Source organism: Chanos chanos, chromosome 14 (genome assembly GCF_902362185.1).
Source record: "Chanos chanos chromosome 14, fChaCha1.1, whole genome shotgun sequence".
Classification (NCBI taxonomy): domain Eukaryota; kingdom Metazoa; phylum Chordata; class Actinopteri; order Gonorynchiformes; family Chanidae; genus Chanos; species Chanos chanos.
Window position 1 is genome coordinate 8,315,070 of NC_044508.1, and position 256,728 is coordinate 8,571,797.

Here is a 256,728-nt window from a genome sequence, read left to right on the forward strand (position 1 = left end):
CATTCACAACAAAACCATGGTTCATTGCACATCTCTTACACTCTGCTAGCCTCATAAATTGGTTGTTTAAATTGTGTCTTTGTTTGGGCTTGCCAAGACCGAGTAAAGGAGTGTCAGCACTGGGGGGGGGGGGGGGCGGGGGGTGTTACTCAGGGAATCTTTTTATTTCTTTGCAAAACTTTGTCTTTAATTACAGAAAAATATCAGCTGATCCCACCACTTTGATTAATGCATCATAGCAACTGATCTGTATGTAAATAAACAGCTCTGGTAATTAGCGAACAGTATTGCTAAACAAAGAAACATGCCAGGCAACCATAGCTGATCCACGACCATAAAAAAAAAGACTACGCCACGAAAATCTCTCGTAATACACGACAAGCCAAATACTTTCTGTTCCCTTGTGGAAAGGTTCAGCATTTCACAAATCAACTTGGCATCGTGTATGTTGAACCGATGTAGTGTGGAGAGGGTGGAATGGGCCGATGTTTTATTTAAGCATTTTAATCAGGCACATGCAACTTTTTGTGTGACAAACTTTAAACCTTGGGACATTTCTTATAGCTCGACACTTCTAGTGGTTAACTGAAAGTACGTCAAGTCCCACATGTGAATGGCAGACTCATGCAATGGCTCAGGTAAAGTTCTGAAGGCCCCTTAAGCTACATCCCCACCACACACACACACACACACACACACGTGTCTGTGAGGGAAAGTATAACGAGACGAATAAAAAAAAAACCAGGAAAATAACCAAGCTGTTGCTTTTCTTTCTCAAATCCAAGCCAAGGGAAGCAAAGAAAATTCTCTGGGTGTCTCACTGAGGAGATTCATCTGCACACTCAAAAGGCCTCCCCTGTCAATATTACACACATTACAATTATTATTATTATTATTATTGTTGTTGTTGGTGGTGGTGGTGGTGTTGTTGTTGTTGTCTTTGTCTTTGTTGTTGTCATCATCATTGTTGTTGTGACATACACAGCAGTGACAACAATAATAACAGCTATTCATTTTACAGAAAGCACTTACTAGAAAGATAAATTTGTAATGGTTGTCTCTTGGCAAATTAAGTATTGCTTTACTCTCCTGGTTCTCCAGTTTACAATAATTTAACTGTAAAAACAACCTGATCTCGGTCTAAATCTGGTATCATAGTGATCTATCTGAGTCCAAACTAGAAATTCATCTGCTATTTGCTGTGCGATATTATGGCAATCCCAATCACTCATTCCGTCTTCTTTCTCTTTCCCGTTTTTAAAAAAGACGCCTTGGCATACCACACTATTTCAACAACCTACTCTTCCATTTAACCTCCAGAGCTCACATCTTAGTAAACTTTTCCCAGACTGCACTTTCCTCTTTGACTCACCATCCTCTTAATAAACATGAGACATGCTGCAGCTACCCATTAATTCACTGTTTACATTGCATATTTATTTTCCATGTAGAGAACCGCAGACACACTCTAACCTGCTCTACATGAGCAAGACTTAATATTTGTTTGGAGTTTCTGTTGCTGACTGGTGGACTGGAATCAGAATAGTTTTGACAGCCATCTGTAAACACTTACACTAATTTTATATCACCACAGAAACACACTTTTCCTCAGTCATATTTTGCTGTTGAAACAGGTCTTAAAACATAAATCATATTCTACTGGTTTATTGTTTTGTCCTTTTCCTCCGTAGATTATACAAGCAGTTGCATTCCTTCTTTTAAAGCCTAATTTTTTTTCAGAGAAAACAGTTTTGTAAGATATTCTTTTTAAATATCCATTGTTCAGTCCTGTTTGGAACATTTCATTGATCCTGCAATGAATCAGTGATACATATTTGCTTGTTTTCTATCCAGCTATGCTATTGCAATCTTAACTATATCCATTCATGATCTTATACTGGGGAAGTTAAGACTTTTTCTTAAAGAGTTTCTTAAATGAATGATTATTATAAAAGGTAGGAATGAAGACAACTCAAACATGATATTTCACAGACTCTAGGATAAGAGTTTTGTGTCTTTTTGGCCCCATGCCTCAGTAAAGTCATTAACCCAGAATTTCTGGGTCCTCGAGGTTCTCCACTTGAACATACATGGTGTTGAGTTTGATGTTAAGCAGAACCCCTTGGACGCGCTGTTTAACATTAAAACGCATAAACATTCACATCAACCCAATTTCATGACAGCAACTGGTTAAACAGAGTTCTGTCCACAGACAAATGGACTGTGGACTTGATTATATCTTCTTCTTCACTTGTTAGGGTTAAGTCCATCAAAGCAATATAGAGTACACACAAACCTACCGTGGAATTGTCCAGTTATACACAAAGACTGCACGGTACATCCTTGTACCAGGAATGTAATAATTAAAAGAGACGAAATTGAAAGATTCTTCAGGAGGTGATTGTTCAGCTGGGAACCAAAGCGTCCATTGATTTCACATTATCATTCTCCCTCATCACTGATACCACTGAACTGATGTATCTGTTAAGTGAACACGGTCAGTATAGTACAGTAGGAAACAGGGAAAGGAAGTGACCTCACCTGCGGCAGCCCTTGATTTCCATCATGGTATTTTATTTTATTATGCCAATGAAGCCAGTTGAATCACAATGAGCAGTCATCTGACAGACCATCCTTCTCATCTCTGGTCTGTCATTTAATGCTTTTAAATATTAGCTTTCAGTGCATGGTAAATGATAACTCAGCAATACAGATATGATTTCCATTATGAGCTATCAGTTTTTTTTAATTGACTCACTATGTAACTAAAACGTTTTGTGAGGCAAAGATAGACGCATAGATGTAGATGCACACGCACAGACGCACGGACACACAGACACAGATACACACACAGACACACACACACAGAGAAAGAGATTTAAGTTTCCTCATATGCCTAAAACCCTGACAGAGAAACCAGAGAGAGTGCCAGAAAAAGAGAATAAGCAAAACATCTCCAACTCTTCATTTTTTTAATTCATGAAAAACAGCCTCAGTTTATTCTCATCAGGAACCCATTGCAGTTAATGAGGAAAGCATGGAGTGCTGCATTTAGTCATCTCAACCACTGAATGTTTTCACCACAACCACCTTCCACATTTTTACCCTGTCCAACACACACACATACACACACACACACACACACGCACACACGAACACACAGGCACACACACAAACACAGACAAACACAGACACAAACACGCACACAAACTCTTTTCCACGCGTATTCTCTGATGGTTGTAATAATGCAAACATATCAAACAACATATTACTGATGGTTTATTTTGATTGTTCATTAACAGTTTGTTTCTCTCTAGCCAAATATATTTTTTTACTTCCCAGTGGTGTTTAAGCAATTTAGAGAAAGTAAATAACCAACTTTTCCAAAAGAAAGAATGTCAGGATTCATCAAGCAGATAATGTTTTTAGATAATCATAAAGCCAGCAGACTAAAAAGTCAAACACAGGACAAATGAACTCATTGGGAACTAACAGAATTAAAAAAAAAAAAAAAAAAAAAAAGACCTCACAAGAACCAAGTGTTTTTTACTCAACGCTTTGAGCCATAAGGCTGAAATGAGGCGACGACAGGGAACGGACTGGCACTGTCCGCTCTCCGTGTGCCATAGGTGCACCCGCCATTATCGGACCCCCCCCCCCCCCCCCCCGACCCCCCCATTCTCCCTCTTTAACTGAGTGTCAGTGCCTGAGGCTTGTGAGGGTGCCACTCTAACCCCTACTGCCGCTGTACACCACAGTCGACACCACTGACTGGAAAAGAAATTAAGTCAAACATGCTCAAGTGGCTCGCCAGACAAAGCGCAGAGTCAGCACTTGTCTGAGCGGGCAAGGAGCAGTCCAGGAGTTTCCTGCACGAAAGGGGAAAGCTGTCATATGAAAAAATGAATGCGAGGGGAAAAAAAAGAAAAGAAAAAAGAAAAGGTGTTTTGTGTCTCTGGGCAAGCCCTAAGAGACACAGACGAGAAGCCCTCACCCCCCCCCCCCCCCCCCCCCCCCCCCTCGCATCCTCCCCATCTCTTTCTCCTCTAACCCCAACAACTTCAAATTTTGGGGTCAGACACACAACCTGACCTCTGAACCTTGAGTTCACGTCTCCACACGATGACCTCTCTCTATTGACCCCCTCTGGCCATCCCCCCCCCCCCTCCCCCCACCCAAGTCAAAGACAATGCAACAATTTGTCTTTTTTTCAATTGTCTGTCACTCAGTCTCTCCTGTGGCTTTTCAGTGGACCTACGTGGTTCGGTTTTTGTTTATTTATCTTGCTCAGAGAAAGTGGGGGGTCGTCTGGAAAGCAGACAAATGGGGTCTTTGTGTGAGCTGGTTTCAGCAGTCACCCCTCACCCATGTCCTACCACTAGAGCTGCCCTCATCTCAGTTCCTCATTCAGACTCACTCTCTCTTAGCCTGGGTCTGTGTAGGGAGGTCCTACCTCCTGGCCTGGACTTTTCACAACACACAAATTATGAAGTCTCATATTCTGAGTTTCTGTCACAAATTTAAAATAATAATAGTGATAATAAGAACAACAACAACAACAACAACAATAATAATAATAATAATAATAATAATAATAAGAGTTGGGGTGATGTCCATTATCAAGTCAACTGAGGAGAATTCAAAAGTGTACCAGATCTTCTTTTTAGAGACACATTAGAGACAAATCTCTTTTTCTTTTATTTTGATAAATCTGTGCTTTATTCTACCTGTTGTCTATTAAAGGAGAATGTGTTGGTTTCTTGTTCTAATCCACATCCAGTTGTTTCTGAGGACTGAAAGCTAAAGATCTAATTGGGGAAGAACATTGTCTTAATATGAATCAGCACCATATGTTACCTCTCTTTTTTCCTCCATTTGCTCAATGGACCCGAGTGTGAAATGATTCCAAAAATAACTTTTTCAAATCAGTAATTTTACAATGTGCTGTTAATTACCGTGGAGCTGACAAATAACTTAAAATCACCTGTTATAAGTTATGGAAACTAATATGCTACGGTAAAACAGCGGTTAACTATGCAGAAGTTATTCTGCCCAGTGTGTGGCTGTTAGAGAAACGCTTATGCATTACTGACACCTACAAAAAAAAAAGTTTAAAAATTCAGTGCTGCTGCACAAATCTTTGAAGCTCAGAAAAGTGCACATTGTTGAATCAGACATATTGCATAAGAGAATTACATGGAAATTTTTGCTGTGGTCAGTCTTTCCTGATAAAGGGATATTCTTCACTGGGGAATTGAAACCTCACTGAGTGAAAGATTTTCCCGATTGTTGGAGGTTCGGGTGATCAATGGCTTGATAGTTTCCTCTCCATGTTTGGAGAGAGGTAAGAAGATTGTGGCATCCAAACTCATTCTGGGCAAGATTGCACACAGTTACTGATGAAATCCTAGAATAACAGAGCGAAAGAGTCATGATTTCATTGAAGAAATAAAGGAAACTTACGTGGGAGGTGAAAGAATGCAGTTTCACTCAAATCAGCTGTGGTTTGCTGTGCTCCCAATGCTCAATGTCAAAGAGAGCCTGGAAATAATGTTTATTTTAACTCCAGAGCCATACAAATCTGAATGGGAAAAAACCCCCGCAATAAACAGAGCGGTTCCACTACAAATGGAATATGTTCCTCCACGAGGGTGTACTTACGTTGTATAAGATAAAGAGGTGATTTATTATTTCATGAAATAAAAGTCTTTAGCTTATTTAAGATCATTCAACCTGCGGCTGCTATCATTTTTTAACTGGAGCATTCTAATCATGGCACAGGGTAAATACCTTACTGGGTAAATACCTTCCTGAGAACTGGATTTTTACCATAATTGCAAACCCACTCAGTGCTTGAAACACAGCATAATTAGGATTGTTAACAATCCAGCAAAAAAAATCAACAGGTGCTCAACACTTGTTGAAACTTAGAGAACACCAACCGTACCTAATGCAATGCAGATGAGACAGCTAAAGCTGGGATTGTTTGGTAGTTTCTAGAAGTCACTTGTAATTAGCTACATGTTTAAGCTGACATTGAAGAATATGGCTAAAGTTAAGTTTGTAATTGTCAACAAGCACCAAAATAATGACTTTTTTTTGGTCATTTTAGCCTCAAAAACATCCCTCTTTTGTGCAGTTGTTTGTGCGTTTGGCAGCTGGCGGGTTTAAAGTGACCTCACTGAGAATTATTAAGTGTTCCCTTTGGAATGACTTTGCTCCTGTCAAAGCCAATGTCAGGAGACTGACATATATTCCGTTGGATTTAACAACTGGATTTCATCCTGGAATTGAACATTGATTTTAACTTTACCGTTATAGAGAGTTTGACCAAAGCGAGCCAAGATGCTATTTCTCTTTTTTTTCTTTCTTTCTTTCTTTCTTTCTTTCTTTTTTTTCAATAAATCCAGAGGAGAGAAAGAGCAAAGATGTTTTGAATCTGGTCTGTTGAATCTTAAGGGGTTTTGGAGGGATAAATGTTCTTTTTATTCTGCTCCATTGGGTTTGGGCAGGCTATTTATTTTCATCACCCTCACTCATATTTCCTGTGAACCACAAAATTATGATGTTCTGAGTTGAAAAGAAACAGTGATGATAGCGGTTGGTTTCGATCAGACTAATTTGAGCTGCTCTGAGCTGTTTTTCTAACCATATATGTGGGGTAAAAAATGTTAGTCAGGAATGCAGCCCTTAAAACAAATCAAACTTCAACAAATCAAACCTTGTTATTTCACACCTAGTACAAACTGGCTGGCATTCAGAATTTGGCTGCAAGGTACTTACATTCTTTTTACATTAATTCATGCAATCTAGAATGAGGATATTTACCTTTTAATAAGGAGAAAAGCCAGAAGTAATTTTGAATTGTATAAACTTTCTCATGCAAATTTAATTAAGATCACTGTTACAACCTTGCTGCCCGATTTGCTACTGCGGAAAGTCACAAAGATAGCTAGTTTTATTCTGACAATCCCAAATATGGGTTAAACCATGGGCCATAAGCTATAAGTGGTTTTGGTTCAGCACTGTGGCGATCAGTAGCAGATGCTAACAAAACAGAACTGAAAAGCTAGCATTAGCATTAACATTAGCAGCAGTTGAGAGCCAAAAGAAAAAGAAATTGGAATCGGTCAGGAGAGAAAGAATGGAGGAATGATACTTCAAAAGAACTTAAAACACAACAAACTGATGAAGACAGTCTAAACAGGATATTAAACAGCTAATAAAACATTCTGAGGCATGTGCCTTTTAATACTTACCAGGCTCCTCAAGAAGGTGATGTTATGTAGTTGGGTTTTAAATGAAAAAAAAAACCAAAAAAAATGCAAGCCACATTTGTCATGGGTAATGCGGATGTAATGACAATTAGTGTGATTTGAGGTTAGCTTAGGTTACATGTTTTATGTTGGCTTATTATACCCTTTAACACATGAAGCCGGTGCAGAGGACAGTTTTTATAGAGCCAGTATAGTAAGTGCTGACCAGCTTCTTTTCTGGATCCCTATTTGATGACATACAGTTAGGGTTGCCTGGAGAGATATAAAATATCTATCTGTGTGCCAGAAGATGTTTTGCATGGACAAATCAAGTCACAATACAAAGCTCAGAGCTTTAATGTGCTATGAAACATTCATAATGTATGAAATCTTTCTTGAAGGGTTTTTATCAGACCCAAAATATGAGTTAATTATGAATTATTCCTTATGAGGCTATAATAAAAGAGTCATACCCACCTTATAAGAGGTTTTATGGGGGGTATCACAGGTTTAAACAGGTTTTATGGTGGTTTCACAATACAGTACATATGACTTATAGCTTTAAAATGAAGTTTTGGCAGGTTAGTCTTCAACAGCACTGTTCTAAACCTGGCAAATTGATGCGTTACTGACACCTCAAGCTCCTGCTTTGCCTTTTTTTTCTCTTTCTTTTTTTCCCGTAAACACAACCATACCTATGTGATCTTTCCAGAGGCAGGTGTTAGATTTGCCTCTCTGTTTGACTGCTCCTTCATGACATCGTTTCAAAAGCACGCTGGTACTTTTTGAGGCATGGGCCGCCCTTGTGCTGGCCCTTTACTGAAGAAACAACTGAAGCTAGCTCTTTTTAAACTGGGGTTTTCAACTGTGAGGCTAAAACATATGGATACTTGGGAACATGTCCATTACCCCACTAAGCAGAGAATGAAACTTGGAACATCTGATGTTATACTCTATCTGAAGTCTGTTCCTGATTCATCGGTCATTTCAATGTGAATTTATTCATAATTATTCATCAGTTAGAGTACATGAGAATTTGCAAGTAGGCTATGCACTACTAATGCCACATGATCATTGCACTGTGGAATACTGATTATGATTCACTAGCTAGCGAGCTCGCCAAGCACCTTTTCCACCTTCTGGTTCTCATGTTTCTTTGTAAGAGTTTATGTGTCTAAAATGGGGATTTCTTTCCTTTCTGTTTTGTATGTGCCGCAGCTCTGGATATACCTAAGCTCAAAAACAGCACTATGTTGTTGGAGAGGTGCCAAATACTGTTACATTCTGTGCTTTCCCATTGCTTCACAGACCTCACATCTGGTCTCCATTGTAGCTTCAAGTGTGCCCAAAGGCAACGCTACTGTTCAAATGAGCTCATATACAGTAAAGCCATGCTCATCACAAATATAATAACTACCCAGCTAAAAGATTGATGCTGCAAAATTTTATTGTTGCCTGGATGCATAAACATCTATGTCGAAAATTACCATATCCTTGCACTCAAAGCGTTCATTCTTCTCAAGAAATGTGAACATACACCAATGAAATTACAGCAATTTCCCCTCTGCAAATGGTAGTTTGATGAAAGTATGTTACTGTCACAGGTTACTGCTAAATTTGATTCATTAAGGGGAATGGTCTTGGAAATGATGTTCACAAGCATCAGCATGGGCAAGAATCAACAGACACCATTCTGATTAAGATTCCGTTAAAAAACCAGACATGTATTTTCAAAACCAAAGTATCTCTCAGACTCAACAAAAAGTGCTCACACATGACGTTAACTACTGCCTTAACCACTGTAATGCGCTAATGGCTCATTAGTACATTACAAAGCATCACACATGCAGTCATATTACCAGACATCAGAACGCTTTATGAGGGAAGAGTCACAGCGCAATACACAACAAGCTTATCTGTAAAATTTAGTTGCAGTTTCCTCAGAAGCATTTCTACACTTTGTTTTAGAGGACCATACCACATTATGCAACATGCATGTAGCTAGGATTGTTTATGGGCTGTTATTACTGCTTATGCCATTTTAACATTATGTTTCATGTAAAATAATGTATTGTAGGTGTGCTTTTGACATTTACAGTATTTTCCGGCAATATTTCCGTTTTTTTTTTTATTCCGTTATTTTAATGGATAGAATTTGAGCATAAGAATTTGTGACCAGCGTTTTTGCAGCTTATGCCACATTTTAAAATCTACCGTGTACAGCCTGTAAAGTGTTATAATTTAGATTAGAAAGTGTTATGAACGTGTCTCATAAAAAAAGGCTTACTGCGGGTTATCTGAAAGCGCACCGCACTTAGTAAGTGCATGAAGCCCTCTCCTGTTTGGATGGCCAGAATCTGAGGTCTCTTTAATGAGGAACTTTTTAGGCCGGTTCTTCAGATCTCACGTTGGTTAATGGTCGGCTTGTAGGGTTTTATTGCAGCTCTGCCACTTCGCAACGCAGCAAGAGGCTCCTAATGGAAACCGTCCACATCCTCAGCGGCTTAACCTGTCTGATTTACACCCGCCAACTGCAGCCGGACGGGCGCTGTAAAACTCTCTCTTCTAACCTGGGGTCGTGTAGGATCAGCCCCTGGTGTTTCTTTGATAGATAAGAAGTGAGTTGGAGTGAGAAATACAGGTTTTGAATGAGGAAAGCGGGGCTTAGGATGGTCTTTAATGGCTTATACCCTTGTTTCACAGTTGCTGATGCATCTCTCTCTGTGTGTGTGTGTGTGTGTGTGTGTGTGTGTGTTTGTATCTTTGGATAAGATAAGTATTGTTGTTTTCATCCACCAATTTGTCTTCTGTGCTGTATTATATAAAGACGTGTTGCACATTTTTTGCCAGGGTGATTGTAATGGTCGGTTAAGTATGTTTTAAACTGACTGATTTCTGTATTAATTTGTCTCCAACAATTACACAGACAGTTTGTCTCATTACAATGCCAAATGGGTTTAAAGCAATTATTTTGTGATAATAAATCTTGAAACTGTTTGAAATGTTAAGTCATTATTAACATGCAAGAATGAAGCTGGCTGCTGTCATAATGTCCATATTTGCATAATGCATGTTTACACCAGCGTGTGCCCAATGACTGATGATGCTGAAGGATTAGCATCAAGTGTAGCCAGTATCATGTTATGCAACGCTAAACCACCAACAGTTTCTCTGTCTATGGAGGTACTGATATTTGTTCACAAACTACTGCCTCATTAAACATACATTGCTTTGAGCATGCTGAAATCTCCTTTCTCCTCATTTAAATCCTTCAGGTGTCAAGAGCAGACATTCAGAGTGTCTTGTTTGAGGTTGTATGTACCTCACGGGATTTTTTATTTATTTTTTTTAGGTTTTTATTGGCTAATGCTCTTGTTTCACTGTGACTGACACTTGCGTGTGTGTTTGTGTGTTTGTGATGTTTCAATAAGACGAGTTTTCTCATAAGTTGAGATGGGGTTGTTTTTGTCCACCGGTTTGTCTGCCATGCTTTATTACATAAAGGCATTGAATTGAGACATGTTGTATTTTTTTTTTTTTTTTTTTTTTTTACTGGGATGGTCGTAATGGTTGGTTAAGTTTGGATTGCACTATTGAGAGATGTCAGTATTGCATGCTGAAATTGCCTTTTTTCTCTTTTAAAGCTTTCCAATGTCAAAAATCTAACTCTTGTGTCTCTTGATTACGGCTGTGTGTACCTTGGGTGTCATCTACACTGACAGGTGCAAAGATAATGTGTGATCAAACAACCTGAATCAAATTGTCCGTAACAGATGGAAAGCGAAGCAAGCAAAAGCACCCTCTTGTTTAAAATTGCAGCAACAGGTTCGGCCAGAATATCGGGAGAACTCTGGCCTGCGCAACCAACAACGTTAACAATAAATTATAACATTTTACAGACGAAAATTCTGGGAACAAACGGCAGTTCCAGCGTCCTTGGGATTGTTAAGGAAGATTGCGAGGATGAGACTGTGCCGTCACGTAGCCGTCGGAAAGTTCTGGGAATGTTTTAAAAAAAAAAACGTCCTCACAAACAGTGGCAGATGAAAAACAGTCAAATCTCTTGCTAACCCTTTGTGTAAGGATTTCCAATCCAGATTCTGGACCATGCACTGCACAGGGACATTTTTTTTTTGGTCAAGGTTAAAAAAAAATGCACGGCTGCTGGCGCAGAGGCTTCTGCTATCTTCATCCTGTTGGACCTTAATATTTCCTTTGGCATGTTGTTACACCATACCAAAATCCTCTTGTTTTTGTGAACACACTGTCGACCTTTCAACTGCCTCAAATTGCTTGTTTCTTTTGTCTCCTCAACTGAGAACGTGGCATGATACTTGGTGAACATCTGCTTATCAGACAGCTCTGTGAAATGTGGTGCCTAAACAGCGTGGAGGACACAGTTTTTAAAATTTCCAATGCTATTCTGATGATATTCAGGATGCACGTCAAAACCAAACCGGACACATCCATTTCGCGATCCACTATGGGGACATTTGTGGAGAAAGTCAAATCATGGATGAGAGACAGCTTGGAAATTAGAAGTAGCACAAAAAAAAGGCAATGCTAATGAATTACCCGATGTTGAGCCTATATTTATCATGTCTCACATATCTCTAAACTGGCTACTGCAAGTTCTCCCAATGTATGACTGCATCACAGATCATACAGTTATATGGTTTATCCCTGTTTGGCTACTAGTGTAACTTTCCTTTAAGGATGTTGCATGGCAGACTTAAGAGAGTCTTGCATTTTTATTGAGCTTTCATGAAGAAGACTCAAAGTTTGTTCTAAGCAGACTTTGGAAAGAATCCAAGCTTTGAACTGCAGTTCACTGAAGGTCTGTGTTCTTTTGAACAACAAAAGGGAATGAATGATTGCGTGGATGAATGAATGCTAGACTTATGCCATATTAACAGACCAGCTTACCAAGCAGATAGAGTCACGGTCGGAGACTTCTTCCACTCAAGTGGGTGGTCTTTTTTCATGGTTGCATTAGAGTGTAGGACCTGTTATTTCGACTGTATCATGTTTAGAAAAGACTACACGGACAAGACAGAAATATATTCAGTTATTTGATCTCCAAATCTAATTCCTGATTGATTTTCATCAGTCCTTAATGTACCTCCGTATTCTTGGCACATTAAATCCATGTTACTGGAATTGCAAATTCGGAGAAAAACAAAGGAAAAAAAAAAATCTGCCATCTCAGATTCAGGAATAATCAACTGCAGCATCCAAAGTAATGGAAAGATGGCAAGATAAAGAGGTGAGATTTGAATCCAGTCATTCTGATTCCAGAACTTTAAGGAGAATAACAAAGAAGAGAACGCCGAGGACGTCAGATCTAAGATCTTGTTGTGAAATTCCTAAGGCACTGAGAACCGTAACTTGGATCTCGTTCAGAAGTCAAAGAAGAGATCTGGCTGCTTTACAGTTTACAGATCCCCAGTACTCACTCTCTCTGTCTCTCTCTCTCACTCTTACTCTCTCTCTCTCTTTCTCTCTCTTGGTCTCTCTCTCTCTTTCTGTCTCTCTCTCACTCTTACTCTCTCTCTATCTCCCTCTCTCTCTGTCTGTCTACCTCTTTCATTCTTTGTTTATCAGTATTCTTCTCTAACTTAGAAAAATTCAATCCACTCATGTTTACTGAAATTAAATAACTGTTTGATTTTCAATTTTAATATTTCACATTCAAACAAATTTTGCTCTCTCTCTCTCTCTCTCACCAGAGACTTCAGTGTGTGACGCCATCCAGACACACTCTCCCTTCTAACTCTTAAGGCCCTTCACACAGTTTTGGCCTGCAGGGACTGATGACTGGTTCTAATTTACCCTGGCTCTTTGATTTTCTGTGTAAGCAGGAGAAAAAGGCCACTTCAACTTTGTCAGAACAGCAGCATTCTTCAAACTCTAACAACCTACTTAACCAAAACCATTAATAAATAACTTTGTTTGTCCTATTTTATTTACTTTGAATTTAGTCTACCGGCACCTCCATCCAATCTGAGGCTAAGTTTGAAAGAAAAGTAATGATCACACTACACAAGCATTTAAATTACTTACAGGATCTCTTTCCCTGCTTTTTGAGACTTTACAGTTCTGGGAATAGATTTAGACATTTTGTTCATGAACACAGGCTGTAAAATTAGGTGGTGAGTTCTCCCTCTCCGAATTATATTCTGTAATTTGGCTGAGCAGAAATGACAAAAATTTTGCAAAATATTCAGCTTGTGACGGTTCACAGACACGCTTCTCCGTGCCATATCAAAGAAATAAATAAATAAATAAATAAATCAGAGTTAACAAGCATGTTGATGCTTATTTAAAAATGACTCAAATTCAAAGGCAATTGTGTAAAAGCAGCCAAAGCTAATAAATGCCTGTTGCATGGGGCCAACGCACAACTTTGGGGAAAATAAAAATTGGAAACACTGATCTCACTTTAATTATGGAAATCTTGGTTCATATTTGATAGTTAAGTAAAGCATTATTAAATCACTGTATCAGTGCCATCGGGGCAAAACCCAGACCTTGACATTTGCCTTTGTGATTAATCCTTCATTGGCCCGGGCGCAGTGGTCTTTGATTCACTTGTCATAAATAACACAGGTTCAGACCAGACCAATATCTGCTCAATTTCACAGTCACTCAACGTGCACCTCAAACATCTCAAATATTCATACAAAAAAAAAAAAAAAAAAAAACTGGCAAAGAGAGAGTAGTTTTCTTCCCAGATTTTAGATAGAACTACACAGCCAATTGCCAAAAGCAGTCAAATCCTCAGTAAACTGGGGAATGTTCAAACAGGGAATGAAATCCAATATTGTTGATAAAGTTTCCATCATAATTCTTGCTACAACACAACATTATTCATAATTAGGAAACTAATTGCTGAAAAAGTTAACCGGTCGTTGTCTGAATTTGTAAAACATTGCTGACATGACACTGAAACCAATCGTTCTTTGAATGTGGCGTTTATAAATAGAATGACACATTCAATTAATCATTTGAAGAACATACACCTGCTTACTAAGCTGCTGTATGTTTTAGAGTGTAAAGTGCATGATAATATCAATCTTCACATATGAAATTCCTGTCCAGCACTTCTTCTCATATACATTTACAGAGGTGGAATGTAAACTGCTATGGTAAAGCAGTTGCCTATAGAAAGAAGTGATCTGGACCAAAGCCCTACTAAAAGAAAGAGTCCCCCCCCCCCCCCCCCCCCCCCTCACATTCTCTTTTTCTTTGTGTGTGTGTGTCTCATCACCTTACAGTAACAAACTTTGTTACAAATGCGCCCCCTCGTGGATGCATCATGTATTGTCAGTCTTACCTCCTATTTCTCTTTGTACAAAATGTGTCAAGTTTTATTTTCTGTGCTGCATATGAAAGTGTAACATTTAGTAAAAAAAGTGTGGCCCTTTGAATGTCAATAATGCACTTTTAAGTAAAATGTATTAAATACATAATGAATATAAACTATGAACTGAGAACAACAATTGAAATAATCATTCTAAAGGGTTTTGAAGCTGCACAGTCAGGCAGTGAATCTTTGGTAATTTGACTACAATTTGCTTTGAAAAGACTACTGAGTTATTAGTCATAAAAGTTAGTAAGCCTAGTCTTTCAACGTAACTTCAAGTCCATAATCTATGCTTCAAGAGAAAGTGATTCTGTATCAGTATAAAGCTGGACACCAATAAGGGGGCAAGGTGTTTGCCAAAAGCCATGTTTCACCAAAGCAAAATGACAGTTTGTATTTTTGCCCTCTCAAGCAGTACAGAGTAGCAGTTGTGACTAAATAATAAATTAAAAGAAATATTTAAAGAATTAAAACATCAAAAATTGCCCATTACATAATGCATCAGTTTATTACAGTAGAAAAAAAATGTAAAAAGGCATAGTATGGATTTTTACACTCTGTTCAAGTAAGCTTATATATATATATATAGAACAGCCAATCAGCTGTTGACATGTACCCTCAAAAAACAGAGGATACAAATAGGGTAGCACCATTTAAAGTACAAAGATATACTGAAATGACATTCCACACAGAAAAAAGAACAAAAACAGAGTGAAAAAGATGAAGCAAGAAACTCTCAATGAAATCCCTGACTTTTACAATAAGTTACTGGTTAACTGTACGAAAGACAAGCAATGCTTAATAAAACAGCCTCAGTTGTACAGGCCGGGTGTGCATTTTAAAAGACTAGTCTAAACATTCCATCCTATACAAAACTGAATTTGGTTTTAATACGCTTTTTTTTAACAGAACAATTAACACTACGACTAATGGAAGAGCAATTTATTTTTGATACACCAAAATACAGGCATGAAACTAACAACACTGTAAGTGATACAAGAAGAGTGTTGTGAACGAGACTCATATTGATTTTATAAGGAAAAAAAAGCATATTCCTATGGTATACTTACTCAAAATCAGTTCTGAATACTGCCATCAGCAGGACAACTTTCAGCTGTTGAATGTTGACCTTTTTCATTTGGGAGTATTTACAAGACTCTCTCAAGATACATAAACTCACTCAAATGACCAAAAGCATGTTATCGTCAAGATCGAAAGTGCATCAGAATTCCCTTTTAAACCGGAATTGTGTTCACTTCACAGAATGCACACTCCACAGAATGCCCAGTTAGTTTATATCTTGTAGCATGTCATGCTAGCACAGCTGTAGTGAACTGGCTCAGAGCAAACAGGAGGTTACACAAGTACCCCATAGTGTCTTCATAAGAGCCAGGGAGCTGTTTCAGAAGACATTTCTTCAAATATGTAAATGTTCATGGTGAAGTATATCGGCTTTCAGCAGTCACCACTGAATTATTCAAACAGGACTCGCTATCACTGGTAGAGAGGAGCTGTGAACTTAAAAACAGCATTGCTGGAACTGTTAAGGTTCCTCTTGGCCCACACGCTAGCTCTGGCCCAGTCCTTTTGCTGTGCACAACTGTTTGATCATTTTTGAATGCTAGCAATAATCTGTGATAAAAAAACAACAACAAGCTAACAGAGAACCATTAGCGCATGTTAGCAAAAGTTAGCCGCTGTTTGCCTGGTTAAAATGTAGATCAGGCCGCTGTTTCTGAGCAGGCAAATTCTATAAAATATGCTTCTTTTTTTTCAGATGTTACGTCTGCTGGAAGAAAACAATGTTGAGGAGTTTTTCAGCTCTTGAAGCTTGTACCATGGAGAAGATGAAGACAACCGAAACATTATCTTTATGACTGGAGGCAGGTCCTTCTTGGACCTGGTCTTGAAGAGGGTGTTGGTTGAGATTGGTGTTTGGATGGCCTTTAGAGTTCTAGTGGTTTGGGGCTTTGAGAGACAGTGCCCTTCAGGGTCACTGCGAAGAAAAGGTCACTCTTCCATTGCCCCTTTATCTGTGGATAACCTGATTACTCACAAGTCCTGGGAAAGTATCTTCAGTCTCTGTACTGACCGAACCTCCTTCAAAACAAAGGAAATATGGTTATAAATGATTGGTTACATTATTGAAGAAATGGAATGAAATGAAACCACAGAAACAATGCATTTTAAGCTATACTGCTCAGACATGCACAAAAATGATTCAACAACAAAACCTATGTCTGTATATTCAATATTTGAAGCAGAAGGTGTATCTCACCTATATGGCAGTTATACATCCAAATACGATGGCCATCGTATCGACACCGACACTTCACAATGTTATTAGTGTAATCCGATTCTGCCACCTCATAGTTAGGGTTAATGACGATCTGAAGAAGATGGTACAAGCAGGTGAGTACACGAGTCAATGACAGCAACTTTGCAACTTAACTCCTCGTTTTACAAAAAACAAACATACTTCCTCTGTAAAGAGTTTCGGTACGTCTGCAACAGCTGCAACATCGTAGACGGAGCAGACGAAAAAGAAGGAAACAATTTTGGGCGTTGACTTAACTGTTATTTACTTTTCTTTTCTTTTCTTTTTTTTTTCGCTTTTCACAGATGTTCAGGAAGGAAACACAGAAGGCTGAAATCAAAAGTGGAAGTCAATGAGGTAGGGTCACCTGGAACATGTAGTCTCCGGGTTTGATGTCTGTGATGTCCACCCACTGACAGTCAATGTCGTGCCTGTATGTGTCCCAGCATCCCACTGTGATCCCCTGCTCGCCGAAATTGGCACACTCATACCTCTTTTCAATGCCTGTTGAACAAATAGCATATCAGACAAAGATGCTGCTGGAATTGCACTTTTTGAATAATTCATCACGTCTAGGAAGAAGCAGGCAGTTAAGTTCACTCGTTAATTGTTCATTGAAAGCTCACAAGTGCTATATGAGGCAATTACTGCAATTGTGAAAAAAAATCTCAAATCATTTGTTGAAGCTGTTGATGTTTTCTCAGTGGGAAGAAATGTGTGAACACACACTCATACATATGTATAAGTGTTTATTTTGGACAAACTGAACAAAATACACACATGATTACACTCACACATGCACGTACATGCACACACAAACAAGCATAAATACAAATATGTATGCAAACACAAATAGGGTTTGAGTTCTTTGCATTGGCCTGCTGGGTAATAAGGAACACACACACACCTACGCACACACCAAACCTCTCACCTTCATCACACTCAGAGTCCTCAAGACAGAAGCTGGCTTTGTGTCCTTCAGCAACCTTGGTGCCATTTGGACTGAGCAGGTCATAGTGTGTGAATACTTCCATACTGTGATAGTGTCTGCAGACGGTGAGAAACAAGCATCCACTCATTACCAGTTTACTGTGTACACACCAAATTATGAACTTCATTTGGTCTCTGAGTCATACTTAGGCAAAAAGAGCTCCCAAAACTGAAATGCTTTCTTTAAAATTACACTTCAAACCCATCGGCTTGTCCACCTCTGATGTTTGAATGAAGAGTACAAGGGTCACAGTGTGTAGCCTGTTCTTAGGCTCTGCTGCGGGTGTTTGGGAGCATTTGCTCTGTGTGAGTCTTTGCCAGTGCAGTATACTTTTTCTGTTACTGCAGTCATGATAGTCCAATTCTGGACTATTACTGGCTCAAAGCAAAGCCTGCAGCCCAGTCAATTAGAGGGCAGAAACAGCAAAATGAAAAATGTTGCTATCGAAAAAAAAAAAACACTATTTCAGGGCAAAAATGATTAGAAGTTCTCCAAAGTTTAGTCTAAACTGAGTATAAACAGCCTACTTTGCTGTGGCATAGGCTGACAAATGAACTCTTAAAAACTGAAGTAATGGGTTGCTATTCCAAAAAATGAGTTGAACCCTGTTCTGCCTCAGTGTTGATCAACGTGATCTTATGCAAAATATCTAGTTTCTTCTTTACCTGTCAGTGAACCATGATCTCTTTGGGTCATAACACTGATGACTGCACATCAAGAGTACGTTTTCTGGAGAATTCCACAGTGTGGGATTCTCTCATTTTTTTTTTTTAGTCTTTTTATCACAACATCCAACTAAAGACAATAGAGTTCATTAAAGCATTGTCTCAAAGAGCCATTTTAACTTGGTCTTAAGTGAATAGCGTTTGACACCACAAATTTACGATCAGGCTACTAGAATCTCTGGAGCACTCTTAAAGAGAAGTGATTCAGTTTCCCAAAGCCATTGTAACTGTCATTGTAGGGGACAGACACCGTGTATAATGTGCGGCCTAAAATTTGAAAACTCATCTAAGTGACTCAAATTTACAGCACTTGCCTGTGGCAATCATGCCAGACCCACGATTCGCGGCTGGCTTTGGGACGGAAGTCAGACTGGCCATTGTTGTGGATCTGGGAGGAGAAGCGGAGCAGACGTCGGTAAGAGTTTGCCGGCGTCTGGCTAGCGGCGGAGGCTAGACAGTTCTCCTCGTACGCACACTGAAGCATGAACATGGGACGGTCCTCGAGGTAGGTGGTTTCCTCGACCACCTGGGGGTTTAGCACCAAGTCGGGGGCCGCTGAGCACACACAGACACACACACACGCATGTCACAAGCAGGAAGTTAGGCTACTGAAAACAGCAAGCTGAATTTAGGCGCATTCCTTTGAAATAGGCATCGTTCTTTCTAACATTTCTTCTCTCTTACTCTCTGAACAGGAGACTCCAGCAGCGAAGCGTCCTCCTCCTTTGGCACAGCTGATGTGAGCTCCGTGATGCAGACAGTGTGCTAGGGACATCTCTGTTCCCGCGCATCGAACCCCGCTCATCACAACAGCATTAGCATTAACATCCCCAGGCCAGTACCACGTCTCCTACAAAGCGAGCGTGAAACATCGTTAAGCCATCGATATAGTGTTTTCAGGATCACGTAAATACAAAATGAATAAGCTATTGACACAGACTGCGAAAGGATATCAGGTTACAACTTCTGATGAAATCTGTAAAACGCTGATAATATGTTCTTGCCTAAGCTCCTTTAGAAGAAGAATTAATGTCTTGGAATTTGGAATTCATCCAAATATAGATAGTGTATTGGATGACGGAGGAGTAAAGCAAGAGCTTAAACAAAAGACTGTTGTAGGCCTAAGCAATGACCACAGGGGGGCATTAAACATCTCTTTTTCCCCCAAAATCCTCATTGTTGTTTACCTGGTACAATAGTGCCTTTAAACAGCAGTTTAAAGTCTTTTCTTTGGCACTTCCTTAAATGATAACCACTGTAATATAGTTGAAAAGGATCCCGAGTTAAAAACAAAATACTGAAAAATTATCTTTTGAGATAAACATGCGCCCATATGCCAAGCATTTATAATAACCCCACCAATAAACCACAGTAAGACATCCTTAATGTAAAGAATTGTTAGCACTTTATTACATTATCTAAAACGACTGACTTATCCAGAAAATCTATCCTTGAGTCTCCAAGCAAACAGAAGGTCAACAGTACTTAATGTCTCTACACAATTTCCACTCATAAATCTTTAAACAAAAAAGTTTAAAGGTTTAAAGACATTTTCCATACCTTGACCGTAGCAGTCATTCCTATCTCTGTCATAACAGCACACACTTAAAATTTACCTGATTTAGTATATAATTTTTTCTTTGAAACAGGAGACTTTTTGCTCTTAAATATTACCCAGGTGGACTTGTTTAAGTAATAATAGCTGCAGAAACAGAAGAGGGTATTGGTTTTCATGGCAACCACAAACAGACAACTCGTAACTGTCAGACAGCTTCCATTAAGTGAGCTGACTTGTGGAAAACAGAAGTTTTCTATAAAGTGCTAATTCTTTCCAACAACATACCTCAATATAGAAAACCTCAGTTACTTATGTGTAAATGTTAAATCCTTTATGATACAAATTAAATGAAATGAGCACTATCGTCCCACACAGATGACCAGAGGTACTGCTTTACTGACCCCTGTGGGGAAATTCATCCTCTGCATCTGACCCATCCTATACACACAGCAGTGAATATACACACACACACTAGGAGCAGTGAGCAGAACCACTAGGAGCAGTGAGCAGACACACACTAGGGGCAGTGAGCACACACACACTAGGAGCAGTGGGCAGCTGCAGCGCCCGGGGACCAACTCCAGTTCTTTTGCCCGTGCCTTGGTTGAGGGCACTGACAGGAGTATTAACCCTAACGTACATTATCTTTGATGGTGGGAGGAAACCGGAGCACCCGGCAGCAACCCACGCAAACACGGGGAGAACATGCAAACTCCACACAGAAAGGACCTGGGACGGCTGGGGCTCGAACCCAGGACCTTCTTGCTGTGAGGCAACAGTGCTGACCACTGAGATTCTTTCGAGTGAAATCTCCTTTTTTCTGCCAAATATTTATCTCATAAGGGTACTTCCACAGCTGTTGACCTGTTTCGTATTCAAAAATCATGTGAAAGAGGAAATAATACCTTGGGCATGTATAACAGGAAATTTCAGAAAACATCTACAATTTCACTTACTATTACAAGAACTTGTACCCCCTCGTTCTGAGGTTGGTCTTGTTCCATATACATAGCTGTCAATCCTGACCTGTAATTGCTTTACCACGTATCCGCCTACACTTGCATTTCGAAATGGTTTCTTTTTCTGAAAACCAGTGGCATCACATCAACTAAACACAATCTTCTAATTCTTTTGGTTGAGTTTCATACAGACCGTAATTACAAGTTAGTGCAAAAACTGCCATATTGTACAACATGGCAGCACAAAAAAATGACATTGTACAGAATCCGCAATGCAGAGCTTACACTACATTTACACCAAGATGAAAGGGTTAATTTAATCTGCCTTTATTATCGCCATGTAATATTCAGTCTCTGATACTTGAGGCATGAGTGATTAGAGTGAGTAATTAAAGACACGTACCTGGAAGGCATGGCTTGCGAAGCCGAGCCCCAGCTGTCTGCAGACCACCATCGCCTCCATGGTTCCCCAGCCTTCCCCACACACTGTTCCCCACACCAGTGAGCCGTTCCTCTCCACCAGCATCTCAACCCTCCCTTCATATGGGTTACGGCCTCCGCTCAAACGCAGCTAAAACGCAAACATATGGGAATCCTCATCCACCCTCATCACGGACGATCACCCGCGACAATCAGCGCATTAGCGTAATCTGCTGGCTTGACACTGGTGCAGGTGGAAGACTTTGGGAAGATCTCAAGCATGTAGGTTGAGACAGAGGTCACTGAGCACCAAAGCTGCATTCTTCGGCAGGGTGATAATTGTGGAGGTTCTGGTCAGTTTGATTCACTTACCCTCTGTTGGAAACCCATGGCTGGAACGTTGCACCTCACACCCGCGTCCTCCTCATGGCTGCAGCCCAACGACTCTGAGTCCATGTTAAACCGACACTCTGTGATGGACTTCTCAAATCCGGAACACTCTACCTCATTCATGTGAACCGGGCCCATGCCTGTCACACACAGCCACATAGATACACACACAAACAGATATAAGAGGAACACTTTGACGTTGCCTGATTTAAAATTTAACTTAAAGGTGCTTGGTGGTGTGTCAACCCTAGGTTCAAAACTATGGTCTGACTCGAATTCAAATATAATTCTGTCATGAGAAGATCAGCTAGAGCCCTGTGTTTGTGTGGAAGATCAAGGTACTTTGATTTAAAGTTGTGATTTTGGTGTGAGAAGTGGGATAGTGTCTATTACTGAGTCAATGCAAGCATTTAATGGCACTACAAGTCAGAAATCTGTGGATAACATTCCTCAAGGAGAAAGATAGTGCAATAGCTTTGGATTCAGAGCAATGCTAGTGGAGGATACCTTCTTAGTAGTATATTTTGCTATTTAGACAACAGTTGATTTTTTTTTTTTTTTTATTAAAACGATTGTCTTTAAAAATGGCAACTCATGTGCAACCGACTGTTCTAACTTGAAACTGCAAGTTTTCTTGCCAAGTTACCAGTGACCAAAAAGATCTTTCCCGTACTGAAATTTGTCAGACAGGTATATAATTTTTTCTAACACTGAGTTTGAGAAAATGATAACCGTCCAGTTGGAGACCATAAATCTTGAGGCCTCCTGTTTCCAAGTCCAGTGTACTATTATGCTTTTTTAAAGTCTCAATCTCCATTACGCTAACCGTGAACGTTAAAAGGAAAGAGAGAAAGGTGAGCAAGGACATACATATTTTGTCAAACAACAATCAGTTGCTCTGGGGGACTGAGTTATTTTGGTGTTTTATGAGGACAGTTTTTTTTTTTCTCTCAGCTCTTGTTAAGAACCAGGCAAACCATGATGTCATTGTTTTAAGGCATGTAAGTGTAACTGACACTTATATGAGTGACGAAGTGGGTCGATTGGTCTCCAGCAAGCAGCTGTAAAGGAATCAGTCTGCCCTGAAATTGCAGAACCCTGCAGGGAAACACGAAATCTCACAGCGATAAACTTCGGTTTGCGAGAGGATGTGTCTTGGACCTACATAAGACACGGAGCCGGAAAGTAAAAGTGTTCTCTCAAACAGGGGGATATGTGCACTTAAAAAACTGCCTCAGTTCTGTTTGTCATATAAACTGTGTTGATCTTGTCAAAGTTATAGAAATACCACTGACAGATTCCACATCAGAAGTTTTAGATATGATATAGCATTTCAAGAAACTGCCAGGATTTTTTTTTTTTTTTTAAAAAGAAGATTAGTACATTAAATGTCTTGGCATTGAAAACCCCGGTCTACGTGAATGCACCTGACCTTACCTTGTCCGAGCTGTCCACCAGAAAGGGACTCTTTGGCAGTTCCGAAGCCAAGCTCTCGACAAACCACGGTGGCGGCCACAAGGTTCCAGTTATCATCACAGATTGTTCCCCACTCCCCATTCTTCAGAACCTCCACGCGACCTTCCCCCACAACTGCGCCGCCCCGCAGACGCACAAGTGGTTGCTATGGAAATTAAGCCGACAGGAGATCAGTACGCCAACTTTTCTGATACCAGAGAAATAAACAACGTTGTGCATTATAGGTCAGAAAGTAACAAATACCCATGGAGTTGTCTTAGAATGGTTATTGCAAACCATGAGTGGTGCTACACCTTATCCAGAGATATAGCATCACAATTGTTTTAAGACATATGTCTTTTTGATATTACGAGGTGAGGTCTTGTTCACTGAATTAGTTCACTGAGGTCTTGTTCACCATGAGCCCCAGCAGAAAAGCAAAAATACATAAACTCACTGACTGTAAAATTTGTGAAACTACTTAAACAGTAACCAAATAACTGTATTATTATCATCACGATATTTTGAGACATTCATCTTTTAAGGGAGACTTTCAAGGGACCTTACATAGGTATAAAAAAAACGTTCAGTGCTACTGAAAAAAAAAAAGAAAAAAAAAAGGATGAAACAGTTCAGCTGGAAGGGCAGGGTTTACTTAGAGGACCTCAGGGTGTCCTCCTTCCATGTCTATGCTCCTGTTTAGAGTGGAACGTGACAGTGAGCACACAGGCTCAGATTGCTGGAACATGTGATTCACAGAAAGTGAGGTCACTGGAAAGGGAAAATTCCTATCATCACGCTACGACTTCAACCAAGAGCGACAAATATGTTTTTTTTCTTCATAAATGCCTGATATTAACAGCAGCTCTTTACTGATAAAAGAGCTTAAGGGTACAAAACTTGGTCTTTATGACATGCAGAGAAATTAAAAATCAAATCGGGCGTTGCATACCATACATGCATTCCAGAGTGAATTTGATGGCTTGAGCTACCCCTAATATTTTTCATTTAATATGGTATTAAGGTCATATGTCTTTGGGGTAAAATGAAAAGCCTCATACCTCTTGTCTGAAAGCTTTTCTATAGCCAGCCATTGGTGTGGGTGCAAAGGCACGCCCAGGGACACAGCTGACCACGACAGGGGTGCCCTGGCCACAAGTCTGGTTGGTTTTCAGAGAGACGGGATGGCCCAGCTTGCAGCTGGACAGATGGGCCTCATTGCCAGTGCAGTTCACTGAGTATCCCCAGTATGCGTGCCTCCGCCTTCTAGCAAACATTCTGAGAGAGAGAGAGAAAGAGAGAGAGAAAGAGAGAGGGAGAGAGAGCGAGAGAGAGTCAGATGAGTAATTTATTTACCCTGCTGGTTATTACAGTGTGCAAAGCTTCCCTCATTAACTTATACTTACGTCACAGTTTATTTCACTGGTTTTATAGGTTTAAAATTTCACTGCCTCTTCTGACTGACACTGCTGTGAGGAAACTATGCAGCCTAGATGTGTAGCTTTCAAATCTCCCATTAAAACACTTTCAGGCAGCGGGGGCTATTTCGATGAGTTGCACTCATTTCCACTGGCTTTTGGATGACTGCAAACTTCAGTTGTTTCAAAACTGCAGAGGCAGAATTTGGTCTTATTCTTTTATACTGAAAGAATCATGGGATGGCCAGACATGGCGTGTTGTACTATCGTGATGATGTCATGCCGAAGATGGCAACTGAGGCAAAGGGGGCAGGAACTCAGGAACTCCACACAGCATTTGCTTTTCATTTCAACAGCAAAAAAAGGAACGAGGAAGAATATCTCTGGTCGGAATCGACTCCAAACCCATGTCAAAAACAAAATGCTTAAGGATTCATAAAGGGATTTGAGGACAGAAACAAATATCTGTCCCCTTCATTTTGATTTAAACAACAGCTGTGGAATAATTTTATACCCGAGAAACATTTCATCGTACACAGCAAGCCATAAAATACTGGAGGGGAAAAAATGTCAGTGTGCTGTTTTTCTTGTTTCTGGGAACAACAAAACTTAAATAATCTACAGGAAGAGTGATCCTACCTGTTTCATGCATCAAGCAGCTTCAGTCTGGGTAATAAGTTTATAAAATGGGCAACTGTTCTTTATAGCAGTTCCTTTGACAGCCGCAGTGATTAGTGGCCTTAAATCAGAATATTTCAGTATGGATAGAGGTACAAAGCATGGGGCTGTCCCTTATCTTCATTATTATTTGTGCTAGCCAATCAGCCCTTGGCAGAGACAATCAGGGGCGATCTTTAATCCATGGAAAAGAGTGAGGCACAAAATAACTGTATCCGTCTGAGGCCTGGGCTGTAGGTGATCTCATGTGTACTGCAAGCCCAGCTAACTTGTTCCCTTTTCATGGGTTGCTCTCTGGCTTTGTATATCTGGGTAAACATATTACTCCTCATTTTGACCAACTATATGCAGCTAACCAGGGTGTGATTTGTGAAAAATTCCGAGGGGGGGGGGTGTTTTTGAAACATTTTTATTCATGAAAATGAATCACGAACCACAGTGGGCCTATATACAGTAGACTATGAAGCCTGTTAGGCTATATCTTGAAGCTGTTAAAGCAACATTTATCAATTATGAACTTTAATAAAACAATTGGGAACTTGAACTTAACCACTGCATTTGCAGGAATATCTTAATCCAGCTGTGGTTTTCGTGCTGAAATAGACCATTTGTGCTTGGTGGCATTCTGAAAAGCTGTGCACGGATCAAGGCCAATGACACCAGGATCATCACTATATGTTTCCACTATAGACTGTTCTCACATTGCAGTGCTTTACGATGTATTTTAAAAAGATATTTTCAGACCGGGGGGGGGGGGGGGGGATGGGGTCATCACACCATGCAGCTAACTTCCCACCGCTACCTGTACAATTAGAAAAGACACCCTAAATCCTAAATTATTACACCTGATTCAGATGATCCTTGTCTTATTCTCTCACAAAGTGTTGAAAAATCTGAATGACTGGTTTTGCTCTCTCATATGGAGGCCTGGCCTTCGGATAGCAGTGCTGCAGTTAACCACTGCTGATGATGGTGTGGGTGTATCAGACATTAAATATTACCAGTCGAGTGCATACTTCTGCTTCGTGGCAGACTGGATTAGGGATGATGCTTCATCAAATTGGTTAAGTATGTATCCCCTCTATGAAATCTTTTATTTATTAAAGATATGAAAACAATCTGTTAGTCTTGCCATAAGCCAGCCACAGAGAGCACACTCGTGGCCTGGAGGGTGGTGCAGTGCAGTTCAGTCTGGTTCCCTACCGGCCTATCAGACGGAGAGTCTGGAATGTGCAAGGCCAATGGGATTCACAGATTGGTTAATTTATTTGATGGTCCAACTCTAATGTGCTTTGAACAGCCAAAGGAGAAATTTCATTTACCCCAGAGTTTTTATTATTATTACTTTTTTTTTTTTTAGGCCTCTCCAGGTCAGAGTTATATCAACAAGAAAACAACTAGATTCACTAACAATGACATATTCCAAACTGAAAGTAGGCTCTTCCCTAAAAAAAAGGAAAAAAAAAAGGGGGCTAACTCTGCCAGTAACCTTTATAAGTGCTACAACAACTCCTCAGCTGTAAGTACTCAAAGTTTGAACTCAGACAAGCTGGGGACGGACATGAGTGAGGAGATGTAGAAGGACGTTTGGCTGAATGCAAAAAATATATCAGTTTGCAATAGAAATTTTACAAGGAGTATGTATCTCCCCATGTCATAGCCATAGGCTTGACTTCAGCTTGTCTTCCATGTGCTTGAAATTCATGTAGGGACTTAAACTAACTGTCTATGGTCATGTCCTGGAATTCAGGGATATTTCTTATGTAAAGAATATTTTCACTCAGATGGATATATTACTTTGAGGTCATTCCTGGTGTCGGAATATATGTAACTCCTTTGTCTTTTTGAAGATTTTGTATTTGCTTATGCATCTAAAAGGATGTCTGTCTGACCCTTTGGTCTGAGTTATCTTGTTGTTTGTGTCTTTCATGCCTTCCCCCGTTTGTATTTGAGTTAAATGCAAATCCCCCAAAAAGAATTTTTTAAAAAAACTAAATAAAAATAAATATATTTAAATACAGGGTAATCCTATACCTTTTAATCAAATGTTCACCATCGGATGGTAGGAGGAACTTGAGCTGAAGCCCACTTCTAAAATGTTTAAAAGTTTAGCCTGGAGACTTTGGCTTGGTTCCCCACCAAAATGGTGCGCCAGTTTACGAAACATTTCATGTGGGTTTAAAGTTGTGCAAGAAAGCACGTAGCCTAGGATTGCATCCTGCAGATCCAGCCTCCAAGTGGAATGTCTGACTACTGGAGGACAGTATATTTGCTTTTAATTTTTTTTTTCCCCTCAAGTGTACAATTTGTCATTTGATTCATCACTACCAGGCTTCACTCCAGTGCAGGTTTCCGCATGTAAATGGAAGTATTTCTAAAGATTTAAAGGTTCCCCTCAAATAGAAGATTATTACTATCACTTCTTGGAATGTTCTTGATTTGTAGATAAAAGAGAGAGGAACAGAAGAGTTGAACATAAATCTCAGTCTTTCAAACACTGATAAGAATGTTCTGAAGATTTCATGACGTGAATCCAGGCGTAACCAACAAAAACCCCCCCCAAAAAAACAAAACAAAACAAAACAAAAAACCCTGAGTTGAATAACACATGTCAGTGAACGACAGGTATTTTTATGTCATTTTAAGTCTGAGCTCTGGACACATAATGTCACCTGGACTCTTGAGGCAGCACTAATGGAAAACTAACATGTGTTTTTTTCTTTTTTTCCATTATGGAACCGGCGCTCAGCTTTTGCCCCTCGGACTAGAGTAAATGGTTTCTGATGTCTGCATGTTTATGTCTGGTAGGCTGGTTTAGGGAATCAGTTCTTCTCGCCTGTGGGAGTTCACCTTGGATAAACTCTCCAGTATTATAATTTCAGGTTTGGATTAAACCAGGATACTAAACCTCTTACATGCAGCTGGATATATTTTTACACGCTGCGTCAACCAAAGCAGAGCAAGCAATCAGTGTAAGATCATAGTCGACGTAAGCCATAAAACTAGCCGTTAAAAATCACTAAATATTATGAAGGCGTCTGACAAAAAAAAAACCAAAAAACAGTAGGACACCCATACTTACTTGTAGACTCTTGTGTTGTATCTCTTCTCGCTGGGAAAGCCGAACATACCACAGATTACGCGGCTGTTCATTTGAGACCACTCCTCATCACAGATCTGCATCCAACTGCCTCCATCCTTCACCTCCACGTAGCCCTCTGTCACCGGGACGCGTTTGCGGTAGGAAGACAGAATTGCTCGGATTCGCACGTCTTCAACGTGAATGTTCAAACTCTGTACACAGGAAAGCGAGAACTCAGTTTTGGTCAAATCCGCTGTAATCGTTTAATCTTGACTGATAGAACATAATTGCGTATAGCGCGAACCTTTGTTATTCAGAAGATGAAGGAATATTAATTGGACTGACGCATTTAAATGCAGCGTTTCACAAAATGAGATATTGTGAACCGTTAACCTTCTCCAAAAACGATAAGCGATGCTGCTTTACTTTTCTCTGTCAAAAAAATGGAAGCCCTGTGTTTTTACCTTTAACTCTTTTCACTTGCGATTTAAGTGACCTCTCATGACAGGCTACACTCTATCCACTCCTGTGGATACATCTGTGTTTGTCATTACGCTCAGATTACATAACCCTGTGTTTAAGTCTTAACAGGAAACGTGATCACAGATGCTGTAAAACACGCCAGTTTCCTTGATACGTTTTACAGTCCATAACACCTAATTAAAAACAAACCTAATCAGGAGCTACAACCGCTCTCCTTTGGGCAAAGTACCAGAAACAGCTTTCCTTTGAATTTGAGAGCAGGCTAGACCTCACACCAATGGAGACAATACCGTCTCCTTCCAGCCAACTGATGCGTATGAAAAAGTGGGAGAGACATTAGTCTGATATCACACATTGCCAGACGTAGATTCACTTTTAAAAATCCACTCAGTTAAGAGACAGATGATAGAGGATGGGTGTGGTTTAAGCATTTGTCATGCCCTGAAGAACACAAAACAACGCTGACTGATCCGGAGTTTTACACGGTTTCTACACACAGCAGCTGCTAAGTGAACCAGACAAATATGGTAATTGTTGATGCCACTTTAAAAAAAAAACCAAAAAAAAAAAAAACCCCAAGGCTCCAAAGTACAACGTCTCAGCGGCGAGACCTTACTTGAAATCATCATGTGCAACCTATTATGGAGCAGCAATGATGAACCTTGAGACTTGCTGTGGAGAGACATTAAACTCTAATTATTTCCTAGTATTAGAAGACTACTTGCTGACTGAAAATAGCTATCATTATGACAAAAACCAAGGCTGTGAAGCCAGAGAAACATATACCATATCTTTAGCTCTTTCTGACATTTTAAGAGGGTTATGGAAGCTTATGAAAAACGATGATGTAATTGCAAAGGAACAACCCACAGCTCTCTCCCTCTGGCTAAATGTGCATTCCAGTGTTACACGATGCCGAGGATCTGGGCTGAGAAGTCTAGGTACAAAAAACTGCTTAGCTCAGCTGAACTTCTACCCTCTACCATCCTCCAATGCCTAGTCTTTCTCCTCACTGAGAGAGCAACCTCAGAATTAAAACAGCCCATTTCCTGAATGGCATCAGCTCAAAGGAATTCACAGATGGTACCACAGGCCATTCGTGAACGAGTATGCTCTTTCCTGTGCTCCTTCCTCCACCACACTAATTACCTGACCAAATGAGGAGTTTGTGGAGGGTATGAGCCTCCCTCATAATAGAGTTCAGCATCAAGTGGAGGCCGAAAGAAGAAAAAAACAAAAAAAAAAGACCAAGACCTTGCATAAATGACATGAAATGCTGAAGTATGGCTGATCCTCTTATTAAACATGGATCTGTTTTTGAATAACTTCCAGCTGATTTTAAAATGCTGCTGCATATTATCACAGAAACATACAGTCAAAGAAGAGGAATGTCCAAAAGAAGATTTCAAATACTTTACCACATTGTGGGCTGATTTATATAAACATATATAGCAGTTACTCAAGCAAAGAAAATGATAAACAGTAGCCTAAATGATTCGTGACATTGGTCGTCATGACTACTGAGGGATAATGAGCGGAAACTATTTGATAAGTAAGGGTCATTCCAAACTTCCAGACAGAATTCTGGATCAGTGTGGACAATGACAAACTTGTCCAAAGTTAAATCTGGCTATGTGGCCAAGTAAAGTAAACATAATGTAGCGGTTTAGTGAGATGGCATGCAACCAAACAAACGTTCTCCTTTGTGTCCCCATAAAGTCTGGCCTCATAATCCAAGCCACCCCTGCAATGAATATACATCCAGTTTAAAATGCTGTAAAATGCTCAAAATGTACTGATTTGAGTTCCAACACTATAGATCATGACATACCATCATGGACAAAGTATTTACTCTGACAAATAAACACAGAAGCAACAAGAACAACAACAAATTAAAGGCTACTGGAAAGTTCAAAAGCAATGCTTATGTAATCCCGGTATAAATGTGACACGGAGCTTGACCTAACATGGACCGAATAAGAAGCAGCATATGACAAAACTCTCCGGTGTAATAAAATGGTTTGCTAACAGATCCCTGGAATCTGCCTCCAGACACGTCCTACATCAGCTGTTGGTTGCCACAGGTGAGTTGTATGAACGTGAACACACACGTATAGAACCCCCCCCCCCCCACTACCCACCCACACACACAGTCAATCATACCGATAAGAAAGATTCTGAAAGACTAGGTGAGACAGGGTATGTGTGGGAGTAGTAGGGGGTTAGGAGTTGCTCCTTCAACGTGGTAAGAAGACATTGTGAAGGGATCCTCATTCACAAGCATTGAGAGCATTTACAAAATGTCTCCTTGCCTATTCTCCTTGGTATTTTACATGAAAATCTCTACATCTTTGAAGGTCGTGTTCAGGCCACATGTTTCTGTTTTAAAACAGAGAAGAACTAGAAAAGCCCAGGTTGATTAAGGTGTTATTTACTGACACAAAAAGATTACTCTAACATGTGTGCCTTGTTTCCAACATTGCTGGCGAGACAAGGGGTTTTCTGCAGCATGGAGAGGAAGGAACTGCAGCTGGAATAGAGATTTGTAAGGGCATGTCTTTCCATGGAGTCTCACAGGAGACTCACCAGTTCTTCTTTCAAAGAGAAACCCTCCTACTGCTTATACAATTCCAGAAGGAGTCAGAGGCACAAATGGTGAACTGATACTCATATTACACTGTTGAATGTATTACACTGTTGAAGAAAGAAAAGAAGTGCAGGAAGAAGAAGAAGAAGAAGAAGAAGAAGAAGAAGAAGAAGAAGAAGAAGAAGAAGGAAAAAAAAACAGAGACATTCTACAAATGCACATGCACCACAATTTTTCTTCAACAATTTGGGTCTGAGGACAGAAAGACCATTTACTCGTTCCAAACAAAGTTCTCACAGCCCTTGCAAAACTCCAGAAGAGTTCAAAACCGCAGCTGGTGAACTGATGATCATTCCAACAGCAAGGGAAAGGGAACAAGAGAGGAAAATCTCTGAATATAATTGTGTGCTTGTTTGCGATTGTCATCTAAAGTTATAACAGGACACTTAAAATGGAAGCCAATTTAGGATCCACAAGCACTTGGCAATAAACAATAAACAAGTGTTATGGTCGGTGGACAAAAGGCACATTATGAAAACAGCTTGAGAAATGCCAAACTTCATATTTCCATATCGCCTTTTTGGAAGGTTTGATTAATAACAGTACACAGATAGATGTTTTCATTCCCTCTATGGTATTCAACTTCAGTTTAATAGCTGATACATTTCAAATTTTTGAAAATATATTTCTAACATAACACAATTATGAAATTACAATATGCCAAAAAACACAGTGCATTTGTTTGTCAGAAATGTATTTGATCAAATTACTGTGTGTTTATATAAGAGTCTTTTTGTATAAGGACTTTTTCATCCAGTTGAAACGTTAATCCAACAAAAATCCCTACAAACTCTATCCAATTTGGAACTAGTTCCAGAACAAGCAAATTGTATCAGACGTGCATATGGACCTGACAGAAACTCAAACTGGCACTCAGCACACCAAAATTTGAGAACGTGTGTTACACTCAGCAAATTAAAAAGAAAAGTCGAACAAGTTTTTTTTTTTTCTTTAACATCACACACTATGAAAACACACACTCTCACATGACAGCAGCCCAAAGCGTAGCTTGTCCTTTTCTTGTTATCGTGCAACGAGATATGGAATCCTTAGCCGCTGGATAAAATTTTCTAATCCTTGCCCTCGTTTTACTGAACATATCAGGTATGTGTTGACTGAGCGACTGTGGGCGGGGCTGTTTAGAGCTGCAATCTTTTAACAAAGCACTTAAATTAGTGGAGGAACTATCACTGGCGGTGCTGCAACCAACAGTAAGTATTCTCTTGTGCTAGAGCCAGACAAAACCAGTATCGTTGGGGTAATGGTTAGCCAGGGAACCACAACATAAATTCGTGGGTCTCTCCCTTCCCGAATTGGTGTTTAAAGTAGTTCTGGTACATTCTGCTAGCTTCGAGTTTAAGCTTATTCATTTCTCAACCCTGCTTTCAACGTAATGAAACGTAATTAAAAAGTAATAAAAAAGTACAGTAAGCAACTGTCTGGGACCAAATTGTTCTTCACTGATGAAAAAAAAAGACAAAAATTTTTATAACTGAATTCAGGGGAGTAAAAAATAAAGTAAAACAAATCATTAATTTTATGACACAATGATGAAAGCCAACACATTATAGCCTCTTCCACAAACAGTTTATGTAAAACATTCCTTTACTTTGGGGCTGGACTCTGCCAGCCACATGTTTCTGCTTCAGTTGTAACTGATCAGGTCTATAGTTCGTTAAAGGCTAACATTTTGACGGGGGTAAAGTTCGAGAATGTCATGCCCAGAGGCGACTAACTCCAGCACAGTTGCCAGTGTTGAAGTAACTCCTTGGCAGCACGTGAAACACATTTAGCTTTGGTACAAATTCAGCTCAGTGGAAATTTGATACCGCTCAAGTCACAAGGAGAGGGAGCAGTTACTCAACATTCAATGTGTGGTATGTTCACATAAGACCTCGATATGAGAGAGCAGATTTATGAAAAATGTAAACCGTAATTGACCTTTCTTAGTGCATGGCAAACGTTCATCAAACCTGTTGCTGTAAATTATGAAGGTTTCACAAGGATTCTGACCCCTATTAACCCCCATATCAGGAAAACCTGGAGGGAGTGCCTTAGTTTGAAAGTGAGAGAGAGAGAGAGAAAGAGAAAGAGAGAGAAAGAGATTGATTGTGACAGATGAAGTCCTCAGAAGAACTGCTGAGTGCCAGTCATGGAACTGCAGAGGAATAAGATTCATACATAAGTAGTGGAACATTACATGACTAAGTGTTTCAATATAACAGCTAACAAAATATTCAAAATTCACTCTGACTTTAAAATGTTTAAAGTGACTTCTGCCAGATTCAGTGGACAGAATCTGGAATAGAGAAACATTCATAAAGCATGTGTTTCATAAGCTAACGTGCAACTGCTGAAGCTGCAGAAGATAAATGGCTTTGCCAAAAATCTCACTTAACAATCCCAGAGGAGAGGAACCAGCTTCTTTGTTTATATGCAGCTTTGGACCAGGCCAAAGAGACCAGATGCAATGGGGGAAATAAAAATAACAACATAAAAAACCCCTGCACACATTCGGTTTAATCCTAAGTCAAGTCATTTTGTGAACGCAGGCTTCAACACCCATTACTGCAGCTGTATATAAGATCTTAGACACATGTGAGTGAGTGTGCAGAGAGACACAAATATTTTGTTCACAAACATTTCTCTCTTTTCCCAAGAACATCAGCTTCAGCCGTGATAAATATTTGGGCGTACAGACCAGGGTAGATGATTCTCACTACTTTCTCATCAGTTAAATATGTCAGGTTATAAATAAGGCAATTTTTAAAATTACAGAAAATTCCTGGAATGTAATTTATATGTTTTAACCCATAACCTAAACAAGGTGAAGCTTTGCAATGGCAACCTGACCCTCTGAAACGAACTTTGCTCTGAACTGTTCTGAGACAAAGATTTATTTGTTAAACAAGATCCATCCTTTAGTTTTGAGGAAACAGAGGACGAAAAGAAAAGAAACTAAAACTCACATAAAAAAAAAACCTCTTAGCATCCCTTGAATAACCCAAATGTGACTAATTGTAATATGATGAATCTTGAGTTCTAGAAGGAGTCTTGTTATCATCAAACGTGGAAGCGCCTGCGTATCTGGCCAATGTTTCCTTGAACTGATATTCCAGTTATTCAAATTAGATGTTGCCACACTATCTGAAATTCAGTGGAGATGCTAAACTAACTGGAAGCTGATGCAAATTTCTTAATATGCCAGTTATGCATTCCAGAACCATTTGGGATGACTGAACATATCAAATATATACGGAGAATTATGGAAATATGAATATTTAAAGTGGATTAATGCACTAACTAACCCTTGTTCCTCCCATTACCCAAGTATCCCCAGTACAGTGAGCTAGACATTCCCTGAGCATTCCCAGATGAGCAGGAGAACATTCAGGCATTGTGGTGAACCTTGCTGTATTATAGCACCATTTACACAGACCGTATGTGGCTTATCTTGGGGTGGAAAATCTGAGTTGGGCTTTCTGTCAGATGAACTCAGCTGGAGACTAGGAAAAGAAAAAGGCGTCTAGGCATTTTTAGACCTCCCCTTACTCCTCTTATATAATTTGGTGCCCCCCCCCCCCCACCCCCCACTTCTTTTTCTAATCCTATCAGATATAGCTAGTCTGTCTTGTGAGGAATTCTTTAGACAGCTATTTTCTTGTCCAGTGTCTGTTTTTAAATGACCTAACGTGTTTTCTTTTGATTCACTTCATTCACTGTTAATTTGTAGCTACTGTGATACAGGAAATATGGCAGGAAGTTCAGTCTTCCTTCCTACAAGACTGTCGAAACAGAATGCACTGAGATTCTTTGACTTTTTCGCAGTTTAAGAGTTGAGCTTCACTCAATAATTAGGGTGAGGCTAGGTGATGGAGAATGCATCCTTTGGATTCAAAACGAAATCTAGGTGCATAAATCCAGGGTCCATAAACACTGAAAGCGGGTACAGTGATTCACCAGAGGTAAACACTAGACTGGGAGGTATAACAGCAAGTTGATGTGAACTAACAAGCTCTTTTAGCTTTGACGTAAGATTCAAAATCTCCTACTGTTATTTTGCTACCCTCAATTTCATTTTCCCCTCCTTGCTAACACCCACTCTCCCAGAATCTCTGGGCTTAAGCTGTTATCAAAATCTGTTTTCAAAGAATAGAGCGGGAGCCACGTGATCTAAATGTCTCCTTCTAAGCTCTCCTCAAAGTTCCATCATGAAAATGGAATGCTACCGCTCTTTCTCGAAAACATCCTTTGTTACGACATTCTTCATTTGGACAATTGTAGTCTCCTTTGGGTATCATTATGAATTTATGAGTTCTGCTAAGCTCTTCAGCAAATAAAGTGTGATGAAACTACTCGGGGGGGGGAAAAAAAAGTAAGAAAAGCGCTTTAGTTTGCGTGAAAAAATGCAGAAATACTGAAGCACTGATGAGCGGGATATGTACAGTAGCTGTTCGTCACTTGTCTCATCACCATTCTGGTTATGTTCAGTGTGTTAAAGTACAAATTTCTCTTGCTTATTAATGTATTGAAAGATGAAGATAAACATAAAAAACCAAGACAAATGACTGTTGTCAACTTGGGTCCAAAAATTTTTGGCTGAGGAAAAAACCACACACACACAAAATGTACCCTGGAGGTTCTTCTACTCTTTTTAAAGCGACACGGCTTTGCCAACAGCAACACATGGAAGAATCAAGGCTGTCAGAGGGAGCTGAGAAATGAGTCTTGGTTTAGACAAAAGACAGGTCTCTTTAAGACACTTACATCTATGTTGTTGGTGAGAGTGTTGATAAACTTAAAGCCTGGGATACGTCTATCACTGCACACCACTCCAACATCTTCAGTGTGTTTGCAGTCAGAGACACCAATGCCATTTGATGAACATAGAGCCAGTGACTTCTCCTTGCCAGTACAATGGACATTGTCAAACCAGATACGACCTGAAAAACACATGAAAACAGCTTGTTACAAATCCATACTGGAATTAACTGGTTAAAACATCAATGAAATCTGCATAATTTCTATGCAATGTGGCCCTTACTAAAATTATTTTTTTATTTTTGTAGATAATTAGGAAAGATGTTAAACCTAAGGCTCTGAATGTATTATTTGAATGAAATGACTTCATGATTGATTTACATAACAGGTACAGAACCTGATGAAGTGGGAGTGTTTAGCTTACGTTTGCCTCATTTAAGCCAATATATCATTACATCATCATATATCAGTAAAACATGACTTTGGCCTTAAAGCTCCGGTCCATGTGAATTTACCTTCTCCTTTCCCATATTTGGATGAAGGGAACCAGGAGATTGCTTCGACGTAACCCAGCTCCCTGCACACCACTTGGGCAGCATGGATGTTGAAATCATCATCACAAACAGTTCCCCATTCACCATCATAATAGACCTCTACCCTTCCTTCATTGTGTTTTCGTTTCTCGCCTGCCAACCTCAACTGAATTCTGGGCGTGTCCGGGGGCAGCTCGGGGGGAGAATAGTGTTCCTCCTCAGGCTGGAGGTAACTTTGAGGATAACCCAAGGACTCATACTGGGCGTGGATGAGTTGCCACCCACACAATAGCACGATGAAGTGACAATGCAAAGACCAAGATCCAGTCATTATGGTGGTGATAGACCTTTAAACAGAGAGAAATGGTGAAAATTAGCATATGTTGAAATGGCTCAAATATGGTATAGTTCATGCAAATCAATCAACATGTTTGAGTTGTTTACATTTTGGTGTGAGGGGATGTAAAAAAAAAAAAACAAAAAACAAAAAAACAAAAAACAAAAAAAAAAACAAGGAAAAAGATATTCACAGTTTCAAATGTCTAGAAATTGTGCAATGCAAAAAATGTAAAAGTCAGGTCTTAGATGGCAAATATAATCCACAAAATATAGTGATGTGCTTTTCCATCTATATATGAAAGTACAAAATGACACTGGCCTGAGTACGCACTGTAATATTACACTTCCAAATTAATGGTAAATTGATACTTCCAAATGAATGCATATGCACATGTATTAACAATTTGTAACTGTAGTTACGACACATCAGTGGTCATCTTATGCAAATGGTCATTTACTGAAGACATAAACTGAGGCACTTTTTTATATAGATAGTACATAAAGATGGATGATTATTGGATCTTTAGCAGTAGTTCTGGTCACACAGATCTAGAGGTGTTATGACAATGGGCAAGTATTTATGGAGAATTCAAGCAAAGAAAAATTGTGAGCTTAAACTCTGAGTGCAGAGAAGATATAGCATGTGAGCTGCTACATAAGATATAAATTAATATAATAAATCACTTAAAAGAAACCACTGAAGATTCCAACACCATGACATAAGCAGCAGCCAACAATGAATGAGTGTAAGTTTCCATCTCCCAGAGCAGTAACCTCGTCCTGGCCTAAGGAGAACGTGGCAGCTCTTACAAAAGCTTCAGAATCTGTGTTACAAAATGACGTTCAAGGGATGGGGAGAAGGCAGAGTGAATTTATATATGCTCTACGCTACATGTCTGATGCTCCAATGCAGCTCAAACTGAATTCATTTCACCCCCTCACAGCAAGAGCATTTAACGAGTACAAACTCGGAGCAGCTTCAAGAGAAAAGCAATAGTCACATTTTCGGTTAGTTTGAATGTTGCTCTCTCTAATCTGTTAGATTTGCTGCCTCATATGGTCCCTCCAGATGAAAAGGCCATTGTCTGTTAACTGGTTGTAATCCTGCATCCCAAGAACATACGAATTCTTTCCAATGACCGCCGTGAAGGGGAATCCGGCTGGGGAACAGGGGTCAGCAAGTCAAAGAAGAAAGCAGCGCTGGATCCTTTTTTCTGTATACGTGACTAACAATGCCTCAGTATGTTGTCAAATTCTTTGAGTAAAGCGAATAGTCGGAACTCAGAAAACTATGTGCCACCATTCCAAGCGAAGCTCTTAATTTATAATATATCTGCCAAACAATTAAGACGATTTGAAGGTTATAGTAGATACGCTGGCGGTAAGTGTAGGCTAAATGAAGCATCGCGTAACCCACTGTATTCTTTTCCGACAGATTTCCATTGTCATGGCTGAAAACTTTTCCCCGTTTCTAAATGACCGTTCTTCCTAGACCTGATGACTGCGCTATTCCCTTTGTATTAGCCCATAATGTCACAAATCTTAGCTCACTGCTTTCAGATGTTCACTAACCATCACTACTTTGCCTGGTGACAATTGGGACCCACAAATGACAGTGGGAGCATCGTATCGTTTCGTATAAATGCGAGAGTGCACCGAACTAACAACCAACAAGATTACTGCACAAATTCCAAGACCCCAGAAAGTTTAAGCACATCTTAAAAACAAACTGACAAAGTGCGATTATATGACCCTTCATTTTTCAAAAGCTACTTACTTTGTTAGAATTTAGGGAGCAAGTGACGAACTCATTCGATAGCGACACCGTTACCTAATCCGCATCTGCAAACTTTTTCTTGAAACTTTCACTGGCTATCTTCCGTCATCTTAAAGCAGTCTCTGACCAAGGCACGCCTAGCGGGACAGCCCCCTCACGCCCACGACGGCTCTGGAGTTCAGCTCGTCCAAAAACTGGACCCAGCTTGCAATTTCTGATATGAATGAACTAGTTCGTAACCATTGTGTACGTTTTTTAATTAAATGTATTAATTTATTACCAAATAAAAGCTACAATCGCGATATCAATGTTATCATCTTAGTTACATGGGTTTGGATTGGGTGTGTACTGGGTGGGCGCTTTTTACGCTTTGATTCCCAATTTCCCTGCATTTTGTACCGCAAAGTCTCTCTCTCTCTCTCTCTCTCTCTCTCTCTCATTATCAAGTGTTCATCTACCCAGTCTGATACTGTGTACACCACAACTGTCTATGCTGCTGCACATGCTGTTGCACATGCACTTTAAGACTGTTCCACTCAGGACTGTTCATCCACTACACATTCTTATACTCCTATACTCTTATATCTGTTATATTTTTATATTTCTACGGTTCTGTACATTCTATTTATTGCACATGTACATATATATTCCCTTAGATATCTCCTTGTATTACCCCTATATTTACCTTTCATTGTTCTTTCATTATTATTATTTAACTGCTACACTTTGCAAGTTGAGCTGGCCCCGAGCCCAAGAATTTCATTGCTGATAATGATGTCCACATGATTATCTAGTAAATGACAATAAAACTTGAAACTTGAAACTATCATTATTACAATTTTTAGTTCGTAATTTTTATTTTTTAGTGCTCTCTGTTTTCAGTTCTTGAAGAAACTAGACCTACTTGAGGTCTAATTACTTAGTATATAACATGCTACTTTCTCTCTTTCTCTTTTCTCTCTCCCTTACTTACACACACACACACACACACACACAGCCCACTCCTGTGTGCCTTATCGCTACACTAAGGAGAATGCAACTAATGGACCTTGCATGTTAACGAGAATACTGCCACCTAGTGGGCGTATGAAAACAGTTACTCTCAAACATGGTAGTGGGCTTTAATAATATCGCTGAAAGAAGGCAAGGGAGAGAGAGAGAGAGAGAGAGAGAGATTCTTTACGTGTTATCATATATTACAGAAAATGGATGCAACAGGGAATAAGGTCAACTCACATTAAATTAGCTACATTTTATTTAGGTTTCCATATTTCCATTTTATTTTATTATGAATTTTGCAACATTTCTATACAAAATATTTGATGAAGTTTCTTGATATGAAACAACATCGGTAGAAAAACAAACAAGTACAAACAAGTACTTTAAATGGATGGAATGACATTCTTTTAACACTGTTTCCTCCAAATTTTTACTTAACAATCATTCTCTCAAACCTTAAGTTACTCCAATGTATTTCACCAGAACAATAATAAATAGTTTAATGAAAACAAAAATATGTTTGTCTTGAGGTAACTTATTTACAGAGATGCAGTATTCTGGATTGCGACTGTTATGTAGGATTTGTCTAAAAACAATTTCATACAGTGCAGCAAATTTGAGGTTTTACAAAAACTAAAAAAAAAAAAGGGGGAAAGCACAATAAAAGTTGTGTTAGTTCATGACAGCGACATCCTTTGACCCTTGACACCAGGACGCCCAAAAGCGCACGCACACATACCCAAACTCAAAGAATTTGTGAAGTTACGTTGCGTTACTCACAAGTATGTTACATTACATTGTAGACGTCAAGCGCTGACGGACAACGCTCACTGTTCTCATGGGCTTTCAATGAGCTTCACAACAGCGCTATTTTTATCCTGTCGACTGAAGTAGCTTGAAGAAAAACTTACAATGTCTAATCGGCTTTCTTCACTTGCAGACGAAGACTATCATTTTAATTCTACCGAAGTCAACATTTTCCTTTAAATCGTAAAAGTGTAAAGACTTCCAAAGAAACGTATTTCTTTACCAACAACCCCAAGTCAGTTAAAAAACAAACAAACAAAAAAATCTGGTTCATGTGCCCCCCTCCCATCCCCCGGTCTTTTCCTCGATAAAAGCTTATGGACATATTTACACACCGCGAGAACATGCACTTTTGTGATATTGTGGCGGGTCTTGTAAGAGCCTTTTGGTTTGTCTGCAGGTTAATACCATTTACTTCTTCTTAGCTGCTCCCTTCTTAGCTTTGGCGACCTTGGGCTTCGCCGCTTTAGGCTTTACTGCTTTGACCTTCTTCGGGCTCTTGGCAACCTTCTTAACAGCAGGCTTCTTCACTTTTTTAGGACTTTTCGCGGCTTTCTTGGGGGTCACAGGCTTCTTCGCTTTCTTGGGAGACTTCTTTGCAGCAGGTTTCTTGGCTGCGGGCTTCTTCGGTTTTGTTGCCTTGGCAGCAGACGCTTTCTTCACCGCCGGCTTCTTAGCTTTGACTGCAGGTTTTTTTGCAGGTTGTTTAGCTCCTGTCTTTTTGCTCACCTTGAATGATCCCGAAGCTCCGGTGCCTTTGGTTTGGACAAGCGCCCCCTTTTTCACTAAGGATTTCAAGGCAAGTTTGACGCGAGAGTTGTTTTTCTCAACGTCATAACCACCGCCTGCCAGTGCTTTCTTCAGTGCAGCAAGAGAAACTCCTTTACGCTCGTTAGAGGCAGCAACAGCTTTCAAAATTAGATCTGACACACTTGGACCAGCCTTTTTCGGTTTAGCCGCTGATTTCTTCTTAGGTGCCTTGGCTGGTGCCGCCGCGGGAGCAGGAGCAGTTTCTGCCATCTTCCAAATGAAGTAAGAGTCGTCACGTAGATTTACACTGTCGGACGAACAATGTTTACATCGAACAGCTGAGGGCGGGATTTAAACTAGAGATGAGAACCATAGAGACTCAACTAACCGTACCGCTGTTCCTGTCAGGAGAAAGCAATCCTGAGATGTGTTTTCTTACAACAAAAAATGACGATATTCTGAAATTAAGAAACGATTACAAAAAATAGAAAATGCACAGATAAATAGCTAACTTCTTTGTTTTTAAGGCTGAAGAACGATTAATGCGAAAGATCCGCACATTTACGCTGAAAACATAAAAACTCCACCAGTTTCACTGGGAAATCAAGCTGGAAAGACCGTACTTCCTCCACACTTTTGCAATTTAAATATTATAATACATCATAGAAAGCAGATTAAAGGCACAGCTATGATGGAAAAGACCTTAATTTACATCACGGCGTTAATTTGGAACAGACAACTGGCAGTTATCAGAAATTCACGTCCTTTTTCCGCGGTGGAGGTAGCACATCTCATCCCAAGGAGCCATTTCGACCTCTCTTAATCTCAATTATGCTTTCATTGTGGACCATCTAAATGTTAGCGGTTTATGATTTAGTTTTGATCAGAGATTTTCAGTTTACGACTGAAATTATATTTGTTTACACTCAGTGAGAGCCAATGGAAAACGATCATTTTAATCTAACATTTTCGTGTTGTTTGTGAGTATCGTCAAACGACGATTCAGATTACATGAATGGAAGCTTCAGATCTTCGATATGCGAATACTTGCAGTGCAACTGATATTGCTTCTCATTCTGTTTGACTGTTTTTCGACACAGTATAATATGTTCTTCTCTGTTCACAGCTTTTGTTGGAAATACTTGATGTGTCCTGGGTTGAGCATATTGTCTATGAATTCCAGTAGTCAATCCTCACGGCGAGTCCATAGCACTAAGGGTAGTAGGCTTTTTCCAGCAACGATGGCCAGCAGTCACGAAAGTTAGAACTTAAATGTATCTGTTTCGTTTCTATTTGGTCATCATTTGTGTTCGGTTAATAGACCATTTGACTATCAGATATTCAATGCGATTTGCGCAGCTTTTGAGAGGATGTGAAATCGCTGGGATTTCTGTTAAGATTTAAAGCCTAGTGTATGTAGAGATAGGTTCTCAACCTTGAAGTTTTTGTAATTACTAATGACACAAAATCTAATGGTGTATACATTTGCTTATATATTGTGTTATGTTGTCCGTAATGAAATATTTCCAATCAGCTTTACAGTTCACACTGAGGCTGATTGCAGGAGTTAAAACTTATGTACTGAAGTAGTTTGACAACAAATGTCAAACTAAAAGGAGAGCACAATGCATATACACGCGGTACTGAACAATATTATATGCAGCCATATCACACCTGCTGTACGTACAGTTTGTAGTTTCTTTCAGGGTTTTTTTTTTTTTTTTTGCGGGGGGGTTGTAAAATTTAACCTCTAGTTCATGGCCTCATGGGCATTATTCAAATCCTGAGTTATTAATAAAATTCTGTCTGTGTTATCCACACATTGTCATTCACCTTGCATAAACAATTCTTTATGACACATTTGGCAGTTAAAATCTTGTCTCTATCGCTGTTTTTTATTCCAGGTTACACAAAATGTTCAAAGATCAAATGTTAAACATTTTCAAATCACCAGTTTACAATACCCATTTCACAATAACATTTTATTTGTATGAATGCCCCATTTGAATAAATGTCTGTATTATGTTTTAGACAACCTTTGTGGTCTCTGATGGTGCTATGTCTGATCATAAACAATCTCATATTTGAAATTAGGTTTACAACTCAGTTTCAACAAAACAATGTCTCAGCAATTTCAACCACAGAACCACTCTGGAACTTAAATCACAGTCTTAAGTAAATCTGCACAATGATTGTTATGGAGGAGTAACAAGTACAATTAGAATTACAATATACCAACACCACTTCAGAAGTAAGAAACGTGTTCTTTCAGCGCACATGTGGGCGGCTCTTAAAAGAGCCTTTTTTTTCCTTTTTAGCAAGAAGTCCAAACTAACCACCAAAACCATACAGAGTGCGGCCTTGACGCTTCAGTGCGTACACCACGTCCATGGCAGTCACAGTTTTACGCTTGGCGTGCTCAGTGTACGTGACAGCATCGCGAATGACGTTTTCAAGAAACACTTTCAGCACACCACGAGTCTCCTCGTAAATGAGGCCAGAAATGCGTTTCACGCCACCGCGTCGAGCAAGGCGTCGAATCGCAGGTTTGGTGATTCCTTGAATGTTATCGCGTAAAACTTTGCGATGACGTTTGGCTCCGCCTTTCCCGAGCCCTTTACCCCCTTTTCCTCTTCCAGACATCGTTCCTCAGTTGCGTGAAAACAAACCAAATGAAAGTATAGAAGGCGTACAGAACACTGGCAATATATAATGTAGGCGCGGACCTAGTTGAAACCACACACTGTTTTGACACCCTGTCGGGAACACTACGTTGACTGTGCGTGAGCTCGAAACATTAACTCTTTAGAGTGATTGCAGCCTAGAGAGCGCAGATAGACGTTTCATCGGTAAAAGGAGTTGTTCTTTTAATAATATGGGTGGCTCTTAAAAGAGCCTTTGAGTTGTTGCATTACCAGCGAGTTCTCATTTAGAACTTGTGTACTTTGTCACTGCTTTGGTCCCTTCAGACACGGCATGTTTGGCAAGTTCTCCGGGCAATAGCAAGCGAACAGCCGTCTGGATCTCCCGTGATGTAATTGTTGACCGTTTGTTGTAGTGCGCCAACCGAGACGACTCGCTCGCAATGCGCTCAAAAATGTCATTCACAAAAGAATTCATTATACCCATTGCTTTGGAAGAGATGCCAGTATCTGGATGAACCTGCTTCAACACCTTGTACACATAAATGGCGTAGCTTTCCTTCCTGGACTTTCTACGTTTCTTGCCTCCTTTTCCAGCCGTCTTGGTGACAGCTTTCTTTGATCCTTTTTTAGGTGCAGCTTTTGCTGGCTCCGGCATTGTTGCGATGACCCAAATATCAGTTTTCACGAACGTTGTATGGTATGAGCGTACATGAAAAGTGGTAGTATTTATAAGGACTGTATGCAAATTAGTACAGGAGTTGTAGCCAACACTCTCATTGGCTGGACAGTTTTAAATTCATTTTGATAGGAACATGGACAACCTATGAATTGGCTTACTCAGACTGTCGTTTCTGATTGGACCCAGAATGGAACGATGTCTTGTAGACATCTTCGTTGTTGTGATCCTTTAAAAAAACAGTCTGATGAACAAAGAAAATGAGAATTCCATGGAACAGAATAGGTGCAACGTACCCTAAAAGCTTGCGACTTAAATCACCTTTTGTTGAAATTTATAATTCTTATCAGATCAACCCCGAACTTTATAAAATAAAATGCTTAAACATGTGACATTTTATAAACATTTATTTTTTCCAAAATAATGAACAGCAGTCAGTTGAAATTAATGAACAAAATGTTACTGATTTTTACAATCGGAAAAAAGACGTCATCTTCCTGAACGATTGATAAAATATAACACAAGCAGTGGCATTGAAAATAATTCTTATATCATTTGCCATTACCAAGGAATCATTTTCAAAGTGCACGTTTCTCAGTAATAAATAGCACGAGGTTGAACTACACATCAGTGCTCATACACTGTCCCAGCAGTGCAACTCATAAGCTTCAATACATTAAGGTAATAGCTGGCAGGATTGCGGAGGTTGTTGAATTGCACTGAAGGTTGCAGAGTGTGTACAGACATCAGCTGTCATCATTCGGTAAGGGCTAGAAATAAAAACAAATAGAGCTTTCAGTGACCACATGTAAATATCAGTGATCATACACCCCCTCCCCCATGGCCACCCACACACACATACAATGTAATAATTATACTTACTAGGGCAGTGAAACATGTGCATAGGTGTATATTTAGTAACTAAATAACATGTGCATACCTTGTGATTAAACATGCTGTGCTGCAACAGCATACTTAATATGTGAATAAATCGTATTTGGAAATGTCAAAAATAGACTGGACACTTTTAATGAGTGTTTCTATTTATCTCTGTGTATTGTACATAGGGTGAAACATTTAAATATGAGAAAATAAAATGAAAACAAAGCCGGTGAGGCCACAAGGACACAATAAATATCCTTTGTTTAAGGACATACCCTGTAATCAACCTCCGCCTGACTGGGGTCTGGACGTTTCCAGCTCTGATTGGACAGAATTTTCAAAACAACCAATCCAAGAGCCACAATGCAGGCTCCCAAGGAATTAGCAACGACTGCCTCTGTTGGCAGCTTGGAATAAGGCAGCGTCCCATTGGTGGTTCCTTTCCTGTGAAGAAACCAATTGCATGAGGAAAACTGCATGCTGTTCTAGGCTCTCGTGAATCCGCACAATCGTCTACTACTTATCACAAATAAGATGTCTAATAACTGACACATAAGTACAAATATTTCTACTATTCAGCATCACAAAATGCCTTCAAAGATTCCGTGAAATTTAAAAAAACCAAAACAAAACAAAAACAAAAGCCAGTTTAAGTTGTATCTAAATGATGTACTAAATAATGACACACAAAGAAAAAGTACGTAATAAATATTGCGCATAACCACATGGAAAAGAGATCGCACAGAGAATGTCTAAGCGTAGAGTAAGCATGAGGGGAGTATTCTCTACCAAGCATACAGGCCTGCCTCAGTAAGGCAATATTATGTTACTGTTATTCTCCATAACTTTAAAATGTCATTCTGGGTCCCATTATGCACACTCTTTCATATTAACATCTACACTGTACTGACACAGCACGTGTAGGCAGACTACATATGTGTTCCTTTGGGCAGAGGCTTAAACTCAAAGAGCACTGAAAAAAAAAAAGCATACTCTGGGTAAAGGTACAAATCTAAATCAAATGTAAGCAAAGTAAAGCTTGTCTGTACCCTTTCCTATGACTTGAAATGTCACACATATGTGGATGTCAGTGAAGCAAAAAATTCAAATGAGACTTCCCTTTTAAAGCTGCACACCAGCAACAGTAACTTTCTGACATATTTATTTGGTTCTCCCACAATAAGCTCAGTGTCACTCAATGCTTGACTTGACGAAAAACAGATGCCCAGAAATAAATGCTGTTTTACTAAACAAACAAAAAGCTTCATTAAAAAGAAGGTCTTAGTGGTTACATACAGTGAGAAAAAGAGCTTCTCATTTATTCCTGAAATGCAGGATACAATGCTTAAAACCAAGATCATTGCTCCCATCCACACGTGGGCAGGTTTGGCAAAAGAGCGCAGTGCCATCGGAGACCAGGGCAGGAGGAATACGGCAAAACCCATCACCCACTACACAAACACACAAACACATGAACAGAACAAGGACACATGTTAGCTGATTTTGTACTACAAAATAAAAAGAGTTAGTCAACTGAAGTAGGGCAGTGTTTCTCTGAACTAGGGTTTTTCAGTTTTGTTCTAGAGGTTTAGAGTCATACTGCTTTTCATAACAGTCGAATGCAGTGGTTCCTGATTGGTTGAGCAGTGCACACATCAATTACCAAGGTAAAAATACACCTGTAACTTTGAAGAGAGGGTAAATATTAGCCAGACTGTAGATCTTCAGGTCTGTATTAAGACACCTTGCCCTTAACTTTCAGATGCTATGTGTCTTTTACTTTTAAAGAGAGCAAAATAAATGAGCTTGGTCTTCACATTGCATGCTGAGTTTTAGCGTGGTGAGTTTTAATACTTTTTTGAAATGTGATACAAAACAAATGTTATTCATGTCACTTTTTTCCTGACAATAATGGCTCTTTGCTCCAGAGAAATCTATAGAAATTATTCCTTCATCCAAAAACACACACACACACACACACACACACACACGTACACATACACGCGCATGCATGCACATGCGCACACACACACAGACACACACATCACCTTTAATTACTGTGTGACAGGATACGATAAGATATGGATAAGATAGGAAAATAGGTTTCCTATTACCTGAGTAACAAAGAGCGCAACAGTAGCTATACCGATCCAGCTGTGTAGTGAGTAGAGGTTGGGGATGTGATTAGCATTGTGAAAGTCAAACACAGCAACAAGCCCCAAAATAGTCAAGACAAGTGCCACTAAGAGCACAGATGCATGAAGAAGCTTCCATGGCAGCTTATTCTGCCCCCACGTGAGCGGAATGCGGTATATAACAGCTCCTGTTATTAGAAAAAAACAAACAAACAAACAGATAAATAAACAAATAGAGAATTTGGTTGACCATGGAAGAAACTATCACACATTTGACCAAAGATCAGGCTGGCTCACTGACTTCAAAGGAAAAAGAAACGAACATTAAACAGATTTTTTCACAAATCTTGAAATTTGATGTGGAGGTTCAACCTGCAGTTAAACAGAATTTTTTGAATTATGTTCTCAAGAGCGTGAAAACTCTGAAAATTTCACTTTCACCCAAATGAATAACTTGCATGAATGTTTTATTTTAGGAGCGGACAATCTCATTATACAAAAACTGAAAACGCACCTGCACTATAGGAAGTGAAACAGTCCTTTACGTGGCATTTGAAACTAAAAACCAATAGTAACATTGCCCACCAGGTTTTTCGTTGCACTTACCATTTCCATAAAGTGCAACAAGACCAGTTACCATGAGGACTGGATGCCAGTTAAACTGTGCAGGTGAGCCATCCCAAGCGAATCCACCACGCCACTTGGCATTCCAGTAGGACACTAGCACCACACATATTATCCCCAGTAACGCACACAACACATAGGCGACATAGAAGGACAGGACTGATCGCATCGTCAAACCTGTTGAATAAGGACAGTTTAACAGTTAAGGAGAGACAGTGTCTGGAGGTCTCAGGTAGGTTAAACAGATAGAGAATATCAATGCGTTCCGTCAATTTAGAAATTCATACAGCATGTGACAAGATGACCTTTGAACAACACACCATGATAATAAAATAATCCAAATTAAAACCATTGTCAAAAGTTGTTACATACTGTCCTGTCTCTGTGATGCTAAAGCCATATACAGAAGCTACACGGCAACGACTCTAGAACCGGGCCAGACGTGTAGATGAGTAACTTTAAGAATTTGACAGCGACTGCATTGGGGCTACCGCAAGGGATTACCGAAACATATCCCCGTGGTTTTCATCAAACACAAACAAATCTACAGTCTTAGCTCGCTTCACACACTTAAGATGTTCAACGCAATATGCAATACTTGTTAAAACAACAACAACAACAACAACAACAACAACAAAATAATATATATATACACGAAGTTATGCCATATAGGCTACCTAAGCCGTTGTGTTATATCACAGTCAAAGAAATATTTTATGAAATTTTGAAAACATAACCACATATGTACATGCCTACCTCGTAGACAGAAAAAGTAGATTCAGCTATGGTGATAACAACTTGTTATTCAAGAGGTTGTATTTAAGACTGAAATTCATAAATTTAATCGTTTCCGCCACAAACGGTTGCAGGACCTTGTGATGTCGATGCCTCCACTGAAGTGCATATAATAGTAGATGACTGCTCTCTGTTCCTCTTTCTTTATTGTGACATAATTTTCAGTAACATGTGATTGTTCTCTGAGTGTGCGTAAGAATTCGTCAGGCTTGTCATCTTGGATCTGTATCTTGAATTTGATCGTCACAAGCTTATCTGCTCTCATACTCTGTTAACGTTACAAATAGCAACATTCAGGGCAAAATACTGACAGTCTACTGCTCTGCACAAGTTTACGGATAACTGTATGGAACCTTGATGAGGATATTAGTGTCAGTTAACTTGCTAAATTGTCTGTGTTTGCTAGTCACAGTAAAACGTTACTTAACAAATAAGTTAATGTCTTACCTTTTTACGGAAGACCGTCGTGCCAAACCATCGTAGTATAAAGAAGAATGTGGACGAAACTCAATGTAATGTTAATCTAAAACCTTCTTACAAGACAAGACATAGAATAAAGCACCTTTAACTTAGCTAACACACTTTAGCAAACATTTCTTGCTAACGTATCCTGGGAAATGTAGTCATTTGACTGTTTTATAAGCATGGTACAACGGTGCCACCACGTGGCCAATTGAAAACCGTACGTTAAATTTGCATCAGGCATTGTGCTGGGAAATTGTTTTGAGCTGTAATTTAAACCCTCGTTTGTGTACAGAGTATCAAACGTTTGTGATATTCAGAAGACTCCATCTTTTAAAAAAAATTGCATTTGAACAACATTTTGCCTCTGCTCAAAGTATGTATTTGATTTATTTGAAAGGAACTGATGGTAGCGAAAAATGAAAATGAACAGGCTCTTATATAAGAAAAGCATTATTTTCCAAATGTGGCCTACATAGTCATAATAAAAACATTTTATAAAATAAAACAAAGTAATCTTACTATTGGTAGGAATAATGGTTAAGCGTGATGGGCAGACTCAAAGTCTACAAAAAGCAACATATCAAAAAATCAGCCCAGACCTGTTCATGAAAATGGAAATTACTATTTCCAAAAACGTATAAAAGTCAATTTAACAGGATAACCACTTTCAGATGGAACACAGTCACAGAGATTACCCCAAGAGGCAGGTGAATCTTGATGTATTTGTAAGGAAAACAAAAAAAAGACAAAGCAGACCAAATGAAACAGTCTACGTTACAGAGGACTACACTACTTTGACCCCTGTCTCTCTAACTGCTGTCTCTTCTTAATATCCTGCCCCATAGCATGAGGAGATCACTTAAAAATTTGGGACATCTATGGCTCGCCCACAGTCAGAAGAACAAAAAAAAATACAGTTCTTGCAACACTGGCTCCACAGATAACAGAAATGACAGTTCGCAAGGAGGAGGTGAACGGTGAAAACAACCTGTAGACCACAATGACCACAAACCACAGCCTGTGGGTGTCAGTTGAAAGTCCACTTCCAGGAGGAAGTACACTCCAAGCAATACTGATTTCAACCCACATTTACTCTGTCAACTACAGAGTGGACAGACCAAGAAAAAAAAAAATGTTCCCCTCACTTTACTAGAATATTCCAGCCCTACATCACATTCAACAAACGCTTTGCCAAGAGGCGAGAGGATAGTAACAGTCCCAGAAGAAGGTCAGGAGTGTGGAGAAGTCAAGGCAGAATCTGGCTTTACTTCAGCAATGCCAACTGAACTTAAATTAGGTTTGACCGGGGGCGCTGGCACCCCCGCAGCTGAGAACAAGCACGACACATCAACACAAGCTCTCAAGGGGGAGGTAAAGCAAGAGGTCACTTTGTCACTGAACACTTTCTCTCCAAACAGAGTCCCTCTGCAGGCTCCTTCCACCTGGAGGAGACCGTGGAAAGCCCAGGGCCGGACGGTAGACCTCTGCACTTGTATATTAATGTGATTGTTTATTTCACTGTTTAAACAAAGGTTATGTACTTCCTTGACTTGGCCAATGGAGGATCTTGGATATTTTCACTAAAAATACATTTAATGTATGCCTCATTTTTCTATAGCTAACAGAGTAACATGTAGTTGCTGCATGCAGCACACATGCACCTCTGATTGGTTGATTTCATTAATCAAAGGAGATACATAATTTACTGATGACAATATAATTATTGTCAACACATCTACACCAGTGCATCTCCTGGGTACCACATACATGCCTGAGGATTATGGTCTAAAATGACTACTGGATGCTATTTAGCCTTCTCAAACCAGCAGAATGTGGGAGAATAGGGAAAGTGTTCAGTGGAAGAATTGAGAGGGTAATCTTCACCTCAGCCATGTTCTTGTCACTGATAGGACACGCCGACGTCTGTTGGCTTATCGTTATATTAGCCTACTGCAATTTATCACGGACATGTCAGTAAAGCTGATAAAATGCTGGACAGACCACTGGTTGAGGTGAAAAGAACCGCTGTTACATTCCATCTTTTAACAGTTTGTGTACTGAAGCTTTGTTCTCCTTCTCTTTTTATTGAAGTTGGTTGTTCTAATTGCTGATGTCATGAGCAAGTACCATTTTCTCTCCCCTGCTACTGATCTGGTAAGTGCTGTCAAAACATTCTTTTGATTTTCCGTGGAATTGTACTCGAGCATACATGTGGTGTCAGAATGAGTTTACAACACATTTGACATAACTTTTTTATTCTTCCAAACCTACAAATACAATGCAATAAATAAAGCCAAGAAATATTAAGTGCATCACAGTTAACTTCATCAAAATATCTATTAAAAAAAGTAAAGGAAAAAAAAGTCAAAATAGCTTTTCATACATTTCAAACAATTAACAATGCAATTTATCATGAAAAGCAAGAAAGGTAGTCCCTGAAATGAACTAAGGCACCCAGGGCAAAGGTGTCCCAAACACTGTACAACAGTAACGCAAAAAACAAAACACAATTTACACACAACATCACACATTATGTACACAGATCATTAAGGACAATTCAGTCCCCTGATCAACATGGATTTTTCTTTCATGGCTAATGAAAATATGGTGGTAACATATTTCAACTTACATGTAACTGACCATGAAATTACACTTCAGAATTCATAGAAAATAACAGTTATAGAAACATATGAGAATGACAAAAAAAAGATAAATAATTCTGTTTAAATTGTGGGCTGTAGTATGTCTATCTGAAAAGTTTGGTAAATGGAAAAACCAGACAGACAGCCTCCAATATTAAACAGAAACTCAAAATAAACAAATAAAAAAATTAATACTTTATAATTCATTGTTTTAGTTTCTATGTCAAGATGAGCAACATAACATCTTTACAAGAGAAATGCTAAACAAATGTACATATGACCCCTGTAACACAGGGCATAGAAAACGATCCTTTTCATTTTCTCTACACAGGAACTTCCGGCAGTAGGTGGCGAAAGTCAGTCCGTTTTCAGTCAATCATCTTCATACTTGTAATAACCATTACCGATCGCCTTTGCAATGATGTTCTCTGCAGATAACCTTTGGTCTAAATGAAGCAAAGCTTCGATGAGGTCATTAAAATCCGCCTTCATTCCTTCCTTTTCCATCCAGATCTTCAGCAGTTCGTAAACTTTGTCATCCGGAGAGAGCATCTCTACGTTTTTTATGTTGTTGTCGCTAAGCCCAATATAACGGAAAAATCTGTTGTGACAGTGAACATCCATCTCACTGAAAAGGTCAAAGCTTTTCTTCAGAGACTCATCCCCTGTAAAACAAATGGTTAAAATAATCATATCTGCAGTCTTCCTGTTCAGAACGATCAAAAAACGTATTGCGGTGTGGCACATTTAAGTGGAGAGACAAGTTAAAACATAATCAGGAAATCACCTGACACTTTGGTAAGAGACAACCCATGTTCTAAACTTACCATTCAAAGGACTGAGCCGTTTTGGTTTTTCACATTCCTGAAAGAAAACGAAAATTAAAATGTTGATTCTGCAGGCAGACTTTTCGTCTGACAAGTCAAGAAAAAAAATATATTTTAGTACTCTGAAATGATCTAAAACTAGACAGGGAGTGGAAGATGTTTGTGTGTTTAAATTACAGTTCAAGCAGAGCAAAGTGAGTTTTCTTCTAAACCACCAGAGGGCGCCATTTGCATTAAAACATTGAGCAAAGACCTTTGAACAAAAATAACATCAACACGATGGCTGGTTTAAATCAAATGTCTGCAGAATTCTGTAGCACTGGCTGACACATTTTACAATCTACTATAACCTCAAACTCATGACCATCGTAAAGGAGAGGTGGGAGGGTGATTTTGTCCTCTTTAGTTTTGTGGCACTTCTAACCATTATTGCAGTGCCAAGTGAAAATGGAGCCCAGAGTTCAGTTGACACAGATAAGACACACGAATCGCACACTCCCAAAAATCCACTCAGTTCTCAATGTCCTCACTCTACCTTCAAATACAGGGCTGGATAACAGTGCTACTACAAACTTTTGTTCAGCTCCTAATCTAAACAGTTTATTCTACTTTTCAGACGGTAATCAGGACCTTGACTTGCTGGAACAGGTCAGAATGTGTTGAGCTGGAGCAAGAACGTTCATATTCCTGTTTCTGAATCATTATTGGCTGTTTTAAGTTAGGACAAGCAGAAAAGCCCATGGGTGGAATCATCAGCAGTAATTTACGAAAGCAACAAGAAAAGCAGGATATTAATAGGGTGGAGATGATGAGGTTTGCGTGGCCTTCACACTGACAGAATTATAACCACATATCACTGAGCAGTAATCTGATAGAAGGGGGGTTTGTACATTATTAAGAGGTCAGAACTTTAAATGAAGTGAATTTAGAAGTTGGATTAAACGTGCTTTCTTGTTCAGCCGACGGATAATGTCAGCTGAGGCTCTGTCAAAGCTGAACCACCTCAACATTTTTGCCTTACGAACAGCACCCTAGTTAGTCCATGTGTCAACAGGTTACTCTCACTGGAAACTACATCCGTTTTCCCCCCCTAACAGTCTGTCAGTGTGAAGGCCTTAGGTTAGTTTAGCATGCCCTGTAATGGGACCCTCACCAGAGCTTGAGTCTGTCTCAGTAACTCAGGGCTGAGAAGCGGGGAGGGGCCAGGGAGGGGGGCGCTGGGTTGCGCACGCAGGCTGGTTTGGGAAGAGCTGGTAGTGTTGGGCAGGCTCTCGCCCAGGCCCCTATCTTCGTCATCCTCATCTTCCTCGCAAGAGGTTGTAGGCTGGGTACCCACCAACTGGTTTGTTTGCAGGAAGGGTACAAAACTGTCCAGTTCGGAGTTCCTTTTGTTTTGACTCTCCTCCGTGGTGGTACTGTTGTCCTCTCCCTGGCGTGTATATAGCGTAAATTTGCATTAGTAAGACAAGGACTGACCGTTAACTTCAGTTAGAGCATTCATAGCACTCAAGTTTCATAGAGAGATGTGTGAGAATAAACTGGCGACAACTGACATCTTTTTTGTTTGCATTACGAGAAGACACTTCTAGCGACACACCGTTCGGATATTGGTGCCGTTGACTTACCACACAGATCTTGACACAGTTCAACGAGGTCACTGCAACAGAAAACAGACAATACATGTGTCTTTCATAGATTTGAATGATGGAGTATGTTTATTATGAATTACTACTTCATTTATGAATACATAAATGAAGAGGAGACGCACACTGACTAGACTCTGTGTGCCTGTGTATTCATCCATTTGTTTCCTCCAAGGTGTTTGAGTTTGGGGTACTGTATAATGTTGTAGGTGTGGATACTCTGTCTTACCTGTAGATTTTCTTGAGATGAACCACTTCCTAGCGAGGAATATCAATGCCACAATGGCGACACACCCCAAGACGACAAAAATTACAGTTATGGTACCTGCTAGGAAAAAAAAAGGATAACAATTTAGTTACAACGTACGTAATGCAGACCTACATGTTTGGGTAAACAGCTACATTTTCTCAAACAAAACAAGAGCTGCTCAGTGTATAAAGAGGTTGCTTAAAAACCTCTCATTAAATCATGCAGTACACGTCTGTGTAACACACCCAGGAAAGCGATTCAAATTCAACTAAGCAGGGTGGTTTAATGCTGTCTGATTGGACTGGACTAATCAACAAAGGTATTTCTGATTGGATAAGTGGACTCTTCCCATTTCTGTGAGGCGAGTGATTGGTTACCTGCGTTGGAGCTGTCTGGGGAGCCTCCTCTTTTCCTACAGATGGTGTTAGAGCTGCGGGTGCATCTCTCAACCAGCTCTTCATCATCCTTGCACCTGTTTTAATAATAAAAAAAAAAGAACGAAAGAAAAATGATGTGTTCATTCATACACCACCAATCAATCTGTCTGGAGTAATATTTTGAGTACAACACAACTATTTCAATGAAAAATTCCCTAAAACAGTGTAGGTATTCACAGGGTGTTGTCAGCAACCTTGTGGCCCAAAAGAGAGAACAAGTTAAACGAGCTAAAGTCTTTGAACAGGTGTGTTCAGGACCATATGTTGAACATACTTGTTGCATTTTTTACAGACTTCACAGGCTTGGTTTGGCAAACAGTAGTATCCCTCTTTACACTGGCATTGTGTGTTCTGTGTGCTAGTGCATTTTGCTACGGTCTCCTGGTCTGTTGAAAGACACACACACACACACACACACACACAACATATTGAAGATATTCAGCCAAGTATAATTTGTGCGCAGGTCATATATTCAGTAACAAAGCAGGCGGCTAAAGCTGATGTTAATATTATTATACAGAAACTATACTGAGGTATTTGTTACTATGTAAGTTATCAGCAAACAACAGCAAATAAAATATTTCTGGTACTGAAAAAAAGAGCTGGAGCGTTTCAAACTCTTTACAATTAGAAATTTATGTTGTGAGAATCTGAAGTTTTAACTTGAGTTTCAGTCAGTATATGCTTCTTCTTACTTTCATACAAATGTACTAATAAAATAAAAACAGACATTAATATAAAACAAAATAAATAAATGAAAACCATTATTCATTCACTACACTCACAGGTAAATCTCATAAGAAAACCAAAAACAAGTACCCGGGCGACACTTGGAGCATGACAAACATTTCGGTAGACCACTGCTGTGTTCGGTGAACGTATCAAATTCACATGGTTCACATTGCCCCTTTTCAGAAGGTTTATCGCATGGTGTTTTGACGTAGGTACCTGTAAAATATACAATTAGCCATCCATTAGAGAGAGGATACTGTTTATAGCTTAAGAACCATGACCGACCGTGAAATTTAAAAGCAGTCGGTTGTTTGGAACCCAGTCAGGTCCACGTCCATGTTATTAGTCTTCATTTAGTTTTATCTGGAGAGTCCATCAGACATTTAGGTGCAAGTCACTGAATCCTAGTCAGCATAACACGGAGGCTTCCTTGCCGCTCTTTCAACACAATAGGAAGGTACTCGCTTACTTTAAAATGGTCACTGCATTCCATGACACTTACCAAAGGCCATAAAAAGTAATAAACCCCTGACACTATTACAGCGAAAATTAAGAGAAAAGAGGTTGCTCCTTCAAACTTTGTTTTCTTTATTTTAGTTTACCTGCAGGGCAGTTTTTACAGCAGTGGCCACTGTGCGGATACTCCAAGTTCTCTCTGCAGGTAATGTCCCTCACTGTCCTGTTTACTTTTACTCCTTGTATCCAAGTTGGACTAAGACCAGTCCCTGGAGCGGCAGAAACGTTCAAGGCCCAAATCAATACGACAACCTGTATAGGGAGTAATAAAAAAATATACATATATGTATTGTAACAGAAACATAACCAGTTACGTTTCGACCATTCCTTTTTTCCTTATGGAAGAAAAATAATTGGCATAAGGTGTGTTTTATGAAGAGGACAAACAGAACAGGTTTTCCCATTCATGGCTTCACCAAACAAGGCCCTGAAATCTCCCAACTTCCTGTGCCACTTGAAACAAACAATGACTCACCAATCGACACACCCTCTCATACTTCAAGCTGTCGTTTCTAATACGTAACAGCTCCTACGACTTCCACGCGTGGGTACGACTGATAGACTTAGAGAAGACAGATAGCTACATACGCTTCTGTAAATTAATGTTTTAGGCTTAAATGATCCCTTCAACCTGATCACATTACAACAGGGCAGAGAAAGTGGTCTCACCCACACGTGGCGTAGAACATGCCAGAACATGCCAATTACAAGCAGTCACTAAAACTGTACATAATACCTACTGATAGTCAGAATTAATTTAAGACAAGACCATCCATTCCACTAGCTTTATGTCAGCAAAAATGCTCGCCCATAGAGTGAAATCAATCATATGAGCTTGAAGCTGATAAAATAAACATTAAATATGACATAGTCCTATGACATAATACTAATATAACAGGAAACTAACTATACAGTCTGCTGGTTTTTCACATAACATTATCATCATTATCATCATTATTATTATTATTAGCAACAACAACAATATACTGCTACTACTACTGCTGCTGCTACTAATACTATTACTATTACTACTAATAATAATGATCATAATAATGAAATTAACTTTATGAAACAAAATGAGTAAAATTTAAATGAACATACATACTAAAATGTATTACATAAAATCTCTAGTTTGACCAGCTATCTCTCCTTAGTCTTGTTCATATTTGTGAGCTAGATAGTTCAACGTTATCTATATTAACAACATAGAACATACGAAAAGCATTAGTAGAGATGTTGTATACATTTGTCCGGGTACCGTCATTAAGTACCGTCGAGAACGTGTACCTAGCTAAGCTGTCTCTATAAGATATTCTTCTTTTCTCTCTCTTCAAGGAATCAATGTTACACACATCAAAAAGAATGTTACAGGCAACACCACGGTTCTTAATTAATTACAGTCGAGAAGTGAGAGAGACTTTGGGTATTCTGCACCTGTGTTGTCATTGTTTCAGGAAAGTTTTCACAGAAGTTTTGTGAAATTTCGGTTATTTTGATTTAAGATGACAGACACCAAATGACTGTGTTCACGTAAACTATCAGTCGTACATACCTTTAAATTTACGTAATATAGTGATATTACTTACCATGAAGTTCATGAATTTCATACTGAAGTCCTCCTTCATTTAGATTCAGTATTGAGTCGCATATACATCGGTTATAGGAGATTCATAATTTATACGTTTACATAATTATTATCTTTAGGCTATATTCTTGACGCGCTCTCAAGGATTGTGAGTGATCGGTTCTGTCTACAACGTGATATTCTAAAAAACTTCCGGTGACGAAGGATCAGCAGCCGCTTTACCTGTCGATCAGCTCCTCCCCCTAAAGTTGTAACAACCATTTAAGGTTTGGTGAACCTTCGTTTGCATTGTGTTTTTAACCGCTTAATAGATATGGATGGGAATTTGTAAGCATTGATTTTCCTACAGCTGCCACAAACTACCTGTGAAATGTAATGAACTGAAACAATTAAATGATTTACGGTTTCATTTAAAAAAAAAATTAACATTTCAGCTAACTTGAGCACTAAAATAACCCTCTGTCTGCCCCTCCTTACTTAATGACCAAAGAATGTTTTGAATTTGGATTAAAATAAAAATAAAAACAAAAAAACCCAAGCAATTTAGCAGTTGCTTTCTGTATCCTTCCTAACAACTGTGAGCCACCCAAGGACTATTAACTTCTAGAATGAGTATCAGTTTGTTCCTGTTACACCACTATCTTAAAAACTGTTGTCTGTTTCTCTCTGATAGCCTCTTTGGTAGGCCTGGCAAAAAACTTCATTCATCCATTTTCACGCACACAGGAAAGAGAGGGTGGGAGGGTCCTGTTTAATCACATATTTACCAGCTCTAAGGGGAATTTTGGGCTCTTGCTCTAGAATCCAAGTTAAGATGACTCAACATACAGCCTGTCGTAAAATTTCTGACTTCAAAGGATAGCGCAATGGATAGCACAAAGAAATAGATTACATTGACCAAGGTGCAAAATCTGGATTTTGATTGGTGCGGTGAACAAAACAGAGTGAAAGGAAAATGTCTGTACAAGATGAAAGAATGTGTAGCTCATAAATCAGTGATGTTTGTATGTTGTGTATAAATGTACAACCTCCTGAAATAGGTCAATATCTTCTCAGCTAGTGACACTGCTGCTGCTAATGTTAAAGTGAATGTTTCTGATGAATGCAGAGAGCAAATTTCAGACACATATTTGATGTCAGAACGACTTGGTGCTTTTCACCCATGGTGAAAGCTAACAGTGAAGGACAAACTTTCCCAGTACCACTCATTGTCATTGACATGAACAAAGAGCACATCATTACTTGGGTCATCATTACCGGGTCATTCATATGATTATCAGTTATAATACGGCATTACTTTAAAAGCAGTCTGAATGACCATGGTGTCTGAGGCTTCCATGGATGAAGAAAGCAGTGGTGTGTTTTTTTTTTTAGGGGGGGGGGGGGGGGTGTCAGGGGGTCACTAGGATTAACAGCAAACTGTGAAGTTTTAACTGTTTGCATAATGGAAGCCCCACACAGAATTTGCTAGCATGACTCACTGTGTCAATTCTTTCTTTCCAGGCAATTCTTTCTTTCCAGTTAATACTCCTACTATCCTACTATGTGCCTCAATGCCCATTCAATTATAACTGTAATGTAGTTTTGAGAACAGGACAGCTGCAAGTAACCACTAGATTGCAAATTCTTTATACAGCTTCTTTTCGTCAGTGTGTGTCACTCATAAAAGACAATTCTAAAACAAACAAGGCTCATGGCTCATGTATAAGTGACCAAAAGCATTTTGGGTGACTTTAATCTCTTTTTTTTAAATAACAAATATTTTCAGCCGTCAGAAAGGCTATATAAAATCTCATAGAGTATCTCTGTTATACAGGACATCTGACACATAAAAAGGGGGTTTTCAGGAGAGAGTTTATGAAGAACTCGATGATTGGTTGTCACACCCCCCCCCCCCCCCCTCCACCGACTGAAGCCAACCTGGGTCGGCAGATAAGAGTGTGCAGGGAGGGGTGGTTTGAGATAAGGCAGAATATGAACTTTGAAATAGAAGTCGTCATCCAGTCGTTTTCAACATTTCAGTAAACATTAACAAAAACAAACTTGTGCAGAGCTTTGAAGTACAAATACTTTATCTTTTCTCCCACCAGTTTATAATTTGGTGTTACCAAAATTTATAACCATCCGCTGTCTTTGTTCTGTACCATCTTTTATCGGACCTTTGATCGTGTTCCATCGTTGATCCTAATTGGGCATTTGATTCTGTGTCCTTGTAGTCACGGTGTAAAACAGTTGTCAGACATAAGATGACTTTTGCACTTTCAAGAAAAATGCTGTAACAGATTCACCATAAATGCCATCTGAACAAAGCTTCTTCTTATCTGATATAATCAAAATCAGATAACATGGCCTAGATGTTAATGTAACCCAATAATGAATTATGTTAACCAATATTCTACTAATATTTTTTGTGAGAATGACATATTTTTGGTCAGACAAAGATCTAAGAATCTATGAATGAGCGTCCAAAAGTGTTCAGTCTAACTCTGAGCAATTCTAGGGTCTATTATATGAGATGCCCACTTCTGATGACAATGTTTCGCTCAGCAAAGGAATTGTAAAAGGACTGAATAGAGAATACTGCCATGAATAATACTCCAGAATCCCAGAACTCCGGAATGCTGGAACCCCAGATGCAGCTCAACAGAACAGTTCATTGGAACACAGGGCGAAGGTGTGATCAAGAATAGTTTGGTGAGACAGAACCAAGATTAGTACAAAATCGGAAGGGGGACAGTGAGGAATTCATTAAGTTTGTTGGTAGACTAATAGATTATTATTACTTTTGTTTCAATGCATATTTGTGTCTCCAAAACCATGTGAAAGTACATGTGTGTGTGTATGTGAGTGTGTGCGTGTGTATGTGTGTGTGTGTGTGTGTGTGTGTGTGTGAGAGAGAGAGAGAGAGGGAGACAGAGAGAGAGAATTCAGCTTCCCGAGCGTAACAAGCAGGTATGAAAAAGTCTCAAATGTCGTGAAATTGCCAACTAGTGGACAACGGACAAAAACAATAACCATAGTAAGGAAAGGAACATAAAAATGCTTTTGATGTTTTTGGTAACGGTGCTCCACGGTATGATCTTTAGACAAAGAACAAGTCTTGTTTATCTCAACTGTACATTTATTTCCAAAAGACTGCATATACATCAGCCAAAACTACTCTGCAGAAAACATCCAAAATGTCCATAGTTACAGATACAATATACCACAAATCTGCCTTAGCAAATTCCAAACAAGTGTTTTAGCACTAAAAAAAAAAAGCTTTTGCAGCTTGCACAGTATAATCGCAGTATATTGGCATACTTTTAATACCAGAACCTTAAAGGTATAGTACAGGACTTCAGCATGACACCGTCAGTTTGTTTGAATAAACTGAGGGAACTGGGTGGGGAGGCATAATAATTCCCATGATTCACTGGGGTTTGAGGACTGAGTACCTATGACAGTCATCCATGGATGTTTAATTTTAAACTGATGTGATCATAATGAGATCATGATCTAAAATGTAAACAAACAAACAAAAAAGAATTCAGACGTTAGATTTGGCATTATATGAAGCTGAACCAAGCTTATAAGGCATTGATGAGTCATATTTTTCAGAGAGAAATTAGCATATATCACTAAACGGACCAAACAACTATAAATCTTCCATAGTGCACCTTAAAAATTTAGTGGACATGAGTAAACTCAATCTGTGTTGCACACCATTCACCACTTACAGTAATTCTACAAGGCACAAGAATAAAATTAAGTATAGACTCTATGAGTTACATGAGAGCAAAAACGACAGACATTATATTTGTAAGGGTTGCTATGGATGTTAACAATACCGAGGGGTAAAAATTTCCTTCATGAATCGTGATAAACCATGGATAGATGATGCCCTTAGAATTGAAAAACTAGAATTAGAACAAAAGACATTCATGTTCACAAAAAAATTCAGATCTTAGTCCTATACAGACATACAGGACCAATAAGGCCTAACAAGCCATAACCTTCAATTTAATCCACAATGTCCTCTCTGAAGGCTTAAGGTAAATTAAGATAAAAATAATACTGTTTATGGATAATAAAAGTGTAATATGTTGTATTTATCCAGACAACAGTCATACAACTTATGTACCTTGTTGAGGGGCAAGACAGCATTTCCAAAAGATATTTTTGTCTAGAATGTATTAAACCCCCTTTTTTGTTATAGATAGATGAATGTATGATAAAAATAGACTTTTTCAAGCTAAGTGAGTCAACTGATCATAAATGCATAGGGAAAAAAACATAAAAGTTATCATTTTGTTAAAATAGGAAAATTTAATATTTCAGCAAATCATACTTAATTTGACAATAGTAGCAGTGAAATACAGAATATTCGGTGTGACCTCTAAAATATTGTCCATTGCTTGCTTGTACACAAACACACGGAAAAGAATTTTTAAAAAGCAAAACACATCACTATATTTAAAGCTAATTTCTCTTCGTTTTTTTAATTGCAACAAGCCACTTTTTGCAGAACCCTAATTATCACATACATACATGTTTAGATGTGTTTGATATCCAAGAGTAGAAAAAAAAAGAATACTAAAGGACAGAAAGCAGGGTGAGTGTTTGCTTGTGAAAACACAAATTTTATATAACCACGTCCATCATAATATCAGTTGTGTACATAGAGAATACTGCCAGAATAATAACACAGAATGCGTATGTTTTATTTATTTTTTTTTCTTTTGATGACTACTGAAATGAAATTGATGAGAACATAAACTAAATTAATCTTTCTTTGGCAGCAGCAGGCCAAATTTTAACAATCAATTTCTCATTTTCATGTCACTTTTGTGTACAGTTAAAAAGTTTGAAACATCATTTGAAATGTAACAAAAGACTAAGCAGAGTTACTTACGTATCATCCTGATCAGACAAAGTCATCACGTAACCGGAAAAAAAAGAAGAGGGAAGCTGGCACGTTCTCTAGCAAAAATAAGTCTCTGATTGTTTCATTTCAACAGTAGCATTCCAAAAGTAACATAATGAAATGAATTGGCCTACGGAAAACCGTTAACTTGTATGACAGTGGAGTGCAAGGCTTCAGTGGGTAATCATTTGATAATGTCTTATAATTTGAGGCTAAGTACAGTTATAGTGTGTTTAAGCAGCACCATGAAACCAGTTTCTTCACATAACGTCTCTCATTGCTCTTACTACTTTCATTACGATAGGCAAACAGATCTCTACCTTTCTACAAAGGACTTCCTTAGACTGTACTAGACCGTTGTAATAATCCACATTGCTATAAATTTACATGTCTCCAGATTTTGATGACAAAAATAACTTGCACGTATATAATTCATCTTGGTCCAACTTATGGTATGGGACCATACTGAGAAATGCAGGAAAAATAGTACAATATGTAAATATGAGTAACCCACCTTGCTTTTCTATGCATGAATAAATAAATAGATATGAAAAGAAAGAAAGAAAGAAAGGCATTGAGTCTCAGACAGATAGAAAGAAAAGGTGCCGTTAGGGACGATTCCCACGTTACAGAACTCCTCTCTTTGCAAAACGCACTGTAGTGAAAACAAAGTGTAAGTGAATCAGATCGTAATATGACATGTAAGAAAATCAGAATATGACACCTCAGTGTTTTTTCTCTTATGCATACCCCTCTTTAAAAGGAAAGAAATAAATAAAGATGAAACCGGGAGGAGAGGTGTAAACGCAGAAAAATGCTTGCTGAGAGGCGAGGCAGGGGGATCTTTTGGATGGCTCCGTTCAGCACACTTTGTACTCTCTTGGACTTTCATGTTGGTGTTTTTCTCTTTGAGACAAAGACATTGCGCTGTGCTTTTTTGTACCTTGCACACCTTTTCCCATGAATACAAGTATGTTTCCCTTCTTGTTTGATCAAAGATATTTTCTCTCCTTATCTTGTAACGTTCTAGAAGAATCCTTGTCTCGCTTATAGACAAATGCAGTGGTTACAGTTATACCATGCAGCATCTGTCTGGACATGTTTGCTTTGTTTTTTGTTTTTTTTGTTTTGTTTTTTTTTTTTTTTGTCTTCACTGATGAAAGTTTGGTTCCATCTCCTCGGGAGTCTGTGACGGGCTTTGGGTTTGGACCTTACCGATCTCTTCCAGAGCGCTGGCCAAAGAGCCCAGGTCAGCCGCGTCCTGATGCTGGGCCTCCCACAGGTTGAGAATGGCTGCAGACGGACTGGGCTGAGCAGAGAAGTACAACAGGTTCCTGTAGACACAGAGAAAACCACAGAGTTCAGTACAGCAGACGGAGTTGGCACTCGGGGGTGGTGATTCACTTTGAACCATGAAATCCAGATGACTGGCTTTGGATTAAAATAACATCCATCGTCCATATTCAGTGAATAATAATTATGTGTTCATTCATGCTTTGTTTCATTTGGAGTGATCCTCATCATGAGACAGCTGATCTGAGGGAGAACAAGTGATGGTTATGAATTCAAGATATATTCCTGTAGTTGCCTGCAATATCACATGACGTTAAAAGAGGGCACTGTTTCTTCACAATTTACCAGCAAAATTGCTCTCAAATGATCTTTGCCTATCCAAATACCATATTCAAATATACAATGCCATATTTTCATATTTTCATGTTTTTCATGTGAGCACAATCCTTGGCCGACACGCTGTCGAGTCCCAGAGTGTCAAAATAAAAGGAATCCTTGACCTTCCTCCAGGAAAACTGTCTCTGCACAATGTCTCTGGCTACCAACAACACACTTAAAAGTGATCTGCCAACATAACTGCAGCATCTGAAAAAGCAGTAACACATTAATTACTCTCTACCTTCACCTAGGGTCGCCTTAAGATAAAAAAAATTGGACAAAAATTCAACGTTAATCCGAAGTCGAAAGATCAGACACCGCTACTTTGAAATTAAAATCAAAGTTGATTGCAATTTTCATTACTTGACTTGCATATTGAAGACACCCAACAGAGTGAATCAAGTTCCAAATGACCACCGGTTTAACGAGATTTAATTAGCCTTGGTTGCCATGGAGACATTCGTACGGGGTTCTTTCTAACCTCTCTGTGCGGAGTTTGTGAGCCAGGAGCTGCCAGTCATTGCCCGTCTTGGCACTGGAGTCAAAGGTGGCACAGATTCGTTGGCGAATGGAGAGGGGGATCTTAAAGGCTTTGGCCCCAGTCTGAGAGCTGCCCGTGCAGTCTGTCTGCAGTAAGTATGGAGCCTGCTCCCTCTCACTCTGAGAACCACAAACACAACTGTATTTATAACCAAACAGATACGTGTAAATATAGATATATACGGTCATGATGTGTGAGTTTCTGCTGAGGTGTTCAATGCACTGATATGCTATTAGTACTACCATCTTTATAGATATGATGTACGTTACATTTGCTTTTGCCTTATTAATTAGGGCAGCTTCATAAAATGAAAATGGATGAAACCTGAGCAAGGAAATAAGAACATAAACACTCAATATTCACATGAAATATAATAAATAGAAAGATATTAATTCACAGAGAAATTCTCTCAATGTAAAGGGTCAACTGCAATGTAATATACTGTAGAATATATAGCACATAGTATTCTCTCTCCCTCTCTCTCTCTCTCTCTCTCACACACACACACACACACAAACATACTGATTTTGTTTTGTGTTATTTAGGGGAGGGGGGGGGCAGTAAAGGATGTCGGTGAGGGGTCCAACCTGGGCCACAGTCGTGTAGACTTGCAGGATCTGTTCATGTCCGCCAAGCTGCCGCACACTGATCTTACAGGAGAGCTGGCTGCTGGCGGCACTGTAGCGTTCCAGGAGGAAGGCACATTGTAAAGGCTGCTGGTTACTGCACCAAACCTGGGAAAAAGAGAACTCCTTTTGGCAGGAGAGGGAAAGAGAGAGACAGAGAGAAAGAAAGAGAGGGAGAGAGAGAGAGAGAGAGAGAGAGAGAGAGGGAGAGGGAGAGAGAGAGGAGGGTGGAGGTGGGGGGGGGTGGGGGTTAAGTTCAGAGAGGATATTAGAAAGGAAGTAAGAAAGCACTGAGTTCTGCTGAAGTTTAGAATAGAAGACAAAAATAAAACAGTCAGAAAACTATATTAGAGTTACAACTGATAAAGATATAGATAAAGATAAAGACACACACACACACAATATGGGAGGCCTTGGCCTAAATGACACATGAAGGCATCTTTACTAAGAGAACCACCCTGAGTGCGTAATGAAACCCATCAAAAATCCACGTTAGCGCCAATGACAACACTCACTCTTGAATTAAGCACATGCGCTATAGGGGGGCAAGGAGAGGAGAAAGTGACTGCCTTTGATGTATAATTAATTTTTGCATATAATACTTCTGCAGGGGCTTGTCCTTGACCCCTCCTGTGCTCCTTTATTCTTGCTCTGCATATTTAAGTGACCTGTACATGTTTAACAGGGATGCTTAGAGTGGCTATGTAATGAAAGCAGTGCCTGCTGGGCCATTGGAGGACTTAACCCTGTCACTTTGATCCTCACTAACACAGCATGCAGCGATTCGTGCAGCTAAGGACACGGCGAAATGTGTAAGCGTGTGCCCTGTTTGGGCGTGCTCTTAGCTACCACTACCGGCACCTCTTTGTTTCTGAAACATAACCGATTCACAATCATTCCATTTTTAATTTTATAAAACAACATTCCTAACTACTGGCTATCAGTGAAATGCAGCGGCAATGAAAAGACACGGATCATGGATCACGCCTTTAGTTTCTTAATTAAGAAAACGCTTACAAACAGATTACAACACACTGTTAAGTTAATCTCCATGACTAAACGTGATATTAGTTCACATTACATTATGGCTCAACGCATTAAAAATACCAAGTTATTAGGAATATTTCATATTAAGTGGGAATACGGTGTTTGATGGAGGAGTATTGGTGCTACCTGACAGGTAGTGAAGGGTTTGATGCTCCATAAGAACTGAGGGACATCCTGAATGGACACCTGCAAGTTGAAGGTGCTTGCTCTGAAATACAGAACCTTCGGTTCCTCCAGGAGCCTCCCGCCTCGGCTCATCTCCGTGGCGACCACTCCCTTCAAAGCAGAAGAAAAGAAACCCCCACGGGTTCAGTTCCCTTAGTCTCTCATTACTCCTCTCTCTGCGCTGATATTCTGAGCAGGTAGGAGAAAACTTGACTTAGAAGCATTTTATTGTCATCCGTCCGGTTCACATTAAGACCAGCGTTCGTGAAAGAGAGGAGGCTTAGAGAAGATGCTATTTTAGATATTTGGAATAAGGCCAAAGCGTTAGTCCAGCATTAGCCCTCGATTAGGTGAAGGAAAGTGCAGTTCAGGGAAGTGACAGGCAACACCTTTTAAGAAAATGGGCTACATGAACTGTCTGTGAAGTATTACTCTGCCGGTGCCTCGACCAGAATAAACAATTTGAAGAAGCCGTGGAAATGCCTCCACTGAGGCTCTAACGCTGAAAAGAAAATAAACTTGTTCACCTTCTCCACCTTATTTTCATTCGCATCTACAAAAGAGAGAAGGGGGGATTGGGGGAGGTAAAACTGTGAATATGTGACTAATTTCATTAGTCAAATTATACTCATTTAAACACACGACATGAGGAACAACTGCCTATGTTTTTCTAAGTCTGTATTTGCTGCTATACCACGAAGTCAACTTAGCGATTCATCAAAGCCATACTACATCTAAAAAAGGTTGAAACATGGCACAAGAGCATGTGAATTGTATCACGAAAGGCATAACTCTGAAACAATGACACATCTCTTGATCACAGTCATGAAGAAAATTCAACATTCAACACATGGGCAAGCATCACAACACATCTGTGGCCACAAATACCAACCGTAATCATGAAACACACACTTCCAACAACCACAAAGGCCTTTTTTTTTTTTCACCTGAAAGGCGTGTGGCGTGTCATCCACACAGTACACCCGCAGGCAGTAGTCCATAGAGCTGGTGCCTAAGCTGCCAAACACTGCTATCCTCATTCTCTTCACTGCCATATTAGTCAGAGCTTCTCCAACCAGGGCATAGGAACCTGGCCTGTCCACCAGGATGTGACATCTAGAAGATTCCATTAGGCAGTAACAGGAAGTAGAGTCGTCATCTGCTGACATGACCTCCTGTTGGGCACAGTATAGATATTACTGCAGGGTGAGAAGAACTTATACTGAGGGGGGAAAAAAAAGATATGCTGAGAGATAAATAAGACAAAAATGTTACGAAAATGTATGATTGAAAAAAAAAAAAAGTTATCTTGTGTGGTTCTGCCTGGGATTCTGTCTGCTGAGGGACGGGTTACGCAACATGCCGATCCTGGTTTTCATATATTCACCCAATTTTACCTTCTAAAAGGCTCGGTTCTAATATTCCTCAATGCCTTCTGAAGCAAGACTTTTTGTTTTTTTTTTCTGCCTTCAATTAGAACAGCAAATACCAAAGCCGTAGGACAGAACCAGGGATAATAGCTTTAAATGGCTTTGTTTTCTTTGGTGTAGTGAAAGTCAATACGTTGGTCTTTCCTTTCATCAAGGCACAAGGACTTGTTAAAAAGTGTCGGCTCAGAATCCCACTAGGGAACGAGATCAAACTACAGTCTTCCTTTTCTTCACTAAATCACTCACAACTCATAAATCACACAGGTCGCCTCTGTAACACCATGAAAGGGTTAGGCTAACACCGCTCTTAAACAAATGAATCAAATCCAACCCTTTTCCCGCAAAAGCGACGTGTTTAAATGGCTCAAACTCTTTAAAATAATGTGAATATAAAAAGCGACATCCTTTTTGGCTTTTTAAACTGCAGGGTTTTTAAATTGAGGCATAGAATGCATGAAATACTGACAAACTGGGAAGTTAATCTGTGGATTTATGGCAGTTCTGCTTTTACTACAGTACACACTCACTTGAGGTTTCTAAAGAGCATCATGAATGCATACAGTGTTCTTATTTACTACAGCAGTTAGCAGGTGTCAAAGCCAATCACAGTCCACGAGTGGTCCATGTATTCATTATTCACCAATCAGCTACATATGCCATATGTAAACGAAGTTAATGTTAATGTTATGCATATAACATATGGCCCATTTCTGTGTAATCACCTTACCCACACGACCCATGGGACACAATCAGATATTGACCACAATCAGTTGTGTATATATTATGGCTACAGATCTAGCATTGTCATGTAGTATTTTATGTCTTTCCTTTTTGTGTGTTTTTGCTTTTTTTTTCATCTCTCTTCCTCCCTCCCTGTGCTGTTTGAACAGTGGGACATGTGGCGCGTGATGCGTTTCATTATCATCTGTCGTGAATCGTCTCACCAAAGATGATAAAGAAGAGCAGCGTGTCAATGGGGAGAGAGGCGCCAGCTTTAATCCAGCCTGGCTCCATGTTCACCAGGCCTCTTGTCATCGTAAATTTCAAAGTGCTGTAAACATCGCTTCACCTTCCCAACCTGCCCCGAGGGTGAAGTCACCTACTTTCTTTTATTGTTATTTTTTTTTCTCATGCAATTCTAAGTAAGAGTAATAATAGTAATAATAATAATAATAATAATAATAATAATAATAATAATAATAATAAAACATTTTTTCCTGTTCACTGCTCATTATGCCAGTAGTTGCTTCTTTTTGAAACTAGAAAAATAGAAATCATTTACTGATAAGGTTCAAAAGGCTGAGGAGCAGTTTTTACAGTGTACTTTTGACACCCCCCCCAACCCCTCTCCAAATTGGGCAATGATGTTATCGTTAGTGTCAAGTTTATTTATCATTACAACTTGTTATTACAAAAAGTGTTTCTTAATTGTGACCATGGAGACACTTCAGACTTTATCACTTTTCCACCCTCTCACTCTTTATCAGTCTCTTTCCCTAACTGTATCACCCCAGAACTATCTTTATCAGTGCTAAATAAAAACAGTGAATAACAATGGTCATATTACCTCCCATTTGTTGTCCTCAGTTTGTCTCTTGAGTCGCACATTCCAGTTTTCCACACTGACCTCCACACAGTGAGCGATCGTCATAGCAACCGAACAGGCAAGATTTAGCCTTGGGGGTCCATAGGTGACCTCTGGTCCTAGTAGAATTTCGCATCCTTCTGCTGCCTGAGCACTGGCAAGCAGAAAGAAAACATTTTAATTGTTATAGTCTATGTAAAGTTAAAAAAAAAAAAAAAAAAAGTTTCTTTGAGCTGAGGAAAATGCAGAACTGTATTTTATAGTGTATATAGGCACTAAATTGTGAGTTTCAAACAGTTATGGAGCACAGTACGTTAATAATTCAAATCAAAATATCCAAGCTATAACGTTTAAAAACCAGAAAACGATACAAACTGACAGCAGTTCTATTTATGACAAAATTCATTTAAAGAAAATAAAAAACCCTTTGTAATCAGCAATTGCAATTCTATCACTATCACTCCAGAAAAACTGTTTGAAGAGAACTGCTACAGGGCAAAACTGCTGCAGATCTAGGGGGCACTTGCTGACTGGTCCTTCACTGCCTACTGAATATTCATGAGGCTTTGGTTTATAAACTTCATGCCATTATCTTAATCTTTCATCTCTCCTTGAGGTGGTAAAGTGTGATTATAAAAACCCGGTTCTTGATAGAAGAGAGCTACCAAAGACTGCCAAGACAGCAAAAACACCAAAGTCAGCAGGTGTTTACTTTACCCCCCACCCCTTCCAAAAAAAAACGAAAAAAAAAAAAAAAACCCAGAAAAATCATCTGCAGACTAATAAAGTTATAATCTGATTTCCTGCTAATTTTGTTGGATTCGTTTCAAATTGGATGAAAAAAAGTACAGATCCTGCATACTTAAGCCGGGTGATGACTTTACAAGGACTTCACACTGAATACAAAGTAGAGGAGAAGTTCTTTAGAGCCTTGTTAAAAAGTATCACACTGATCCGCTAAAGAAGTAACTTAAGGATTTAAACTCTCTTTGCACTCAATCAATCGGTCCTTGTGTAGACTCTCATAGAAAATATCTCTGCTTTTTCAACTCCACGCAATCACGTCAGGTGTGTGGGACTTCTAATCACATTCCACTAACGGTAGATCCTTGACTCTAACAGTAAAGAGGTTCTAACAGTAAAGAGATAATCTGCGTGAGAGCCGAGATACTTAAAATGTTTCATTCCAGAATCTTAGGGCATTGAAGTTCCAGCATATTACAATGCACGTATTTCAAGCGTGGTTAAACCTGAAATTGCTAAACTGATTTTAAACAACACCTCCAAGAATAAACGAAGACAAAAAAACCCCCAAAAAACATCAGCATTTAGAAATCCTGGCCGAAACAATCGATGCTCATCCAAAAATAACCACTCCAAAAATATTGCTGGCAATCTCGATACACTATTGACTCTACTGTTGATGACATTGTCCTAATTTAACCGAAATCGTATCCAAATCTCATCCGCACTGTGATTTTAGAGGGTTTTTCAGGTTGAGATCATTTTATCCTGAAACTCTTTGTTCTTGACGTGTGTTTGGTGATAGCTTTAGGAGAGAGCTTCAAGAGCATTACCTGGGTCTCTAGGAGGCAAACCACTCGTGAAGGAGTCAAGTACCTTGAGTCTCTCTGTCTCTCTTACATTCTTGTCAGCTCCTTTACAATTCCACTCCTCATCAACATCAAGGATCCTACCCTGCCTGCACCCTTGTGTTTAATGAGACTCATTATTCAAAATGAACGATGACTCACCCCTCTAGTGGCAAGCAGTGCAAATATGGCTTTCCGGGACATTGTAAGAGGCGAAAAAATGTAATAAATGCACAGAGAAACTAAACCCATTAACACTCATCTGTATTTTCGATCTACTCTATTTGTCTCTTGTTTTTCTTTTCTTTTTTCTTTTTTTGAATTTTTTGAACTCAACAATTTGTAAGTGTTGAAGTAAAGTAGATTTCCTGTATGCAAAATGGCATAATTTAGTAAACTGATTATTTAAAACTTACTTAAAGGTCTACATTTGATTTACAACACTTGTAAAATCGCTATAATGAATTGATACAAATTGCCTGGATGGGATTTACTCGATGACACATATTTAAGAGTTTTTTTTTTGTTTTTTTTAAAAGAAGAACATCAGGAAAGAGAGCAATTTACCTTTAAATTTTTCATGGACGCTCTATCTAAGTGGGCGTTAAGCTTGAAAATCAAAAACAACTACAGACTGCCTGTGGGTGTAATGGATTGTGTTTGAACTTGAATTCTAATATGTGACTGAAAGGAAAGTATTTTGGTGTGAATAGAGTGCTCTGAGAAGACAGAAAAAGAAGAATGACAAAAAGAAGAAAAGAGGAATAAAATGGACAGAATGACCAAAGTGCTATTTTACCTTCTGTTCATCTTACCTGGCCTCTCTCTGATTTATAAGCATGTATATTTCCCAGGATGTGTCTTCAGCTATGGCCCCATGAGATACTAACAGACTCACACCTGTATAAATGACAAAACAATATATAGGAGTAGCTGAGGTACCATACAAATCTGATTGGTTAATTTGAATTGAAAATATTGTTCAAACTCATTGGTTTCGCAAAAACAAATTAAGGATAATATGTTTGCACCAATGTAATATGAACTAAATTAGTAAGGCAATGAGCTGAATAAAGTTTAGGGGTGCAGAGGTAAGAGGTAAAACAAAGGTTAGGAAGGCCTCTTTCAGATGTTTACGATATACTGGAAAGTCAGTGGAGGTTTGAAATTCTATAATAGATAATTTATTTCACACACACACAAACACACACACACACACACACACACACAAACAAAGCAAGAGTACTTATGAAAAGAAATAAGAGCAAGACATGCTACATACTATATTTAGTGTTACTTAGTGTTACTGGGTGAACACAAACTATTTCTGCAGACTAGAAAGATAAACTTCACATTCACTGACAGGAATAATTGTGCTAGCTGTGTATAACTCTATAACTTTCCCTACGGTGTAAACAGACTAGATATATTCTATACATGGTTATTCTCCCTTGATATTGGGTTCATAAGAGAAATGCTTAGTCATTCCCCTCCTTCTCTCTTTAGTGGTCTGCCAGTCATCCCTTTAGCGTTCATTAAGTTAACACCTGCCAAACTGTCATGCTTTTATCAGAGATGGCACCGGTTCAGGGTGTTAATATGCAAATTCACAATGCCTGCATATAAAGGTGCCAGATTGACTGAGAAGTCTATGAATCTTTTATATATATTTGTGTATATTTGTGCGTGAGTGCTTCGCTCTCTCTCTCACTCTGTGTGTGTGTGTGTGTGTGCGTGCGAGTGAGAAAGAGAGAGTTTGAGAGAGAGAGAGAGAGTTTGAGAGGGAGAGAGTGTTTGTTTGAGCATAAAGAGAAAGCTCGACCGTTGTCTGCCTCTTCACTGCATGCGTTCAGTATGCCATTTGACCAGTTGACTTCTCCCACTCTTAAACATCATGACCCTGAAGCTGCTAGATTTGGAAACACTTCAAATATGACAACAACACATTTTGCATACGAAAGAAAGAAAGAAAGAAAGAAAGAAAGAAGCTTTGGCAGACTGTATGGCCATCATAAACCACAACACACCACTACTGAAAAAAAAAGGACAGTTCTGGTTGATGCCGTATATATTCTTAGTGTCAGACTGTGCTAATCAAATTGCTGTTAACCACTTGTATGAACAACTCCATTTTCACGCTGAACAATGTCAGTCTATCTCACCTGCATCTGGCATGGCCAGCCGTCCACCGAGATGTCCAAATACTCCACTTGTCCTAAGCTGAGTTTTGGAGGACATCAGAGGGCCATTGTGTCCCCTCTTCCCCTCTTCTGTGCTCCTGCTGTCCTGAGCTGCCCTCCTCGGAATTGTCTCCATGTGACCTTTTACCCCACGCTCGTCTTGCTCTGCCACACCTAGCGAAACCATAAAGGAGCTCTGAACTTTGACCTGGAGGTCAGGTAGAGGGTCAAAGAGGTCCTTGTCAGTGGAGTTATGGAAACCAACAGCGGTGCTGTAGTTCTGGCCCACTGTTACGTCCGTGGGTTGCATGGAGGGATTCAGAAGTAGCGGGTTACCTAGGGAAATGGGAAGAAAGATTAGAGGATTATAGAACTGTAATATTTTAATTTTAAAACTAATTTCTGTATGACGAGAGAGAGAGAGAAAAAGAGAGAGAGAGGGAGAGAAATGAGGTGTAGTCTACCTTTCACTAGGCATCAAACTTCAAGCCAGATAATTATGTTAAAATAGTACATATACATTTTTCGCTAGGTTGTTCCTGATCAAACATTCAGACGTTCAAATATTCCAATATCAGTGAAAAATATAACCTTTAAATAGTTTTAATGGATAGTACTGAAGTCCTCAAGCATTTTTTCCCCTTTGCATACGTTGAAAGACAGTCGGGGGGGTGTGAGGAGAAAATAAGTGGAGAAAATTTAAATTACAAGAACCACATTCACATTTGTGGAAGAAACTGTATTTCAGATTCACGCTAGAGCAGAGGTAATTTTGGTTGAGATAAAATGAATGCGAACCACCCTCCCCTTATAAAACAAAAAACCCCCCCAAAAATTGGCATGCGTCTTTCTCTCTGTTGAGAAGGACGTGTAATTATCCAAGAAAAATACTATTTTGATTTGTTCCCTCTGTTGGAGGGTTTCTCACTCTCACTCTCCCTCTCTCTCTCTCCCCTCCTCAAGAGACACTCCAGTTGAAGGTTTAGGGGTGACCTTCCTCTAAACGAGGGGCAGAATCTGTCAGCTCCCAGCATGTCCTCTGGCAGGGTGTGGGTGGGTGACGGAGTGTGTGTGTGTGTGTGTGTGTGTGTGTGTGCGTGTGTGAAACTTCACATCACACAGTCCTTGCTTCCAGCTGCTGCCTAGTCAGGGGTAAGGAGTAGGAGGCTAATGTTGTTTTACTTTGAGGGACAAATCACATATTTTATTTTGGGTAAATCGTTAATTACTCACGAAGGTGAATGGACCGTGTCATTTGGCAAGGCTCTTCTTGGGCCCTGGTTTCAGAACGGACCAACTGTTTTTCATACGCTGCATATGGTCAGTCACTGACACATTAATACATTTATTGAATTCTTCATAGCATATTTATTTTCATGAAACAGTGTCTATTTAATGTGTCTCTCACATGAAAATAATTAAAACATAGTCTATGTAAAACAGACAGTGGTTAATATCTTCAGTTTGGTTCCCTGACATAATGTTTCCAGTTTCCAAAGAAGAGGAAGATTTCCACTCTCTTCAGCAGGACTGGGCACCTCAAAACCGACCAAAAAAAAAAAAAAAAAGGGGGTTAATGAAATGTACCTCAAGCCAGATACCTGGACGGAAAGTGCTGGAATTAAAGTTTTGATTAAAAGTCACTCAGAGGTTTTACATTTTGGGAGATTCTGGTTGATAATACAGCGAAAGGCAGAGGTCTTTGTTAAAATCTGGACTACCTCTTGCCCACTGCACTGAAAGAGACAGCGCAAGCATTTGGAAGCTTCTCAAGTTAATTATGCAGGGATCTGTCGCAGGTTCCCTACAAGAAAAAACCTTAGAAAAGTATTCTGCACATATACCTGGTTAACATGATATAAAAAAGAAGTCAGAACCAAAAGAGTTATTCTAGACTGCACATGCATAGACAAAGAAATTAGACAAGATTGAGCATTTTTCTCCCTGAAATTCTGTATATCAACTATACCAGTACAATGTCTGACTTCTAATGTTAACTGTGTTGTACAGTGTTTATAAATGAAGTGGGTGTTAACAGTGAACAACAAAAATATTAGTGACATTTAACGTAAAATGTGAGCCAAGAGAAAACTTTCAAATCACACGTTTAACTGAAAGCAATTTTCTATTTCCATTGTGGCTTATTACCGCCCGGCATCTCCCGTCTAACTTTCCTCTGACTAATTATCTTCAGAGCGCGGAAAGCTGGGCTGTAGCTTAGCTCCCTCTGAGGTAATTTGTAGATTTGAAAGCAATTTTCAAAGTAGCTCTTCTAACACTATTTTTAGGTTGAAGCTGTTAGCATTATTTTCTTATCACATACACTTTCTATTTGACATAGAGCCAGTGAGGCATCAACAGGCTTGTATACTCAGTTGAAAAAGGACCTTGTGGAAGACAGGTGAAGGATAGAAAAGGATGAAGTGAGTGTAGCCGTGAGAAGGAGGGCACAGTGGGTGGTTCCAGAAAGTTGGCCTATTTAAATAGGATTGATGACCAGATGAAGGGAGCAGAGGAGGCTAAATGAGTCCATGTCCCAGGTGGGGTTAACTGATGTCTCTGGCCTTGAGAACAGTGAGTGTGTGTGTGTACGTGCACATGTGCATGTGTGCTTCTCTGTGAACTTGTGTGAGTAGGAGGTGTCAAGAGTGCATTTCTGTCTGTCTCTCCCAACTTCAGCTACACTTTCATATTCTTGTGTGTATAGTGTATGTCTTTGAGCGTGTGTGCGTGTGTGTGTGTGTGTGTGTGTGCGTGCTCGCGTGTGTGTGCATCGCAGGAGTCTCTCACTATGCTGTCTCAGCCATCCAGAACTGATCGCCCTCCGCCCCTCCTCCTCCACCCTTCAGCATGGCAATCACTTGCTTTGACCCAGAAGTGTCACCAGAGATTCACATTCTCACTCTGAGACGGTGTGGGTCACAGAACCATGTCTGTGCTGTCAGAAGCTAAACTTACAGCCGTGCCGCAACAAAACGAGAGATTGATGTTCGGCGAGCCAAGCTTCTCGCATTTATACATCAGTGAGCGGTCCTTGATTGGGTTTGCGTGTGAAACAACATATGGTCTACAACTAACCGGTGAAAGTGGCCGCTGAGAATTTATATCGACAAAAATATCAGACAGCTAGTCAGCCCTAGGCGGAGAGCCAGGTCATGCAGTAAATTGTGTGCGTGTGTATATCTTTGCGGAAGATTTAAGCGTGTTTTTGATCCTGACAGTTTGAAATACAAGCCGGTCATGTAGCACTTCATTTGAAAGGGAAGCGAAATCTCTGAGTCGCGTTCAATGTCATGAGCGATGCTAACGTTTGCTAGCACGTTCGCTTCAGTCTGACTTTAAGATTTTGGGGACGTTGTATGGTACATGTTCTGGACACAAGGTGACTCTCAACCTGCCTTTGACTGCTGCTCCTATGTTGTAAAATCCGGTGTTGTGACTACGCCAAACAAAAGGGTTTGTACATTCAGAGTTGTGCAATACCAACTGTTGAATATTGGTAAGTATAGTATGTCAGATACTGGTATTTTTACCTGGTCTGGCAGTCTTGAAGTTAAAGGACTGAAAGCCGCCGGTAAGGGCAGATGAGTCGATGACATCCACACCATACTCGCTCTGGTTTCTACGGTACAGTGTTACTGCAATGATTAGCAGGGCCACAGTGATGACTCCGGCGGCCAGACCAAAGTAAAGTGCCACCTCATTGGAGCTGTCCATATCTGGAACACACCGAGACCAAGATGACAGAATAACAGAGTAACATTTTAGGAAATGGTAATGTCTGCAAGACACAACAACTTTCAGTCAGTTTGAAGAGAGAAGACATAGGAAATATTATTTGGATATATGTTGAAAAATTACAGGAAGAATCTGATGGACAGTTGAATTACCTGTGATCTATGTGAATGGTGCCAGAAACACAAATCGGTACAACTAAGGGAAATTTTTAGAGGGGGGGGGGGTGCCTATTAGTTATATTTGTGAGAGGTGTTCTTGATAATAGTGTATGTGTATAGTAATTTCTGAGGTAAAAAGTAAATTACACAGAAGTTAAATTTGGCATATTGCGCCAGACTGTTCACAAAATCTCCAGAATGACCAGAAGAAAATGCACAGTAGCCAGTGGAAAATTCTGGAAAACTATCAGGCAGACGGGCAGTTCGAGCAAGTTCAACAACAATATGTTTAGCAGTGCATAAAGACTTACTCGGCCAAATCATCAGGGGGGCTGGGGGGGGGGGGGGGGGTAGGAAAGAGCAAACTCTATGACTCTCACAACTTTAATCATGAGCACCATGGCATGCCAGTGCATCACGCTGAGCTACATCTGTTTAGCTGGCACCAACGCCAGTCGAACCCGTGCCCTTTGTGACGCCAAAGGCGGGGCTGGACGACTCTGCCAGGTCACAGAAGACTCGGAGGGCATCGATCACGCCGTGAGAGTTTGATCATATGTGTTTAATGAGCACTGCAGTCTGCAGCGAGCTGCCAGAGGAACAAATTGATGCCAAAAACACAAATCCCAATTGGAACATAATGTGAACTCTGACAGTCACAAATGTACACTCAGGTTACACGGAGGAATGAACTGCCCAAATGATATTATTACCCACCGACGATTTACATTTCATTTGACTTAGCACACTGAGAAGTTCAACCTCAGCAATTCAATAGACCTACATGACACATGCTATTAAGCATGTCTTTCCAAGAATAACATCACTATTACATCTCAAATGGGTTGTGATGAATTATAAACAATGCTAAAATCTTATATCAAAGGTCATTCCACAAGATGGCTATTAAGCAGTCTTTCATGTTAAAAGAAACATGATAATAAACTTTCAACAACTAATATTGTCAAGTAATAATTACAAATATGGTAACAAGTGCACACCGGTTCAGGTGCGCCCAGTGAGGGGAAATTCACCCGAGCCATTCAAGTCGCGGCTTCAACACAATGCACGAGGGAAATAGGAGGACACATATTGCTCATGCTTAAGTGAGCTAATTTGACATAATTACACTCAATTACTCCCCCCAAATACAGCACATGCTCACTTGTCTCAACCAATCTGTCACCGTTCATAATCTATGAAAAAAAAAAAAAAAGAAAAGATTCAGTCCTGAGTGCCACCTGGCAAATATTTGAAACTATGTTTTTATATATGTAGTAAAGGTGCATTGTGAAGACATGTGGAGACAGGTTAAAAAAAAAACAAATGAAATGGATTTCTGGTATTGCTCTTAGTTTGTTTTGTTTTTATGCAACAGAGAGACAGTCTTGGTGGAATGTATTGAAAAAGCGCAATGCTACCTGCGGAATTCCCTAACAGTTCATTTTTGGCCACTTCTCTTCACACGTGCTATCTTTTTATGTACACACACACACACACACACGTATATATATATTACACATTTTTAATATGTTTTTTATATTTGAATGGATCGTATTTATATACATTGCTTGCCTTGAAATTGGTACTAGTCTTATTCTATGTCTTCATCTTAATAAATATCTCATTTTTGGATCAAAATAATATATTCATAATTGTGCTTAGCATTTGATGTGTTCTGAGAATTGATCTGATGTTTTTTGGCGGTAATGTGTCTTTAATGCTACGGTAAAACATTTCCAATTGTCAATGTATATCTGGTGATGTACAAATAAAGTCTATTATTATTGCATTGTTATTTTAGCGGACCAAACACTGAGAGGACAGTAAAACAGATGGGCAGATTCAAAGGTGACTTCTGAAGAGTTTTTGGATTTCTGTTTAAATTTAGACATTTTGTTTGTGTGTGTGTTTGTGTGTGTGTGTGTGTGTGTGTATGTGAGAGAGAGAGAGAGAGAGAGAGGGAAAGAGAGAGAGAGAAAGAGAGAGAGAAAGATTCACTTACTCTGGGGTCTTACATCATTCATAAGCTTGCCATCTGCAGAGACACAATGAAAGAGGAAAAGAAGAAGAAGAAAGAAAGAAAGAAAGAAAGACAGAAAGAGAAAGCCACCCATCAAACAAGCACAGTAAACACAGACCAAACTGATAATGAGATTCATAATGATGGTAATGATGAAAACATGACAATCACAACGACGCTGACTACTAAGGCTGTGCCTGAAGCCCACAACACACACAGACTACCCTCATAACACATTCACAAATGCTTTCAAAAAGTTTACATCCTTTTAGTCTTCTTAAACAAGCAATACCATTGGTATAGCGTAATACTGTATTGTTTTACTTGTTATATTAGCTTGACTTCCTTTTTGAAATCCAAGATGACTGCACTAAGACAAAAAAGAGAATGAGCGAGGGAGAGTGAGTCCTTGTGAGTGTTTGTGTGTGTGTGTGTGTGTGTGTGTGTGTGTGTTTGGCTAGCCTGCCAGCGTCACAGGAGGTTAGCTCCGTGCTGCTGTTGGACTGATTACATTGTAAACTGAAGTAACACTGCCGAGTCGAGAAATATTTGTTAAAAATCCATCCAAAATTTCAACTCATTGATAAATCTATTTCCATAACGAAGTTAGTACTATCAAAGCCTGATGATACTTGATGTTAGAGCCAACTCTGCTGACCAAAACGGCCCACAGTGTGAGACTACGTCCTGGACAGAGTAGGACGACAGTGGGGGCGGTTTGTCTCACACCGCATGCGTCTCTGAAATCAAGACTTGCCAAGAGCAGAATAAAGACAGACACCATACTCAACATGAACTATATCTGACGTGTTCAGAAATGTCTAACGCTTGTTTTAAAGTGTTCCTGGCATGCGCTTTTCCCATCTCCTCAGGTTCACTGTCTATGAGCTGAGAATTTCTTTTTGCATATTTCATTAAGTTCTAAACATTTGACTGAAAGATGCTCATCCCCAAGTTTATGCCGATAGTGTTTGTTGTTATCTGCTTAGTTCATGATTTTTTCAGCATTGCATGTTTGTAAACATATTTTTTATCTGCTAGTTTACAAACCCCAAGAGTAGTCGGAGGGGATGGTGATGTTGATGCTTGGTGTGTCAATATATGTAGTGTCAAAATCCCATGAGAATGTATTATGTTTGTTTTTTTCTTTTTTTTTTAACTTGTTTTGAACTGTTTTTTCAATGTTCCTAAGTTCCTAAGTGGTGATGGGGTTCTGTGCACATATTTTACATCATAGGTTATGTGTACTGTTATTCAGCTTTTAATTGTATTCATGGGATAAGATGTATAGGGTATATGAGAATTATCAACGGTAATTAGATGCACATTTTCTTTTGGTTTGGACATAGTTTTCTTTTTGTTTTGAACTGCTTCTGGTTTAAACCCCACACACATTCCCAGTTTCTTCCAAATTTAATCACCCAAACAAATACTGATACAGATACAAATGGCCCTGTTCCACACCCCAAAGGTCCACACAACTGTAATGAAGACTCTGATGATGAGGATAATAGTGATAATGATCACAGTAGTGAAGAAGAAGAAGAAGAAGACGATATCTATGATGATGAAGATATCAGTCGTGATGATGATGATGATGATGATGATGATGATGATGATGATGATGATGATGATGACGACGACGACGACATCAGTGACAGAAATGTACCCAACAATCGAAAGCGTGAGTCAGTTCTTACTTTGTGAACACATCCCTCCGGTGCAGTTCTCTCTGGTTTGGCTGTCACCCTCACAGATCTTGCCTCTGTGTTGGGGGATTGGGGCAGTGCACTCTCTCCAGCGCTGTCTCTCACACTGGGCAGAGCACTCTGTCCACTCACCCCACTCCTCCCATCCACCATCCACTGCAAGTCAGGAGAACAAGACCATGCTTCAATATATGAGGTGCAGGAGTTTCAATGATTGATTGATTGATTGACTTGCTGTCAGTCTTTTTTTGGTTATCTACACTTGTAAAATTACAAATATGACAAATATTATTTCTTCCAGGACAACCCTTATCCAGTCTTTCAGCCAATATACTCTTAGTTCCAAATGAGAAGGCATCAGTACTGACCACCCCCAAGTAACCTGCTTGTATGTGACTAGCCCTGGGATAAATGCATAATTATGCTACTTCATTACCAAGACGGTTCTGAGCGCTAACAATAGGTTAAAATTCTCAAACATCAGTGCAAGGATATGAACATTTGACAAACATTTAGGCACCATATTAAGACAGGTCATAGTAACCTTAGAGATAATAAATTTCACTGAGTTTTGACAGTTCTGGTACCATTTGTTTGATAATAGGGGTTTGCTTTCTAACGCCATCAGCACAAGCAATGAAACAGTTGGCCTAAGTTAGCTTTAGTCAAACTGAGAAGAAATGTTAAAATTCCCTTGTTAAAAATGACCATGTTACTTAAAAATAAAAAAAAATGACAGTAAGTTCATTTAGTTCTTGTTTCAGTTGCCTCTGAAAATTATTCAGCTTGGCTTTTGAGAACATTCTCTCTTACATTCAATTTACATTTTCCTCTCTGCGTTTAATACCAAAAAGACTCACGAAGGACTCGTTGCCCTTTCTGAAAATGAAAATAAATGTCTCAATGCTTAATAATTAGAATGTGAAATGAATTCTAAAGTCAAAGTTTATTTTTCTTCATGACTTTCACCTGTGGTTACAGAACAGTACATGATCCATTAAAAGCAGCAGGCTCTGCCTCCCTGTTGTTCACAGTTTATGTGAGAAAGGTGATTACAAATTTTTAAGAGGAAATCTGGGGCACTGTGTGCAAGCCCTCGCAATATCAACTGTGATCAATTCATACTGAGTTTCTGAGAACTCTTCTGAAAACTGTGAACAAATGTATACAAATGTGAACAAAGAGTGATAAAGGACATGGCAAATTAAGTCTCAGAAAGAAAGAAAGAAAGAAAGAAAGAATATAGGAGTGAATGCAGACCTGGACAGGGGGCGCTGCAGCTGATCTTCTGCACTGACATTCCTTCACAGAATGCTCCTCCATTCAGAGGGGCTGGATTGGTGCAGGTCCGAGAACGTTTCTGGACCCCCAAGCCACAGTTAACATTACAGGGAGACCAGTCGGTCCACAAAGACCACCCTCCATTCACTGAACACATACACACACACACACACACACACACGCACACACACACAGAGACAGAGGGAGAGAGCGAGACAGAGAGAGGGAGACGGAGAGAGAGAGAGAGAGAGAGTTAGAGTCAGAGAGAGAGAGAGAGAGAGAGATCAGAAAAGTAACGAAACATGAATGAAACATGAAGTTTGAAAAGCAAGTCTGAGAAGAAATGCAGCAGGCTGTAAAAACCAAAAGATTTCCAAAATTACCAACACGCTCATGTTTTCTTTTTCCTTTCGGTTCTCACATGGAGATACCATGTTAAATATTCAAAGCCTAAAGCCTCTAGAGGAGGGGAAAAAAAAAAAACAACAACTGAACTTGAGAAGAACTTCACAGCATGACAATTCCTCGACCCCAACTGTCAACAGTACACCCACTTGCTTGGATTCATACCAGCAAACAAGAGCAGAAGAAAATTCTAGAATTGTTTAATTGAGTCTTCGTCAAACTACTTTGTTCTCTAGTTCTGTGTTGCAGGACTTTGATTCTATAACCGCAACAGAAGATATATACTTATAAAGGCACTAGCATCTGTCTGAATGTAACATAAGAGACTACATAGTTAGCTATATTGCTTTCAGGCCTGCGTCAAAGGAAAACTGAATGCACAGTGCTTGTTCCAGTGGGATTAACATACAGTGTCAGAGACACATGGATTTTTAATGCCGAGCTGTAATGAAGTATTGGGATCTGACTGAATTACAAAGATAGAGACAGTTCTTTCAAGAACAGAAAGGGCAGAAGATTATTAAGCGCCCACGGACACAGTATATAATTCATATACAGCATATGGTATTTGTAACTCACTCACTCTTTGGTAGAGAGAAGGGAAAAATACTCTAAAGGGAGAAACAGTGAGGAGAGGAAAAAGTCTGAAGCTGAACGTTCTGTTGGCTACACTCAATAACTCAGACATTGCTTCCTTTATGGCTTTGCTGTCCTTGCATTCTTTGCTTCATTCATTTAACATTATTAGAAGTGAAAGGCCCTACCAAAGACAATGACCGTTGCAGTTGCACTACGTCGCCTGGCAACAATGTTACTGGCCAGACAGGTGTAGTTGGCAGAGTCAGACAGTCGTGCCTCGCTGATGATGAGGTTATGGTTGGCGCGCGTGTCAATGTTGTCATCGCCAAGGGAACTGACTAGTTCCTCGTTTTTCAGCCACTCCACCTGGGGCGAGAAACAGGGCCGTTAGTCAGGACTTGCGTCTTATGCAACGAGTAAAAAAAAAAAAAAAAAAAAAAAAAAAAGCCTTTCTCTGAGCTTTTTAACTTTGCGCCGTCTTAGCGCCCTTGTGTCACAAATCACACTCAATCTATAAAGGTAGCGAACGTTTTTATTACTTTTGAACAGATGGGAGCAAAAGGGGGAAAAGATTTGTGTATAAAAAAAAGTCTATGCGCATGCACACACGCAAACACTGACGCACACACACACACGTATGCATACGCACACTCAGAGTTTTATTCATAGCGCCACTCTGAGACGACGTCTGCGCTTGTCTTCTCTGATTGCACTATTACATACAATGTATATTATTACATCTGTGATTAGATGCCATTTTGGAACAGGCAAATGCTAGCCTGTTTTCTCTTCATGCAGCCAAGCTATCTCTGATTTCATTTTGATTCATTCCAAAGTAGAAAGAGCCAATAAACAGTTGATGATGGGAGTTCTCTTTGTGACATTGGTTGTGGTCCTACTCCGCAGCTGTGTGCCTTAGGATAACTATGAACATATTCAGAGCAGACAAGACAAGACAAGAAAAGAAGAGAGAGAGAGAGAGAGAGAGAGAGAGAGAGAATAGAAAGGAATAAGACAGTTATAAATTAGCCACATAAGTGTGCAAGGCAAGCAGAGGTGAGAAATGAATCGACTAATTGGCACATTTGTTTCAATTAGACGGCGGACATCAGAGTCAGGATTTTTTTTTTTTTTGATGGAGGCCTTTTTTGTGGTTGCACGTGAAACCTCTGTGATTTCATTAGTACAGCAATCCAGAATGATTAAGGAGCAAAGCGCTGGCAGGGATCAGCGCGAAAGAGAATTCTATCTATCTGTGCCACAGGACAACTTCAGTGTCGAGAGAGAGAGAGAGAGAGAGAGAGAGAGAGAGAGAGAGGGAGAGAGAGAGGGAGGGGAAGAGAGAGAGAGAGAGAGAGAGAGAGAGAGAGCGACTGAAAGCTACAGAGAATCAGAGTGAGACAGTTAAGCTGATTAGAATTTTCTCAGAAAATTTGGAAAGCTGTTCTCCAAAGACTCGTGCTGACCCTCCGGTCACCTCGAAGAAGACAGTAAGCTGCACTGTTTCTTGTCCACAAAAAAATAATATTGCTATCATCATAATTACAGCTGTGTGGTGAAAATATACAACTGTAATTATGATGATTGTAGAGAAAATATGCTGGCTTTTACTCAATGCAAGGGATCAGATTCACCAATGACAAGTCGATAACACACTATCTGAAATAGCAGGGTGGCAAAGTGTGTCTCTTGGGTTTACGTAGTTTAATCTGGAAGGAATAAAAATGGTGGTTTTTCATTGATGTCACTGAAAATTGAGGATGAAACTGCGTTTTTATTCCAGTTCTGAGTCAGACCTGAAACTAATGTTAAAAATAACTTGATGAAATGAAACGAAAATGAAATGAAATGAAAATAGTTTCAACAACATGTTACTGTCATACATGCAATACAGCGTCATATATTTCATCATGCAGTGGAGCAGAGGAGAACGCGTCTGCCAGGTTTCCCTTTAAACCCCATCTGTCTCTCCTCATTTATTAGCACTAGGGTGCTCTGTGTGTGTTTGTGTGTGTGTTTGTGTGTGTGTGTGTGTGTGTGTAGGTGTTTAGAAGGACATTGCTAGCTCCCTCATTCCCTGTGGGTTGTCAGGGAACGGTGCTTAGACAATGTTCTACCCGAAAAGCATCAAAACCCAGCTCATAAAGACAGGTACGCACACATACAAATGCCTTTCAACTCTACACGTCTCTTCTTGCTTATATCAGCATGAACCCTGATGATCCCCGTTTTCAAAGAGAGTCAGGTACTGCATCCCAACCCTCTTTATTACCGCCGCATTTTCCTCTCAGCAGGTTAACACAGCTAGATAATGCTACATAAAGTAGTGCGTGTCCTCTGCCCTTCTTTCCAAGCAATACCCCAACAACCTCACCCTTCCCCTGGGAACGGAGACCGGGGGATTATCCTGCCGACCAGAGCCGGGCTTATCTGGGGAAAATAAAACGCTACAGCCGCCTCACAGAGAAGAGCGTAATTGGTCAGATGAAAAACAAACCTCATCGTTCATTTTCTTTTGGAAGTCAGAACCGTCCCGAGAGAAAACAGAGAGGTATACAAAAGAGGAGAGGAGTTGAAGAGCGGAGAAATTGAGAGAGGGGAGGGAAGCACAGCTGCGTAACGTCTCTATGAGTTGATTCTCTCTCACACAGAGCAAAATTATGCCTTGTGGAACGAAGGGACCCTAATTTATCAGATATTCCTCATCAAACAGGATTCATTTTGAATCATTGTTATATTTCATATTTTTGTTCATTCAGGACTTATCTTATTTTGCCCAAAAAAAAAAAAAAAAAAAAAACAACGCAAGAAAACGACTTTAAACCAAGACAGAATCTCGCGCAAGCTTCTTTTGATTATTTCCGTGCGATTCAATTTTTGAATTCAGATACATCGATTTTTTTTTCCCTCATTCTTTTTTGAGAGAGAGAGAGAGGGGGAGAAAACGTTTGACTCATGTTTTTCACACCTTCGCCATGTTGATCCAATTATAAAACATGAAACTGTGCTCTTTTCTAGCATTCATTGCTTTGAAAGCATTTGGTAACTGTAAATTCTTTCCCACATTCGTTAATAATGTCACAATTCATTGAAGGCGAACTCTTGTCCTTTTATGCACACTCAAACAAAAGCTGAAATTCTGTTAATATCCCCACACAAAAAGTCTTTGTGACTTGTAATTTCTTCTGTAATTTTACACCAAAAATGTCCATCAGTATAGAACTGTATATATACCAAAACACACTGGAACCATGCAATTACAATGGAAACCCCCACAGCAATCAACTTGGCGATGACACCGAATGTTGCATCATGGGCATAGGTCTTACTTCCGCCACGGGCACGCCCTCTGGTGGTCGACAGTGCAGCACAATCATGCTCCTGATTGGCACTTCCTTCCCCTGAGGGTCCTGCTCAAAGTTTTTACGGAGGTCTGCAGAGAAAGAGATAACACGAAAAAGTCAAAGTGTGACTAGTTATCTGGCTCTTATTTCATTTCTCTGTCGTTCAGTAGGCCCCTTGTTTTATTTCTTTGCCCCTTGTGCCGTTGAGTTGATTTCGGAAACTTGAGTAAAAGGAAAGAAAAACGTAACATCTCTCCTCGGGTTTAGAGTGTGAGAGCGTGATAGATGGACTGACGCCATTTGGCTATCGCAAAACAAGCAACTCACAAGGTAATTTCAAAAACAACAACAAAAAAAACCCCTCTCTCCCTCACACGGCTCTGACATGTGTGAAGGCTGTCACTGCATCTCTTAACACTACAAGTAGCGTGTAAAAAAGCAGAGCCAAGTGGTAATAGCTCTTCTCAGAGGAAAGCGCTTTTCACTTGCTTCTGCCTGCAACTGCATTGGAGCCTGACAATGAGAGACTACTATTGAACAGTGAAAGGGATAATGACATCTGGCAAACACACAGTCCCTAGAGAACAAGGTCAATTGAGTGTATAGTCAGTCACGTCCTTTAGATTCTCCCAGCCAGAGTCAGCGAGACTGACACAGCTGGAATTCACAACAGATGTAGGAACTTCATCTGCCATATAAGAAAGCGCCTTGACTAGGTGCATGGCTCTGAAAGCACCAACAATATAGTTTTTGTCACGACTCAATTCAATTTTAGGTCAGATCAGTTTAGTTCGGTTCAGTTTAATTGGTTTCCATTCAAAATATTCAACTCAAGATCAGTTTGGTCAGATTTGGCTGGATTCTGCTGGATCCTATCACAAACACAGCAGAACAAAAAATGTAGGTGACTGGCCATGAACTTAAGTACACCTCTGATAAACTGACATAACATACGTTTAACTTTTCAAACTGAACGTGTTACAGCAGAGACACCTATACTGAACATCCATCAAGCAGAGTTACTAACAAAGCTAAAAAATTTTTTGTAGATTTTATGTTTCTCTGAAGCTTCCTTTATTTCTGAGAATACTGTGGAAGACATGAGGAGGCTTGTTACTCACATGCGATGCGAACCGTCGCTTTGCGGCTCTTGGATGTTCCTAAGTGGCTCCAGGCTACGCAGAGGCACCAATAGTCCTCCGGCCCGTGGAAATCTTCAACCTGCTGCCGAGAAATGTTGATCATCACCTCACGGATCTTCAGGCCTAAGGCAAAGAGAAGAACGCTGAGACAAGCTGCCGGATTCAACACGACCGCCGACGGACAGCTGCCATCATCTGCTCTTTCCACACTGCCGTGATACTAAAAAATAAAAGTTCTGAAAGCAGTCAGGAATCGGACTAAGAAATAAAGCTGGACTTCACTTCCTGTGTTAACTATAGTTATTCACCCATTTTAAATGATGACTAGTTTCATATTTTTTTTTTATGAAATCATATATGCCAAGACAGGACTGACTCTGTTACAGGAGCGGTGAGTGCATTTCCCAGGACAGAGATGGGAAGTCCATTAGATTTAAAGGATGGTTTTGAAAGCATATTCGAAAGACATATGTATTTAAAGTACTTATTTTCCCCTGGTAAAGCAACCTGACCTTTGTAATCACTCCAATCTAATAATGTACTGCGAACCATTAGGGCTGAAATGATTATAATCATGTCTTTGGGTTTCAACAGTAATTCTGTGTGGATTCTATGAATAAAAAGACGCTTCAAATATGAGGGCTCACAAACTATATTCAGGAATGAGGAAAAAATATTAAATGACCATGTGTTTTTTGATTTGGTACAAAATCAAACATCAGATGTTCAACATATGAGTGTCTATTCATGATTGGGTTCTGCTCCTCATGTACATTGTTTTCCCAGTTTTCATTATGAGACTGTCTTGAGAACATGACAGATAAAAACAATAAGCTCTAGGCAATTGATACTCAAACGGCAGCCTGCAAGGCTGAATCCAGCGCCAAATACAATTTCTGCAAAGACATTTCCTATCCCGTTATATTATCATAAGTACGTGAACGTGTCCCATGGCACACAGTAAAGTTTTTTATTGTTCATTTGACTTTCAATAGTCAATATTGTTCAGAGAAGCGCAGAAGCTCGACAGTTCCATCATACCACAATGTATTAAAGCAGTTATTACACATAACACATGAGAAATGGTGATTTTGCTGTACAGTATTAGGAATCATGAAGCCCCGTGTGTCTTCTGCATATTTATTATAATGTACGTGTACACACTGCATACTGTATTTTACGCATTCTGTTATGTCTTATATACGTCATAACAACCACTCAAAACTCAATTCTCAAATGTGACACTGCAGTCATAACAGGCTATGAAGGCTTTATAATGTGTCATAAGTATAATGTGCTTGTGGTATTCTAAGTAAGTGATACAAATGTTTTATTTAACTGACCCACCAACATACTGAGATGAGTATCCAAGATTCTTTCTTTTTTTACTTAATTTAATCTCCCTTGTTTTCTGTGTCATAAACCACTAACGGCATAAAAATATTTAGCTGATGCTGCACCAGTTTACTAGCACAGGTGCTAGTTAGCATTGCATATTACTCAAGAAACCTTGTTTAAAAGAATATAAAGGTATGCATGCATACACTACTATACTTAAACAAATGTATTTTTTAAAGGCATTTTAAACTACAGCAAAGTCTCAGTCCCATCAGCCCAAATCTTTTCAGTGCTGCAGAGTTCACGATAGGGAGTAATCTTTGGATACGTGTGACATCGTTTTACACAGCTAAATGTTTTTCCTTTTTAATCGGCTTTAACTCAAGTTATCGGATTAAAACCCATTTTAACTACTCTCTCTCCCCTGTATCTCCCTGGCATTGCATGTCTCGCTGATACTGGATTAAACCAGAGGTGGCCAGAACAGGAATAAAAGACCAGTCTGGTTGGCTTTTATCATAGTTCTCCCAGCCCACTCCACCGGTCTTAAGAACACTCAAACCAATACAAGCTTATCTGTACCCTCGACTCCGAAATCACACAGTGTCCTGACTACACAGCTGAAAAGGACTTTGGCTACTTTTCAATAACCTGAATGCAGCGACCAGCATGAATTAATACATTTTCAGACACAAAGGGTGGATCGGTGGGAGAGGAGTAGAGATTACAGAAAACAAATGAAAAACTAAAAAAAGAAAAAAAATTTTTTTTGCTGTCTGGTTGTTACAGTAAGAGAAAAACGGACAGCAGATGATATTTCTCTGTTGTTGAGACAGTTCCTTTTTTCTTGCTCTCCTACAGCCCACACAGGTCTACATAAGATGGCCTCACCATTTCTCCCCGAAGCAAAAAGAATGCATATCCTTATACATCCATAGTTCCTAGAGTGCACATGAATATGGAACATTATTTTTCTTTGAAAATCTAAAATGTCATGTAGGTCTGAGAAAAGGTACCAAAAATGCTGAAAGCAATTCAAATTAGGGTGGTTTAAAAAGTTCACCGGAGTGATCTTACCTACTTTCCGAACTTTCTAACCACTGATTAGCCAAAGCTTTGATAGAACTGATGTCATTTTTCAAGTTGGTTGTAATATTGTATGAAGCCTCATACAGCACACAAGGCGTAACAAAAAGCTGAAATTCAGATATAGCCATGTGGTAGATTTCAGCTCCATTCCATCACACCCCGCCCATGAATTAAGTATTCAGAGGAGAACTGAGAAGATGAAGCAAATACGTATCCCTTATCTTTTGTTATCTATCTATCTATCTATCTATCTATCTATCTATCTATCTATCTATCTATCTGTCTGTCTGTCTGTCTGTCTGTCTGTCTGTCTGTCTATCTATCTAACTATCCATCTCTCTGTCTGTCTAGATAGTCTGATAGATAGCTAAGTATAACTACAATAACGATGGCTTGGTTTACCTTGGTTTACCAAACTTTTTTTTTTTTTTTTTTTTCAGTAACCATGATCATGTATGGTCTTGTGTCTTAAACTTGCGCTCTGATATAGTCAAGTCAGAGATGAACAAACAGCGACAGTCTCCGAGTCAGTGTTTTATGACCGCGTGCTGAAAAGACAGAGACATTATTCATCTTTTCTCCCGCAGAGACATGGCACTGACAGGTTGCGCGGGAAGAGGCAGCAACGAAAATCATGACTAATGACTGCACATAATCCCCCCCCCCCCTTTTCCACAGAAAAAGAAGAAAAGAAGAAAATATGAGTAATATGTTAATAAGAGACCGCTCTGTTTTTTTTTCCTCTCTCTATTTCTCTCTGGGTTTTTTTTTTTTGTGGAAGGCAGGTTTCTGCAAGGGGGGGGGGGGGGGGTGTTTAACCTAGAGTGACAGCTGCTGCTGGGAACAGGGGATGGACCTTGAGCTCTGATATTCTGTTATCTGTTTGTCTTGTTTACAGACAAAGCACTGTTGACAAGCCACATTATAATAAACCTCTGTGATCCGTCCCTAACTCTGCCTTTTATAGTTAATGTGTCTCTTACCAGTGCACACATGAGGAAGACTGTCACAGTGTAGCTATACATTTTAGCTACGACAAAGCAGAATATAGCTAACAGCTGGTGATATTGGAGTAGATGGAATGCTTGGTCTGTGGATAGACTCATTTTATCAGTTTCACAACTGAGCCAGACAGGCTAGAGTCAACATTTGAGAATTTGAGTTAACCAGTAGTTAACCAGTAGCTGTCTCTCCATGCAAAGGATTATGGGACGTAAAACCCTGGAGATCAGAGTAATCCTCTCCAGTTTAAAAAATCTATACAGGAAACTATAACTACAGGATTAGCCTATACATATATTGTTTTTTCTTTATTAAATAATGTATAAAAATTGAGTGAAATGGATATTGATTCCCTCTTTTTACAGTCTAAAACACAGCTATAGTGGCTGGTGTTAGGGATAGCTACTTCATTCTTATTAATGCTTGCTGCTTTAAAACAAGGGTAGCCAGAGAAATACTCAAGTTTACGGCTCAGTTTGCCAGAAATTCATGTACATAATCCAGGAGTGGCATTCAAGATGGCACACACCAAACAATGGCTAACATTAGCAAAACGCATCAACAAACATACTCGTATCATGAAGTTGCCACGCTCTGACAAAATCATATTCTGCATTCAGGAAGTGTAATGCACTTCCTGTTTACCCATCCGAGTCACGGCGGTGGAAAAACAAAATGGCTGACGTTGTTGCAAGACTTGTCAGGATATTTTTCTGTATAATTAGATGCAATTCTTGGTGTGTATCTCATAGCTGTCAATGAACTGTTGAGGCAGTTTTGCATGTTAAATAAGATATGCATGAAAACTGCAAAATATTTGGCATGCAGGTGGCGCTAGAGAGAGAAACACGGATTATTGGGTCACATTTCTTAAGTTGCAAATCCTAACTATGGCTCACCGGACTGAGACAATTCTGAGAAATGGATAACAGCAGCTTCAGTTTCAGTGTTGCCGGAAGAAATGCGGTATGAGCAAACACACTCTTGTGGCTGTTACTTTAGCACCATAGAATGTTCTGGTGTTCTGGTGGAGGGAACCATTACATGGTCTCTCTCTGCACTACCAAACACGGCAGACAGGCCTTACGAGGGAGGTAATGTTTTAGGTCTGAATGGACCAGGTCCACATGATCCGCTGCAGGTAAAAAGCTGCCCTTTATGTATTACAGCATCACAGTCAAACTGGACATACAGTAACATCCCCTCTTCTAGCAGGCAGAACCGCATAATCAAAGCATGGACCACCGAGTTCCAGAGCAGTTTCAACCCCCAAGCCATACACATTACAAACAACAGCTAAATGAGTGCTTGCGACCATCTAGCCCAGTGATAAAGGCTGTTTTCCCTCTGACCAGTTACACAACATTCTTGAACTCTATAAACTCCCCCTCTAATTGTGCTGATTGTCCCCCCCCCCCCCCCCCTCACCCCCCCCCCCCCGACTAGGTCAATGCATTCAGCTCTTTTTAACTCATTGTCAACACACTGGCTGACTCTACAACTACCTGCTTGCTTCATACTTAGTATTCACATTACAATATTCACAATTTATTGCATGCTGAATAGTATTATATTTCTCACACTGTCCGTTATTATCTATTATTCGCTGTATTGTAATGTGTAGTTCACTCTCTATTGCATGTTGTATTGTATATTGTGTTGACTATAGTTGACTGAGTAATCATGTATGTAATCATATGAAGTGTTGGAAGTAACGTGTTACAAAGTAATTGTTACTGTAATTCCACCACTTTTGGTGGTAACGAGTAATGTAACTGATTACCTTTTGAAATTAAATAACGCAATTACTATTACTGAAATTTAAATGGTCTCGTTACTCGTTGCTTTTGACTTGCGTGAAAACCTTAATTGACAAGTGCAGACTATAGCAGACAAATGCAGCCTATTCCCCCAGTTTCCTGTTTATGATCTAACGTCTCCCTACCTTACTGTGGCGCAATGAATGAGTTAATCAATCAATCAGCATTAGCCCACACGGTTCGGGCAATGTGATCTTGCCGTCCTGGAAATATGGACATGATTTTTCCCTCCTCAAGATAGATAAAAATATACTGGTGAGTTGTAGTCTATGTGCAGGTCTGAGAACTTTATCAAAGAATAGTAATTCTAATCTTCTGAAGCACCTGGTAAAACAACATGCTTCTACAGAGCTAACTGTGCTAGTGCAACACTAAAATAATATAGCTATGTATGCACTAATAAGAGAATTGAAGCAAACATTTAGAAGTAACGCACAAGTTACGTTCCCTTGTAACTAGTCACTTTTATATGCAGTAATTGGTAACGTAATTCAATTACTTTTAAAGGAAGTGACTAATAACTGTAACTAATTACTAATTTTCAGTAACTTGCACAATACTGATCATATGTCACCATATGACTGGAAGTGCTTCACAGCCTGACACTGACTCCCAAAGGGAAGATGAAAAATAAGAATAAAGCAAAAAAAAAACCCAAACAAACAAAACCTTACATTGGAAATGTTTTAACAAGGTTGTTTGAAATTTCAAAAAGGTTTCTGTGAGCCTGTCAATAAGATATACAGGTTACCACATAAAATATACCCAACCCTCTATGGGTACTTCATGAGACAAAACATTTTCATGCCAAGTAACCGTGACGAGGTTACAGCTTTGCAATACTAAGATGGCTACATGGAGTAGACTACAGCGATAGAGGGTTTTTTTTTTGTTTGTTTGTTTGTTTTTAGCATAGGCTATTTCGGACGTTTAATTAAATTCTTATCTCTACCTGTTGTGTTGGATTTAATGGCGACTGAAAAGTAGGCAGGCCATTCGGACACTGATTCGGCTTGATTGTACCTCCTTGTTTAAATTATAGATGAGTACATTGATCCTTTTTGCCACAGTAGTTATTGACAGATACATGTGATTAGAGCTTGTCCCTAAAGTGTCCATTGTTATCTTTAATGATCCCACTTAAGCTGTCCAGAGACCAGTGGACCTGAATCTGCAATAGGAGATCAATCCTCGATTCAGGGGACAGATAAGACGTTTGTACTGACTGGATCTGCACTGATGTGTTTTTAACTGTCTCTTCAATTCCCCTGCTTCAAATGTTCAAAACTAAGAATCAGATTTTACTATATGTACTAAAAAAAGAGTATAACATTACAAAAAAGAAAGGTAAAACTAAATTACAGAATTAATTTTGACCTGTTGACCAATGTTTATATCTTTGTCACTGGCCATCCTTATAGTTTTGAATCTGAGGTGTAGCACATTGGTTTTTTTTAGCTTTCTGCTAGTAAAGAAAAAGTTGTTTTAGTTCCTGCAACTTTGTATTTACATTAAAAAGACTTACATTTGTCATGTGAACTTAGAGTCAAACTCAAGAATTTATATTCCTTGAGATGTATCCTCCTAAAACCAGAATGGGTGAAACAGAGTTAAAAGTTAAGTTAAACTTAAAACTGCCACATGGCATGTATGATGGTTCCCTGCTCTGTGCATTTTGGTTGGACCTTTCCCTCTAGCTGTGCAGACTGACTCAAGGACATAGTGTGTCTTATCTGTGTGTATGATTCATCTGGCCAGTCGATGAGTAAGAGATCCTTATCAGCTTGCTCCCAGGGATTGAGGACCCATGTCCTAATCAATAAAGTCCTATTCTTCACAGATCAGAGACACTGATTAGCTTTCGCTAGTGCAATACATAATTTGGCTCTCTGTTAGAGAGCTATAGCAACTAAGCCTTGTAAAATAGATGTTATTGGTTTTGTTTGTTTGTTTGTTTGTTTGTTTTTCGAGGTTATGATGATGATGATCCTGCTATAAGATACAAATTTGGCAAAGTGGTAAAAGAAAGTGAGAATGAATTCTTTGTCAATTTCAACTGCAAAATCCTTTCTAGTTCCTCAGATAGGCTTGATTTCCTAAATTTCCTTGGCAACAGTGCTGGTGGTGTGCGGTTTCAGTAATGGTTGTTCTGTCTAAAAGCCTGAGAGAGAGAGAGGGAGAGAGAGAGGGGGGGGGGGGAGGGAGAGAGAGAGAGAGAGAGAGACAGAGAGAGAGAGAGAGAGAGACAGAGACAGAGACAGAGAGAGAGAGAGAGAGAGAGAGAGAGACAGAGACAGAGAGAGAGAGAGAGAGGTAGAGAGAGAGAGAGAGAAAGAGGGGGGTAGAGGGAGAGAGAGGGAGAGAAAGAGAGATGGGAGTAATGGGTGTAATGACTTCTAAAAAACACCCTGTTATCAGAATCTGTACAATTACTGTGAGTTGCAGTGGGTTAGGTTAAGTGCCACATAGCCGAGCACAAACGCATTTCTTGTCATTTTTTTTAACACTGTGGAAGACTCACATAAGTATTGCAAGGATAAAAAGTAAAATAACATGTCATGGAGCCAACTCAATAACATTACATTACAAGGCCACGGGCATCTTGCTAATGATAAATAGATGTTTACTTTAGATTGTTTTTGTTACGTTCAGGTTTTAAGTCATTTATCATTTGCTCAGTTGTACTAAACAGCACTTTGCTTCACACAGCCAAATGTTAAGGATGACACCGTGTTTAGACTGAGAAAATACAAATCATAGTATAATTAGAAAACAGTTTGCCTCCGTGCAGGTCACCGCACATCACTGTCAGTGCTGCAGAGAGAGCGTAGAAATTGTAAAAAGTTACGAAGGGGAAAAAACCCCCCAAAAAACCAAAGTGCCTCTCAAAGTTTTCCATGTGCAGACCAAAAAAATCATCAAAGTAGTGATTTTTCATTTCCTTCACTACCATTCACACAACAATTTCACACTACAGCAATCATACAGTAATGAACTTCCACAAGCAATTAAAAGCCACTTTCCTGCAGAGAAGTTCTTATAAATGCAAGACAGCTGCCTTCTTCTTCTTCCTCTCTCTCTCTCTTTTTTTTTTTTACAGCAACTAATCAAAGCACGTTTCAGAGAAGGTGTCGGATTAGCCTTCTGTTTTTTTTTTTTTTTTTATTTGGACTGAAATCCCTTCAGGAAACGGGAGTAGAAATCCTCTAATCAACACCCAGCTCTATACAAGCTTCTTGACACCCCTTGATTGGAGGTTAAATTGCACCGGATGAAACAATGTTTTGTGGCAGAATTCACAGAGACAACTTGACCTAGAAATTTATTGAGTCCATTTTGCTGTGACTGAATCAGCCTAAATGCGCAGTTATAAGAAAAAAAAAAAAAAGTATTTTGTGAGGTGTGTTCAATTATTACAAGGTTGAGTGCAATGAAAGGAGCAAAAGCTAAGATAATAATTATTTATACAAACCTTGACAAAATTGTAAATTACTACTAGTATAATCAAACTGCTCTACTCAAGAGGTGCAGATAATCTCAAAGGTGCCCTAACAGATATAGAGATTTCACCCCAGTTTTCAATTGACTTGTCTTCACATATTCAACAAAATGGCTCATGCTGGCCTCCGTTGCCAAGGGAGACGCCAAATCCTTCTTACCAGTATTGTCGTCCATGTACTCTTGGACAGCATGCTGGTTCTGGTGGACCCATTCTCCATTACACTTGAAGAAGATCTGCAATGCTGGTGTGGCCCTGCAGCGCAGTTTGGTTGGGTTGCTCTTGATGATGTAAGCATCCTCAGGCTCCTCCAGGAAGTGAGGTAAAGTCCCGCCTGCTGATGACAGCGAATCAGGAAGAGCCTCACTCGTGATCCCTGTGAATTACACAGGCACATATGTCCTTGTTTAGCACCATCAGCAAAACTGTGCACTCTGTTTAATGGGTACATACTGTAAATGGACGTTATTTGAATTGTAGATTAATTGCAGTCATTTGACAAAGATTTCAAATGCAGCTAAGCAACTGGGACCAAATATGAAAACCACAGTCTATTGATTTGCTGGCACACAAACACACACACAAACACAAAACTGCTAATCAGTCTTACATAAAGTCTTAAACAACGCTTATGCAGACACATAAAATAGTTATGGTGTATATCTGATGAATATTCTGTGGAGATAGATAGATAGATAGATAGATAGATAGATAGATAGATAGATAGATAGATAGATAGATAGATAGATAGATAGATAGATAGATAGATAGATGGAGGGGGGGAGAGGGAGAGAGAAAGAGAGAGAGAGAGAGAGACCACTGATTCATTGAATGAAAGCTGTTTACTTGTCGAATGAGATTACACAGTTTGCTTTCCTCCACACACACTGATAGGACGGGCATTACCTGTGAGAAAGAATTCATCTCTCCACGCAGCACATCAGTTATGAACCGTGATCAGGTACTAACAATCTGATATTGGATTTCCTCGCCCTCATGTTTTTACAAATCTTCCATGTGTACTTCCATACATTTCCATGATAGCCATAGCCACTCTTGATCAGACAGTGAATCCACTGCTTGCATTTGAAAATCACAAAATCACCATAGTGGGCGACGTTGTGATTATATCACTGCATTGATGTAGTCTAGTATTTGGTCTGGCATTTGTTTAGACTCCTCTAACCACAGACAAACAGAGCATCACAATGTATCACAAGTACATTTGAAGTGCCTCCATACTAAAACAAATCTTTATGTATGCTGGTAAAATAAAAGACACCAGTAACAAAACATCTTGAGACATTAAATGGGATTCTTCTCTCCAAACAGTGGTACATCTCACTCAATGCTAAAAACAGACTTTAAATTCCTCAAAACGCATTGGCTGCCTTTTACCGTATGAACCAATGACATTGGCACACATTGTTATTCCTGGCTGGAATGCTGAAGTGTACCTGACTTCAAGAAGTGGAACTTTGGCCCTAAATATATCTTGTTGACTTGAAATTCAGACTCGCCGCCCTTGAGACCAAGGACCACTTGAGAGTGACCAGCGGAGAACCGCTGAGAGCAACGCGCACAGAGTCAGTGCGCATAAGAATTCGTGCGATGAAGAGAGAGCAAGCTAATTAATTATGCCAAGAATCAATCTCATGGGACACACGTGAATCGCTTTTTCATGCACCAGATATGCTGACCCTCTCTATTATATTAATGCACTCCTTCATTGATTTGTTCGCAACACAAAACCCTCTAATTTATCACCAACACCTGGAAAGCTTTAAAAGCCCAATTTTCTATCTGTAGCAAAAAAAAAAAAAAACTACATTGCACCAATGCAGATGTAGGCTAGTTATTCATCATATATATATAAAAAAATAGCCTAATCATGAATATCTTCATTCTGGCACAATAATTCTGTAAGGTTTAGTAATGAAGTGCTAAGAAATGATTTATGTATGACTAATGAGTTAGGGAATGTTTTTGATTGAACTCAAGCTCCCATCCACTCTCTTCTTGCCAAGTACTAATTATAGCCCTTGTCTTTTTGGTGAAACCTGCACACTTAGCGCAGTCAAAGGTAAAGGATAATTGGTACAAGGTGACAAACCCACGCTCCATAAACCCAGAGAGACTTTTTTTTTTTTTTCCTGGCTGGCCCCTCTCATGATAACTGCTCGTTAAAACTAGCCTTAATGAATCAGATGAGCTACCCGCCAATAAGTCACTTATTTCCTCATTACGCTGGATAATTTATACACAGCTTCTTAATGTCTCCCACAAGCTGCCAGTTAGCGGCCTCACTGGTCTGCAAGAGGGTTTGCATGAGTACAGAGACGGATATATCACTTAGTGCTTTGTTAATGAAAGCTAGCCAACGACTGATTTCCTCATGCGAGCACAAAGCCTGTGTTTGAGTCTGTTCAGCATAACCTTACTCTGATGTGATGGATTTCTTTGCAGTGATGAGTTCTGAGCAAGCCTCCTCTATTCGTTAAGCTACTGTCATATAACCTTATAGTCAAACAATGATATTGACTTCTCTTGCATTCAGACGTGGTGGGAAAGATGTAATTTGTTTCTTTAAACGGTCTAGTTCTGTTTCTCATTGCCCTTTGCTGAGTGTCCATTGAAAATGCAGCCGTAAGCCTGAAAGGGTTCAAAGGCAGGTCTGCTTCTATAGCACGCTATATCTCTTCAATTTCTACCCATGCATGTTGACAGCTTTCAGTGTCAAATCCCATGTCAGCAGTACTACACTATAAGCCTTCCTCAATAAAAGGACTACAGATGGCAGGAGTGGGCTACCTGGAAATCCATTTGACATTGACTGCTCTTATTCAGCATCTCCTCTCCAAACACACACACACACGCACACACACACACACACTCCGTTTCACATTACTATTGCACAATAGCTTCCAGAACCAGAGCTCTTTAAACCAGGCCCTTTATTCTCTTTCTCCTACATCCTCTTGGGACCTCTAATGGATTTTTGAAGGAGTTGAGATGGAGGGGAGGGAGGGACAGAGAAAGATAGATAGATAGATAGATAGACCAGGGGTGGGGGTGGGGGTGGGATGGTGGTGGGGCTATTTCATGAGAGAGAAGGGTTTACATAGGGAGCAGCCTGTTGGACTTTGTCTGACCTGGGCTTTGGTTGAAGGTGGGGGGGTGTCAGGAAATGTCAGGATAATCCTACAGCAACAGGGATGAGAAGACTAAGGCTCTGCGTGTCTCCTCTCTTCCTCATTCTATAGCCTCTGCATGAACTTTTTAAAGGGAACAAGATACAGGAGACCTTGTTTGCGTGAAGTGGCAGCTGGTATTTGAACGTACCTTTGAAGCATGCGCAAATTATGTCATAAAAACGTGACAAGAATAGGTTAAAAGCATTTCCAGAAACACCGTAATCACAAGAAAAGGTTACCGTGACTATAAAACAACTTAAATGTTGTCTTTTTTTTCTTTCTCTTCCGTAAAAAAGAATTACGTGACACATATGGGCTTTGTTTTGCGTTCCTGTAAACTGGCACTCAGTCAGGACATGTTTGGAATAATTGCAGCCCGTGGATCTCCTTGCGTGCCAGTTACAGATGTTCCACCGAGACCCCTGTTTCCTCCAGAGGACATGAGAAGCTGCATTTGGGTTCTGATTGACACGGACAAGCTTTGGCAGATATCGACCAAGTAGACCGATATAAGTTCCCAATGGGCCCTATAGGACAGAAGTGCTTCAATCAGAATCGGAGTCTGAAAGCTTGCTGATATTGAGCTGTCCACACACAGCCCTTGTAGGGGTGTTATCTTAAAGCTGTTTTAAGCCTCAAATAGTTCCAGCCCAACGCTCCTGAAGGACTGTATGCACGAGCGGGAAGAGCCGTCAGCACAACCGATGAGTAGAACCAGGAGAAACATGCCTCTTACATAGCTAACCCCGCAGTTCAGACTAGTCCTTCCTACTCCGACTCATTCTCTCCCTCTCTCCTCTGGAACTTCTTAAAAAGTTTATTTTATCTTATTTCATTTTATTTTATTTATTTATTTTTCGATTTGAACTGTAGACATACAAAGCACAAGCTTTGCGAAACTTTTTGTGAAAATAATGATGCAATCACATAAAAAACCAAAAAAAAGTACTTATAAAGGCGGAATCTGAAATAACGGATTATTAATAAGTTAACAAGGAGATAATAGACAAGTGAGAGATTTCTTAATGACTTTCACAAAGGTGCTTTGATTCATCCCCTTTAGTTGCAAGAAACTCAAATTTATCTCTGCCTTCTGCTGCATTTTCCAGAATCATTCTAAACGAAGCTTTCGTCCACAAGATACAAACAAAGCCTTGAAATGTTTCTCTTTTTCTTTTTCTCTTTCATTCCTAGTCTCCTTTTTCTCTTGCAGGCTTTCATACTCTCTTGTTGGAAGAAAATATCCTTCCCCTGCCTGAATGGTGGTGAGCTAAATTAAGTCTCCACAGACGAAAAGTGTGTTGCATTCTCTGACTTATTTACAAGGTAGGTGATGGGGGTGGGGGCAGACTGAGTTCCAAGGGGAAAGACCTATAAAGTTTAAGTTGCATCCCGTCTTGAATAAATCTCCTTTAATATCCCTGCAGTGGAGTCCTCAGGCTATCTAAATGTGTTCAAATGGCTGTTTTAGCCACTCACTCATCCAAACAAGCACAAGTCTACTATAAGCCCTCTACCTGGGCCAAAAAATGTTCTAATTTCAGCTATCGTTCACCAACCAAACATTCCTTACGCTTCTGCAAGACTAGATAAGCCATATTATCTTTAGAGCAAGTGTATGTCCATGATGGTGTTCTACATGGATTACGGAAATAGTAATAACCAAATTAAATGGTTTGTTTACTTAGCTGGCAACACAAAGTAGCCATGAAATGGAGCCAACAGTTGTCATTACTGTCAGAGGCTGCATGAAATGAATTACACAGAACTATGATCCTATTTCGTGCTTCTAAGTCCATTTTTATTTCTGTCATTACCACTTGTTAAAAAAGTGAGTGCACATGAAACATGTAGAAAAGCATCATGAAGCCATATGAGGCCAGCGTAAATAGGGAAATCACCCTAGAAACTGAATGGAGAGGGAAAAAAGAAATCTTGTCAGTGTATTAATCTACCGTTTTTTAATACAACTCTACCCGCTTTTTCGGTAGCTCCTCAGAAAAAAAAAACATTAGAAGAAAAAAAGAAAATATAACAAAACAAAAAAATATATACAACACTGCAACCTTCTCCAGGCAGAGTAAATGCCATTATGGAGACAAAGAGGAGAACAAATACCTCACGCTGACTCTACTGTGAGAGGAATACAAAAAGGTTGTGTAAGAAAGAGAGAACAAATGTAAGGAAGAGAATGGCAGTATATTTGCAACCCAATCACAGTTTTCACAGCTACTGTAGATTTATTTACGCATAAATCATTTCAGGGAGATCATTGTCGATGACAAGTTTCATAGTTTCACTGATGAAGATCTGGCAACGGTTGCACTTTATTTATTTATTTATTTATTTATTAAATTTCTGGTTGCACAGGTTTCATGGCAAAACTCTTTTAAAACCCTTCAATACCCTGGATGCCCTAGTAGACATAATATGGTGAATATTTTGAAAAGCCTTCTCTCTGACAGTACAATGTTTACAACACTTAACTTTTATTCCAAGATTGCCTCAACCCCTTCTCTTTTCACCTTGAAAGATCATGATTCCTATCCAATATTATACACATTGCTCAAAAGGATGATTCATTTCATCAAATTGGAAAAAAAAAATTGTTTTACGCTTAGCTAATTAAATATCATTTTAAAGACTGATTGAAGACTGAGGTTTTTTGTGGAACAAAAAGTACAGAGACTTTGGGCAGTGTGTACTTGTGTAGGTGGGTGTGAAAGAGATAGCATTTCTTTCTTTTCACCCCATCTCTTCTTCCGCACAAGATGTTGTAACTCTTCCCCAATAAGAGATCGGAAATGGACTACTCAAGGACTGCAGAATAGGACAAAGAAAGAAGGATTGAGAAAGTAAGGATCGGAGAGATAAAATCTTCACTGACACCATCCAAGTGCCGAGAATTCCCAGCCCTGGCGCGGAGGACTGGAAGTATCACCGAAATAGATTCTTTTTCTTTTTTTCGGAATGAGTTCAATATTTGGGCACTTTGCGTCCATTGATTTCACCTTGGCATCAGATACCAGGATGCAACTCAGTTATGGGTTTAATTAAAGGTAAATAAAAGAGGAGAGATTGACAGTGCTGACTGGTGAGGGAAATCAATTATGTAATGGAAAAAAAAGACTGCCATTTTAAGTTCCTTTTTTTTTCTTGTCTTGAACATAATGGTGAATGGCCACAACGGACTCAAAAGATGAGAAAAAGTTCACGCAAAACTCTTAAAGATTATTCTGCATCGTTGTGAGTGTGTACATCAACAACTAAATCACGCAGTACAATAATAATGAAAAAAAACAACAATTTTTTTCTCAAAACTGAACAACTATATGACTGAGAAAATGTATGAAAGCTCTGAGTTGTGTGGATGTACTAATGAAAAAGTAAAAAGAGCCTGCAGGTGATGCAGAAATACAGCAGTCATCCAGGTATCTTTCCACTGACTAGCAGTCAGAGTCACATGGCTTTGAACTCTATCACCTTCCTTCAAGCTAATAGGGAATTATCATTGATAATTGGTAGTCAGAAGCATTTACAAGCCAAGAAGTGTTTCATGCTAATTAAGGCTGGTGGGAGAAAGAATGCCCTCCTGGGTTTGACCTTCTTCGGGCTGCAAAAGCCTGATCCAAGACTATGTTCACCCCCGAGATCAGCCGGTTCTACAGACACAATCAAATAAGAGGGAGAGTGAGAAAAAAGGGAGAAAGAGAGAGAGAGAGAGAGCATGTGTGTGAGACGGGAGAAGGAGGGGGAAAAAAGAGAGGAGAGAGGGATAGAGAGAAGAGAGATAGTTTAGGAGAAAGAGAGAGAGAGAAAGAGCGAGAGAAGAGCTAACTAGAAGTGAGAGGGAAAGAAGGCTTATTCTCTGAGTGCTTCTGATGTCTCACATATCTGTGTTGGTTTTCTTCACTGGCGGGCAGAAAGCGCTGATTCGACAGACAGTGGGAGTTAGGTGAGCTGGCTAATGGTACAGAATGCCAAAAAGTCTTCACAGGCATGATAATTGCTTATCTAGCAACATTGTTCCTTAACAATCTCTAAGTCTAGAACTTAAACAAAACAAAAGAACTGCATTGCCACTAATCCAGGTAGTAATGTATGGTTTCTACGGGTTCTAAATGTTCTTTATATCCTCTGAAGTCAGTTTCCTAGGTTGTTATTGTAGTAGACTCCATTATTGATTGCTGAAATCAATAAGGAAAAGCCCAGCTGATTTTGGACTCATTTTATAGCCATGGAGGTTTAACTTCATTACACACATACCGCAAAAAAACTGGTCTGAATTAAAAACTGAGAAAAGACTCACAGTGTTTGACCTATAAGCATTGTGAGGAGCAAAGTAATTCAATCAAAAGAGTAGCCCCCCCCCCCTCTTTTCTTAAAAAAAAAAAGAAATAAATTAAATGTTCATGGGCATCACTTTGCCGGTGTCTGGAGCTGTATTCTTGCAATACACCTATTTTCCGTGTCTCTTCTGAAGCATTAAGTCCAATTTTGGCATTTTAATCTTAGCTTGAGTGTGCTCCATCACCTTTATTCAATGAAGGTTACATCCCATTCATAGGCATTATTTTTCCCCCATTGTTTCTTTATATTCTTTTAAAGACAGCCTGTGTTGGAAGCGGAAATTAAACACGAAAATAAGAACATGTTAGGGTGACAATCTGCTCACATTTGATAAACTAAAAGAGATTGTGAAAAGACATAGCTTGGAGTTTCTCATTAAACAAGGCTTAATTAAGGTCAAAGGCTACGTAACGATCTGTGAGAGAGCGTCCGTCTCATTCTCAGCACCAGACAGTGTCCTGGATCACATGACAGTCTGATGAGGCCAGGCACATAAGTCCTCTCTCTCTCTCTCTCTCTCTCTCTCTCTCTCTCCCTCCCCGTCAGATCCCAACATGGACAATCTAAGTCTTTTGGGAATTAATTATACCCACAGTCTTTTACAGTTTACAGATTTTATTGTCAAACATACAATAAACAATAAACCCAAATAAACTGTGGTCAGCATCTGCAGAGATGAATAAAACAACATGCTGTTATCCCCGGCAAACATCTCCCTTTTGTCCGGATTACTGTGATCTAAATATGCTGACTGCTTCAGTTCCACGGTTCGACACCAAGAGGAAAAAGAAAGACAAATTTCTTTTCTTTTGTTTTTTCCTCCACTGAAAATCAGTATTTTAGTATGATAAAGTCCCCATAATGAATATCTCTGTTTACTAATGAATGAAAATATGCTCAGTTTACATTAATAATTTTTATATTATAAATGGCTGTGCTGTGTTGTCAGGTTAAATTTATTCACCCAGGGATTAACATCTCCTGTTTTTCATCTTTTTTTCCTCGCTTTCCTCTTGGGGTATACAAGTGTGGAAAAATGGAGATGATGAATACAGTCCAACAGATAGAGATAACAAAAAAAAGAAAGAAAGAAAGAAAGAAAGAAAAAAAAACTTTTATTTTTACTTTTACTTAGTCCTTTTCCCTTGTTTTTCTTTACTTCCTCGATTCATTTCTTAAAGAGTTTCAAAAGAAAAATGGGTTTAAAGATCCCTTCATATTTGGCAACTCACAACAAGTCTGGATCTACTTTTATCTGTAACTTCATTCCTGCTGGCCTATGTTGTAAGAGAGGTATCCCAGAACTTTATTGAATATCACAGTTACAAAAGCATATTTCACTAGAGACCAACCCAATGTCACTGAGCGCCGTTAAATGCAACATTGGGATCAAGACTGTCTAGACTGCTTCAACTCTCCATTGTGTGAACCTGAATGAATTTGCTAGAAAAATCCCAGTCATGTCACTGTCCCTTTCTCACTCTACATAAGGTGAGCCAATAGATCCTTTATTCTTTAGCACAAGTCCTTACACACTTCACTCCTGTCAGATAAACCTTGATTGAGGAGAGCAGAACACGAGATGTATGCCAAGAGCTGAAACACAACATTTTCAGCCAAACACCTTTAACATTAGTTTCCAGCTGGTCGTTACACCAAAGAGGTGAGTGTAGCTCCAACCTACATTAGCTGCAGAGGTCAAATACTGATGCCTCAGTCAGACCTGTGGTGGGTGGTGTTTCATTTCCTGCTGTTTTTTGTTTTTTGTTTTTAAAAATTTTCTTACAACCACTGACATCTACCTACAAGAAAACAGGAGTATTTCTCATCACCAGTGCGCTCAGAATACGACAGGAAATATGAAAGGAACATGATGAAGAAATGGAAAAACATTAAAAAAAACGAAATCCCTCCTTCATGTGGACAGGCAGACATGAGAGAAGCATAAGAATGTTAAGAAGACGCAAAACGACTGCTTTGTCTTTAAGATCACTGCCCTTTTTCTCTTTCAGCAGGGGTACAAATTCTGTTAATACAAGTCTATAAATGTCAACACAATTAGTTTGACCCTCACACAGACATGAGGTGCCAGTTACTGTCACCAGCCCTGTTTTTTTTTTTTTTTTATATATATTTACTTAAAGCTTTTAGTTGGTGTGAAATCTTCCTCATTAGTTTACAGAAACAGGAGATGGATGACTAACCCTTGGGCCGTTTGAGAAAGCAGACAGCAGGTGATCAACTATTTCTCGAGTCACTCTTAAGGTGGAAAATGTAAAATAAACATGAAAACTACTACTAGCAACAGATTTAACTCTGCTGTCAAATGGCCATAAAAAGTATGGCAGTATAAACATTTGTTTAGCTTGGTCTTCTACATTCTGAACCTCACAACCCCGGGAGTTCAAGGAAAATAAAACCAGATTTTATGCTCATTTCTGGAATAAGATTCGGCCCTTTTCCAAAAGAGATCCTTCATCATCGTTTTCTAATAAGCTCAATTCCTGGCACAGGAGACGGTCAATGTGGAGTCTTCTCAAGGCCGGTGAGAGGAATATTCAGATACGCAAAATGCAGGGATAGTTATGAATGCCTATACATGATTTCCCATTTCAGTCCATTATGTAATAATTTGAATTAATAACCACTGGAACATCACTAATCCAATATTCAATTAGTTCTTATTAAAAGGGCAAAGAAACCCAAATTCAATATTATACCAGATACTGTCTAATTTGGTTCCTGTACACCTTTCAGATTTTGCCATTTCTAGACTACAGATGGCTTTTAAGATGGACTCCTAACATAAATACACTGAAATACTCATTCCGTTACATAGGAGTTCCACTTCAATACAATATGCTCAACTGAGACAATAGTTAACAAGTATTCTCTAGGATGAATACATAAAATAACATCAATTGACAATTGAACCAAAAAGTCTTCCACTTAATCAGAGGGTCAGTAACCTTGAAAGCCCTTATTCAATGTCAATCAAGCTCTCACAAGTTTGGTTTGGTCTCTCAATGCAATCTTCGGGTCTATTTTTATCCGTCTTAGCGACAGATCAAGAGAATCTGACCACCACACCTGCTCCCGTAAACTCGGAGGGAAAAAGGGAGTAAAATGGGAACTCATACATCATTGTGTCACTTGGCAGGATTGTCCGAGCGGCCGCTGGGAACGCCTTTACTTTTGTTGCTGTCGCGGGTTCAAAGCCATACGTAGAATCTCTCTCTTAGAGCTGTTTGGGCCATAAGAGCTTAATAATGTCATTCAACTTACTGCCCTTATTCAAATGTACCCATCACTGCTTATTCCCAGTGATGCCGCCACCTACCCTTCTAAGAATTTATGATGCAATATGTCAAAAAAACAGTCCCTACTGTTCACTTGAATCTTACCCTCATGACCTTTAAACTTCCTTTCATCTTTGCCCTCAGCCAATCTCACCCTCTATAATTAACCTTGAAGGTCTTTCCTGCAATCTTTCCAAATATGTGCAGTGAAGACCGTTAAAAGCAGTTCCAAGTTTCCACATATTAGAATTTAGACGGTGCTGTAGGATGGTGAAGGCCCCTAACACTGCCCTTTACCAGTAAATGTCAGCCGCTACCAGAACTAATGTTTCAACCCACTGAATATATTTTCAAGAGTTTTATTTTAAAACACAGCTGACATAGCCCAGATCAACATTGCTAATCATATTAAGAGTCTGTATCTCAGAATGCTCGAGGTATTAATATTTAGTACCTTTACACAGGTATGAGAAACAAACACAAAGTGCTGAATTTCACAGTACCAGCATGTGACAGTACACTGCCATTGTGAAAGTGAATTCATTTTTGTGCTGTATTAATAAAAAAAAAAAAAAAAAGGAGAACACAGAATAACAACGAGAATAACAATGTAGTAGCAGCTTTTTTTCTCAAAGCCAAAACAAAAAAGCCCTTTACATTTCTAAGTTTGTTCAGTCATTACATGTAGGCTGGTGCCATCTGAGCTAGGAGTGGCGACAGCTATTATTGTGACTTGTAGCACATGACTATAGGATATGACACTGTTATTTTTTAGGGTGGCCTTTTGAATAGTGTAAAACCGAGTGTCAAATAAGAACTCAAAACATGCAGTGGAGACAGGATTTAAGACATGATTATCAACCTGTTTTGAAGGGACGGAATCTTTTTTTTTTTTGGGTTCGAAATACATTAACTTCATTGCTAATTTTTGCCATAACTTAATGCAGCAAAAATATCGTGATATTCTATGAGAATACTGTGCTCCCAATACAACATCATGATACAAACTCTTGTACCATGAGCTAAATGCACTGTCTCCCTAACTTTACAAGATCTTTTAAAAAATTTATTCAATTTCAACTTTTACATAGCTTCACAATCTCTCTGCCGATTTTAGGTACTTCCTTTGAAGAGCGTAAACATCTGCTCCAGACATCATACATATATATATATATATATATATATATATATATATATATATATATATAAATTAATAATTGAACGAATATATAAATATTATTTATTTATTTATTTATTTATTCATTCGTTCAATTATTCATTTTCCAGACCAAACAGATCTAAGTGCTTTTGGTGAGCTTTTTTGAACATTGTCATGTTTATTGAAACCCAAAGCTCTTAGTGGGTTTTCCAAGGTCTCCCTGAGGCCACTACAGGGTGGCTGACTCGATGGAAACAGAAAGTCTGTTTGACAGGTGGGTCAGTATGACTCGAGAGAGCAGGTGTACTAGCTTAATTGGGACCCTCTGGCACAGAAGACTAACAAAAAAAAAAAAAAAAAAAAAAAAAGAAAGAAAAGAAAAAAAAAGAAAAAAAGAAAAAGAAAACGGCACTCTCGAAGACCTCTGTCACTAAAGCTGTGGTCCAGAAAAAAAATTTGCTAGGCCGGCTACGGGTAAGAGGAGCAATGAGAACATACCCAGGGGCCTCTAGGGACTTCCAGGAACCACAGTCAGCTGTAACACACTGTCCGTGCCCTCATTATTTCACCTCGCGAAGGGCAGTGCTTGATCCTCGGCCGGGCCGACTGTGGTTTAATGCCGGTCAGTTCTGCAGGATGATGCAATTGGAGCTCAGTTCTTGCTGTGTCTGTCAGTCATCTCAGGAGCAAGGCTTCAATGCTTTCTGTATTCAATGCCCTGATGCAAGCGTTTAGCAATACAATGTATCCATAGGTGATGAATGCAAAGACAATAGATGTAGAAGGTTTATCTACTGTAATTTTATTACTGATCCTTACAGGAACATGCTGCATACCTGAGCAAAACTAAAAATTTTTCCACAGCCCTAGTCATGTTAAATTTAGTTATGAATCTGTACTACACGATGTAATCAGATTTTCAGTAAGTTATTACACAAAATAAAGCATGTGACTAAAGGCAAAATTTTTAAATTCAGTTAAGCAGATCTCATATGAATCATTTTTGAATTTCTAGGGCAAAGTCACTAAATAGTAAGGGTCCCTAATAAACTTGTCTTGGTACAATGACTAACTCAGATGACTTCCATATTCAGTACCTGAAGCAGGTATGCTAGAGCCCCATTGAGCAGATGGGAAATGAAGTCCGGCAGCCCTAGAGCCTGTAGTAATTGCTTGGGGACCTATACCAGGTGGTAACCATGGTCGGGAGTTCTTTCACGTTCCTCCACATCCTTAGGCATTTACATGAGGAATACGGCTCAGTGTAATGCAAAAAAAAAAGAAAAAAAGACAGAAATATAATAGAAGCTGTCTGATGTATCCAAATTGTCAAGTAGAGGCAGGCATAACATGTAACCTAATGGTACATGCATTTCCTTTTACTGCTTCAATTTTGTATTTATGATAATATTAGATACGGGCCATGTCTGGTGAAAATGAAATGGAAAATTGTTTCTGTTAAAATGTGCGAGGGTCTGTACTTTGTCCTAGCTGAGGGTTACGCTCTGGATATTAAAAAAAGTAGTAAAACAGATAATGATACAGCTGTGGTACTGCACTCAGCTTTCTCTCTATGGAAAAACAAAATAACTGGGGTGTGTGTGTGTGTGTGTGTGTGTATGAGGCATGTCTGTTTGCTGAGGTGATACTAGGGAAAAAGTACTGATAAAGTAAATGTTGATGCACGTGGGTCAAAAAGGATTTTTAAAAAATGCCTCTCAAGATGTGAAAACCCTCAAAACACACACTCACACACACACACACACACACACACACACACACACACACACACACACACAGAAAAACAGACATATACACAAACACAAAGTCAGAGGTCTACTGTGGAACTCCCACACACTACCTGAAGGTTTCTTGTGCAACACCTTCATCATCATAGCTTCACTTTACACGTGTCCTATTACACAATACATGTCTGTGAAACAAAACAGTGCAAAGACATTGTGTAATAAATAGTTATGGCACAGTTACGGCCTACAGCATATTATCCAGAGTGTCATATTTCATTTGAGAGGAACCTTACTTCATACAGCAATTACAATTTTGATGGGTTGGTTGGTGTTTTCTGATTGACAATTTTGACTTAATTTTAATAGTCTAAGAAAGGTGGAGGTAAGCAGTAACTTGTATTCACAGATGCACATGCATATTTCTTTATGTTTCTATTTATTTATTTTCTGACCTGCACAGTATTTTTGCCTTTCTTAATTCAATCTGTGAAAATCTAATTAGTTAAGGTTTATACACTTTAGGTGCATAATAGGTTAGGTTCATGATAAACAGACCTACACTTTTAATACAGCTTTTAATTAAGAAAAAAAAAAGAACTAAAGAAAACAAACAATGAGGACCACATCAGTATGCCAAAGGGACTGAATGAATCAGACCATATAAGGTAATTCCATTTGACCGGTGGTCCCAAACATTACTCTGATTGAGTTAGCTGTCTATTTAATGCACCCCAGGTATTGCTCCATTCATTTTGTGCCATTTTTCTCTCTCTTCTGAGTCCTTCCATGAGAGTCCCAAGGCTCTCCTCAGCTCCTGTTTGTCTGCCGGCAAAAACATGTCAGGAAACCTAATGCATTTCCTATCCTCTTCTTTCCTCCTCTAGGGGGGTCTGGCTTGTACAAACAAAAAAACAAACAAGCACATTGTCCCCGTCACCATTCAGCAATGCTGCCTTGATATTTTTCCATAATGCAAACCGCTACACATTGGTTTGAATCAGTAAAGGGACAATAGGGGATGTCCAGTCATCTGAATGAGGCATGGAGGGCCAGACTCCAGATTCTCCATCTGTCTGACTACCAGTAAAATAAACAAATCTTTCATAGTCTCAAAGGAGTTGTAAGCATAAATTTCAATTACAGGAATACATGCTAAAGGTATGAATCATAAGTTTACCAACTGTGTAACTTTAGGCCTGTCTTTCCACTTTCTTTCTTTCTTTCTTTATTTATTTTCTCTGGGGTTCTCACAATCCCCACCTCCCAGTGAATTTAGGAAGCATACAGGGCAGTTTAGCTGATTATAATGATCAAGAACCAGAAATATGACAAACAAAAAATGGATCCCCCAAGACAAAAAAAAAAAAACTTGAGTGGATCTCAAGAGCTTCAGCTGCAGTTCGAAAAGCAGAAAACTATCTATGTGCATTGCGGTTGGAGTATCACAAACATAATAACATCATTGACAGCAAACCCTCATTTTCTCTTTCCTGTGGCAGAGAGGGAAGCTGGGTTCCCGAATTCATTAGTTATTCATTGCCTCCGATGTCCGAGCATCTGGGCAATCACCAGGAATATGTCACGGATCGCTACCGTTGCAGACGCCGCGGCACGGAAATTTCCCGAACAGAAATAACACGGCGTAAGTCATGCACGTGGCGCTGAGTTCATTGCTATTCGCCTCCAGCCAAGGTGTGGATGGATACAACGGAATTCATAATCACACTTCCTGTTGCTGTCCTTTTGCATTAACATAATTTTGATTGGCTTCACTGAACAAAGGGGAAGGTTTTACTGTGCTCACATCAAGCGCAAAAGAAAACAGTTGGTTTCAAAAGCAAATTAGATGTAATAGTACATGCTTAGACTAAGTTTGAACTAAACCACACCTCAAGCCCATATAACAGAATGAGGAGGAAAGGGGGGTAAGTACGTGGCTTACTGTTTCATATGAGTAAACGGTGTCCATGACAACATGAGGTAATATCAAAAAGAACAAATGTAACCGTCTAAATTTTATGAATGCTAAAATATTATTAACTGTTCAAACGGAAGAAAAATGGACATGAGTTGAATGCTGGACCAAAAAAGGGCTTGGTTTGAATTCCTACAGCCCTTATCCTTGAAACATCCCTTACCCAAGTGAATGACCATTGTCATTAAATACAATAAAAAAGAAGCGCTCTGGTTTGCCTCTGTTGTATTTTTTTGAGAGATGATAGCTGCTGAAACTACTTTTTGCCTGAAGTATTTGAGGAATGAATAAAGCCCTCATGAATAAGGTCCTTTTGTAGAAAAAAAAAAAAAAACATGCTTTGAAATACATTTCACAAATGTATACAATTATGCAGCCCTGTCGCAATCTATTTCCATCTACACAATATTTGTTCCACAGGTGCCAAACATTTCGAAGCAAAAGATCAATATTACATCTCTAATTTCCTGTGGTTAAGAAGCACAACCACAAGTTTCATTGGAATGTAATAGGGAGAGTATAGATTTTATTCATGGCTTTTCATTATGTGTGTGTAGCGAGAGTGCCTCGCTTTTGTTGGGGTAATAACATTACTGTAATGAATGGCTTTCCAGAGCATTTCATCACCACGGGCTCCAACTCTTGCTCTACACACTCACTGTTGCCAACTGACATGCTCTTTCACAACAGGTTAGATTGAAACCTAAAAGAATGGACCTGAAAGGAGTCAAATAAAAATATTCCATCCACAGCTTACTCAATAACTTAAATGTGTGCGTGTGTGTGTGTGTGTGTGTGTCGTGGGATGAGGGGAGGATGGGGGGGGGGGTGGACGGGGAAATGTAACGTGAAAAATGTGTCTCGCTTTTGATTTTCAACATTTTTTTTTAAAGTTCTACCCGTTACTCTGAGTGTTTCTGAATAACTTTGGTTCTGCCAAACAATGTAGTTTTTTTTTTTTAACATAACAAAAATATACAGGGCAATTAAAGTCAGAGATGGGACTCTGAGCTAGAGCGCGCTCATGTATTTTTACTTATTTATTTATTTATTTTTTAGACTGTAGGGTTTTTTGCAAAGTGTGATGAATACAAAAACAAGCCGTGGTGGGTGATGCCTTTCAATGCCAGCCAATCCTTCCCCAGGCGTGTAAGATAGCCAGCTGCCCAGAGACCAGGTGTGGAAAGAAGAAAATGTCTCCATTAAAATTTTTAATTCAGACAGAGAGAAGACGCGAGAGGGGTTGCCATAGCTGTGTGACAAGCAATTTGTATAATAATATGATTGATAGATGTTTAAATCTGACACCTCTCGCTTGATTTACTTAATTACCTCGGCAAACATTTGTAAAGTGAGACATAATTGCACATTTCAAGGTTTTACACATTTTTGGGGGGAAGAAATTCAAGAATATGATGCTAATAACACAGACAAACAGAGAGAGCAAGACAGACACAGAGAGAGACACAGAGAGAGAGAGAGAGAGGACAGAGATACAGCAACAAAACAATATATTACAATTTACAGCCTGTCATATGAACATAATTATGAAACTACAAATATGGATCTCAAAATGGAGAGCAAATAGCTTCTTGTTTAGTTCTACCCAAGGATTCCGCAAATTAATACCAGCCTGTCTGAACATTCTGACGTCACTACACAATTTGTTATTCGTAATTAATATACCTATTGCCCACTTGGTTATGAAACAAATAAACTTCTATCAGTCTGTACGCAGAGACTACACCTTACCGGTCTCAACTCTTTTGGCAGTTAATGAGTGTAATTCATTGAAATAATACATCCCTCCAGAGTGGAAGAAGTTCTGTGGAGGACGAGTGAGAGTTCTCCCAAGAGACTTCAGGAGATTTTTGTCTGTCACAGCGCAGATCTCCCCCATTGCCTCTGAAACGCTTTCCTCCCAACAACCAGTGCTCCTTGTACCGCCTGTCACCACTCAACTGCCAAAATATTCATGCAGTTTAAATGGTGAGAAACATCAGTGTGGTCAGAACGATCACAGCCCTCCCAGATGTACTGCCCTTCACTATCATTGAAGGGATGAATGAAAAAAGACAGACAGGGGAGAGAGAGGGGGAAAAAAACACAGAGGAGGAGAGGAAGGACAGCACAGTATGAGAGCAGTAAGCATGAAGCTATATAGCTAACATGATATCATTTTAATGAAACCATCAAGGATGCTAGTTGTCCGTAACTAATTATTCTGTGCTAATAAACAAGAGTGAGAAATAGGCGGAGAGAGAGAGAAAGAGAGAGAGAGAGAGAGAGAGAGGGAGAGAGAGAGAGAGAGAGAGAGAAAGAGAGAGAAGTATTAATCACCTTCTCTGTTTTCAAATTCAGTTCTCATTTCATGCAACAAATTGATTAATGGATCTGATTACAGCTCAAACACAATAACAAAGCATGATTGGCAGACCAAATCTAATGCTTATTTGATATGACTGTTAAAGCACACCTCATTCATCTAGATATGACTTTTTAAACTACAGTAGAAATTTTGAAATATGAAGCAGAGCTTCCTCCACACAAAATAAATAAACTTAGAATATTCCAGTGTCTGTGTTTAGAATAAGCTGTCACACAATACAAAATGCAACTGTGAATCCAAACAACAAACAGCGCTTGCCCAGAAAGATATTCATTTCATAAACTTACAGCCACTAAAGAAAAATGAAAAAAGTGTAGGTGTTATACATTATGATACAGACTTTAGTAACAAAACCTGACAATTTAAAATAGAGAGAGAGAATAAAAAAAAAAGTTTTGACACTTATGAATACTTTCAATGGGAAAATGTTATTCCATTCAAGTGTTGAAATTTATTTTAATTCAAAGGCTGCAATTTTCCTTTCTATTTGCATGAAACACCCTCCCTCTGATAAGCAGAAAGGACTAAAATGGCTCCTATTGTTCGGAGAAGCCATGGGGCCAGCAGTGTTCTAAAACATACCCGTAGAGAGAACAGAAAATAAAAGAAAACATCAGGACAGCATGCTGAGCCTGTCCTGGTCCACAGCACAAATGTGAAGCTCTGAGATCTCCAACAAACAGTAATGTTACACTTGAGAAACAGTATTACACATATCAAATATGGCAGCACTGCATGGCTCAACGGTGCCAACAGCAGCAATGGACTGTAGCCAAGCCAATGAAGCCATGTGTGAAACACTGACACATCACTGGCTAAATCAAAGGTGGTCTACAGTCACGCTGCAGTTTCACTGGTGTAAGAATGTTCCAGCAATGAGGAACACAGAATGCTAATTTCACTTGTCAGGGCTTTTCAGTTTGTCCTGTACCATTTTGTTTTACCCATTACGCGTCGTACACATAACTAGCTTCCAAATGAGCATAAATGAGTACCTATATTGTATCTTTCTAATTTACTTGTTCATTAAGCTAGCGGTAATTAGCTCTGGACGGTCAAATTCAGAGGTAAGGCAGAGGTATCTTACTGCACTGTCATTACCCCATTTGTTTAGGTCCATTAGCGAGAGAATGAGGCACAAGCTGTGGTTTTTTTGCGATGGTGATGCACTCAGACTGAATGACACACAACGGGAAATTATTCTTCTTACACGCGATTATTTGGCAAACAGTCTTGTATTGGCCAGAATCCCCAAAAAACAGATAAAACCTTTTCATGGACTTAATTTCACACTGAGAATACTCTTTTTTGTTTTTTACTAGCCTAATATTAATACTTAAGCTGGACCCATTTGTAGATGATGAGACAAGTGGTGAACGGGCTGATGAACAGGGCAGATACATATTTTTAGTTTTAGTGACTGGAAAACACAGAATTTCTTAGAAAACCTGGTAGATGAAAAGAAGGCTCTTACATTCAGTGAACGTTTTTACTACACATACAAAATGTGCTCTTGCTAACAGCATGCAGAGAAGCAAAATGGCTTCTGTTGTTCCTAAAACAAAGTATATGACTTAAGAAAAAATGCAAATAATTTAACTGAGAAGTATAGCTGTTAGGTAAACTGTTGAATGAGAAAGATATTTTCGGGCCGCGTAAGGCTATCTATTTGCACTCTCAAATGAGGAATTCAGACAGTTAATAAATAAGCCGGTGCATTTATAAATACTGGTTCTTTTTCATGTCAGTCTCCATTAACAATGAATTATGGTTCTATATATCACAAAACAGGACAGACCTGGCTTCTCTTTATGAGTCATATCCTTTGCCAACTTATCTCCAGGCAGAACAAACTGAGAAAAAAAACAACACATTAACAGCATTTTTATCCAAGGCACTTCTCTCTCCCTGGGTTTCCTCCAAGATTAAGGGTGTAATAGATTAGAGAAAGTCTGTAGGAGTTGAGACTGCCTACTGTTTAAACACTACACTGATGGAGTATAATGAGCTGTCCTTCACTAAGGAGTGGACCACTGATGCCCACTCAGGGAGCCTGATTAAAAATGGTTTCACACACAGTTTAAGACTTCCAGCTCTCATGTTCCAGACCTTCCCCACGGATCTCATGGACCAGTGGCTTCAGGGTCCATATTGACTCCCATCAAGCCGTAAAAGACCTTTTCCAGAAGTTTCCTATAAACTAAGTGTAAAAGAAAAAAAAACTTTAGCACTTCAAACACAAAATTCAAAACCTTTTCAATTGATCTTTCTGAACTTGTAATGGATTTCACAAGGAGCAGAGCAACATCTGTAATGAGGTTCAGTGCATTTCTCGGAAAGATCCCTGGACTCCTCATCAGGTACATTGAACATGACTGACTGCAGATTCAGTCCAGGGGGAAAGACCATAAACTTCTTTGGAGGTCTGAATGACTCCTCTTTCGTACACATTCTAATCCTCTGAAGGAAACCTGTGTAGCCTGAGAGTCATGAAGTTGCCAGGTGACCTTTACATTTTGTATGCTTGACAGACAATTACTATCATAAACGACATACGTTGACAAGCATTGTCATGATATACAACATACAATATCATACTCCATATACCATTTTTATACCAATAAACCAACAGCATTTTAATTTGAGTTAAAGGGTTCAATGAGATGTGACCATCTGTGTTTTAAGTCTTTAAATATTTCTTTATTTTACCGATACTTATCTGAATATTTGAAGTATCAAGTATTTAAAACCAAATCTGAAGGACGTAACCTACTTTCTTTACACTAAATCGTGCAATACAATTTCAATTGTCAGGTTATATTTTTCATAAAGTTTGTTTTGAGTAAAATGGAACTGAAGGAAGCTCAACACATTTATTTAATATGCCTAAATATTCTCTTTCCACTGAGCTCTGATTCTCTGCTGGAGTTTGAGTCATGCTCTTTCACTTTTGTTCCAGACAGTTACCCTTAATTTGCAACACTTCATCTTGTAGAAGATGGAGCACAGCTTGGATTCAATTAATCTGTCAATCTCTCCAGCTAAGACATCAGTCAAACGAAAGGCGCATGGGAAAAGAGCTGTCTTTTTTCTTTCCTTTCAAGGGCCTCTAACCAATCGGCTTCTGCAAATCCCACGATATGAGGGGCAGGGTGAGAACGTCAATCAAAATACTTATCTGTGACGCCTCCCTTAAAATTGTTTGCGAGCTGCATTGTAATTTAATGCATTATAGTTTACTGTCCACGATGATAAAGATCAGTGAAAGTAGACAAATATGGGTCATTTCCACAGAATTTGTGTTATTCTTTCCATAAAACATGTATTCCAATACCAGTAGGAACGACGGTTTGGTTTGCAAACAATAAAAGACCAAAAAGGCACTGCCCAGCACAAAACTCAAAACTCAAAAAAAAAAAAAAAAGAAAAGAGAAAAATCAAGAAAAATGAAGTGTATCATGATATACTGAACCATTCATACACAGCACCAGGGGTAGGGAGCTGAGAGCTGCAGGGTCTACCATAACTGGCCACAACCACCATCCTTCAGAGCTCTGACAGACCCTCATGTGGCAGCTCCTTGAGCCATTTCTCACCTTAAGACGAATCGCATCTCCATACCTGCGACCTTAGACACAGGAGTCCTTGGTATGCTGACACTAGCTGACTTGTCATCCTCAAGGTGACAGGGCATGCAATGGAACACTGGCAGAATTTTTTTTTTCTCCTCACACTCACGCTACTATAGAGGGGAACATCTGCCGCACCTGGCCTCAGCAATATGAAAAATGGCTTAAATAGATAATAAAATGTCTCCGGGTGTCAAGCGAAGCAATCTGAAAAAAAAAATGGTCAATAGTCCAAAATATTGGGTGACAATGTTATCATCAACCAATAAGGTGACAAATGTACTTAGAAGTGTACATAAAAATGTGAAGTTCATGATTTTACTTGAGTATAGCATATACCTGTGCTTTTTGCTCAAAGATGTAAAAAAATGTTAAACTGGAAACATAAATTCCATGAATTTTACTATCCACAACAGGAGAAAAATATTGAGTTAAACAGATTTCCAAAAAATTGATTAGTCGTGGATTTGCTGTATGCTAATTGTTAAGACTGCATTTTCTTATTTCATGTTACTTCAAGAATAGTTGGCGACCTAATATTTCTTCAAATGTCAAATATTCACCATCTGTTTAACACCAACAGAATAATTTCTGAATATGTCTAAATGGTCCAAGTGTATGCTAGATAGTTAGTCTTACATAACCAATATCCTACCGAGCGAACAACCTAGCCATATAGAAGGAATTAGAGCCTCCTCTTAGGACTTTAGTGAAGGAACACCCAGTGGAGGTTCCTAGCAGAAGCCAGGCTTCCTCAGAATTAAATGACTTGAGACGTGAAAATCTCTATAACAACAATAACACATGAAATAAATTTCAGTGAAACTTTTCACGTGATTATATTCCTACTCTGATTATGTAGCCTTCCTTAAATTTTTACGATGACTATGGTGAGAGGAAAGCTTTTTAATGTCATGTCACTGTACGTTTCTCGCTTTACAGTAGGCTTGCGTGTACATTACATGCCGCCGAGGGGAAGCCAGGCTTGGTTCATGCCCACTTGGCCTCCTCTCACATTTTTTTTAGAACAATTAGCCAATCACTGTTGAGTGTTGTATCACTCTGACTGGACTGTGAAAGAGAGAAAAAAAAGCCCAGTGGGTGTGTAGAGGAAGCCCACGAATGCTTGGCCTCCATGAAAACATACAGTAAATTGTCAGTGGGCGGGCAAGGGAATCCAGCCTACTGCTGTCTTCACACCAGTCAAATCAGAGATGCAAATCATGACCATATGACACGAGCAGCAAATAAACTAAATTTCAGCTAGAGTGTGAGTAGTTAGTCGGAGATCATAGTAGTAGTAAGACATGGATGATGACTAGGGCTGGGTATCGTTAAAAAATTTTCAGTACTGGTACCAGCACTGATATCTTGATTTCGATACTGGTTCATGAACAATACATTTTTCGATACCAATTTTATAAAATCCATTTCAACAAAAAGAAGATTACATTACTGTACAAATCTTTAGTTTCATTTTTCCGCCCTTTGGCAGTTTTAAACGCTCAAAGCAGTTTCATAACATAAAAAACATAAATCTATTTACCACAGTGTGGTTGAACTTAAGTTGTCTGTTTTAACTCCTCGGTTTTAAGTTTCAGCACCTTGGCATTTTTCCACTCAAAGCAGCTTTACAACATAAAAAATAAACTTGTTTGCCACAACTTGAAGTTGTCTGTTAACATAATATCAATAAATAAAAACGTATTAAAAAAATGTATAAAAGCTGGACTCAAACTGGGAACCGTCAGATTAACAGACAACTGATGTACCTCCTGAACCACTGCCGTCCCAACAACAGCAACAAAAAAAGTAGGGTACAAGGGATCGAAATGCAAACGATACAATGAATCAGCGCAAATAGTTTGCAGTGCAAAACGGACAGTTGCAAGTCAGTGTCCAATGTTCACTGCTGAATATTGTGTCCATTGCTGTGTCCACACGTAACATCTTTTTGAAGCTGTCAGCATCTGTTTTGCATAATAATCCTATGGAGTAGGCCATGTTTTGTAAAAAACATCCTGAGCGTTTTTTGTTTTTGTTTTTTTTAACACCATCACCGGCGTTTCTTTCTGCAGCTCAGGGCATTTTTATAGCTGAAAAAAGTTCAACTTCTCAGAAAAAAAACACCCTATGTTAAGTATTTTTTTTGACAGCTGACAAATCACAAGCGGAGTAGTGAGACCTGTCCTTTCCTATAACAGCCACCAAAAATGGAGAAGGTAGCAGTGGAGAAGTTAATTGTGCTAGTTTCTGAGCATAGTGAACTGTACGACATGACAGTTAAACTGCATCATGACATTCATCATAAAGTGGCCATTTGGAGTCAAATTGGATGGATCCTAGGAGTTTCTGGTAAGTGTTTGTGTTTACTGTTTGTTGTTAGCAAAACCTGTTGCAGTAGCTGTTATTGTGCTCTCAATTGCTTTTTGGAACAAACACTGCCAGCGTTTTTTTTCTACATGACAAAATGCTCTGGTTTTCATCAAAAAAAGACATTTTTACACCTACTATGCAACGCACACTGCAGTCAAGCCTCTCAAAATGCAACAACACACACACACACACACACACACACACACACGTGAGCCTGTAAGTACACGATCCGTCCTGACTGCTCAATCCGATCTGCTATGTGCACGCTTGCGCAAAAGTCAACTAACCCTGTCCCTAACCCTAACCGTCAGCGCACACATGTGCATAATGGGTCGTGCTTCTGGGGATGGATCATGCACTTACAGAGCCCCATCTCTGGGTGTAACATAGTGTTTTTCCCGCATGCCTCTATGACATGTTCATGTAACGTTACGTTACACAGCCAATTACCAGCACTAACAGATCTTGGTACAAGCATGCTGCGTACTCTCTGATGTTGATGAGATTTACTCTGAAATTTGGTACTGAACGGCAAGGCATTTTTCGATGCTGGATACTATCTAAGCAATTCGGTCAGTGCCATAAAAGTATCGAAGTTCGATACCCAGTCCTAGCACTGACTTGGATTTTTTGATGCTAAATGATTTTGTTAAGTTGCCATTTGAAGAACAACCTCATATCAAAGAAAACTTTTTCTGCCCAACACTACGTTAAAAGTGCGTGATTAACTGCTAGCACCACACTCAAGAGACTACATTGTTTGCCATGCATGCTGTTTAAGACAGTGTTTGCAGATTTATTCAATTTGGCTAGAGCAACTGACAGACATGAGAAATCAAAGTCCCAAATTACATCTAGTCTTAAATTAAAGCTGCTTGGCAAAGTGACTGACAATATTAAACGTAATTATCGTACTGCAAACTGATTAGACACACCATTACCATGAAACATATCACTGTAGCCTAATATTTACACAACACTACTGATCAGTACATGTCATTACCATGGCAAGTATTGCTGGGTTTCCTCTATCAAAATCCCCACGTGCTGCTACTGGGAACACATAGGGAATTTGAGAATCCTTGAACAGCCCAGCTTGTCAGACATCTTCCCTTGACCAGCATACACTGTTAGAGCAAAAAGCTTGATTACTCTGAAGTGCAATATTTGCTTGTGAGAGGTACAGCTAAGCTATTAAGAGACTTTTAATATTTTAAACTCAACACACTTTTGATCACAATCTTCTTTTGAAGTCACAATAAATGTCAAACTAGCGACGCTTCTTTCTGCTCCCATTGGTAAATCTGACGTTTCACCACCTGCCAAGCTGTTGGTCAGTTCCGTGACCAGCTGAAACTGTTGGCTATATTTCCATGACATTCATAAACTGACACCACCCGACAGTTGTCTTGACACAGCGGATTTATTTCAGCTGTGTGAGAGACATTTCACATGCTGAAGTGGAATTTTTGTCTTGAAGCTCAAGAAATGACATTCAAAACAAAGACACCACAAAAACGGCATGCATCCTCTCAAACCATGCACAGTAACTTTGACATTCATTGACCTAAACAACTCAGGGATGCTGCTCTGTTCATTGAAAGAGGCTTGCTCTTCTGAAACCTCAGATACGCTGCAGCTTTCATCATAAGTAGATTGCAACGTTCACATGATTGGCTGTCTTAAGTTTCCAAAATCAAATATCTAATACAGAAAAAAACTTCAGAAAGGAAGGGACACGGTTGAATCGTACTCAAGCCAAGCCAGAAACTCGACTGAATTACCGGAAATGTCCCAAAAAACCTGGATCTGTTTTGAGCTGCTTTGGATGGAAAGCAAGAATGAAGCACAAAAGCAAACTAAATGGTCAGGCTATCGAGAGCTTGATATGAGCTCTGCTAATGAAGTGGTCATTGCCTGAGAGAGAACAACACGGTGAAGCCAAAGAAGGTAAAGTTGATCTACCTCCACCATCAGGAGAAACACCAAAGTTTGGGGCAAGACAGAGCCCATAAAGCTAACAGGATTTGATGCAAGATAGTCAATGAGAAAATGGTCAAGAGTTTTTCATATCATAGACAGGAAGATGTCAGCCTAAATTTCCAAATTAATATCGTGACTATACTTCAAGATGAAGGAGAGTCTGCGAGGAGACTCTGCTCTCCAAAAAGCAACATCTTTATATATTGCTCATTTAGTTAACATACTTGTTCCTGTAGTGAAACTATTCATGTTTGCCTCTTAATCCCTCATTTATTAGATCTGCACTGCAGACTGAAAAGTCTCTAAAGAATCATCGCCATCCATCCCAGCTAACATATTAATCTGATGATCTGGACAGATTTACATGGCAAATTTCCTTAATCTGAATAGGGATACAAGTACTTGTGGACATATTACATAAGGCGCAGACCTAGGTTATTCAAACTTAAATCAAAACCATGTATTAATTTACAAGGGACAATAATAGCAGACCAATTAAATCAATTACTCAGTACAGAAAGGATTCATACGGCACATGAGAAATTTCTTCTGATATCTCTTCCTCTGCTGCTGCCTATGTAAAATACATGGCTTTTTGATCCCCTGTGAACCAATGTGATAAAAGGGGTTGATATGTACAACTGAGTACTCTTTTGGCCTGGGAATAAGACTCGCTACAAAATCAGATGTGTTTATGTTAAAAGCTTGTCACAAAATGACTTTTCAGAGATCACAGACCTTAGCGCTCGGAAACAAGATGATAGCATTGTCAAAAATTCCTCTGGAGAAAGGCTTGAGAGGCATCAGCCTTTGGCTGTTCTAAACAGTCTAATTTGAAATGGAAACAGTCAAGATTGAATGATTTTGTAGTTGCCATCCACTGCCTGAGTACCTCTGAGAGAACTGAGAAGACAAGTCCAGTCCGCTCAATACAGTTCCACTACAGCCAACTCATTATTTTCTTACTCTGCTCAAGTGGAATGATTCAGTGAATCAAGCATATTGTTTTCCTACTGGAAAAGATTAGTTTAATCGTCAGTGGGAAGCAAAAATAACTTGCATTATTAAACTGAAGGGATTTGGTCTAGTATTGCATCTTTAAACCACGCTAAAACCATTTCCACGTTTCTAAACATTTTAATTTGACTAGAATGTAACATTGTTTTCATCAATGGTTGAACTGATGCATCTGACAAACACACAAAACCGTATACTTAGACCTAGACTGTCTATTCTTTTTTCCCAATGTTTTTTGGTGGCATTCCTTCAAGACCACATAGCCCTGGTGAAATTGGAATACTTGGGAGCTGTTTCATAGCTAAACCAGCTTTGATGTGATATACAAAAATGTGTGCCAACCAATGGGCAAAATTATGGTAATCTCAAGGATGCTAATTAAACCCCAAGGGTTAATTCCCGCTCTGGTAGGTCCTTCCTTTAATCTGTCACAACCATGAAAACAGCACGGTTATCAGCCAAGTAGCAATGCTTCAATGCTTTGAAATAATCAGTTTTACAATTTCAAAATCCCTTGTCCTGGCTTGTAATTAAAAGTTGTGTTAATCCAGCCACTTTGAAATATAATTGGGAAAGGCACCACAACCAGAAAGAAAGAGAGAGAGATTTACTGAACAGAATAGGGACATAAGTGAAATAGCTTCAGAGTAGAGAGAAACAGAGTGAAGAAAAAGAGGAAAATAGCTGTGTCCGTTAGAAAAAGAGGAGAGCTCAATTACTGTCATTCTCTCTAAGATGGGAAACAGCGGTTATTGGTTGACATCTTTGTTTTCTGTTCCAGTCACTCTTGATTTGAGTATCAGTATGTGTATGAGTAAATGACTGCACCTCACTGAAAGCAGTAGAGCTTTTACAAGTGCTTAAAACACCCTCACACATTGATCTCACAGATTAGCCAAAACAAGCAACAAAAGCAGACCCTTCCCCTTCCCATCATGCATAGCATGATGGGGACAATACAGAAGTCTCTAAGAGAAAAGGCACTCTGAAACTAAAATAACATGCAATTATATGTTGGGACTGAAATACCCATTTTATGCTCTACTTATTTATTTATTTTAAGTAACCACAATAGGGCTATTGAATGCACCTGGTCCTTTACAAGTCTTTCATACTGCGTCAAGGAGAGACAGCATACTTGGTTGCGACGTCCCTGGAGCAACTTGGGCTCTGCTGCCTTGCTCAAAGGCATCGCAGCAACAGCCAGAAGAAAAGCAGAGATATTAGAATCAAGAACCCTCTGGTACAGAATCACCTTCTCTGTGTGCTCTTTATGGAATTTGGGCCTGCAATCCCATAGTTCTTGGTGTGGGGCCCTAAACCTCCTTTGCTAGCTTTTTATGCTTGAAAATGTACTGGGAGATTACATTCGTTCAGTTTTGACATAGTTTAATTAAATGGTCATATAATTACTTTAAGAGCACTTTAAGTGTATCTGAACATGTCTTGAAACATCCCTTGACAAAACATAGGACATTTATTTGGCATTTTACCATCACATCTCATCACACTGTTCCTTTTAATATTAAAACATGCAAGTTTTCCTTCAATTTTTTAATGTTTTTCATTCTGCTGTGAGAGAGTAGAAGATTCTGAGAATGATTCTCGGGGAATTTAAATCGCTGTGTCTGTTAGCAGAACTATTAGCAGGTAAACCAATGAATCAGTTTTGTCAAAGATTCAAGCAAACAGAGCACAGAGCAGAGCTCAGAGATGACAAAGGTAATTAAATGTGGAGGAGCTGTGCTACCATCTTGTCTATCTTACCAATTAAACTCTGGCAGCAAAATTGAATCTTCCTCTAAAGCACGGAATGCACTTCATGCTACTTTGTTGGTTTACATGTTGATGGGGTTATGCCCATTCTTAAAAATCTTAGCTGTGACTTATTACTTCAATTTCTTCTAGTTAAAACTTCTCTTCCCCTCAAAATTAAATGGAGTCTTGGCTCATAGAAACAGCACTTGCATTACCATCTCTAATAGCCACTTAATAGAGAAGCCTTAATTTGTTTTCAGCATAGATTTTTCTTTTCTAGAGTTTGCCTGCATATATCCAGATGTTTATGGCACCAGTTATTCAGTCTGCCACTCTGGCTGAAAACTGTCTAAGCCAAGGATGAGTGTAAAAAAAAAAAAAAAAATTAATAGAAATTTGTTTACTGGTTTATTTGCTAGTGTGGTAGGATGTAAATAGAACACTATCACCATAATTTATGCATTATAATCATGCTAAACATGTTGCTTTTAAGCAATTTTATTACGGCTTAATTGTTTTAAGCCAGGGGTACCTTTTAATAAAGCAGCCTGCCAGAATACACTTTGCAGTGTGAGTGTGAGAGATTCACTGAGCAGTAAATCAGAGAGCACATTTCTGTGCGGTAATCTGTTGTCTCAGCTCTGGGCAGCTTTTATATCAGTTAGAGGGCAGAGGTCTTTAGGTGATTCCTCCCCTGTGTGGTTATGGGGAAGTGTCTTTAAATTAAACATGTCGTGAACTCCGGAGGCATAGATGAACGAAAAGCTCTCTGTTCATTTGGCTGCTAGCCCACCAATAGCATTCACAATGGACCTCTTTAAAAGACATACAAATTAATAGAAAATAAATCCCTCTACTGAAAACTGACTTAAGGCGATCCCTAAAGACACCTTGGTTCAAACATGTTAATAAACAAAGAGCCGGACAGACAAGGAAAAAGCAAAGTGAAGTCAACTTTGAAATCATATACTAATAAAGGACCATATGACTCAGCTTTGCATGGTGTCTGGAAACATTAAGTTAAGCAACAGCTCAGTATGAAGTGTAAAGGAAAAAAAATAGAGGATGTCTGAACCACCTCTGACATTTCTTACTTCTTTTTTTGTTTTTTTGTTTTTTTTGTTTTTTTTACACTTCAAAACTCCAGCAGACTTAGTGACATCTGAATGTGACAGCGCTGATGACAAACCTGCCCTTTGAGGAGAGCTCTTTGACTAAGGACAGCTTAAGGAAAGTAACATTTATCAAAGTCTAATACATGCAGCTACATTAACAGAGGGAAAATGTCACTTATCAAATTATGTCACAATTCCTAACTTCAAAGGGCAGTGACATTTAATCTGGATGTTTCTTTTTAGCCCTCTCTTAAACATTCTCGACGGTACAGCTGTATGAACCTGAAGTAAAATCACAGGTCTGTGATCATTCTTACTAACCGCTCATGGGTGTCAAAATAAGAATTTTGGTGGACAAGAAAAGCTGGATCAATTCTCTGTAAGGCATCCCTAATTACTACTTACATCGATAATATGTTAGTATTTTTGTAACTTCTCCATGATTAAACCTGTATACCATTGCACATAATGAAATAATAATTATTCATGTTGCATGTGCCAGTGGATATACATTTCTACATGACTGTGAGGAGAGTGTTCCTGATACTTTTCTAAAAGTGTGATGTCATCTCAACCATTTCATAGTGAATTATGTTAGCTACAACAGCCAAGAAATGGGGTCTGTGGCTACTAGTTGTAGCTTTTGGATCTACCTTTAGCATTAGTGCAGCAAGTTATGAAATGAAAAATAATTTAACTTGTGGTAGAAACATCCCCACTCAGTTTGAAAACTACAGGGTGTTTTTAACACACTTGGCAGTGTAGAGAATGTACCATTATTCCAGGTCCTGCTTTTAATATCTAGTAGATCATATAATGCCACATGACAGCAGTGTATCTGCACTACAATAATCAACTGTTTAGTGTCTGGGCCCACCCAGCAGTTCATAATGTCACCACTGAATAAAGGAAACGGTGTCAGTATGCTCCCTCTCATCTTAACGTGTTCTGTAACATATGTTTAGGGATGACAGAAGTGAAACTAATTTGTAAACTCATTTTTTTCAGCCAGATGAATAATAATGAGAGCCATTTTCTGAGGAATCCTCTAGACAAGCTATTTAGCTAGCCAGCAAGCTTAGTAACATTGCTATGGCTCGTTTTTAAGTATGAAAATACTGTATAGCATATAAATTTCATGCCTGAAGTCCTAAAATTGGAATTCAGTAGTCAACAATAGTGATATGATGAATGTTTAAAAAAAAATTCAGAAATGTCAAATATTGCAAATTGCAGAGAATAGTATTTTGTAAGAATATTCATTTTTGTCAAGGGGAAGAACCCCTTAGTCATGACGGGCAACTTAGAGAGATTAAAATGAAATTTACATGAAACTGACAGTAAAGTATTCACAAGCTATCTTTTTGCGAGGCGAATGAAATATGCATGAAAAAAAAAAAACAAGCTGGAAGCTGTCATTATTAATCTGATGATGGACTGATCAGATACTTTACCAACACCAACACATGAGCGAGTTCCTAGCAGAACAACAACAACAAAAAAAAACTGTTCTCTTAATCAGCATCTGTGTATGACTGCTCCAGAGATTTAGTCTATTACCTCTCCTCTCTAGAGGGAACTCTCTACTGACTCTGTATCAAACCTAAGAGACCATAATGTTTCAATGACCCTCTCACACTGTTCTCACACTGGCCATTTTTCCTTGAAGTTTTGTTCACTGAAGTTATAAAAATTCTAGCAGGACTGAGGATGACGAAGCAAGACAAGCATCACAAGCATCAGTGCAGTATCTCATAGGGTCCTCAGGAAACTGCCATTTACCCTCTTCATTAAGAGAACAGGGGCACTAAAGAGAAAGGGGACAGGAAACAGTCAATAAATCATTTATTTGTCCCTGGTGCGCTGCAAGTACAAGGCATAATCCCAAAATGATAAATGTATCGCAGACACAGATGCACAATTAGTGTTCAAAACACTGCTGAACCTCATTCATGTGAACCTTTTTTTTTTTTCATGTTTGGACTTGAAGCAGTAAACGTGTTCACTGGCAGTGGGCGTTTGCTATACTGTATCACTGGTCATAACCAGTTTGCAGACTACTGTGTGATCTGTGAAAATCCAATCTCAGCCCATTGTGATTCTAAACAAACAATGTATACTGTTAATATGATTTTGCCGAGCCTGAATTTACCTCCAGACCCCAGGATGCAGGCTTCCACATTATTTTTTCCTCTTATTTTAATATTTAATAGATGGCTACAGTTTACATTTCAGCCCTACTGCGTTTCAGAAAGCATGAATAGGAAGCATAAATATTTGAAGCATTCCATTTTTTTTTTAATCTTGCATATACAATCAGTGTGTTTCTGCTAATTGTACTTTATTCAAAATTTATACCACAACGTCCACGTAATATATTTATACAACAAATGACTTAGTAAAACAACAATGCCTACATTATTGATGTAATTTCATGGGTTCCCATACCGAAAAAAAGACCCAGCCATTAGTACTGCCATTTACAAGTAAATGGCAGTGCATGATTCTTCATTCAGTGTTCAGTGCTAATACACGGCTAACGGGAAAAGATATAGTGAGTAATTATACCCATAGGCTTTACTGCTAGATGTTTTAACGCAAAAAAAGAACAGTTTCAGATGAAAAAAGAGGGTCTGTGTTGGTCCCTCAGAACTAACTGAAGAGAATATGTTTTCTCTGAACATATAACTAATGGGAACTTGCAAGAGGTGTAGGCAGTCCAGCTATGATTTATGGTGCAACTGTGGCATATACAGTGTATGCCGTCTTGCAAGCCATGATTTTCCAAATCTTCCCCTTTAACCTCAGATTACACCGTGATGGCGTCCAAAGTCCTTTTTGGGTTGATAGGTGGAACTGTGGACCCCATGTTTATTGTCTGATTTGCTTGTGGGAAGTTTTGGGTCGTGTACACACTGGCATAATGTACATAGAAGTGAAAAAGATAAGCACAGAATGTCTGCTTGTTTTTCAACTGAGTCCATAGCGTTAAAACGTATCAAGTGAGATTAAGAATAAGACCGTGTTGAATGCGTTGCTCTTATAGTGAAACAGCAACACATTCAGCCGTTGGTTTATGAGGTATGAAAAAGCTGTGACTGTTCTACTAATTCTCCATCTGAATTTATGAACAGTAGCTTAGTTACATTTGACAGTGGCTTAAAAAGGCATTCTGTCCTATTTCATACTTGTCACATTCAAATATAACTTTATAACTTTAACTTTTTACCCAAATGCACATAAATAGTTTGTATCTGTGAGTCAAAAATATGAAAAAAAAAAAAAAATCTATATACTGAAAAGAGAGCGAATGCAAAATACAGTTTATTTGCTTGCAACACTTGGCAATCTATCCTGGACCATTTGGGAGATTTAATACGAAAATGTTGCAATCATCTGCAATGTGTTGTGAAGTGTCACATGTCTGAATCCCATTCTGGTGATATAAGAGCGTAATATAGCAGATTCAAAAATCAAAGACGCTTATATCAGTGTTTTAGAGAGAGAATTTGGTTTCAAACCGATATGATCAGAAATTGCACTCCAAGACTAAGAGCATATCCACGCTTACTGGAAAACTGAGTTAAAATATCATCTTACAGGTAAAACATTAGTTATACCATAAAAAAAAACCATTCAGGTACTGAAAATGCAGTGGAAGTGTGATTACTTGATTACATCTGGCACACTTTTCTGCATTGTTTCCCCCAAGCGGTTATTTTAAAAGTGCTATGGATGAAATAAGCTTTTATCACACCTGAATGACATGTAACATCAGATTTTATTTATTTATTTTTTAAGAATACCATCAGATGTTTGATACATTTTGTGAAGAGGTCTTTCCTTTTTATCTGTTCCAAAAAGCATAACTAAGTCTGTTAGATAAGCAATAACAGTGGACTTTCTGCATCACATTCTGTACTTTTATCCTTATCAGGTTATCTGACTCCAAAATAGAACTTCAGAGGGCAGGAATTAGCAAGGTCTATGGAGTGGGAGGGAGTTTGCTACACAAAGATACACTGTGTCATTTGAGAGAGAAAAACAACCATGGTATGCGTTCTGTGAGAGGCGGGTTAGCCCACTATAGACCTCCCTTATGGGAACCTCTGGGCACGGGTTCAAAACCAAAGGGTAGTTCATTCTGAAGCTTGGCACGGGTTTAAAAAAAATTCTCATGCCTCTAGGCAACGAACATTCTTAGTCTTTACACGCATAAAAACAGGTAAGAAACCATTATATCTGTATAATACAGTGTTTCTAAACGCTGTAGGGGCTCACTCAACGGTCATGAGTACAACTCGAGGGACTGTCTAAGTTAGAAAAATGAAAAAGAAAAAAAAACAAAAAAAACAAGTGAACCCCACCAACTGATGATCAAAGTTTAGCATCCTCTCATGTTTAGTTACTTGCCTTAACAGCTGTTATCCACCCCCTTCACAATCCCAATAGAAAATTACAGAACACAGTAGCTTTACATAGAGCATCACGTCACTACATATGATGGATGATGTTACAGTCATATGTACATTTATAATTAAAAGGTGAAGAGTGAAGAGGTCTTTAATACAGTGGAGAATACATTCTACACTGCTTGGCCAAAAAAAGTCACACACTCTAATATTTCATTGGAGTGCCTTTAGCTTTGATTACGCCGCGCATTCACCGTGGCATTGTTTCGACCACCTTATGCAACGTCACAACATTTATATCCGTCCAGAGTTGCATTCATTTTTGGCCGAGATCTTGTACTGACGACGGGAGAGTCGAACCATTCCGTAAAGTCTTCTCCAGCACATCCCAAAGACTTTCAAAGAGGTTAAGGTCAGGACTCTGTGGTGGGCGGTTCATGTGTGAAAATAATTCCTCATGCTCCCTGAACCACTCTTTCACAATTTGAGCCCGATGAATCTTGGCATTGTCATTCTGGAATATGCCCACACCATCAGGGAAGAAAAAATCCACTGATGGGATAACCTGATCATTCAGTACATTCAGGTACTCAGCTGACTTCATTTTATTGCCACATAACGTTGCTGAGCCTAGACCTGACCAACTGAAACAACCCCAGATCATAACACTGCTTCCAAAGGTTCCAAATCTAAACGGTGACTTTTTCTTTTTTTTTTGGGCAGGCAGTGTACCTTCTGCTATTGCATCTACATGTGCTGTGAAAATGTCTGAGAACATATTTTGTATGTTTTCACTCATTTTGTATATTTTCCATCTTTTTTTTTCTTTCAGTTCCATTAGACAGAATACCTACATTCTAAGTAACGCTGGATAATAACATACCTACATTACTTACTGAGTCTGTGCATTCTTAAATAAACTCACAAATTAAAAAACAAAAAAAACCAAAAACCACAAGCAAATATAAATGGAGGAAATATGCGGTACATTTTTCTATGCTTCATTTATACACAACATAAAAAAGAAAAAAAAAACTAATGTGTTTTCACATTAAACCCTGCTCAAGGACAGGCCTAGCTAAGTGCAAGTAGCTGCTGAACTGCTCAGCTAAAGAGAGTGTTGTCATAAAACAAGCTTATAAAAACCCCCATCTGCTGTGTACCATCTGTAAACATGGAAATATAAAAGTTTGCAGAAGCTTTGTGGATAGTAGGATTGAGTGTTTAAAGCACTGTCGTACTGCAAAACTGTATAATGAAAAAAAAAAAGCCCTTAAAATAAATGGTTACTCTTGATCTAATGGAGCAACATACATCTGTTCGTTGATGTATTTTGGAAGGTGGAGTGAACCCAGGATGCCATACAAATATATACTACATTATGCCAAAGTACACAGTATCTCCATCCTCTCCCATTCTCTGTGAACACGAGTTCCATACAATAAAACCAAATGAGATCGCTCCTGGCATGCCTGTCCTAAATCAGTCACTGGCAGGTGAAGGTCAGCCTCTCTCTCTCTCTCTCTCCCTCTAAAAGAAGTGATGACAAACTAAGTGTAGCAACATTCATCATATTGCAGTAACTCTCACTCAGAGTCGCTGAAGATCAAACCAACAGCAGTGACCTTTTGACCTTCCTTGCACTATTGACATTTTGACCTTTCACTCAGTTCAATTTAGACCAGGGAGTCAACAACACATGGACATATGTTCACACTCATCTGCCTTTTTGTTTGATGAAAGAACTGCATAATCAGAAAATAAGCAGATATTCACTAGAGGTAACCTTCAACGGACAACAAAAACTTTCAGCGCTTCTATTTTAGTAATTGTAGCATTTAAAGGACTATCTTAAAGTGTAGCTGAAAGTATCTGATAACCTGGCATAAAGGTTACAGCACATCTTAACGCAAATCCATCATGTGGTGCACAGAATATATAACCACTCAGGTATTGCTAACATTAACAAACAGTCCAGGGACTCATTTAAAATTGCCCCTATTTTTAGAGTATTCGCATGACGACTAATCTCTTATGGTATATCGCTGTGCATACCAACCCATTACTCAACATGAGGACTAGGTTTAAATTTATGCACCTGCTTGTGGGTCAAGGATTGTGTCAAGGATTATTTTATCAATTTCAAAGGTATGGGAACAAAAGTCATTTTTTAAACATAAAAACACATAAGCCTTAAATTGATATTATGTCGAACATTTGAAGTGTGAATGACAGCAATTTTGGGCCAAAGGCAACGCAGCAAAACACAGGGCTCCATGCTTTTATCACCACCCTCATTACTGTGCTTCATGTCTGTATGTACAGTCATTTGGTTTCATTTAAATGTAAATTCGAGTACTCAGCTGCAGTGATGCCGACATCCTGAGCAGAGTAAATCTAATGACAGATTTCTGAGCGGTCGGGGGAAAAAACGGCTGCATCCCCTTCCATCACAACTAATCACACACACATACAATCACATACACACCTAATGTGACCACAATTACACAAACACATGCCAAAATACTGGCCCGCATGCACATAAATGCACACGGCCACACATACACACGCTTTCATCCAAACAGCACAGAAATGTATAGCCACTGTACAGACATCTTTGGAAATTTGTACTAGATGAGTTTACTGAAACTTTGCGGAAAACTGTTCACTGTATGATTGTTTCTACGCCTGGTTCTGCTCTGAAGTGGAGAGCATGTAAAGCAATGTATGTTTTAACATTTCAGACATGTAGCATGTTCAGATGTATGCGTTGTATTCATGATATATGTTCACAAGCACTATCAAAATAAGTATAACAACAATACACCAGCAAAAGCAGGTTGAAAATAGAAAAAAAGGACAAAATTCAAATTCAGTCTTTCTAGGGACAAAAGAAAAACAACCTGAACGTTTGTGTACCATGATGAGATACAGAAAGATGCTGTGAAGCAAACACTGCAGAGCAAATAGAAATCCTTTTAAAGATTCAGATGGGCCCCAATGGATTTACGAAGAGCTGAGCAACACCAGGAGAAATCCTGGTTTCTGACCCCTTGCGTGATTTGCACGAACTTCGAAAAGGACACGTACACTCTCACGCATCCCAGGGGCAAGTTTACATTTGTAAATGTATAGAGCTGTAGCCCTGAACATTTCTGGATGAGCAACTCTGCACGAGACAGAACTGAATAATTTTGGTTTTTGTTTGACGCAAGTGAAATTTGAAGACAGGCAGCCAAAGAGTTTTAGATGCTTGAGAGAAAGAGAGAGACAGAGAGAGGCAGAGAGTGAGGGAAAGAACTATTTCTGACTTTTCCAACTTAGGTAAAGAATATGAGATGTATAAATCACATTTGTAAACACATTCACATATCAATTTTTCATAAGTGCCCACGCACGGTCTTTGTAGTTCCATTTTCTTGATTGGTTTTACTGATGCATGCAGTTTTCATGAAGATTCTCTCTCTCTCTCTCTCTCTCTCTCTCTCTCTCTCCCCCCATCTGTCTGTCTGTTTCTCTGTCTTTCTATCTCTGATGTGCTGTATCAATCTATTTCTGGCTCTTTCCCTCATTGATATGTGATCCAGAGAATCTGCATTTCTAACAGGCTAGTAATGAACACATTGGGGGAAAAACATTCATCTATATGAAGCATGAGATGTCATGAAATGCTGAGGACCATGGAATGCAAAGCCATTTTAAACTGAAAAAATCCATTTCATAAGGCTTGCATGAAATATATGACAGTGAAATGTTAATGGTAATCCTTGTCATTTCTCTCTAAATGATTTTATTGATCATTACGTATATACAGCTACAGTATTCGGGAGTGCAGTTCGGCATGCAGAATAAGTCGTCTAGTCAAGTCAACTCAAAACAATTGTAGAGTGATCAAAATCGTGAGAAAATAAGTCAACACAGCATGCTATTTATAAAAGGCTATGCAACACAGAAGTCACACTGGAAAGTTACATTTGACCTCAAGTTCAAGAGTTTCATTCAGTACAATGTACAGTCTTGTCAGTTTGATTAGTGCATTTGCCTGTACGGAACTGAGAGACACATTTTCTGTTTCGACATTTTGTGATTCAGAATAAGAGAATTTTGCTGTCGAGTTTGTTTTTTTTCCCACGACTTCAAATCGTTTTGTCACATGCGTTCCAAATGTTCTCACTCTCAAAAATACGGTAATTAAGACGGTGTTATACCACATCTTGACCATATTTAAACAATGGTTCTTCGCTACAGTATCTTATTTGGATTTGCCTACCTTTGCTGGTGGTGCACGTCGTGAATATGGCAAGTACCACGAAGCTGACCAAAAAGCAGATATGTCCTTTCGCCGGAGTTCCCATTTTTATGTCTTTCTCCTCAACAGTGCAGGGCATGGCCCATTTCCACATACTTAGGCATTTAGGAGCGCTGACGAAGTAGCCGTATCAGATTCCAAGGTATTTATAAATAGATTTTGAACAGTCTTAGTCACTTTCTTGACTAAACACACTGCTAAAAGAATACTGACAGGCAACATTTCGCGACATGGAACTTAAGTTAAAAGAACTACTTCTCAAGCTCACGCTCGGACCTTACTGCCTCGCTCCAGTGCTCGCGTACTACACAGTCACTCTTAAAGAAGCTCAAGCAGCCAATTGCACAACGCGGTAGGCGGAGCTGACTCTCGATTACAGCATCAGCACCACACCTTGGTAAGCAATATTATGTGAACTTGAAGAGGTAGAGCCTTTCCCGACGCTAAAAAAAACGATCTTTCATCTGGAGAATTAATGTTAAAGCAAAGCAAGGCGAACCAAACAGGAATCTAATCTTTTACGCACATTAACAATATATGTTTCATGATATTTGTCTTAGCGGACGAAAGATTGATACAACAGAGCTTTCAATTTGGAATTCACATTTAATTTAATCTTATGCTTTAGTTTAGTCGTCAGTCAGATGCACTCTTGCTTGTTTAATTTCACTAATTTACTTTGAATGCTACACTGTTAACACAGAATATTCTATAACTGTTGTATGGTATAAACAATATGACAGATTATCTTCCAGTGACATAAGTATATCCTACTTTCTATGTTGCAGATCCCAGGAGGGGATCTAGTGGTATTCAATATAAATATCAAAGAATATGTTCAAATATAGAATATGTGGATCATGATGAATGATGAGGAAAGAACTTTGAGAACTGCAAAAACAACTGAAAGCAAAATATCTATGGATAAAGCAAGGTGTTGCTCCCAAAAGGAAAAAAAAAAACACTGATTTTGGCTAAGCCATTTAAATGATACAATAGGAAACCGTGTTATAAAACATGATGACTTGGAAATACATGGAGTAATGGCTGTGCCTTTTAACACAATTATGTAAAAGAGAAATACTAGTCAATGTTTTGTTTTGTTCTGTTTTTGTGGGAGCTATAAAACAATTACCTTGCACACAAAATAAATTCTACAGGGGAGAAACTGAATCTAAAGTCTATTGAGGGCATATCTTTCTGAAATTTTACCCCTGCTTATTAATACCGGAGAGAATCTGTGTCATCTACTTATTGAACCTTAGCTGAAATTGCACATCATAGTGGTTGTTTGTGGTTCTTCATATACACTACTTAATAAACAGAATTGCTGAAATGATTAGGGAAAAAATTTTGATGTATTACAGCGGGCTAAAAATGCAGAGATGAGAGGACAAAGGAAACTTGTCTTCTACCCCTTACTGAACCTGAGGTGCTTTGTAATTTTAAAAGGTGAGTGTATGTGGCCTAGTTAAAATGTCAGAATTGGGAATACTTACAATTAGAAGAACACTCCTTAAGTATTTACGGTTCATGGCAGGCTCACTTTGTCTCTTTATTTTCATTTAGTCCTGCGGTCAACCTATTAGTCATTCAAGTTTTACTGTCCAGAGAAAAAGCCTAAGAATCTAAGCTGATGTTCCGACAACAGTATTTTTGCTGATATTTTCTAGAAACATCAATGTCTTCCCTTATGGTATATTAAAGACCCATACTGTGCCCACTTTGATGTTGTGTTGCATTTGTGCTAACCTTGCCAATAGTTTGAAAAATTCAATGAGCTTATAATGTATTCTCAACTCAAATGAGCCATGTTGAATTTATTCCCAAGGGGAAAGCTCATTTTTAATAAAGAGATACTGGTTTCTGATTTACTAACTTGTGTTGTATTTGTTATATGCTCCATAAAATACCATAAAACATACACCTCAAACAACTTTTGGAGGAAAGTTACTAAGAAAGATTGAATGTATGAATTAGCTGCTCCACAACTCATCAGTTCTAATGAAAAATAAAACCACATCCCATCCTTATGCTTTGAAGCCAGTGCTTCATTACAGATGTTAGTTTTGTAAGAATATGCCAAAGATACGTCTAAACAACAGAATATAGTTCTATAAATGATGCAGAGGACATTGTGATTATAAAAAAAAGTTCCAGTCCCCATATTGCATAAGTGTTCCAAACAAAAAAATGTAAAATAGTTTTTTTTAATGGACAAATCATTTCTTATGTGTACGGTTTAGCAGTTCGGGCCTTGAATAGCCTTGAATTTATACAAGTATATTAGCTGTAAGTATTGTATCACAAAAGTGGCAAGCCAAACTGCAGCACTTAACTTCCATTTTCAGAGATATTAACATTTCTACAGGCCCTATATTAGGGGCTTTGCAGAAATTAATATTTGTGCTTGGTCTGGAATCTTTAGTCAATAAGTCATTATTAACACAGAACTTCTCAAAAGACCTCATCTAGCGCTTTAGTGTGCAAAAAGGTTTCTATAAACTTCCTTAAAGTTAACTACAGACTAAACAATTCTCTATCAGTTATTTTTCAACCTTCAAACAGTTGAAACCCAGTTTTATACGCAGGATGATTCAGAGGTGGATAAATTCCTTGATGTTAGATGCCTGGTTTAACTTCTAAAAGACTAGGACATTGCGTTCTGAAAATGATGCGCACATTCCAGCTTTTAGTGTATTCCTTTGGAGGTGCTGCCTCTACTACCCATTAGTGCTGATTTATTCCGAGTTCTAAAGCTCCGTCACCAAACAAATACGGTACTGATTCTGATCAGATATTCATAGCTTCTTTGCACTCCATATCATATGCATATCCATAACATTGCATCCTGAAGTTGTCTGAGTATCACATTTGTAACTATTGGAAAAAAGGAAGATATGTTTTTTAGGCAAAAAAAAAAGAAATGTTACTGCCATAATCAGAGAAGGATAAAGATACCCTAATTTTATAGTGTAATCTTACAAGGCATGCCCCATTGGTTGACATGAACAAGGCACTTGAATAGACAGAAACGATCATGTGTTGCTATAGAAAAAGCAGGCATTGACAAATATTATTGTTTTCTGTGTGAGGGTATCTTTTATATGTACATACACACACACACACACACACACACACACACACACACACACACATACATATACATAAAATTGAAACCTTTTAAAAAATTCAATGAAACCTGAATATTCTTACCTGTCAAAAGATTTAAATGACTTCAAATAAGAGCCATGGCTCCACTCGTAATTGCTTCTTTGAAACATTCTGTCATGTGTAACAGTTTTTCTCAACTCTGTTCCTCGGGATCCACAGATCTGTACACCATAGCTACTCACTTCTCTAGCACAGCTGTTTCATCGAGTACAAGTCAAGAACATTAGCTTATGAGTTGAATCAGGCATGTGAAAGCAGAGTGACTTAAATTTTGATGAGAGCAGGATTGAAACCTCTGCATTTAAAACATATAGATTAAGAAAGAATTATTAGGAGGTTATTCTAAAGGCATAATAACTGACAATGTAGTGTGGGCAAAGAACATGTCTATGAGTTATACTGAAATGATAAAAAGAATGGATAAAAGGATCATAGACAAGCAAGGATCAAAGGGAATTATACCACATAATAATGTACCAATGACACACAGGGGATTACTTGACAATTTTCAATTTCCTTTAAGTTTTGTTCTGTGTCAATAGCTCTCTCATTGTCCTGTGTCGTCAAAGCACAGAGTCCATAGTCACACTTCATACTCAAAAACTGTTCTCAAATCCTTGAAATGCTAACAGTGTGGCTATATTTTCTGTTCTATCTCAAATCAAAGAAATTGAAATGAAAATGAATGGTTGTCCCCTTCATAAAATCAAAACTTTCCTCTGCCACCGGTTGAAAAGTTCTCAAAAGAAATCTCACATATTTAGCACTTAAATGGATAAAAATAAACTCTGGTTGGGCAGTTTTCTCTGAACTGAAGGCAGTTCAAATTTATTCAAAGCTATTCATAGAATTTCACTCCTCCTCACATTGCACTGGCATATAAGGGTGACTCTTTCCTGATAAGGTCACTTGTTATAAGATTAGGCCTCATGCTACATTCATATTATTTCAAAAGTACAATATATAACAGCTATTTAATGCGTACTTATACATGTGAATCTTTCTATGCAGAGATATTTCACACAGAATAACCAAACAAATGAGAATTACAGTTAGCAGTGAAAGAATGGGATGTTTTAAAATTAGCAACAAACCAAGATGTAATAAAATGTAAGTTTGAATACATTTGTATGCTGTGATTAGGTAGCATTCTGTTTTGTAGTAGGATATTCCATGTACGTAGGATATTTTGCTTTGTCACATCTTTAGCAGTTAGCAGTCAAGACTGTGAGGTAAAGAGTAACAACCGGGGCTGGTCTCAAGGTGATTTAATTCGGGTCTATTCTTTGAATGTCATCACAGACAGGCCGGTCACCCACACGTCTTGACTGTGGTGTAAAGATTGTCTTCTCTGGTATGGGAAAATGAAGAGAGGACAACCTCCCATTCCTTTGATCTCCTTAACAATAAATCCCTGATGTGAACCTCCTATCCAACATACCTGTAATGCACTTTAATGCAATCAAAAGGTATTATGAAGACTTATGAAGTCTCATGCATCACACCAATGAAAATTTGTTTACAGTAACCGTGTTGTGGAAGATTTATGCAGCCAAGCCACTACAGCACAACAGGTTTAATTTGTAACACATTGCTTAAAACTATTGCAATATAACAAACAAACAAAAAAACATATGGAGCGGTATTCACGTCAAGTCTAGTACAACATAACCGATACCGTCTTTAAACACAACAATCCATTTTTGGTCACGGCCATTGACAGATTTTATCAATGGTGTATACTGGTTTGATGGAGCACTACAGTGACATGGCGTCTGTTTGCCCAGCTGCTACTGGGACAAAATGGTACCCAAGCCAATTACTCACCACACGGCATTTTCACTCAGAATTTACTACACACCAGGAGACTGTCTAAGCTCAATGGGAAACCTCTGAAGTGCATAAAAGAACCAAAATACATTAGATGCATCAGAGAATAGAATAAATGCAAGAATGTCTTTACAAATTAATGATGCCGTGCTTTGTTTTGAGGAAGATGTAGTAGACAAAAATTGAACGGGTCTCTACAACGGCTCTCAGCTTGACCACGTGCACCATAAAGGCCTTTCTCCTGAACGGGTCTGGTTCAAAAAACATCCATTGTTCACTGCTGTGAGGGCTGCAGGCATATTATTATGATGTGTCAGGTCCAGTGTTGCCCATGTTAAAGCCAGTGTGACAGCTCCGTGTTCTCGTTAAAGCCGGGTACAGTTAGACTGGTGTAAGCTTTGACACAGAATGGAGTCAAAAGCCAAGGAGGAAGAATTCAGTTTGAATTTTTAAACCCTTATATCGTTTAAAAAGATGTTTTGGACCCCAGATTTTATCTGGTAGTGTTTACCACTGGTAAAAAAAAAAAAAGGCATATCTACACTGCCTCATTCAGAGCTCGTTTACAAAATAGTGTGGTTAATCCTGGGTGTGATATGATGTTAGGCATTGTTGTATGTTCAGTGGTCTACTCTGCAAGCTAGAAAAGCTGTTTAAAGTTACCAGATGGTAAATGTTAATTTGTGTAAATCAAAAACAAGGCTATTTGGGCAGACGAGGGCTATAGACCTTCATTTATCTTGACTATCAATCCGCTTCCTTCTTCATACTGCTATATTATCAACCACAATAAAGCAGTTTCTCCAAGTTAGAACACAGGAAGCTTGCTTGTTTCAGGTCACTCACTACAAGGGGTTAAGGATGGGTCATTTCAGGCCCTCTCTCCTTTTCACTGATTCGCTGAATGGTTATAGCAACCTTCCTTCCATGTCTTCTGTATGCTGCTTCCAAGTACTGTGTATTTGTTAAGGGGCAAATCAAACAAAGTATTCCTGACTAAAACCCAGATTCAAACATCATACCCTATTATCTTTTAATCAGTCAAAGTCTCAAGTTAAACTGCCTATACTCAGATAAACGATCTTTGAAACAGGAAAGGAAGTTTAAACTGGCCTGCCTTGTTATCATATTGTTGTGAGTTAGGGCTGTCACTACATTTTTATGTACACAGATATATTGTAAAATAAATTAAAGCAGCACATTAAAGCTTCAGTTGGTGTGCTATGCACCTTAATTTGTTTGTTTGTTTTGTTTTTTGAAAACTGATTTTTCACTTCAACGAATTTTAAGAATCCAGTATGTATCAGCTACCCCAAGCCAGCGAATACATTTTGAACACCGCTTGAAAAAAAAAATATTACAGGTTTCAGGGAAAATGGGAAATTTGGTCTCACTCAGCATTTTCTACTCTGCAAAAATCTCATTACACAAGGTATAACCAATAAGTGGATCTTGAAGCTGCTTTGATACACTTGCCATACCGTTTTGAGTGTACAGATGAACAACAGGAGAACAAGAAAAAAAAAAAAAACACTTTAAAGTCTGTTCTGATCTGCTTCCCTTTTGCAAAGATACTTTGGGTCATGATGAGGGTGGCTTGTGTGTGTGTGTGTGTGTGTGTGTGTCTGTCTGTCTGTCAGTCTATGTGTCTGTGTTTACCTGTTTGTGCACGTGTGTGTTCGTATGAGCAAACACGAATTAGAGAGTGAGGACTCCGTAGACAAAAATGGAACCAACCTAGATAACTAAAAGACTAAAGGTACACTCAGTAAAGAGACTGGAGGCTGTGGACAGGGATGGCGGGAAGTCTCAGCTCACTGCCCGGCAATGCAGTCAGCACCTTCTATCAGTGTGCCCTCTCCATGAATTTCACATTGTACACTCTGCTGGGTGATAAATACATGAACGAGAGGTCTAACGTACAAGATAGGAGTTGTCGTGGCAGAAACCCCAGCCAGAGTTTCACTGCCTGATGATGGATGGGATGAACCAGAGGGAGGAAAAGAAAAAGAGCAAAACGGAGAGAAAGACAGAGAGATTTCTGGCCCTTACGTTGCAGGGGTTGGTTTAAAACAAGAAAGCAGAAATAAACTAAATGTTGTATGCAGTAAGAACGGGGCCTTTAGTACATTGAGTAAACCGTTCATATAGTCTTAGGCAAAAAGAGTCATACTCTGCTTTTTGAAGTGTGGAAACAGAACATGACAGAAATGCTATTTTCCCTAAAAGCCTGAAATCAGTTGATCAGGCCAGAAATGATTTAATGCTGAAGTGGTCAGCATCCTTAGGCAGACTGAAAACTTTCCCGATATTCCAGGAACTTTCCTCGAACCTCTGTCAAGCCGACAAGCCCCAGAGATATTCAGCAGTAAAAATGTGCCTTTATAGACAAACAAATCGATGACTATTAGATGATTATCGATCAAATATGAGGTAACCAGGAATGATGATAGGAAGATGACTTTCCTCACTGAATGTAGACGTGAAAATTTGCCGGTTTAATCTGAGGGCTGTTGTGTCGTGTCCTTTTGTGACATTATCCGCCCGTCTCGAAAATACAAGAGTTACCATAATGTCAGGCCGAGAAGATCTGAACAATGTCCGATTTTTGAGTTGCTGGACTGATAAATTCACGATGGGATTCTTTTTTTTCCCTCTCCCCTATTACACCAGAGGGAGAATCTTCTCAATGCACACTGTCACCATGTAGCTGAGAATGTGTTCTGTGTTATTGTTGTTGTTGTTGTTGATGATGTTGTTGATGGTGGGGGTCATGATGTTGGTGTTGGTGCTGGTGTTTTGGGTACCCCCATCAAGGATAAGTGTTCTTCAAAGTTGTATACTGAAAAACTGTTGATTCATTTCTAACCTCCCGACAGCAATTATGAAAGAACAGTGTGGTTTCTTGCCTGTTTTTTTTTTTTTTCAGTGTATAGTGCCACTTATTTCATTTTTCATTTTTGACAGACTTGAGCCTCAATTCTCAGATTGCATCACTTAACCTTTCAAAAAACAATTAAAAGCTGACATCCTCCTGAAATATCACTGGGTTTTTTATCCAGTTTGGCTAATAAGGTACTAAGAGACAAACCCATTTTCTCTCTCTAAGGCCATTTAATGCTTAAAAAGTCTATGGACTCATTTGTGTAAATTTCTCTATTATGCCTCTTGCACTGGTAACCAAGTAAGAAGCAAAATCAACACAGTAATTCCACATCAGGTAATTCACAACAGAGAAGTTTAAAATGAGCCTCAGAGAGGGCAAACTATTAAAATAAGTAGTTAGTTCCTCTGAGAATCTTTTTGTTTGAGCCCAAAACTTATTCTTTGAAGGCCATGGCATTTTAATGATTTGTAAAACTGCATACTCCTTAGCTTAAGCCATTAGCAAAGCAACTGTGATGACCCTGGTCCAAAGCAACGTGTCTTTTTTTTTTTTTTGAAATATTACGACCCGATTATTGCTCAACATGTGTTTGCTGTACTGTCCAAATGAGGAACAGTATTTACTGTTGGAGAACAGAACGTTTTTTTCCAAGTGTCCTCCCTCACGATGCAGTCTTTTTGGTGGTGATGATAAATTCTTTTAATTACTGTTTGCCTGAGGGAAGGTTTAAATCTTGAATTCAGATCACAAGGCTGTTTTTTTGTGTATGTGTGTTTAAAAAAGAAAAATAGTATGGTGTCCACAGTGTCCTGCGGAGGTTGGTAGCAGACAGCACAGCTGTTGGAGGCAGCTTAGAAATGGTTTTTATGAAACCTGGTTGTTCATCACAGTCTGTTCATTTTTCAGTTTTTTATACAGGGAGGATTCAGGATTCATTTCCACAGGTGGGATGCTGACTACGCCCCCTCACGCAGGTTATCTCAAACACAGTCGAGACGCAGGCAATAGAGCGGTGCTAATCAGAGTTTATCCCTTCATGTGACAAAACGAGGTGACATCAATGTCCAGTCAAATTAAATTCAATGAACGTAACACATTTATTGGAACAGTAATGGAACGCTGTTGAATGTGAAGATCGATTTGCTATCTGACCAAAGTGTAATTAAATTGACTTCTGCACTGGAATGGAAGAAATACTATTAAGTCCTGGATTTCATCCTTATAAATATTATGGTAAGAAACTATATTTTCTTTTCTTTTTTTTTTAAACTTCTCATACTCAGCTTATAACATAAATTTTAGAGAATGCTCGTGCTAAAGACATGTTTCAGCTGCTATCAGAGTTACATGTTTACATCAGTATGAAGATACAATCGTTCTTTTGAGGTTTGCTGTGGGGAAACCTCACCTATCGCACAGATCAGCCAAGTCAGGCTGGCGTCTTCCCATTTGGTTGACAGGCATAAACCTTCAGACTTGGCTAACAGATGCAGCTGTGTATGTCTGACAGATTTAGCATATACCATTCTTTTTTCGCCGATGTTTGTCAGGGGTCGGGGTAATCTGGGGGCAAAGATTTACTAACAGCAAGATTTACTAAGAGCACATTAGATGATGAAAGATAGCAGGAAGAATGAGAGCAAGAAAGGAACCGAGAGATCGCGAGACACGAACAGAGAAGGGGAGAGAGAGAGAGAGAGAGAGAGAGAGAGAGAGATTAACTGATGAAAGGAAGCATGAAAAAAAAAAAGAGAGCAGAGATGTCATGCGAACACCTGCTCTAAAGAGGGGCATTCAGTGACAAATGCAGAAATCTCATCATTCAATAGACAAATAAAGACACCCTGCTGTTCCAGTCTGTCGGAATTACTCATGGATAAATGAGAGAGCTTTTTTCCTTTTTTTTCGGAAGCAATCATCTCCAAGACCAGACCAGAACACAGGATCTTCACACGCGAGATCACATGCCTACCTCAAAAAAGTATTTTTTTATGTTTGATGACAAAACTGCGTAACTGAGTACAAGTAACTTTCATGAATCTGAGATTATATATATGTATCAGCAAAGTTGTAAGTTATTATCGTTGTTATTATGTAAATTCACAGCTATTAAGAACAGTGAATATAAAGGTGGGCAGAAATTTGCACCCTGCCTCTGTTATTTGCAGATGTGTGTTTAATGCAGTTACTGGACATAAGTGATGTTCATGCCTGGGGAATATTACATTACGATGAGGAACTCCACACTAGCCCAGCGCTATTAATCTACTCTCTACAGAGTGTGCAGTTGATAATGGAAGCTCATTTAATCCCGAGGGAATAGCAGGACTAAGTGAAATCATGGATATGTAAATAATAGCCGTAGGTGAAGATTACACCTATTTGTCAATGTCTCTACATTTTCCAATGTGTTGTCCTTGCATGCGCGCAAACACACACACTTGCACAAACACACACACACACACACACACACACACACACACACACAGGTATAATGACAGACCCAGACAAATGCAACTGAAAATGCACGCAAACACAAAACACAGTAAACACACACACACACACACACACACACACACAAAAGATTATTTTTACCTTGTTTGTTCCTAAAATTGGTCTCACTCTGTTTCTCTGGTTGTGAGAAGCACCAAAACGCTTACACCTTTATTTTATCTGTTTTAAACTTATGACAAGTTAATCCCTTCCAACAAACAAAATGAAACAACGACAACAACTGATTTCTAATGGCATATATATATATATATATATATATATATATATATATATATATATATATGTGTGTATGTATGCACACATACACACACACACACACGCGCGCACATATATACACACATATATACAGTATATACATAAATAAATAGACAGTAGCGCTTTAGCCCAACGCAGAACTCATAGCTGTAATATGTCTGCCTTAGGGAAGCACTATGCTAAGTTATGACTTTCACCTGAAGTCGATGAGAAACCTTGATTTTCATAGTGGTTCATCTAGCAGGGCCCGTGTCTATTACATTGTTCCAGCTCATAAATTTAAGTCCTTGAGTCATTTTATATCACATTTGAAGTGCATAGAAATGAAGGAAGTGTCTGGAAGTGTCCTGTATTGAAAACTACTGAAGTTTTGAAACTATTAAAAGTCAACATAAAATGATTCTAGAACATTTCAGAATTCTAGAACAATCTTTGTAATTTGGTTAAATATTACACCATGGAGCTACAGACAGTTTTTCAATAATATTCTGCTCTTTAATATTTTCCTCTTCATTTGTTTCCATCTCTAGCTTTGGGGTTCTGCTATTTTTCCTTTTCCCTTTACAGCCTGCAAGAGAGCAAGCTATCGTCTGTTAACCAGCTTCAAGAGAAGAACCAAAACATTTTGAATCAAACTCCAATTTAATAGCTGTTCTTCTTGTTGTTTTTTTCCCCACTGTGCTTTGAAAAATGTAAGTGAAATATTTGGTCATTTAAAATAGGTGCCAAATCATTGCACATAAACCGACCAAGGAGTAACCCATCTCTGACTTCATTTCTTTTAGAGTTGCCTATTTTGGATCTATTTTGAAAACTTTTGAAAACACTAAAATGAAAGAATGCCATTTTGAACCATTGTGAACAGATTTGGACCTAACTCCCATATAATGAGTCTCTGTAATTCAGATCCTTGCTTCAGCTATCATGGAGAGATTGGACTGGTGTAGTCCAACATGTCCACAGTAATCAAGCCCAGTCTCTGCTCTGGCCAGGCTCTTTGTTATTTATGGGAGAAGTTATTGACAGATTTGATGGATTTCAGAGCCCTGCTCTTGTGTAGGACACCAGGACTGTGAAATATGTCTGCTCACGTCTGCTCTCCCACATCAGTGCAACAAAAACTACTCTAACAAGATTAATGTTGCAAAAGCCTCCTATGCATAGGTTTCTTTATTCAGTGTTTGTTTCTGTTCAGTATATGGAAAATGTAGCCATACAGCCTGACATTAATGATGGTTAATCATCGTTAAAAATAGTATTGATCAACACATCCCCAGCCAAATTATTGATGTATCTCTAATGACTCTGTATTTACAGGATAACTACATACACTAGAGATTCACTATACTTTAAATATACTACTTTAGATATGGAAATATGTCATTAAGCTGTATTGTCATATAACTGTGCTAATAAACATACCCCATAAACCTGTAAGAATTAAGATTACTCAGAAAAAATATCAGACAAAAAAAAAAAAAAAACAAACACCAAAAAACCAAAAAAGTCTCTCTTTCTTTATAACGAAGTACAGTTTTAGACTGGGTTGCTCATTGGTACTTTTGAATTTGGCTGCTCAGTTTGATTGAGGAAGTCAGTTGTCTCAATATTTTGAGTTATCCTAACTTTTGGGGTTCTCGCATTATGAATTGGTGCACTGGAATAATTTAGACGATATCAATAATGTGCAGTGGGATATGTAAACATATGTTTCTACCACACACCTCACACGAAGTGGACATTCATATCCTGAACATTCATGGAAAGTTCCACAGTTCAAACAACGCAGACCTTCACCAATACTTATATCCACAGCTGCACTCACTTACTCATTTCCTTTGTTTTACAGGTGACTTTACAGTACAGCGACTTTAACAAGGTATGGTCTCAATCTTTAATAAATCTTAGAGTGTTTTTATTAGAAGGTTTGAGCCAAGTCGGTGAATTTAACAAGACCCTACATCAGACTTTTATAGAACAGAAGGGGAAGCTTTTACATTCTCTCTTGAACGTTGTTATGGGGATGAACTCTTTTGCCCGACAGTGATTTAAGCTCTGGTCTGTGTTCTTACAGGCTTAGGTGAAGGTCACTGTCATAGGTCATGTTTGTATGATTTTGAAAGTGTAGATGAACACTGCTAAAAACACAAACCTCAGTTGAATCTTCAAAATTACAATCATGTAGAATAGACATTTCAGCATTTAAATTGCCTAAATGTTGCGATTAGTCTTGCATTTCACAAAACAAACAAATCAATAACTAAAAAAAAAAGAAAAAAAAGTAAAAAATAAAAAATTAAATCAAGCTGAAAAATGAAAAAGAGTCACCACACTCATCCTGTCACACCCAATTCATCTCCAGGTTCTGTCAAGATCTATCCATACATCTCTGTCTGTCAGCTGAAAACTAATCCAGCATGGCACTCTCTCCTGGACCCTTGCCACTAGAAGGGCACATAGTAGAGCTTTAGAGTCATTCATTTTACTGCAGCAACATCAGTGTACTGGTACAGGAGCTGATGTTTTGACAGGTAGTATTAGTGGTAGTAGCAGAAGCTGCAATTGTAATAAAAGTAAGGAAGAGGTAGAAGAAGAAGAAGACGAAGAAGAAATTCTGGGGGCCAAATGCATATTAGACACAAGGTGCCACTAGATGAATGAACTAGCTACTGCACAGGAATAAAAAAAATGTATAAATAGGCTCAACCATGTAGAAAATTCATTTTGCTGAATTTTATTGAATTCAAGATAACTTAATGTATTATGTCAGTGGTAGGAGGGCTACTATATTTTTTAGCACTATAACTTGAAATTTAATATTGTGGTTGTCCCATGTCACCTGTGGTACCACTACTGAGACATACGATTGTGCCATTACTTTAACAACTTCCTTACAAATGAAAATGTTGCAGTGTGCCTGTCTTCATCACAGGTTAGCCCATGGTTTAGGGGTTGTGGTCCAAAACAGCAGGGGTGTATTTCAGAAAGCGGGTTTAGTGAAAACTCAGAGTCAGTTAACTAAGAGAAAGTAGTAAACCTCTTAGCAGAAGAGTTCTATGGCTTTGTTTTGCTAGGAGAATGAAGCCATAGGGCTCTTCTATTAGGAGGTTTACTACTTTCTCTGAGTTAACTAACTCTGAGTTTTCACTTAACCCGCTTTCTGAAATACCCCTCAAGAGACATTTTTGTTGTTGGTGAACGCTCACAATACAAAAACAACAGGTAATAATACAGTTTCTTTAAAGTCCAAAGTTCACATTTCGTTTAAGGTAACTTAGAGTCATAGAAGGTAAAAATGCACTGTTGTGTTCATTTGGTAAACAACATATGCACAACATGTGCTGGTAATTAGCACATCTTAATGAGCTATCAAATGTGACTAGGCACACATTTACTGCAGAGAACATTCTCCATTTTTCCCTGTATTTGCAAAGGGGAGCAGGGGCCCCTTAAAATCTTGCCAAGCAAAACTACTTTGAGTTGCTTTTCAAGCTTTTCAGCTTTTATTCTACTCCTAGCTAGGGAGTTGCTCACTCTTCTCTCTCTTTTGAAAGTCTGCACAAACAGGAGGCTAGCAGCAACAAGACAAAGGAATAAAAGAAAGAACCGCTCTGTTATTTGTTTGCTCTCAAGAGAGAGAAAATCTTGCGGTGAGCGGATGATAAAGAGCTCCTTTTTTCCTCCAGTAATTGACCAAGGCAACAATACGTGGTAATGGCCTGAACACAACCTCAAAAATAACTGGAGGCTCGTTATATTCCGTTTCATGACTCTAGATTGGATGCTTAAGCAAGCAAATTGTTTGTGAAATGTTAAAGCAAGGTGAAATGCATATTCAGGTTCTTTAAATAGCAGGTGGTATCTACTTCTACTGTATCATGTTCGTAAACTGCACCATTGTTTTGAACATCTCTCCCTAACAGAATGTTTGAGCTTAGTAGCTATTGGCTGAACTTTTTTTTTTTTTTTAGGCAAAATATTTTATGGATGAACTTATTTTTCCTCAGTATATTTTCTATTTTAAGTGAGGTCTGAGTAAATACAGTATGTCTTTTTGTTGCACTGAAAGTCAACCAAGCTGTAGCCACAACCTGCTTTCTTTAGCAGGCTGGTTTTGTAGTATGAATGAGGATCATTATAATTTCATTATGAGATAGTCATAAATATGACTGAATACCTATTCACATTCATAAATTGCAAAACGAGTGATGCCACACATCAAAAGGGATTTAAAATGTGCTATAAAGGGAAGCCCAGGGTTCAGTGAATATGAGCAAAGACAAAGTCAGGGTCATGTCCACCTACATTAAACGACCGATTAATTTGCAAATTCCAAAGTAAAAATAGCGGACACTAAGTCAGCTATATCAAAAAAGCACCTCTGTTTAAGACATATATTCAATTTTGAAAGAGTTTTCTGTCTCAGGCAAGATGTCTTGGAAAAGTGAAATGTAACAACCAATTAACATTTTGTGGAGTTTTTTCTTTCTTCTTTTTTTTTTGTGCTTTGGACCTGCTTGTTTAATGGTAAGTTCAATTAAGTTTTCCTTTAAACAGAAGATTCTGCAGTGTAAAAGACAGAAAGGTATAAGTATACAGAGATAAAAGGTTTATTTAGCAATAATTATATCAGCAAATGGAATGTGAAACATATTTCAAAGACTGATTATCAGTCCATAAATGAATCAGGAACTTAGTCAGTAAAATTAACACCTAAATGTAGAACAAGTAAGTTAAACTTGCAAGTCACTGAGGATCATTGAATTTTCTGCTCATCTTTAAAACTTTAGATAACTTAAAAAAACTGCACGGACAGAAATTTTTGTGCTGAGTCATTTGTTAATCACATGCTGATTTTCTTTCTTGAAACCCAGCAAGGTTGGAGATTAAATGAGCAATTAAATGAATGATTAAATGAAAAGTGAAATTTTTAACTGAGATAAACCTCAGATATTTAAATGGTTCTTGGTTTTCCTAGTTCATTGTATCCAGTTAATTTTCATCACAGAGTCCTTTAAAGCTTATTCTAAAGTTACTCCTTTCCTCCTGGTTGTTTCATATTGTTGTTTTTTTATTTCTCAGTAATTGGGTTTCTTACAGGCAACAGACCGCATATCTCTTTCAGAAATATTAGTTTAAGATCTTGCAAAATATTACAACTGCACAAAGTTGCGTTACTTTGAGGCCGCTAACCTTTATTGAGTTTTGATTAGTTTTCATGTCTGACATTCTTCAGTGGTATGCATTTTGAAGTACATCTATACTATTAAAGTGCTTTCATGTAAGGTTTCAGTAACCTAAGCAGGATGCTTGTGTTTCAGTGTCAGAACAACATGAGCAAAATATCATTATCTATACAAGGACAAAATCAATAACATGCTAGTTTGGGGACAAGAGGACTGCAGCATAGCAATATAAGACTGACAAACCTGCTTGGGAGAAGAGGTACAACTTTCATTTAATTCACCAACCATTTTAACCACAAGTACAACTCTAACAACTCACCATTATCTTTACAGGCACTGGTACCATTACAAATTTTAGACAGGTCCTTAATGATTTTCTACAAGTGTTTGCAGCTGTTTGTTGACACGAGCAACAAATTCACTGATGTTGAACAAAAATCTGGAGTGTATATGTGATTCTCATCACTAATTCAACATACAGTGTTTATTTAACAGTTGTGAATTTGCTGTATAGTTGTTAGACGTCTAGCTTTTTAGGAGTATGTTCACATACGTTAATCGTAATCAAGCCTAGACAGACACCTGAAGCTTTGGTCAATTTCAGTGAAACTGAAAATTATGAGGTGAATTTCCATTACACATTTTATGCAAACTTTTTTCGCTGTTTGTTTGACTATTCTGAAGGCCTCTCTGGCATTAGACCTGAATATATGGATGGAAAATTAAGTAGGAAAGCAGAGCGATAAAAAAAAAATTTGAGAAGTCTTCTGGTTGTGACACATCCCCCCGAAGCTGTTACAGCAGATTTGCGAAAAGTGTCAACTAATTGCGCTGCCTCTGACATTCTTTTAAAAACATTTCTTTCATCACAGAGAGAGATTTAAGCTGCAGCAAAACAGGATGTGTGAAGCCGAGAACATCACTTGTTGAACAGAAGCTCAATGCTAATTATTGAGTCACAGTTCCTCCAATGAATTACAGATGTGCGAGGAAATCATTTGTGGATAGAAATACTTCCACTCTCGAGAATGAAACAGAAACTGCCATCAACTGCTAATTGTCATTACTGGAGGGAAGCGGTTAAGAGATTTGCTTTTTTTTTTTTTTTTTTTGTGGTATAAAACCAAACTGGCGACAGGTGTTGATCAATTAAAACTTGGAATGCGAGAAGAAGCGATTTGTTAATGAACTTATATGACGTAGGAATGGGTTGAAATTTGCTGCTGTCTCAAACATTATAGAAAAAGCATAGCTTCAGAGTTTGCAGTTCAGCTGTAGAACGCTACAGACATGTGATCTGCCAAAAGTAACATTTCCAGATGTACCTCTCTCTCTCTGTAGGTTTTCCACAAGAACTATGAGTGTTCAATTGTATTTGGTCTCAAACCATTCCTGAGGTAAACAACTAGATTATTAATAGGAAGATGTTTCCTCAGCAACTCAGTTAAATTCTCATGCTGTGCAATATGATATTTGTTTCATTCTTAATAGTGAACCAATATTCTGTCAGCATAAGAGCAATGATAGCAGTCCACTGAAGTGGATAATAAAGGAATCAGTGGTGGCACCTATGTCTCATGTGCCAGGAGCTGATTTCTCTCAAAATACATTGAAGATTGATGATTTTGACAATGTTAATAAAGACAATACTCGAGAAATTGTATTTCCATCACCTTCTGGACCTTTTATTTTTCCCACAGTTTGGATGTCAGACCAGTTCTTCCAATTTGAATGTCATACATTTTCATACAGATATGTAAAGCACAGACACCTTTCAGCCAACTTTACATTCAGTGTCTTATTTATGATATTCAAGACGTCACCAAATATAAGAATTATAAATGTCAATGAGCAGGTACACGCACATGTATCATACATATTCTTATACTCTTCTTCACTAGAGAGATACCTGATACCCAAGGTTATGACGTATTATTATTTTAAGATGTCTATAATTCATTATAAAGAGGGTACTCATGGACAATTTTATCCCGGAGGTTCATCTAAAGACAACACCACAAAATAAATTAAACAAACAGGTGTTACAATATGACAGATTTCAATGATGTCTGCAGTTCAGTTCAGACAATTATTCATTGCAAGCTGCAGTCTTATAATATAAAAAGTTCAGTAGTTAAACATGGTGTTTTTTTTTGGACATAAAATATTTTGTTTCTATATTTGCACCCTCTCTAAATAAAACTGTTACCAAGAACACCATATGGACTTCACTGTAATAAATGCATTACATTGAAGATGTTACCATGGTAACCAGAAGTGCACCCCCCCCCCACCTCCCAACGACCACCCCCGCCTTCCTTGAAGCACACAACAGTTTGCAAAGGGAATGAAAAACTGGACAATGTGTACTTAAATGACACAATCATTATGTTGTTTACTTCGTAAAACAAGACACTCCAGAGCTGTTGTACTGAAACAAGAGGCTGTTATCTGTAAAAATGATCTCAACCCTCAGGTCATTGTCCCTCAGCGCCAGAAACATCTTCCTAACTCCCTATATAAAAGCTATTTAATGGACAAATTGTCCTGCAAATTCATTTATTAAGTTGACACTGGAATAACACTTTTGCTAATTCAACATTCAACAAATTCAATGCTTTCGCACATTCAGTCACTATGTTTTGAAATGCTCTACATATATTATCTGAAAGTAATATCCTTGGTATTCTAAAAACGAATATTAAGGGCAACATGATATTAACCCTTGATTTTGCAAATGAGAAAATAAACAAGGTTTTTTTTTCAATTTATATGATAAAGAACAGATTCTGTATCTTATTTGATTTTTTTCCAATTTATTGCATTTTGTACCGTGTACATGTCTGATATGAAAAATTAAATCGCCAAAAGTGCTTTTAAAACATCTAACAAATACTGTCAAATCACCCATGTCATTTTAATTCAACATAAATCCACAGATAGTTAAAGAGGTAGCTCTCAACAAAGAAGTGAACCAAAGATGCTCTAGTATCTTTTAGTGTCTTTGTAAGAATAAAAAGAGATAAAATGAGTATGAAGAAGAATGGGAATAATAGATGAGTCAAGTTTTCATTATGGAAATATGATGACCAAAATCCGTATGTGAAACAATGATAACAACGCCCTACGAAAACAATAGGTCCACCTCAGACACCCAATTACTCATTATCAATAATACACATCATAGACTGATAGACATCAATATCTCTCAATCATATCTATGGATGCAAACCATTTTTTCAAAATAAGATATTTAGGAACATCTCCAAAAAGTGTCTTTCTGTTGTGTAGCATATCAAACCAATATACATGGAGGAAGATGATTGTAATGTAAGGTAAACAATGGACTGAAATGAAACCTTTGAGAGCTCTGAGAAGTAGATGTAGCACCCCATCAAACCCTCTATAGCATCTCAAGCATCCTCTCTGGACTGAATTTTATTGCAGTACATTGAGTTTTATCTTAATGTTTCCTCTACGGAGAGATAGCGAACAGTAAAAAAACACACACCAGCAAGCCTTCAACAGCTGCACCAAAGAACAGCAGCTGGGATTTTTAGGAGGCTTAGCTGCTTAAATTTATGTACCGCTCTGTCTTAGGATGTAAAACGAGATATCACCAAGACTCCAGCGTACGGATATCGCGTGAAGTCTCTGAGTTAACTTTTCGTGAGTGAGGCCCAAAGTTAAAGGGGTTTAATTATGTGAACAAGCAATAGTAAAAGAATATGTCATGTTCACAACATTCCTTGAGCTGTCTATCTGAATCACTTTGACAGCTAGGCTGAATTTAGCCTCTATGATGGCTTGACTCAGGTTTCAGCAATTCAGCAGATTTAGATGAATAAAAAACCTTTAAAAAATGCACATGACCCAACCCTTTCACAGTGAATTGAAATGAATAAAAAAATTAGTTGACCTTAATATGTGAGATATAAACCTCCTCTATATGTGTATATATAGTGAACACTAAAATAGCTGTTAACATTTGACGTTTGTTATAGATACATTCCTGACAATACATACTTCTCTTTTAACACATTTTTGTTTTTTTAGGTAATTAAACCATCTGTACACCCCCCCCCCCTCTCTCTCTCTCCCTTTTTCCATGTCTCGCTCTTACTGTGCAATCAGGATATGGGCAGTTTGGACATTACAGAGTTACAGACACACACACATGCGCGCGCACACGCACACACACACACACACACACAAACAAAATCATTTGGTTGAGTGAAAAGCTGATATTACAGTAGAGAGGTTGAGTGAAAAGCTGATATTGCAGTAGAGAGAGACACAGGCTGCGTTAAGCCACACAAGATTTACAGCGTAAGCCTTCTATAAAAGTGAAATAGTTCATCTCTGACTTGAGAATTGTGAAACACATAAACATGCCCACGGTTCTCCCTCTTCTTCAGGAACTCTTCAGGAACTGACATCAAAGATTCAGGGATGGAAGTTATGAGAACTCATCCACTTTCCTCTGTGTTTTGGGGGACATTTCTACTCTAAACCAAAGACTGGAGAGTAGCATTGTAAGATATGGATGCTATAGGTTGTGAGTTTGGCAGTTAGGCAATGAGAATAAGGGCAGTAGGTTTGATACATAGCGTTTTCAAGGCCTACTTTCTTACTATGAAAACTGTAGCAAAAATCAATTTCCCTTCATTCAGACAAGAAAAATAGGCTTGTTTCTCTGTAGTCCACCACTCTTTTCTTTGTTTCTCTCTCTCCCTCTCTCTCTCTCTCTCTCTCTCTCTCTCTCTCTCTTGTTGATATGTTTAGGAAAAAATGTTTTGGTCTTTTTTCATTAATTCGACTAGAGGCACATAAGTCTCCTGTTTCTCTCTTTCCCTCTCTCTCTCCCTCCGTCTCTTTCTCTCTCTCCCTCACACACACACACACACACACACACACACACACATCCAGTTTAAGGAGATGTTCTGCCCCAGATCTTGGGTCTTCATTAACTCCTGGCTTTTCTCATTTGTTCACCTAACTAGAGCAGGCAAGAGGCCTGTGATTGATAGCATACTACAGGACGGGCACGTGTGTGCATGTGTGTGTGTGTGTGTGTGTGCCAGAGAGAGAGAGAGAGAGAGAGAGAGAGAGAGAGAGAGAGAGGATAGAGGAGAAAGAGAGATAGAGAGAGAGTGAGAGAGAGAGAGAGAGAGAGAGGAGAGAACAGGAGATTTCCCTCCAGCAGTTAAAGAGAAAAAAGAATTAGAGCACTTCCTGAAGTCATCGCTTCTGACCATTTAATCAGTGTCATTGTGTCAAAGAAAGAAATGACCACAGCTGGCCTGGACTTACGCTACAAAAGTCAGAATAACTCCCACCAACACACAGACAGAGAACAGACCCAGAGGGGAGAGAAAAATTGAAATCATAACATTGCTTTTCAATAAAGTACCAACACATGTTTTGTCATTGTGTTATCTTTACCTAATGATCACTGCTAATATATGTGCTCCAAACATGACCTATTCCATCTGTAATAATGAAATACACATTCACATATATGAAATATGTAAACACCAAACAAGATTAGATTAGAAGTAGTTTAATCAGGTTGGGTCACTTTATTTGATATTCATCTTACAATTTTGTTCAATCTTTAAATTTATAATTTTCTTATAGTTGACAATAATGTGGAGGGTTTTTTTTTTTACTGAGTTGGTGATTAACACACTAATCATCTTCTACACTTAATCTGACCTGAGATATGATGAAACACCATAAAATGGGAGAAATGATCTGCCCCGCCCTATCCCAGAACATTCATCTCTCTCTCTCTCTCTCTCTCTCTCTCTCTCACGCTTGTTAACTTCCTCTCTTCGGTTTAACGGAAAAATCATTTCTTTCTCATCATGTACTGTGATGGGTCACTTCTTTTAATCTTTCTTCTCCTCAGTTTTCCTAAGGCCTCCATTCCCTCTGTCCTGGATGGGAATAACATGTCCTAACATATGTTTAAAGACAAAATTACAGAGACCTCCTTGATTAGACCACCCAAAAAGCACAAGTTGAACTCCAAGTCTAAAAACTGATTAACAACCTTAATAACCTTAAAATGTCCTGTCCTTCAGTTAAAGTAATGGCTATACTGGAAGGGTAAACTTTCACTGATTTCAATAAAAACCGAACATTCTGTTGGTCCCCGCCCCCCCCCTCCCCAATTTTTTAAGAGTATGGATTGTACAGCGTGCAGAACCATAGTTTTGTACAGTATCAGGTACCAAGTATGGTTTCAGTCTCATTGCAAAACACTGCATTGCTCTACATCATGTGTAATGGTACGTGCAGTTACAACAAAAAAAGTGTTTTGCGAATGAATATAATGTTATGGTTATGCAGGGTTTGCCCTAAGCCAACCATAACGGTAATTATTGTAATTGCACTCTTTGTATTGTTAGATAAACTCACAGTTAAATTCTCAGTTGAGCCACACTGACTCGGTGTCTGGGGGAACACAGCTGGCTGTGTTAAATTAGATGGGTGTGTCAGCCAGTGGCAGTTGCTAATGGCCACTTGTCTGTGTACCTGTGAGTTAAGTTAAACAAATGCTGCTCTGACATAAGTGTTTTATGTTTCTTGATTATATTACGATACTCATTTTATAAAAGGAAAAAAAAATGCAATGTCTGATTTCACACAACATCCGCCTTGACGTAATAGCGTTGGAGGAGGTTACCCACAACACTGGAGAAGTAGGATGGTCCTGCTGCCGTCCAATCACAGGATTCGTTTGTTAGTGTGTTTTACTGTCTGATGTGTCTATTGTGTCTCAATGTAGAACACCAAAAGACAGACCTGTTTAGAGAAGTAGGATGGTCCTGCTGCCATCCAATCACAGGATTCGTTTGTTAGTGTGTTTTACTGTCTGATGTGTCTATTGTGTCTCAATGTAGAACACCAAAAGACAGACCTGTTTAGAGAAGTAGGATGGTCCTGCTGCCATCCAATCACAGGATTCGTTTGTTAGTGTGTTTTACTGTCTGATGTGTCTATTGTGTCTCAATGTAGAACACCAAAAGACAGACCTGTTTAGAGAAGTATGAGGAAAGTAGTTTTCATACAGCAAGATCATTCAAAACTCCTTTGAGTTTGAGCTGGTTTGCTGCAGTTCTACTGAAGTAGAATTTGAAGAACTTGGTAGTAGAGTACAAACTGTAACTTTCTTTTTTTTTTTTTTTGTACCTCAACTTAGGAAGGAGGAAGAACTTAATTGCCACTTAAAATGCTCAACCAAAAAGCATGACGTTTTGGACTTCAAATGCAGATTTCAACCATATGTTGTTTTTTTTTTGTCCCCCACCCCCCGCCACAATTTCTCAGGCTTCACCAACACTATACTTTTTTCAGTGCAGACAATGAAACCAAGTGATTCACCATAAAGGAACAAGCTGTTCTTGTTCTCCATCAGGTTTAAAGGTACACCGTCTACATGTTGATGTAGAGGGAAACAGATGGTGCCACGGTGGTTTGCAGGAGTGCAAAGAGACGCCTCTGCAAAACGTACACGCGGCCTTGACAGCGCATCACGCTAATCCAAACAGAGGCCCTCAGCTTTTCGTTAGAAAAAAAACGATGGGGACAAGTTGTATTTTGGGTTTTCCTGTTAAAAACAAAAACACCAAATGTCATTGTGAGTTCGGGTTGCCCATCCTGAGTGGTTACAGAGAAATGGAAAGGATAGAGACAGTGCAAGAAATCCTATCTAATTTATTTTAGTCTGTCTCCGTGACACACTTATCCACAATCATTTTGGCTAAAAAAAAAAAAATACCACTAAACTTGAAAATAAGCAACAAACGATAAGTATATAGGAAACATGGAAAACAGTTTTTTTAAACACACACACACACACACACACACACACACACACACACACACACATACACACAAACACAGTGAAGTCATCCCTTGCACGACCCTGTTCTATTGAGCACTGTGTTTGTGATAGGTGAGTAGTCCACTGGCACAAAGGTTGCCACCTCTAATATCAGAGAGCCAGAGAGTCGGTCTGATATTGTATTGCTCGGAGTCCTTCTGGCTTTTTTAGCTCTGTAAATTTCATGGCAATATCACGCTTATGGTCTCATAAAAGTCAGAGCAGAAAACAAGCAATATCCTCGGAGAATCATCCCTCTAGATTTAATCTGTTAGGGACAGAACAGAATTTTGGACTAGGGAGGCATTGCCAGTTTTTTTTTTTTTTCCCGTTTCTCGCTTTACCCCTGAACTGTAATCACAGGCTTTTTAAATATGAAAAAGTACCCCAAAAAACGCTAACTACATCCAGTGCAATGTTACAGGTTCCCCTCAGTCTCTCTAATTTAATAGCCTGAGGGTGCTTGTCAAATTAGCGTTGGGTATAAACCATGTAACAGAACACGTTAGACTGTGACTCCTGAAGTGCATGCTTAAATGCCTACATCACTGATTGATATTATTTCTCCATGTTGTAAGACATTTAAATATCTCGCTATATAATACATGAGAAAATTGGAGCCCAAATAAAAATAAGTTGTTTATTGGTGGAGATCAGAGGGGTTTTTTTTGTCAAATATTTATTGAATAGTTAGCATTGTTTTGTTCCTGAAGGTGAACATTTGTTATGTTTAATCTGTTAGCGGTAGAGTTTTAAACAATACATTTTAAAAGTGATAAATGCCTAAAAAAAAAAAAGAAAACTGACAAACTGACAAAAATAATCAAAAAGTGAAGTTCATAAATTTTTAGCTGCAACAATCTTGGAGAACCCTAACCTTGGAGTCTACAAAAAGAAAACAAAACAACAAACAAACAAAACCTGGGATGATGTTACTGAGTAAGAAATGACAGGTTTAGGGGGCAAGACTTCATATTTCATGAGTCAAGACAAATGAATTAATAAGAATTATCCCTAAGGAGACATGGTCAATGTAAAATGTATTATCTTACACTACTGTCTTATTGGAGCCTTATGGTAGTTCCAACCACTGATGGAAGGAGGGTAGGAATGGTTCCTTATTGCTCTGGTATATTGAGTCCTGGGTCTGACTGTGTCTGAGAGGGAATACCATATGTGACCTCATGACCTGGAGTTGATTTGGGGAGTATTGAGTTTCAGGAGGGTGTTTTTGGTGTTGCAACCAAACAACCGCCTGCCAATTCTCAAGGGTGGAGAAAGGGGAGACACAATTTCTTCCTGTAAATTCTTAGTGTGTGTATGTGCATGTGCATGTGTGTGTGTGTGTGTGTGCGCGCGTGTGTGTCTGTCTGTCTGTCTGTCTGTCTGTCTGTCTGTCTGTGTATGAGAAAGAGGAAATGGGAATATATTGCATTACTTTCAGTGGCTTTTTTGGATGCCAAATTTCATTTCTGAAGGAGAAAACAAGCAGATGAAGATAGAAAATCACACTCTCTCAATATTCTCTTCTGATAATGCCTTATTACAGGAAACTAGTTATGAAACATCTTTAAAACACACTGACAGATCAAGGTCGGGGAGGTAAAGCCTGGAAACTCTCTCTCTCTCTCTCTCTCTCTCTCTCTGATCACTTTAACATAACTGGAATCTAACTGACATCAAATCTGAACACAGCATCAAATCTGTACACTGCAAACTGTATAGCAGAGTTTTGATCTTGACTTTCTAACTATATGAAAGTACCATGCATCAGATTTCAGAAATCTGTCAGAGAGCAGATACACAGACACACTCAGATACTCACACAAACACGCGCGCACGCGCACACACACACACACACACACACACACACACACACACACACACACGCACACACACTAAAAGCTAGAAACTAAATTTTAGGTTAGGAGTTAAATGCTTTTCCTCTATGGATCACGTGGAGTACTGCTTGATTACAGACTTCTTACTATTTCACTTTGTTCTTGCATTCAGCAATGAATAACTAGTTTCCCAGGTATTTATAATTATGTAGATACCTATTTTCATGTCACATGCCAACAACTGTTTCTGGATCAGGCATTAGTGCGTTCCTTCACATAAGTTACTACATTGCACCAATCATAAATTTTTTTCTTTTGTTCTTTTTTTTTTTTAACTTGGCTGTGCGGTGCTAAGAAATAATTTCATTAGCGTGCCTGTATAATTAGATGTTGGAATAAATCTAATCAGAGCGATTTAAATGAAGGAAGAAAACTACCTTCACGTATCAAAATACTATGATAAATCATCTACTCTGGTGTTTACAGCTTGAGGATGAATATATCCTGAACCAAGGCTAACACTGTTTAAATGTAAATTAATCCATGCATTTTTTTTTCTCCCAGTAATTAAGCGTGATTGAAAAATGCATTTGTACATTTCCATTTACTTTCTGCATATATAACAAATCAGATGACGCAACTGGACTTAGTTACACCGACAGACACAAGTCATGTTATTTCATGTTTTTAAGGATGTATTAAGTCAAAATGGTTAAAAGAAAAGAAAAATGAAATTTAAGCACTATATTTAAAAAAAAAATGTAAAAGTCTTTAAGATGGAAAGGAAGAGGATTCAAAGCACCATGTTGTTTCTAGACCTGCCCTTTAACAGTGAACAATCAGCAGCACAGTGCAATGACAAACTTAAACGCTACTTAGGCTCAATATCCGAGTAGCTAAAATGTCATGATTTGAATTATAGAAATATTTGTTGACAAACTGAAACACCACTACATCGTTGACAAACAGAATATTTTTATACACAACATCTTGTGTTCGTTTCTATGAATCACGCTGGGTGGTGTGGCAGATTGCAAAGCTCTGTAACTGTGTTACAGCAAATATTGCACTGGTACTTACCAGTGGCTTTCTGTGAAGTGTCTCTCACTGTTACAGGAAGGTGAGTGCAAACCGGTTTGTCATTTATAATGGGGGAGGGGTAGGGGACGCCTGAAGGAGAACGCAGAAGCATCCGAGATTATAGTACACAGGATTGGATTACACTGTAGAGTTCCCCATTTATACTTTATAATGTTTTTGATATTGAAGGTTTGTTTTCCATATAAATTGTGAAAAAAACATGTCTGAAGAAGACTTGATTTTTTAATGAAAAAAGGCTTTTTTTCTGTCAAGAGACTTTCATTTTAAGGCTGATACAATCAGTTTGGTTTATACCTCTGCTGTTGGAATCTAGAATGCATAACCATGGATTATCCATCAAAATCATCCTCAACATCCCAGATACATCTCAGCAGAAGAAATTGCCCAACAGGGATGTTAATTAAGCTAGGATGAGAATTGTCTTTTCCTGCAAATAGATGAATAAAGATCACACTGCCAATCTCTGATGATTCTTGAGTGTAGAAACAATATTTTTTTCTATTTAAATTCAGTGTTCAGCTTGATGGAACGCACACGTTTATGAAACTGAGTTGTATTTCACTTAGTATTCACATCCAATAAGTCATAAAATGCAGACATTAATATGATGTCTGAAAAATAAATAAATACAATTTTGTCTGAGAACGGACTGAAGGAGCCAAAGAAATCTAAGTTAATCTGAAAAAGTCAGAAAACGACGCATAAAAATGATATCATTACAGGCTCCTATTGCAGTGGCTTTAGTCTGAGGAAGGAGTTAGTCCTGAAACAGAAATACACTGTTATGAGGAGTCCACTCAATTGTAAAATGAAATCGTTCAGTGGCATTGTCCCCTCCAGCCTGAATTGTAAATAATGTTACAGGGCTTCCAATTTTACAGTGGTCAATACTACTATAAACGGTCTTCTTAACCACAGTGATGAGAAAAGCAACACCAATTCTTTTTGGTTTTTCTAAATTCATATGTTGCATCTGTACAAGTTGCCATGAGGAATTTTCTAGATCATTATGGAAACTTTGAATGGTATATAAAAAGACACAGGGCAAGGGTCTTGTATTAAAAGGTGAAATATAAATAAAACATATTCCTTTTTTTGTGATGTTGACACCTTTGGTTGTTTTTTTTTTTAGTATGTTTAAATGACATGGCAAACAAATGACATTATACATTACAATGACAGTATACTGACATTAAATTACAGCTTTCTTTTCAGAATGCCAAAATCCATTCCATATGAATAATATCAGCAGCTATATACCTGTCATTAAAAACCTTTGAATATCAAGTTAAATCTAGCAGAGTGTCGGTGGAGATAATCAGACATTGGCGGTGGGTGTAAACAACAATATAAACATCATGCATCAATAACAAATGCTATTACAAAATTGTCATACATGCAACTGCAACTTTTTAGATAATGTTTATGACCTTTTTTCTTATGACTCTTTTGCAGACAAGAAGAAGTAACTGTTGGTATTAAATGGTATAAAAAGTCCAATAAATGAAGAAAACATAATTTATCATAAATATTCATATTTGCAATTCACTGGGAAGGCTTTACCACTCTTTCCTTTATAATCTTCCATGATTGGCAAAGGAGAAAAAAAATGTCTTTATATATAAATGAATGTGCAACTGTCAGGCATGATGTTTTGTTTTTTCTTTGAATTTTTATTCTGACCCTGTATTGTTAGAAATAGATTCATACACCATAAAATGCCAACATAAAAATACGAAACACCCACGTGCATGAACAAGACTTTAACATGCCTCGCTTTCAAAGATAACATTTTCTTTTTGCCATATTGTTTACTACGATCCAGCTCTCACCAGACAGCAGCGCTTAAGCTGTTGGTTGTCAAGACATCCCTCTGTATTCTGTCCATGGCCCCTCTTCTGAATATCTTTTCATTTGGATAAAGTGAAAGGTCAGAGGAGTACAAGCTGCTTGCATAAATGAAAGTTCACTGTCAGCACAATGTTCGGAGTGCTGTTTTACTCATGAATGTGAATGAGGGTTGTATTTTGTATTTTTCAAAGAGAGAGGTTGACTCTCTCTCTCTCTCTCCCTCTCTCTGGGTGAGTGTGTTTTTGTTTTTAGTGTGTGCACGTGTGTGTGTGTATATATATGTGTGTGTGTGCGTGTGTGTGTGTGTATGCGTGCGTGCGTGTACGTGTGCGTGTGTGTATGCGCGCGCGTGTGTGCTTGCGTGCATGTATGCGTGTGCGTGCGTGTGCGGTGCGTGTGTTTGTGTGTATGCGCACACAGTGATTATCCTCTCATGGTTACAGTTATGAAGGTTCTTTGTCTTTATCAGTCATATTTGCTATTACTGAAGCACTTTCAGTGCACTCCACTCTAAGACAGAAATAACTGTTGTTCTGGCATGGCTAAGAGTCATTCTTGAGGAACTAACCTGTGCATTTGTTTGCTAGTTCCAGGAAATGACTGCACGGCTTTCACACAAATATCAGTTCCTTCATTTTATGCACCCAGGCCTGTAGTGCTCTAGTGGAAGTTAATAACAAATGTTATACTTTTAAAACCAACCAGAAATAAAAACACATTAATTTGAAATCTATTGTCACACTTATTTAACATTCCATAGCTTGCCAAAACATTCTAAAATAATGATAAAGAATTTGTACTTTTTTAAGGCTTTATTATTTTGCATAGTTTTAGTTATAACGCTTCATTAGAATTTATGAGCGTGTACAATATTAGTTTAGTTTGAACCAATACGCTAATATATTTATAGTACATTCTGATGGTTTCATAATGCATTATACACAAAGGTTGCAAAGTACTCTCTAAACATCAGGCACATACACAGAACCATCAGCTTGGCAAAGAGTGAGCAATAATGCATGCTTTTGTTCCAATTTCCCTGCCTTTCCAAAGAGCAGAAAATGCCAAGCTAAATCACACTCAAGCAGCCAAATAATTACCGCCACTCAGGGAGCAACACGAGGCCAGAAACCCGTCTCTTTGAAACACAGCAACAATCCAGAAATCACTGCCTCTGTAGTTACTCTGGCAATAAATCAAAAGAAAAAGATTAAATGAAAAAAAAACAAAAAAACACATGGAAATTCAAGAAGCAGCCTCAACAATAGCGTGTGTTTAGTCCATGCCCTTAAGAACTCTTGGAAACAGCGACTTGGAATTTTGAGAGATTTGAGAGACTTCAGTCACTTTTGTGGATGTCTGTGAGTGTACCTCTACTCAAGGCTGTGCTCATTATAGAAAACAATAGGTAAAACTTTCACTAGTTTTGGAATAACTGTTTTCGAGCTCTTATTTTCCCATTTGCTACACAAATTAAGTCAGCAAACAATATTTAAAAAAAAACAAAGTAGGTTCCAAAGTCACCCAGGAGGGTTACGGAACATGGGATTCTCGTCAGTCATTGCTATGCTAATCCTAAATTAGTTCACATCAGAATAGCTTGTTAAAAACAAACAAACAAAAAAAATTACATTTACCGTCCACAGAGAAATGTTTGCATTATGACATTCAACACATTAGCGGATCAATGGGTTTTTGTATTACTCAAAAAAACAAATTAGCCACCTATCATTACTGTATGTTAAGTTGTAAACTAAGACCGATAAACAGATTAAGTAACTGAAAAGTTAAGAGATTTAGGGTGGAAAGACCAAAATCTTCCTAGCATAGCAGTGTCCTGCTTGTCATGTTAGCCATACTGGCCTGGTCATTCTTAGATCCACAAAGACAGTCCTCTCCAAACAAAAATGACCCCATCAGCCAGTGACACACAGATAAAAAGGCTTGATCTTTGCTCCGTCTTAGCAAAATTGGCAGTTCCATCTTGTCGCTCTGTTTGAAGTGCATTGTGCCACACTAATAGCAAAGTAATTTCTGTCACCTGGAGTACTGAGTTTGCTTTGAAAAGAGCTGGATTTTTTTTTCCCCCTCTCCTTTTATCAAAGCTGTTAAAGCTGAGTGTCGCTCGACCTGAAAGACTATTCTACCGCAGTCAGGTCTCATTCTCTCGCTGTTCTCAGTTAAGACAAGCATTACGTTTAATCACTGTGTTTAATCATTTCCATCCCACGCGAATGAAAAATCTAATGAAGTTAATAAGTTCCTTATTGGTTAACTCTTTTTTTCTGGACAATGAACCCTCCTAAAAGCATTCCCGATGGCAAGGCTAATCTAGAACCAACATAACCAGCTTGTTTGACAAGTCAGAATTACATTAGGAGCTGGTTTTATGCGATCTGTTGGCTTCACTGTCTGAACTGCGGATCCGTCTGAACTTTCTATAATGAATGGTGTGTTGTTACCCCTGGTAGTTTTAAATAACTACACACCGACCTCTAACCACTATCCTGGATTAATAAAATTATTTAGGTCTCAAGAAGAGAAGATCGATGGGTTCGTGGCAGCATTGTATGTGCCCACAGCTCTGTGAGCTGTAAGAAAACAAGCAAAGCCCATGGATCATATTAAAAACATTCCTGTAGGGCAACAGACTAAAAGACATCCAGTATAACAAATGATTGTTTACCCCATATGCACACCCTCCTCATCATTGCTTTGAGTCTCTAAATGGACTTTTGTGAGCGATTAGGAATGATTAACAATAGCAATTGCACATGCTCGATTTGAACAATGGCATCTTTGGTTTAATTAAACTGTTTTTGGACACAGTCTATTTGTGAGATGCAGCAATTTAAAACCAGCTAATTAAGACTTGCCCACAGTAAATGTTGCTCTTTGGAGTCTTGTGTGCTGTAAATAATGAATCCAAATTGATTTTATATACAGCCAGGGTTCCAGAAATTTCTTCACCCTGAGGGTTATTTTAACGCATATTTGCACAGCCGTTAACACAGCCTTTTCATTTTTTATTTGTGTGACTACGGGAAATATGATTTTTATAGAAAGCTCTGATCCTTACATTGCAAAGCCTAGCAAGAGGCACCCAATGCCAAAAGGAGAACAATTCAATTACAAAAACTCTCACTGAATCAAGAGTGATGAAACACCTCAAATATTTAAACTTTTTAGTCAGTGAAATGCATGATATTCACGACAAATTCACTTCTTATTCAGTAATATAATGAAGCTTGTATATTATTATCAAAGTATTCTCGTACACTTCCTAAGTTGTTTGTCCAGAGGATAGCAAAACCTGAGACATGACGAGAATTCAGATATCTTCCTGCGGTGTCTTAGCTCCCTTTTGTACCCATTAGAAAACCATAGGAATTTCAGTACTCTGTGTTATTTTGTAATTACTACGTGTCTTTGAGTTTGCCTAGCAACAGTATTATTCACTAAACAAAGACCAGCCAAAGAGAAATAGGTTTGGTCTGAGTTATACAGAGTTAAACCATTTTTGTTCGGTTGCTATGGGCTGGCTTTTGATGGTGATGAATAAACTCCCTGTCACCAACCTTGAAACTCCTTAACTCTTTGTGCATAATCTGTCACTGACCCCTTTGAAATCCCCTGATTAACCACTGTAATCCAACTGTTAATTTTAAGGATGAATAAACAGATTCAATGAGCTTCACTCTTTTTTTTTTTGCCTTAGATTTTTTTTCTGATGAATCCTTTGATCAGTTAATGGGACATGTCTTTTAATACGTTTTAATTCAATATCAAGATCAGCTTGTATGGAAAGCAGTAACAGTGGAAAGGACAGAGCTAAAACTGAATCCACTAGGAGCAATTTTCTCTCTGTCATTAAACATTCAGGGCAGAAGATGCACTCAGCTTAATGAGAAGTCATCTAATTCTTGTCCAGAGTTTTCATCTGAGAAGATTATCTTGAGTGTATACAGTTTAAAAAAAACATGTTAATTCTCTCACATTATGCCATGACACTCTCCTCATCTCTTTAAAGGATAAAACATGAGCTCTATTAAAAACAAAAAAAATCTTTGTCAAGGAGGTTTCAAGTGCTCTTGTTTTTGACAACTCAAAATTATCCCATCAGACCGAGAGACTGCCATTATTCAACAGGTTAATAAATGAAAACTTACTGTCGATCAATTAACAGCAAAAGGAATGTTAAAAAATAGCATTGTCTTATATGTAAAAGGGCTACAGTTCCCCACAGTCCAGACAGAATTTATTGAATATTAATGTAGCGTATTTTAAATCAACACATACAGCAGAAGACAGACGTTAGATTGTTAGTGAAACAAGGAATATCAGCCATTGGACTAGAATTCGGAAGTTACAAAAGGTAAATAAAAAAGATATATACCTGACAAAGAAACAAACAAAGACAAACAAACCAATAAATAAATAAATAAATTGTAATCCTTAAAAGGACAAAACATGAAAAGAGGAGTAAAAGATGTGCTGTCACTCCCTAAAATGTTAGTAAAACTTGGTACAATTTGTATGACGTACAGCATAAGACGATAAGACCTTCTGTTGGAATTTTGTCTCCTTGGTTATTGTGAAGATATCCTGAGGCAATGACTTCTTTGAGATACACTATATATTCATTCCTCTCTGAGGGGACATAAAAGTCTACTCTAAAGCGATTTCTCAACTGTGAAATTAGGTTCTTGCCTCTAACTTTCTTCTGCTGAGGACATGAACATATAAAATGTTCGCCAAGTTGGAGTTCGCAAATACAATAAATATTGACTCTGAAATCTAACTAAATCTTGATAAGAATCACTATTTTTCTGTATGCGAGAACTCAAGCATTCATGTCAGAATTGTAGCAACCGAGAGACGTTACATGAGCCAGATAAAGTTGAGTGAATGATCTGAGAGTTGGCGTATTGATATGTATGTGTGTGTCCCTCCATATAAACAAATAGCTTTGCTACTGCAAAATCTTTCTTTGAAGATCATAACACTCTGATCTGAACGATACCAAAGCTTAGTGACCTCTTTTTGAAACAAACCTCTCTGAAAGTTCACAGAAGACAGCAAAGATGCCTCCACACACACACACACACACACACACACTTGCACACACACACACACGCACACACACACACACACACACACACACACACACACCGTACACCCTCTCATTTTCTGGGGAAACTGTTGAGCTATTTTTCATTGTGTGTGACATTTCAAAAGCTATCTCACTCAAAGTTCTGGGATCATGCATTCACTGTTGGCCTTATGAGAAAAGACTGGGTGACAATTAGTTGAAAATGTCACCTAGTACTCCGATATGAGCTGTTTGCACTTACCTTCAGATTCTCCTCTGGGGATACAATATGTTCTCTGGATTTAGTAAAACGGCAGTGCACTGAATGTCAAAGTCTACGTCTTCCCCACTGGAATATACTGGCCGGAGAACACGTTTGGCTGAATAGGATTTCAGCCATGATAACTCCAATATAACTAATCCTACAGCAAATAGATTAATTAAGTTGTTTTTGTTCCAACTATTTATGGTGAAAATTATAACACAAATAAAAGATTGGAGAAACACTGATAGTATGAATCCTCTGTCTTGGGATGTGTGACATAAAATAAGATTATACAGTGCAATAGTCAGCTTGACTCTTTTGGATTTTCAACCACAACTGATTTTTCAAATTATTATTATTATTATTATTATTGTTGTTGTTGCTGCTATTAGTGTGTAGGCGTGTGTACTCAAATAGTGGTCTACAAGAGCGAATACGACAAGCAGAAACGCTGAGACGGACCTCATGAGTGGATGAACACAACAAAAACAACCCTTACAAACTCTTAAAGAGAAAGATGCACATGGCAAACGTGCCATCAAAGGAGATTAAGATAAAATTCTGAGACGATGGCCTGAAACCTTTGTGCTGATTCAGGTTTTTAGTTTTAACAGTGACACACAGAAGTACAGAACGGAACACAAGTGAGAGAGGGGAGATGATGCAAAACTAAATGCATGGACCTCACGTTAATGATCTGACCAACTCCCTGCAAATGGCCTGACTCTGTGACCTCACCGCTGTGATGAAAACAAATACAACTGTTTGTCGGTGCTTCGCAAACACAACCTAGCCACATTCTAAAGGCCAGGAAGCCTCTAATACGTCTGTCTTGACATATGAATCCAAACAGTCAGAACATTTTGATAATACCTCTAACTGTTTATTTGCTTTCTGTCTGGCCCTGAATCCGAGATAAAACATTCTCACTTGTTTTTTTGGTTTTTGGTTTTTTGATCTGAACCACAGGTAGCACAGGAGTGACTGTGTGAGCTGGATCGTGCACATGCATAGACTTGAACCTTTGATAAAACGTGACTTAAGTGATAATGTGTCACTCTGTTTGGCTCACAGGTTCCACTGTGGGGATTATACGGGTGTATGTAGAGTGGACATAGGTGATGTTTGACTTATGTTTCTATTTATGTTTATAGTAACCCATCAAACCATACATTTTTCGTTTGATTTTACACACTTTTTTAAAGTTTTCTTTTCTATTATTTAAAAGTCATGAACTTAATAGGACATATGGTCAGTTTAATTGGACATATGGACAAAACTCATTAATTCCTTGTAATATACTTGTAATATCACAGCCGTTCTGAATTTTATGACAAGTTATTGCAATTACCTAATATTTACCCTTTTTTCTTTACGTATTGAAATCCAGTGACTAGGTTAACATTGTATCAGTGTGTGACCTCTGATGTTGGCATGGTGTGTTCTGGTGTTACCTGCAAACTCCAAAAAAAAAAAAACAACGTTCAAGAAACTCAAGAAAGTTTGGATTTGTTCATTTATGGCTGAAAAAGTATGTTTTGGGTAAAAAAAAAAAAAAAAAACATTGAAAATCCACATGCTTGATTGAAACCCTGTGTGAGCCACCGGTATGCTGCATGGTAAAGGTTATAATTAGCACATACGTCAAAGGCCTGAACTTTCTCCATAAAGAAACAGACAAATTGCTCTCAAGCTACACTACAGAAAATTCGCTGCAGCGCACTTGAGATGATGTAGGGAATAACTGGTTCCAGTTCCAGTTCCAAGTCAATGCGATGGAGAAAAGTGTTTGGTGGTAAGATCTGTCTTGTTTTCCTAGACTGGGAAATGGAGTTTGGCTTGTTTAGTTGTTAAGTAATTCCATTTCATTCAAAAAAAAAAATTTTTAAAAAAATGAAAAAAAAAAGAATACAACCCAAATCAGAAAACAATGCATCTTGTTCTACTTAGATCAGACTTCTGAAAAAAAAAAATGCTACACTTACTGACCTAACTGAATAACACTCTGGATCATCCATGCCCTCGGCCACTTACGAGTTAAACGAATGAAACTTCCGCTCGAGTGTAATTAATCATGTCATAAGGTAATTACATTTAACGCATCCAAATGGTAAACATCTTATTACTCTTGGAACTGATTACATGTTAGACAACAGATTCAACGATCAATATGGGATCATTATTCATCCGAAAGAGACAAATACTCTTTCATATCCATGGGGACTCCTGACTAACCGAACTAAATGATTTGCCGCGACAGCAACTTCATCAATTGTGAGATCATTCAACATGTCTCGCATTTGCCAAATGTTTGCATCCCAAGTTATCACCCCAGCGTATGTGTGTAGTACCTGCCATTATCAAATGCAGAACGTAAAACATGTGGCAACATGAAGTAAGTTGGAGGGGGGGGGGGGGGGCCAGTGAAAGTGACAGAGTGAGGCTTTAAATGGTGAATTGTCCCCTGGTTCCTTTCCACAGTCTCATTTCCGAAGCAGCTGCAGGATCCCTGTGAATAGCTGAAGACAAATCATCTATCAAGAGCTTTAGAGGACGGGTTCTGGGCTTTTTTTTGTATATGTTTGTTTGGGGGGGGGGGGGGGGGGGGGGGGTTTGGGGTTTTCTGGTGGGGGGGGGGGGGGTGAGAAGTTTCCATGAATTCAGGCCCATATTCAGTGCTCTGTTATGCTGTCAACTGGCGAATCATTTACATTAGCAAAGATGACCGTTGTCAAAGTGAACCAGTTTCTTTTCTTTGTCAGATCGTGCTGTGTAATGAGAAAAGGGAGCTGACACCACTTTTTACACTACCAGGTTAAACATTTATTCTGGAATTTAAATCATTTTTTTCTTTTTTATTAGTAAAATAAAAAACGGACAGGACCAAAATACATTTGCTCTTTACGGCCGGGGGTACAGAATGAGAGATTTTAAAAACTCTTCTTCTTATCCAAAAGGATAAGTCATTCTTTTTCATCAGACAATCAGTCTTGAAGACCTAATTACACATTCTGGAGAACTGGGTCATGTGCCAACTGACAGTGTGAAAGTACTTCATCTTCAACCCTCCCAATGTCTGTACAGCCGCAGTTGGTTAGCAACACTCACCCTGAAAATAACCCCCTGTGCTAATGGAGCTTTAACGTAAATGTCTGTGGAACTCCGTGAGATTTGTATTCAGAAGTTTAAATTGGCCTGTAGAGGCTGCTCCTTTCACTGAGCATAAAGCTGCATAAAATCTACAATACGACGTTATAGAAATGTATGTTGTTGATTCTTGCTAAAGTGACCACAAGAAGCTGGCTTATGTATTACTGGTGTAATAGGTGAAGTGTTAGGAAAGAGTACAACAGCAAGAACTTAAAGTGTATATACACAATGTATCATCAGTGTGGTCCTTTTTGTCTGCTTGAAAGCTGTGCGTGTAACAGCTACAATGGAAAATGCCTTTTTTTTTTAGTTTGCACAGCCTGTTGCCTAAAGGTTAAAGAGGTGGGCTTGTGACCAAAAGGGTGCTGGTTCGATTCCCAGTGCCAGCAGGGGGAGGGGAAAAAAAACCAAACAAACAAAAAGAAAACCACATCCATGGCTGAAGTGCCCTTGAGCAAAGCACCTAACCTCTCTCTGGGCGCTGCAACCGGTGGTGTGGCTGCCCACTGCTCTAGGCATGTGTGTGCTCACTGCTCAGATGGGTGCTCACTGCCCAGATGCAGAGTTCAAATTTTCCCTTTGGGATTAATTCAGTATCTCAAAAATAAATACATAAGTAAAATACAGCCATTAGTTATAGAATAACTCTGATTATGCATCAGTCAAAATACTGCAGTTTATACTTCAGAATTTTTATCCAAATCAATTTGGTTGCGGTTTCATGGTTGCTGTGACATCCATTAAGAATGTAAAATGGTAGTTTAGTTGACTGAATGTGTGTGAATATGAGTGATTGGATTGGAATTCTGTCTGTATCACATGGAGAATGCAGAAAACTAATTACATCAACCTCTCTCAAATGTCCTCTAATTCACACATACTGAAAACTCATCTGGAGTCAAGAGCACAGTTTGACTTCAGTTGGTTGTGGTTATATGCAATAAGGGCACAACTTCCCAGAGTTGTTCTAACAAGAAATCTGCTTCACTTGAAATCACAGTGCATTTCAAAGTGTATTTCAAAGTACATTTCAAACTGACATTTTTTAAAAATATTATTATTTTTTTCCTGTGCCAAACAATATAAATGAGTCTCCAGCAATCTCAATATTGATTTATGCCTGGGTTGAGCAAGTTAATTAAATTGGACCTGTAAGCTAGAAGCAACATATTGAGCATGCAAGACAGGGAAGTGGTGTCAGTCTTTTGGATGTTAAAACAGTAATCAATATAGCATAACTGGCTAATACTTAGTCTGTCAGCATGCCACAAACTGGTCAAACTGAAAATGATTTTTATCTCGATTAAGTCTTTGGCTTCATGGACACCTGTTGTCCAGCTGAATCACTGAGGAGCATTTGTGATTAGCCAAAGATAGACGAGAATTTCTACAAACACAATTTTTAGTTTTAACACTGCTGCAAGGAGATAAGCCCTATAAGGAACTCAGACAGTTTTCTCTAAGCCAAAAAGAGCAACTGGTAGTGCATCTCTAAAAATATTTGAACATTTATACCAAAGCGAGAGACTGGAAGATCCTGCCAGAACAAGCACCTATATTCCATGAGACTACTGACAAAACTAGATGTGTATCATTGATAAATGATTCTAGGGCAAAAACATCAGAAATTCAAACTGTGTGGCCGAGAGCCTTTGAAATATATATCCTATGGAGTTATATAGTGTTCCCATGGGAGTGTAAACCAATCGCTGGAGGGCAACTGAAAAATCACCTATTGATATGGTCTGTGTAATTTGCGGCAATGCGCCACTTCACTCAGATCTGATGACGAGTAATTCCAACAAGGTGACATGCGGCGTGAGGATGTCATTTTTTTTTTTTTTGGTAGCAGAATCAATCTCCAGCCAATGAGGAGGAAGGATGGCTGCATGTCCATTTTTAAAAATCCGGGATTTGGTTGTTACTCTTGCAAATCAACGCTGGAGAGGTTAAGTAATATATACAGCTACCCTGCTGACTCACCAACGGAAATTTACAGGCGAGCGATATCGATCCCTAAACCCAGCCCTGTGCCCAAGAATAACATTTCACCCATCAAGAAACAACAAGATAACACAAGGGGGACTAAACTACATTAAAGCTGTAAGAGTAAAATAAAAAAAGAGGATGACGAAGACAAAACTATAGAGCCACTGATGGTAAAAAAAAAAAAAAATGTTTATCATAACCACACTGATGCACAAATTCCCTGAGCAGACACTGCTACTTTGGGAACAGTAAAGTGTTTTCATATTCAGTGGTGCTGCTGGAGTTAAAGAGGAGCACTTTGATTAAAGGAGACGGGAGAACAAAACAATGTCATCCACGTTTTGATGGAACATGTGTCGGTATTTTGGTGAGCGGAGCGGATTTGTGCCATGTTCTCCGATGAATACGTCATTTATTGAGTCATAACTGGTCGGTAGAACATTTTTGTCTGACATGAACGAGCAAGGAACACAGTGTTTCAATTTTGAGTCATGAGACAAATTTAAAAAGGGAAGGTGTTCAGATATTCTTTGATTCTGGAGAAAGTTGTCGCATGCCAGAGGGAAAGCAGGGTAAAAAAGATCAGACATATCATTTGGGGCTAAGGGATGCTGTGTGACTACATTAGGAAGACTGGGTGAGACAATCCTGTTTAAAAGGTTTTAAGAAGATGTATGGGGAATGCAGGAATATGTTAACACATGACCTGAGTTGTTGTGCCAAATTATCACATTTTAGCGGGTTAGTGTAATTATCCTATCCGGAGTGAGAGAGCATCTGCAAATCATTTCCCATATGTTCTAATCATGTGTCTCTGCTCCTCTGTCACTACAGATATACATCCCTGTGGCTGTCATTCTTAAAGGTAATAAAAAAAAAGAAGAAGAAGAATTGTGCATTTGAGCTGGCTGGTTGAAAAAAATTGTTGAAGACACACTAAACAAAAAACACCATTCCTTCTTTATCTGATCAAACTCATGAATAGAAGATGAATAGGAGAAATGTAATCAAATGTGAATAGAAAGCAAAGGAGAACAAAGGTGAGCGGTTTTAAGTAATAGGTGTTTGGTGTATTGAGAGAGGACGATAGGCCACAGACACAGGATGGTCAACTGCAGTTAATTCATTGCAATGACTTTTCATGACATCGTGGGGGTAGAATAATAACAGGAGAGACCTTTCTAACACTGGCTTTAAACCACAGGCCTAAATGACTTGTTCAAAAGTTTTGTCCAAAATTTGCCCATATTTATACTCACTTTTCAAAGTGAGCCATGACTCATACCTGTGTTTACATATCTTAGGCATTCGGAATCGACTGCACATGCAGTTGAATAGCATATATGTACAAAATGGCAACACCTGGTAGTAACCCAGATGGAAACAGCCCTCCCACTTAGCCTGTGTATACTTGTCTCCCCAGGGATAGATGAGGCCTGACCCCACTTAATGAGTCCACTTGTTTAAACATTTGTTGTCACCCCTTGTTAAAAAAATTTTGATCCAAATAATGACATATGAAGTCAGCAAAACAATTAGATGGTTTAACATTGTGAGTGACGTGAAATTTGCAATTAATAAAGAAATAATATATTTAGCCACAGGTGAAAACTATCAATCGCATTTTTTTTCTCCTGGGGACTTTTTAACAAGACATTCTATTCCAAAGGCATTTCCAGCAGATGTGTTTTGTCTTCAGCTCTAGGTACTTTTAATACTTTTTGTAGCCATAGGCAAGAATGTAGAAATGCACGGTCCCCTCCCATCCCTCCTACAAAAAAAAAAAAAGTTAAAACACGCAATGTAAAAGTTAAAACACACAACGCAAGTAACAGAACCCCAATCATTTTGGAGGCAACCTGCATTGTTTGATGAACCCACAAATCTGTGGAGCTTAGAAAGCATGTCTTGTAACATTATAGACTGAACAACTTTGCTCTTGACACTGACTCCTGTCCTGGGAACACAGACATTTCTGTACTATATTTTGATAATTAAGACAACAGAAACCAAAATTTGGTTTAGGCCCAGTTGTACCATTCCAAAAAAAAGCCGCTAGCTGTTGGCTTTATTAGTACGCTAAATATATTCAAATTTCTTTCATTAGCAGATGGAATCCACATTTAACTCTTTCATGACAAAATACAAATTAAACACCCATAACGTTTATAATTGTCATTCGAAATCAGAATGAACTAGCAAGCCACCATGAAATAGTCACCACAGCTTGCCTGTGTCCTTCTATTGCATGATAGCAATGTCATATCAAGGGCAGACGATTGTCTAGTGTCAAGCAGCGTGACATAGAAATTCCGAAAGAAAAACACACACACCAGGGATGGACTGCTCTAAAACCGCATGCAAACAAAAATAGGCTAAACATACTTTTATAGAATATGTTCAGCCAGAGAGATCTTTTTTTTTTTCCTTTCAACTAATTCTTCCTTTTTTTCCCCTCTTTTTAACTTTGAAAGGTGAGCAATCATCTTTTTGTTGTGGGCCAACTTTCGTCTGAAAAGTGTGATATATTCCATTGCATTCCATGTCAAATTTGGCAGCTTTTTTAACCATATGACTGTCCATCCCTTCATTTTCACTCTCTCAGCCGCAGTCCTCTTTGCTTTAAGACAGATTGTAACTTTCTCTTCCTGTGGTGCTTTGACACTTGTATCCTTCACTAACCATCTGCACTCTCCTAGGCATCTGATACAATTTACTCTGGGCATGCAGTTACAGCCCTTTTCAAAATACATTTTTCTAGCCTAGGAATATCCGTAACCATTAAGTCCATATATATTATATATACTGCCTGGCCAAAAAAAAGGTTGCACACTCAGATATTTCACTGGACTGCCTTTAGCTTTGATTACGGCGTGCAATTGCCGTAGAGTTGTTTTGACCACCTTATGCAACATCACAACATTTATTTCCATCCACAGCTGCATTAATTTTTGGTTGAGATCTTGCTGGCCAATTCATGTGTGAAAATGATTCCTCATGCTCCCTGAACCACTCTTTCACAATTTGAGCCCGATGAATCTTGGCATTGTTGTTCTGGAATATATCCGTGCCATCAGGGAAGACAAAATCCATTGATGGGTTAACATTGTGATTCAGTACATTCAGGTACTCGACTGACTTCATTTTATTGCTGCATAACATTGCTGAGCCTAGACCAGACCAACTGTAGCATCCCCAGATCATAATACTGCCTCCAGAGGCTCCAAATCCAAGCGGTGACTTTTTGTTGGCCAGGCAGTGTATATACATATGCAAATCAGAAGAAATCACTCTGGCCTCTCTTAGTCTTACAGTGTTTACCCCCACCTACTCAAAAATATACAAAGCAAAAAGCTCTCTGAACAACCTCTGTTGAAAGATCACAGTCAATTAGCAGCACAACCTTAGAAGTACAAGGTGTTTTTCCAGGGATGCTAACACAAGTAAGAATAAAGCAGCAGGTATCCCATGATGCACACCATGAGACTTCACACTCCTCTCAGCTCTCATGATTCGCCACAGGAAGCCAAAAGGTGAAGGATATGGAACAGCTTGTCTGTTTGCAACTTCTAGTTTTCCTAAACGTGCAAATATAAGTGTTTCGCCAAAATCAGTGTTAAAACTTGCTGCAAAGAGGATTCTTTTATATCCCCCAATACAAATCTTTCTTTTTCACATACCTCCCTTGTAACAGATTGGACACTGCATGGATTCTAATCATAGTCTACAACAGCTGTCAAGGAACTGTCAAGGAAAGGATAGGTGGAAGGTCTCACACTGGCTTTCCTATAGGGCAGACTAAAAGACTTAGCTACGAAAGTAGGGGAGCAGTAAAAGCATAGACTATTGTACCACAGAAGTTCACGAAGTGTTTTTGCTGAAGATAAAGGAAGCTTTAGATAAAAGAAGAGTAATTATTTTCTTCATGGCTTTTCTCAGAACATTACGTCCTTCACTTCTTTTAGTTCTTCTTAGAACTGAGAAGAGCCTGTTGTGGTCTTGTTTCAAAGTGCGACCATGGATCTCAGAGTTTCTTTTTATCTCTCCTGAGTCTGACAAGACTGGGACCCAACACCTCTCCTGTTTTCCTGTCCTTCACAGATTTAACAGGCATGTTGGATGACTACTAACACTGACCTGATAAAACCTGAGCAACTGAGCAGTTTGACTCCCTTTTACATATTTACAGACAGTTGTAAAACAAATAAATTTAAAAAGTCAAAACCTATCAGTGAACATGTCAATACATCTCTATTGTGTGATGTTAGCAGTTCCAGACAATCTTTCTGAGAGAACTTGGGTCAAATTTCTGTCATGACTCTCTGAAACAATGCACTAAGAACTTCCATTGTTGCTGTAAAGAAAATAGTCTAAAGATGGAAAAAAAGAGGAATTAATGGGAGGGGGGGATTTTATAATTGCTACGCAGCTGCGTGACATACTTGCAATGCACAAACTACGTCAACATTACATGTCTGGACATTTTTACCGTCGTATAAAATGATCAGAAATATGCAGATCACAACGTTGCTTATCATGTCAGTCATTTTTATTTTATATTCCAGAGATTAGGTTCTGTGTTTAATGATATCTATGATCAGGCATGTCTGTGCTCACCCATAGGATATTATTTCACCCTCCAGCAGAACTTCAGGGCAGCACTGCTGATACTGCTCTGTTAAATCCGCGGAGATTAACAGAATGAGATCAAAAGGCTCTTCATATTAGGATTTGTTAATCTACAGTTTTCCCTAACCCAGGGTTAAACTGAACCGTAGTCATGCCTCACATACACATGGAGTGCCGCACCATACAAGAGGCATGGGATGCTAATGCCTCCTTCTGGTGCATCCATAAATTACAACAGATTGGACTTTAACTCTACATTATAAAGCATGCCTCTGTCTTAAAGCTATGTGATTTGGTTAGTAACACAGCATAATAGAAAACTTTACAACCAAACCATATCAGGCTTATGTGGTTCTACACATGACGCAGCCACATCATGTACCTCTTCAAAAAAAAAAATACAACCTCTGAATTACAGAAGACATAACAAAATATATTGCAATTGCAGAAATATAAAAGTACCACGCACGTATAGTTTACAGTCTATTCATTCTACTGGAAGCATTACAGGAAGCATTTCATGTTCATTTTATTTATGTTCATTTACTTTCATGTTCATTTTATTTCTATTTATCAGCTTTGCAATCTTAAATTATCCATAATGCTGCACACACTGTAAGTGTGAACAGCGGAATGTGTTAATGAAGACACACTGGGAGATCGGTTTACCTGAAATGGCAGTGAAGGTAAGAGTACAAACAGGGACAAAACCAAAAAGAACAGCGAACGCAATCCCTGGATAGTAATGAGATCTGAACTGGAACTGCTGTACGCCGTTGTAATCTGGATTATCCATTAAACTGAAACGAGAATCAGAGCTCAAAGGCTATTTAAAAAAAAAAAAAAAAAGAAAAGAAAAGAAAAGAAAAGAAACCAAAGTGCCTTTGAAAGAAAACTTATTTCAAGATGCTCCAAAACTAGGCCAGTTCTGATTAAGAATTTTCACCAAGGCTACTAAAAGCTTTTCTGCAGACCCATAATGAGCTTATGAAGTATGGATATTCTACAGAAAATAGACACAGAATTTGCATTGTGGAATGAGCATGTAGAATGGAAACAGTATAATTTTAGCCATCCTCCCTTGAACTATACAAGGACAGATGTGAGAAATTGGAAGGGACTTTTACATATGTTTTTGAAGTTACTGCATATTTCAAGACATGATCTGTGGTAACAGCCTAAATCACAGCCCCATGAAGAGACGCTGTCCAGCATTTCAAAGGTGGGTTTTTTTTTTCTTTTTTTACACTTGCACTGTCTTTAATGTTGATGGAGCAGAGTTGAAAGCAACTTTGATTTAAGCCTTGTAATTTATTCATTAGATTCTCAGAGATCTTATTAAAGTTATCCACCATGTTTTTGACACCTTACCAAAGAGTTTGAAACAAGTCCTTCTTCAGAAAGAGAAATACCGCATTGGCTCTTAAACTTTAGATGAGTACAATGTTATATTTCATGTCAATTATAACTTTTTTTATATAACAGAAATAGTGCAAATCACGAAAGTTGTTTTTTTTTTTTATTTCTTTTTTTTTCTTCTTCTTCTCTTCCTTCAGCAAGATAGATCAAAACTGCTGTGAAGTAGGTTCTTGGATATGAACCAGAAAGTTTCAGCTCGAAGATGTCAACATGTCCTGACTCTTAATCTAACGTTTGAAACAAAATGCATTCTCTTGAGAACTTCCTCACAATCTGTATTACATTTTTGACATAATCTTCAGAAAACATCAGTGTGTGGAGATAAGGAATGTTTGAAGTAACTGATGCAAAATTTGTAATATCAAAACAAAAAAAAAAAAGAAAAAAAAAATCAAAGGCTGTAATGCTGTAAAGTCTTAGACAGATACAGAAGTCGGAATGACACGTGTATTTAAAAAAAAACATCTCAAATTTCTGGAAGTGCTCTGTCTAAATAAATAAATTCATTAAATTTAAAGATTTATGACATCCCTTTCAAGGCCTTTTATACATGGCACATTGAGATTCTTCTATGTGGGGAACTCATTTGTTCGAATGAATAATACTTTGAGTATTTGACTATGACAAACATGTTCATTGACAAACATGTTCATTTCCATTAGCGTTAAGTATTTCTAATCAAATCATACCAAAAAACATGGCTACACAGAGAATATACATCGTCTTACCAATCTCCTTCAATGTTTACAGAAGGTTTGACTAACATTGCCACAGACCTGCTTCAGACTAGAGTAGACTAAAGTTACAATATCTATTGCCAGGACAAGTAAAACTGTACGAGAAGGCTATACACTGGACACTGACGTCAAATCATATCTGAGCGCAATGGGCTATTGGTTATTACCATTCCAAAACTGTTCCTGCCAAAGAGGAAAACGGTACACTGGGGTGGGAGACTATTTGAAGGCACGTTTCTGTTACACTGGCCACTAATGTCACGAATAAAAAAACAGTTTTATAGCCCCGAAGTCACCCTCTAAAATGAATTTTACTAATATAAATATTTTAATTCATGAAAAAAAAATCCATCTATAAAGACTTCGAATAACCCCTTTTCAGTTTAAATGGGACAGGATTGTATGAAAGAAAGTTAATGATCTCGTATATTAGAGGGAGGTATCAGATAGAATTGTAGAACTAGGAGCTCCTCCTTGGATGCTTTCTTAGAGGTGCACCTTAGAAGCACGAAGTAGTACACCTCTAATCCTCTGGATACTTTCACACGGGACCTTCGAGATCATCGCCCCGTAAGCCATAGCTACCTCACCCGGTCATTAAATATGACATTTGGGGTGATATGCAAATTGTTATGCGTGTTACTCTGATCTGGGGAGCTCCAAACAGTCATTGTAGCCTTAGGCGTAATTGTCTGACAGACTTTGATATTTAAATACCGTAAATACAACCAGAAGAAAACTGTAGCACTTAAATATTTAAGTGGCATTAAGAAGGTTCATCTCAGCAATCTTGGGTGCTTTTTGTTGCGTCGGTCGACACATTAAGGCTGTCATGTGCAAGCTGGTAATTTACTTCATTTTAGCTTTGACAGTTCAAGCACGACTGCTTCGCAAAAGGCAAACTTCCTGCCTGCAGTCGTGCGATACTTCTCGCTGTCCGCCGGTTCCAGAATCATGTTATTATGGCTTGGTGAAGGACAGTTGCGGCTGTTGTGACATTTGTGCATCAGGAGAAGGCGATTTTTGTGGTGACCGTGGAAGTCCAGTTTGCGGAGAGGGACTAACCTGTGTGTACCCGCCGGGAACACGAAGGTCGCGCGGCTCCTGCGTGTGTACCTCCACCGAGCCTGTCTGCGGTAGCGATGGAAGAACTTACCCGAGTATCTGTCGTTTGCGAGCAGAAAATAAAAGAGCAGGGTTAAACGGCATACCCGCTGTTATTCTCATCCAGAAAGGGCCATGCGATTCCGGTGAGTTTTTTGTTTGTTTTGGTTTTTCTTTCCTCACTCAAGGTGAATCACTTGAGAATTCAAAATTGCATTAGGGTAAATTCCGTTAACTAGGGTGATTAATCTAGTATGCTTACTTTAACAGTCAACACGATCATTCGGATATTTAGTATAAAGCTGAAAGGGAATTATACAAAACAGTGAAAATCACCAATATAACACCAAATTTGGTGGGACTGTGCTCGATGTTAGTCATTTAGCCCAGTTCGGATGGATGATATGTCATTTTTCCAAGCTATTTCTGCAAATATGATTGCTTGATTATGTTTATCTAGCCGTCTAAAGCATGCTTTCAGCTTGCATTCAAAGACATCACATTCAACCATGTTTGACTTCACAGAGAACATAACACCAATATAAATAAAACACAATTTTCTATCATTATGTGAGAGACAATAAAGTTTTTTTTTAATTGAATTGAATACGTTGCGCTAACAGCTTTTGCGAGTGGTTTATGGCTTGTCTTTACTGTTCTGCGTGCATGTGCTCATCTTTTCTCTCTCATGTTTTCATATTTGGCTTTCAAGAGGGACACATCAATTAACAATTGACAGAAATACCCTAGGGCAGCTTTTCATGAACGGGAGCTCTGCAAACTTATTCTACCTCCCAAGAATCAGTATTTTGTTGACTACATATTTCTCCAGTTCTCTTAATGAATTGCAATTCATCAGCCCCATCCTCACAAACTTACACAAAAATACTGATCATTGTTGTGCATCATTTGACCTGTGTTCAGCACATCTTTAGAAACAACCAAAGTGTGTGAAGACAGATTAGATGGTTACGTTCTAGATGTTGCATTTTTGCCCTTTACTGGCTCTTTAGTCAATGAGACAGCCCCACAACTTTGCATATTGGCTGCTCAAATCCACAAGTTCAGTCCTGTTGCCTGACCGAGGCATAAAGGTTATTCAGTCAGTCAGTGAATTGTTCTCATGAGTGTGATTCCATCACTGGAGGTAGTGCTACAAAAGTGGTAGTAGCTTTTTTTTTGGCACTATTTAAAGTGAGTGTAGTAAATAAAATTTCGGGAACTGCTAGTGACTAGTGCCATGCAGCACAGAAAAGATTTCACCAGGTTGTAAGCTGTCAAAGATTGGTTTATACACTCTGTCATCATGAAAAGTCCTGACTAGTCCAGTTTTACTCTATTTACTGGCCTGAGGGGTGTTCAGTTTTAACATGGCCTATACATACATGTGACCTCACCTGACTGAAAGTGTTAAGCTTTGCCTCTTTCCCAGGGCAAATGAAAGTTTCCTCAATGAAGTTATTGTCAGGATAATCTGTCCCTGGCTGTTCTGCATATGTCTGGTTGGTTTGGTTCATAATAGTGATTTCAGAATACAAGTAAATAAGCCACTATTATCAATTAGCATGCTCTGCTCTGTTGTGTGTGATTAAACTGAGTATCTACTATCTAAACAGAATTCTGTATAATTCATGTAAATTCCCATAGAAATGTTCTGATTACTCAAATTACAGAAACATATCAACTGTGTCTTATTTCATTGTTTAAATGAGTGTTTTGCTTTTTAATTCAACTCTTACAACAAACTGAAGAAGGCTTGGACACATTTCTTGATTGTTTGGTTTAGTTTTTGCTGTATTTAACCCCTAACAGGTGCCCAGAACCCCAGCAGCATGCGTTACAAATTCAATTTTATAGCAGATGTGGTGGACAAAATAGCCCCTGCTGTCGTACATCTGGAGCTTTTCAGAAGGTAAAAACAACATCTAACAAAATACTTAAAAGTAATTAAGTAATACTGCTTTTAGCAGTCAGTTACAACTACCTTAACAAGTTGCTCATCTGTATTCTTACAAATGATCAGTTATGGAACAAAGAAAATTCCAGTGCTGATAATATTTTTTGATGAGTTATTAAACTGAAGTCCTCCACCCTCTTTGTTCCATAAACTTCTGTGACAGTACTCGGTTAATGACTTTGGTAGATCCTATTACCTTAGCTAATTGATTAATCCTCAATTCTGGCTTATTGTTGGTTAATTGTATGGCGAGTTTACTGGCACAATCTGATTGTCATGGCTTCATCTAAGTGGAGAGTACACCAACAAGTCAAGATTCTTAAGGTTCTGAGAAGGTTCCAAAGAAATCCAACTGATTTTTTTTTTCTGGAAAATTTTATTTGTGTTATTATTTTACTAGGTTGCCATTCTCCAACCAGGAGGTACCCGTATCAAGTGGTTCAGGGTTCATTGTATCAGAGGATGGCTGGATCGTCACTAATGCTCACGTGCTTTCCAACAAGCAGCGAATCAAAGTGGAGCTTAAGAATGGAGTAGAATACGATGCAGCTGTGAAAGACGTGGATCAGAAACTTGACATTGCCCTAATTAAAATTGAGTCACTTGTGAGTATTCTAATCACTACCTGTCTTCAGCTTTTTTCCCTCTTTCCAGCCAGGGCCCACTGATGTGTCCTTTGTGACTAACTTCTAAGAGTCAGAGAGCAAAGCCTAAGGAACAGCAGGTTCTTAAGGAACATCGTTGGAGGCTTTTTAGACTTTAGGGTCTTCTTTTTAATAGAGTCAGTTCCTCCTCTGATTTTTCTCTGAGGTGCTAGGTCCTACGAGTGTTCAAAGTTCTTGAATTTGATAGAAACACAGTTACATGTAGTACATATATTACATAAAATCATTATATTCTTACTATTATTTAGTCTCTGCATTATCTAGGCATCATCTGCAGATGACAAAAAGCTACCGTAATGCATTGTAAATCAGAATGTTTAATAGCCCCACTAAGCTTCAACAAACTTAATCCTGACTTAAAGTGTATGATATATGAGTGTCACCCTGAGTGAAAAAGAAGAACTTAAATTTGATTGATGAGTGACTGTAATCCAGCACTCCTGCATTAGCATGCCCCTGCAGTGTTATGCCAGCAGTAAAAACTTTTCATACCACAACTCAAACAGACAGAGACAGGCACAGGCAGGGCATAGACTTTACATGTTCCATGATGCAGGTCCCCACAATAGATAGAAACTATTCAAATATTTCACAGAGGAGACTCTCTCAAACTAGATGGAAAAATTAACTGTTTCATCTCTGGGAGTAAATATGCAAACTGAAGTGGTCCGGTAACTGAATCCTGAGGAACTGCTTTAGAGGTAGAGGGCTTTTGAGAGGCTACATTTCCACTAAAGTAAATTTGACATCAATAGTCATTCTGTTTGTTTCTGTCAACAGTATGCTCAGGTGAACTGTCCTTCCAGCAAGTCCTTTATGACAGAAGATCTTTTAAGGAAAATCAGAAAAAAAGCCGGAAGATAGAGTGATTCTTGATAACTTCAAATAATGGGAATATTGGTAATTTCTTGGCTGAGAGTCACTACTTAGCAGTCAATTTTTTTCCTCCCCAGAATTCCTTGCCAGTGCTTTTACTTGGTCGCTCATCAGACCTGCGGCCAGGAGAGTTTGTGGTAGCAGTGGGCAGCCCATTCTCTCTTCAGAACACTGTTACCACAGGGATCATCAGTACAACCCAGAGAGGTGGCCATGAACTGGGCCTAAAAGACTCTGACATGGAGTACATCCAAACCGATGCCATCATCAATGTAAGTTTGCATAGAGCATGGTATCTAAGATTCCACGTTTGTGTTCTTAAGTGTGAGTATAGATGGTTAGTGATGCAATAGAAGTTCAAAGGAGGAATGAAACTTTACATGAAAGACTGAATATTTAATTGAGAATAGGGTTTAATTTTCAATTAAGTGGCTCCCCACTTGAAAATCTTCTAAAAAATTGTATATATTTTTTTTTTTTCGTTCAGAGTTGGATATGATTTTTATGCTTCTTCATGTGGGGAGCCTCAAATGATTGTCACTGTTCTCTTTTACAGTATGGTAACTCAGGAGGACCACTTGTGAATTTGGTAGGAATATTTTAATTATTAATTAATTAATCATAATAATTAATTACACATACTCATAAGCGACAGCACATGACAGTCACATCAGCCATAGTAAACAAAAAATTAGAACATATCTCCTCCAATATACATAATGCCGGCCACTGCGTCCTCTCTCACAGTGAGTTACATTGTTTTAACAAGTGATCCAGTATGATAGGAGGAAACTACTAGATTCAGTGTTCAGTTGTGTTAAAATGGAAGGAGGCTTTGTCCTTTAAAAACCTGCCACATCCTTTTTCTTTTCACTTCAGAAAAAAAAGACCAAGGTCATAATTCAGACTTTTATTTATTGAATGCTAAAGATTTTAACCCAGGCTCTGCAGTTTTATGTCAACTTCAGTCTTGAAATGTTGTATTGTCCCAATAAATGACCCAAGGCTTTGTGCAGTTGTACTGCTTTATATTCTCCTATTGATCTAGACAGAAAAAAACCCCACAACAAAACAAAACAAAAAAAAAACAACCAAAGCTTGTATATCTGCTTCAGGCTCACCCGTGTCTCTTATGTTTTCTCATTTGCAGCAAGAGGACTTCATTTGAGGCGATAGCATATCAGAGGGATACAGCATATTAGGAAATATTGCAAAAAGCTATATACAAATATATAAATATATGTGAAAGACGTTTGGCCTACGAATAGATTATCAAGCTGCATGGATATAACAGTGTTGTTATGCAGATGTATAAACCATACCCTTATTCCACCACTCCATCTGCTGCTGCCTTGCTTAAGTATTCAAGTTCTGCTTTCAGAGTTTCCAAAAATTATATTTATTGTTACCAATTTAAAAATCCTTGAAAATTCCTCTCTGCAAACTGGGTCTTAAAATATTACAGTATTACATTTTCCAAATATTGTCTACAGACCCTGTTCAATTCTGGTCACGTTAGAAACTAAGCAATCATTTCTTGGCAACGATACTTCCTCAGGGCATTTCAAGGCCAAAATGTTTACTTACGATATTAATTATTTTGTTTTTTTGTGTCTGAAGGACGGTGAGGTCATTGGCATAAACACATTGAAAGTTACAGCGGGAATTTCCTTTGCAATTCCCTCTGACAGAATACGTCAGTTCCTTGCAGAGTCTTACGACAGACAGAGAAAAGGTTCGTTAAACTTGTGTTCATATTATGCATTAGACATCAGCTATTAATTTAGTTCTGTTTATTTCATGTTCACGCCATTATTTTCTATGGCCTTTGAACCCAGGTAAGCCACTGACAAAAAAAAGATACATGGGAGTCCGGATGCTTCAGTTGACACCATCGTAAGTTAGCACAGTTAATATTACAGCATTTGTCTAATTATCTATAATATTTTTTTTTCTTTTTGGGCACTAGGAGAGTAACAGCTGTAGAAAATGCTCATTTGTATTTCAAAAAGAACTAATGCTGAACTTGCACCCTTAGTTTGAGGTGATTCAGAATGGAAAATTCTATTCTCTGTATAGGTTTTCCTAACTTCCTCTATGACATCAGTACCATCTCCTTTATTTCATCCTCCAAGCTCACAGAGCCTTTTTTTTTTCCATAGAAAAGTTTATTGTTGAACACAACAGAAACGTGTTTTTTCATCCTCAGTCTCTCTGTTTTCTCAGTTTGATCACCGAACTAAAGGAGAGGGAAAGCAACTTTCCAGATGTGAGCTCGGGAGTGTATGTGTATGAGGTGATCCCTGGCTCCGCAGCTGCCAGGTTGTATACATACTGCTATCTTCTCTTATCGCCCCCTAGCCCACCCTGCTCCTGCCTTAAGGAGTCACATTCATACCAGCTTGCACTTACCTACCAAACATCCCCTTACCCCCACCCATACCCCAGGGCATACACTCATACCAGACCATACATTATCTCACTGCAGAATTTATGCTCATCACCGTGGCAATAAAACTTCCAAAGAAAGACGGAGCATGTGCATAGCAGTTGCTATCAGAAAAAAATACTTCAGATGGATTTCAGAGATGTATGTCTACAATACTTTTTTTTTTTTTTTACAGAAATTAATTAGCTTTCTGAGATGTCTTAGCCGTAAATAGTTGAAGTACACAGAGAGGCCACTGCAAAATGAAAATTTATACTGTTTCTATTCTCAGTGAAATCTGACTTTAAGGTGTTTGTCATTTTTTTTTCCAAAGTTGAAAGAATTATGTACCGTTTATTAGAATACACAGGATTTCTGACAGAGTTCAAAAGCCCTTGGGTGGAACGCGTGTGCTACTCGGTTGGAATTTGCCCTGTTGTCTAGATCCTTACGTTTGCCAAGAGAACGAGCTGTGCAGGCAATGTAAAGCGTTCGAACCAATCTCAGCACAGCTCCCACTAGGTTCTCAAGGCCATTGATTTAACTAACAGATTTTTGAAAAGCCTTTTTCCACACCGTAAGCTCTGTCCAAAAGCTTGGATCTGCTTTATAGTGTTTAATCACGTAGTGTCTTCTTGTTGCAATGACCACGGGCACGTTTGTTAAAAATAGTCTAACTTCTCTTAGAGGATCTGGAGCCTTGCTGGGCTTGTAGCTGCTGGGATATGTTGGTGAATTGACCTGGTCACCAGCTCAATCATTTTAAACAAAATCAGGACTTAAATTCATTTGGGATTTAGGTACAAATAATCCTAAAAACAGTCATTTAGACAGTAATTTACTTAATAATCTATGCGGCAGTAGTATACAATTTACAAATTACGGAGATATTGGAACATTTATAAACGCTGATAGATTGGGGTCAAGCAAACTCTGTGCTTAATGAAATAAGTGTTTTCAGTTTTTCTACGCTTTGAGCAAATGGGCAGCGTTCCACTATAAATTGCCTCTATAGACATGCATGTACTTGGCTTGAGATCAGCAAGCTTACTTTGCGTGTGTGTGTGTGTGCGCGCGTGTGTGTATTTCTGAAGTTTAGCTGGATCTTTCTTAAGGAAAGATAAATCCTTTATGAAAACACTTTTTTACACACACAAAAAAAAGTTTTATCTGGCTGGCTCAACAACAAAATAATGTTGAAACAGAATATATAATGTTGTTTGTTGTCTGTTTTGCAGCTCTGGTATATCCAATCATGACGTAATCTTAAGCATCAACGGACAGCAGGTTCACAGCACTGAAGACGTGAGCAACGCTGTCCAGTCTGGTGAGGTCCTCTCTGTCGTGGTTCGTCGGGCTAACAGAGACATTATTCTCACAGTCATTCCGGAGGAGATGGATTGAGAACGAACAAACTCATGCGTACTCATGCAGCGTACATTGCTGACAGAGGAGTACTTACAAACCTTTGCAAACGCAAACCAACCAAAATTTAGGAGTGCAAGTAGATCAACATGAGACCAAAAAACTTTGGGAACAAAGCCATCTATGCACATTAACCTCTGAAATCAAGATTATGCTCCAAATGACAAATTAACAAGAAGTGGACACTGTGTGAGAAGTTAGTTTGTTTGTCTTCAACTATGACCCAAATATATTTGTACAGCCTCAGAGTACTAGTCCTACTCTTCACTATAACCACTTTGGTTTCCTACCATACCAAATTATAAATGTATTTACAATTTAGCTATTTGTCATATAAGAGATGATGAATGAAAAAATGTACTGCTGATTCTTATAATATAAATATTTGTATTTCGGGGTGCTGAGTGTGCATGTAATCATTATTAATTACGATTTTGTTGAGCGAATTTTGTGAATAAAGTTTTTTTTTTTTTTTTAATGATTATCATAAACTACTTAAATCATTTTTTGGGGGGTACAGATGATCGTTTGAACAAGATTACAAAAGTCCAGTGAAGATAACTACATCAGAAAACTAAAATGTGTTATTTTATTTCCCTTCTGCCATAAATCAAAGATGGGCTGTGTTAGAATGGATTCACTGTACCTGCAGCTGTCTGCATCAACAGACTTGCTTTTCAAGTTAAGAATTTTGTTCCTTTTGCCTTCACCGTCCTAACTATAGCTTTAAAGAAATGAAAATTAACAACAAGAATGTTGAATAATGAAGAAATAAGCATTTTATAATGTTTTATAACAGACATATTCCAACATTAGCTCCAATCAAGGGGATTTATCAACAACCCCCCGCGATAAATAACCGACTAATAAGAATGAAAAATTAATCCACAAAGACAAATACTGATTATCAAAAGATAGTTTCATTCATTTTTCAACCAGACAACAAAAAGGACAAATTTGGCAAAAAGCAATATCATCAATATAAGAAAGCTTTTCGTTTGATTTTTCATACGCCTTGAAAGAAAACCAGAAATCTTGGCTGAAAAGAAAACAACGATTAATGTACTAATGAAATGTTTCCAACCCACCTTAGGCCAATTACACAGTTTACAATCACTGCACTTGAATAGTGAAAAAAAATGTAATCTAAACATCTCGTCATAGTATGCTATGAAATGCGGCTCAAAAGCCTCTCATGGAGACTTCTGGCAGTATCTGTTATATGCATAGTTTGGAATTACATCATGTATATATTTCCTACTCATCACTAGCAGTTTTATAACAATGCTGTAGCATGCTACTACTTGATGAAAATCATCCGTCATACACAATTAGTCACTTTCCCTAGGGGCAATACTTACTTTGTCTGTCTGCATTCCAGCATTTAATGCAAATTAGACTACTTAGCATGATGCCAAAACAAAGAGTAGACACAGAGCCCAAAGGTACTAGAATAACAAGACAAATACACCGTGTTAGTTTAACCCTTTCGATGTCACAAGGTACTTTAAAAAGTACTTTTTTTTTCCACATTAAAGCTACTGTTTCAACTTCAGAAACCAGTGGAACTGAGGGTGTTCCAACATTAACTGACACGTACTGCTCTCTCTTGATGAATTATGAATTCATAAAAACATTCAGTCAGGATTTGTTGTTGCTCATTTTCCTGCGATGAGGTAAGACTACTGCCAAATGTTTGTTTATGTAATTAAAAACTCAATATTAAAACAGATGTTGAATATATCACCACTGTACAAAACTGACAGTGGAAACTTTTGAAGTATTATCCTCAACAGCAGGGGAGCGACAAGTAATTTTGGGCCATGTGAAAGAATATAATATTGGGCCCCCCAAACCTTAATAGTGTTATTAATAGTGTTCTATTAGGGCCCCCCGTCAGTGCTTTTTGCATTTTATAAACATTTTTGGTGAGCTATTGCTATTGCTGTTGTTATAATAATAATAATAATAATAATAATAATAATAATAATAAATGATACATTTCCCTTTTCTAGTGCTTCTACACCATCATCAAAAGACTGTAGATGGTACAGGTTTCATACTGGACTGCATTTTAAGTGTAAAAATATACTGCATCAAAATACCATAACAAACAAAGCATTATAACTGAAGTGCAAATTTTCCAATCACTCGTTAACAGTGGACATCAGTAAAAGTTCAACAGAACTCTTCGCTTCAATTCCATGCAATGTGCAGGTTACAGCGCCTCTTTTTAACTTTATTCTGTAAATTTGTGATGTCTCTCAGGCTTATTGCCCAACATCCACTCAGATCCAGCGTGGACAACCGATTATCGGCAGTTACGAACCGTGACACTGTTTCCACGGAGATGTCAGAGCGATTGAGGTTAACGTGTTTCAGGCGCATCAGCGGTGGGCTGTCCGGGGTCCCTAAGGGTTTAGCATTGTGGTCTAAGACCAGTCGAAACACGGGGTCTAATGGACAGGGAACAGCAATCAGTGAGAGCTTCTCCAGAAGAACGGAACCTCTCAGTAGAGCCCATAGCGCCCCCTTCAGATGCCTCAGTGACATAAAAGGTCTCATCTGCTGCTCATCCAATGCAAAACTGAGGGAATAAAAAATACATTTGTGCATTAGAGTCTAACAAAGTATTACAGAGTGCAACATACATAATATTGGAGTGTGACAAGTGACACTGATTAATCAACATTTAGTTCTATAATTATACTTAATCTATAATTAATCTATAAATGTTTAAATTAAGCACTTTAAATTTAGAATTAATATTATGAATGCAAATAATAGTGATACTTGAATGATATTATTATTATTACTAGTAGCAGTAGTAGTATTAGTGGTAGCACTACTAGACATACTGTCAGTATTAGTTGTAGAAAGAAAAGTATTAATTTGGTATATGGGGTCATTTTTTGCACTGTTTGAGTGACTGCTTTACTTACTTCAGCGTTACACAGCGAAGCTGAGGAAGACAGGACAAACGACTAAGCTCGTCTTCATCATTCGCCTCCTCCTCTTCCTCCTCCTCCTCCTGGTGTGAGGTTGGAGGTTCTATGAGAATAACAAGCGAGGTCAGCTTGGGGCAAGCCTTTATGAGTTCCATTAACGGGCAGTCTCTGTTTGTTTTGACTCCCTCCAGAGTTAAAGAGGTTAGGGTCGACCCCACGGATTGGGCCGCCGGGATCAGTTCCGACAGGGGCCCTGGGAACCGCATCGAAAGGTTCCGTAGCTGACCGGACCATCGGCCCAAGCCCTGGACTAAACGTGCACCCGACTGAGCCTCCTCGTTATCATCATCATCATCTTCATCTTGACAGTTGATTGAAAGAGCACAAATATCAGGGCAGAGTTTGCCAACGGCCGTCAAAGTCTTGAAACACACCCCATGAGCCTCTTTGAGAGGCAGTATGACAACGTTTTCTTTTTCATCGCTCTGACCTTGCACTCCTCCTCTCTCATCTGTCTTCTCTCTCGGCACGTCTTTCTCTCTGCCACCTCCAACTCTTTCTTCGTCTCTAATGATCTCATCATCCTCGCTTCCTGCGGGAAACCACTCATCTTTTTCTTCAGCAAAAGAAAAATTCTCATGCCCCATCTCTGTCCCTTCTGCTCCTTTTCGTTCATTTTCCTGCATTCTCTCAGCCCATACGTCTCTGAGACTCGCCATACCTCTGCGGCTGGCGAAATCCTCCGCTACCCAGAATTCCTTACTTGCGATGAGGTTGCAGGCTCGTCCTAACCCTTCCATGGCGAGTCTCTGCAGAGATGGCTGCGTAAGTAATAAGTAAGCGACTGATAGGACTACAGCAGCTTCACTCTCCTCGAGACCAATGTCTAATGCTCGGATACTGAAGAGGAGCCTTGTCCCCTCGGGCCGTTGGACTATGGACAGCAGGTCTGGAGGAGTCAGGTGAAGACAACGGGAGACATCCAGGTGCCGTAGCCTGGGACAGTGTTGGGCGACTGCCATTAAAACCCTGCGGTCGCTCAGAGTTCCAGCCAGAGAGAGGGAACGCAGGGAGGGCAGGGAGCCCAGCAGCTCACAAAGGACTGGGGCAGAAATGTTTGTAGCATCACTGAGGTCCAGAGACTGCAATGACTGGGGAAGGTAGGGGGAAAGAAAGAAAGAAAGAAAAAAAGATAGATCGAAAGAAGTGGGAGAGCTATCATCATTATAGAACGTCATAACAGTATAAGAAATAGTACGGGATTGTCACTCAAGCTTTTAAGTAACATTAAGTAATCATATGTGGGTAATGTGTGTATGTGGGGCAGACCTGGCATCGCGTCCCAATGAGGGTACAGAGATTGGAGTTAACTAAATTAGGACAGGCGGACAGGGAGAGAGCGCGGAGCTGAGGCAGCAGGAGTAAGTGGAGGGCAGCACGAGTTAGCAGATTCCGCGAGGACAGAATACACACCAGCTCCTCCAAAATATCTCCCGCTGGAATAAGAAACAGAGAGACATTACACACAGGGTGTAAACACACGGAGACAGTCAAACCGACACACGTATCTCAGACAAAGTGGTTAAATATACAGAGAAACATAACAGATACAAACACTGTAAAGGCCAACTTGCAGAAACACACCTGTTCTCTCACTTCTCACCCATCTCTCTCTCTCCCACATAGGCACACACACACACACATATATGTATTACTCACGCAGCAGACTAAAGGGTCCCATGATATATCTGAAGAAGTACTGATCTATGTAGTTCTGGGCATAGTCTTTGACCCAAACCTCCTTCATATTCTCTGCCACACTAAGCAGGCACATACGCATCAGTGAGGAGGGGTATTCTCCATCTTCCTCGTTTGTGCCATGTTTTCTCCTTCTCTTCCTCACCCTCTCTTTCTCTGGTTTGGTCTCAAACTGACGAAACAGTGGCATTTCTCAGACTGTCCATAAATCACTGCAGAAATGTAAGGTACAAGCACAACCATTATCACCACAGAAACACAGACAGTAATCTGAATCAGTTATGAAAACATATGAAATGTATGAACATATGAAATGTGAATGACCTCAAAAGGTAAACATGTCGATGTGTGCACCAAAATGGAATTACAGACTCCCAAATGTGCGGACATACTATATCTCTGATACTTTTTCTATGTATGTAAGCTATACTTCATAATCCACAAGTTGCACAAAGTTGATTTTAAAGTAATGAGAGAAAGCTAATGACAGTGTCTCAGTTTAAGTCTAGTTTGTTTGCTCCCAGACATTCATTAAGCTTGTAAAATCTGTTAGGGAATTTTGGAGTCCCCTGTAATGAGAGTTTTCATGCACATGGGAGAGGTACACCTCAGAAAAGAAGTGCGGTTCTCACTGTGATTAAGGAGTGCAGACCTTTTCATACAGTGAGACAGACTTCCAAGGACATCTATGAGGGTTTACAAGATAACTTCTCTCGTGGAGCACAGGATAATTCGTGTTCGCTCCGAGGTGTTGCAGACACACAGAGGCCTTCTCTTCTACATAAGAAATGCGCATTGTTCCAACACACAGGTACATTTTGCTGCATGTAGTAATCAGGCAGGCTCAGGCCCCTATAATATTAATACTTCTTCATCATGACAACTGCCATGAGACACATTTTCCCTCTAAAAGCTACCATCATAAAGCAAAGCGAAATATTTCCCGCAATTCACAGCGTCAAAGTTGATCGCGGTCAAAGTAGAGCAAACCAATTTATCGTATCATTTATTGTTCTTAAAAATATCCGCAGTCAAGAGAAATCAAATGCAAGTGTCATGTAAACTGTACAAAGTCTGGTAATGTGGAAAGTCTCTCTTTATGTATTGTCAGCCAAGGTAATAAACGACCACCGCAGAAGCGTGCATAGTTCTATACATGCATGTTCAAAGTTAAAAGTTAAATTGATTTGTTAATCTGGTCGGAGAGAAAACCTTTCCGCATTTACACCAAAGCTTGGAAGCGATCCAAAAACTGATGACGAGCCTAACTAGTTAACGTCAAGTTTATTGTCTAAATGACAGCCTTGGTCAGAAAGTTCAATATCTCTTCAAATACACAGAGAATATGGCCTCATCTTCTGAGATCACGGAACGCTGGTCCCTTGCTCAAAAAAGTGTAGGTTTACATCAAAGACAAATCATGAAAAGGAATAAAAATCACATCTATACCTGTCCTCCACACTTCCTCGTTTCCTTTCCCTTCTTGTTGCACTACAGTCCAAGCGGTTCATAAACTGGGTATATGTCGCCATCTACTGAACTGGGAGGCGCATGTGCATAGAATTGTTAGACCTAGAATTTGTTCACCGTCAGTTATAATTTAAGTCACAATGAAATTGTAAACTAAGTCAGCAGAGTTTAGTTACTAAAGTGACAGCAGACTCTGTCTAATAAGGTCAATATCTAAAAAAAAAAACAGTCATGACAACAAACATTCGAAGTAAGCGTTGTCCTGAACTTTTAATTTCTTCGTCTCTCTTTTGTTTTTAAAAGTCTGGGATTTTTATTTTCTCTCTCTTTTGTTTGATTATTCCCTTAATTTGATATTCTTTCACAGGCTGCGGCTGCGCGGAGAGGCACCACTTCTAACTTCATAACAACTACATGCTTAAAATTGACCACAAAACAGGAGAAAAAAAAAATAATAATAATGGAATTTGAGGAGGTAAAAAGAAGAAACACAAAATTCAACTACTGACAGCACGCCACATCTGCCTTGCAGAGTTTATCAAAACAATCAGTTGGGCTTATATAAACTGTGATAATCGATCTAAGAGCCACCAGGTGCGGTCAACATATTGCTGCCATCTCTGCGTAACTCATCAAGAGGCAAACTCCGCCTAGTGCTTTAGCACCTGAATAACACGATTTTCGTGTGTATTTGAATGAATTGCACACAGACTGCATTTAGCCTTTATTTAAAATGATTCCATAAAAAAAAACATACAAGCAAATAGAGAAACAAAATTCCATATTGATTTGCAAGTGTCACCAAGCATCATTAAAGGTTAAGAGAGAACAAAAAAAATCCCTTTTTAACCAAATGGTAAGCCACTTTAAACTTGATCTACTATTGCAGTGAGAGATAAATTTGCCCCAAAAGGTATTGTATTATTCCATATTGTATTAGAAAAAGCTGATGAAACACCTTACTCAAAACCAATCAGTCAGGACTGTGTTCTACAAAAAAAAAAAAAGTTATGACAGTGGAAGCATTTATGAGTGATGCAAAGAATGTCGTTTTCCATTTAGTCATGTTCTTCATTTCAGTTTATGAAATAGCTCTGACAGGAACCACAAACTGGTCAATGTTTGCTAACTATCACGGAGTAGAAAATAGTGCATTTTTTGTGCATTGTGTATTTTATTTATCACAGAAATTAAGGCATTAACTTCAATACCCCTAAAACATTAAAACATGATCATATTCCAAATGCTGCAGCTTGATAACATAAGTACGAAATATAGGCCTAAGTATGAAAACATGTTTAGTCTTCTTACTATGACCATACTGAAGGCAATCTTAACAATAACAACAACAACAACAACAAAACTACAGAAATCTCTTTGCATTTCCCATTTCTGTCTTTTTTGGGGATGTAAGAGAGTGCATGATTGGGATTTGGGATTTCGTAGCTTTAGCGCGAGAGACCTTTTCAGTTTTCCGTTGGTTTTAGCCCATCTCATTGAACATTCCATGAGTGCCAGCAGGGATCCTGACAGGAACTTCAGCACGGCCCAGCTCCTCAAACGTCTTAGCATCCAGGACCAGCAGGAAAGAGCCCTCCTGTACACAGGGAGGAGGAGGAGGAGAAGGAGAAGAAGAAGAAGAAGAAGAAGAAGAAGAAGAAGAAGAAGAAGAAGAAGAAGAAGAAATGCTGTCATATATGCTGTTTGTCTGTTCTGTGGAGCCTGTTACAGTGACGTGTGACAGGGCTCCTGTCACTCAGGGTAAATTCTAACCTCTCTGGGGGTGATAACAATTGACATGACCACGCCATCATCCTCCTCTACAGCATCAGGAGCTGCAACAAAGACAGGCTCTGAGGGGAACATGCCAGGGTGCCGCCATGCCTGAGAAAGAGAGAGAGAAAGAAAGAAAGAGAGAAATAAAGACAGAAAGAAAGAAAGAAAGAAAGAAAGAAAGAAAGAAAGAAAGAAAGAAAGAGAGAAAGAAAGAAAAAGAATTTTCACTTTTTCCATTCTCTTTGTCTTCGGTGCCCTGATATAATGTACTTGAATTTCATCGATTCTTTACTGTGGTACCGCTCTCCACTCAGGATATTAATGTAGCCAGGGCGCTTGCAATACACATACGCAACAGGGACAGTACAGAAAAAAAAACAAGCAAATATGCTAAGCCAAAGCATTTTTATGACCTCAAGGCATGGCATCAGCTTTAAATTTGATTAACTTCAATTGCGCAATTACTTAAGCGTTCATTTTAAGCAAATGGTATTCGGCCCCTAACAGGAAGATACAGACCTTAATTTGTTTTCCCTGTAGGTCCATCTTAAGGAGCGAGTCACCAAAAACGTGGCCAAAGCCACAGGCGTAGTAGTAGCGGTACGGACGACCGTTGTAGTGGGTGTAGTTTATTTGTGGGAACTCCAGGCCACCATACTCCAGCAAGTCATCATTGTGGAGGTTCTCATGGAAACAAAACACCTAATGGAACGGGATGTGAAAGATAATCATTTGCAACATTGTAGAACACAGAGCTCAACAACGTAGTTTAATGTCATATATGTCGTAATCAGTATGTTGGCCAACATAAACACTCACTGAAACGCACACTCGCACAAACACGGGAACTTACCCCACTGTCGGTTTTCACAGCCCTGGCAGACGTGTTTGGTAGGTTGATGAGATTCTGATCATTGGGTGCTTTCTCGTCTATTTCCAGTGGTAGGACATATCGACGTGGTAAGTTTGTGCAGAGTGAATTAAAGAACTGCAATGAGAGACACTTCATTCTTAAAACAGATTTATGTAACACTGCACATAAATATAAACTATGAAAATCGTTTAAGACACCCCAAAATATCACATATATGTGGTGACGTATGCTAGATTAAAACTAAGAATTCAAAATATCCTCCAAGTTGTTGCTATATCATAAAGATTTTCAGTAAAAACTTTCCAAGTACTTTGTCAATACAAAAACTAAAACTTCAGTCTCCATTACTTTGTCCAGTTGCTCTCCTTGAGCCCTGAGGTTTTCCAGAGTGAAGTCCCCGATGACATTGCCATCATCTCCACAGCACATGTCCATAATGAGGTGGCCCTGGTCCTCATAAGCATTAATCTGATGGAGGGTGAACATGGCACTGGTGTAGTACTTTGTCTTCAGGAGCTATAAGAAAAAGGGGAATTCACCATAAAAGTAAGAGATTATACTTCAGCCAGTCACGAAATCAAGCTGGTGTTTAAACCAATCTGGGTCTAGGTCCAGCCTAAAATACAAAATGAGAATTTTTTTGTACTATCGATATAATATATTGTGTTAAAACAAGCTATTGTTGTATAAAACATCTCTGCCATTGGTTCAAGACTGTCACCTTTGTAACACTGAGAGACTGCGTAATGTGTCACATGTTATGGGAAAGGCCATTTTCTTGTCTTATACAAGTGAGCTTTATTACATTACAGGACTGTTGTGATAACTGTACTAGCTGGGGTGAGCTATCACTGGTTTTATCAGGACCACTGATAGGGGGCTTGGTGGGTTTTGAGTTTTTGACTTGCCTTGCCTCTGTGTCTTTGTGAGTGTGAGTTTTTGATTTGCCTTGCCTTTGTGTCTTTGTGAGTGTGAGTTTTTGACTTGCCTTGCCTCTGTGTCTTTGTGAGTGTGAGTTTTTGACTTGCCTTGCCTCTGTGTCTTTGTGAGTGTGTGTGTGTTTTTGACTTGCCTTGCCTCTGTGTCTTTGTGAGTGTGAGTTTTTGACTTGCCTTGCCTGTGCGTCTGTCCACCACATGGAAGACAGTATGAAGCTGAGGCTCCCAAGACATGACTTTGTGGAAGCTCTTTCCCTGAATCCTGTACAGCATGAACTTTAACAAGTCCAGCTTAATGGGCTGCTCAATAAAAACCACATAGTTCTCTGACATGGCTGTGGAAAAAAAAATAGAGTATTTGAAACAAGAAATACTCTTTGATGTGATTGATAGATAGACAGATAGGAGGGCAAGGAGCCAGGCAGATCACTAGCTAGCTAGATAAATGGATGAATGGATGGATGAATGGATGGATAGATGGATGGATGAATGGATGGATGGATGGATGAATGGATGGATGGATGGATGGATGAGCTTACCAAAGCTGTGGTAGTAAGACGGCCGTCTAGGTTCCCCTGCTTGAATGGAGCAAACGATCTCTGCGCCAGATAGGTCAACCTCCTCCTTCCTCTCACCAGAAGGAACACGGATAATGTTATAGAAGAAACCTGAACCAAACACACCAGCGACTTAGGGCAACGCTTTAATTCGGAAGTATATTGAATAATAGCTTAAATGATACAATCTATTGTCTATCTCACTGTCAATAGATTGTGTGTTGATGGGTAATGGATAGAGAGGTGGGGTAGTGGTACGCACCGTTGCGACCATACGAGTTGCCCATGTTGTAAGTATTGCCCTCACGGTCATAGTGTGGGTGAGCTGTAGCTGCATTGACTGCTATGTATTTCGACCAGTCAACCTATAAAACGTCAATGCTCACTTTTAGATTTTACCATTATCATAACTGTAATCACTGCAGTGGTCATCTTCATTAGAGCGTTATGACTAACTTAAATGTGAATCACCTATTATGTCCAAGTAAAACAATGATCCCATAGCTACACTCTAGTAATAGTTATTCTAGTTTTGTATGGGAATAGGGTAGAGTTTTTCCCATACCTTGTCCTTGGTTTCTAGAGTTTGGGGGTCAATCCTGCGCATGTAGTTGGTTTCTGTGCTGACATAGAAATCTCCCTTGTACTTGACAAAGCTGACGCTTGCATTATCAGTTGCCTCTGTTTAACAGGAAGAGAGCAGAGGACAAGAAGAATTACCATAGCTTTGAGCTCCAGTCAGTAGAGAAGTAGTCCATTGTCTATAGTCTTAGACAAAGGAGTTTTCACTAAGCTCACAGTACGCGATGTGTCTGGAGTACCAAACTGTGAAAAGTTAAAGCTTTTACAAACACACTGCTTAATGAGATGTATCAAGGAAAAGTGGTGATGTTATTACAGACAAGAGAACATCTGATACACTTCCCAACTCTTAACAGAATCACCTTCATTAACTATAATCATCCTTAATAACTGTAAATAGAATCACCCTTAATAACTATAAACAGAAGCACCCTTAAAAACTATAAATAGAATCACCCTTAAGAACTATAAACTCTTAATAACTATAGACAGAATCACCTTTAATAACTATAAAGAGGAAGCGGTCCTGTTAATAGTACATTCACCTACTTGGAATCTGGAAACGGGAGAAGAACCGTGCAAAAATGTTCTTGCAAGGGTCTGGCATGGCAAGTGTTCCAAACTCTGACACCACAATGCGGTTCTTCTCAGAGTTCTTCTCATAGGAATCACTGCGCAGAAACCGGCTACTGTAGGTCACCTCTCCATCTTTAATGTGGAAGCGATGCATCATAGCCATACCATCAAACCAGTGTGTGTATCTATGACAACATTAAAAAAAATCACATCAAAAGAAGGGGAGAATAGTGTCCCAAATAATGAAGGGTGAACAAAGGCCATGTATATAGAAGCTATGAAAAAACTGTTTCCTTAAACAGTTTCAAAATTTCTAAAATAAATAAATAAATAAATAAATAAATAAATAAGACAAAATGCATAATATTATGAACTTATAATCATGACAAACAGACAGTTTTAAGTCAAGTTTGTAAAGTTTTTTTTTTGTGTGTATTTGTGTTTTGACCAGTTTTCAGCACCTGCTTTTGCCAAACTCATATTTGCCGGGCCCATTCCGCAGGAAGCTACCATTTATCCAAGAAGGGATCTTTCCTTTGATCACAGTGCCAATCGGGTTTGGAGTTTCTTCCACAGTTGTCACCAGTGGAGCAATGCACTCTAAACCATGTGCATCAGGTCGCTTTTTATTTGCTGAGGATAAAAAAACGTGCCAGTGTTACATCAAGTAGAGGTGTGTTTAGAGACATTGTAAATTAGCTCGGTTTGTTGAAGAAACAGTGTTTAGAGACATTGTAAAATAGCTCGGTGTGTTGAAGAAACAGTGTTTAGAGACATTGTAAATTAGCTCGGTTTGTTGAAGAAACAGTGTTTAGAGACATTGTAAATTAGCTCGGTGTGTTGAAGAAACAGTGTTTAGAGACATTGTAAATTAGCTCGGTGTGTTGAAGAAACAGTGTTTAGAGACATTGTAAATTAGCTCGGTGTGTTGAAGAAACAGTGTTTAGAGACATTGTAAATTAGCTCGGTGTGTTGAAGAAACAGTGTTTAGAGACATTGTAAATTAGCTCGGTGTGTTGAAGAAACAGTGTTTAGAGACATTGTAAATTAGCTCGGTGTGTTGAAGAAACAGTGATTAGAGACATTGTAAATTAGCTCGGTGTGTTGAAGAAACAGTGTTTAGAGACATTGTAAATTAGCTCGGCGCCATACGTCTCCTGAATTTCCCTACGATGGGATTCCCAAAGTTGCTCTTTGAATCTCCTTTTCAATCCTGACTAAGGCTGTCTTTATCTTTAGTTACTGATGTGTATTCTTCTTATACTCAGACAATATGCACCACACTCACAATCACCCAAACCATAAACTTCAATCTGTGAGTGATGTCACAAGACAGCAGTTCTAAGAGTTCAGCTGAAGGTCAATACCAGAACCTAAGCCCACATGGAAAAAAAGCCAACAAAGTTATCCAGCAACGAGACAAATGAACATATTACATGACTTGTTCTGAGGACAAATGTTTTCTTTCTGAGCTATGTATGTTGCGCATGTGATTTAGAGATCATAAGCATGTGCGTACAGTTTGTTTATAGTTTCCTTTCTTTTAATGTGTAAAATGCTGCACTCAAAAACATTCAATTCAGTTCATCAAAAAGATATTTCAGATATTTTCTAGATTATCCTCTAGTTAGTGTCTACGATAATGTCTGGACACTCCTTATGTAAAGACTAATGGGGTAAAAATCACACTATTAGTATTCTTGCTCATACCAGCAAGCTAAAACCCCCAGTTAAAAAAAAAAAAGAAAGCTGACATGGGAACTAGCTACTGTAACTGTGAGAATGCATTTCAGATTAGAATCAAGAAAAGGGAGTTAAGAAAAGGGAAAGCATTATGGCGAGTTCATTACCCATTACCCTAGTGTAGTCAGTCAGTTTGGTACAGCAGGTTTTATGTGATGTACTAGTTGTTTGGCTTTTGGCCTTAACATTTACAACCGCAATTTAGAGGTTAGGTTTAACCGATAAAATCATTAGCCAGTTCCTCTTCCCAAACTACAACCTCAAAAAGAAATGCTGACGCCTCCATTATGCCCATAAAATCAGGGGGTGTTGTGAGTGTTTCTACAGCGCACAGGGCAACACAGGGACCTCTTACATAAGTGAGATCAACCACTGTCTCCTCCAGTTGATAAGAGGTATATAGGCAATCTCAGTTTGTTTGCCTTAACTTAACACAGTTATGAACATAGCTACATGAAATTTGCCTCATTCTGTTAGATAGATAGATAGATACTTTATTCATCCCCTTGGAGAAATCTGGGTGTCCAGCAGCTTGCACAATGCAGATTAGAGGCAGTACGCAACAAACAACAAACAGTCCACAACAATACACAACAACAAAAAACAAAACAGGTAGCAATAAAAGCAATGACCGTCAGTTATTACCGTCAGAGGATCAACAGACACATGATTCTGTCAGATTAGCAGAAATCACACTGACTGAGTCAATGTCCTCGAACTACTAATGCAACAACTTTATTGACTTACAACACTTACTGTTTATTTCCTCACCATAATGGTTGGGTGACAGAAGTCACAAAATACAGTTAGCACAAAACAAGTGATTGGACAAGTGATGGGAGATACATAAACCAACAGGAAAACGAATGTGTTAAGAATATGGGGCTAAAATTACCACCAATGCATTTAGAAACCAGAAATGCACTCCAATTATTTCCCTGTATTTTAAGCAGATGTACAATATACCGAAAGAGTATCTGTTCAGCTGTCTCTTTCCCTTTGTGTAACAGATATAGTCATTCATCATGATTACTCTGAATTTTTGTTCAGTGTCTGAAATAGTTCTATCTATATAAAGTAACTGAAAAAGCCAGTATAGATGCAGGATAGAAACCTACCTGGCACTTTCAGCAGTTGGGGTATCTTCGACATTGCTGATTACAGTTCTTGTTCTTGCTCATGGACTCTGAATGCTACTGCTTCCTGCCAGTCTCCTTACAGGTGTACAGTAGAAGGGTGTTGCTGAAGGTTTTAAACCGTAGTTGACTGCACCTTGAATACACCAAGCTGTGGCGAAGAGCAACTATCGTTAAACATTAGTCATCGTGCGCACTGATAACCTCTTTTACGACTACTTCTGTAATCTGTTTATTATATGGGTTTAGCCTGTCGTTTAGCCGGATGGTGAAAGGACACTGAAAGGTTGGTTCCTGTGCAGACAGCCTCTTTTATCTAATAAAGGAATCCACATTTGTCTCATAGACCTGACCTGGTCATGTTTTCTGTGGTCATTGTGGAGGTATGTGAATGTCAACAATTTGTCATTGACAAAATGACAGACAAATAAAAATCATTGCTGAATACTATTGATAATACTGAAACTAGTGTTACTGATACCTATGGATGATGTCATAATAGCAACAACAATGAAAACAACAGTAACATCAGCAGCAGCAACAACAACAACATTAACAACAACAACAAGCACACAGTGTTATTATAAACATAGCCTGTATATATGTGAAGCTCTTATTTTGCTACATGCAAAATTACCATTTGGAGTCATATCATTATAAAGATGTTACCTAAGGGATGTTATGGCTATAGATAAAATAAACCATGAATAAAAACATTAAACAAAAATAGCCAGAATGCAATATGTAATAAATTTCCCCACATTTTGTAATAAATTATTACATATTGCGGTGGTTACTACAAATGAATTTTGTAGTAAATTATTACATATTGCGGTGGTTATTACAAAATGTGGGAGTTGGATTTTTTTTTTTTTATGAAAATGTAATAATATGGTGCATTATGTAATAACCAGCCAAAATGGATATCTGTGGATGGAGGAAAATCTGTGATGTGATAATGTACAATACCGCGATGACAATATAACTGGTGATAAATAAACATGCGAGCACACACACAGCTCTGCCATCAAGCAACCAGGATTATGCAAGTTTTGATTATACAGAAAAAGAAACAAAAAATTTTGCCCAACAAAAGACCAGTATGGAACTATAAATTCCTCCAAATTCTTTACTCTCTCAATGCCCAGTTACAGTATATTCAGGCAAAGAACATGTACCACACTGTAGTGGTCAACAACACTTGCAATGAACATTTAGACTATTAAGAACCGACTTTAATTATATTTAAGTGAAAAACAACCACAGCATTTAGCCTAAAACACATGATTTGCAGTGCATTTCTAATATACAAACAGTTCAGTTTTAACTTGCAAGAACTTTTCCCCTCCAACATGCCCTTCACTTAAAACAGACCATAATGTACATGTTGGACACACACATTGCAGCATAATGCATTCATTAGACAATGACCTGTCTAGCCTGTCTGCTGGACTAAACTAAACTACTAACAACTAACTCTTCATTTAAACTACTTAGATGTCAGTAGAGTTAAACTATTCATCAAATCCATGCAGGATAATGTACTGTCCTTAAATTTTGAGAGTTGTATATGCAGAGACTATCAACATACTAAGTTTGTCTTCCCCTCCAGACATTGGACAGTCAAACTATTACATCAAAATACAAGCATAAAATCAATGGATTGTTGAATGAGTCGAATATAACACACTAAAGCCTACTACATGCACTAAACACTACATGCACACTAAAGCCTACTCCACATTGATAGGATCAATAAAACTGGATGAAACACTTTTCCCCATTTAAAGTGAGAAACAGATGAATGGCCCATAGCTAAATGCAAACGCTGGACCATTTTGTACTCCTGTGTTTATGTTCAGTGCTGAACTGTATGAGTTGTACAGTATGTGAATCCCATTTGCATTACAGAGTTTGTATGCAAGTACAAAGGCTACTAGCATTTTGTTGTAACTTGTAGCAGACATTCAACAAAGTGCCAAGCGTCCATGCGTGCTGATAATACCGCGCCTACAGACAAATTGTCTGTTAGCATGGATGCACTGCTGTCTGTCCAACTGCTGAGAACACTGTGTTGCAGTTAGTTATAAATCTGTTTTTCACTGTGTAAGAATATGGACGTGTGGCATGAGAGCATGTGAAAGGTGTCAATTGCATGAGTCTCACGGTCAATGCGTGAGAGTTGGCAGCCCTGATTATCACATTGCAATTTTACGTAATACTTTGACAGGCCTTTTCTCTAAAATGCTCAGACTTACCAAAAAGAAAAAAATCACTGTCAGCAACTTAGTTTACCCAAATGAGACAGTAAACGTGGAAATTTGTAAAATATATGAACTATTCCGATGAATACATTCCTATGACAGAGTGAAGGAAAATATCATCTTCCTGTCAGAAACTTTCCAAGACCAGTATTATCTGCTAGGCTAGCAAGAGATGTCACTGCTAACCAGCGCATGGATATTAGCATATAGGTTTGTGCTTTTATCTTTACACTTTTCATATTAGTTAAGAAACTACTCTACAGTAAACTGTAAATGAGAGAATCCAATCCAATGCTTTGCAGAGAAATACCATCATATTCACACTCAATATCATACCTTTCAACATGTTGCCTTTCAACTGGTGGCCAGTGATAGACACTACAACTTACTCTCACTCTTCCAAGGCAATTCAGTAACTTTGGTGATGGCACATTTTTCATACACAGTGGCAAGTCAAGGTGCTTTACAAAGAATAAAAGACAGTTTATGAAAGAGAGGCAACTGATACATAAGTAGACTATAAGACAACTGACTTATAAGAACAATGAATACATAGTGGTGTAGATAAAAACTGCATTTAAAAGAGGTTTTACACTTTTTAAAGAACTCAGGTAACTTAACTAAAAGCAGTTAACTCAGAGCAAGTAGTGAAGCTCCTAAAAGAGCCCTGTGGCTTTGTTTTGCTAGGAGAATGAGACCACAGGGCTCTCCAGTTAGGAGGTTTACTACTTATTCTGAGTTAACTAACTCTGAGTTTTCACTAAACCCCCTTTCTGGAATAACCCCCAGGTGGCTGGCTGGCAGGCAGGCAGGCAGGCAGGCAGGCAGGCAGGCAGGCAAAACCAATCGCAGCATAACATAGTGCAAACACCAAACAACGAACAGAGCAAACCAAGGAGTATGTATACAAGACTAAACAAGGTAGAATTAATTGAAATCAGGTGGACTCAATGACTAAAACAACAAGACCAAACCAAGCATACAGGAAGTAACTGAGAGCAAACCAAAACTGATCACAAGAGGGGGAAACAACAGGAAAAGGACATGATAGCACCTAAACGAAACAGTGGAGGGGGGAGACGAGAGGAACTAGGGAACAGAGAGGAACAGAGAGGGGCGGGGCGTTACAGGACCTTGTTATTACAGTTTCATCATAAAAGAAGTGCAACTCCCACATTTTGTAATAACCACCACAATATGTAACAATTTATAACAAAATGCGGGGAAGGTTATCACATATTGTGTTCAAGCTGTTTGTAACAAAATGCGGCACATTATTACAAAATGCGGGTGTTTGCAGGAGATTTCTTTGCTACAGCTGGCTAAGGCATGATGATGAAGCCTCAGGTTTTGAAATTTGTAGAGGTGCTTTTTAACTGTATCTGTTCGAAAAGGGACTATACAAGGGGAAACTGGAATAAATACAGCATAGCAGCATTGAAGTTGCAATGCTGTTATGCTAATATGAAGTTAAGTAAATTTGTGTATATCACAATTCAATTTTGGTTACGTCATGAGGGAAAACGTGTAAAGGTTGCTCGATGTCTCTGCTGTGTTTCATAACTTTTGCACAATTGATAAAAAGGGCGTCTGGAGCACGTGTTGGTCAGGTCAAGTCAAAGCAAAGGAAACAGTTGTAGTATCCACCATTCAATTCCATTATCAGTCACCTTGCACTGACTTTCACACATTGCCTCAATATATCTGCAGAAAACTATCTCTTAGATTGGTGGCAGCAAAAGTGATACATGCTGCATAAAAGAGCATTTAGGAAGTAAAAGATGACAAAGTTCAAAGAATTCAAGATTCTTTGGAGGGAAGAGTTATACAAACTAATAACATGATATAATATGACACATAACATGTCACCCAAAAAAAACTGCTTGCCAGTAAAGGCAAGCTAAAACTCAGATCAGAACTCCATTCGTCTCCGTGTGGATCTTATTCAGAAATATCTCAGACAGTTATCTGTGGATTTAGGACTCTGTCCTTCATTTCAGCTATATTGCTGACTTCCATTATCTCCAAACTAAATTTAAGACTGTGCAACTTGTCAGATTGCTTGCTCCCACAACATATAGACAGACAAACAGTGAGGTGTTATGGGAGTTGAAGGCAGGTAACATTACATCCTGATGTCATGGGATATAAACATGGTCAGAGGTGCATATTTCCATGAGATCGGGTTATGAAATTTTGCTATTGCTTCTTAATCAAAAAGCCCTGGAATTTTTTTCATCCAAACAAGACACATTCAATGGTTTCATACACAAACGTTGCTGTATCAATCGCCCCTTTTTCAAATACAAGAACATTTTGGAATTCTTAAATGAATCATGTAAAAACACAGTGGGAAGGCTATGTGAATAGACTGGAAGTGCACAGCTGTTTATCAGTCACTAAAAGTTTTCCATTGGTAGTTCACTGGTTGATTGGTTTCCATTCTAGATGTTTTAACCAGTAGTTCAAAAGTATGATGAACTCATTTTTTGTAATGTGGATGTTTGCTGGTTGATATGACATTTCAGAGCCTTAGCATTTAAACCATTGGCCAGCAGCAGTTTTTCACCAGACAAACCCAGTCAACATGCTGTTCCTTGTGCTTGCTTCAGTGCTGATTGCTGGAGGTAGGGATCTTTAGTCTTCTCCCGTATGTGTGTGTGTGTGTGTGAGTGAGTGAGTTAAAGAACTCCAGTAAAACAAAGCTATGTTAGTTTCATTTTATGATACTGTGTCCCTCCTCTAAATCTTTATGATGATGAGAATTCACCTGAAATCAAACATCAAGGCAAGATCTATTTACTCTGCGTGGATCAGAATGCTAGTTTGGAGAAGAATGTTCCAATACAATAATGTCTGGAATATTACAGTACAATAATGTCAAGTATTTTGAATTTGGTGTGTGTAACGCTGTAGCCTTCTTTTTTATTTTCCAGCCCTCGGCTGCGGCAAGCCTCCTATTCAACCCCTGACCACCCGTGTGGTCAATGGGGTGGACGCTACAGCTACAGCTGGTATGTATGTGCTATGCTAGTCTCTACAGGGTTTCCTGCCAAAGTATTCCTCTATTTCATCCCTCTCCAGTTATATCTTTATGTTCATTTCCCATCCATGCCTCCTTCTTTTTCTTGTATCTTTTTGTTGCATTTGAAGCTAATTGCATTTAACAACGCGCAAAATGGGGCCTCTTTGTAAAAGACCACAACTTTTTACTACCATGCTTCTATCACAGTTTTGTGGTATGCCTGGTTCTTTTACCATCCACCCATCCATCCATCCATCCTTCCATCCATCCATCTGTCCATCCATCCATCCTTCAATCCATCCATCTCTGAACTCTTCCTAAACTATTTCTGGCTCTCGTTTTGCCTTTCTGATTTCTCCCTCATTTCTTTTCTCTGTTCTGTCTCTCTCTCCTGTAGATTTCTCTGCAGTATGAGAGGAATGGACAGTGGGGACACACTTGTGGAGGATCCCTGATTGCCACCAACTGGGTGATGACTGCTGCTCATTGTATCAAGTACAATTTTTTGTAATGTTTTATAAAATAACAAATTTAACGACTGTGTTAAACCCCATTATTTTGTTGACCCTGACAAAAATTCATATGGTAGCAGTAATACCAAGATAATGGGTATGCTGTGGCAGTACTGTAATGACAGACATCAATGAATGAAAAATCGATTCTATAATTCCCAGTGGTCAACACCGACCTGACTTACAGGGTGTATGTTGGCAAACACAACCTGTTGGAGAGCAAGTCTGGCTCCAAGGCCATTTTTCCCGAAAGATCATCGTGCATGAGAGATGGAACTCCATGTTTGTGGCCCAAGGGTAAATACTACAGGATCTAATACCACCTTGACATATCTAAATCAGAGATTTTTATGTTAATAATAATGTTACAGAAACTTCTAAGCGGTGGTATCTTATGTTTTGACAGTCACTCTCTCTCTCCCCCTCTCTTTGTTTGCTGTTCCTCTGTGATTGATATCAGAAATGATATTGCCCTGATCAAGCTGGCTGAGCACGTGACACTGAGCAACTCTATCCAGCTGGGCTGTATTCCCACTGCCGGCACCATCCTGGCCAACAATTACTCCTGCTACATTACTGGATGGGGCAGGATTTACAGTAAGTTATTTGTGTGTTTGTGCTTGCATATGTTTGTTTGTATTTGTGTATGCATGAGAAAGCAAGAGAGAGCTACTCTGCCTCATTTCACTTCCGGTATCTGATTTATGAGGACAGTGCCTGTTTTGTTATGGCAAGAAAGTGGTTTATGAGGACATTGATGGCCATGTGTCTAAATGTATGCGTGTGATTTACCGGGACTCAATTTTTGCCCCTAGCCGGAGGTCCCATCTCTGATACCCTTCAGCAAGCTCTGATCCCCATGGAGGACCACTCCACCTGCTTTAGGTGAGACTGGTGGAATTTCACTGTCAAGACTAGCATGGTTTGTACTGGAGGAGATGGCGTTGTCGCTGGCTGCAATGTGAGTGACTTCTCTAAGTCTTTCAGGTTTTTTTGTAATGTATGTCACTCAGGTTTTCCATTCCATTTCCATTCCGGCTCTGGGCCAAATGAAAACAAACTTTAGAGGAAACAACATATAGCAAGATTAAAAAAAAAAAAAAATCAGGTAATGTTTTTGAAACATCTAACCATTGTCAGATACCATGACTATGCATCTCATGTTTTTAATAGTGTGAATGTGAAACTTTAAAGCCAATTATGTAAGTCCACTAATTTGTCTGAACGGAGCAGTTAAGAGTATGTGTTTATTATTATTATCATTATTTCTCAAATGATACTGTTTTAGGGGGATTCTGGTGGCCCACTGAACTGTCAGAACTCACAGGGAGTCTGGGAAGTCCACGGTATTGCCAGCTTTGTGTCTGGTCTCGGCTGCAACTACCCAAAGAAGCCCACCGTCTTCACCCGTGTGTCTGCATTCAACGACTGGATCAGCAAGGTAATGACAGTAACTCAAGAATAACATATAGTCTATGAGTCAGGTTTATAGATGCTTATGTGACCATGCACTTATGTAATTCTATTTGCTAAATATTTGGAGTGGAAGAGAGAAAATATAAATAGTATGACACTAACTTGGAAATGTGAAACATTAATATGTGATACACCCATTAAACAAACAATTCCATTAAGCAAATTTATTTTTTCTCTTTATAACAGGCTATGCTGAACAACTAACCTGAAACACACTATGTTACCGTCACTTCCATAAAAAAAAAACAAGGAGCATTAGAGCCGTATTGGTTGTTGTCCTTGGGTTGGATCATACTGGATTAATAAAAATTTACGGAAAAAAAGATTACTGATGAACTAGACAACATAACGTCCCCATTGGAGAACCTAGATATTCAGATTAAGACCAGGACAATTATTTCTCTCTCTCTCTCTCTCTGTCTTTCCTCCCACACTCACCACATGGCACCCTCGTGTCCCTCCACTGTTGCTCCAGCAGGGGTCAGCATATGATTAATATAGCAGTATAACATAATGAACACTGCCATAAAAAACACTCACTCTCTCACTCATTATCTAGGCTGCTTATGCTAATTAGGGTTGCAGGGGCTGCTGGAGCCTATCCCAGCATTCATTGGGCGAAAGGTGGGGAAACACCCTGGACAGGTTGCCAGTCCATCGCAGCATGAAAAACACATTATGGTATTTGTTATTAACAAAGAATTAAGTCTTTAATAAGATTAGTGGTGTGTTATTGTCATGAACTCAGACCTCAGAATGTGTTACACTAGACTTTACAATAAAGCATGAAGCCGTTTTATAAATGTGTTGCAGCACTTGAAATGAGTTCTGAATGCTGAATAATGGGAATATTGACTTGTAGTTTGATGCAACAGTGAAGGTCATTTGACCAAATGCTTGCTTTTCTCAGTCAGCTTGAACATGTTATCTCTATTTGATATGACATACACACACACACGTTGTGCCCTCTGGCATTTTAAGTCAGTGAGGGCTCTATCAGAGGGACAGCAGGACAGCAAATATGACACAGGCCAAATCAAACATCTGAGAATTGAGAATAGACTGAGAAAATTTTTTTTCAGAAGTGTCTGGTGAGGAGTGGGTGCAAATCCATCTTTTCTCAATATCCTGAATAAAAACAAATGAATATCTCTGTTGTTGAGTATCATTGTGTTTGAATGCGAATGTAAAATCCTGATGCATCTGACATTTGTTCAGAGCAGTTTGTTTATTAATCTGTTTACGATATGGGTTCAGCCTGTGGTTTAGCCGAATGTTAAAAGGCTACTGAAAGGTTGGTTCCTTTGCAGAGAGCCTCTTTTATCTAATAAAATAATCCACATTTGTCTCAAGTCTGGAATTCTGTAGAGGTGCTTTTTAACTGTATCTTTTAAGAAAACTACTATACAAGGGGAAACTGGACTAAATACAGCATAGCTGTATTGAAGTTATAATATGATTGTGCTAATATGCAGTTAAATAAATTTGTGCACAATTCAATTACAAATCAATTTTGGTTACATCTTGAGGGAAAACGTCTAAAGGTTGCTCAGTGTGTCTGCTGTGTTTCATAACTTTGGTACAATTGATAAAAAAGGGCATCTTGAGCATGTGTTGGTCAGGTCAAGTCAAAGCAAAGGAGACAGCTGTATGTGGAAAGATCTGTAAGAACAAGTGGGGCTTAAAGATCCACCAATCAAAGATGAAGTTTTTGATGTGAGCAGGAGCAGCACAATGCACAGGAATGCAACCTGGTGAGATGCAGGAGAGCCAGGCCAGGAGTCACCCCCCAGTGCCCCAAACAAGGTTTATAAGAACTGTCCAAAACTCCTGGTGCATCCGTGGAAGATCCTGCAAGTTATCTGGAGAACAGGGAAGATTCCAGACCAGTGGAGAGTTGCCAAAGGTGTCTGGATCCCAAAGGAGGAGAACTCCAAGCGGATTGATCAGTTCCACATCATCTCCCTACTGAATGTAGAAGCAAAAATCTTCTTCAGTGTCATTTCCAACTGTCTTGGTAGCTTCTTCTTAAAGAGCAGCTTCATCGACACATCAGTCCAAAAGGGTGGTATCACAGGCATCTCAGAATGTTTGGAACACATGGGAATGGTCACACAGCTCATCAGATAGGCCAGGGAAAACAAGGGTAACCTCTCAGTGCTGTATGGACTTAGTGAATGTGTGTGGCTCCATACCGCACAAGCTAGTGCAGCTCACACTTGTCAAACATCATGTCCCCAGCAAAGTTAGAGTTCTCCCTGGTGATGAGCATGCTTGCAAAGTTGGCGGAGCCAGAATGCAGAGGGCCAAAGACAAAATCCGTCAAACGTCAACCACCCATCAGGGCATTCATGGACAACCTGACAGTCACAACAGAGTCAGTCCCAGGCTGCAGGTGGATCTTGCAAGGGCTTGAGGAGCTGATGGAGTGGGACCGGATGAGCTTCAAACTGGCCAAGTCAAGATCCATGGTGCTGAGAAGGGGAAAGGTAGATGACAGGTTCCGGTTCAGTACTGTGGGTGCAATCATCCCAACCATCACGGAGAAACCGGTAAAAAGCAAGGCAAGGTGTTTGACAGTTCCCTGAGGGATGCAGCATCCATCCAAGCTACCTGCACAGAGTTGGACAGCTGGCTGAAATCCATAGACCATTCCAGAGTATCAGGGAAATTCAAAGCACGACTCTACGAGCATGGCATAATTCCTAGAATCCTGTGGCTGCTCCTGGTATATGAAGTATCAGCATCGACAGTGGAGAGGAAGGTCAAGAAATCCAAAGATGGCCAAAGCTGGAATCGAGGTGTGGACTGGGAGGAAGTGGAGAGCAGAGGAAGTTTTTCTGCAGGCAGAACAACAGGCTGGTGGGAGTTGTGACTCGAAGCAGAGCTGGACTGGGGTCATCAAAGGGAAGGAGAAGTGACACCTAGTCAAGGAGGAATTAAGAGCAGCAGTGGAGGAGGATAGGACCTGCAGAACAGTAGTGATGAGCCAACAGGGAGCCTGGACCAGATGGGACAACGCCATGGAGCGGAAAGTGACCTGGGCTGAGCTGTGGAAGGCTGAGCCCAACCAGATCAAGTTCTTTGTCCAGGTGGTCAGTGACGTGCTTCCCAGCCCGTCAAACCTGGGGCAAAGGGGAATCACCAGCTTGTCCACTTTGCTCAAAGTGTGGAACCCTTGAGAACATCCTAAGCTGCTGCATTAAGGCACTAGGAGAGGGGCGGTACAGATGGAGGCATGACCAGGCCCTCAAAACCATTGCAGAATCCATCAGTGCTGGAGTCAAGTGGGCTAAGAAGACTGATCCCTCAAAACGAGCCATTGCCTTTGTCAGAGCTGGGGATCAGCGAGGACCTCCAGTGAGAACATAAGCAGGAATACTGGCTTCTGCAAGGGATTGGCAGCTGATGGTGGACCCTGAGAGGCAACTCAAGTTGCGACCACCACCTTGAGACCTGACATGGTTCTGGTTTCTGATTTCACAAAGCAAGTCGTGCTCCTGGAGTTGACAGTACTGTGGGAAGACCACCTGGAAGAGGCATTCGAGAGGAAGCTCACCAAGTATGACGGTCTGGTCAGAGAATGTAGGTAAGGTGGCTGAAGAGCAAGATGCCTACCAATACAGGTTGGGTGCAGGGGCTTTGCAGCCTGATCTCTATTCAAAGCCCTTGGCTCATTGGGCATTGAGGGGGAGAGGAAAAGAAGACCTATCTGCAATACCACCAACGCGGCAGAGAGAGCTTCAAGCTGGCTGTGGCTAAAGAGAGGAGAACCATGGGGGAAGAATAGCTAGGTTGCCATCTGGACACAAGCTTGGGTCTGATCAGCCCAAGCTGGGTCACCTGGAGGAGGGTGTATGATGTTGAAAGACCCAAAACATCCGATGATTTCAGGAACATCTCTGAAGATGTGTCCAGAAGTATCATAAGACATATTTGCACAATGTAGTATCCACCATTCAATTCCATTATCAGTCACCTTGCTCTGACTTTCACACATTGCCTCAATATATCAATGTATCTGCAGAATACTATATCACAGATTAGTGGCACTGAAAGTGATATACTCTGTGTAAAAGAGCGTTTAAGAAGGTGTTGTGTGAAAAGAAAAAGATGGCAAAGTTCATAGAGTTCAAGATTCTTCGGAGGGAAGTTATAATACCGCATTTAACATGTCAGGTGATTGTTGACAATAACTATGTCGTCAGCAATTCCCTGACAGCTACCATTTTGGTTCCTGTTATTCACAAATATTACACTTAGTCTTTCCTCTGAACAAATTAAAAACAGATTGAATAGGCCAAGTGAACAAATGAAGGGAGGAAGAAGGGACAGAAGGAATTAATTGGAATTCACTGCTATCAGTTATATTTAATTATTAATTAACATAATGCATAATGCATATAGCAACTACATTAGTATATGTGGTAGGGGAGAACCACATCAGCAAAGACTCCAAAAAAACTGCTCGCCAGTAAAGGTAAGCTAATTCAAATCAGAACTCCGTTTATTTTTTTCCATAATTTTTCCATAACATGAGGCAATTCAGGTAATGCTTAGCTCAGAAATAGAAAACAAAAAAACAAAAAAACAAAAAAGAACGGTCTGCTCACGATGAACAGCACAGATAGACTGAAAACCAAAATGCCGCCACCCATGGTGATAACCATTTAGCTGAACAACACAATAATCTTTGTGAGAAAAATCACAGTCCTCAATTTTTCACTACAACAAAGAGTAAAAACCGAATGTATTTAAAAGAAAAAGAAAAAAAAACACCCTTTCATATGAAATGAGCACAGAGTGACTCTTCACTCTTAGTAATTACAAACAAGGAATTTACAGTAGGAGACATACCCCCTATTTTGTATCTATTTCAGAAATATAACAGACTGTGGAAATATCACAAATCTGTGGATTTAGGACTCTGTCCTTCATTTCAGCTATATTGCTGACTTCCATTATCTCCAAACTAAATTTAAGACTGTGCAACTTGTCAGATGGCATGCTCCCACAACATATAGACAGACAAACAGTGAGGTGTTATGCAAGTTGACGGGCAGGTAAAATTATGCCAATGCTTCTTAATCAAAAAGTCCTGGACTTTTTGCTTTTATGAATGTTAAGAGCATCCAAACAAGACACATTCAATTGTTTAACACACAAATGTTGCTGAATCAATCGCCCATTTTCAAATGCAAGAAAATTTGGGAATTCTTAAATTAATCATGTAAAAACACAGCGGGAAGGCCATGTGAATAGACTGGATGTGCACAGCTGTTTATCAGTCACTAAAAGTTTTCCATTGGTAGTTCACTGGTTGATTTGTTTCCATTCTAGATGTTTTAACCAATAGTTCAAAAGTATGATGAACTCATTTTTTGTAATGTGGATGTTTGCTGGTTGATATGACGTTTCAGAGCCTTAGCATTTAAACCATTTGCCAGCAGCAGTTTTTCACCAGACAAACCCAGTCAACATGCTGTACCTTGTGCTTGCTTCAGTGCTGATTGCCGGAGGTAGGGATCTTTAGTGTACACCTGTATGTTTGTGCGTGTGTGTGTGTGTGTGTGTGAGTGAGTTAAAGAACTCCAGTAAAACGAGGCTATGTTAGTTTCATTTTATGATACTGTGTCCCTCCTCTAAATCTTTATGATGATGAGAATTCACCTGAAATCAAAAATCAAGGCAAGATCTATTTACTCTGCGTGGATCAGAATGCTAGTTTGGAGAAGAATGTTCCAATACAATAATGTCTGGAATATTACAGTACAATAATGTCAAGTATTTTGAATTTGGTGTGTGTAACGCTGTAGCCTTCTTTTCTGTTTTCCAGCCCTCGGCTGCGGCAAGCCTCCTATTCAACCCCTGACCACCCGTGTGGTCAATGGGGTGGAAGCTACAGCTCATAGCTGGCCCTGGCAGGTATTCCTCTATTTCATCCCTCTCTAGTTATATCTTCATGTACATTTCCTATCCATACCTCTTTCTTTTTCCTTTATCTTTGTGTTGCATTTGAAGCTATTCATCATCTATAACAACCCGCAAAACAGGGATTCTTTACAACTTTTTACTATCATGCTTCTATCACAGCTTTGTGATATGCCTATTACTTTTACCATCCACCCACCCATCTATCCCTCCATCCATCCATCCATCCTTCAATCCATCCATCTGTCCATTCATACTTTTATATATCTCTGAACTCTTTCTAAACTATTTCTGGCTCTCGTTTTGCCTTTCTGATTTCTCCCTCATTTCTTTTCTCTGTTCTGTCTCTCTCTCCTGTAGATTTCTCTGCAGTATGAGAGGAATGGACAGTGGGGACACACTTGTGGAGGATCCCTGATTGCCACCAACTGGGTGATGACCGCTGCTCATTGTATCAAGTACAGTTTTTTTTTAATGTTTTATAAAATAACAAATTTAACGGCTGTGTTAAACCCCATTATTTTGTTGACCCTGACAAAAATTCATATGGTTGCAATAATACCAAGATAATGATAACGCTATGGCATTACTGTATCGACACACACCAATGAATGAAAAATCGATTCTATAATTCCCAGTGGTCTCTCTGTTTTTACCTATAGCACATTTATGAGATATAAAATATGTCGACCTCAGTTATATCATGTATAACCTTTTAACCTTTGATTCCCGCAGCACTGACCTGACCTACAGGGTGTATGTTGGCAAACACAACCTGCTGGAGAGCGAGTCTGGCTCCAAGGCCATTTCTCCCGAAAAGATCATCGTGCACGAGAAATGGAACTCCATGTTCGTGGCCCAAGGGTAAATACTACAGGATCTAAAACCACCTTGACATATCTAAAACAGAGATTTTTATGCTAGTAATAATGTTACAGAAACTTCTAAGCAGTGGTATCTTATATTTTGATAATCACTCTCTCTCTCCCCCTCTCTCTGTTTGCTGTTCCTCTGTTGTTGATATCAGAAATGATATTGCCCTGATCAAGCTGGCTGAGCATGTGACACTGAGCAACTCTATCCAGCTGGGCTGTATTCCCACTGCCGGCACCATCCTGGCCAACAATTACTCCTGCTACATTACTGGATGGGGCAGGATTTACAGTAAGTTATATGAGAGAGAGAAAGAGAGAGAGAGAAGGCTTTGTTTGTGTTGTGTATGTTTGTTTGTGTCTGTGTATGTGTGAGAAAGCAAGAGAGAGAGTTAATCTGTCTTTTTTGACTTCCTGTATCTGATTTATGAGGACAGTGCATGTTTTGTTACGATGGGAAAGTGGTTTATGAGGACATTGATGGCCATGTGTCTAAATGTATGCATGTGATTTACTGGGACTCAATTTTTGTGCCCTAGCCGGAGGTCCCATCTCTGATACCCTTCAGCAAGCTCTGATGCCCGTGGTGGACCATTCCACCTGCTCTAAGTGGGACTGGTGGGGTTCCACTGTCAAGACTAGCATGGTTTGTGCTGGAGGAGATGGCGTTGTCGCTGGCTGCAATGTGAGTGACTTCTCTAAGTCTTTCTGGATTTTTTTTTAATGTATCTCACTCAGGTTTTCCATTAAGTGGAACTGATTATATTATATATTACATCATTGAACTAACCTAAATTGGGTCAAATGAAAACAAACTTTAGAGCAAACAATGTATGGCAAAATTAAAAAAAAAAAAATCAGGTAATGTTTTTGAAACAATAAACCATTGTCAGATACCATGACTATGCATCTCATGTTTTTAATAATGTGAATGTGAAATTTTAATGCAAAATATGTAAGTTCACTAATTTGTCTGAACGGATCAGAATGAGAAGATAAGAATATTAAGAATAATAAGAATATGTGTTTATCATTATTAAAATCATTATTTCTCAAATGATACTGTTTTAGGGGGATTCTGGTGGCCCACTGAACTGTCAGAACTCACAGGGAGTCTGGGAAGTCCACGGTATTGCCAGCTTTGTGTCTGGTCTCGGCTGCAACTACCCAAAGAAGCCCACCGTCTTCACCCGTGTGTCTGCATTCAACGACTGGATAAGCAAGGTAATGACAGTAACTCAAGAATAACATATAGTCTATGAGTCAGGTTCATAGATGCTTATGTGACCATGCACTTATGTAATTCTATTTGCTAAATATTTGGAGTGGAAGAAAAAAAGCTATAAATAGTATGACACTAACTTGGAAATGTGAAACATTCCATTATTGTATGATACACCCATTAAACAAACAATTCCATTGAGCAAATTTATTTTTTCTCTTTATAACAGGCTATGCTGAACAACTAACCTGAAACACACTACGTTGCTGTCACTTCAATAAAAAAAACAAGGAGCATTAGAGCCGTATTGATTGTTGTCCTTGGGTTGGATCATACTGGCTTAATAAAAATTTACGGAAAAAAAGATTACTGATTAACTAGACAACATAACGTCCCCATTGCAGAACCGAGATACTCAAAATAAGACCAGGACAATTCTCTCTCTCTCTCTCTCTCTCTCTCTCTCTCTCTCTCTCCCCCTACATTCCCTATATGGCACCTTCAAGTCCCTCCACTCTTGCTCCAGCAGGGGTCAGCATATGGTTAATATTACAATATTACAATGAACTCCATAAAAAACACATTATGGTATATGTTATTAACAAAGAATTAAGTCTTTAAAAAGATTAGTGGTGTGTTATTGTCATGAAATCAGACCTCAGAATGTGTTACACTAGACTTTACAATAAAGCATGAAGCCGTTTTATAAATGTGTTGCAGCACTTGAAATGAGTTCTGAATGCTGAATAATGGGAATATTGACTTGTAGTTTGATGCAACAGTGAAGGTCATTTGACCAAATGCTTGCTTTTCTCAGTCAGCTTGAACATGTTATCTCTATTTGATATGACACACACACACGTTGTGCCCTCTGGCATTTTAAGTCAGTGAGGGCTCTATCAGAGGGACAGCAGGACAGCAAATATGACACAGGCCAAATCAAACATCTGAGAATTGAGAATAGACTGAGAAAATGTTCTCAGAAGTGTCTGGTGTGAAAGAGTGGATGCAAATCCATCTTTTCTCAATATCCTGAATAAAAACAAATGAATATCTCTGTCGTTGAGTGTCATTGTGTTTGAATGTGAATGTAAAATCCTGATGCAGCGGGCATTTGTTCTTAACAGTTTGACACTTTGTGCTTGTTACAATGTTCTTTGACTAGAAGAAAATGCTTTTATGTTCACTTTTTGAAAGTAGTGATCTGGCATGTAACAGAACTTATTTGACTGGGGAAATTATGATTCCACGGTTTGAAGCTTTGAAATGATAGGGCTTAAAGCAACTATTGTGGGGCTGTGTAATAACTGTTTTATCTTTTTGTCAGCCAGATTTGAGTAGGACACTCACTCACCTCTTTAGTTTCAACTTCTATGGCACCAGATATCCAACCCCCGTATCTCAATGTTTCTGTTAACGGAATGAATTTCACCAGTCAAAATGTAGCCAATCAACGTCTCCTGCATTTTGAAAGCGTTTTAGGCATCTCAAATATCTGGGTATTGTCTTCGCGACCCCCAGAGACTGTTGGTAGCATCGTTTGAAAGGGGCGCTTTGTTTTCTAGAGAAAGACTCCGCAATACCTTCCACACGCCTGCAAATTCTGAAGACGCGGTTAAAATCCGCGAATTTCTGTAGAAGTTTGGTACAATTTCGTATCCTGGGAGTACGGGAGACCGATTAGGCACAAAAGATTTAGTGACTAGAGGGATATTCGCTCGTGGGATATTCTTGGTGTCTGGCGCTGTTAAATAGGGGAGACTTTTGTAACGTCACACTGTCAGACAGAGCGACAAGTGCAAGGGAAGCCCTGTGCATGTCTCAGATAGTTACGAGCCGAATGGATTCTTGAACTGTAAAGCACTGTTTTCATCACTCTTTATCGCACTGATATTTCTAACGGATTACTGAAGATTCAGCAGGAACGCTTTGATCTGACATGAGCCTCTGCCAGAGAACATCAGAGCTGAACGAATTCTCCGTGTGATACAGGTCAGTTCAAACACTTTTTTTTATCGTGATGATTACCCATATTTAACACCTAAATCTTTAATCTTTAATATTCTTCAAAAATTTGTATTTGCAATTTCAGAAAAGGAACATCGACAGTGTTAAATGTGATACTGTCGCGCGTACATTCGACTGGAGAAAGTGATTTTGATCATACTACAGCCATAACAAGTTACGAAAGGCTATTTTAAATTGTCTTCACTTGTGTTTTTAAAAGTGTTCATTCCATGAGATCAACAGGGCGAGGATTTGTCGACCAACATAAGAAATCATCTAGTCAAAGGCAAAGGCAAAACAGGCAAAAAGATGTTTTGGAAGACGTTTCGGTTTTTCAGTCTGATAACTGTGTTGTTGGTATGCAGTGCAGTACTCTGGTTTGGGCACAATGACCTCTCACAGCAGGCAGAACGACACAGGAACAAGTCTTTGATTGTCTCGGGGAGCGCTTTGTGGACTCATTTTTTCCGAGAGGGAAACGAGCAAATCAACAAGTGCATCTACTGAATATCATAAAACTACATATTCATGATGCATTTAGTCTCCATATTATATCTGGTGTCAGTACAATATATTTTCTGTCCCCAGTAACAATAAAGTTGTTGACTCAAGGAGGTTACATTGTCAATGTAATTTTGAAACTACTGAAGTTCAGTAGTTGTCGTTCACCCAAAACCCCCTTAGTGTTTTTTTTTTTTTTTTTTTAAGATTTTCTTTTATGGTAGCATGTAGACTTAACCGATCAGAAACTAGTTTGTCTCATTAAATTAACGCTATAAATGGTGTACACACTTTGACCGTTATGGACTGCAGATGTTATCCATGAATATGAAGTGAGATAAATGTGCTATTCTGGAGGATAACCAGCGGGTCAGAAAATCAATACTGCCCACGTCTTTGACACAACAGCCAGCAGGTCATTGAGGCGAGCAGACAAAAACGTCTTTCTGAGAGAAAAAGCTCTGAGCTCTATGTTTCACAGCTGTGATAGTCAGCAGTACACGTATTAAAATAAAGCCAAAGACAATAATGCTAAAGAGCTGGAAGTTTTGTTTATTTTACCAGAATTCTCAGAATTCTCTTACTTTTATGAAACATGATGCTAAATAGACAGCTTACACTATAAACCTGAGTCTAACTTTTCAAAACATTATATAACAGTCACTACTCATTTGTGGAACAGTTGCCAAGTTATTGATCAGACTGTGAAAAAAGTCTAATGTAGTCTTTGGGCCAGTGATAGCGGTTGGTTGGCTCAATCTGTAACTGTCTGTCCCCTGAGAGTCTTGCTTATGTAAGTGGGCAAAGTCAAAGATTTACTTTCAGCTTTCAGCTGGAAATCATCACCAGATTATTATCAGAGTTCTCTGTGACTGCATTTGAAGTTTGAATCACTTTATAAGCCTGAGACAGACTCTTTGAAACGGTGATTAAATGTCTAGATTTAAGCATTGTTTAAGAGTCATAGGTAAAAAGCTGGTTCCAAAGCCCACTCTTTTGTGTATTGCATTTCTTGTTCTTTTTAGTTATGAGCAAACGAGCAATATGATGATGGCAGTAAGATTGGTCTCTGTGTGTCTTCTAGTAGTTCAATCAGTTCACTTAAATTTGAAATCTTGAGTTTGATTGTCCAACTGTTTGGCGGAATGAGCAAGAAAATAGGAGTAGAGAGGTAGAGAGAGAGAGAGAGAGAGAGAGAGAGAGCTTTGTCCTCAGTAATAGCTACGGCTGGCTCTGAAAATTTGAGGGCAGCTGAGAGTGGAATGGTTTGGAAAACGAGTCTAGTGCCCAATCAAAACTCCAGTGCCCTTCATAAGCAAACAAAACTCTGTTAGCTCCTTTCCAGGGAAGAGGATTCCATTAGTCCTGGAGAAATGGTATCAAAGCTCAGTCCGTCTTCATTTGGGTGGCTAGATTGTTGAAGATGACACATTCAGAGGCCAGGTTTAGAGGTAGTATGTGTATGTCATTGGGATTCTACCTGCAGCTAGGTGCCTTTCCTCTTTTAGCCATTTAGGCTCATTAAAGAGTGAAGCCGTTAGGAGTGTAAATGACTTATCAGACACAGCCAAGTAAAGACACGGGGAAGAAAATTATATTATATATGAATATCAATCTCTTTTGTCTTTCTTTCCTGCTAGCTTTCTTGCTTGCTTGATCGCTTGATAGATGATATCACTTAAATTTCAAAATATTTTTTTTTTTGTGTCAAAGGCGCGTACAACAGTAATTGGTCTTACCACTGACCAAACACACACAAACAACTGCAACATCAGTATTAATAACAAAACTCTCAGGTCATGTTTTAATGCGTATTACTACATGCACTGTCAGTGTGTCTTGTTATCCTCAGTCAGTGAAGTACAAACTGCAAAATCTTGACCTTTTAACAGGCTCTGAAGGCAGTCAGCTTGTCAAGATGCCACTATTATGCTATACTGTATATCAAACAGAGGCAAAGGAATTACATTATTGCTAGAAATTTAGTATTGTTTAAACAAGATTGCAATATTAAGAGTCTAGCTCTGCACATGTTGTATGTATGCACGTCACTTGGGATAAAAGCATCTGCCAGATGAATAAATATAAGTGTAGATATGCAGTATATAAGACATGAAAGTACTGCATTACAAAATATGTTACAGTATTAGGGATAAATAAAAATAAAAGATAAAAGAAATGATATAAATAATGGACCTAAATATTTCTCTGTTGTGTTTCATACCAGGAATCACAAGAAAGGGCCGTGCAGTCATTGGTCAAGAGGTCTGCTCTCCTGTTCAAGTTCTCAGTTCCTCAGCAGGACCCTGGATATATTAAATCCAGGACATATGAAATGCTGCTTCATACACCAAACATGATACCATCTTACAAAGGCATTGCTCATTTTGCCCAATGAGTGATGTGGCTCCATTCCTCTTCAAGAAAGTACAGAATATACACGTCAAATCAAAATGCTATTCTTCTTTGAAACTAAGTGAAAAGCAACCCTTCTACAGCAGGATCTTCTTCAGAACTGTTCTCTTTCTTGGAACCTTGATTCCATTCTAAAACGTGTTTCAGTCACCAGAACTCTGGTTCTAGAACGTGTGGTCACGTCACCATGGAGACAGAACTCAGGACCGGGCTGTCTGCTGCAGCTATAGTGGCCATTGTTTGTAATTCAGTTGTGGCTATCCTTATTCTCATCCTCTTTGTTATTCTGTATAAAGCCTGTAAAGTGCCATCATGTCCAGGGAAGGTGCCAGTACTAGCAGAAGTCAAGGACCAACAGAGAAGTGAGCAGAAGTATTTGTTAACTGAGGCTTAGTGAAAATTGAAAAAACAAAGAAAAAAAGAATGCATACTTATATCAGTATCACGAGTTTCTGTGAAGACACAGTCAAAGTTGAGCTTTCAGCTACCATTTGACTGGCTTTATGAGCCCTAAGTTCTTCTTGCAAGTTGATTCCCTGAAAAATGTCCTGTTGCCGGGTGATGCTTTGGAGATTAACAAAAATTGTTCCTCATTTTAGGCTTGACTGTTTTTTAAGGATGGTAGAGACAGAGCAAAGCCTTTCAGGCCACGAACGGTATGTGAGTGATCACAAACACAGAGTATGGCTGGAGGCATAACTACAGAGACCAGTGCATTCTCTATGGAAACCACTGCACTCATCAATACCCTTTTATCAGCTGTTTGATGACATAACACTACATAGTTAAACACATATAGACATACACACACACACACACACACACACACACACAAAACACACACACACACCCAGCCATCCAACCACCCATATACCCCCACACACGGACACACACACACACACACACACACACACACACACACACACTGAGAGAGAAAGAATCCAGCATTGATAATGAGGGGAGTGATCATCCTGCACTGTATGGCCCTTATTGTCAGATCACAGAGACCCTGCACAGTAAAGTCACAAGTGTTAAATTAACATGGAGAGTGTAAATATAACACAGGTAGATTTGTGTGTATCAAAATTGAGTTCACTAAAGAATTTCACCAAGTATTCTAAATACAAAACAAAGATATTACCAAGCGACTATTCGAGATCACGGCAGCTATCAATACATTTTTTCCCCCACAGTTTGAAGTAAAACATTCCTGGAATGGATTGCAAAAGGTACTATGTGGACTTTGGTGTTGCAGACTCCCGGTATTGTGGTTCACTCTCACTATTTAGCCTGAGTGTTACATAAATCCCAAAGCCTCTTATCTCTTCTGCTCTGAGTGAAGACGTGTCCATCTGTCAGTCTATTTACTGTCAACCTGGTTGAACGACTGCTCCTAAAGAAAGACCCAGTAAGCACCAACAGAACACTGGCGTCTTTAATCCTGCTAAGATTCTGTGAGTGCCAGAGAGATTTGTGTTCAATTGAATTAAGAAACTAACACATACAAGTACAAGGTTTCTCCTACACACAAGAAGAGAAAATTTAGAACTTAAGAGATGGGAGGAAAGATGAGGGGGGGGGGGGGGGGGGGTTCGTTGAATAATATGGTCAAGTCATTTAAACAAAATATGCTGCTACTGTGTGTAACACTTGAAAATCTTATGGACTCAGTGAAATAATTCTAAATAAAAGTTCATGTCAAACTGAATTTCCTTCTCTCTCTCTCTAACTGTTTGTGTAGTTCCTTCCAAACAATACTGGCAAATGAGTCTTAACAAATTATACTGTCTCAGTCAGCACTGTACACAAAAGTACACACTCAATCCTAGTACAGTTAAAATAACACAGTTGGCACAGCTATCTTTACAAACTGAGCTTGGCTTCATTTAGGACTGGTAATAATTAATGGGTCAGTAGGTTGGACATCAGGCTGTGGAGAGGTAGAATGACTTTCTCTATGTAAAACTGTAGAACTTCTCTCTGACACTAATGAGATTTGAATGTTGTGGAAAGATTAGAACGTGAAGGGGATTTTGTTGAGGTAGAAGGTCATGTGTTAGATCCTGAGCACTCCTAAGTACTATGACAGTGGTTTGTAACAGACGAAACAAAACATATGTGTGTGTATGTGTGTTTGTGTATGTGTGTGTGATTTCAAAAATTACACACTCCTTTTTGTGTGTATTTGGATCTGGGTAGACATGCATATTTGAGTACATCTGCATCTGTGTGCATGTGTCTTGTGTGTGTGTGTGTGTCTATGTCTGTTGCTGTGTATGTGTCTGTGTGTGCGCGTTGCTGTGTATGTGTCTGTGTGTGCGCGTATTTCCATGTATGACTGTGTGTGTCTGTGTGGTATATGGCACAAAGACAACTCACCAATCCTGCATTAGTGTTGCATAAATATTAGGGATTAAACAAAACAAATACATCATATAATCTGTCTACATATGGGATTGTGTACTTTTTTTTTTATCTTTTTATGCAATAGCACACAAAAAGCATCACTTTGTGGAGGATGCATGTCAATAAGAGTAGTATATTGTAAACACTGAAATTCATTTAATTAAATCTCACATTCACAGCATAGAATTACAAATTCATTTTTATGCTTAATATATGACAGTGATCTAACAATATATAGTAGGTTAGTTATTAAACATTGATTACATAGGTATTTATTATCTGAATATACCATAATTAACTACTGTTATTAAATTAATACTCGGGCCATATGCTTTCTTTCTTTCTTTCTTTCCTTCTTTCTTTCTTTCAAACTATATAAATCCCATAAGATAGCCCTCATTGATTGAATAATCTGCACCCTTCACACTGTCTTCTTGTTGGCTGGAACAAAAAAAAGGCAGAGACAAAACTAACTGTATCCCTAAAGACCACAGAAAATCTGCACGACAGACCATGGGCTTTGTTGTCACCATACAAGCAATTTGCTACACTAATGAACCAGCATTGCAAAGTAAGTGCGAATGAAATCAATGTTGAGGGTCTCTCCCCTCATTAGTGTTCATGGCACAGTAAACTTAATGAGCCTCTCTGAGTGACAAAATAACTGAACAAATAAACAAAGAAATAAACAAAAGTTTCTTTGGAAAGTCATATTGTATGTGCATTATAAAAAAAAAAAAAGAAAAAAAAAGAATCAACATTCTCATTTGCTCTCAAGAGACCTAAGTTCGAAGGTTTGAAGGCTGTAGAATAACTGCATGATGGCCCGATGATTGTTAAATCTGGTCACCTTAAAACATGCTGTGTTATCATGCACTGACAATGTTTCCTGTGTACAGATAAATAATTTAAACATTATAAAACATCATTTCATCCCTGTTGTCATCTTTAAACTTAGTTCTAACAAAACAACATATCTGCTTGCTTTCTGCCGACTCTGAGCTACAAAATCATGTATACCAAGTGTACTGGTATACATGAAACACTTCATGTTATATCTTGGAGAATCAGACTGGGATTTTTTTTAAAGTAATTTTTTCCACCTTGAAAAGAAAATGCAGAATAACAGGAACAGAATAAAAAATGAGATCTTCGTGTGAAACTGAACATTGGACACTGAAGGGTTAAACATCAGTGTGTGGGATTAATGATTTGCATGAAGAGAATAAGTTGTTGAATGATCTTGATTTCCACTATCTCAAAGGTCTATATACAAAGGAGACTAGAATGTGCTTTGGGGGGAAAAAAAAACACACGCGAAATTTCATTATCATAGAATTCTATATAAAACTGCCATACCTTCATCTGGGCACAGTTCTGTTTAATTTGCATTGCGCATATTGTGATGAGCTGTCTTTTAAAGCAGCTTTGCACAATTCTGTTCTTGAGATATATGATAATGTGATAATGTCTACTCTTTGTTTATAGTAGACTGGTAGGATGATATGTGACAATGTACGCCGTCTGTGTGTGTGTAGCTGAATTAAAATGAGTGACAGAATGGCATGTTTTATCTGGAGATCTGGCCAACGGAGACAGCCAGAGAGCTATGTGTAGCATACCATTATATAACATGATCACAGATCATTGAAAAAAAAATACAGATTACTAATAAACTACACAGACTAACGTCCCCATCTGTGAGGCTGCAGGGGATTGCATAACCTAGATTTTCAAAATGAGATCAGGGTATTCCTCTCTCTGTCTCTGTCTCTGTCTCTGTCTCTCTCTCTCTCTCTCTCTCTCTCTCTCTCTCTGTCTCTCTTTCTCTCTCTGTCTGTCTCTAATATGATTATTTATCTGTCTTTTCCTGTCACTGACTCTACTCTCTGTTCTCACTATGTTCCTCTTGTTCTCGTTCCCTGTTTGTCTGTAGGTCACATTCTCCCGTGTATCCATTTGTTCTGTGTTCTAAACGAATTTGAAAATATTATTTGAACTCACATTTCACAATGTTGCCAAGCCATCAGACACACTTCAAATCCTAATCTCATAAAATCCTCTCATTCTCTTTAACTGCATGCCTTTAGAAGGATACATCTAAAATCCCAGAATACCACAGAGGAAGACAACAAACTCACATGGCTCAGTGTAGTATACAGGAGGAGAATCCCATAAAGCAGCATTAACTTAAGCGGAGAGTTGTCTGTCCCATAGAGGTGTTTTTTGTTTTTTTGGGCTGTTCTCCTGTTGGATTATCTTGATTTTTGACTCATTTTATCTGGCCAAGAGAGAGGTCCACCTGGACACTGGATATTAGACTGTTAAGATATCGGTCGAGTGCGATAGAGAAAAGAAAAAGGTAAATCAGTCCAGGTGAATCAGTCACTTACACTATTAAAATGGTCTGATTTTCAGTGATTAAATTCCTTTGCAGATTATGCGTCCTGTGGATCTGACATCACAAAATATATCAAGTCAGATCAAACATACAAATAGAAAGGGCAAATAGCTCCGCAATGACAACAGTGTTCAGTGAAAATATGCTACTACCACAAATCATTTACCACAAATGTGTGTGTGTGTGTGTGTGTGTGTTTGTGTGTGTGTGTGTGTGTGTGTGTAAACATTACAGCGTAAGAATCAGACATGTCCATTCATAAGCTCACCTCTAATGTTTATCTCAATCTACAGTAATACAGGTGTCCCACAATAATGGAATTCCTTTTGTCCTTACTGATAGGTCCATATTGTTTATGTGGTAGTTCTACATCCATATGCACTCAGCAAGATAATCCAGAATCTAAAATACGTTAGTATTAAATATACTAGAGTCACAAATCGTTCACTGAGTCACCGAGGAACATACATGTATATATGGGATGCATATATTAATGGACATGTTCATGTGAGCTTAAATGTAATGCACATACCGTCCGTACTGTCTCAACGCATTACAGCCTCTCATGCTTTATATTTGCATCACTAGCGCCCTCTGTTGGGAACTGTGGTCTCTGTGGACGTGAACTTTAAAACACTGACATTATAACTTCCACCTATTGTTCTGGAATGGAATTTTGTCAATGCATATTTTATAATGCGGCAAACCACCCCCAAAAAGTTCTGTTAACAAAAAAGGACAATTCTTTGCGATGAAAATGTAAAGAAGAATACGAAAAATATCTCGTGTGAGTAACGCCTCTTTCTGAGTCAAAATACTTGCATCAGCGTGGCAGTCTATCAACTGATGCGCAGAGAAGTATGTGTCATTCTAAAGGTAACAACTTATTATTCATGCTGCTTGGATTTTGTCCCTGTGTCACTTCTTTTGCCCCTCCCTGAAGTTTCTGTTTTTCTGTTCTAGAGGAGCTGTCCAAAAAACTTGGGTGCTGAATCTGCAGGTTGATAGAACGTTTTCAGGTCCAAACAACTGAGCAAAACGTTAATAACACTTGGGGTCCAACAGCGGTAACATAATGTAGTAGTAAATGGTGAAATGCTTATGTTAATCTCCTGGTTTCTTCTCTGAATTAATGCTTTTGTTATGTCTATACTTAAAATTTTGCTGCATCAGCGTTAAAATTCTAGATTAAACGTCACTTCAGCAACGCATATTCATCTTCAGATTAAATTGTCCTGCAGTTATGTGTAACATTGTCAGGACTTGGGTGGAGCTGGTATACATCTCCCACAGGCATTAAATGCAGCGGCCCTATGTGAAGCAGCTCTCGACTAGACTAGACTGATCTCAGCTCCCGGAAGTGGGTGGTTGACTCGCCGCTCGGTCAACGCTGACTAATAACCTTACCAGGCTGCTGGGATGACGGAGAGAAGAGAATATTCCAGGGGCTGACAAAAAAAAAATCGTTGAATTATAAAATTACGTTTTACATTTACAACGCGACAAGTCTGTGAGGATAACGCATAACATCTCAGAGGCTCCGACAAGGATCATCACCACAGTACCGCCAAAATGATGGAAGAAATTGACAGATTTCAAGTCCCGACTGTTCAATCGGAAATGCAGCCCTTAGTAAGTAACATACAGCGTAGTATCACCCGAATTCATCATATTTACATGTCAGTAGTGGAGCATTCCAGTCGTATCAGGCTATCTAACGAAATGTGAGTTATTATACAATTATATGCACCCTTGCTGTGTGTGTTTTTTTCCTGTTCCGTAGTTGAATGTCTAATCGCTGCTGTTATGATCAAAGATGAACGATACTATGGGTAGTGCCGTTGACAGTGATAACCGTTTGATGTGAGACATGCTACTGCGATGATGCTGCGTCTGGTGGGCGCCGCACACAAGATTTGTCTCATAGCAGTGACAATCGCCAATATCTATGGTGTTTGTATCGTTTAAACAGTGCCACTAAGACGCAGAACAGACTGGAATTGTGTAGTGGTCTGTAAACAACGTATAGCTTATAGTTTTGCACCTGCGTGGTAAATGCTATACCAGAATTTGGTAAGGCCTAAGGGGTTTTTTTTTTTTTTTCCATACTGCTCTATGATACGCAGATGGATCGTCTGTGTGTGGTGAGCTACCTGCGTAGTGGTCCGACCCACCCGTCACACCACCCCCTATTCCCATCCACCCCTGCCCGACATTCTTAAATTCATCAATTATTACAGGAACTGAACTGAAACGGCTCCTTGTATATATAGATAGGCGGCCCATCCCCAACCCATGGCCCGTTCAATTTAACATATACGGCGCTCGTCTCATTTCATCCTGCTACTTCAAAACCAAAGCTTTCTAAACAACACTTGAAGGATACGTTTGATATTGAACACACGTAGTTGCCATATATATATATATATAAAAAGATCGTGACTAGGACATGTCCCTTTAGATTCACGTGGATGTTGTAACGTCGTCTAATGTATCCGAATGACAATTAAAATCCGTCTTTCACGTCCTAGTAATAACGCTGAGCAGGCAACTCTCCTGACCGACTCAGATCATGTGTTAAGCAGAATACAAATGACAGATGAGATGATAAACTATGGGTCCGAGCCCAGCTTTAGGTAATTAAAGTCTGCTGTATGGATTTAAGATCATGATGTCTGGATGAGAGAGACAGCATCCTATTTTGTTTTCATTAGAGGAAAACTCTAATGTTTGTTTGTAGTGACTTGTCAAACATTCATAGTTAATTTATTTATTTACATGATGTGTTTTACAATATTATCATAGATATTTGGTGGTACATGTAATTTTTTTTCTAGGACATTGCAATGTTCTTTGGAAGCTGTTACTACCAATTACATTCTCAGTCTCCTTCTCTCTCTCTCTCTCTCTCTCTCTCTCGCTCTCTCTCTCTCTCTCTCTCTCAAAAACTCTAAAATGAATTTAATGATAAAGTTCTATACACAGTCAGCAGTTCGGCTGGCGAAGACTTCTTAAGCTGTTGACATGTTTGTGCAGTTCTTGCATATATATATTTAATCTAGCACAATTAATAACTTGGAATTATACAACTAAAATATAAAATGAGGAGAAGTGAAATCAGTAACAATATCTAGCAATAAGAAAAATAAAAACAGAAAAAACAACAGCATCGGAAACGAGTTTCTCATAGGAGCAAAAATAATCTCCCTATTTGTTCTGTAGGATCCAGCATCTTCAACTACATCTGAGGCAGACTCAGAGACCAGAGAAAATGAGCCTGCTACACTAAATTACAAACCCTCTCCTCTTCAAATGAAGATAGGTGAGTTTTGTTTGTGTCCACCTGCTCAAAAATGTACCTGCAGCCGGCTCTACTCACTGTTGTAAATGATTTATCGCATTGCAAATGTTCTTCTAAATGTTTCTTTTCAACCATCTGTGCCTTGTATTAACATGTGTTTGTTTCTTCCAAAATCTGAAACGCACTCTAAATGATCAGAGGCTGGTTTGCATGTCTGCCCTCTCAGGAGCCATGCAAAGTGTAATCTTTCAATGTATTGTCATTACTTGTATTCAGTTTTCAACAGGCCACGGAAAATGAGTGTCACTTTATGTCTCAGACATAGATGTAGATTTAGGACATATTTTACTGCATTGTCAGGGCATGCAAATTCAGTACGACTTGTGATACTGAAATAAAAAATGTGTGCTAAATAAAAATAAGTTCTGAACAATGAAAATATATTCAGTTGGTTGCATGCTGCCTGGTTAAAAACCTTAAAAACGCCCCTGCATGCTAAAGTTGGCAAATGTCTGGCTAAGTCTGGGTTTAAATGTCTGGTATGTTTTAGAGAAACAGAGAGAGCTGGCCAGGAAGGGTTCTCTGAAGAATGGGAACGCAGGAAGTCCTGTCAATCAGCAACCGAAGAAAAATAACGTGATGGCCAGGACCAGGTACACACACGAACACACACACACACACACACACACACACACACATATACACACACACACTCATGCATTAACTCACTTATAACCTACCACACACACATGGTAATGGCTTCCAGCTGCTTCTAGTTTTCTTTGTGCTTCCCTTGCAATTTACCATGTCTGATTCTTTTTCTTCTTCTTTTTCTTCTTCCTCTTCTGTTCAGCATTCTGTGGAAACTAAGCTCTAACTATGCATTTTTATTCTTGTTCTTATACTCTCTCTCTCTCTCTCTCTCTCCCTCTCTCTGTCTGTCTCTCTCTGTTTGTCTGGCTTTGTCTCTCTAGGTTGGTGGTTCCTAACAAAGGCTACTCCTCTTTAGACCAGAGCCCAGACGAGAAACCCTTAGTGGCTCTTGACACAGACAGGTAAGTGCCTGAGTCAACAAATACCAATCAAATCAAAGTGACATCACAATGACCAAAAGCCCTAAACCACTCCCCTAAATATGGTTCTCATTGTCCTGCAGTGATGATGATATTGATGTATCCAGATACTCTTCGTCAGGATACTCTTCAGCTGAGGTGAGATGTCATTCATGGATGCAGGCAGAATGCTGAAGACATTGCAGAAAAATGAAAAAAGGAAAAAAAAAAAAAGAATCCATCATATGTTTCATTCAAGCACTTAGTCTTCATTGAAAACTCAGTATACAGTTCAAAAGTGATCGCAGTCCCGGCTGAACGCTACTAAAGCTTGGGTGTTATTTTGCCTGTCACACACACACATATACAGTTAGAACAAAAATCATGATAACTCCAGGCCTTTCATCACTTGCAGAGTTTAAAACAGTGCGTACATGACTGAGGTCTGCAGCCATCTCAGATTGCTAGCTGGGAGAGATAAAACTGTAAATTATTAATTTAGTGAAAAATAAAGAAAATAAAGACAGAAGATGTATGGAACCCTCGTTAACACTTCTTCGTACTCACCTCTGCAGCAGATCAACCAGGATCTGAACATCCAGCTTCTGAAAGACGGCTACCGATTGGACGAAATCCCTGACGACGAAGACCTGGACCTGATACCACCCAAATCGGTCAACCCCACCTGCATGTGTTGTCAAGCCACCTCCTCCACCACCTGTCAAATCCAATAAAATCCCCTATACCTCCTCGATCCCACAATGCACCTATCCTGTACACAGTGGGCCACTCTCGCTGTATCAGAGCTAAGGTGTATGTTCCCAGTCTCTCGCCCTATGCCCCGTTAATCTTAAGTAATCAGCATAAGAGAACAAAATGTATATATTCAAACGTTACGATAAACATGGAGAGGGGTGAAATTACAGTACAATGAAAAAAAAAAGGAAAAAAGAAAATTGTAAACGGAATATTTGCCATTGTCATTAGTTGTTTCCTCCTATGGCAGGATGTGCATAGTTTACTAATGAGTTAGAAAGGAGAGATGAAACGAACTCAGCTGGTGTACTACTAGCGAATGCGTGAAATAGAAAAGGGAAAACCAAAAAAAAAAAAAAAAAAGGAAAAAAAAAAAAGTCATTTACCAAGTTGATATGACACTTCTTGAAGCTGCTGTGGATTTTGAGACAGCTTCTCTATTGACACAACTGCTTCCATGTTTTAATTCTTGCATTTACTGTGTTGTTCTTTTTCTGGTTTACATTTGTTTGACATGGATTGTTGCACATGCTTAAGGCGTATTTTCAGGTGTGTGTTTTCAAAGCAAGGCTTCTTTTCAGTGTCACTTGTGTGTTTTGGTTGATGTTGGGTTATTGCAGCTACTTGCGCAGCACTGAAAAAAAGTAAATAAATAAATTTTAAAAAATGAAAAACAAAAAACAAAATAAAAAACAACTACAAAAAAAAACAACAACAACAACTGTGTAGCACACAACATAACCATTGCACTTTTCTTGTTAACTTTGTTTGTTTTGATTGTGGGTCAGTTTTGTTTTGTTTTTACTGATTTGTTTTTCTGTATCATAGCATTTTTTTTAAATGAATGTACTATGTTATCATCTGAAAGCCATTTAAAATTATTTCTAAAACTCAACAATACTGGTTTGGAATAGTAATGGTTTGAAATACCATTCTATATACATATTAAGCATAAAATATGAGGAATTGCTCTTCCCTGAATAAGAATAATAGATATTTTACTGCTCATAAAAGGTATCTACTGTGAGACATACGGATGCTCTTAGTAAAACTCTACTGCAAGCCTATGTAAGTTCACTGAGTCCTTGTTTTCGTCACTGTAAACACAAAATGGAACAACCAGGGAAAAACAAACAAACAAACAAACAAAATATGTTCATTTTTTGTGTTTAATAAACAGGACCTGTCTCATACATACAATAGTGGCTGCTTTCAATATTCACGACACAATTACGTGATTTCGGTATTTACAGTGTCATAAATATTGTGCAAATGCAAGCAAACAAAATATTTGTGGTTTTCTTTTTTCTTTCCTTCTCTCTCTCTCTGTTTTGTATCAAGCTCCATTCAGTGGCTTCATAATGTCATAATACATTCATAGTATGGGAGAGCCTAAAGAAATGTAAAAATAAAAGGCACATGTTGAATATAAATATGTACAGTGGCAGTTTTGTACAGATTGTATTGATATTACAGTTTAAGCAGTAGTAATATCATATCCATTCTCAGATATATGATTTATCATCCCTAACACTTAAGGACTGCATCACCATCACTTTAGATTTCTGACGGAAAATGCGACAATCAAATTGCTGTAGCTGCTACAAACATTAACATGTGACCAGGGCCCATGAGTATATCTATTCGTCAGTTGTGTAACTAAACTAGATTAGAAATCTTCCTTTCATTTCTTGACCACATCCTTTCCTGAGCGAGGCAAAAGCATGAATTCAAACAAACAAACAAAAGATGCAACTACAGATACATTATGAAATCTAAAAAAAGAGCGAAGGATATAAGCAACATATATATAATTTAGTACATTCTGATCCATTTAATACTGACGGAAATTTTAAAGTATTGTAAAGTTTCTGTAATTGTTGCTCAATGCAATTCCGGTCAATAAATTCACCGTGATACTAATCTAATTTCTCTACTAACCACCAGGTGGTGCTCCTGGAACGGTGAGAAAAGCCAGCCAGCTGTGGTTTTGTGCCAAAGCACAGCCACGTGTTTTGCAAATCGCATAAATTTATTCATTATAAAAGTTTACGAAATAAATGCTCATATAAAGCAAATGTCGTATAAATAGACAACATTTAAAACCTTACATATAAATGATTAATGATTAAAAAAAGAATAGCTTTAAAATGACATTCATACAGGCTGTGGCGAACTCAGACATCTCGGCATACAAGTCCCTTTATATAAGAAACACCTCAATGAAATTCAGCTAATGGGGGTTACTACGAGTGAAAGTGACTTCTCAGAACTTTTCCTTTAGAAAACAGTCAATGAGAGAAGGGCCCTGGTTTAATCTGCTGTTTACACAAGGCTTGCTGATAGCCTATAGCACAAATTCTACTTCCCTCTGCACTGTAACAATCACCTTCTCGTGCAAGTGAAGTTAGAAGCTGTGAATGAAGTATTTATCAATGTCAAAAATGAATCGATTTAGCATAGTTGCTACAGTAAATATCAAATACACAATTCAACCGTTCACCGTTTAGTATTCAAGCGTTCAAACATCCCGGGCTAACTGCTTTTAACTTCAGTTATCAGTTCTGTAGGGTAGACTAGTTGGCTCACTGGTCTACAAATTGTCCGTATAAACCTGGCAGCAAATGTGTGTGGTTGTGTCTGTTAATAATTTGTAAAGAGCAGACAAAAGAAGAGTTCAAACATCGGCGGCAAGTTGTTCCACTGATCCACTGGAGGATGTGGATATTGAAGAGCGCCGTCTTCTTCTCAGTGGATTTTGCAGCATGCTCGGGTGAAAATCGGCGTGGCGGCGGGCGTGTTTGGTCAGGTGATCACTCCGCATGAAACACTTGTCACACAACGGACACGTGAAGCGCTTCTCCCCCGTGTGCGTTCGGAAATGTCGCGTCAATTCGTCGGATCGCGAGAACTTCTTGGCGCAGTTTGGCCATGAACAGTGGAAGGGCCTCTCACCTAGATTAAGACCACACCCCAATCACCAACGGAAAAGATAGAGAAAAATTAGTCATGAGATTTTTTTTCCCCACAAAATGATTATTCAGAACAGAAAAGTAACAATGAATTCCATTAGTTTACTTAAAACCGTTGATACTAAATGAACTTTGGAATTACTGTCCACACGTAAAAAAAAAAGTCCATGAAACCATTCAGTACAAATTGTTTGTAGACTGATAATTATCTCAGACTCCTAATCGACAGCAAGAGAGGGTAGGCTACTCTAAACGCACTGATCTGACTGATCAATTATTTGCAGGCATGGTCAAACCACGCTTCTCGGCCAATCTACACCACGTGTGGGCTGTTTACACCATGAGCTGCGGAGGGGTGGGTGAATGACGTAGTATGAATACGTTGGGTTATATGCGGTCACCAAGGACGATGTCGCAGTGGTAAAGAAATTCACAGCGAAAGTTTACACATCGAGGGGTAGCTCTACGCGGTATAATCGTGTATAACTAATGTAACGCTGAAATGTTACCTATGTATCCGTTTTCTACAACGCACCTTGGCTCTACAAGCTTTCGAAGAATTTCGCTTTCTGAGAATAATCTTTATCTGGTTGAAAACAAATCTATGTAATTATGATTTCTCTGTAACGTGTCCACCATCTTATCTTTCACGACGAACTGACCTGAATAAATTTATAACGATATCATGACGCATATAACTTAACAATGTGCAGCCAAACAAAGTGGGCTAGATTGTGCAACTGTACTTGTTGTTCGGACTTTGATGAGTAACAAATTGTTCCATTCCTCCCTTGTGTGTATGTTAGGTTGTGCCAGCGGTCACACCCCCAGCAATACGAGTAGCAGTTACCGTAACCAAATGACTTCTATCGCGAAACCAAACCGGACGTTCAGTGACGGAGTCGAATCGTCACAGAGCGCAGTGTCCTTGTGTGGCATGAAATCACCTTAAATGCACCACGAAAACGTCAAAGCCACTGTTCAGTCGCGTACTGCGCAAAACAGAATGGAACACAATATTCTTTCTGGATTTAAAGTAACAACCCAGCCTTAGCACCACTCATACTTACCAGTGTGTACTCTGAAGTGTGCCTTTAGATGAGATGATTTGCCGTACATTTTCCCACACCCTGTGTAAGGACAACAGTGTCTTTTCTCTGGTGATGCGTGCAATCTCCTGGTTTGCCTGTTCCGTACTTGCTTTCCCGCTCCAGAATTCTGTCTGCAGCGCTCTGGTAAAGCATTACCACCGTATTTGCCCCGGCTTTCCTTCACGCCGGTTTGGTTGCCTGCATCACTTTCCACCAAACATTTGGTGTTGACGCCTCCTCCACCACCGCGTACACAGGGACTATCACACTGTTTCAGGTCTAATAGAATCATCGCCACCATCAACAATGTCCGACTCTCTTGATTTTCTTTCGATGCCTCATCTTCACTGGTCAGTTTTTCGGGACAATCACTTGTCGCCGATTTATTTGAGATCGACACTAGACACTCCGCAGCAAGATCAACATCCGACATTTCTTGGAAGTTTGCGTTCCCCTTTTAAGTACCGGCGCAGAACTAAAATTGTAACCTAAAGTATACGATAAAAAAAAAGATTTTCTTCTGAAAACGTCGACAATCAATTATGTCTCAGCTAGTTAACAGTACACCATCTAGTTACTCATGGATTTAGGAAACGTGGCGTATTCCTCACACGTGTCTTCCTCAATGTGACTGGGTTGGTATAGAGTTCCAAATTAGTTCATGGCACGAGGACGCAAGGCCCCGGTAAATAAATACCCTTTATAGAAAAGATAAGTTATCAGCATAATGTTGCTAAAACAAGACATAGACCGTTTAAAGAATTGTTTAAGTCGTTCCTTTCTCCGCTCACGTTGTACTCCTATATGCGTCAACTTACTGTGGTGGGGTACGCTCAGTGCTGCTCTCACTGCTTTTCTTAAAGTAGCAATTTCGCGGAATCCCAGGGTGTCATCAGATAAGCACACGCTGATTGGTTACAAGTGTCCGTGACGTAACTTTGTGTACACTACCAAGAATCACCTAGGCAGCAGCTGATTGACAGTTCCGTACTCTAATCACTGTAAGGCTGAAGAAGAGAGGCGTAGCAGGAAGTATTTCAACCAAAACCAATGGCTCACAAAGGCATGGTACATATATAGCAAAAAAGATATAGCTATATCCGTTATCCCATGGTAAGCACGCGTGAAGTCTCTCTCTCTCTTTCTCTCTCTCTCACCATGTATTGATACTGACAACTGAATATATGTGTGATTTCAGTTGTCAGCGGAAAATCAGGCTGCCCTGTAACCTGTGTCAACATCCATGTAGGGGGCGATGGGTTGGAATGGGGAATATTCTATATAGCCGTAGCCAACGCTGAATTTTTTAGGTGTATTTAAGTCTTTCGATAATGTCTGTCTCACGTTAGCCTTTGTAATAGTCCACGTCCATCTGAACGTATTATTCAAGAAATACCTGCTGGAAACTATTAGGCCATTGCTTAAGTTGATGATATAGATCATGACCCCCTCTCCCCATGTTCTTTTTAGGAGTTGATTTTTACCTGAGAAAGAGGTATGTACACTCTTCAGCCAGTTATTTCAGCTGGTATGAAAACCAGCTGTACCTCTGGGACTGTATTTGAATAACTGTACTGTACACTGGAAGCTTTACTACAGATGTAACATATAGAGGCGTATCGGAGAGCGAGTGCGAGGCGAGGAAGGAGTAAGCCAATGAGCGCGAATGTAATAGGACTCTTTTCAGAGTATTGCCCAGACACGTAGGTCGGTCACTCCAGGACACATTTCTGGGAAAAAGTATTTGCATAAAGCGGCGAAGTCCTCGCGCACCCCATGTCTTTAGAGGAAACCCACATATCAGTCTATATGATTTTAGGATATAAGAATGCTACAAAAATGCATTTAGGGCAAATTTATGGTGTTTAAGTGATTTGAAAAGAGAAAGTGGGACGCAGAAAAGGACAACTCGTAAAGCGTTAGGATATATCAAATATAAATACTTAAACGCGTATGTAATGAGTTCAGCGGGACGTGGTTGATATTTAGTTTGCTGATGTTCCTGGAAGGCGATCTTGCAGTCCCATCTAAACGTAAACAATGCCTATTTTGCTACAGTGTGGCGTGACTCGCATGCATTTGTAATGTAAAGCGTCACAGCTGTCATGTCCTTACCACGCCCCATAATGCAGTACGTTCATGTTTACCCTATATATGACGACGCTCAGTTTATGCACCGTGCCTGCCACCACGCATTAATACAGCAAAAGAAGTTAGTTTCGAAAGAAAACTATCTGTTGTGTATGTAACGAAGTGTCTGTGTTTTGGTTCACAGATTAAAATGATCGCCGAATGTTACTCAAATGTATGGACAGCTTTGAGTGTCGTGTTGAGCGGGGAAGTCATAACAGAACATTTAGATGATCGATGGCATGTTTTTGTTTTATTCCGTAAAAGGGTTAGACGGGTTTAGGATTGTTTTTACGGATACATCATAATAGTCAGATTCGGGTCACGTTGTTGTTGATATTGCTCTCACCGGCCCTACCCACGTGTGTATGTGTTTTTGTAGGACAGAATGTTCCCAGCAGTGAACCATCGGTGAACTAGCAATAAACCGCAACGCCGCCGCGAGCCGCAGTTGCTGCAGTGTAACTGTTGTCATTTTGAGTTTTGAAACGCAGTGTTTGATTGCTTAACGATGCCATTGTAATCTCTGACCTATTGCGTTGCCATTTTAGGATTTTTTCGTGGAAGACAATAGATGTTTTTTTTTTGCATTCTAGGTGAGAGTGAGGGCAAAAAAAAAAAGTCTCACGAAGCATTTCTCACTTAAATATTCATTTATTTCATAATACATGCCAAACAACCTATTCACATTAAGGAATATTAAAGAATACATATTTGTATTTGCATCCAAATACTTCCTACTGCAGGGACAGTGAGACTTCTCTGACCTCTTAACTCCAATTACACAGAATTCATCTCATATCCTGTGGAAGAACGACATGCATTAAAGACACCAAAAGAAACTATGACCCTTTCCAAATAAGACTACAATATTATTGCAGAAAAAACATGTGCTTGGACTCATTAGCATACAAGTGGTCACCAAGGGGAAAACTCTGACTCAAGTGGCATTATGATCCACACACTTGTATGCTACAGTATAGGAAAATATTAAGAAAATACTGTACACAAAGTTTGGTCGTATAATTTTGGCACACTGCTAGGGAGGGTTTGGTTCTGTCTTGCGTGTTGTTCAACACACAAAAACGTCTCTTTTAAATCCTATCAAATTCAATGTCTTTTTACGACCACTGCAACATTTACAGAACATATACAGAACATTTACAGGTAATTAGCAGGTGTGGTGAGGATGTTCATTCTGATGTTTTAGGAAACAAAAAATACTCTTGTGTACTCGTCTGTCGAATGAAACAGGGAGTTTACTAAACGCAGACTCTCATAATCTTAGATAGAATCTCTCTCTCTTTATATATTTGTTGGAGCCAGTCCAACAGGAGTGAATATGTCTACAATATGATCAATATATTAAGTAACACATGTTCATTTCAACTGTATGCTAGAAATATGTACAATAATGTGGACTGATCTCTTTGTGAGTTAGGTAAAGCTCATTCACTTATCTTTAGTTAAACAAAAGTTAAGTCATCTTCGACTTCCACCACATTGGGGCCTTAACCTTAAAAGCCAAGTTGTTATGCAGATGGCTCAGATCATAGGAGAGTAGGTTCCATGCAAAAGCCATTGTCTAAATTACTCTGGTTATAACATTACAAACAGCTGGTTATGTCCCATGATCTACATAACTGTCATGGTTAAGAAAAAAGAAAACATGAATTTCATATTTTGATTTTGTCTACAAGTTGTATTTTTTTTTTTTTACAAACAAGGCAGAACTCTAGGTCTAATCTTCAAACTACTGTTCCCTACCTTTTTGTGACAGACCACATCCACAGACCTTTTAACTCTTAAAAACATCTCATGGGTATTGCACATGTGCACATATGAATAAGGCAAATGAAACATTCTGATTGACAGAAAAATATATATAGGTTGCAAAAAGCAAGTAAATAAATATATACAATACATCTCATAATGGTTTTTCTTAATGAAATCAGAAAATATCAAGGTAATTTCACAACTAGTATTTTAGATGATAGTTCACTTTGAAGATTTAAAAAAACAAAAAAAAAAACAAAACAACAACAACAAAAAACATTTTCTCACCAATACTGAGACTAAAAAACTGGGGATTGTGGAAGCATATATTTTTTTTTTAGAAAGGCATAGTTTTGTATTGCTTCAAAATTTCATTGTTTCAAAATTGCACATTAGATCAATTAGTTTTCTTGCAAATAATTTAATTTAGAGCTTTGAATTTCATCTGATAACATAGCCTCTGATGGATATCTGTACATCCAGTGTAGTTGGATGAACAATAGTACCGTGATTAAAACTGTACTGTGACAGTGTAATAACACTGTAACTCTGATTAGTTCATGTGTGGTTTTATTGCAGATCAATTACTTAAGCAAACTTTTAAATGTCTATATAGGCTTTAGCCAATGTTCCTCATGATTATCTTCTAAAATACTGGAATTTACTGATAAAAAATGAGATACTAATTTTAAAAAAACGAAAAACTCATTTATCGTAAGAAAGTATTAAATAAGCATATAAGCTTGTGTAACTCATCTAAATCAAGTAGGTACAGATTAATAATGAAAGTGTAAACTATAACTATAAAGTTTAGAAAGTAATGAAATGTATTCAACTGTGGGCAGGGACTATGCTGTATCAGTATTAATAAACAATGATCATGAGAGAAGCTAAAATAACATGAAATGTATGTCTACTTCCCTAGATTTGGCATGAAGACATGAGAGTCAATTTTCTCATGTCTCAAAGTTCAGAAAAAATGATGAATGTGACATGAGTGTGGGGTGTCAAGTGTACTGATGGGGAGATGTACCTGTCAGTCATTGTGCAGTTGCAATTCTTTTACATGATGATTTCAGTGTTAAGTTAGAAACAAGAAATTCTGGCAGTCAGAAATGGACCGCTCCTATAGCAATTCCTAGAGAAATGTCAAGCTAAAAGTCCGCTGCCCTACAAAACTGAAGGATTGAATACAGGAGCCAGTCAGCTGTATTGTAATTGAAGATTAGCCATCTCCTCAGTCAACATTTATACACACGGAAGCACTCCTAGATGATGTCCTGAAAATTTTGCTATAAATCCACAAAATTGATATAGCCCATATGCTTTATTCCTGCATCACAAGTTCCACATCATACAGTTAACGATTGAATCGGTGTGGGCAAATTGGAGATGTGCATACCTGGAAAAAGAAACAAAAATCCTGCTCTAAAGTGCATAACATTCCTATTCTATCAGTCATTCTCTGGCACTTTGCATAGCATGGTATCTACTGAAATATTGATTTTAAGTGGAAAAACATAACTGGCTGAAAAACCTAAAAGATTCTCCTCGGTTAGGGTTTTTGGCTAACTCTGTGACACTCTGACTCTCTTGAGATTCACTGCGTGTAAAGTGTTTTCTAAACAATGAGAATTCCAAAGAACTAAAGGTGATGTTTATCATTATATATACACACCATGAATTAATTGTCCTCGGTTGTCTGCTTAAGCTTAAAGCAGACTCACAGTGCCATCCTGTGTTGAGTTTTGAAACTACAACTAAGGCAGAGACGCAAAAGGGACATCACACTTAGTCAAGTGAGCTTCCCACTGAGACACTGTAACTGGTATTTAAATGGTTTGCTATCATAAAATCTTAAATGAAATCCCTGGACACTGATGCTTTAGATGTAGTCCTGAGCAGACTATCACTAGAAATATTTCTATGAACTGTATAAATAAAACAACTGGATCTAAATCACACAAAGCTGCAAATCACATAAAACTGAACTTTTTGCGTGTGGAGCTAGAGATTACAAAATTGTGACTAAGGGCAATTAAACGCCCATGACTCCCCCGTTGCAAGGCTCTGGTAAGGCTTGTATTCTTTGAAAAAGAAAGTGTATTTCTCTGCTTTCAACATCAGTTAAGATTCCTTTCTGTATGTGTAATCTAAATATGTGCAAGTGTTTATTTAAATGTATTTATAATGTATCAGCGAGGCAAAGAATGAGCACTTCAGAGCTAAAATATTATTTGTGTATATAAAAAAAATGTAATAACTCTTTGAACTACAGTTGCATTCCCTTTAAAGTATTGAAATATTTCCCTTTACATTTTTATTTTGATTTGGCCACTGTGTCAGTATGACAGGAAACATAATCAATAAAATCAGAAGATTAAATTTGTAATTTGAGACATACTCAAAAATTAGAACACATTTAAAAAAATTAAATTCATTCATTCTGTTAAAAGTTTTCAGCTGAACTAAGACTGAGCTTATGCCCCTTAAAATCAGACAATCTTATGCAGGTCGTCTACAAAGTCATTCAAAATTTAAATCAGAACATAAATTTCTAAAATTCAAAGCTTCGTGGTCAAGGTTGTTTCCAAAAAACAATGTTGGTGGAGTTGGGACAAAATTTAACTTTGGATGGCATTGTCACACTTTACTAACTGTGACAAAAGCAGGTTATGCATCATATTATAGTATGAAATTAAGAGCCAATATAACTAATAGGCCCTTGGATTGCACACAAGCTTGAACCATATATACTATTCTATCGTGGAGACAACAAACCACATATCCCGTTGAACCCTGCCATTGTCACGTGTAGTTGTGCCTGCTGTCAAAACTGCGAAAGGTGGAAGGTTTAGCCAGCTTCCGCATGGACAGCGTGTCCGCCTTGCCCTCCGGTCGGGCTCCAGATTTGCTGCGCTGGAAGGGGTTTCTGGGGCCACCACGGCCCCTGTCCATCCTCTCACTGATGGAGAAGCTCTTGCGGGCGTAGGCATTGGTGGAATGGGAATCTTCTGAGGAGGAACAGCTGTTGGCTCGCTCTAGCCTGGACAAAGGGGAAGAGTATGGTCCAAGGCCCAAACCGATGCCCATGTCGGTACCTCCCGGTGGGCATGCTGCGTGATCGGGGTCTGCAGACCCCTCAGCATGATCCTCTGGATCGGACTCGGCGTGGCTGAGCTCAGCCTCGCGTTCCGGGTGTGAGGTGCCCATGTCCTGGGGTTTTTCAAAGGTGAAGGATCCCCCTGGTGAATCCGAACGTTCAGGGACCGGGTAAGGGGTGGAGACACAACGAGTGTCGATGCAGTCAGTGATGCTTGTGTACTCAGCCGCTTTGACTTGAACACCCAGGTTGCCATAGTAACCGCGCGGCGGGAACATAAGGCTATGCGACTTCACGAGCGGTGCCTCGTCCAGGAAAAGGGGACCTGCCGAAAGGTAACGGCTACTCTTAGAACGTTCCAGAATACCAGCAGATGGTGGGGGAGAGGGATCCAAGTCCCATGGGGGCAGGGTGTCTGGGAGCAAGTTGCCAGAGCATAGCGATAGGTCGGCAGCCGCGCTGTCATCAAATAAAACCGTCCCATCAGACTGTCTTTCTCCACCCCCTGAACGTTCACTGTAGTCCCGCCCTCCGGAAAGCACTACCTCCATGATCTCAGAGTGGAGTGAGGAATCCCTTGCAAGTGGTGGGGGCATCCTAATTGGCTCCAGAAAGCTCTCAGTGGGTGGGGCCTCCTCCGAGGCAGAAACGTAAATGTCTATGCATGACGAAGGGCGATGTTGCTGGGAGACGGACAAGGTATTTAACGGGGGAGGCTTTGAGTCTTTAAGGGCAGAGCCTGAAGCCACAGACTGCGAACTATTAGCTCGGTGCAGACTCAGAGACCGCTCCTTAAAGAAGCCTTCCATCCTCTCTGCCCCACCCTTTTCTCTGGATCCACCAACATAAAAGGAGTGGCTTCTTGCACGAGGAGCAAGTACAGTCGGTGATGTAGGGGAAATGGATTCCTCTCCACCTTGTTCCAGAGACTCTTGAAGGCGGTAGGCATTACCTTCCTGGCTGTTGAAACTGCTTTGTCTAAGGATGTAGTTAGTGTCGGTACAGTCTGATGAGGTTCTTGACCGAACCTTGTTGACCTCTCCACGCTCAAGCCCAGTGGCACGTTCCAAGGCCGTGGCAATACGGCCCAGCATATCCTCCATCTGTGCCAGACGAATGTCCACAGTCTGGAGAGATGCCTTCATAAAGTGCTCCCTCTCGTTCACCTCCTCTAACCTCATTGCCATGTTCTCCACCCTGAGAGAGACGGAGAGAGAGAGAGAGTGAGAGGAATGGAAAACGACAGAGCCAAAGAGAAAGGTAATGAAGGGGACGGAATATGAGAAACCATGGGAAGGATTTTAAGATGAATTACTTTTTACAAAAATAGAATAGTGACAAACAGACTGTCAGTTGTGATGGAAAGATATATTACTATAGAGGTCACATTATCTCTGAGATTTTAACCTTTCAGAGGTCACCCTGATTCTCTCATCATTGGAAGAGTTGAAGCGATCGTCTTTCTCTCTGAAATACTCCTCGATGCATTGCTCCTCAAAATCATGCAATTTCTTCAGCTCATCCTCTGTGATGAATAGTTCTGCAGGGAGAAGAAAAGCGGAGAAGTGACAATATTAAAATGGTTTTTTTTTGGGTCCTGTATTTCAAATAAAAATATTGCTCACTGTTTGTAAGAGTACACTTCTGTCATAAAAGTTCTCATCACAATATTTTGTTATGCTGTACACTATTGCAGTCATTTTCCATAAATACCTAGCCATTAAGTTCTGTCCCTCTGACATGAGAGGCTTGGTGAGGAAAAGAAACACTGAACAATCTTTGATACTCAGAAAAAATGTGTTAAACATCTTTTGTTTCTGGGAAAAAAAAAAGACTCGTTCATGAAAAACAGGAACTGCTGTCACTAAGTTGAATGAACTCCCCTCCCAACTCTCAGCTGATGCCAAAGTAAAGGTCACTCACTCAGCCCATAGTCACGTTCATCATCATCTTGTTTGCGCCAGCGACAGCATATGTGCTTCAGCACCATTGTCATGTGACTGAAGATGATGAGGGGAGGAGGAAGAACGGGCCTCTCATGGAATGTCATGATCAGCTGGTACCGCTGGAACTTCCACACTTGGTTGGAGATGGACTTTACCTCGAAGAATGTGTTACTGTGGCAACAAACACGACAGCAGTAGTAACTTCAGCAAAAACATTGTCCACAACAACAACATTGCCGCTCTCTAAAGTAGATTAATTGTGTGTCTGTATATTGTAAACAGCTGAAAGTTATAAATGGCTTTACCAAAATAAGTGTACATAAATAATTGAAACTGAGCGTTTTTAATTCCTCTGAGACAAAATTCCAAAATGAATACTATTCATAATAGTGCAACTGTCTTGACACAGAACATCTTCATGTAAGAAGTGTAATAAGACTAAGATTAAGTTCCTAGATCCAACATTAAGTTTGCAATAAACAGCAGACACAAAACAATACAAAAAGCTGAACAAATTAAACAAAAAGGCAGTACACAGGTATTAGATCATCCAAAGTGCCTTGATGTAAAGTCATCTTTAAAAATCAGACTACAGAATCCTGCCATACTTGAGTTAGTTTATAGGGCATACTTAAAGACAGCAATGAGTAGGTTGACTAGCAGGATGTTGGCCACGAGCAGATAGCAGGCCATAATGGCTGGAACAATCCAGGCTCCAGTTTTACATGGGGGGAGAGGAACAATAGCCCCATCCTCTGTTGTGATGTTCTGTCCACAGGGCGCTAAGAAGGGATAAACAAAATAATAACTCTTAGAGACAAATCTGAATACAAATGTACACATGTAAACAACAGACAGACAAACACACAGTCATCCCAAAGACCTGTAAGTCAAAACAAGAAATGACATGCTCTCAGGCAAACACATGCACGCACATGTGTACGCACACACACACACACACACAAACAATGACAACATTTCAACTTGTTTTTGGAGGAAGGTTAAGGAGGGGGGGTTAAACTATTGAATGGAAAGTTCGTATGCACTGAAATGCACTGAAATCTCAAATATATTCAAAATATATTTTGTCAAAATATCATGTCAAAAAAATAACTGCCATCCCCAATATATTTAAACATGTTTCAAATGTTTAAAATATATTGATTAACGTGTGCAATTTAACTGAAGATGACTGTATACTGGAAAAAATGAATCAAAAGTACATTGTACGTTTTTTCGGTGGTGGATGGTTCAGTTGCTATGGCTTTCAAGGAGAGGACAGTTTATCAACATGTTCATTTAAATATTTGCATATATACAGTATGTGTCTCATTTCCTATTTTTCATTTCATTTGCGGTTATGAATCACACTCGGAAGCCCAAAGGTAGAGAACTGAAGTAACAGAAGAGAGGTTTTAAAGTTCTTTAAGAACACAATTTTTGCTCTGAAATTTTGTTTATCAAAAAACTCTGACAACTGAACCACGTGAAAAAACATTCTTAATGGTGAAGGTGGGAGATATGGGAGTTGGTGGTTACTGGATGTAATAGTGTCTTTATGTGTAGCATTTGACTTGAGTCTTTAGTATGATGCGAATATGTGTTGGGAATGACTTTATATATGTTTGTGCGCATATGTTTGTTTGTGTATATGATTGTCTGTGTCTGTGGGTTGTGATGTACATATGAACATGAACATTTGCTTGTGAGAGCATGTATGCATCTCTATAGTAAAATGAATAGGGTTCACACATGCCTCTGTCATTCTTTTTTTAAGGCGTTTGATCAGTGCTTTGCAGTCTCTTTAATGGTATGTGATCATGGCTTAAGATTGGGAGCAATTTCCATGATGGGGCTTTTTTTTTTGAAAGGAATAAATCTGATTGGAACTCAGTGCTTGAGTAACATCACAAGACAAAACAAGGGACCAACTCATCCCCAGCATGGAAACTAAGAAATCAGCCATGAAATGTCATGCAAGAGTCTCTTATTCTTCGTGACTGCTACTGAGTTTTTGAAATGATGGGGTGACAGTTAGGCTAGGATGGTGCTGGTGGTGGGGTTGGTTCATTAACTGATTCATTTTAAGTATTTGAAAATCTCTAAATGGGATGGACCATTGTTACGCCCGTTTCCGTGCGTTCGAAAGTAATTTTCGACCAGCCAGAGTTTTTCATTCAGCCTGTGCTGTGGCTTCCTACTATTCATATCTGAAACAAAGAATGACAGCAATGTTATTTCAGCTCTCTTATCTTTGGGCCATACATCTATCCATACATCCATCCAAATACACACAACCATACATATACACACACACAGTTACAAAGGTTGTATGCAGAGCGCATACTTGTCCCTCAGAAATACACAGAAAAACAGACAGAGTTCATGTGACCTCAAATATTTAGATTTTTTTTGTCTTTTGTAATTTATTTATTTTTAACTATTGTTTGTAATGGATAATCTGGATGGGATCCTGGGTGAAAAGTGAACTCCTCTGCTTGCAGAATGTGTGGGAATTTTTCTGTCAGATGCCCTATTTTAGTCAGTAAGTTGCTAATGTAATCTTTATCCATTCCCTTTCCAGAGAAAAGAACTAACATATGACGAGGACTCTGGTGCATGTTTACCAAAGATGCTAATTCTTTACAATCTAAACATGAGAAATGCTCACAGCACACTGTTAGCTTTCCACAGCCATGGTTGAAAAGCTCAAAGTAAACACTGTCTTTTTTGTTGTTGTTGTTGTTGTTTTTATGGTTTGGAGAGTGCTGTATGAGCAATATCATAGCAATGACTGTTGATGATCCAATCTACACCAACAGCTGCTAGCGCACATTTTTAGGTGATCAGCTAATTTCACTAAACATTTGAGTCAAACAGAAGCTTGGCATTACAAAATGAAACTTCAGCCAAATTTACTAGCACAAAATTGTTGAAATCAGTTTATCCATACAAAGCAATTCCAGAATGGCTCAAATGAACCCTTCTGTTTTATGATTAATGAGTTTCTACTTAATGTTTAGGGCACTACCAAGTCAGCACCAGTATCCAGGCTAACAAGGATCTCTATTATATTTAGATGCACCTCATGAAAAATCTATCTAGCCACACAAATGTTCACAATCATTTTTTCCTCTCAGAGTAAATGTGTCAACATTCAATGTGTCCGGCTTTTTAGAATTATTTTTCTTCATTAGTCTTAGGAAATCACATTTAGTGAAAGTACTACTTTAAGGTGGACCGTGCAATTACCAATATCTACAAGTTCCATGGTTGTTTCTTAAGTACTTTCAGTAAAAGGCATTGTAAGTCTTTTTCTCAAAAGCTGCACCAAGTGTTGCGTGTTCCTGACCGAAGTAAATAACATGCAAAATGCCAAATCAGCCTAGTTTACATTGTTCACACTTTTCTTGGTTTGCCCATAGGCCCCACATGGATGTATTCACTACCCCGCTATCATTACGTGGACAGGGGTTCAAAGCTTACGGTCAATTTGATCAGCAAACACCTCTCCGTAGATCATCCAGTAGGGCATGAAAAAAATGTTCCGCGCCAACATCCAGGATGGATCCTCGTTTGGGTTTAAGATGGCCTGCCTGGCCACCCCGAAACTCATCAACACCACCAGCATGATGATCACAAAGTACATCATATCTATCATCTATACCAACCCCATATAGAGAGAGAGAAAAGAGAGAGAGAGAGAGAGAAAAAGAGAGAAAGAGCACTGAATTCATTCAGTTCTTGGATGCACCATCTGAGAACAAACAAGTGAGACAAATGACTACTAATTACTACTGTCAAATAAAGCATTGTTAAAAAGCAGTAAACTGGTTGGTTAACTGGTTCTGTGCAAGAGAAATGGAGTAGGCTTTGATAAACTTTTTGACTGATTTGTTGTTGTTGATGCTGTTCCCTCACCATCTTCCCAATCATCATTACGTAGGGACCCAGGTACTTGTTGACACCAAAGATGTCAAGCAGGCGAATGTACCAATAGATGATGTTGACACAGTAGATGACCCGCCCGTAGCTCATGAGTGGCGGGTCCTGGAGGCGGAGCACCATGCCAATCGAGAATATGAGGATGGCCATTAGGTCAGTGATGTTCCAGTACTCTTGGAGCCACACTTTCACCTTCTGCAGTAGCTTTCCTGGTTCTGACATCAGGATCTAAGAGGGTGTGTAAGAGGGTAGACCATTAGAACTCATGCTTTAGGATGTTATTGTTAGAATGTCCTTTCAAAACCATCTGTCAAAGTGCTGGTATCTAATCCAAAGAAACACTCGCAGGCCTTTCCTGTCACCACTGTTCACTGGAAAGCTTTGGGCAACATAGAAGTTTCACAGTAAATACTCTAGTGACGTCCAGTCTGAGTAGATGTGTATATTCAAAGCTTTTATACACTGTGTTGTCCAATCACAAGTGCTTCCAGATTTCGAAGCTGCGTAATATATACTAATTATGTTTATATTATTACAGAAGTGTATGAGACAGGTGGGGGTGGTCCTTACATGATCCTTTGAAGCAAAAACTAAGGAGGGAGACTGAAGAAGATAAGGTAAGTTTTCAGAAAGATGTATTCTTTCAGAAGAAAATTTAAATGAATTTTTTGTAAGTAATTTCTGGAAGTACTCCCCAACAATAAAATAAAAATAAAACAAACTGTTGAATGTCCAGCAGATGGCAGCATTGGTCTATTTGTGAGGGGCAACACAAACTCACTTTTGGAGGGAAAAATGCACTCAACCCATAATGATATCAAATCTGTGGTAGTGATGGCATCTACAAAACCAGACTGTCAACTTGACCTGTATTTTCAGGATTCAGGTCAGGGACCAAACATGCAATTACTTTAATGTTTAGCTGTACACAGTAATTATGCTTTATACAGTAATACCTCACAAGTGTACTGCAGCTCAAATACGTCTAATTACCAATTTCTTATTGTACAAAATATGAGAGCACATTGATACAGTACCCCCACAATACCTGCATAACAGTTACATTGGAGCTGTACTTGCAGTTAAGAAGCATTTAGTGCAGACATTAGGTGTAATCCAATAATCCGATATCAGGTGGAACCATGTTTTGCGTCACCAGCCTCAAAATATTGTTTTTTTTTCCTCTGAGAGAGAAATAGAGTCTCAGGCCCCACCTCTCTCATTTTCTCAATCCCATTGGTGAAGATGTAAGCAATGACGATCCATTCCTGAGGGGAGGGCCACAGGTCCATCTTAACCAGCACAATGTAGTTAAAAAGCATCAGGTAACCCACATACGCCATCTGGACAGACAGACAAATCAAATCAAAGCTCTGGACAAACAGTGCCGAACAAAAGACAAAACAAGGTGAAATAACAGACAAAACATTCAACTGAAGACAAAACAGCCCTGGGAACAGGGAGAACCTTATGTTGTAAAATACTCACGTGTTTGGTTACCTTCCATTAAAAACATAATGCCAGTAATGAGTGCTTTAAAAGCTTCTAAAGGGAGGTAGTAATCTGTATTCTGTGTACTTATTTACTCATTAATTTGATTGTTTATTCATTTATTTACTTAGTGTGTGTGTCCTGTCAAACGCATGTTTGACGCAGGTACTGCCAAATTTACTTTGAAAATAATGTTGGTATTTCATGTGAAGATCTCTATTTTCAAAAACAGCTTTTGAAAGATGCATGACAGTTTTTTCATCTGTCTTGACAACCATGGCTTTAACACATTTACATTTTTAAGCACTGGTTGAAAAATCGAGTTGATTTTTGAGACTGAAATGTGAATACCACTGTTATATGTCTCCTCTCTGGTGGAGACCCATTTTAAACAAAATATCGGCAATAACTGTTTTACAATAAATACACATGTAAGTGTAATATAACTTAAGCATAGACATGCACTGCTGCATTGCTCATGTAATCAAAGGTTGGTAATTACACAGATTCTTAATATGTAACTGCAATAAAGTTATGCCTTTTTATGAAGCCAGTATACTCCCTTACTTTATTAGTATGTTAATGAACAGAAATTGGGAACAGTTATTGGAATCCACCAAAACAGCAATCTCGACTGTAGTGTGAACATATTCATGACAGATTTCTGAGAGACTGGCACAGCTATTTTACCATACATCATTTGACTGGACATTTTCTCATTTCCATACAACATACGATTGGACCGCCAACACAGGTTTGCTGTGACATGTGAAAATATTGTTCAGTATAAACATAACATGGAGACTGCATGGAATGGCAGCACAGGAAGACAGCAAAACACTATAAATATGGAAGACAGAGCAACAGAATATGAAGAGTGTTCATATATAGAGATTTTTTTTCATTTTCATCTGGTACGCAGTAGAGTAAGCCCTTAAATATGTGTCCTATATTCTAAAAATGTTATAGAGCCCGAAAGCACATAAATCTCACACTCTACCAGCTGTACTTTTGATCTATAAATGCCACAGCTTGGAACCTACTCAGCAGGGATTTGTGCCCCAGCAGAAATTGATTTTTAGATCAGCGTTTCTTCTGTCATTTTATGGTCATTGAAGTTAGATGATGATTGGCAAATACTCTCCTACCTTTCACTCATCAACTATTTTCTATGTGTTTTTTTTTAATGACCATACAAAACAATATTTACTTTAAAAATTTACAAGTGACTACATGTTGACTGCAGGTCTATAAATCTATAAATCCATAAATGCAGTATTTCCCTTTTTTATGAAGCTATAAATATAGTTGCTATGTAGCTTTGTTGCTATATATGATTATAGACGCGATAAGAATGTTTGAACTGAAAGTCAGAAACCTAGTGGTGTTATGACTTTGCCCATACCGTATGGAACCAGAACTTGACGATTGGGGCATTGTAAAACTCATAGATCTTGCGACCCAGTGGAATCAACCGATGCCGGTTCTGGACCTCCTCCACGTCCTTCTTTCGAGAAGTTTCAGTGTTAACATTCCCCAGCATGGCCTGAGGAAAACAGGAGAAAGATGGGGAAACAGAGAGATCGAGAGAAGAGGAGAGCAAGAGAGTTAGTTTCAGAGGCTGTACCTCAATATGAAATTTAATTGATCATTCAAAATGCATAAATAGGTGAAAATATGATGAAGGCATGGATGCGTCTGCCTGAGAATGCTCTGAGATAGAGAAAAAGAGAGAGAGAGAGAGAGAGAAATACTGAGAGAGAGAAAGAGAGACAGAGGTAGTGAATGCTCATTCAAGTGAGTCACTTGAACAAATCCTTAATCCAAGAGAGGGGAACTCATCCCATAGATGAAACATATGACACACTCTTGGACAGCATGGCAAAATTGTATTGCAACACCTCTGAGCATTGACCCCAGTAGTCTTCTTGCTGTAGGATGTTGTGGAAGCCTCTTGACTTCTACAACATCCTCAAAAACTACTACCCATACACCCTTAGAATCCCAGTACAAGGCAAAATAAATAAAGAAAGAAAAAATAAAGAGTAAAAAGGTAAACAAAAAAAACCTCAAATGGATTAAAACAAGACTTATACAACTATTACACATTACAGCACAGATATTTTAACATATTGCAGAGAATACGTTAGTATGGATGTATGACTATGTACGTCAATTGCAATACAATTATTGTTTTGTGTTATTATCTTATAAATCTCAGTCATAGCACAGTGAGGAAGAAAAAGAAAAAAACAATTTTTTTTGCTTAGAAATCTCTTAAATACTGCATTGAGCAATCAGATCAGCAAAGTGGCTGATGGGAAGTGAAGTCCAAGGCTAAAAGTGTAGCTGACCTACTGCTTAAATGCAGTAAAGGCAAGTGTATAAAATGTTCAGATGACAAGTGTTTGTGGGAAATGTAGGCAAATGAATAGTGTACATTTGGCCGTGTTAACATACAAAAGATTGCAATGGGGAGAGCAGGGTCATTTCAGACAGGTCTAATAAGCATGCACAATGAAGCAATGGGTAACATGGTTTAGAGGGTAAAGAGCAGCAGTCTTTGACAATACCGTACTTCAGACGAGAACTTCGCTAAAAAAGAAAAAAAGAAAGACATAGACAGAGAGACAGACAGAGACACACTACAACTCCACGATCATGTCTTTGCTCGGACAACGAGGAAAAAAACGAATAGCGGAGGGGGGCGAGGGGGGGGGGGGGGGGGTAAAGCACGGGAAAGGGGAAGAGGTGGCTCTTTTTCTTTTTTCCTACAGGAGAAGCCACAACACAAATTCGCAGAAATTTTGAGGGACCAGCCAATCAGAGGAGGGTGACTGTTAGTGTGTGTTTATGTGTGTGTGTGTGTGTGTGTGTGTGTATGTGTGTTTGGGGCCGGAGGGGCAAAGGTGGGTTCTCTCACCACGGAATTGTACTGCGTCTCACAGTAGGATCTTACTGTGAACTCCATGTCTTCATCCTCCTTTTCTTTGGCTGGTTTTTCAGGTTCGTCAGCGTCTCTCTCCTGCAGGTACGCCTCCTGGTCCTGGGGTACGTACGACATCTCGTCCTTATTCTTAAATTCCAGACTCAGGATGGAAGGGGGCAGCAGTAATCCAAGAATCACCTGTGGAGAACCATACACGTATGTTCATGAACACACACACACACACACATACATGCATGCATGCACACACCTATACACACATATGCATGCACACACATATACGTACAAATGCATGAATTACAATTTATCACTGCAGATTGATTTGAGATTTCCCAGTTTCCAGTTAGTGACTGATTGAATCAGGAAACAGTTCAGAAACCTGAACTACAAGTCATTCCCTCAAGGTATCAA

At 38.9% G+C, this 256,728-nt stretch overlaps 14 protein-coding genes and 1 pseudogene across 24 annotated transcripts in view; 4 read left to right on the forward strand and 11 right to left on the reverse strand.

Moving 5' to 3' along the window:
* Positions 1-15,286: 15,286 nt before the first annotated feature.
* On the reverse strand, positions 15,287-39,233 carry loxl2b (lysyl oxidase-like 2b). Of its 2 annotated transcripts, XM_030791213.1 has the most exons (15): positions 39,156-39,233; positions 37,022-37,386; positions 36,513-36,688; positions 28,616-28,827; positions 24,499-24,715; positions 24,165-24,176; positions 23,420-23,603; positions 21,965-22,122; positions 21,576-21,743; positions 19,340-19,505; positions 18,970-19,210; positions 17,871-17,986; positions 17,307-17,443; positions 16,901-17,012; positions 15,287-16,722 (listed from the first exon to the last, which is right to left on the reverse strand). In XM_030791213.1, exons 2-15 carry the CDS (start codon positions 37,368-37,370, stop codon positions 16,652-16,654), a joined length of 2,319 nt encoding a protein of 772 aa, XP_030647073.1. In that variant the 5' UTR covers positions 37,371-37,386; positions 39,156-39,233; the 3' UTR covers positions 15,287-16,651. The 2 variants fall into 2 exon arrangements, with proteins under 2 accessions (XP_030647073.1, XP_030647072.1); XM_030791212.1 differs by lacking the exon at positions 24,165-24,176.
* Positions 39,234-40,417: 1,184 nt separating this feature from the next.
* On the reverse strand, positions 40,418-42,019 carry histh1l1 (histone H1 like1). Its single transcript, XM_030791528.1, has one exon. It carries the CDS (start codon positions 41,979-41,981, stop codon positions 41,373-41,375), a length of 609 nt encoding a protein of 202 aa, XP_030647388.1. The 5' UTR covers positions 41,982-42,019; the 3' UTR covers positions 40,418-41,372.
* A 1,568-nt stretch (positions 42,020-43,587) lies between these two features.
* zgc:153409 lies at positions 43,588-44,606 on the reverse strand. Its single transcript, XM_030791551.1, has one exon. The coding sequence runs from the start codon at positions 44,352-44,354 to the stop codon at positions 44,043-44,045; it is 312 nt and encodes a 103-aa protein (XP_030647411.1). The 5' UTR covers positions 44,355-44,606; the 3' UTR covers positions 43,588-44,042.
* A 21-nt stretch (positions 44,607-44,627) lies between these two features.
* On the reverse strand, positions 44,628-45,034 carry LOC115827654 (histone H2B-like). Its single transcript, XM_030791550.1, has one exon. The coding sequence runs from the start codon at positions 45,009-45,011 to the stop codon at positions 44,637-44,639; it is 375 nt and encodes a 124-aa protein (XP_030647410.1). The 5' UTR covers positions 45,012-45,034; the 3' UTR covers positions 44,628-44,636.
* A 481-nt stretch (positions 45,035-45,515) lies between these two features.
* Positions 45,516-50,001, reverse strand: cyb561a3a (cytochrome b561 family, member A3a). The gene is made up of 6 exons (XM_030791713.1): positions 49,916-50,001; positions 48,656-48,850; positions 48,029-48,237; positions 47,211-47,365; positions 46,190-46,358; positions 45,516-45,802 (listed from the first exon to the last, which is right to left on the reverse strand). The coding sequence occupies exons 2-6, from the start codon at positions 48,840-48,842 to the stop codon at positions 45,779-45,781; spliced, it is 744 nt and encodes a 247-aa protein (XP_030647573.1). The 5' UTR covers positions 48,843-48,850; positions 49,916-50,001; the 3' UTR covers positions 45,516-45,778.
* Positions 50,002-52,171: 2,170 nt separating this feature from the next.
* hdr (hematopoietic death receptor) lies at positions 52,172-58,756 on the reverse strand. 2 transcript variants are annotated; one of them, XM_030791510.1, is made up of 10 exons: positions 58,567-58,756; positions 57,067-57,232; positions 56,552-56,680; positions 56,007-56,118; positions 55,673-55,767; positions 55,275-55,370; positions 55,028-55,059; positions 54,556-54,831; positions 53,403-53,439; positions 52,172-53,240 (listed from the first exon to the last, which is right to left on the reverse strand). In XM_030791510.1, exons 1-10 carry the CDS (start codon positions 58,603-58,605, stop codon positions 52,948-52,950), a joined length of 1,275 nt encoding a protein of 424 aa, XP_030647370.1. In that variant the 5' UTR covers positions 58,606-58,756; the 3' UTR covers positions 52,172-52,947. The 2 variants fall into 2 exon arrangements, with proteins under 2 accessions (XP_030647370.1, XP_030647369.1); XM_030791509.1 differs by having other exon boundaries at positions 55,275-55,373; positions 58,567-58,755.
* Positions 58,757-64,621: 5,865 nt separating this feature from the next.
* LOC115827919 (netrin receptor UNC5D-like) lies at positions 64,622-182,541 on the reverse strand. Its single transcript, XM_030791816.1, has 18 exons — positions 182,461-182,541; positions 98,893-99,001; positions 97,596-97,811; positions 88,667-88,810; positions 87,531-87,634; positions 84,387-84,567; positions 83,197-83,364; positions 81,928-82,092; positions 80,210-80,242; positions 77,842-78,027; positions 74,291-74,644; positions 72,944-73,028; positions 70,519-70,690; positions 68,469-68,696; positions 67,483-67,632; positions 66,271-66,435; positions 65,624-65,802; positions 64,622-64,805 (listed from the first exon to the last, which is right to left on the reverse strand). The coding sequence occupies exons 1-18, from the start codon at positions 182,539-182,541 to the stop codon at positions 64,622-64,624; spliced, it is 2,904 nt and encodes a 967-aa protein (XP_030647676.1).
* A 253-nt stretch (positions 182,542-182,794) lies between these two features.
* On the forward strand, positions 182,795-190,396 carry htra4 (HtrA serine peptidase 4). The gene is made up of 9 exons (XM_030791462.1): positions 182,795-183,212; positions 184,879-184,978; positions 185,424-185,628; positions 186,642-186,836; positions 187,121-187,153; positions 188,185-188,299; positions 188,403-188,460; positions 188,791-188,886; positions 190,231-190,396. The coding sequence occupies exons 1-9, from the start codon at positions 182,795-182,797 to the stop codon at positions 190,394-190,396; spliced, it is 1,386 nt and encodes a 461-aa protein (XP_030647322.1).
* Positions 190,397-192,575: 2,179 nt separating this feature from the next.
* On the reverse strand, positions 192,576-195,327 carry LOC115828018 (uncharacterized). Of its 2 annotated transcripts, XM_030791915.1 has the most exons (5): positions 195,085-195,327; positions 194,695-194,861; positions 193,962-194,516; positions 193,360-193,901; positions 192,576-193,004 (listed from the first exon to the last, which is right to left on the reverse strand). In XM_030791915.1, the coding sequence occupies exons 1-5, from the start codon at positions 195,311-195,313 to the stop codon at positions 192,614-192,616; spliced, it is 1,884 nt and encodes a 627-aa protein (XP_030647775.1). In that variant the 5' UTR covers positions 195,314-195,327; the 3' UTR covers positions 192,576-192,613. The 2 variants fall into 2 exon arrangements, with proteins under 2 accessions (XP_030647775.1, XP_030647774.1); XM_030791914.1 differs by having other exon boundaries at positions 193,360-194,516.
* A 2,058-nt stretch (positions 195,328-197,385) lies between these two features.
* bco2l (beta-carotene 15, 15-dioxygenase 2, like) lies at positions 197,386-221,577 on the reverse strand. Its single transcript, XM_030791178.1, has 13 exons — positions 221,432-221,577; positions 204,758-204,926; positions 202,358-202,529; positions 201,870-202,081; positions 201,304-201,419; positions 201,001-201,103; positions 200,721-200,849; positions 200,356-200,516; positions 199,592-199,759; positions 199,223-199,357; positions 198,889-199,071; positions 198,367-198,477; positions 197,386-198,190 (listed from the first exon to the last, which is right to left on the reverse strand). The coding sequence occupies exons 2-13, from the start codon at positions 204,789-204,791 to the stop codon at positions 198,077-198,079; spliced, it is 1,638 nt and encodes a 545-aa protein (XP_030647038.1). The 5' UTR covers positions 204,792-204,926; positions 221,432-221,577; the 3' UTR covers positions 197,386-198,076.
* Positions 209,627-220,473, forward strand: LOC115827372 (chymotrypsin-like elastase family member 2A; annotated as a pseudogene).
* On the forward strand, positions 217,532-220,103 carry LOC115827427 (chymotrypsin-like elastase family member 2A). Its single transcript, XM_030791258.1, has 7 exons — positions 217,532-217,571; positions 217,889-217,977; positions 218,344-218,441; positions 218,719-218,847; positions 219,011-219,147; positions 219,395-219,540; positions 219,927-220,103. The coding sequence occupies exons 1-7, from the start codon at positions 217,532-217,534 to the stop codon at positions 220,101-220,103; spliced, it is 816 nt and encodes a 271-aa protein (XP_030647118.1).
* Positions 221,578-231,379: 9,802 nt separating the features above from the next.
* Positions 231,380-234,894, forward strand: fam219ab (family with sequence similarity 219 member Ab). Of its 6 annotated transcripts, none has more exons than XM_030791179.1 (6): positions 231,380-231,439; positions 233,030-233,129; positions 233,659-233,761; positions 234,083-234,163; positions 234,265-234,319; positions 234,736-234,894. In XM_030791179.1, the coding sequence occupies exons 1-6, from the start codon at positions 231,380-231,382 to the stop codon at positions 234,892-234,894; spliced, it is 558 nt and encodes a 185-aa protein (XP_030647039.1). The 6 variants fall into 6 exon arrangements, with proteins under 6 accessions (XP_030647039.1, XP_030647040.1, XP_030647041.1 ...); XM_030791180.1 differs by having other exon boundaries at positions 234,739-234,894; XM_030791181.1 differs by having other exon boundaries at positions 233,030-233,076; positions 233,657-233,761.
* A 1,173-nt stretch (positions 234,895-236,067) lies between these two features.
* klf9 (Kruppel like factor 9) lies at positions 236,068-239,830 on the reverse strand. Its single transcript, XM_030791185.1, has 2 exons — positions 238,959-239,830; positions 236,068-237,871 (listed from the first exon to the last, which is right to left on the reverse strand). Exons 1-2 carry the CDS (start codon positions 239,410-239,412, stop codon positions 237,594-237,596), a joined length of 732 nt encoding a protein of 243 aa, XP_030647045.1. The 5' UTR covers positions 239,413-239,830; the 3' UTR covers positions 236,068-237,593.
* A 5,863-nt stretch (positions 239,831-245,693) lies between these two features.
* The window catches only part of trpm3 (transient receptor potential cation channel, subfamily M, member 3), a 100,761-nt gene continuing 89,726 nt past the window's right edge, over positions 245,694-256,728 (reverse strand). For 2 of the 3 annotated variants that reach the window (XM_030791188.1, XM_030791187.1), the window contains 10 exons: positions 256,294-256,497; positions 254,776-254,916; positions 253,094-253,222; positions 251,856-252,107; positions 251,421-251,595; positions 250,042-250,144; positions 248,566-248,721; positions 247,912-248,105; positions 247,396-247,528; positions 245,694-247,185 (listed from right to left, as the gene is read on the reverse strand). In XM_030791188.1, coding sequence (XP_030647048.1) covers positions 245,694-247,185; positions 247,396-247,528; positions 247,912-248,105; positions 248,566-248,721; positions 250,042-250,144; positions 251,421-251,595; positions 251,856-252,107; positions 253,094-253,222; positions 254,776-254,916; positions 256,294-256,497 — 2,979 coding nt within the window. The remainder of the gene's footprint in view (positions 247,186-247,395; positions 247,529-247,911; positions 248,106-248,565; positions 248,722-250,041; positions 250,145-251,420; positions 251,596-251,855; positions 252,108-253,093; positions 253,223-254,775; positions 254,917-256,293; positions 256,498-256,728) is intronic. The other variant, XM_030791189.1, reaches the window with a different exon arrangement.

Excerpts from the sequence above, each read along its gene's own strand:
- loxl2b (XM_030791213.1), bottom strand. The coding sequence starts at position 37,370 with ATGACTGGATCTTGGTCTTTGCATTGTCACTTCATCGTGCTATTGTGT. Across the intron at positions 22,123-23,419 it reads TGGTGGACAGCTCGGACAAG|GCATGGGCCCGGTTCACATG; the intron begins GTAAGGTCAGGT and ends TGTGTGTGACAG. Across the intron at positions 17,013-17,306 it reads CCGGAGACTACATGTTCCAG|ATCGTCATTAACCCTAACTA; the intron begins GTGACCCTACCT and ends CATCTTCTTCAG.
- histh1l1 (XM_030791528.1), bottom strand. The coding sequence starts at position 41,981 with ATGGCAGAAACTGCTCCTGCTCCCGCGGCGGCACCAGCCAAGGCACCT.
- zgc:153409 (XM_030791551.1), bottom strand. The coding sequence starts at position 44,354 with ATGTCTGGAAGAGGAAAAGGGGGTAAAGGGCTCGGGAAAGGCGGAGCC.
- LOC115827654 (XM_030791550.1), bottom strand. The coding sequence starts at position 45,011 with ATGCCGGAGCCAGCAAAAGCTGCACCTAAAAAAGGATCAAAGAAAGCT.
- cyb561a3a (XM_030791713.1), bottom strand. The coding sequence starts at position 48,842 with ATGCGATCAGTCCTGTCCTTCTATGTCGCCTATGTGTTGTGTGCGTTA. Across the intron at positions 47,366-48,028 it reads TTGCGCTCTTTGTTACTCAG|TGGGTGATGGGTTTTGCCGT; the intron begins GTAATAGGAAAC and ends GTGTTTGTGTAG. Across the intron at positions 46,359-47,210 it reads GAGAAGCTCTTTTTCTCACT|GAAAGGAACCACCAATGGGA; the intron begins GTATGTAACCAC and ends GTTTCTTCACAG.
- hdr (XM_030791509.1), bottom strand. The coding sequence starts at position 58,605 with ATGAAGGAGGACTTCAGTATGAAATTCATGAACTTCATG. Across the intron at positions 57,233-58,566 it reads TGAAATTCATGAACTTCATG|GTTGTCGTATTGATTTGGGC; the intron begins GTAAGTAATATC and ends CTCCCTATACAG. Across the intron at positions 55,060-55,274 it reads CATCTCAAGAAAATCTACAG|TGACCTCGTTGAACTGTGTC; the intron begins GTAAGACAGAGT and ends TTTCTGTTGCAG.
- LOC115827919 (XM_030791816.1), bottom strand. The coding sequence starts at position 182,541 with ATGGCTTACGGGGCGATGATCTCGAAGGTCCCGTGTGAAAGTATCCAG. Across the intron at positions 73,029-74,290 it reads GCTGGCCATGCCAGATGCAG|GTGTGAGTCTGTTAGTATCT; the intron begins GTGAGATAGACT and ends TCATTTATACAG. Across the intron at positions 65,803-66,270 it reads TCTACACGACTGTGGCCCAG|AGTGAGAGGGAGCAGGCTCC; the intron begins GTTGGACCCCTC and ends TGTGGTTCTCAG.
- htra4 (XM_030791462.1), top strand. The coding sequence starts at position 182,795 with ATGTGCAAGCTGGTAATTTACTTCATTTTAGCTTTGACAGTTCAAGCA. Across the intron at positions 185,629-186,641 it reads TAATTAAAATTGAGTCACTT|AATTCCTTGCCAGTGCTTTT; the intron begins GTGAGTATTCTA and ends TTTCCTCCCCAG. Across the intron at positions 188,461-188,790 it reads ATGCTTCAGTTGACACCATC|TTTGATCACCGAACTAAAGG; the intron begins GTAAGTTAGCAC and ends CTGTTTTCTCAG.
- LOC115828018 (XM_030791914.1), bottom strand. The coding sequence starts at position 195,313 with ATGCCACTGTTTCGTCAGTTTGAGACCAAACCAGAGAAAGAGAGGGTG. Across the intron at positions 194,862-195,084 it reads GGGACCCTTTAGTCTGCTGC|CGGGAGATATTTTGGAGGAG; the intron begins GTGAGTAATACA and ends TTCTTATTCCAG. Across the intron at positions 193,005-193,359 it reads CTTCGCTGTGTAACGCTGAA|TTTTGCATTGGATGAGCAGC; the intron begins GTAAGTAAAGCA and ends TTATTCCCTCAG.
- bco2l (XM_030791178.1), bottom strand. The coding sequence starts at position 204,791 with ATGTCGAAGATACCCCAACTGCTGAAAGTGCCAG. Across the intron at positions 202,082-202,357 it reads TATGAGTTTGGCAAAAGCAG|ATACACACACTGGTTTGATG; the intron begins GTGCTGAAAACT and ends ATGTTGTCATAG. Across the intron at positions 199,358-199,591 it reads AAGGAGAGCAACTGGACAAA|TTCTTTAATTCACTCTGCAC; the intron begins GTAATGGAGACT and ends CTCTCATTGCAG.
- LOC115827427 (XM_030791258.1), top strand. The coding sequence starts at position 217,532 with ATGCTGTACCTTGTGCTTGCTTCAGTGCTGATTGCCGGAG. Across the intron at positions 217,572-217,888 it reads TTCAGTGCTGATTGCCGGAG|CCCTCGGCTGCGGCAAGCCT; the intron begins GTAGGGATCTTT and ends TCTGTTTTCCAG. Across the intron at positions 219,148-219,394 it reads TGGATGGGGCAGGATTTACA|CCGGAGGTCCCATCTCTGAT; the intron begins GTAAGTTATATG and ends TTTGTGCCCTAG.
- fam219ab (XM_030791179.1), top strand. The coding sequence starts at position 231,380 with ATGATGGAAGAAATTGACAGATTTCAAGTCCCGACTGTTCAATCGGAA. Across the intron at positions 233,762-234,082 it reads AACGTGATGGCCAGGACCAG|GTTGGTGGTTCCTAACAAAG; the intron begins GTACACACACGA and ends TTGTCTCTCTAG. Across the intron at positions 234,164-234,264 it reads GTGGCTCTTGACACAGACAG|TGATGATGATATTGATGTAT; the intron begins GTAAGTGCCTGA and ends ATTGTCCTGCAG.
- klf9 (XM_030791185.1), bottom strand. The coding sequence starts at position 239,412 with ATGTCGGATGTTGATCTTGCTGCGGAGTGTCTAGTGTCGATCTCAAAT. Across the intron at positions 237,872-238,958 it reads ACACTTCAGAGTACACACTG|GTGAGAGGCCCTTCCACTGT; the intron begins GTAAGTATGAGT and ends GTCTTAATCTAG.